At 38.6% G+C, this 288,358-nt stretch overlaps 4 protein-coding genes and 1 long non-coding RNA gene across 19 annotated transcripts; all 5 read right to left on the minus strand.

The window, feature by feature from the left end:
* Positions 1–462: 462 nt before the first annotated feature.
* On the minus strand, positions 463–147,201 carry LOC127433458 (rab GTPase-activating protein 1-like). Of its 3 annotated transcripts, none has more exons than XM_051685389.1 (27): positions 147,107–147,201; positions 124,390–124,595; positions 122,238–122,267; positions 116,997–117,225; positions 115,638–115,845; positions 112,044–112,218; positions 107,760–107,917; positions 105,179–105,289; positions 104,518–104,584; positions 102,397–102,499; positions 99,281–99,450; positions 98,778–98,946; positions 98,024–98,117; positions 82,054–82,204; positions 31,655–31,768; positions 30,404–30,478; positions 28,694–28,819; positions 26,317–26,460; positions 26,101–26,142; positions 25,606–25,734; positions 18,807–18,899; positions 16,392–16,502; positions 15,660–15,764; positions 12,900–12,983; positions 7,256–7,327; positions 5,911–6,108; positions 463–1,897 (listed from the first exon to the last, which is right to left on the minus strand). In XM_051685389.1, exons 2-27 carry the CDS (start codon positions 124,537–124,539, stop codon positions 1,775–1,777), a joined length of 3,231 nt encoding a protein of 1,076 aa, XP_051541349.1. In that variant the 5' UTR covers positions 124,540–124,595; positions 147,107–147,201; the 3' UTR covers positions 463–1,774. The 3 variants fall into 3 exon arrangements, with proteins under 3 accessions (XP_051541349.1, XP_051541351.1, XP_051541350.1); XM_051685391.1 differs by lacking the exon at positions 147,107–147,201 and adding an exon at positions 119,625–119,742 and having other exon boundaries at positions 124,390–124,489; XM_051685390.1 differs by lacking the exon at positions 122,238–122,267.
* On the minus strand, positions 53,144–60,059 carry LOC127433473 (probable G-protein coupled receptor 21). The gene has a single exon (XM_051685419.1). The coding sequence runs from the start codon at positions 59,210–59,212 to the stop codon at positions 58,184–58,186; it is 1,029 nt and encodes a 342-aa protein (XP_051541379.1). The 5' UTR covers positions 59,213–60,059; the 3' UTR covers positions 53,144–58,183.
* A 2,797-nt stretch (positions 147,202–149,998) lies between the features above and the next one.
* On the minus strand, positions 149,999–196,587 carry LOC127433459 (roquin-2-like). 8 transcript variants are annotated; one of them, XM_051685393.1, is made up of 21 exons: positions 196,333–196,587; positions 196,064–196,111; positions 191,313–191,440; positions 188,617–188,929; positions 187,206–187,323; positions 183,388–183,621; positions 182,807–182,982; positions 180,336–180,536; positions 179,976–180,108; positions 179,085–179,203; positions 178,520–178,632; positions 177,947–178,204; positions 174,246–174,400; positions 173,410–173,792; positions 173,129–173,263; positions 172,592–172,744; positions 171,461–171,674; positions 166,993–167,077; positions 162,846–163,023; positions 161,132–161,268; positions 149,999–155,773 (listed from the first exon to the last, which is right to left on the minus strand). In XM_051685393.1, exons 4-21 carry the CDS (start codon positions 188,854–188,856, stop codon positions 155,653–155,655), a joined length of 3,153 nt encoding a protein of 1,050 aa, XP_051541353.1. In that variant the 5' UTR covers positions 188,857–188,929; positions 191,313–191,440; positions 196,064–196,111; positions 196,333–196,587; the 3' UTR covers positions 149,999–155,652. The 8 variants fall into 8 exon arrangements, with proteins under 8 accessions (XP_051541353.1, XP_051541354.1, XP_051541356.1 ...); XM_051685394.1 differs by lacking the exon at positions 196,064–196,111; XM_051685396.1 differs by lacking the exon at positions 191,313–191,440.
* Positions 184,728–185,662, minus strand: LOC127433498 (uncharacterized). 6 transcript variants are annotated; one of them, XR_007895893.1, is made up of 4 exons: positions 185,332–185,392; positions 185,170–185,223; positions 184,904–185,011; positions 184,728–184,743 (listed from the first exon to the last, which is right to left on the minus strand). It is a non-coding gene; the product is annotated as an uncharacterized LOC127433498 (long non-coding RNA). The 6 variants fall into 6 exon arrangements; XR_007895890.1 differs by lacking the exon at positions 184,728–184,743 and adding an exon at positions 184,771–184,851; XR_007895894.1 differs by lacking the exon at positions 184,728–184,743 and adding an exon at positions 184,782–184,797.
* A 16,705-nt stretch (positions 196,588–213,292) lies between the features above and the next one.
* Positions 213,293–231,028, minus strand: LOC127433468 (keratin, type I cytoskeletal 18-A-like). Its single transcript, XM_051685408.1, has 9 exons — positions 230,954–231,028; positions 228,334–228,731; positions 226,542–226,624; positions 226,300–226,456; positions 221,931–222,095; positions 219,023–219,148; positions 216,027–216,244; positions 215,060–215,088; positions 213,293–213,787 (listed from the first exon to the last, which is right to left on the minus strand). Exons 2-9 carry the CDS (start codon positions 228,724–228,726, stop codon positions 213,672–213,674), a joined length of 1,287 nt encoding a protein of 428 aa, XP_051541368.1. The 5' UTR covers positions 228,727–228,731; positions 230,954–231,028; the 3' UTR covers positions 213,293–213,671.
* Between the last annotated feature and the right edge of the window lie 57,330 nt (positions 231,029–288,358).

Consider the following 288,358-nt stretch of genomic DNA (forward strand, 5'->3'; position numbering starts at 1 on the left):
TTCATTTAAAATAAATAAATAAAAAAATGTTTATCAATTTGCAAAGTTGGGGAACAAAAAGTAGACCGTTAGTTACTTTTGCATATTATTTTTGCTTTGAAAAGTGCCATTTTCTCACCATCATTTGACTGAGAGGGCTGTCTTTCTCTCTCTCAATTTATTCAATTTCTAAATAATGTATCGCCATGATTGTTATAGGATAAATAAAATATTACCAAAGCATCAATACAACAACAAAAGCAGTGACATGAAAAGAAAATATGATAAAAATTAAAATAAGGTGCCTCTCTCCTTCTATGCCTATGTTTTCTATTAGTGTAAATCCTACCACGGTAGTGGTGTAATTTTCAAATTTTAGGGATCTTTTTTTTTTTTTTTACCATTTTCACTTGTAGCTGTCTTACATGGGAATATTAGGCCACAACATTTTAGACACATGGTAAATAACACAATACCACAGGAAACGTGTTCATATCTTTATACTGAAATTCATGGAAGTATACACAATGCAACCTACACTATTACAATGTCCACACGAATGTAATGCTTAGTAAAGGTACATTTGGCATGTAATGAGACAGCAGTCTGAAATTTAAGACAAAGGCAAACAATTAGTAATAATCTTGTAGCACAATACAATTAGGCAACATTAGTACAGTTACCAAGTAGAGTTTGAAATATAAAATTAATCCCCCCAAAAAAATCATATGCTTATTTTTTTTATTTACAACCCAGTGCCTCTTAGAACAGCCCCTTTTGTCTTAATAGGGCACACAGGCCTTCTTTACCACCAACAATATCTGTAGCAAGCCAAATATCAATATAAATATGTCTGTAAGGTGCAAAGACCTTACTGCAAAGTATTCTTTACACACACACACACACACACACACACACACACAAAGTGACTGCTGAAGGTTGAGCTTTTCCTTTACCTTGATATGTGCTTGCCGATCAAAACGTGTGCTCGATTCATAAGTGCTTTAGAGCGCGCCTTTCTGGTTAGCCGCAACACACAGTCACTACAGAAGACTGCAGATTGTGAATTACATTGACCTTTCGGTCAAACAAGCAGTCCTTTATAGATCAGCCCGTTGTGTGGCTACAGATATACACAATCACTGTATCCCACTGCGCATGATTCATCAAATACACCATTAATTTTTGTTAATATCAGAAGGGCGCCAGCTAGTGGTTCAAGGAGGAATCAAATTAAAAGTTCACTGTACAATCTATGTACAGTGTGCTACCTATTTACTCCCTCCTTTTAGTCTTCCTCTGGAAACCACAATATTGGCCAACACACTCAAACACACACACACACACACACTGTACAATAAAAGCAGACCTTTTCAGTCATACACATGCACACAGATCAACGCATTTGCCATCACCTTGCAAAAAGCAAATCTGCATTACACAAATGAAAGTTACGGTTGAACGGAAACTAGTTTTCCGACAGCACTTGTACCGTATATTAACTGGGACTCTGTGTTTATGCAAGTAGTCTTGAGTAGGTCAATAGATGAAGTGTTAATATCTCGCAGAAGACACAGCCCAGTCCTCTGTTTAATATCAGTAGTAGAAAGACGTTAAAGTCTTTTTTCTTTCAGTAAGTACATGTGTTTCAGTTTGGATAGTTGGTACCCTAAAAGTAAAGTTCTTTTTACAAAAGGAAAAAGGAGAGAGAAAAAACTTCTGTTGTGCCAGCTGCAGGGTACAAGCACTGGACAGGGGAGAGATAGTTAGTGGCTGGAGTGTCTCTGTGGTCCAGTTAGACGCTCTCTTTGCCTTGAGCTCCAGTGACAGTCTTGATGGAGCTTAACGTCCGGTTGAACCACGTCTTTTTGGCTGCTTGGACTTCGTTCAGAGCCAGGCCCAGATGATGCTCCAGGTCCTAAAGAAATTAAAGCATTTAAAGTGTCAGAGATAAACTTATAGGTCAGTTAAATTACACAAGATCTTGGGAACACTGGCTAGTCTTTAGGCTAGCAGTACTGCTAGACTAGGCTAGGATAGAATGAATCGTGATCTTCATTTGAATGATCTAAATACCGTTACTTAAAATCCCGAGATTAATCTTTACTCGATGCGCAACCCTCTAAAATGCAAGTAAATCACTCGCATATGCAACCAAAGTTCATGCTATGCGACTGAAAATGTCTGTGATTAGTCACTGGCTGGTAAATTTTCAGATTTCACATGCGAGTGATTGAGTAGTACAGTGGCGAAGAAGTTCAGGGCCGCGATCCTTTCATTGCGTGTTGAGAGTAAAAGTTTGGTTGGACTCGTTCCGTGTGTGTGTCGAAATACGAAATCTACGCAATCCATTTGTCACTGAATAATGTCTCTTTTAATACACTTTCTGATCTTTACAGTCAGTTGTTGAACAAAAACAACAAAAAAGAAATATTCAATTCTAATCACAAATAGCACGGATGTGGTAAAGAAGTCCTTTGTCTAGACTCACGTTTACCAAAACACTTCTGTGATCTACTTGCTGAGCTACCACTGTTCTTATGGTGCTTTCACATTAGCACTATTGGTGCGCACACAGGTTCATTTGACGTCAACGTTCAGTTAGTTTGGATGATGCAAGCGTTGTTTTCCGAACTCAGGAGCGCACCCATGAACCGCAGCCAAGTCTGCTTGAAAAGGCCATCTGGGGTACTGTTCATGTGAACTGTGGTACAGTTTGCTGGTAATATGAATGTAATCGTCTTATCGTGGAAGTGAACCGAAGATCACATTCTTCACAAATTAGCACATTCAATGCATCTGTGCTAGACAAACGACAGTGTTGTTTTGTGCATGTGGTAAATCAAAAGAGACAAACTTCAATACTTCACTAACACAGTGAAGCTGATGTCTTCGAGTTGTTACCTAGTTACAGTGGTAAACAGCTGCCACTTGTACTCACGCTGATGACGCAATCAGACCGCTTTTCAGATCAAAATAATATGATGTGAACAGAAACCAGCAGGGGCAGGGGGGAGGAAATAAACCCGGGCTCAGACCAAGCTAACAAACCAAGTGTGAAAACTCCCTTGAAGCACTTGTTCTACAAATCACACATTAATTACGTGAAAAATTACTATTACAACTTGAAAAAAAAAACTGTACTACTTCAAAGTGTTCTCATCAAAAAATCCCCCACGTGCAGTAATGACAGCTTTGCAGATCCTTGGCATTCTAGCTGTCAGTTTGTCCAGATACTCAGGTGACATTTCACCCCACACTTCCTGTAGCACTTGCCATAGATGTGGCTGTCTTGTCGGGCACTTCTCACGCACCTTACAGTTTAGCTGATCCCACAAAAGCTCAATGGGATTAAGATCCATAACGCTCTTTTCCAATTATCTGTTGACCAATGTCTGTGTTTCTTTGCCCACTCTAACCTTTTCTTTTTGTTTTTCTGTTCAAAAGTGGCTTTTTCTTTGCAATTCTTCCCATAAGGCCTGCACCCCTGAGTCTTCTCTTTACTGTTGTACATGAAACTGGTGTTGAGCGGGTAGAATTCAATGAAGCTGTCAGCTGAGGACATGTGAGGCGTCTATTTCTCAAACTAGAGACTCTGATGTACATCCTCTTGTTTAGTGGTACATCTGGTCTTCCACATCTCTTTCTGTCCTTATTAGAGCCAGTTGTCCTTTGTCTTTGAAGACTGTAGTGTACATCTTTGTATGAAATCTTCAGTTTTTTGGCAATTTCAAGCATTGTATAGTCTTTATTCCTCAAAACAATGATTGATTGACGAGTTTCTAGAGAAAGCTGTTTCTTTTTTGCCATTTTTGACCTTAAGACATGCCAGTCTATTGCTAAAATGTATTCATTAGCCTAATTTGTGATGTACTGTAATATAACATGTAAAAAGTATATAATTCAAGCTGACAGACATCGACTACTCCAGGTGTGCACACCTTTTTTTTTTTTTATGCTTTTTTTTACTAGCTCATCACGATTTACCCATTTCAGTTTAGAACTCAAATATGGGAAAACAGGCCAAGGAAATAAAATATATTTCTTTTCAAAAACAATATCTGCCCACAAATCTCATTTATTGAGGATGAGTTATATTGGTTAATCGTTTATGGATATATAAAACCATTTTATTTGGTTATTGTTAGGGTTAGAGATGTGCGAGATATACAGCTGTGTGGCTTTAACGGCTCACGTTGAGCTTTGACTGATAATCATACAGACCTGCAGCTTTATTCAGTAAACAACGTTCTCTGGATTCCAACACCGAGATATTTAGTGGAAGTGGTGCACTGCGATCTACTTCAAAATGAATCATCATGAAATCTAATTGACATGAGGAGAAAGATCGCATTTACATTCAAATTGTAATTCATTTAGACAGAAAGGATCACAAATCACAATCTGCAGAAAATAACCTTCTAGATCATGTGGATTCTATCTGATTTACTGAACAGAATGTGTTTGCGCATCCGTCACTGCTTGTGTAACTTTAATCAAGTCCGACGGACCTTTTTCATGACATTATTTTATGCTGCTTCATAAAAGCCTATATTGTAAATGTTTGTGGACACCCCCTTCTAATTAACGAATTTGGTTACTCCATTAAATCCAGTAAAGAAAAATCTTAATGTTTCTTTATGTAATGGCTTGGGCTTTGTGTGCTTCCAAATCTGTGGCAACTGTTTGGGGATAGCCCTTTTCTGTTCCAGCAGGACAATGCCCCTCTGAACAAAGTGAAGTCCATAAAGAAATGCTTTACTGTGTCTGGCGTGGAAGAAATTGACTGGCCTGCACAAAGCCCAGACCTGAACCCCACTGGTCACTTTTGGGGTGAACTGGAAGAGCAACTGTAAGTCAGGCCCCATCGACCAACATCAGTTCCTGACCTCACTGATAGCCTTGTGTCTGAATGAGAGCAAATCCCTGCAGCCATGTTACTACATACAGTATAGTGGAAAGCCTTCCCAAAAGAGTGGAAGCTGTTATTACAACAAAGGGGGAAATTGATGCCTAAGGTTTTGAAATCAAATGTTCATCAAGCACATATGGTGTCCACAAACTTTTGGCCATATTGTGTAAGTTGAGTGCATTCCAATGTGTTTTTTGTTGGGTTCTGCAATAAAAATAACATATTTACTCAATTTAACATTACTGCTTCATTTTGCTTTATAAAGATTGGTCAAAAATCATGAGCTTAATCGCAATAATTGTATTTTACTGACATCCATAGTTTTTAACAGGAAGAAATACTGTTTACTATGTGTTCTTTCTTGCAACATACACACATTTAAGAAAAGGTTGTATTTGTGTTGAATCTTTCTATTGAGTTTCTCCTCACCACTGATGCCTTTAGTTTGCACACAGGGGGTTATTAGGCACTATTCTCTGTAAAACTGCTTTGGACCAACCCTAACATTTATTGTGCAAAATTGCTATATTTAGATGAAATCTGGTTTATACATCTAACATTACTCTAACAGGTTGATATGCTGTCAGCTTAATGCAGAATAAGCTAAGAATAAGCTGTATGATTTACTTTGTTTGATGTAACACAAAAGAAGATAGAAGCGGAATGTTTCTCTTTCATTGAACAGAAAAAATATACAATGAAAGTGAATGGTGACTGGGACTAACATTCTACCTAACATTTTTTTTTGTGTTCCACAGAAGACAAAAAGTGATATGGGTTTGGAATGACATTTTCACATTTTAATTTTTGGGTGAATTATTATTCCTTTCAATGACTGATCAGACCACAGCTTCCAAAATGAATTTAACAACATAAAAGTAAAGTGTAAAGCAAACATAGTTCTTCAATAAAGCCAGTAAACCTAATGAAAAACCACTATATCTGAGCCGAAACTATGATTTTGAGGAAGGTTTTCAAGTTTGAGGTCAATTTTATTTGCAATCAGAACTGAATTTCACCTGTATCTTGCACTCGGCCTCCACCAGCTGTAGTTTGGTCTGAGCGAGCTCCAGCTCCATCTCTCTCAGCTGATACTTCAGCGCCTCCTTCTCCTCATCTGTGTCCTCCTCACTGCCCTCCTTAGGAGCACTCAACACTTTCAGACGGCCCTCCTTATTGAAGAGATTGCTGCATTTATCACAGCCTTCCACCTTCAGCTGAACACACAAACATGCTATTTAACCCTTTAACCTTTACCAATTCTTGAGCACAAGCCTGAAAATTACACACTCAAATTAAAAATAGCTGCAGTTCATGAACTCTTTGGATTGCAGACAAGACCTTGGTCTCTTCTGAAAGCAGATTGAAGAGTCAGCAATATGTAAGAGATAACGAAGTCAGCCAGTCATTATCGCAAAATAAAACCCTGACAGAGTGATTGCAACTCCAATATGAACGGCAAAATAAACCTGCACAGGTCTGACTATACATCATACTGCTTATTGCATGGATGCTTAAAATGAGAGAGCACATCAATGCATGTACTGCATTTGTCAATGATCAATTATACATTTTAGCAATCATTAATCTAAAATATTTGACTGCAGAATGTCGTGACTAACCAATCAGAATCAAGTATTTTATAGAGAGTTGAGTGATACATTTGCATAAAATATTTGGTAGCACTTTATTTTACAGCACTGTTCCACATTACTATATACAGTAATTACTACAACTATAGTAATAACAAGGTACTAACACTAAACCTAACCTTAACCCATATTAAGTACATGTAGTTAACTAATATTAGTCAGTACTTTCTTGGGTAATTACACTGTAAGTACACGTATTGTAAAATAAATTGCAACCAAATATTTTTATGAAAATATACATGACACTGTCCTTGCAGTGTTTTCTGACTTTTGATTAAACTGACTTTTTTACGTGGCTCGTTGTCAAAATGTACTTTCTTAATAAATGGTCATGAGTGCATGTTATTCCAAAGACATTTTTTTTTTCGAAGTCTAAAATGAAAAATGAAAGCAGAACAACTTTCTCTGCCTCTGAAATTAATTTTCTTTTTTGCTGATGTAACCAAGGTCAGGTGGGCGGAGAAAAGTAATATTAACCAATAAAATCACAGCCTACATTTTACCATCCAATCAAATCCTGAAGGATAAAATAAAGCCCCGCCCTACATTATTACCTACCAAATATTGGTTTCACATAGAAATTCATCACATTACAAAATTTACTGTAAATGCGTTGCAAATGCCATTGTTTTAACCAGGCCCCCAAAATAAACAGCTTTTCAAATAACAGCTAATCAAACATGTTTGTGTGTGTGTGTGTGTCTTCACCTACCCGGATCTTCTCCAGCTCTCCTCTGTTAGCCGTCTGCTGTTTCTCCAGACGCTCGCTGAGCTGAGAGCAGATCTGACACACAGAAGTCAAAGGTCACTATACACAATACATGCTTTCAGTTCGAGAGGAAGAGCAAGCACAAGGTTAAACAGCTAAGAAATCAATCAGCATGAGACCACACCATCATTCTCTCCATATATTACCTTACAAGATATCACATTCTCCATCTCTCTCTGTAAACCCAGCATCCTCTTACAGTAAGTGCATTAATGGCACTGCAAAGCTCAGGCCTGTAGGTGATCAAGCTGACTTTTAAACCTCAAATCTATTTTTGATTGGATGCCTTTAATGGAACACTTGAACAATGACATGCATTCTTTCCCAACCCAACAACACTTGTTTGTAGGCTGTTGTCTGAGGTTAATATCTTAATTAGGCTACCACTTTGGTATACATTAATCAATAAGAAGAATGTAGCCTCATATGAATGAAGGAGGAAGGATTTGTGTTTAATGCTAGTGTCATGGCTAAGCAGTTATCACTCTTGCTCCTAACACGTTGAGTTGTGGTGCTAATGTGAGTAATGCAGGTTTCAGTCTCTCGGCTCAATCATTTCCTGTAGCTCTCCACTATAACTAAATCTAAATAAAGAGGGAAAACTCCCCAAATAAAGTCTAATGTATTGGTGGAAAAACAAGAAAGTTTAATCTAAAAGACCCTTCATTTTTAAATCGATGTTGTTTCCTACATCCACAAGAGTGTGCAACAAATCAATATAAACCAATCAGCTCTGTGTTGCAGTGATTGTTTATAGCAAAGAAAATAACTGGCTGTAAAAATGATAAAGTCAAAAGATTCAGCCAGTTCATTTTGTTAAATATTAAGTATAAAAGTAAAACAAGAAAAGAAACGCTTCAATTGATGATTCAATATTAAAGCTACACTATGTAACTTCTGGCCCTCTAGCAGTTAAAAAATAAAACTGCATGCGTCTTGCGGAAGAACATTGTTTTGGTTGTGCTTCGGCTCTGTGTGGATGAATGTGTTTCGAGGCACCGGTGTACACATGGATACAGGACATCTTATCAGAGCGAATGGACAAATAAATAACGAAAGAAAGGAAAAGATGGATATCTGAAAACATGTCATCTGAGCAGGTAAGTTCCATATCTTATGCTGTTGTTTTGACTTAATGGAAGCATTGATGTTTTGAAATAAATGACATTACAAAAGTTTGTTAACATCAGACATAATGATTGCTAGTCTGATAAGGTCAAACGCTGTAAAGTGTTTTATAACTGCAGGATATTCTGGCCAAATAGACCTAATTAATAGATTGTCATTGTTACCAACCAGTGGTCAACATCATTTCAACACTCACATGTCCTTGGCAAGCCTAGGACTAAAGGATTTATTTATATAAATGATTGCCGTTATAAAGAAAAATACACACGTTTGCTAGCAAGTGAACATTTCTGCACCAATTACAGTATAATTATTGTATTTCACTACACACAGATGTGTGTGTTGTTACACAACTATACATAAACCATATCAATAAAATATCTTATCTGTTGAGTAAGAAAAAAGCCATCTTTGGGTCGCTTTTAAATCCTTTCAGTTTTTGCCACCTCTGAAAAGCCAAGCCGATGTTGATTTGGGTTTTATTACGGACTCTGTCGCTTGTAGACTGTGCTCTGTTCGGTGTTTCTTTGATTTACAACCAGTGATTCCCCGGAGGTTTGCTGTTTTGAAAGATCCATGTTAAAATTTTCTTGTTCGTTGTGACAACAAACTTTCAGATTCACGCTACTCCCACACGCGCTACAGTAGCCAGAGCTTATGTTCTCTGTGTACGGATATGATATCAACATGTGAACACGCACGGGCGAATGACGTATGTATGCAATTTCCCATGAAATCCGTCCTGACAGCTCTAAAATATATATCATTATTATAGGTTTATCAAAGTGTATTTGGGTAAAGACATGGTTTGGAAGATGGATATTTATTGCACTCTCTCATTATTAACATTTTGTTTTTTTTAACAAAAAAAGTGACATAGTGTAGCTTTAACTTAATGTTGCACAGTAGCCTATACCGGTGCCATAGTACTACCATGAATTCAAACTTCATAATACCAGCGGTACCACAGTGTTTTTTATTAAATACAGTTGTATGTACGTATCTAATGCTTATGCAGCAAGACATTGATAAGAGAGCAAGACATAGTCATGACACAACCTCCAAATGCCTGAATGTCAATACAGCACAATACAACCACAATACAACCACAGAAACGTTAACAGACGTACATATGAATTCATATTTTGAATATATTATACAGTACATATTACTTCAGCGCTGTACTTAAAAGTAATTGCTTTAATTGAAAGTCAGTAACTGTAATCTGATTATGAGAATTTAAAATGTAATGTATTACATTACTTTTTTGACTAAGAAGTAATTAAATATTGTGAAGAAATGCAAAACTATTGTGATGTATTGTAAGGGAACACAAAACTTCAGTTTCAGTCCTGTCCAGGGCTTCATAAAAGCTAGAGCTTCAGATTTTCTGAAGAAAATGTGAGTGGTGCTTGCCCATGAAAAACTTGCTGCCACGATTCCAGGGTGTTACGGGTGGTTGCCGAGGCATTCATACAAAGTTGCTAAGATGTTCAGAATGATTTTAGCGTGTTGCTGTGTGTAGGGTTGTTATGGGTGGTTGACAGGTGTCAAAAGAGCCCACCCCCATGTCTCAATGATATTCTGGTCCCTAGATATTCCCGTCTGATTATCCTCCAGGTGAAAATGGTAAATCCAATTTCTTAGAAAAGTAACAGCACACCTTTGAGGTATCATTCATGTCTGAGTACAAACGGTGCAGGATGTGTTATGCACCAAAAAATCAATACTTGGGGTTAGGAGTTTGTTCAAATCCCAACCCTAAGTATAAGCAATAGTAGTAGTGATGCTTAATAAATGATTACATTAACAACTAACATTTTTTCAATTAAATAGAGACTTGAACTTAAAAGAAATGACCCAATTTGTGTTATACAACTATAAAATTGTGAGTAATGTACAAGATTTAAATGACTTTGGTTGTGTTCAGGCTGTCCTCCTCGCAATAATGAGCCATCCAAGTGATACCTGCAGACCTTAAACATTCATTGTGTGCTGTCTGGCTCATACAAGCAATAAGAGCGTGAGTGTGTGTGTCTGAGAGAGAGAAAGAGAGAGCTGGTTGAGCTCAGAGGACACCATTATCATGCTCCGTCATGAATCATGCTATCAGCGGCCCCATTAAAATGAGCTCTTCAGGGACAACAGCTCAACTATTTTTACAGAGCAGCTCTCATACTGCACTGAAAGGGCCACTTTCAGGCCAGTCTCTCCTCTACACTCACATCAGCCCTTATCTGCACATCTTACTGGAACATGAGTTCTTATAGGACCATTCGGTGTCTTTACTGTGCTCTATTAGTGGTTATTTTGAGTTGTTTCAGAAAAATACTCTCAAACAAATACATAGAACAAGAAAAAAAGGTTTGGAGTCATAGCATAGTGGTTGGTGCACATTCACCAGTACATAAGTCGTGGTACTTACGATCCCTAATCTTTAAGCCTTACAACTCTCGAGTATGAGAGCGTTAAGACCGATGTTTCAATAGTGTGGTAAGTCGATAGATAGTGTTGTTAAAATAGTGTTAATTCTGAAGTGCACTTAATTTCTGTCAATTAGTTCTGTCCATTTCAACTATTTGTTTTAATCATTACTTAAAAGGGCCCCGTGTGGCATTTTCCATGTATTAAAATGTTTAACTAAAAAATGTGTGGGTAAAAATGGCTGTTTATTATTATGTATTGTTATATTAGTGCATATACATGAAATGCATTAAATATCTATTGTGTTCATTGACTGTTTTTAACTAGATTTTATTTGTTGCATTAAACATTTTGAATATACATATATATACTTGAGAATATACTTAAGAACACTTAAGAATTAACACTATTTTAACAACACTATCTATCGACTTACCACGTTCTCATCGGTCTTAACGCTCTCATACTCGAGAGTTGAAAGGCTTAAAGATTAGGGATTGTAAGTACCACGACTTAAAGTACTAGTGAATGTGCACCAACCACTATTTATATATATATATACACACACACACACACAATCTCTGAGCACTTTATTAGGAACACTATAGTCCTAATAAAGTGCCTGACGTGGTCTTCTTCTGCTGTTGAAGCCCATCCGCCTCCAGGTTCAATGTGTTGGGCATTCCGAGATGCTGTTCAGCTCACTACAATTGTACAGAGCGTTTATCTGAGGTACTGTAGCCTTTCTGTCAGCTCAAACCAGTCTGACCATTCTCTGTTGACCTCTCTCATCAACAAGACGTTTCCATCCTCAGAACTGCCACTCACTGGATGTTTTTTTTGTTTCTGGCACCATTCGGAGTAAACTCTAGAGACTGTTGTGCTTGAAAATCGCAGGAGATCAGCAGTTACAGCCTGTCTGGCACCAACAATCATGCCACGGTCTAAATCACTGAGATCAAATTTTTTGAGTTATTGAGACTAGAATCTCTAAGCTCTTTGAGATAACTTTGTAACCCTTTCCAGCTTCTTCCAAAGCAACAATTCTTGATCGTAGGTCTTCTCTTTTTTTGCGAGGCATGGTCCAAGTCAGCAGATGCTTCTTGTGAATAGTAAACTCCAAATTTTTTAGTGCTTTTTATAAGTCAAATTAGTTCTAACCCACACCTCCAATCTTGTTTCATTAATTGGATGCCAGGTTTACCAACTCCTGACTCGAATTAGCTTTTGTTGACGTCATTGGCTTAGGAGTTCAAATATTTTTTCCAACCTACACTGTGAATGTTTGAATGATATTGTATTCAATATAAACAAGAATAATACAACAGTTAGTGTGTTATTAGTTAACACAGATTGTGTTTGTTCATTATTGAAACTTAGATGAAGATCAAACCAGATTTTAAGTCAATTATTTTTATATAAATACAGCTAATAACAAAGGGTCCACATTCCTTTTCTTGCCAATGTTGATACTGAATACTGTCAAAAGGGTTAAATAAAAAATGGTGACATATTTTTTAAGCTATATTACCTAGCCCTAATCTCTACTCTCCTGTCAATAAAAATGGCAAAAAGGCAAAAAAATAAAAAATAAAAAATAAATAATATTTGTATTTATAAATAAGATAGATAAAATAATAAAATATTACCTACTAATGGTCTAGTATGTATTTTTAAAATATTACAAAACAAATGCTAGTCCTCAAATTAGGCAATGGCTAAAAAAACAAACAGAGGAAAACAGTAAAACATCAGTTTTATCGTTAAGTAAAATTGATGTGCCTTCAGAGTAAGTTAACTGATTTATGTAGAAAATTGAATTAGACTATGGGGAGTTTTAAAATATGATATGGCTGCAGCTAGGCAATTTAAACTGATTTAGAGTGTGACAGAGCCAAAATGTCCTGTTGGAGTGATATTGGACTTCATTTATGGCAACAGATGGCCATTAAAATCAGAAAGATTTTAAATAAGAGATCCAGACCGTACACACTGGAGACATGAAGCATGTGAGTGTACAGGTGTGTGTGTTCACCTGTTTGTATTCCCCAATGATGGAGCCGTTCTTCTTTATCTCAGACTCAGATTTGTCCAGTTCTCTCCGACACATCTCCTTCAGCTGAAAACAGATTAAGATGTGAGTTAAAGACTCTTTCCCTCAACAGGAAATCATTCACATCACAATGATCCTATATTTAACCCAAGTGTCCCCTCCGGGAGTCATCGCTCCACTCTATCTAAGGACAACTGTGTCCACAGGCCATATTGTCCCTATAATATAAGACCTTTCTTAGGAGGACCATGGCAATCAACTGAAACACACATCCATCATACTGCAAGTCTGTCCTGACAAGGGACCCATTCCCTGATATATATCACTTGATCCAAAGTACAGACATAAATACACAATACTGTATACGGATGTAAAGTCATTATGGGGTTATTGGGGAATATCCACTACCAGTCAAATGTTTGGACACACATGACTTAATTTATGTTTTTTATGATTAATTTATGTTTTTGATCTAAAGGCTTATGGTTAAATTTCAGTTTTGTAGACAAAAAAAAAAAAAAAAAAAGAAAAGAAATCAAGTGCCAAGCATACATCGAAACTCATTTTAATGCATCTCAGGATGAAGTTGGTTGAGAGAATGGCCAGAGTGTACAGAGCTGTGATCTAAACAAAGTGTGGGTACTTTGAAGAAGCCAGACAGTTTTAAATTGCTTAATACCCTAACCCTTTTTGGTCATTGCATAATTCTTATACTTCCATTTGTGTTATTGTGTTAAGTTTCTTTTACAGTCTTTATCTGTATTTCATTGTTTACACTTCTATTGGCCTTGTAAAGCTCAATAGTTTTACAGAAAAAAATATTGTGGTCCAATATTTGTTAGTTAAGGCCATTGTTAGACATTTTTGCATTTACCTTCAACTTTGTAATAGTCAGCTGTAGCTGCTGTCAATTTAATATAAATTATTATACACATTAACCTCTTCAACTCTGCAGACACGCAGAGTGAGATTAATTCAATGTTATATCTAAGATGTCCAGAACAAAATATACGGTCCAGCAGGAAAAGCGTGCTAAACAAATCATTGGAAATATACACGGCCTGGCAAAACAAAAGTTGCCGTTTGGATTTTAATAAGCAGATACTCAAGAGCCTTTGATTGGATCATTATTGCAGTGATTAATATGTTTCAGCTGGCAACAGTTCTTTTAACCCTAACTGATGCAGTGTGTAGCTTCTCATTTCTTAAACAACCATGTCGGAAGACGTATCCCGTGGTCATGGAAAAGTTGTTACTGTGTTTCAGAAGGGGCAAATTACTGGCCCGCGTCAAGCAAAGAAAATAACTGATTGCTGAAATCACTGGAATTGGGTTAAGAACTGTCCAACACATTATTAAAACCTGGAAGGATAGTGCTGAACCGTCAGCTTTGCGAAGAAATGTGGTCATAAAAAAATCTTGAATGATCGTGAACGGAGATCAATAAAACGCTTGAAGTCACATCGTAAAAAATCGACAGTAGAACTCACGGCTATGTTTAATAGTGAAAGTAAGAGCATTTCCACATGCACAATGAGACGAGAATGTTTGATTGGGACTAAACAGCTGTGTGGCCACAAGAAAGCCACTTGTTAGTGAGGCTAATCGGAAAAAACGAATTCAATTTGCTAGGGAGCATAATGCTTGGACTGTGGAGCAATGGAAAAAGGTCATGTGGTCTGATGAGTCCAGATTTACCCTATTCAAAAGCGATGGGCACGTAAGGGTAAGAAGGAAAGCGCATGAAGCGATGCACCCGTCATGCATAGTGCCCACTGTACAAGCCTCTGGAGGCAGTGTTATGATCTGGGGTTGCTTCAGTTGGTCAGGTCTTGGCTCAGCAACGTTATACAGCAGTTGACTACCTGAATGTACTGAATGACCAGGTTATCCCATCAATGGATTTTTTCTTCTCTGACGGCACGGGCATATTCCAGGATGACAATGTCAAGATTCATCGGGCTCAAATTGTGAAAGAGTGGTTCAGGGAGCATGAGGAATCATTTTCACATATGAATTGGCCAGCAAAGAGTCCTGACCTTAACCCCACTGAATGTTTTTGGATGTGCTGGAGCAGAATTTAGGAGTGGTTCAACTCTCCCGTCAATACAAGATCTTAGCCAAAAATTAACGCAAATCTGGACTGAAATAAATGTTGTGACGTTGCATAAGGTTGTCGAAACAATGCAACGACGAATGCACGTTGTAATCAAAGCTAAAGGCAGTCTGACAAAATATTAGAGTATGCAACTTTTTCTTTTTTTTTTTTGGCTAGGCAGTGTATGTTGTCGTTATTTTATGTTATGGATATATATTGATGATAAAATGTTATACATCTTACATCTGATCTCAGCTTTTTAATGACACCTAGCTTGAGCTTCTAGTCCACTCAGATGCCTAGATATTCAATGAAACAATGGGGGTGGTGTGTGAACTGAAAATTAGACTGAATGTCTATGGACGAGCACAAATGTGAGGGCTAAAATGCGCTATAGCACCACCTATATTTAGATCGGAATTTTGGGATGGAAAGTGATAAAGGAAAACATTTTTCTAGTAATTGCTGCCATCAAGAGTAGGGGTTTTCAAAGTCTTAAACAGTAAGCCCCCCTGACAAAATTTACAAGGCTGCACCCCCCCCCCCCCCTCAATTTTTCTAAAATGTGGAAAATAGTAATAATTAAGAATTAAACTTTTAACTTATAGTATTTGTGAGGTTTGTGTGATGGTAGAGGGCCTGACCTGTGCAGACTCTTCCTCCAGTCGTCTCTTCTCATCTTCAGAGTCCACCAGTTTCTGTTTGGTGATGAGAAGCTCTTTATTGAGCGCATCGGCTTTCTCTTCCGCCTAAAGGCAAAGGAAATACACACATACAGAGATTTAATATTAATATCAGAAACTACAGGTTGGTATGAATAAAAGAAGGTGCTAAAGCAGGGCCTACAAGAAGGGAAAACTTTCAAGGAATTTTAAAAAAGCACTTTCCACGAATAAGGTAAAAAACAGGATCTGAAAAAATTATTTTCTTTTTCAATAAATAGTCAGTGAAAAGAGGTGCTTAACCTTCAGAAAATGTTGCTTGTCAACCTCAGGGGATCAAATTAAATACATGATTTCATTTATTTATTTTATTTTTCATTTTCTGTGAGATTTGCAATGTGTCATTTGTGTGATTTTGCAATTGACTAGTAATAAACATGAAAATGTAATGGCTTGGCATTTGTAAAAATTGAGGAAATGGATTAAGATAATCTACTTGCCTTCCTACTATGCTGTAAAAAGAAATTGTTACTTCTTACTGTAGGGGTCACAATTTTAAAGAATGTAAAAAAAAAAAAAGAAACAATATTCAAATAGTTCTCACAAAAAAAAACAAAACATGGGATTTGTGCCTCTCTTACCTTAAAAAAAGTTATTGGAGACCAAATTGTACCGTATCCATGGAAAGCGGCAATAACTGCGCAATAAACTTACGTTGTCCAGGTCTTTCCGCAGCGCGATCTTACTGCTGACCAGCTCATGTGCCAGGTCATCGTTTTCCTGTTCCAGACGCATGTTAGCTTCCTGTAACCGCCGGTTCTCTCTCTACAGAGGAGACACAGATTGTATGTGAGTGTGTGTGACTCAGTCAATGTCTTGTGACAGTTGTTATAATGGTTAACTGTGATGGGAATAAAAGGAAACTTGGAGAAGAGACCTGATTAAAAATTGACAAGTAACAGGAAAACAAGTCAGAAAGCAATTAACACACTGACTGGACTTTCAATTCTCAGGCTAATGTACAAAGAGAGAGTGTAGAGGAGCTATTAAACAGATAGTGTGTGTTATAAATGTGCATATTTCCAACCAGGTCTGGGGTAACCTCCTCGTGGTCGTGATTAGTGGTTAGAAAAGGGGTTAAATATAAAAAATAAATAAATAAATTAAATAAATAAATGTGCATGTTAATGACAATTTAATTGACACTAATTTAATTGACACTAATTTTCATTATGCAGTTTGTAAGCTTATTCAAATGTGTGTGTGTTGCATATATTCAGTACAGGATTGAATTTAAATGTAAATTAGGTGAGATAATTATATTAACAATGAATGTCGCCCTCAGTATAGATCAACAGTGACAGTGTAAGCCTAAGCTAACCTGCAAAAACCTCTGTGGAGATTGCCATGATTCCTGTTTCCTTAAAAACAACAAATTGTCTGATTGGTCGATCTCTCTTTAGGATTGTGGGTAGTGTAGTACTTTATAGAGAGTTTAAGTTTAAAAATGAAGTTCACACTGACGTGTGGTTTCTGCAGAAGCATATGGAAGGTCTATGTGTTATTGCTAAAAGTGTACATATTATTGAAAAGTTTATACGTTATTTTTAAACACATTTGTTTAGAAGAGTTCTAATTCATATTATTATACAAAGCACTATAAGTATGTTCTTTGCTGGTGATGGGAAAGTATATACTTTAAAAATGCAGTAAGACGCAAGTATTGGGAGATACTACGATGTCATAAAAATAAACTTACTTGGAAAATTTAAACCAAACTACAATATATTTTTACTCTAAGGCCACGTCCACACTAATATGTTTTTGTTTGAAAATGCATTAATGTAGCTACGTTTTGGCCTTCTGTCCAAAACGGAGCTTTTCGAAAAATGCTCTTCTAAGTAAATGAATCTGAAAACGCGGTCTTCGCGTTGTAGAGTGGACAGGGAAAATTTAGATATTTGAAAACGATGATGTATTTGATGTCATGTTACACAGTCATGTGATCCATTCAACCCAATAAAAAAAAAGATGGCGGCCCATGTTGTAGTGGTGTTGTTGTGTCTGATATTCACTTTTATTGCATTGCTAAAGGTAAATGTTACTTAGTACAACCTTTACACTGCATTCCTTCAAAGGTGATGGGAAGTTTACTCGGAATTGTTTCCGGTGGCGGAACACGAAGACAGTAGCGTTTCAGACTGTACATGGAAATGATGTAGGATAACGCTTCTTCCGTTTTTTTCTCGCATGCGCAGTAAGGGGATTTAAGAGTTTTCAGATGTTTCATTGTGAATGAGCAACTTTTGGAAAACGCTTGAAAACAGCAGTGTGCACGGAGAGCATTTAGAAAGCGAAAACTGCGTTTTCAAATTTATGGATTCATTCACTTAGCCTAAATCTAAGTAAATAAAATAAAAATGGCCTTGAATTGATTTCAGTTTTTATTTTTGCTAAATAGCATATTTTAAAATGTAAAAAACCTTTAACATGATAATGCCACTAGATGCTAACACTAGATCCTGAGAAATTTAATGCCATTATTAATGTTCAGTTAACTCATTAACTTTGGCAGCCCTTAAATATCAACAAATTATACTGAAATAAAAACTAAAACTTAACTGAAATTAGAAAACACTGAAATAACTAACAGCCATAGAATGAAAACTAACGACAATGTCACTAAAGTGAAAGGACAAATTGTATTAAATTATAATAAATTATATTAATTATTCAAAACACCCAAAGCAGGACTCACAGTTGCTAAATGATAATTATAATTGTTGAATGGCAGGCTGCTACTATCAAGGATTTCCATCAGACCATCTTTTCATCATCTCTCTGAGCTCAGCGGTGACCTTTTTTCACATTACTGCTCATTAACCGCACAAAGCGCATATCCTAGTAGGAGGATGTTCAGAATGGAAATAAATTTGTGCTCAGTGCAGAAGAGAAAACTAGGGGAGAACGAGATCTTAGCCTAGATTAAATGCACACGCACAAATACACACACACGCAAATGGATCATGTAAATATTCATATGCACACAGTCATGAATGCAGATGTGTAAATCCCTGCAGAGATAAACACACGCTTATACACACAGATGCAGAAGAGGGATAAGTGTACCTCATATCTCTCGATTGGCGCCTCCTGCTGTTCTTGTTGCTCTCGAATGGTGTGATATTCCTTCTCATACTTCTTTAGCTTCTTCTGACTAATCTGTGATGTACAAAAATGACTATTTGTATGATATATAAATGAATTGAAACCCACAAGGAAACAAACATATAATTAAATAATACAGAAATAATTAAATAAAACAACTTTATTAACCTTTATTAACCAACATTTTGCTGCTGACAGAATTAACATGATAACGCATGCGATTAATAAAAAAAAGTTTCACGTGTTAATCACGATTAACACATTTATCATTAATACAGCATAAAGACTTATTGGCAGGGCGGAACCTTTGTAATGTGTCTGCCCGGAGTCATTACACTGACGCACACTTCACAACACACACACAACAGCGCTTCCCTGTAAGTGAAGAAAAAAAATAATAAAATAAAAATAAATGGAGAAAGGACCTCTTAACACTATTTGATGTACAAAACCAGATGGGACAGAAATCAATTATTTTTCAGCCAATGTTAATGTACATTTTAATACCACAGAAGTGCAAGTCTTAACTATCACCAAAACACGGAATAAGACGTTTTTGTCTGCAAGCGCTGACGCAAATCACGAATGCAGCTTCACGACTGCTGTAACAAAGCGGATAGCCAGAGTCTACCGGAAGATTAATATTGTGGAGGATGAGAGTTTAAGAGATTTAATGTGTATTGCTATGAAAATGCAACCTAAGGGGAGACTAGTTCTTTCAATTAGTCAAACTCCCACTTAGACTTTGGGAAAATTTTAATGTTACTTGAACTGAGGGGCCTGGGTAGCTCAGCGAGTATTGATGCTGACTACCACCCATGGAGTCGCGAGTTCAAATCCACTGACCCGGTTGCTAGGGAGGGCAGAGTCACATGGGGTAAGTTGCTTGTGGTCACTATGTGTGGTTCTCGCTCTCGGTGGGGCACGTGGTGAGTTGTGCGTGGATGCCGCAGAGAATAGAGTGAAGCCTCCACACGCACTATGTCTCTGCGGTAACGCGCTCAACATGCCACTCGATAAGATGCGCGGATTGACATCTCAGATGCGGAGGCAACTAAGATTCGTCACTACGCCACCACGAGGCCCTAGAGCGCATTGGGAATTTGGCACTCCAAATTGGGGAAATTTTTTTTTTTTTTTTTTTTTTTTACTTTAACTGGTCCATTTGTATCTTTATACTGTGTCAAATTTCAACACTTTCAAAATCTGTGATTAATCATGAGTAATAAATTGTGTGATTAGTCCCTTCACTTGCATTGCATTTTCAAAAAACCATCCCCTATGTGTTATGTAAAAAAGTGAAATGTTGTTGGTTGTTTTACTTGTTGATCAAAAAGGCCACTTCTTGGCCAGAATAAGCTGCGAAGTGGACTAGACTGTATGCTAATAGTCAAAAGTCTGGCTATGTGAAACAAACCTGAATCACTCTGGAGATTTTAACGACTTCAAACTGTAAACAAACTAGACAGCCTAAATAAAGCTGAGATTCAAAGTAGATCTGAAAGCGTTTCCTTAATATAATACTGTGACCAACCACTAATTCATTTCTGTTCCTGCAGTTCCTGCACTGAGGACCCAAATATACACGCTGTGTCACATTTATCAACCTGTAGCTCAATACTACCCCGCTCTCATCGAATGACCTAATTTCTGCTAGACTGAGTGTGTTTTGTGTATATAGCAACAGCTATTCCTCACAGGAACACTCTGGTCCCTCACACTAGCAGGAGCTGCAGGTACATACTAGGTTTGTAAATGAGCTCTATTTAGTACAACGGCATTTCAGATAGGTTTGGCCACACAGAACCGGGTCTGTTATACATTAATCCATAATGCCTCCACAGATGGAACCATGTCGAGCTGAAATGAGATCCATATAAAAGCCCTCAATGTCAAGATGAGTTCATCAGTCAGCATATTTTCAATGACACCCAGGGGAACAATTAAGGGCAGCGAAATGAAAGTATGTGTGTTGTACAGTGTTGTGGAAGCTACTTTGAAACTGAAGTTTCCCCAGCTACAAACCAATCATAATTTAAAGCTAACCTACTGTCAAGTAACCTGGAAATAATTCAATAAACATTTCTTATTCATTCATATTTTTTTTTAATCAATGCAGTATTTTTCTGGCACAAATTTTTAATTGATCTGTTCTAGAATTGTATCGTTGAACTTGAACAGCTAAACGTACTCTACAATAAAAATAAAGAACACTGGGGGCCTGGGTAGCTCAGTGGTAAAATATGCTGGCTACCACCCCTGGAGTTCGCTAGCTCGCTAGTTCGAATCCCAGGGCGTGCTGAGTGACTCCAGCCAGGTCTCCTAAGCAACCAAAAATTGGCCAGGTTGCTAGGGAGGGTAGAGTCACATGGGGTAAACTCCATAATGTGGTTCGTTCTCGGTGGGGTGCGTGGTGAGTTGAGCGTGGTTGCCGCGGTGGATGGCGTGAAGCCTCCTCACGCGCAATGTTTCCGTGGCAACGCGCTCAACAAGCCACGCGATAAGATGGGCGGGTTGATGGTCTCAGACACGGAGGCAACTGGGATTTGTCCTCCGCCACCCGGACTGAGGCGAATCACTACGCAACCACGAGGACTTAAAAGCACATTGGGAATTGGGCATTCCAAATTGGGAGAAAAAGGGGAAAAGTCCAAAAAAATCAAAAAAATAAAGAACACTTTCATTACTTTTAGAGCCGGCCGATATGTAATATGCATGTTATACTTGCAATGAAGGCTACACTATTTTTTCAGTCACAGTACTGAAAAATAGGAGCGTCACTACTTTTAGTTAGTTACTCCAACACTGGTGTTGTAGCATGTAAAAGCTAAATTTTTTTATTTTTTATTTTTTTTCACCCAATTTGGAATGGCCAATTCCCAGTGCGCTTTTTTTTTAAGTCCTCGTGGTCGCGTAGTGATTCGCCTCAATCCGGGTGGTGGAGGATGAATCCCAGCTGCCTCCGCGTCTGAGACCATCAACCCGCCCATCTTATCACGTGGCTTGTTGAGCGTGTTGCCACGGAGACATAGCACGTGTGGAGGCTTCACGCCATCCACCGCGGCAACCAGGCTCAACTCACCACGCACCCCACCGAGAACGAACCATATTATAGCGACCACGAGGAGGTTACCCCATGTGACTCTACCCTCCCTAGCAACTGGGCCAATTTGGTTGCTTAGGAGACCTGGCTGGAGTCACTCAGCACACCCTGGGATTTGAACTAGCGAACTCCAGGGGTGGTAGCTAGCGTATTTTACCACTGAGCTACCCAGGCCCCCCGTAAAAGCTCTATTGATCACTTCTGTTTTAAACCAAAGAGTGTGGTGTCACTTAAACTGAGGTTTCATACTGAATTAACACACAAACTCACTTAAACTCAGTAGAGAAAGTGAGCTTTCAGTGTTATGATGGAAGTGCGTGAGTGAGGGATGTAGAGAAATAAAGGTTAGTGTGTATTTGGAGGTAAAGCGAGCATCGGCAATAGAGAGACTCAATCTGTCATGTTACAGTGAAGAGGCCAGCATTTCCAGAGAGTAAAAATGTGTAATGACTGGTACAGATACACAGTCAATGACAAACTCTCTCCTATCTTCATATCAGCTGCCCACCTTCTTCTGGGTTTCCTGTGCTGAGACAGAACAAGGCAGCTGCTCAAGATGAAATTATACTTCCTCCATAATTGAGCTAACTGTGCTCTATTACAACCTGATGTGATCATTGGGTCATGCTAACAAGTTCAGATCCCTGGGGTCACAAAGTGATCTCACTGCATCATTTAAAAACCTGTACATGTATGCTAATTGACCCCAAAATGGACATTCTTGGGAAAAAAGATGCAATGAAAGTGAATGGTGAGCAGTGGCAGGTGAATGCATGGACATAGAAGACACATCTACGAATGTGGGTTTGTTTTGTTAATCAAAAAGATCCACTCCTTATACACCCAGGTACAAAGTACCATAGATAGAACACAGGATCTGCTTCAAATTGCATCCACTTTGGTTTTTTGGTGCACTGTGGGTCTCCAGCAGTGTCCTCTGCTGGCAAACCTGCATATTACATCAACACTCCATCATCATGTACTCTTAGCAGTCACTTGACATATCATAAAGAACTCTGGATGCTGATAAATAGAGAGCTATGACAGAATATTAATCAAATTAAAACGAAAACTTACCACATGTACACTAAATACTTGTGCTAAAATGAGTTTGAACTAGATTTGCATTTCAGATGAAAGAGCAGTGCTTGCAAGGCAGCAAAATAATAGTGTTATGTTTTAGATATATAATGTGACACAGTCTGTGCAGTGGACAGGAGGCTATAAATGATTAAATAGATGCAAGAAAGAAAAGACAGGTACAATTCAGTCATCAATGTTTGTTACATTTTAAATGCTGATCATTATATGATTTTAAGTCAACTGAATATTTTCCAATTTTAATCAATAACCCTTTACAATTCCATTCGTTAACATTAGTTCATGCATTAGGTATCATGACTAACAATTTACAATATATTTTTTTACAGTATTTATTATTCTATGTTAATGTTAGTTAATAAAAATACAACTGTTCATTGTTAGTTCATGTTACAGTAGTTCATAGTGCATTAACTAATGTTAACAAATACAACTTTTGAATTCAAAAATGTATTACTATATGTTGAAATGAAAGGGATAGTTCCACCCAAAATGAAAATTCTCTCATCATTTTCTCACCCTCATGCCATCCCAGAGTGTATGACTTTCCTCTTTTCCATAACACCAAAAAATATTTTTATAAGAATATTTCAGCTCTGTATGTCCGTACAATGCACGTGAATGGTGACCAAAACTTTGAAGCTCCGAAAAGCACATAAAGGCAGAAATTGAATCCATATGACTCCAGTGGCTTAATCCATGTCTTCTGAAGGAATCCAATCGATTTTAGGTGAGAACAAGCATGCGCCAAGGACTAGAAAATGTAATCGAGCTTAAAATCATGATCACCAAGGAGACTGCTGATGTCACGATTTATATTTTGGTCTGTTTTCACCCAAACCGATTGGATTGCTTCAGAAGACATGGATTAAACCACTGGAGTCATATGGATTGCTTTTATGCTGCCTTTATGTGCTTTGGAGCTTCAAAGTTTTGGTCACCATTCACTTGCATTGTATGGCCCTACAGAGCTGAAATATGTTTCTGGGATGGCATGAGGGTGAGTAAATGATGAGAGAATTTGTATTTTTGGGTGAACTACCCCTTTAACGTTACCCAGATTAATAAATGCTGTAAAAGTATTGTTGATTATTAGTTTGTGTTATCTAATATTGTTAACTAATGTTAACAAATGGAACCTTATTGTAGTGTTACCGTTCATCGTAACTTTAATTGTAAATCCTACGTTTGAATGGAGTCTGTACGTTAAGTGGTTTGAGCTGAATTAATTGCAAAAATAAAATAAAAAATGTGGAGATGAAAAAAAAAAAAAAAAGAAAATTAAGAGGAATTTCAAAACAGTGCTGCCTAACTATAAACAATAAATTAAAACATTTTGTGGTTCCACAACATTATGTTTCTCAATAAATGATATGACCATAACAAACTACTTCATTCAGAGAAGCGGGGACAGAAACATCTTATAAATAGTTCACCCAATAATAAAAATTCTGCCATTATTTACTCACCCAAAAGTCGCTTTAAACCCATGCGACTTTCTTTAACGGAAAACAAAAGGAAAAAAAAGGAAAAACTTTCACACAGCTTATGCCATACAATGAAAGTTAATGGTGACTCCAGGTTGTCATGCTTTTCATACAGCAACACTGCACAACCGTTCTGAGACTGTCCTGTTGTTTCAGCTTTTTGGACTCATGTGCACTCTGACATACTCAAACTTGTTTATGCTCCTAATCCAGGGCTGTGTCTCCTTAATAACTCTGCTCTTCAGTTGAAGTTATCTAAAAGTAAAATGCTGTTTGCTGGTTTTACATCCACAAAGAAAACAATCGTACAAAATTGGTTCACCCCAGATACGTGTAGGAAATCATTTTGGATTCATAATTTCCTTAAAATAGTCAAATTTGAATGCACTACAGCACGACTGAACCATGCCCGACCAGAAATTGTTGAAGCATGGAAATCCCTCTCTTCCAACCTACTGGATGTTATAAAGGAACTGAATCTAAAGAACAGGAATTCACAATCATGAACAAGGAACGTATCCCCACTTGCCTTGGACTCAAGTTCTGTATATGATTTATTTATTTATTCGGCTTTTCATTTCAATATCATATTTCACTTTAACTCTGATGTCTCTGTTACCCCCCGTTTGTTTGTCTGTACTGTCGTTTGTGTAAAAAGCAATAAATATGTTTGATCACAAAAAAGCAAAGAAATCAATACTACTCATGCAGTATATTCCAAAGTCTTCTGAAGCCATGCAATCACTTTGTGCAATGAAGTTTTAACTCCCAATAGCAGCGCCTAAATCAAACAGACTGCCTATGGCGCAGTCTAATTCGATGAGTTAATCATTTATTTGAATTAAACGTTGAATTTAAATTTCATACTATATATGGCAAAAAGCTGTGTGAAGATTTTTCACATTTTTCCTTTTTGTGTTCAATGGAAGAAAGAAAATCATATGGGTTTGGAACGACATGACAGTAAATAATGACAGAATTTTCATTTTTGGGTGAACTATTCCATTAATTGCTCTTAAGGACCAATTAACCAGCCTGATTATGGGCACTGAGAGCGTTGATTGGTTACCTTCATACTACATGCTAGCTCCATGAGCTTCTTGGCGTTCTCCTCTGAGCGATAGCGTTTGGGCACAGGCACTCGAAAGAACTTCAGCGCACCCTCAAAATCTGTCTGTAATAGGTCATCTTTAGATGTCTGTGGAGATACAGAGAGCTTTTAGAAAGTTCCTAGAGCCAGACAGCACTGCTCCTTCAAGTACAAGAGACATGATCTTCGGTTAATGTTACTAATTTTCTGTTGAAGTGTTTGGGTGGTACGCTGGAAAGATACACTGCATCTCATTCTAGGGTTAAATGATAGCAGTGCTCCACTAAGTAACATATCTGATCACAGTGTAGTGTACATGCCAATTATCAGGTGTGCCAATTAAGTCAAACCATGTCGATGAGGCAGGGGTGGTTTGCAGGTTAATTTTGGGGAACATTTGGGGGCCTGCACGTTCATTATGTTTCCTTGATGAAACCTCTGAGACAAAGATGAAAAGTGGCAGCCACTGATTACCTTCAGTAGAGCAAGAGCCACATTGAAAATGACACTGATGCCCTGAAAGGAGAAAAGAATTGTCAGATTGAGAGTAATCTAAATTAACAGTTAAACTGTGTGAAGACAGAGCTGGAAAAGTGACTTCTGAGGTAAGCAGGTAAATATGTTAAACATGATAATTAATTATTATAATAAAAATGATCATTAAATATGTAAATATGTTAAATCTGTTACCTCACACAGCAGTAGGTCTATGATGTGAAAGACCATGTAGAGGGGGAATTTGGCTGTGAAGAGAGTGAGAAACCACTGGGAGGCGTACATGTGCGCTTCCAAACCCAGATTCAGGAAATGTGCGTACAGGTCTGGAATATATTCCTACAACACAGAATAGCATTATTAAAAATGTACTCTTTTTAATTACTTCAATATAAATAATGTACTATATTATTATGTTTATAATATCCTCCCGAGACCTGAGCGTGACTGCTGTGTGCATTTTCCATTTCTTTTTGATTTGTTAACAACTAGTAGCACCTAATAAACATGCAAAAACGACAAATATTTTCCTTGAGCAAACAGTTTTCCTAAAAATTGATGTTCACATATGTGGACAGCAGGACTAAGTTGTAAAATTTTAAATACTACCAAGCTATAGGAAGTCAGATCTTTTTAAATCAAATGGTTTATGATGTTTCCAGGAGTTTTGGTTATTCATGTTTTTGAGACACTACAGATATTACATCAGAAAATAGCATAAATAATTCTGATTCAACCAATCACTGAAACCATGTTAAAATTAAATTCTACATTATCAATACTGAATCTATGTACTAATGTCTGCCAAACATGTCGAGTGGTTCAAACATCATCTGCAGCCTGAAACTGAACTTTTGGTCGGATTTTAGGAGTGGACACTTAGCTGCATAGAGAGATATAGGACGCTCCCTTGCTCCCTATTTAGAGAATTACTTAACCTCCAGTGTGCTGTCTGTCTGCACTGGTCTCAAAACAGTTTGAAATGCACTAACTCAACATACAACAATCAGCCACAACATTAAAACCACCTGCCTAATATTGTGTAGGTCCCCCTCGTGCCACCAAAACAGCGCCAACCTGCATCTCAGATTAGCATTCTGAGATTATATTCTTCTCAGCACAATTGTACAGAGCGGTTATCTGAGTTACCGTAGACTTTGTCAGTTCGAACCAGTCTGGCCATTCTCTGTTGACCTCTCTCATCAACAAGTGTTTCTGTTCACAGAACTGCCCCTCACTGGATGATTTTTGTTTTTGGCACCATTCGGAGTAAATTCTAGAGACTGTTGTGCGTGAAAATCCCAGGAGATCAGCAGTTACAGAAATACTCAAACCAGCCCGTCTGGCACCAACAATCGTGCCGTGGTCCATCACTGAGATAAAAAAAAATTTCTCCCCATTATGATGGTTGATGTGAACATTAACTGGAGCTCCTGATCCGTACCTGCATGATTTTATGCACTGCACTGCTGCCACATAATTGGCTGATTAAATAATTGCATGGCATGATTGTTGGTGCCAGATGGTGGCCAGTTGGTGGACGGAAATGCCTTGTTGATGAGAGAGGTCAATGGAGAATGGCCAGACTGGTTCAAACTGACAAAGTCTACGGTAACTCAGATAACCACTCTGTACAATTGTGCTGAGAAGAATAGCATCTCAGAATGCTATTCTGAGATACGGGTTGGCTGTGTTTTGGTGGCGGATTATTAGGCAAGTGGTTTTAATGTGGCCGATCGGTGAAAAGTCTCTGAAAGCAACATGTTTTTTCTCAATGTGAAAATGCACAGTAAATATAAGATTAGTAAATATCTAATGAAAAACTAGCCCTAATGTCCACTATAATGGTCATTGTGTTTAACAGTGCGCCATTTCGCATTCAATTGCTAAAATGTAAAAATTGAATAAAACTAGAGACTCTAATCTTGTGATTCAAACAGGTTTCAGTGTAAAAACTTAATTAGGTTTCTTACCAGATGTAGTTTTGTTGGCGTTTCTCCCAATGACAAACTCCGCTGTGTGACGGCACCATGTTGTTTTGTCACATGACTCCATATGTCAAAAGTTTAACCCTTTACTGACAGCACCAGTCTCCTGAACTGAGGTCAGTCAGTTTAAATCCATTTAAATTATATAGCAAAGCCAAAATACAACGTCCACGCAGAAGGACATGGGGTCGCAGGAGGATATATGATAATTCATATTTATAATTGTATTTATATTATATTTTTATTGTATATTTCAATTTTTTTATAGATTTTAAATTTATATATTTATATCGTTTTATTTAATCAATCATTACATGTTTTCAATTAAATTTTTTATTTAGTTTTATTACATTTAATAATAATTTTATTTCTTTATACATTTTATTATAAATGTATAAAATACACACACATAATATATATATATATATATATATATATATATATATATATATATATATATATATATTATAATTATATAAAAATTATACACAATATTTTACCTTTGGATAATATTCATTTGTAATCAAATTTTCATTTCTAATAATTTAATTTTGTGAAATTGTTGATTAATAAACCACACTGACCTGCATGAGTCTCTCCAGCTGAAAGAACTTGCAGTGCAGATCTTCAAAGTTTTGCTTGAAGAGCTCCCTGAGACCGTATTCAAACATGATCTTCACCAGCACGCTGAACGCCTGCTCCTCTGGCATCTACACATGAAATAACAACACACACTTCACAAACAGATGTCTGTATTTATACTATCTAAAATACTTCTAATGTGTCTTGACTGCGTCATATTTGAATTAGGGCTGTCGATTTAATGCATTAATTCTGTGCGATTAATTATATAAAAAATAACGCTTTAAAAAATGTACGCAATTAATCATGTCCTCGGACCGTAATAAGGAATATTCTTACAATCGGAGCAATTCAGGCTTGAAGTACCACTCGTTTTCTCCAGGGGGCAGTAAGCGAAACTTCAGCTGTATGGGCAATGCACAGCTTATACAGGAAACAAACCACACTCACCAACAGCAGACAGCACAAGATAAGAACACATTCTTGCGTTTAAACACAGCTTCATGGAGCGCAAATCTCAACGCAGGGATCATAAGATGTGTTTTTCTATGTTTCAAACTATGTTTAATTTGACACCGCGACCTAAAAACTCTATATTTATGGCATGACACAACCAATGTGAGATGCTCCAAAAGCGTCCATCTGACGCGGGTGTAGTTTGAAACATAGAAAAACACATCTTATGATCCCTGCGTTGAGATTTGCGCTCCATGAAGCTGTGTTTAAACGCAAGAATGTGTTCTTATCTTGTGCTGTCTGCTGTTGGTGAGTGTGGTTTGTTTCCTGTATAAGCTGCGCATTGCCCATACAGCTGAAGTTTCGCTTACTGCCCCCTGGAGAAAACAAGTGGTACTTCAAGCCTGAATTGCTCCGATTGTAAGAATATTCCTTATTACGGTCCGAGGACATGATTACTTGCGTACATTTTTTAAAGCGTTATTTTTTATATAATTAATCGCACAGAATTAATGCGTTGACGCATCCTTAGAAAAGCCTTTATAATAAATCTCAGACTTATGATGAATTCAATTGCAAAATGGATTGCTGTGAACTGCAGGCTAATGATGTGGAAATAAACAATAAATTGGATTCTAAGCCAATTTTTGTATTATCTATCAATGCTTTACCCATCTGCCAAAATAATGTAATGCATTTTAATTATCTGAATTTGTTTAAAAATACATATATAATTTAAATATAACTATTTATAATTATTTAATCATTATATATCGAATTATTTTTATTTGAGGGGCTTTCTTAAGTATTTAGCAAATATGAGCAAATATTTACATATGTAATTAATTCCATTAATTAATCTGCATACCATGTAATTAATTTGATTAAAAAATGTATTTCTGTCTGTCTCACAAAGCTATCGGATGTCTTCAAAAGACTTGGAATGAAGCACACAAGTCGTATGGTCTACATTTGTGAAATATATCTTATTTTCTGTTCCACGTAAGAAAGAAAGTAATATGGGTTTGGAAAGTCATGAGGGTGAGTAAATAATGACCATATTCTAGTATCCCACATCAATATAAGACTGAGAAGGCATTGATGTTACACACATACAGGAATGGACCATACAGTACAGCTGATAGCAGGAAATCTCCACTAGATGGCATTGCATTTCTTCTTAAAGCATGAAGTGAAAGACACATGCATTGCAGTAAAAACTTCTACTAAGAGTGTGTGACATATATGGCACTCACGTGTAGCAGCAGCACAGCAGCGAGGAAGGACTGCCCCTGACAGTAACCAATCACTTCATCGTATACAGAGTATGCCTGGAGTGGGGAAGACACACAATGTTATAGCAGAATTATAGATAATGGTGTTCTAAAATTTCTTGATGTGTCATTTTATTATGTTAAAATACTTTTTCATATCTCAGCTTAATATGTACAGACAGCTATAAGTAAGCCGTTCATAGAGCGATTTTCCCAAAAAATGTAAACACTGTTGTGCCATGACAGTCCCTGGTAAACTTCTGCTTTTGTGCTGCACGGAAAGAAGGAAGGTTTGGAACGACATGAAGATGACTATATGATGACAGACTTTTCATTTTTGGGTAATCTATTCCTTTCAGGCTGACCTACATACCACCCAAAACTGTGTTAAAAATGTCGGCTAAGATTGTGACAAACTCAAATTGCAGTCCTAATAAACTTTGTGAATTGGATTGAGTTGTGGTGGTTAGAGGCCAGCATTGAGAGGTCTGAATCACACCGTGTGGTCAATATGTGAAATCTATAGAGCCGTATGAATAATGGCAGTAACACTCAGAGGCGCCCAAAGATGGAAACCCAGCTATCAATCTTCTCATACCCTCATCATTTCTGACTTTCTCATTAAGCCCACTGACCTCATTATTTTAGGGAGAAAGTTTGTGAGACGTGAAAAGTGTGGAAGTTGTTAAACAGGTTATTTGGGTTCGCAAACATCCACTTTGAGTGTACCGTTATATTGTAAACTTTTTAAGACCTCTTTATATGCTTTTAGAAAGCTGACTGATTGTGGCTATTCAAAACAGTAATACAAATTTCAGTGATGTCATAAAAGGGTGCAACCCATTAAGATCACTCTTTCAGCAAATCTTCCCTAAAATGACAAGTGTGTTTGTTTTATAGCTGAGATCTACTCTGCTGCATTAACAAGCCCATATCAACCATATGACCCAAAATCATCACTCAACCACTACCCTAAACAAGATGACACTTGTTTTACAATAGTGTTTCTTTATACATTCAACAGTTCCTACAAGATCATAAAAATCTATCAAATAAAAGTAAGCTTATAAAGGAGCTGGCACAGACCAGGAGTGCACATTTAACTTCTCTGAGAGATGTTAAGAATTTAATTTCCAGAGCTGAAGATGACAAAGGAACAAGAGTAGAACAGAAGTGCAGTATCTAAGCTGTGCAGACAAAATGAAAGAAAACCCTGGAAAATCGTCTGCTCACCTTACAGATCTTATAGAGAGAGTCCTGCCCGTCACCTCCTGTGTCTTTAAAGTAGTCGTGTGCCGGAAAGGTACGGTTAATGTCACGAGTGATGGCACTGTCTTGTGGAGATTCCTGATAAAAAGACAAAGAGAGAGGAAAAGAGAGAATTATAGTCACTATGAGACAAAGCTAATTGTCTACAATGCAGATATATAAAATTGTATCACAATAAAATACAATTTGAAGATAGCAAATTAAATGTACACAAAATTGGTAAAATATTTGAGGATTTGCATTATCCATGAATAAGGCTGTCGGTAGATTTTGAAACAAGCACAAGGAGCTGACTGTTCGTCGGCCTAACAGGTACAGTTATCGGCCAATTAAGACAGTCTCAAAATCAGTATGCCCAATAAATCGGTCTCACAATACAGAGTTATCCAACAAATACTTCAATTGGCTAAGTGGGCTCGATTAGCAAACCGAAGCCGATAATCTTAAAGAATCAACAAAAATACAATAAATAGCTTAAAAAACATCAGTACTGTATGTTCAGTATCAGTCAGTTGCTGACCATTTAAATAAAGAATAAATTCAAATAAAATAAATAGCTACATAAACATCAGTACAGTTTAGTATCAGTCAAATGCTGACTATATTAATACTGCCGGTCGATTACTGGCAGGTTGTAAAACAAGAAGCATTTACACCTGCCGAGACAAGAGATAAACAGCGGCAGCAGTGTTACACCGTATTCTGCTATACAAGTTCAGGGGAAACTTTTAACGGTGGAAAACCAGACTTTTAAATATTACATATTATAAATGCAACGACTGGAATTGTTCGGTTGAAGGGGATACCAAACTGTGAATCCTGAACAAAACAGTTTGGTGAATACATGTTTACACATTAGCTTCCACTCAGCTGATAAGCAATGAAAGTAACAACGTGGTTAGCTAGTTAGCTATAAGCTCGTTGTCACGGAAAGTAAAAGATGGACCAGCATTGCGTCTCACCAACTAGGTAACAACGTAGCGTGAAATCAACACTCAACAGACACAATCCACCACCGCACCGTTGTCTGCTGAGCTGCAAAAAGATGCTCTGATGTTTACCTTTCAATATGCTACATTACTTACTGCACTGACAAACTATAGCTGGCTAACAGCAAACAGACATGAGCGACATGTTTGTCAGGGACAGGGTTAACGTTTCCAGCATGTATTTCACAAACTAGTTAGCAGCTTACCGAGAAGAGACCACTCAACTCCGCACCGTTTAACTCTGCACCGCTTAACTCAGCCCCACTTAACTCCGCCCTGTCTGCAGAGCCACCGTCAGTTCAGAGTCAGCTCTGTAAACAGTGGAGTTGGAGCGCGCTCTGCTGGACAATCTACATAATGACACCAATTCTAAAGCATTGTTTTCTGCATTATATGTTCAGAAATTTTTTTTTCATATCTGCACATATTGGTAAACATATATGCCGATACTGATATATCGGTGAAAGGCTAATATCGGCCAACCGATATATTTTCTCACATGACACAGTCATCCAACAAATACTTTGATCAGTCATTTAGGCATGGCTATCATTAATGGCAATTATCTCAATATTGTCATGGCCGATATATCGGTCGCACAAGACCAAGATCCAACAAATACTTTGATCAGCCAAACAGGTACAGTTATTGGTTAAAGAGCACCTATTATGGTTTTTCAAATATTACCTTTCATGTAGTGTGTTATACAGCTGTTTGTGAATGTAAAAAAGTCTGCAAAGTTGCAAAAATCAAAGTGCATGACAAATGGAGTTATTGACTCCCAAAAGAAAGAACCGATTCTGAACACCTGAAACGAGTCATTAGTAATTCCAGACGTATTTCCTGTACTAACCTACGTAATTTGTAACAAAAAACCCGTCTCTGGTCTTCACTGGCTGCTCACGAACAGCTTTGACCCACCCTCAAACACTACACTAAGCGGTAGACCAATCACAACAGAATGGGACATCTGACCAATCAGAGCAGTTAGTAGGCTCTCTGAAAGGAGGAGTTTAGAATGAATCCTTTAGAACGGATCATTGAACGAGTCGTTTTTGACACTGGGAAAAAAAGGTAATGCTGCATTTTAAATTATTATGTAATTAAAGTGTTTTTTGACCTTGGATGCATGTAAATCTATTGTATGTGACCTTTAAAACACAATTAGGCACGTTTAAAAACCATAATAGGTGCTCTTTAATGCCGATAATCCCAATGTTTATGTTTGTCAATCCATTACATTTCTTGTAAACTCCAGTTAATACGTTTTTATTTTGTTTTTTTTTATCCATTTCACAAATTCTGTCTCTATTTATTGTGTACTTGCTAAAAAAAATCTTTCAAGTTAATTAATTTAAGCATTATGCTTCGCTCTAGTCAGTTGCAGATGCTGGTCGAGGCAGCATAATCGTAAACGACACCGCAGCATATGGAAGACCATTTCTGCCTAAATTAGAAATTAATAAATAAAGAAATGAAAAGAAAAGTGTACATAAAAATAAATAAATACATGTTAAAATCTGACATAAATGAGTATTTATACTTTTATTTCCTTTTGTATTATTGGATTTATTTCCATAGTAATGTATTTCCACATGTATTTATTTCCTAATAATTTTTTTCTACATTTATTTTTACATGTATATATTTCCATATTTATTTATTTACACATTTTTATATTTTCACATTTATTTATTTATACATTTCTGTGTCTGAATTGTAATGAGGGGCAGGCTTTCCACATCAGGCACAGCAATCGAGCTCAGAGTGCTCCAGAGTAAAGTTTGGAGGCCACAGACTTTACGGTTCACCCACCTCCGAATTCCCAATTTAACCCCTGGTCATGGCCGAACTGTCGGTCACACAAGACAGTTATCCAAATAATACTTTGATTAGCCAAACAGGTACGGTTAGTGGCTGAAGTCGGTAATCTCTGAATCTGCTTTCCTGATACTGTGGTCACACAAGACACAGTTATCAAACAAAAACTTTGATCTGCAAAGCAGGTATAGTTTTCGTCCAATGCCGATAATCTCAATATTGTTGCCACCGATATATCGGTCATACAAGACACAGCAATCAAATAAATAATTAAACATATACTTTACATATTTAAATATCTTATATACACGACTATACATCTCTCAAACACAAAGTTGCAAATTGCACACTGGCTGTACAAAGACTGAGTTGTACACTGACTTTGCTGTTGCTAGCATGAGAAATAAAGCATTTTTGCTGCTTTCCACTAGTGGATGATGAAAAGGGCATACCAAAGGGCAGACACATTGCCTCAGGTCCACTGGAACACATTGTTCCTACCTCCAAAGATCTGTGTGGACAAACCGGAGTGGACATGTATGCATGCATGTGCACAAGCATGTATCCTACGGTGTCACAGACACACACAGTATGCTGAATATCCCAGAGGCTCAGCATATGTGTATGTTTGAGCTTCTGTGGTTGTAAGATGCTAAGTGAGAGTGTGTGTGTGGCCATGTGTATGTTAGCTAACCGCCAAAGGCTCTCTAGGGAAGAACTTTCCCAGTTTGCATTGCTCTGCTGAATAAATAGCGTTGTTCCAAACAGAATCATGAGAACTTTTGTTTTGTGGTGAGGATTGTTTGAATAGAGTGGTCACTAATAAAAAGGCTGATTGGGAGGTCAGTTAGTCCCACTTGTCCTCTCTAAAGTCAACAGTGCTTGATCTACCAACACCTCACTAAATTCAACTCTCATCCACGCACACAACACAGATGTCTTCAAAGCATCGCCCTCAGAAGCTCAGCTATTACATTATGTTCCCTAAAAGCCTTGTGCCGAAATATAGATTTCTTTGAGCTTCAATGATACTGATTATGGTATCGTACTCCCTCTTTTATAGAGGGAGAAAATACCTCTTAAACCAGCATGGAAATTCAGGGCTGGTTTATGCTGGTGAATTCTGTTTTGGTGTTGGTTAGGCTGGCTGACCTGCATAGCCATGCTGTTGACCAGCAAAACTTGGTTGTAGAAGCTGCTCAACCAACATGTTTTTTTTTTTTCTGGTGAAGATGACCAAGGAAGTCTTTCTTGTTAAGCTAATTAAGAGCACCTCACACTAGAGCTTTTGCTGCAGAAATGAGACTGTTTGACATCAGATTTTGGTTTATTTGATTGGTGCAAAATGTTCGGTCCGTTTTCGAACTCGGGTGTGCCCCATCAAACCACTTAAAATAGATTTCATGTGCACACCAGTATGGCTAAAATTATTTGTAAAAGCAATCCAGACTTTGTGTAAGTGAACCGCTATTGATGACGTACAATTTGCCAATTATAGTCTAAAGCTTTTCTCATTGCTGCTTGTCTCCCCACAGAAATTGCCTTTGGCGAGTAGCTCACATTTTTTCCCATCTCCTGTGCATCCGCAGCAGACATATGCAAGTGCCAATATGTGCATGTTAAGATTTGGTAGTTAAACCATAGGGACAAAACCATCAATCAATAAAAGAGTGAAGCTTGAATCTTCTCCTCCTAAGTTGTTACCAAGCCACAGTGGTAAACAGCCGCAGCTAGTTCTCATTTTGATCTCACATGTCCTCACAGTGGCAATCACATGGCAAATGTACACAGGTTCGTAAATTGAAGGATGGAGAGGAACACATTAAACGTTTTGTGACAGTGACGCTCTGTCAAGCAAACTAAAGTTGAGAACATTTCAAGTTTTGCCACAATGCACTCTGAAATAGGCATCTATTGATCAAAGAGAATCTCAGAGAAACGGGTCCAGTTGTGCTTTCGTGAAATCTAATTCTGGTTCACACTGAACATTCAAAGCAAGTGTGAAAACAGCCTAGCTTGGTGGAAACACCAGCATCCAAAATATAAAATATGCTAGTGACTAGTTATGCTGTACTTTTTAAAGGGCTACAAACCACCTAAATTCTTGAAAGAAACACACTTCAGTTGAAAATAAAAACTGTGTCCAGGGATAATAAGTTTAAATCTACCCGACAGGCTGGTAGATAACCCTAAAGAGTAGAAATTAGTCTTGTAAAGTATGAAGAGAATGCAAAGCAGAAGAGGAACGAAGGACTGTTGTGTGTCACTGGCCAATTAGGGGCTCTTGGAAAAGGGCAAATGAAGCAATCAATCCAAGGGCTACATCCCATGACTGAAAGAACATGAAAAAAGAAATGACAGAACAGTGGAGATTGGCCATGGAGATAGATGATATTGAAAGCAAAAGATGAAGAGAGAGACAGGGATGAAATAGAGTACAAAACATCCTTTCACCACAGTTCAATCACATGACACAAGCTCTGGATGAGATGTCACATGACCTGTCTGCAAACACCACCAAGCCACAAGTAGGCTACTCTACTGGCACTCAATGCAATGGCCATCTTTCCAATTTACCCCATTTACTTAGGACTGTGCAGCCTTTCCCATGGATTTCAATGGTCATTGGTGCATGCTAAGAAGGATGACCAAGTTTTTTTATGTCTCTGTTTACCCCCGACTTCTATTGGTCATAGAAACTAGAGGTATAACGATATATCGATTTTACAGATTAAACGGTGCAGATAGTTGCTTTTTGAACTATCGTAATCTGCAAAAATCAATGCCAATAGATTTTTTTTATTTTATTCCTCCGTGTTACTCTGTGGCCTGCTCTGGTGGATTCTACAATTCTTATAACAGCAGCATAGGTAAAAAACAAACAACAAAAAAAAAAACAATCTCTGACACCTTGTGGGGATTTGCTGTATCCAAATCTTTAATTATTAACTAAATTCATCCACATATTTATCATCACTTTAATGTATATTTTGTAGGGCTTGGAAATTTAATGTGTTAATTTCTGCAATTAAAAGTTGACTGTTTAACACTTTAAAAAAAAAATTACGCATTTAATGCTGTATCTGCTTTTTGCACTTCCTGTTTTCTCCACTTCCTGTGGCTAAAATTGGCATATACTGTATACATTTCCAGGAGGTACATAGGAGGTCCTAGCACAAAAACTGATCATGTGGAGCAGTGTGCGCTTATTCATTACGTGTGACGCATGTCCCGGGTATAATAAACACGGGAGCGGATTTACTGTACTGAGAATGAAGACTTCACCCGCAAGCATTAAGCCAGGTGTGGGAGTTGCGGCAAGCTGCCGTATCTCTTCACATCGTCCAAAAACGCTCACTCACTGTCATCTGAACCAGTCAGTGTCAAAGAGAAACCACGTGAGAGAGAGCCAGCATGTTCAGAAAATTAAACTTCAGCATTCAATTTGTTTTATATCTGTATGTATAGGGTCTTATAATACATTAGCAATGTACTCTTAAGTTTATCTTGCCAATAAAGCTTAACCTCTTCATCTCTTGTGAAAAAAGCATACGCTTAAAATGTTAAAGTCTCCGAATACATAAGTCAGGCATATGTGGTATCCTTTGAAAGCTTAGAATCTTTAGAAACTTTTCATAAATAGCCATTACTTCTGCATTTATGTTACATAAATAAAATCCAGATTTCCAGATAAAATCCAGAACAAAATAAGGCCTGAAAACAACCGAGTCGCAAATCAGCGGCACCTAGAGGTCATGTGGTAGAAATATGAATATGAATATAAAAATCTTTTAAATAGCACTTAAATAGACAGATCATATATCAAAAGAAAGCTCTCATTTTCAGGAATGCGATTGTGCCATGTGTTTATTCTGTTGCCCTTACACCAAAGTTCAAAAGATTTTCAAAAAAATCACAAAGTGAAATTTGATTTCTGTAAGACATAAACAAAAAACAAAAAAACATCTCTTTTATGCACCAACCACTGCTGCTGCAAGCCCCAAATAGCTAAAAACTTTATATCAGCCCTTACATTTCTACAAAATGAACAATTCTGTACCTGTCTGTGAGCTTGCTTGTGTGAATAATCCGTTATATCTTAGATGTTTAGAACAAAATATGCAGTCCAGCAGCAAAAACATGCTAAACAAATCATCGGATATATATATATATATATATATATATATATATATATATATATATATATATATATACATATATACACACACACACACACACACACACACACAGTTGTGCTCAAATGTTTGCATACCCTGGCAGAAATTGTGAAATTTTGCCACTGATTTTGAAAATATGACTGATCATGCAAAAAAACTGTCTTTTATTTAACGATAGTGATCATATGAAGCCATTTATTATCACATAGTTGTTTGGCTCCTTTTCAAATCATAATGATAACAGAAATCACCCAAATGGCCCTGATCAAAAGTTTACATACCCTTGAATGTTTGGCCTTGTTACAGACACACAAGGTGACACACACAGGATTAAATGGCAATTAAAGTTTAATTTCCCACACCTGTAGCTTTTTAAATTGCAATTAGTGTCTGTGTATAAATAGTCAATGAGTTTGTTAGCTTCCACGTGGATGCACTGAGTAGGCTAGATACTGAGCCATGGGGAGCAGAAAAGAACTGTCAAAAGACCTGCGTAACAAGGTAACGGAAATTTATAAAAATGGAAAAGGATATCCAAAGCCTTGAAAATGCCAGTCAGTACTGTTCAATCACTTATTAAGAAGTGGAAAATTCAGGGGATCTCTTGATACCAAGCCAAGGTAGACCAAGAAAGATTTCAGCCACAACTGCCAGAAGAATTGTTTGGGATACAAAGAAAAACCCACAGGTAACCTCAGGAGAAATACAGGCTGCTCTGGTAAAAGACGGTGTGGTTGTTTCAAGGAGTACAATACTTGGACTACGATACTTGAACAAAAATGAGCTGCATGGTCGAGTTGCCAGAAAGAAGCCTTTACTGTGCCAATGCCATTAAAAGCCTGACAACACCTTGACACGCCTCACAGCTTCTGGCACACTGATGGTCACAACCATAAGCACTATGTTTGGAGAGGGGTCAACAAGGCCTATAGTGAAAAGAATACCATCCCCACTGTGAAGCATGGTGGTGTCTCACTGATGTTTTGGGGGGGTGTGAGCTCTAAAGGCACAGGGAATCCTGTGAAAATTGATGGCAAGATGAATGCAGCATGTTATCAGAAAATACTGGTAGACAGTTTGCATTCTTCTGCACGAAAGCTGCGCATGGGACGCTCTTGGACTTTCCAGCACGACAATGACCCTAAGTACAAGGCCAAGTTGACCCTCCAGTGGTTACAGCAGAAAAAGGTGAAGGTTCTGGAGTGGCCATTACAGTCTCCTGACCTTAATATCATTGAGCCACTCTGGGGAGATCTCAAACGTGCAGTTCATGCAAGACGACCAAAGACTTTGCATGACCTGGAGGCATTTTGCCAAGAAATGACATGAGCAGTCATATTTTCAAAATCAGTGCCAAAATTTCACAATTTCTGCCAGGGTATGCAAACTTTTGAGCACAACTGTGTGTGTGTGTGTGTGTACATATATATATATATATATGTTTTTCTCCCCGTTTGGAATGCCCAATTCCCAATGCGCTCTAAGTCCTCGTGGTGGCGTAGTGACTCGCCTCAATCAAGGTGGCGGAGGACGAATCTTAGTTGCCTCCGCGTCTGAGACAGTTAATCTGCGCATCTTATCACGTGGCTTGTTGAGCGCGTTGCCGCAGAGACATAGCGTGTGTGGAGGCTTCACACTAGTCTCCGTGGCATCCACGCACAAATCACCACGCACCACACCAAGAGCGAGAACCACATTATAGCGACCACGAGGAGGTTACCCCATGTGACTCTACCCTCTCTAGCAACCGGGCCAATTTGGTTGCTTAGGAGACCTGGCTGGAGTCACTCAGCACACCCTGGATTTGAACTCGTGACTCCAGGGGTGGTAGTCAGCGTCTTTACATGTTGAGCTACCCAGGCCCCCTCCGATCAGCCAAAACATTAAAACCACCTGCCTAATATTGTGTAGGTCCCTCTTGTGCCGCCAAAACAGCGCCAACCCGCGTCTCAGAATAGCATTCTGAGTTGCTATACTTCTCACCACAATTGTACAGAGCGATTATGAGTTACCATAGATTGCCCCTTACTGGATGTTTTTTTTTTTTTTTTTTGCAATTCTCCCCATAAGGCCTGCACCCCTGAGTCTTCTCTTTACTGTTGTACATGAAACTGGTGTTGAGCGGGTAGAATTCAATGAAGCTGTCAGCTGAAGACATGTGAGGCGTCTATTTCTCATAACTAGAGACTCTAATGTACTTATCCTCTTGTTTAGTTGTACATCTGGCCTTCCACATCTCTTTCTGTTCTTGTTAGAGCCAGTTGTCCCTTGTCTTTGAAAACTGTAGTGTACACCTTTGTATGAAATTTTCAGTTTTTTGGCAATTTCAAGCATTGTATAGCCTTCATTCATTTTGCCATTTTTGACCTAATATTAGCCTTAAGACATGCCAGTCTATTGCATATTGTGGCAACTCAAAAACAAATACAAAGACAATGTTAAGCTTCATTTAATGAACCAAATAGCTTTCAACTGTGTTTGCATTAATGGCAAGTGATTTTCTAGTACCAAATTAGCAATTTAGCATGATTACTCAAGGATAAGGTGTTGGAGTGAAGGCTGCTGGAAATGGGGCCTGTCTAGATTTGATCAAAAATGACTTTTTTCAAATAGTGATGGTGCTGTTTTTTTACATCAGTAATGTCCTGACTATGCTTTGTGATCAGTTGAATGCCACTTTGGTGAATTAAAGTACCAATTTCCTTCCGAAACAGCAAAATCTGTACAGTGTATGTATATGTATGTGTGTATGTATATATATATATATATATATATATATATATATATATACACACACACACACACACAGGAAAATGAAAAATGAGACCAATTTTTGGCAATTAGTTCACTGTATGTGTAAATGGTGAGCTTTTAAATTTGAGTTTATTTAATAAACCTTATTCCTCATTCCTTCATTTGTTGAACATATAGGCTATAAAAGCTTAATTTGGTAAATACTTGAATATAGAGCATTGTAAAAGAGCCAAGTCCCCTTCATTTCAAAATACAAGTCCCTGGTGCATTTCATGCTTGTTTACAGTTAAAAGTCCTGCATTATGCACCAAATCTATTTATTTTGTTTTCTTCTGGTTATTACTGGTATTTTTGTAAAACAAAAAAAAAAAAAAAAAAAACACTGCATCTGGGATTTTACTCATTTTGGACTCTTGTAGAATCCATGTCTCTGCCCGTCATAGTAAGGAAAGACTACGATTTTTATTTATTTATTTATTTACATTAAACATACAAATCACATTCTGAAATGTCACCCATATTGTGAGCCCAACTGAAGACAGTCTGGATATATGTGTAAACAGACAAAGATACACTACATTTACTGTATATGCAGTACTGCAGTGTTCCATATAAACACAAAAATAGCTACAGTAGAGTCACTGTACAGCTCTGCGCCATAACACACAAAGCCCAATCTAGACTATACAACATCTATTTATAGGTGCACTCTGTTTCGAACACACACGCACACCCAGTGGGGGCACAGCAGCTTAAAGGCGAACTGCTGTCAACATCCTTTTGCCATTTTAAATGAGAATAAAGCTAGACATTACATAATGCCTGTGGCTATAATTTATAACAGTCAAATAGTCCAAATGTTACTAACAGAGTACAGTAAGGAAAGTTGTTTCACTGCTTTTTCTGTTATTTTCTATTGTGTTTTTGATTTTTGTGAGTGTTCACATTTTTTAGTCTATAAAGTGACCATGAATTTCAATGATGCTATATAAATAAAACATAAAGATACTCCTACCTCACCTCCTGAACGTGCCCCATAGAGTCACCCCACTATGTCAGGTTCCTTAAACCCTAATGTGTCTATGTGGAAAGCACATTTTGACAATTGACTGCCTTGGGTAACAGTAAAGACACTTTAAGTGAGAAGGAAGGTCACATGATTAGCGTTCAGAACTATCTATAACCTCATTCACGCTGGGCTCTGATCCCGGAATATTGCCGGGATCAATGCCGGAGAGCCTTCTGTGTGAACGCAAGCCGGTACTGGAATGCCCGAAAATTTTATCCAGGGATCAGACACTAGTAACGTTGCCAGGGTCAATCCCGGGACGTGTCTGTGTGAACAAAAGCAGAGTCGATTTCGTGAAGGGTGTGTCGTAGTGAAGATGTATTTATCATGCAAGGGAGAACGTTTGTGTGCAGAATAGAGATTCAACAGTTTCACAGTGTACCGCGGTTTAAAAAACATACGGCTGTCATAAACCGTTGCCATTTATTTTTCACTCACGGCATTATGTGACTCAGGATTTTTTTTTTTTTTTTTACAAGTAAAGAAATTAACGTTTCCATTGTAAATATCAGTTACATAAAAAATAAATAAATTAAAAAATGAAACTACTGGCTACATTCACAGCTTCACCAACCTGACCTGATAAAATAATTTTTTTCATTCAGAGCGCAGCACACCCAATGTCGGAACTTTATTTCCCCCTCATTTATGGTACGGTTGAAGTCTACGATGTAGGAATAATTTGGGCATTTAAAAATAATAATAATATTTACCCAGTTTGTAAATTGTGATGAAAAAATAGTGCCATCTCATGCAGGGAACTCTCCAAACCTGAAGTAGGGGAGAGCTGTGGCTTTGTTGTGTATTCATTGTCAAGAGTCAAAATTACTGCTATATTATACATGACAAAGTTAATAAATGACTTTTATGGACATCATATTTTAGTTTATCTTCTATTTATTTCTAATTAGGTCTGATACAGTTGTTAGAGGGGGATTTTACGCTGTATGGACCTGTTAAAAGTGCCCCGTAGGTAGGCAAGTTGTAACATTTCACTTTCCTTTTTTCCAGGTAGACGGGGAAAAAAGTACATGCTGTATTCATAAAATAAGACCACATATTTGCACCAGACATGTGTAAAACTTATGTGAAAAAAGAAAAATACTTTGAATCCCAAGTGTATTTACACAAACGTAAGAAAACCAAAAAGTGTTAGTTTATGCCCCGCACTCCCCTACAACCTCCGTGAACATCATTCCACAGAATTTACGAAGATGAATGTAGGCTAAGTGCAAATATGCTAGGTAGGCTAAAGACCCCCTCACATAAGAAACACAACCAGATACAGTAAACGTCTTCCAGTTTTGAAATGACTCAATAGCTTTTTAGGTGACCAACGCACAACAGCGCTTGCAACCTTTAGACAGGCCAACTGTTTGTTCATATATTTATTTTCTTAACCCTATAAAGGGCAAGAAAATAACAATACAGAAAATGTATTTATTGCTATTTTCCAAGACATTAGGTTCCCCATGATACATTTCTGTTTTTCTCCAAAAATAGGTTTTATTTTCAATTTTACAGCTTGTACAAATCATGGTCGAAAAAATTACATTTGCCTGGATACTTCTCAATGCTTAATCGCAGCGCAACAGTTAGCATACAAAGTGTGTATTAGCCTACTAATACGTTTTATTTTTAAATTTTTAACTTAAGGCATGCAGAAAAAAATGGCAGTGCTAGTCCAAAAAAAAAAAAAAAAAAAGAACCCCCCCACCACAAATAAACAAACAAATAAATGGCAAATGAATAATCATTATTGACAGTAATAAATGCTTATGTCTGAAGAAAAAAAAAGTATAGTTTTACCTAGGCAAGGAAGGTAGGCCCGTTGAGAATCAAAATAAATTACAAAAGCGATTAATGAATCGAATGCACAACTTCACTGTTGCAGGGCAGTATCATTGAAAAATATTCATTTTATATATATATATATATATATATATATATATATATATATATATATATATATATATATATATATAATTTTTATATTATGTAAAATTAATAATATTGCAATGAACCATAATTTTTTATATATATATTTTTTAGTTTTTTGGTTTTGTTTTTTGACAGTTATAACTTTCATTTTCAGTCTTTATTGTCCTTGGGAGGCAGTTCAGTTGGTAGACAACAGCCAATACCAAAAACAATTAACATCAAACAAAACAAAAATGATCTTATGAGCTATTTATAAAAGTAGGCCTACCTGCCAGAATAAAATCAATAAAATTGGCAAATCTCATACAGGGACCTGAGAGATACTCGCCATCCATGCAGATGATTAAATTAACCGTCAGTTTAGTTGTACCATAGGCCTACACAATTTATTTGTTTACAAGAGGATGAAAGAGAGGGCTTCTTGAAAGAAAAGACACAGTCATCAGTAAACTCAAGATGTTTTACATTAGACGTCACATCATGATGTCATTTTGGTCTTAACGATTGTCCCAGGATGTGTGTGAATGCAGGCACAGATTATGAAAAAGCTCTTGAAGTGTGAATGTACAAATTTTGCAGTCCCAGAACAGTTGCCGGAATGACTTTTCCCAGGATTAAAAACGGGATCTCTGTGTGAAAGGGGCTTATCATAATTAAAGCGATCACTATCCACGGTCATTAATTTCAGGATGTGAAAGGAGACTTGTTCCTGCCTGTCTAATACACACACACACACACACACAGCATCTGTGGCTGCAGAACTCTGTAGAAAAAAGGGCAGAGTTTTGGAACCATGAAACACGAAACATCGCATCGCGATATATGTCGCGATTCAATATATCACAATTGAAATAGCGGCAAATGCGTGAGAGAGACCAAACATGTTCTTAAGATAGATAAAGAGGGTAAATCTGTGGGTTGAGTTCAATCTCAAAGATCCAAGATCTCAACATCTTTCAGTCAGTGTGGGATTACTTGAAGAGACTGAAGCAATTGGGACAGCTTTAATACATACAGTATAACTGTGGCAAGTTCTCCAAGATGCTTGGAACAACCTTGAAAAACTGTGCACAAGTGTACCTAGTGATACAAGTTAACTGGACCAGGATCACAGTTTCAGTGTCTGACTATGCCATACACAAGATGAATCTTTCATCCTTCTAGAGCTGGGGAGTCTCCACTAGTTGTCTCTCTTTGGGTGTGCATGTCTGGACGGTGGGGTTCAACCTGAATTCAGGACACCATGTTTTTATCATCTGCTTTCAAGCACAAGTCTATAGTCTCCTCCTAATAGGACTAATTGATATCAGTCATCACACACAAGTATTTCTTTCATTGCACCCTACACACTGACTTTTTATTTTGCCTTGTTCCAATTTCTCTATTTCTATTTTTCCAGACCCTCATTACCCATCACCTCTCTTGACAAAATAGTCACCATATGTGTTGCACGTTTGTACCTAAGCCCTCTTGTCATCATTCTCTGCTCTTTTCCTTCAATTCACACCATCTCTTATTTAATACAAGTCAACTGCCACCTGCTAACATTGGTACCAAGACTAAAGCCTATGCATTAACCTACAGGGAAGATGTGTTTTCCTGAAAAAACACCAAATAGACAAGCGTGTGCAGTGCAAGGTGCTCACAAGTACTCCCACACTCTTGGACAAACAGCGAAATCCAGCAATAGTAAGCATACCCCCTTTTCAAAGATTAATTACTCTCTCTTTCTATAATTGATGCTCTGTTTATGTGGAAGAGAGGAGCTACTAAATAATGCATCCGCAGCCAGCAGCTCAGCTGACGAGCTCAGCAGCTACGCAAACTCAGCACGAACAGCGAAGCAGACTGACCCACTGCTAGCACCAGCTTGGTCACAGGCCAGCAAGCTCAGAAGAGAATGGAAAAGGGAAAACTTTTATCTACGATAAAAGTAGGACAGTGCTACGGTGAATCCACTGGACTTGAAGAAGCTAAAAATAGTCCAGTTTAAAATCAGACTGTAATCGGACCATTCTGAATAGACTTTGCCTGGCCTGAAACAAGTCTCGGAGAAAGATCAGATTGGTCTGTGGCTCAGACTACAAGGTGAATGAAGTTTAATGTTTAAAGTAGACTAGAGAGATCAACTGTTGGGAAAGAGGCCAGCAGTAACCTGGTCAAACCTATATGGAAAGCAGATCTGGAAAAAGACCAAAAAGAACCGAAGGATTATGGGCCAGAAAGTGCCAAGTAAATTGTTGATTGATCAGTGTTTCCTAATCCTTGTCTTTAAATCCCTGTGTCTGAATATGCCTAGTTCCTTACTGTATAGTAAGTCAAATGAGTAGTATAACCGAATCGTCAATATTCATAAAACTGTAGGCAGAAAGAAGTACCGGGATGACCTAATGCATCTAATGAGATTCGAGAGTGTGCATCCACTGGTAACTTAAGTAACCCATAATTCCTCGGGAGCTGAGAAGACATCTAATAAAAAAAATTAAAAAAGGAAAGAAAAAAACCATGAAGAACCGCAAGTCGGGCGAAGGAAGCTCTTTTTTTCTTCCACAAGGATTCCCAAGACCCTTTTTCTCAGCGTTTGTCTAGCAACCCCACAAGAAGGAATTCTGAACATGTCTTCAGGGTTTGCTGAGAGTTCAATGTGCCCGGTGTCTTGTATATGGAACCATATTTGTGTTCTGCCAGCAACAACCCTGATGACGTAAGACCACTTAGAAAGAAATTTGTGTGGACCTCTTGCGTGAGCACAAAACATACCTTGGGTTTCGAATGTAATGGTGAGATTGTGTGTGTGGTGGGAGTAGGGTGCTTCCACAGGAATTGCACTGTAATTTTTCCTGGCCATTGTTTACGGTTGTTTATTCTGATCGGCAACAATGGCGAAAATGGCATTTTGTTTTTCTTGGGGGAGGCTGATTATAAAATGCGTAGTTAGCTTGATGAGATCTCAGAGGGGGGGAGACTGAGGGTGGGCAAGTTGGTGGATTGACTCTTGTCCACTCTCTCAATAAGAGGGAGGCAGGGAGGGTCCACTTTCTTTTCCCTTAAACACATCACCCTCTGGGCACATGCTGGGGAGTCAGGGCTCTCTAGGGTCTGTTAGAACACATTACTGACCAAAGGATGGTTTAATGAAACTTAATTGTACATTATATTATGTGAACTATCATTGCGAAACTCTGTATGTCTGGTGTTCTAATCAGGCATAATACAGCCAATAAATGCTTTCTCTTCCACTTAAATCTGGGACTAAATATGAGTCCTTAACAGCCACAGTGAAATCTCGCTGGTCCAAAATTAATTCCAAACAACTCTATTTAAACATTAGATATGTTTTAATTGGCTATAATTTTAGTGCGTCACACACAGCATATTCACTTTCAGTATGGGCACATAAATGACTTGTCGCTGGAAACTAGTCATGGCGTGCAAGGTTAGGACATTGTGTAATGGAAATATAAAATATTCCTGAGTAAGAGGTTCTCAATTATTTATTTATTTGTTTTTTTATACTAAGTCTGTCAATTGCTAAAAAAATTTGCAGATTAATTAATAGAATTAATTACAATTAATCACATTTATCAATATTTTCGAGAAAGGCACCCAAATAAAGATCATTTAGTATAGAATCATTAAAATAATTATACACTCACTGAGAACTTTATTATGAACACTATGGTCCTAATAAAGTGCCTGATGAGGTCTTCTACTGTTGTAGCCCATCTGTCTCAAGGTTCGACATGTTGTACATTCTGAGATGCTGTTCAGCTCACTACAATTGCACAGAGTGGTTATCTGAGTTACCATAGCATTTTTGTCAGCTCGAAACAGTCTGGCCATTCTCTGTTAACCTCTCTCATCAACAAGGCATTTCCATCTGCAGAACTGCTGCTCACTGGATGTTTTTTGTTTTTGGCACCATTCGGAGTACACTCTAGAGACTGTTGTGTGTGAAAATCCCAGAAGATCAGCAGTTACAGAAATATTCAAACCAGCCCATCTGGCACCAACAATCATGCCACGGTCGAAATCACTGAGATCACATTTTCCCCCCATTCTGATGGATGATGTGAACATTAACTGAAGCTCCTTACCCATATCGGCATAATTTATTTTTTTGTGTTTTTAGAATGCAAGTTAAATGCAGTTTTAAGTGTTGAAAAACACGTAAAGAGATCCTTATATTCTTGTATTCTGCTCGGTCCAACTGTCATTAAGCGCAAAAGCGCTTGTGGAAGGCTGCGCTGCCTGTTGCTCTCATTGGTTTGACTAGGCGTGTTGCCTGTACAGCTGGAGTGCTGACTGCCCTCTACTGTCATATCTAGATGGTACATTAAGGTTGAATTTCTTCGAAGGTAATATAGGAATATTCCATTACATAATTTACATACAGATCAGGGGCATGATCAATTGCGTTAATTTTTAGCATGTTATTTTTCTTATAATTAATCTCTCTAAATTAATGAGTTAAATCGACAGCCTATTTTAAACCGATTGATATTTCATTTTTCAAGATTCTAACGGTTATCTTTTATCTTGGAGGTCAGAATCTGTCACATTCCAAAAAACTTTGTCTGACTATGTTATTCGAATAGATCAGTGATTCTCAACCAGGGATACGATATTGATTCTTAAAATCCCAAGATTGATCTTTTAACATGCTAAGCTCCTTTCAATGGATGTTGAGTGTAAAGGTTTGGTTTGACACGTTCTGTGTGTCCAAAGATGAGATCCACGCAATCCATTTGTCATTGAATATTGTCTCTTGTAATACACTTTCTATTCTTTAGTTGTTGATCAAAAACAGCAAAAGAGAAATAGATGTATTTCTAATAAAGAAGCCGCGCAACACCAGTCTTCTTCATGCACAAAACACTGAACTGCCGGTTTTCTTAAGGAGACAGCACTGTATTAGCAATTGTTTTACATACCAATGTAAAGACTTCTAAATAGTTCAAATTATACATCTAAGCAATAAACCATGTAGGCCTAATATATTTATTGTGTATATATATATTGCGTGTGTGTATATATGTGTGTGTGTGTGTGTGTGTGTGTGTGTGTGTATATATATATATATATATATATATATATATATATATATATATATATATATATATATAGTTGTGCTCAAAAGTTTGTATACCCTTGGAGAATTGGTAATATATGTACCATTTTTAAAGAAAACATGAGTGAGCAGGCAAAACACATTTCTTTTATTTCTAATGGGATTCATATTCAACTGTAGGTTATAACAGAATGGCACAATCATAAAACAAAACATGGCAACAATGAAAAAAATGAAATGACCCCTGTTCAAAAGTCTGCATACCCTTAGTCCTTAATATTGTGTATTGCCCCCTTTAGCATCAATGACAGCGTGCAGTCTTTTGTAATAGTTGTCTATGAGGCCCCAAATTCTTGCAGGTGGTTTAGCTGCCCATTTGTCTTGGCAAAATGCCTCTAGGTCATGCAAAGTCTTTGGTCGTTTTGCATGAACTGCACGTCTGAGATCTCCCCAGAGTGGCTCGATGATATTAAGGTCAGGAGACTGTGATGGCCACTCCAGAACCTTCACCTTTTTCTGCTGTAACCACTGGAGGGTCAACTTGGCCTTGTACTTAGGGTCATTGTCGTGCTGGAAAGTCCAAGAGCATCCCATGCGCTGCTTTCGTCAGAAGAATGCAAATTGTCTGCCAGTATTTTCTGATAACATGCTGCATTCATCTTGCCATCAATTTTCACAAGATTCCCTGTGCCTTTAGAGCTCACACCCCCCCAAAACATCAGTGAGCCACCACCATGCTTCACAGTGGGGATGGTATTCTTTTCACTATAGGCTTTGTTGACCCCTCTCCAACCATAGCGCTTATGGTTGTGACCATAAAGCTCTATTTTGATCACGTCACTCCAAATAACAGCGTGCCGGAAGCTTTGAGGCGTGTCAAGGTGTTGTCGGGCATATTGCAACCGGGCTTTTTGTGGCACTGGCAACTTGACCATGCAGCTCATTTTTGTTCAAGTATCGTCGTATTTTGCTCCTTGAAACAACCACACCGTCTTTTTCCAGAGCAGCCTGTATTCCTCCTGAGGTTACCTGTGGGTTTTTCTTTGTATCCCGAACAATTCATCTGGCAGTTGTGGCTGAAATCTTTCTTGGTCTACCTGACCTTGGCTTGATATCAAGACATCCCCGAATTTTCCACTTCTTAATAAGTGATTGAATGGAATGCTTTGGATATCTTTTTATATCCTTTTCCATCTTTATAAAGTTCCATTACCTTGTTACGCAGGTCTTTTGACAGTTCTTTTCTGCTCCCCATGGCTCAGTATCTAGCCTGCTCAGTGCATCCACGTGAGAGCTAACAAACTCATTGACTATTTATACAGACACTAATTGCAATTTAAAAAGCCACAGGTGTGGGAAATTAACCTTTAATTGCCATTTAAACCTGTGTGTGTCACCTTGTGTGTCTGTAACAAGGCCAATCATTCAGGGGTATGCAAACTTTTGATCAGGGCCATTTGGGTGATTTCTGTTATCACTATGATTTGAAATGGAGCCAAACAACTATGTGATGATAAATGGCTTCATATGATCACTATCCTTAAATAAAAGACAGTTTTTTTGCATGATCAGTCATATTTTCAAAATCAATGCCAAAATTTCACATTTTCTGCCAGGGTATGCAAACCTTTGAGCACAACTGTATATATATATATATATACACAGTGGCATGCAAAAGTTTGGGCACCCCTGATCAAAATTTCTGTTGCTGTGAATAGCTAAGCAAAAGATGGCCTGATTTCCAAAAGGCTTAAAGATGACACATTTATTTAATATTTTAAGCAATTTTGCTTTTTTATATTCATCTTTTACAGTTTCAAAATAACAAAAAAGGAAAATGGCCCGAAGCAAAAGTTTGGGCACCCTGCATGGTCAGTACTTTTGAACACCCCCTGGCAAGTATCACAGCTTGTAAACGCTTTTTGTAGCCAGCTAAGTGTCTTTCAATTTTGTTTGGGGGATTTTCGCCCATTCTTCCTTGCAAAAGGCTTCTAGTTCTGTGAGATTCTTGGGCCGTCTTGCATGCAGTGCTCTTCTGAGGTCTATCCACAGATTTTTGATGATGTTTAGGTCAGGGGACTGTGAGGGCCATGGCAAAACCTTCAGCTTGCGCCTCTTGAGGTAGTCCATTGTGGATTTTGAGGAGTGTTTAGGATCATTATCCTGTTGTAGAAGCAATCCTCTTTTCATTTTCAGCTTTTTTACAGATGGTGTGATGTTTGCTTCCAGAATTTGCTGGTATTTAATTTAATCCATTCTTTCCTCTACCAGTGAAATGTTCCCCTGTGCCACTGGCATCAACACAAGTACAAAGCATGATCGATCCTCCCCCGTGCTTAACAGTTCGAGAGGTGTTCTTTTCATGAAATTCTGCACCCTTTTTTCTCCAAACATACCTTTGCTCAATGCAGCCCAAAAGTTATATTTTAACTTCATCAGTCTGCAGGACTTGTTTCCAAAATGCATGAGGCTTGTTTAGATGTTCATTTGCAAACTTTTGACGCTGAAATTTGTGGTGAGGATGCAGGAAAGGTTTTCTTCTCATGACTCTTCCATGAAGGTCATATATGTGCAGGTGTCGCTGCACAGTAGAACAGTGCACCACTACTCCAGAGTCTGTTAAATCTTCCTAAAGGTCTTTTGCAGTCAAACAGGGGTTTTGATTTGCCTTTCTAGCAATCCTACGAGGAGTTCTCTTTGAAAGTTTTCTTGGTCTTCCAGACCTCAACTTGAACTCCACCGTTCCTGTTAACTGCCATTTCTTAATTACATTATGAATTGAGGAAACGGCTACCTGAAAATGCTTTGCTATCTTATTATAGCCTTCTCCTGCTTTGTGGGCATCAATTATTTTAATTTTCATAGTGCTAGGCAGCTGCATAGAGGAGCCCATGGCTGCTGATTGTTGGGACAAGATTTGAAGAGTCAGAGTATGTATAAATCTTTGAAATTTGCATCACCTGGCCTTTCCAAATGATGACTGTGAACAAGCCATAGCCCTAACAAGCTAATTAAGGTCTGAGACCTTGGTAAAATTTATCTGAGAGCTCACATCTCTTTGGGTGCCCAAACCTTTGCATGGTGCTCCTTTCCCTTTTTTCACTCTAAAATTGTACAAAATAAAAATAATACACTAATATTGCTTAAAATGTTGAAAATAATTTTTCATCTTTAACTTTCTCTTTTGGAGATCAGTACATCTTCTACTCACTTAACTATTCAGAGCAACAGAAATTTTGACCAGGGGTGCCCAAACTTTTGCATGCCACTGTATATATTACATTTTGGATCTAATTGCACAGTTTTGTGTATAATCACTAAAATCATGGTACATAGTACATTACAAAAATATTAAAATAAAATCATTAATATATTCTTTATACTTTGTCTCAAAGAACTTGCAAGAAATTGGTTAGTTATCATTTAATTATTTTAACATGTACACTTTTTTTGTGAATACAGTTAATTAGACACATTTCTACAGGTATAAATCTTTGATAAAAGTATATTTTTACATGCCACAAAATTATTGGACATGCTGTAATTAAAAGTTGGGCAAAATCTTCTGGCATTTTCCAGTAGACTTTTGAAATTATAGGTTTTATTTTCTGTGTTAGGATGTGCAGTCGAGTCATGCTGGTACCTATTGAACATTTATGTATGTCTATTTTAGCCACAGAAAGTGAAGAAAATCATTAGTGAAATTTTGGGAAGTGAAAAAAAAACAAAAAAAACAGATATTGCATTAATTGCGTAATTTAAAAAAAAAAAAAACGATTAGCTGATCAGCAAATGTAAGATTTATCCAAACCGCATTGCAATGCAAGTAATTACCTAAAGCCTGTCTGCAAAGAGATGACTATTAATGTACTGTCAGACACTCACTCAAGCACATACATACATACATCTACATAAAAATAAGAAAAACATGCATACATTCAACATACAAACACACACATGCACTCAAATATTTTCTTTATTCATTCAATAACAGATGTTCAAACAACACTGGATAAGATCACATTTATTTTCTCAGTGCAGATATACCAGAATATAAATATATTATCCACAAATATTTTCTAAAACATGACATCATTACAAAACTTGCGGTACAGTACACCAGTACCTCAACTACAGCCCTACAACACAATTTTGTTGATTTGCTGAAAAAAATATGGAAAAACAGTTCAGTTTCCATTCAGCCCAGCAACTTCAGTCCAAAACAGTGTTAATCACCAAGACTCTGCAGTGTTTTCACATCCTTTTGTGAAAAAATGTTCACTTAAGATAAGACAAAGAAATTAAATAAAATTTGGGACACTTAAAGAGGGCAAGATCATGAGCAATTAATTAAAGAACCTGGCTCAACAATTTAACAGACTGTTAAAAACATAAAACAAATAAATTCAATAAAGGTGCCTAGTACAATTAAGGTGAGGTTGCAGAGAGGTGTGTGTGTGTGTGCGTGTGTGTGTGGGCAGGTTTAAGTGGTTTACGAGGACTTTTTTTTAGGTTACAAACTGGTAATTACAAGGGTATTATGCTATAAATGTGGTTTATGAGGACATTTCTAGTGTCCCCATAATTCAAATCGCTTATAAAATATACTAAACGATGTTTTTTTGAAAATGTAAAAATGCAGAATTTTTTTTGTTAGGGTTAGTTTTAGGGGTAGGGTTAGGGGATAGAATCTATAGTTCGTACAGTATAAAAATCATTAAGTCTATGGAGAGTCCTCATAAGGATAGCCGCACCAACGTGCGTGTGTGTGTGTGTGTGTGTGTGTGTGTGTACAGAGGGGTGTGTGTTCCTTAGGGAGAGAACACACACTGTTCCAGCTCGGCCCTCCATTTTCTGTGATGGCAGGGGCCCGGTTGGGTCCTGCATCCTAATATGGCACAGCAGAGAGCAAGTCATCATGGGAGATTAGTTCCCTTGAGAGCACTAGCCCTTGACTTTGATTTCAAGAACAGAGCCATTTTCCCACAGGAAAAAAAAAAAAAGCTTTGGCATCATACAGAGACAAAAACATGCAAAAAAAGCTCTCTGGCATCGAAATGTCCCAAAAGTTCAATTACATTGAAAACTTTCCCATACTAGACAGACGTACCATTGTATATGATGCAAAACATGCAATGCTGACACCTGTTTGGGCAGCAGTGCGGTCTTAAAATCCATGGGGGTATTTACACTTGGTCACTTCATGCATTTTTACTGATCAAGTTTTGAATGGGAATGCATCTCAAACCACCTCCGGATTTATATCCGTCTTGAATCCGTCTAGAGGGCATTTACACTTGGTCTTTTCACGATCAGATCCAGCAATCCAATCAGTAAAAACAAATGAAGTGACCAAGTGTAAATATTACCCTCAGACGAAAAAACAAAACAACAATTGCATTTGTCAAAGACAAAAATCAATATAAAAATCCCACTAACTACATCTTTCACATACAAAGAGGCATGTAGACATATCCTCAAAAGACAATATCTACAGCATTTTAAAACAGGTAAGCATGCTTTAAGATATAGAATTTCACAACCCAAAAAACTATTGAACTTTATTTTAGTTTTTTATTATATATATATATATATATATATATATATATATACATACACACACACACACACACACGTAAACAAGGTTCCCACTCTTTTTGACCAATGAATATCCAATAAAATTCTGACCAGTTCACTAATGAGTCATGTAGACCAATTTGTGAACCTGTTTGACTGATTCGTTGAAAAGAACCGATCTGAAAGAACATTTTGCTCAAAAATCTGACATAACTATCACTATTTAATCAAGCCAATGAAATATCTTATAACAGGACGTCACTAGAAAAATGTATATTCCCTTTTGGAATTTTCATTACTTTTATTAATAACCATTACTTTTGCAGGATTGGAAAACACAATTTTAAAATTCTCTAATATTTCCAGTTTTTTAGACTTTAGAATAAGAGTAACAAATGGTATGGATAATCTGGTCTCTAGCAAATGTAAGAGACAGTTACTAAAACATGGACATCAACATTTGGGGTGTTTAATTTACTCTCAATTTCTTTCTAGGTGAATAAAAGAAATGTTTCCCAGATTAGGGGGATTTGAGTGAGTTCTGAATGCAGATGCACCAGGAGCATTACAGAGTCCAAAAAGAAATTAAGTCAAATACTAAAAGAAATTCTCAGAATAAACATGTGCCTTTGTTTGGTTTAAAGCACATAAACACCCACGCCGTTCCGCACACTCGTGGTCATGTGCGATCAATAAAGTGGTGGTTGAGTAAACGGCTCAACAGTGATACACAAATTCTTTCAGCTCATTAAAAAACAGCACATGGCCAGAGGCCACCAGATCAAGATCTGCATTTAAACACAAATGTAGGACACTTGGATAAAATAAAAGCCCTTTTTCCTATTGTGTGCGTTATGTTTTCTCTAGAAAATGGAAGTATTGCACAGTGCCCTGCCATGACATGGCAGTTCAGAAAGTATCAACTCTATTTAACTCTTACCTAACATATTATCTATCAAAGGCTTGACCTTAAATTTATGTCACAATTTGTCACATAACAGTATTACAATTACGAAAGCAAGTCCATACGTAATTCAGGCATAAACTGAAGTGACGTGGCATCAAAAATAAATTAATTTCGGTTCAGTTTCAAACTACTACTTTGGTTATAAAATTAGAGCCTCTGTCATAATGTCATACCAAAATTGGACTTTGAGATATGCCACAATACATGACCCTCTCCAATGAAAAACATACCATTAAAGAGAAGGTAAAAGTCATCCTCAAAATATTATAACATTATATATAAAGAGAAAAGGGGCATTTTATCTAATAAAAGACTTCTTACATCTTGCAAATGATCAAACACTACATTCAACAACATGTGTTTTCAGTCTTAATACTTAAACAATTTTGTGACTCCTCTATTATAAAAAAGAAAAAGAAAAAGAATGATTATCAGAAAGCTCCCATAAATATATTTTTTACTTTGGTCAATAATGAAGACAAAGCTATCTGCATAGGAAACAATATTTAACAGTACCATCCAAATGAGGGAATTCATGATCACAGTCGTAGCATGAAAAAGAACAAAGGGCATGATTTTCAATGCCCTGTTTTCTTGGCAACTCCACATATGAATTATGTACAGAATCTGTATATGAGGTTTCTTAAGTGTGTCACAAAGATACATAATACAGCGCAATAAAAAGTAGTTCACTGTCTGTTTTTTTTTTTTTTTTGCTACATTTTCTTTAAAGATTGTTTATGCACATGCAAGATTCTTCAGAAACATCTGCCAGAGACTTTGACCACTGCATACTGCCATCATCGTTTCAGTAGCTTTCAAAATGACCCGCATTTTAATCATTAATTGTCCTAAACCACCTGGAGTTGGACAGTCTTTGTGGTTCTTTTCCACATCAGCACCTTTACCACTACAGTGCCGTTTATCTTAACAGCTGTTATGGTCACGTGCAATGTGCTAACTACAGATGTAATATTTTAAGTGTGATGTTCTTTGAGCAATGCGTTAGAAAAGATGATCCCTTCCCATCTTTAACCATTCATCCCCATTACTATAACTCACTGCAACATGTGAAAGCAAACCAAGCATGGCAATGAGTTCCACAGGGTACTTCACGGTAGAGGGCAAGTCAAAGAGTCATTCTAGCAGGCATTACAAGGTTCAATAGGCATTACTAACAAATTGAAATCAATGTCAAACCAGACCCTCCAAGTAATTAAATAAATCCTTCAGAAGGATTTGTTGGATGGTCAGCCTATGGCATTAATGCTGGGGGTGAGAGAAGAAAGTTCGATATCCAGTTCGATCAAGGGTTAGAAAGGAGTCAGGCAGAATAGGCCATCTGATTAATGTTGCTTTTTAGGGATGATGTCCTTATATTGGAGGCATGCTAATGTAATCCCTCCATGGCATTTAATAATCATAAAATGGGAAGACCATGTAATTGCTGCATTGTTGAAGGGCTTGGGTAGAATTCTGCTCTTTGGGAAAAGCTCTTGTGAAAAAATTCCAATCTGACTACTAAAGGTCAAGACTCATAGCTGGTCCAGAGACAAAAAGCACTGTGAATCTACCAAAAAATTATTCTACTAAGGAGTAGGTTCATGACCAGTTCATCCTCTGAAATTATGTGGAAGAAATTGTGTATTGCTAGTATAAAAATCAAATCCCTCAGCACTGTTTTTGTCACTAATGAAAAGTAAGCTTTTTTGCACACCGGCAAAGAAATCTAAAAACTTTATAATCAAAATTCTATCTATCTAACAGAATTAGATTTTTCTCCTTTCCCCATCACTTACTCACTGTTATCACTGTAATGTGTACTCACTGTATCAAAATCTGCTGAAAATGGTACATCAGTAAACCTATGAGAGTAGCCCACTGTCACATAACGTTCCTCTTCATTTCTAATGATCAGGGTCAGGGGTCAACTTCTCCTTCAAAGATAACTCCACAATTACACATAGTGAAACAGACCATTGTCTGACCAACAGATCGAATGCCCTGACAGGGACCAAACTGGGACAGCACACAGATGCACAGATACAAATCTTCAGCATCCACTTTTAACTTGACAGGACACTTGCTATCATCGCCAAATTGACTCTCCTTTCCAACAGAAGGCACTACACATGACAAGCTGGACGAGAAGGAGCTGTTAGATCTCCAAGGGGCTTCTTGGTGTCGGTACTTTGCAGACATAGAAGGCAGAGGCGCTTAAGGCCTTTGCGAAAGGCGCTGTTGGAAAGGCTGTAGATGAGGCAGTTGCAAAAACTATTGCTAATGGCCAGCCATGTGGTCAGAAATGAGGCGATGGCATGGCGGTATATCCCTGCGCTCTCCAGCAGAAAGTAGATGATGTAGGGTAGCCAAAGCAGGTAGAAAACACTGGTGATACGGAAGAGCACAGTAGCGTAACGTTTGTCTGTGCAGGCTTGTTCACCTGGCTCAGACTCTTGTGGGCCAAAGCGAGCTCTTCGTTCACTGATCTGACGGGTGTGCTGCCGACATATGCGAAAGATATGGGCATAGGTGAAGCAAACAGTGAAAGCAGCCGGTGCATAGAGGGCAGCAACAATAAAGGCAGTGAAGAGGGGCTGGGTGTCCCAGGAGGAGCACCATTTGAACACATCACCATGGTATCCTGGCTTACCCCAACCAAAAAAAGATGGCAAAAAGATGAGTGCCGAATATAGCCAAATAAGGGCGATGCAGGTGCGAAGACGGCAGGGTGTGACCAGAGCTGCGTAGGAAAGAGGCCGGGTGATGGCAATGTAACGGTCGACACTAACACATGCCAGAGAGGCCATGGAGACACTCTTCAACACGCACACCATGTAGCTAAAAACCATGCAGGTGAGTTCCTCATTCAAGTCCTCCAGGTGGTAGAGCAGGGACAGTGAAGGGATAAGACAGCTGACCCCCACCAGGAAGTCTGCGTATGCCATTGTCTGTATGAAGGAACTGGTTGTATGATGGCTGAGTAGTGGTGCACAGTGGAACACAAATATAACGACCAGATTTCCAGAGATGATGAGCACTGTCAAGAAGAAAATAACAGCTACTTCCAGCAGGCAGGTGTCATAGATCTGAGAGTAGCCAATGTCCAGCAGGCAAAAGGGTTCTGTGCTTTGGTTCAGCTCAGTTGCATTCATTTTGTTCAGGATGCGCTTGGGCGCACAATTAGGGTGCTAGTTCCTTGGGGCCCTAGCTCAGCAAAGGATGCACGCAGTAAGTCTGTATGTATCAGACACACAGTGTATGTGTCCGTGCAAGGTGCCTGCCATATTAGCAGCAACATGAAATGCAAATGCTCCTTTTCCACAGAAATCCTTTCACTAACACACACATATGCAGTGACAGTATCCTGCAGAGAGCCACTTACTGAGTAAAACACACTGGATCATACACTCTGTGACTGCTGTGGGGGCAGGTGGCGAGTCCAGCTTAAAGTCCAGATCAAACCCCAGCAGTACAGGATATCCACACACCCCCTCCTTTATCGGTCCCCTAGCTTACCGGGGAGAACCACAGTTGTGTCTGAACGGGGCAGGCAGCTGCTGACACAGGATGTGCACACTGAAAAAGGAGAGGAAGTTGAGTCCTTGCCACTCTGATCACATAATTCCTAGTAGCTCTTAAACAGTTTTTAGTCAGGAGCCAGGAACATGGACAATGACAGCACTGGAGAATCCTCCAAAGTCAAAATCAGTCTATTCCTGGAAATCTCAAAGAGGATAAAATCCACAGTCTTATATCTTCACATCAACTTCAGCTGGCGTTCAGGCGGAGAATGGGGAATCTCCTCAGCACGTGCCAAGTTTCCAGCTCCCTCACATCAATGCAGAGGAATTGTGTGTGATCAAGAATGAAGAAAAAGCCAGGGGTGACTGGCATTTCAAATGGAGAAGGGGGTTCTTGAGAGAGGAGCCAACGTCTGGAATGTAAATGAAGAAAAGAGGTGTGATGCAGAAAGCGCTTTCTTTTTCTCTCTCCTCTGTGGCAATGATGCATCCGAGCTCTTTCCTTCCCTCCCTCCCTCTCTTTCTGCAGCAGGAGCAGTAAAACTCCTCCCACCCACCACTCTAGCTAGTGAGCAGATGTAAGAGCATGAGCAGAGAGAGGCATCCCCTTCCATACACTCTCAACAGAATAGTACTAGCTGCTTTGCCTTCAGCTTTTTATGGACTCAGCCACCTAAATAAACACTCTCTTTCTAATTTCAAAACTCCTATTGCTCTTTCTATAGCACTTGCCCTATCCTTATCCCTAGATTTCCATTCCAATGTAACATCCCTCCTAAGCACTCGCTCTATGGCTTACATGCGGACACGTGCATAAAACAGCAGGAGGTCGGAATGTTATGCTAGCCATTTCCAAAGACCTGGGAATAAACCGACAATGTACATTTCTTATAAGATCAACTGAAACTTTTCATGACATCATACTTTAAACAGAAGCCACAAAACTACAGTCATAAAGGAGGAAGGGATGTAATGCAATGTTAAAATGCACTCCAGTTATTTTTAACATCACAAGTCCTTTGATACACATCAAGATGATTTAGTAGGGTCTTCTAGTACCTTAAGGCAATTCCATTCTAAAAGCTTTTCATTGTGTTTGTGTATTTGTTGCATGCATCCTCAAGATGATGTCTGAATTAGGTCCAAAGATTGTGACTTCAGAGATCGGCATGTACCCAGAATTAGCACATGTGGGCGGAAGAAATATCAAGGTCACTGTGATATGATTTGTGCCAGTTTGGTTTTAGTAGACATTCTACGATACTGATTCACTAAACTCATAAAGGCCGTTCACACAGGACGCGGTCTAGCATTCTTTTTGCACTATTTATTGTTGATGTATGTAAACATCAACGAACGTCTTTGGCCATTACAATGTCGTGTCTTTCTACATCTGCTGTGTAAAGTTAAAAAAACTTTTTCAACTTTTGACAGGCAGCACAGAGGATCAATGTCAGTTTTCAAACGATAGACAAATCATACAAATCTGGGGGTGTGGTAGGCATATTAACATATGAATAAGCATATTAAGTGTTTATATTAGCTGCAGCGCTTATGTGTTAATAAGCCTATATGTCTATCTGTTTTAGTGAAAGAAAGTGTCCTCTGTGAACGCCCCCTTAGTGTTTCTAAAAATACAAACTTGTTTCCATTTATATCCTTTGTCTATTTATCAATATCTGTTCTAAGCCAACATGGTTTTACTAAAACCATAAGACATCTTCAGTCTCCTTTCATTCTGTCTCTGTAAGAATCCACAAATACACAGACGCACACACAGTCCCCACTTTCATGCATCTCCTCAGCCTAGCACACAAGGAGCTAAAAATAGGCCCAACTAAAAGGTGGGGAGCGGACGACATTGGGCTCATCCATTAGGAGGAAAATGAGGAGGAGAGGATGAAATAAAGAGGGATGGAAGGGCTGAGTAAATGTAAGAGACAGACAGAGAGTCTGCGAGGGACAGAGGTACAGTTTGTTTAACACGTCATACTGTTGATTATCTGTATGTTAATCGATCAACCAGCAAACATTGAAAATACATCTTTCGCAACTTCAGAAAATGTGATGTGATTTAGGACCTTTTAAGTGAACATGAGATCAAAATTGACAGTATTTACTTTCTTAATGCACATTGCTAATTGTGAACGATTCAGTGGTGCATGTTATTCCAAAGAAAAGTTTGTCTTTGCTCACAAAGTCTTCTTATTTTTTATCCCCACCACTCAAACCACCTTTTATATACAAACCAATTTTAACAATCCAATTAATTCCAGAAGGATAATATCAAGTCCAGCCCATTTATTTATTAAATATCTAAATTCACTTGGAAATACAGTACATCACATTATGAAGGTAAAATGGGTTTCATTTTGACTTTAAGACAGTATGGCATGAACAGACTGCACTTCTATACCCTCACTTGTTTTGGTTCACGTCAAATTAAATATGGCATCTACTCCGACAGGGTGTCCCAGTAAGTGATGGGAATGTGTTAGTCGAGTTCAGCCTGACTCAGCTGCTCGGTAAAAACACAGTGCAAACTAATGGCATGTACTCATCCCGTCACAGAGTGAGACAGCAGCTTTTACATCAGCACACAGCCAAAATCCCTCCACAGCCCTAGACATCACTGCTGAGACACACACCTGCATGAATCCTTCCATATAGACCACCCACAGTCCTTCTCCATGAAACCTGCACTATCCCCTGGGTCTAGACCATTCAGCATGACATTAACACCGCAGAGCAGAGATGTTTTTTTATACAGATGCATACACTATATTAATAGTAGGGCTGGGCGATTAATCAAACTTTATTTCCAATTATGATTTTGGCTTCCAACGATTATGAAAACAAGGTAATCGAGATAAAACCATTACTGTTATTATTATTGTGCCGCATTCCATTTCGCAATGAAACACCCTGCCGTTATATCTTTAAAGCATCCTTTAATAAAGTTCAAATAGTAAGAAAGCGGTTTATGAAAATAAACTCCGTAACTGGCATTTCTCTGTGCGGTCAGCGCCGCATCTATGAGTTGTGTGAAGTGACCGGGGAAGAGACTGAATCTTCTCTCAGCTGATGCACACTCTTGCACGGGGACGCTCGTCACTCGCGCGTTTGCTGCAGCTAGATTATAACGTGATGGCTTGCGACGTAGTGAATCATAACATATGTGTCACGTTCACAGTGTGTATCTTATCATGAAGAAAATCGGCACTATGCAGCTCTATTAAGAAGAGAAAGTTTGTTTTTTGTAAGTTAAAGATGGATCGAAGTGAGCATAAAAGTGAGAGAAAGTACCATGAAACGGAAAAGTGGAACAATATACGTTTTTGATTAGTCTTTTTTGGCTTGTTTTCCAAAATAATATCTAAAACTCCTTTAAAACAACATACATTTACTTTAGGAGCTATACTGCAGACGAAAAAATTGTTATCAGAGAGTGCTGAATACAATATTTAATCAAGGTTCGACATTAAACTTGTCCGGGACAAGTGGATTTTTGAAGGGGCAAGTGAAAGAGAATTTTACTCACCCGACCAGACAAGCAGACTGATTAAAACGTCAATAACGGAAAAATAACCGGCTATATTTGTGATAGCCTAGGCCTGTGTCACTTATTAGAAAGTTCATATTCTTATTCTGCTGTTGAAAGTAATCCAGAGCACGTAATTTTATCATTCACAAGCCATATAGTAACAGCTTCGCCCTGTTTGATTGACAGGTGGCGTATGAGTGTGTGCTGAACATGCGCGTGTGTTCCGAAAATGCTTGAGCTAATGCGTGCCTGAATGGTCAAATACATTTCAAAATTAAGCCAAAATGCCTGTCTTCATGAGGTATTCATTTAAACACAGAGAGTGATGTCTAAAGTGAACGTAAACAGTGGAGAAAAAAGTGGATTTGTATTAAAATGCTGGACTTATAAGTATAAATGTAAGATAATAGGCCTGCTGCCATCTATTGTGTCATTATAATAATCAAACAACCATAACATGAAAACAAGAAAACACTCTTAACTGCTCTTGAATGGGTAATTTTAGTAGCTTTGAAAAGTATTGATGTATTATCATCATACAGTGAAGACCAGTAGTAGTTTTATGTTGCATTTCATTCTGAATGTTTACTTGAACACTTGATAGACTGCTGCTGTTAAAAACATTAAAAGCTGTTAAAAAAGCACTGTATTTTCTTAATTTGTTCTATTATTTTTAATCTATTTCTATTCATTGCTGTTTTTTTTTTATTATTGTTATTTTGTTACTGACTGTTTACTAGTCTTGAATAATTACTTAAGAACTTGAAACCACTATCGACTACTGACATTTTTGTATTGTGATAATGTATAGCCTTTATTGTACATGGTAGATCTTGCTGCAATAACATGATGAAAAAGTAAATCAAATTCCATAGAACTATGAGCACTCCTTCAGTAAATGATGGCGATGGAGGCTTTTCTTTATTTGACTACCATAAGTAACATAAAACAATTATCATATGACAATAGCCTCCTCCCCTCCCCAGTGCAGTTATATTTCAAATGCAAGGAAATCCACTATTAAAAAGTTCAATAAATGCATGATGTTTCCAAAGTCATTGAGTAATGTACGGTAAGGAGGCATGATTGTGTTAATTTGCTTAACATTTGTGTTAATTTGTTAAAGCAAATGCAATTAGTGTGCTGACAGCATGCTCTGCTTTAGCCATTAGGCAGTTTGCATGGTCTAACCCTTCTGAAATGTTGTTTTTATTTCACCCCCTTTCAAGCACAGCCGCTATATGTCTTTGGTCATTATGTCGAGTTGCATGCTGTCTTGTGAACATCCTGCCAAAAGTGTTGCATTTTTGAAGGTGAACTCAGTAATTTTTTGAATATTTCATCTTGGACTTACACTGACAACTAGTGCTGTGGATGCAGCATCATTCAAACATTATAGCTTTCAGTTTCAGATGCCACTGTTGAAATTAACTATTCATAGACAGCCATGATTAGTTTAATCCATGAGTGAAAGTGTCCAATAACAGGGCAGTTGCTAATGTGATTCTAACATGGCAGCCCCCATGGGGGGGACCATCTGTCTGAATGTAGATTAAAACAGCTTTTATAAGGTTACTGATATGACAGGAGTCTTCATCTTATGTGAATGGTCATAATTTATAAATATATATATATACACACTATATTGCCAAAAGTATTCGCTCACCCATCCAAATAATTGAATTCAGGTGTTCTAGTCACTTCCATGGCCACAGGTGTATAAAATGAAGCACCTAGGCATGCAGACTGCTTCTACAAACATTTGTGAAAGAATGGGCCGCTCTCAGGAGCTCAGTGAATTCCAGCATGGTACTGTGATATGATAACACCTGTGCAACAAGTCCAGTCGTGAAATTTCCTCGCTACTAAATATTCCACAGTCAACTGTCAGTGGTATTATAACAAAGTGGAAGCGATTGGGAATGACAGCAACTCAGCCACAAAGTGGTAGGCCACGTAAAATGACAGAGCGGGGTCAGCGGATGCTGAGGCGCATAGTGCGCAGAGGCCGCCAACTTTCTGCAGAGTCAATCGCTACAGACCTCCAAAGTTCATGTGGCCTTCAGATTAGCTCAAGAACAGTGCATAGAGAGCTTCATGGAATGGGTTTCCATGGCCGAGCAGCTGCATCCAAGCCATACATCACCAAGTGCAATGCAAAGCGTCGGATGCAGTGGTGTAAAGCACGCCGCCAGTGGACTCTAGAGCAGTGGAGACGCATTCTCTGGAGTGAAGAATCACGCTTCTCCATCTGGCAATCTGATGGACGAGTATGGGTTTGGCGGTTGCCAGGAGAACGGTACTTGTCTGACTGCATTGTGCCAACTGTGAAGTTTGGTGGAGGGGGGATTATGGTGTGAGGTTGTTTTTCAGGAGCTGGGCTTGGCCCCTTAGTTCCAGTGAAAGGAACTCTGAATGCTTCAGCATACCAAGAGATTTTGGACAATTCCATGCTCCCAACTTTGTGGGAACAGTTTGGGGATGGCCCCTTCCTGTTCCAACATGACTGCGCACCAGTGCACAAAGCAAGGTCCATAAAGACATGGATGAGCGAGTTTGGTGTGGAAGAACTTGACTGGCCTGCACAGAGTCCTGACCTCAACCCGATAGAGCACCTTTGGGATGAATTAGAGCGAAGACTGCGAGCCAGGCCTTCTCGTCCAACATCAGTGTCTGCCTCACAAATGCACTTCTGGAAGAATGGTCAAGAATTCCCATAAACACACTCCTAAACCTTGTGGAAAGCCTTCCCAGAAGAGTTGAAGCTGTTATAGCTGCAAAGGGTGGGCCAACATCATATTAAACCCTATGGATTAAGAATGGGATGTCACTTAAATTCATATGCATCTAAAGGCAGATGAGCGAATACTTTTGGCAATATAGTGTATATATATATATATATAATTTATTTATTTTTTAAATTACAGTTCATTTCTTTAGAAGTAAAACTTTTTAAATGAGGAAAAAATTACTGAGTGCACCTTTAAGACAACGTGTAGACCATTGTGTCCTCTAAGAAACTTGTCCATATGAGGTCAGGTGAATCCAAAACCAGCCTAATTATACAGGGAATCCTTAAGACCAATTAGTCCATTAGCTGTTCAAACAACCCAAGGACTATTTGAATTTGAAATTATGTAGTTTTGCACATCCCTAATAAGTAGGCTCAAGTTAATCTCTTCCCTGTGTTGTAAAGTCATGCCTGGCACTAAGACAGATATTTATTGTGGCTTGTTTAGAATGCTAGGGCGTGAAGTGTGAATAGGTGTGGGCCGCTGCAGACTAACAGACCAGGCTCTGTGTTAGCCGTTTGTTTTTATTCACCACATGGGGTGGTGTGTGAGGAGCGTCTAGAGAATCTGTGCGTGTGTGTCTGACCTCTGCGTCTGTGTTTATGGACACAGGCACATCTGGTAATAGTATGAGCTGGAGAAATGCAGTCCGGACAAACTCGGACGAGCACAGAGCAAACGAATGCTGATACTTGTTAACATTGTTATTCCATTAACAGTATAAGAACGAGAGGCAGACAGGAGACCAAGTGCAGAAGTACTGTAGGCTCCATTCCTGTTTGCTATGCATTAATGACTTGATTGAATTTGCAACGTTGCCATGTAAAACATCATGTAGCAGTAGTTGATAATGGCATAAAATATTTGGTTTCAATACAGTCTTGGAGCCTGTGTGCATTTTATATAAATGTTAGAGTTCACTGCTTCATTCAGAATTTTACAACCAACCAGCTGTGGTTTCAATACTCCTCACATTGTGACAGTATTGGTACTATACCTGTCCTGTCTGCCGTCATGTCCATGGTAACAAGTGTAAATAAATGAAGAGTAATTTGGGTTAGAATGAGCAGCACTCCTTGAGTAATACCTGGAAAAGGTGAAGCGCTCAGTAAAACTAAATCAAAACTGTCATCACTCAGGCCCTGGTGTTAAGACGTCTCCTGTATTTATGTCCCAGCCCTGGTGAAAATCAACACTTGTCTTAATCCAGCCATTTGGCCCAAATACATCAGGGGGAAGCCTGCCTCTCAAAACACTGGAAAGTCTATATTTCTCAGTAAAATGTTTATTGGAATCGGAGACAGGCCGTTTCATCAATGTCACTCTGTTGCTTAAGTTGCCGTAAGCGTTAAACTATAGTGCAGCCTGCCAGTTCCACGATAACAACTTAAAATAGAAATGTGGGCCATTCAATGCTTCCATTGAATTAAACACAATAGCAAAACTCAGCGAGCTATTCTTTGTGCAACACCTTTAAGTAATGAATCACCATGGTTCCCAGTCATCAACCATAAATGTACAGTGCATACACAGCAAAGAATAAAGAACATAGGAGGGTAAAAAAGTTGTAAAAAGGTTCAGAACCTTTCTGGTTCAACATCTGCCGTTATTTAAAAAATATTAGCATAAACACGGCATCAGCACCATTTCTTTTGAATTGGTTCTAAGGTTAAGAAAACTATCATTAATTGTCTAATTAGGGCAATGCGATGGTGAGTGTGACTTGCGTTTTAGCATTTCCTTAAACCATGAGATATCAGGCTCTATTTTCATGAGACCGTGCGCACTGTCTTATCCAATTTTCGTGAGAGTGCTAATTCAAAGCACAATTTTCATGCCAGCGTAAAGTGCAAGTGGGTGGGAGTGTCTGCATTATCTGTAGGTGTATGCGCACAAACTGTGGGTGTATTGTGGAGCAAAGCGCAATTTGCTATTTTCCAGAGAAATAGGTCACTGCACTAAGACATTTCAAAAGCACGTCTGTTTTCAGTGCAAAGTCTAAACTCAGTTCCTGCATTTGCAGTTTGGAGATTCCACTAGCAGGTGGAAATAAAGTCCATGTCCAAACTCTGAAAATACAGAGGAACATCAAATTATGTTCATGACAATCAATATTGTAGCCGTTTTATGAAACAAATATTTATGAGATTTGTGTTAAACTATCTTTAAGTTAGGGCTGGGCGGTATATCGACTTTTTAAGGTATATCGATATATTTTCAAATGAGATATAGATTCGCACAGCCACTCTGTCTCTCTCTCTCTCTCTCGCTGGGATCCCTGGCTCTTCCCTTATCTCCCTCCCGCTGATAAGGCAACTCAGCACCGGGAATATATCCTCATGGCCCAGCCATACCCTCCTTCTCGTCACAGCGTCACTGTCATAGAAATATGCCTGACATTCAACATGTCAACATTAATGCACAAATTAATGCAATTCATATTTCTATTATTCTAATTCATTGCATACATTCCATTTACACTACCAACATCTTTTGAATGTGCTATCTTTGTTTATATTGCTGGTGCTTAACAGGGAATAGACTATATAATAGGACACAGACAGTGCAGGATAAGAACCTCTGAATTAAATAGCACTTCACCCAGCCCATAAGCGCCTTTTCGCCAAACCCACTTGCGCCTAGACTTAGCGAATGCTTGCACGAAAATAAAAATAAAAAATTCCTGGCCATGCCCATTGACTTTGCATGTATGACTTATGGTACAGCGCTGCGCTTAGCGCTAGCGCTTTTAAAATAGGGCCCACCATCTTAGATCGTTTCTATTATAGTGTAGTGCCCAGGATAGAGGTCTGCATGGGCCTTAAAATGAAACACGAACCCGACCCATACCTGAGACCGTGTGGCCCAACCTTACCCAGCCTGACAATACCGTCAGATTTTAATCTCGAACCCGACTCGAACCCAAAATCACTTACTGTATGCATAATACCTTCTCCTAGCAAGTACTGTTGCAATAGGCTGTATTTTATGTAAGCATATAGGCAACATTCATAACAGTATTGAATCAGTAAACACACAGTTTTAACGAAACATGGCAGCCCCTTAGTACACTAGAGCAGAGGGGAAAAAACATTGCCTTACCATTTATCAGCGCTGAAACTTGGTGCAGAACAATCTGGATTAATGTTAAACAATGTAACAGTCACCTCTTTGCAGCCTGAACTTGTTCAAAACATTGAATCTTAGTAACACCTGCGCTAAAAACAATCTAGAAGCAGCGCAACAAATAAAACAGAGTGCAGGTGCCTCGACATGCGTTTTTGAAACTTGAAGTTCTTTTTTAACTTGACACGGTGTCTAAAAATGTGCTGGTCCTGAGCAAGACGCTGAAGAAACTGCGAGACATGATGCAACAGTCAAAGACAATAGTCCAGCATGTGTTTACATAGAAATACAATGGTAAAAGAGCAGATGCACACAAAAACACGTTCGGTGTGAACGGCCCCTAACTAACCGTTCGCGCGTGTCTGAGAGTGAGAGCGCATGCGCGAAACGAGTTTGGTGGGCCTGTTTATTTTTTCTTTAATTACAAACTCAAACCTGACCCGAAGTCCTACTTGAATAACTGACCCGAGAACCCGTCAGGTATTGGGTTCGGGTCAGGTGCAGACCTCTAGCCCAGAAGGGAAGGCAGTGAAAAGTGCAGGCTTGTGATAACTAGCTGAGTGTAAACAAGAGCATTCATCAAGGGCACACTATAAAGGCTGTATTTGAGTCAGCTTAGCGAGAGTTACAGCCGAGTCTGGCTTTTATAATCTCCTCTCATAACAGAATGTGTAAGGAAAGGTAAAAATACTGAGAATATTACTGTACATGTATAAATTTAATTTTTCCACAAGTGTGGAAAAAAAAAGGTTAAGCTTCACATACTAGAAGACCATGTTACAGTTACCTGAACAAATTTTGACTTTATGTCTTTCGTCAAGTCTACTAAATAGGCCTCAGGAAAAGGGAACAAGTTTATAATGGGTTGAATGCATGTGATTGGCAAAGGACAGAAAAGCAGGAAAATGTACTAAGCAAAGACTGTGGCACAGCAAACTGTGGTCAGTTTCAAGCTGTATTGCCGTTATGTAGTAGCTATCCTGTTGGATGTCTCTGTTAGTGGGGTTCGATTTGTGACCACTGTTCTTCTTTTCCGATACAGCGTATCTATGTTTGGCATATGCCTTCAGAAATTGTTCAATTCCCTTTCAGACAATAAGGAGTTTTACCATTGTTGTTCCTGATACACCATCCATTCGACTCGTCTCGGACTTAAGACTATGGTCTTCAAGGACCACCCACTGTCTTTTTTTTTTTTTTTTTGTGATTAACATTTTTTATTGATTCTTCAAATACAAAGAAAAACAAAACATAAATACAATGAATCAACATTTAACTCCCACTACTACCCCTCCCCAATCAAGAACCCCACCTGACCCCAAACAAACATCCCAAAGGTCTTACATAAGTACACACACACAGAGAATACACATATATATACATACACATATAATAAACACACAACTCTAAAACTATGCCTCTCCACAGTCCCACTCCGAGAGCCCCCCCCAAAACATAAAATATCTACCCCATTTCGCATTAAAAGAATCCCATATCCCCAGCCTTCTACATGTTACCTCTTCGAAGGCTGCCACCCTTCCCATCTACTCGCACCACTCCCAAATTGAGGGTGCTCCCACTGACTTCCAACCCCTTAAAACAATCTGCCTGCCTATCATCGCACTGGTGAGGATCCAATCTTTTATGTATTTGTCACCTACGTTGATGACCACTCCATCACCCAAAACACAGAGTCTGGGGCAAAACAAAATCCGAATGCCCAACACGTCACACACAAAACTCTGTACTTTCAACCAAAATTCCTGAATCTCAGCGCACCACAAAAAAAACATGGGCCATGTCTCCATCCTCCGATTGGCAACGCCAGCAGGTGGGTGTGTCTTTAAGACCAAGCCTATACAGTCTAGAGGGGGTCCAATATAATCAACGTAGAATCATGAATTGTATAAGTTGCACCCTTGCATCTCTAGATACAGACTTGATGTTTTTTTAGAATCCCAGCCCACACTCCCTCCAATACCAAATTAAAATCCCATAATCTCTTGATAGAGGTTAAAGCTCCATCCCCCAGACTCTGAACTAGCAGGGAGTAATACACTGATGCCTCATGACCTTTTCCAAAAGCAGTAATCACCACTCCCAGAGTGTCTGCCGCTTTAGGGGGGTGTACGCGCAACTGTAAATACCTAAAAAAACGGAGATCTGGGAATCCCAAAATGTTGAGCCAAATTCCCAAAGGATCTCAACACTCCACTCTCATATAGGTCACAGAGTGTAGTAACCCCTCTCACAATCCACTCTGACCAGCAGAAGGGGGACTTATCAATACATAATTTTGGGTTCAGCCATATGCCCAAGGCAGCATTCAAATAAATGTCTGAATTAAACACTGGACACTTTTGTCCATACCGAGAACAAATACGAGATAACGGGGTGTAACTTAGCTTCTCTGGTTAGTCTGATAGAAAGGCTTTGCAATGGCGAAATAGGGGCAAGGACTTCCCGTTCAATAGAAAACCAGGGAGGGGCTCTTTCAGGTGGAAGCGACCAATGAGCCAAATGCCTGAGACCGAATGCATAATAATAAAACAAAATCTTGGGTAGGCCTAGCCCACCTTTGTCAATCGGCCTATGTAATTTGTTGAAATGTCGTCTGGGACATTTACCATTCCAAATGAAGGACTTTGCTATGCTATCAAATTGCTTAAAATAAGAGAGGGGGACATCTATAGGGAGTGACTGTAGCAGGTAGTTGAATTTTGGAATACAGTTCATTTTAATAACATTAACCTTCCCAATCATCGATAAATGTAATGAAGCCCACCTGTCCACATTGCTCAAAAACCTTTTTATTAAAGGGTCAAAATTAACTCTAACTAAATCAGACAAATTTGCTGGGAATAAAATACCCAAATACTTAATGCCCTGTTTAGGCCACTGGAAGGTGCCTGGCTGGAAGGCCATTACTGGACAGTACGCTGTCAAAGCTTCGGATTTAGACCAACTGACTTTGTATCTTGAGAACTTGGAAAAGGAATTAATAATTCTGTGGAGGCAAGGCATAGATCTAGAAGGGTCAGAGACAAATAATAAAATATCATCTGCGTAAAGCAGAAGCTTATGTGCCACACCTCCCACCATCACATTGGGAAATGAGGCATAATGTATGATCAGACCCCTACAAGCCACACCCACAGAAGATCCTGAGGACCAGTTGGTCTCCATATAAACATTGATTTCAGTTTTTAACATTTATTAGAAATCAGGACTTACACACTTTTGCTTCAATATGATCAAGGACTGAGTCCATCAAAAGATTAAAGTCTAAAGTGTAAATATTAGCCAAAACCAACCTTTGCCCCTGAATTTCTGCTAAAACAATAATGATTCTCCCAAATGTATTTTTAATCTGTTTGAGAGATTTGAATTATAGATGTTTACTTATCAATGTAATGACTCCCCTGCTCTTACTTGAGCCAGCACTAAAGAAAACATACCCACCCCATATCTTCCCAAATTTCTCAGCTTCCTATGAGGAAAGATGTGTTTCTTGAAGCAACACTATATCACATTTCTTATGCTCAAGAAAGAAATAACCTCCCTTCTTTTTTTTGGGGTGCCCCAACCCATTCACATTCCACGTGGAGAGATACAATCCACTCATATTAACTTTTGACATATTGATATAAAACAAGATTATTCAGACCACATTCCAACATTAGTGCAACAATCAAACCCCGAACTCCCCCCGAACCAAACAAACAGAAAAAGAAAAATGTGCTCATTAACCCCGCGCACTGGCGTCAATCCCTCTAAACTCAAAAGGTCCATGTACACCTATGAGAGCCCCCACGACAACTTTGCCATCGGATTGCTCAAGTCCGGTGCTTCTGCACAAATTTTGTGAGGCAAAATTACATAACAGAAAATACTTTGTAAAACAAACCCCAGCCAATAGGCAGAATAAACACAAAGAACGTGTAGATTCATTCACAGAACTGTCTCGAAGGTGTGTTCCTCCACAAAACAGATACCAGCCGATATAAAGCTGTTCAGTTTCCTCGGACAGACAAACAAGTGTTCAGTGAGCCGGCAGTTTATGAATGCAGCAGATGACGTAATCATTCCAATGTCCCGCAAAAATTCTCCACAAAACAAACTCCAGCCAACAGGAGGCATTAGCACAAAGAACGAACAAATTCATCCATAACTGTCCCAAAGCAGTATTATTCAACAAACTCAACAAAATAGACAAACTCCAGCTGCTAGGCGGAACCAGCACAAAAAGAAACAAAACAGGCATCCCGGTTCCTCGGATGGACAAGAGTCAAATAGGAGGCCGCATAAAAAAAAATACACTGACTTAGTCAACTTTATAAAAGACATCCTTTGTGTGGGCATGTAGATATTTTGTGGCCATTCTTAATATTCATTCTCAATCTGGCCGGGAACTTCAGTGTAAAAGCGATCTTCCGTCCATGCAAAAGTTTCTTGAAGGAGTGTTATTCCACAAAACAAACTCCAGCTTCTAGGCAGAACCAATACAAACAGAAACAAAAATGGCGCCCAGCTTCCTCAGACAGCCAGAGTAAGAACAGCGAGTTAATCCACTCTGGAGCTACATAAGAAACACCAAATGGCTTACGCACCCATTGTTTCTATGAAGACAGTGCTTGCTTGGGACATGTAAATACTTTGCGGCCTCCCTTCATATCTATTCTCAGTTTGGCCGGAAACATCAGTGCAAAAGCGATCTTCCGTTGATGTAAGAGTTTCTTACATTCTTTGAATCGATCACGTTTCTCTCTTGTCGAACACTCTTTGTTTGTGTGTTTAGTTGTCAGGTAATTGTCACTGGATTTCGAATGAAGTGAAAAGTCACATTATGCGTGATCACTATCGATCATCGTTTTCATGATTGATCATTGCTGCCATGTCCGAGTACCCGAGTACTCGAGCCCATCCCTACTCCAGATAATCGATCCGTTTCTCAACATCTGCCACTCTTGTAAACAACTCAGAGAATTTTGTTTCCATCGCCGTAATCGATCGACGAATTACAGCGAGTTCTTCCAAATCAGCAACAACCTTCGTCAACATCACAGACATGTTGGACAATTGACGATGAATTTCTCCTGCCGCACCATTCAAATCGAGTCCCTGGTCCGCAGGCCCGTCAGAGGTTTCAGCTTGAGCACGTAAGTGTCTTTAAATGTCTTCTGAGCCTGAGGATTTTGACTTCTTTGCCATGTTTACCTCAAAGAACAAATGTGTAGCTGGGTGTATCGAATCTCACTGGATTATAACATGAAAATAATTAAAAAACTAGCAAAGTGCGCAGAGCTCGCCGTTTACACGTCTGCTCCTCGCATGGCATCACGTGACCCCCCGACCACCCACTGTCTTGACCATCTGATAAATACTGCACACAGAAAGGGCCATGAAGTCACAGTGCACAGGTTATTATTAAGGTTCCATGTTGCAGCAAAGATCTTGTTTGAGGAAGAACCAGTACTAGATGGATTTGCCAAAGTTTGTGAGTTTTTCCTTGCTGGTCTATTATTGTGGTATCATTGATTTCAGGTTTACCCACCACAAACAGCAGATGCAAAACAAATCTTACTGTGGTTGGTAACTTTACATGCCATTCAGACTAGAATAAACTGCAAAATGGACTTTATACAGTAGGTCAAGTCGGGCTACACAAGATACCATTTGACTGCCTAAAAGGTCTCTGTGGTACTCAAAATGCTTTCAAAACATTTCAAAATGCTAATTGTGTGAACTGTCAGATGTTTTTACTGCTGACACATGCTGCTTGAGATTTCTCAAAGGTTGAGATTCACCTTTAAAACTGAATATGTAGCTGTAATTTAGTTAAGTCAAAGTTAAACTCCTTTGATGTAATGCTTTATACGAATGTCTGTCTTCGTTAGCCGAGTCTAGATAAACAAATTAGCTAACTAAAACTGACTGTCTTTAGACTATTTCTAGGAATCTTCATGAGGTATTTTAGTATTCTGCATTTAATTGGTACCACAAGCTTGCAATCTACAATCCAGAGAAAACATCAGACAGTCTTTTTTTTTCTCAACACATTTTTCACGTGTAATTCACACAAAGAAATCTTTTAGGATTCACAGTATTAAATAAGCTCCACATGTTTCACAGAACTGGCAAAATCTGCACTTGATTTTGACGACATTAATTCTATGTGAACACAATTGATAACTATGAATCACTACATAAAAAAGGGCAAGCGTTTTTGCTTTTGGATGAACTGTGCTTTTAAATACAGCAGTAATGAAAATGTCACTAGACATAGAGACAAAAACAAAAGGTTTCAGGTTTTGGTAGAGTTTCCATAAGTCTTTAGAAGGCCTGCAGTGATACAAAATTGGTTTAGCTTATCTCAATACGTTATGAGAGACAGATCTATATGTGCTGGAGCCCCTCAGCATAGACATTGTCTTCACCATCTCTCTCTCTCACACACACATCAAGTTTATTTGGTGCGTTTGTACGAGAGAGGAACATCTTGTAGCCACCTGGGACCTCAGTGCTGCGGGATATTTTCTTTACATAATGACAGCTGACACGGCCGTGCCCAGTGAAATCACTGTGAGCATGTAGCCAAACAAACAAATAAACTGCGAGGCAGCCTTTGCTTGCTCCTGACTATGAAAATCCAAGAAAGCTACGTGAAGCTGAACTACGGCCCCATTTATTATCTGCATTAACATGCATTTTCATTGATCGGGGATCGCTATCAGATAGCACTTGACCACATTAAATGACAGGTGTAAATGCACCCAAGATGCACTGTGATCGGATCACTGAAACCACATTCGGAGATGGATTCTGACCACATTCAAAGAAGGTGAAAAAGCAAATGCATTTGTTTTTTTCGGATAAAAATATGTAAGTAATTAATTACGTGATGAGGTTAGTACTGTCATCCATTGTTAAGGCGCTGTGTTGCGGTTTCTTGCCTTTTCTGTTTATTCTGCCATTGCAGTGTGAAAAACACAACAGACACGGCTATCTTGCAGACTTGTTACCCAAACAATGAACAATATCCCATTAATAATTCCATTGGAATATTTTGTCTCTCTCCTCAAATCCCACTCACTCACGTCTCTCTCCTGTTTTCTTATCACAACGTGCCTCGTGCAGAATTCTTTGGCGGCTGCCAAAAAAAAGTAAAAAATAAATAAAATAAAAGGAAAAACCCTGATTGTCAAAGTGATGGAAAGCATTAGAATTATCCAACAATGTTTTTAAAATTTGCTAAAAGATGGCAAATTTGCAGTTACCAAAGGCTCTGATGTAATATGCAAGTTCTTTTTCCATTTTGTTCTGGAGATGCATTTGACTGCAAGGCGTAAATACAATCCAGCAAAAGAATATCCAGATACTATACTGATATGAGACGCATGTTAATGCAACATGTAAATGGGGCCTATGTTTAGCATGAAAAAGGCACCCCAGTGAGATGTGTTGCGTTAGATGTAGATCTGCAGGTGAGGACTAATGGTGCGTTTACACTACAGCAGTTAAATCACTGGAGATTGCCAAGCCGCTGTTCTGTTGGTCATTACATAGTAGGTGTTCCTACAAGGGTTTGGACAAATTCAGAATTTGATAATTGGATGCCTTTCTCTATGGAAGTATATTTTAGTCAATTTTCATATCAAATCACAAATTGTATTTGCAATTGCGTTTTCTATTTGTGGACGCATAAATTGTGATATAATCCAAATTCAATTGCAAATCGCGTATTACTGTTTGCATTTTCATTAACATGAACATACAATATCTGCTAAATTTCAAATGGAAAAGCAAAGTCCATTTGCCATTGCATTAGAATTATGACCCTGTCATATCGAAATAGAAAAAGCAATTACCCGTTTGCTATTTCACTTCCTCTGCATCCTGTATGAAGCCTGCCAAAATTCAAATGGAATTCCCTTTGCACTTGCATTTCCGATGCCTTACACACACACACCTGTCAATCAGTGTTGTGGGTGGGAGTTTATAATGTGGGGCATGTTTTTAGTTGGAATTCTGCACGCATTTAAGAGCACCTTGGTGTCGACTATGAGGTGTGGTATTTGACAAAAGTGAAGTGAACCGTGTAGGAGAATTTGGACATGCGCGAGAAAGACCCAGTGAGTCCGTTAAAAAAAATCTGCGCAAGAGATATTGGACCGATGCCAAACGTGCGAGTACCAGATGGGCTGGTTTGAGTATTTCTGTAACTGCTTATCTCTTGGGATTTTCACAACAGTCTCTAGAATTTACTCCGAATGGTGCCAAAAACAAAAAACATCCAGCGAGCAGCAGTTCCGTGAATCGAAATGCCTTGTTGATGAGAGAGGTTAATTGTGGTGTAACAATTGTGGTGAGAAGAATAGCATCTCAGAATACTATTCTGAGATGCAGGTTGGCGCTGATTTTGCGGCACGAGTGGGACCTACACGATATTAGGCAGGTGGTTTTAATGTTGTGGCTGATCGGTTTATATATATATATATATATATATATATATATATATATATATATATATATATATATATATATATATATATATATATATATATTAGTGCCCGATATATGTGGCAGATATATCGGTGTCAATGTATATGTTTTCAGATATGCACAGAAAATTTTTTTTCAGAACATACAATGCAGAAAACAATGCTTGTACTATATCAGCCACCATATCGGTAATCTGTGAATTTCCCCCTCCAAAATCGGTATCGTATCGGTCTCAAAAATCCCATATCCGTCGGGCTTTAATAAATATATATATATATATATATATATATATATATATATATATATATTTTATTTTTTATGCCAAGAACATTCTACACAGTGTTTTACAGAAATTAAAGAGGAAAAGAACAATGAAACAAAACAAAAAGTCAAAGAAACAATTATAAGAGCATGTTCATCAAGAATTGAACCATCTAAATTGAACTGCAGCATATGACATGTTGTATGCATAATGTTGGATAATGTTTTGCCAATGTAAACTTATGTCTATTGTGTAAATAAAGCTTCTTCAGTCTGATTTGGATCTGCAATTATGTAAACTTTTTAAAATGAATTTCTACTTTGATACAAGTCCAAATCTTGTTAATAGAGATAAGTGGATTCCAATTTCCATTTAAAAAGTGCTTTAGATTAGGGAAATAAATCGTGCATAATTATAGTTATAAATTCATTACTATGTGGAAAATAAATGGTGAAATATCTAGGGTAATTATTTTGATAATCAATGATATGTAGATTTTATCATAGTCAACTATTAATCAATGACTACTCAACTTATCAGATGTTTCACATCTTGCCATATGTTCTACTACTTCATATAATGTAACAAATTTAATAAAATTATATAGTAGTAGAGCATTCTGAAAAATATATTTAAAAAAAATAAATGTTGCACTATTAAGTGCAGATAAAACTGTTCTAAAAGCAGTAAAATCGTTAAAATAAAAAAAGTACAATTATATTAAAAGAACAAAATACATGTTGACTGGTAAGAGACAGAAGACAGCAAGGCACTCTAAAATGCAGTCAATTGTTACTGTTGTCACTTCCGACTAAAAACATGCCCACAGTATAAACTCCCACCCCCAACACTGATTGACAGGTGTCTGTGTAAGGCATAAGAAATGCAAGTGCAAAGGGAATTGTGATTCCATTTGAATTTTGGCAGGCTTCATACGGGACGCAGAGGAAGTGAAATAGCAAATGGGTAATTGCTTTAAGAAATCTTAAGACATGGGAAATGCAATGGCAAATGGACTTTGCTTTTGCATTGGAAATTTGGCCGAGAATGTACATTTGTGTAAAAGAAAATGCAAATGGTAACACGCGATTTGCAATTGTATTTGGATTATGTCACACTTTATGCGTCCACAAATAAAAAACACAATTGCAAATACAATTTGCAATTTGTTTTGAAAATTTCCCGGAAAATACTTCCATACCTTTCAATTCATGAGTTGGAATTTGAATTCAACTGGCCACATCCCACATCATGTTTAATTGGAATTTAAATTGACAGGAAGACAGGGAGAGTTTACTGAATTTTAACTCAAAGAAATTGTTGTGACCAAGAAAATGATCAAGAACAGATAACTTCTTAGGTGTTCTGTTAAGGTTCGGAATTTGTAAGCATGCCGCATGTTGAAGACTTTGGAGTAAATTAAAGCATTCCAGGAAATGGTGTTCTTGTCATGTTCATTGTCATATTTATGATATTTATACATACTTTTTTATAATACATTTTAATTTTTCTGTAGGAATAACCTGTGAAAATATTATTAGGGCTGGTTGAAAAATAATAGAGAGATTTTCCGATTAATCAAGATCTTCATTTAAACGAACCTGATATTGATTCTTAAAATCCCAAGATCAATCTCTTACTTAAGTTTACTTGAGCTTTGGTTGTGTTGATAACTACATCTGTAAAATAAATCACAATTGAACGGCATGGTTTGGCCCTGTTGTTCATTTTGAAAATTTATATTTCCATAATGTAGCATTAGCTGACAGACAATTTCTTACATGTATATAAGAAAAAATGACTTTGTAACTCAAATATACCTAAATGAATCAAAATCGAATCAAATTGTAATCAAAATCCGAGTTGAAGCAAATCGAGAGCTTGTGATTCAAAATCAAACCAAACTGGGAAATCTGTATCAATGCCCAGTCCTAGCTATTACACAACATTAGATCATATTAATAAACAATTAATTAAAATGCCTCCTTTAGACAAATCAATTAATAAACTATATATAATACATATCAAATTGTAATATACTTAATACAAATGATTATTACCATGATATATGACCTAATGTTTCTGAAAGTACCCCTTATGATGTATGTAACATAATACCATGTTCACTGGTAATTCATAGAGAAAAATGAATATGTATTATTAAAAACAAACTCGTTGCAGTTAGATTCTTTTAATTTCCTTCCATTTTAATTCCAACTACAATTCTAATTACAATTCTGCATCCAGATTGCTTCCTTAATTCAAACTTAATTCAAAAACTGAAATGGAATTTCATACTCATATCAAATCATCAACTCCCATTGAAAATAAATGGCCTCAGTCACTTTTTTGCTGCAAATAGCTGCCAGTGTGAATGTCCATTGACTCTAGTGGACGCACCTCATCAGCCTTTATAACTCACATGAAATAAATAAGTCAATGGTACAATACTAAAACATAATGAACAAACCCAAAAAATGGTTAGCTCTCCTTCCCACAGTAAGAAGTAAAAGGTCAACAAGGGACTGCCAGCTTTCAAATTAGAGCCAAATTACATTGGGTGTAATGAGGAACAAATGGGACTGGCCACAGCGGTTCACAGAGTACTGAGAATAGTGCTTTTGTGTGTTGTTTGAGAAAAGGCCTCTGTGCAATAAACTTGTGCACAGTAAAATCTCCCGCTTTCAAGAAAATGTCTTTACCACTTTGAGGCACCTCAGGGACATTGTGAAATGACTGACAGATACAGTACACTGGCATTCATCCCTCGGGTTAAAACAAGAGGTCGGAACCAAAACTCTACTCTGCATGCGGAATGGTGAAAAGGGATGTTGTAGCAAATACATTATGTTGCTGATTGTTTATTTATGCTGTGCAAAGTAAAGGAGGTATAGAATCACAGCAGGTCTCTTTGCTCTCCAAGGTGGCTGGAACTGATGCTCAAGCCTAAAAAGTTGCTTGGAAGCACCTGCCTTCTAAAACAAAACATTTAGGGAGTCAAATGGCTTTTTTTGTCACCAAATTACAGAATCGAAATAGTTTATAATGAATGGACCAATTTAGATGGTTGTTCAGATGCACCGTCATTCATGTTCAAATTATATTTTAGAAACGTACAATTCATCGCACTTGCGATCATTTCAGTTGCACACTACCGACCTACAAAGGCTAAAAACCGTAACTCAAAATTTGTAGTTACTGTGTTTTGCCTTTGCTAGGCAGTCTAGTATTGAGCGCAACAGGGCCAGCCAACTTTTTTTCAGCCACCTTGGTTACGAACGTATTTTTTTCCATAGGGATTTCATAAAGTACTTTAAACGTTTTCTAAGCCTTGAACCAAACCAACCAGCTCTGAGGTGAATCATATCATTACACACTTCGATTTGAAGCAGAAAATATTTGGAAAACAGACAAAAAGACAAAAGGTTTGCCGTAATTCTCTGATTGGTGGCTCTCTCTTCAGGATTCTGGGTAGTGTAGTTCTTCACCAGGAATTCATTTTTAAAAATGAAGTTGAAACAACATGGACTGATGGCTTCAACAGAGTCATATAACATTAATTAAACACCGCTGAGCTCATGGAAGATCTGTCTTAAAAGTTTGTAAGTTATTCCTAAAAATCAATTTGTCTATGGAGAAAATGAATGGGATTTTCACAACCAGACTGTTGCGCTCTAAGGATTGAGGAGTTGGAGCATCCAGTCCGCACTGTGCTGTTCTCTTATAAAAGGTACTGAGAGTTCAGACTGCTGTATTAACAACTTTGACAGAACACGAAAACAAATGAAAAAGAGCAGACGGCTTCCTGTGGTCAGGAGCTGCATAGGAAATTCTAGTCCTGTCTTCTCATACACATTAATTCTATAAAAAGTTTTGGCCATTACTTGTTTTTGGCTAATAAGATCGCGGCATCACCGGGGTTTATCTGGCCAGACAAAGTAATGCAGAGTATCTCATGATCTTGTGTCACATTTTTTCTCTTGATCTTTTTTGTCAATTACCAAGAAACACTACTGTCATGTCCAAGCCAAATTAAAACTTAAAATCTAAAGAGGTGCTACCATAGTATGAGTCAAGGCCATAATCATTCTATTCACTGACAACATTTGATCGAACCAGGAAAAGCTTAAACTGATAACGGAAAAGATGCATTAAGTCAGTCTTGTTTGAAATGTACTACTCTGCCTTATGATATCAAAATTTGTTTTTGGTGCACTTAAATGGTGTATAGGAGCTGTATGTCTACCTTTATAATGAGTGTTCGGTACTCCTCCACCTGGTGGTCATTGTTGTGACATCCGGCCAGTAGCTGCCACACCTCCCCTCTCAAGGCCTCTGGGACACCACTGCGGACCAGCGCCGGCAGCTGTTTGGGCCGAACAGCCAAGTTCAGATGCCTGAAGAAACATTACATGAACCACAGGGACACGTTTACCGCCTGAATTACAGTGCAATTACATTTAAGACAGCCATCCATATTGTTTCTACACAATATGGGGAACAAAAATGAACAAAACAGACATGCAATTTGTCTGTTCACACTGAACCTGATAAGGCATTAGACTTTTCAGAGTGGGCGGGACTATTCTCCATGACTGCGCAGAAACAAACACCAAGTGATTGACGGAATGTCCTATAGTTTGTTGCTTGTCGCAGTCTCAACTGGTTAGGGCAAAAACTTTGATTACCATGGAAGAGATAACTTTTATTACTTGTAGCTTTATCGCTTTGCATCTGGTTGGGACAAAGTGTTAAAATAAACATGTTTATAATACACACACCTTTATAGTCACACACATGACAGTAACCTAACTAAATACTGGAGTTTAGGGAGTACTCTATACCTATTTCAATGTAACTACATCATGCAATTACAGTGGCAAGAACTGGAATTAGCTGGTTTTCTGCATTAATTGGTTATAAAATGTGATCTTCATCAAAGTCACAAATATAGACACACAAACAATTATAATCTTTCATGTCTTTATGGAACATATCCCATTAAACATTCACAGAGTTGTGGAAAAAGTAAGTGAACCCTTGGATTTAATAACTAGTCGATCCTCTTTTGGCAGCAATAACCTCAACCAAGCTTTTCCGGTAGCTGCGGATTAGACCTGCACAACATTCAGAAGGATTTTTGGACCATTCCTCCTCATAGAACTGCTTCAGCTCAGCCATATTCTGAGGATGTCTGGTGTGAATGGCTCTCGAGGTCATTCCACAGCATCTCTATTGGGCTAAGGTCCGGGCTCTGACTGGGCCACTTCAAAAGGTGGATTTCATTTTTTTGAAGCCATTCCATAGTGGATTTACTTCAATGTTTACGGTCATTGTCCTGCTGCATCACCCAACTTCTACCGAGCTTCAGCTAGTGCATAGCCACCCTGACATTATCCTGTAGGATATCTTGATAAACTTGGGAATTAATTTTTCCCTCGATGATGGCAAGCGGTCCAGGCCCCGAAGCAGCAAGCAGCCACAAATCATGATGCTCCCTCCACCGTACTTCACCATTGTGATGTTTTCATGTTGGTATCCGGTGCCCTTTTTACACCATACGTAGTGCTGCGTGTTCTTCCCATACAAATCAACCTTAGATTCATCAGTCCACCAAACATTTTCCCAGTAGCATTGTGGAGTGTCAAGGCAGTCTTTGGCAAACCTGAGGCACGCAGCAATGTTTTTGTTGGAAAGCAGCAACGACAAAGTGGTTATCTGAGTTACCGTAACCTTTCTGTCAGCTCGAACCAGTCTGGTCATTATCCGTTGACCTCTCTCATCAACAAGGCTTTCTGTCCACAGGCATAGTCTATGTCACCAGATACTTCTTATTAATAGCAAACTCAAAATGTTTGATTGTTTTTTATAAGTCAAAGTAGCTCTCACCCACATCTCCCATCTCCTATCGTAATTAGCCTAGGGATTCACAAACTTTTCCAACCTATACTGTGAACGTTTGAATGATGTCTTCAATATGTACAAGAACAATACAATAATTTGTGTGATATTAGTTAAAACAGATTGTGTTTGTTCATTATTGTTACTTACAGTTGAAGTCAGTTCTTTCAAATAGACAATGACCCCAAGCATACCTCTAAAGTTGTGGCAAAATGGCTTAAGGACAACAAAGTCAAGGTATTAGAGTGGCCATCACAAAGCTCTGACCTCAATCTGATAGAAAATTTGTGGGCAGAACTGAAAAAGCATGTGCGAGCAAGGAGGCCTACAAACCTGACTCAGTTACACCAGTTCTGTCTGGAGGAATGGGACAAAATTCCAGCGACTTATTGTAAGAAGCTTGTGGAAGCCTACCCAAAACATTTGAACTAAGCTAAATAATTTAAAGGCAATGCTACCAAACACTAACAAAGTGAATGTAAACTTCTGACCCCCTGGGAATGTGATGAAAGAAATAAAAGCTGAAACAAATAATTCTCTCTGCTATTTTATATTCTCTCCAATTAGTCTGACATTTCACATTCTTATATAAAGTAGTGATCGTAACTGACCCAAGACAGGGAATGTTTTCTACGATTAAATGTCAGGACTTGTGAAAAACTGAGTTTAAATGTATTTGGCTAAGGTGTATGTAAACTTCTGACTTCAACTGTATGCAACAAGTATTTGAAGGAAGAGCTTCAGATTTGGCGGGTTACATATATGTCGCATGTCACTTCTGTCTTTCAGAGCGTACAACACCGAGGCCAATTATGGTCCGAGTAACATGTTTAAATGCTGGACAAATGTAAGTTAAAATCACATTCAGTCAGCAAGTCAGATTTCACAAAAATCAGACTGGTAAAAATTCAGTCGATTATTGGGGGCCTGGGTAGCTCAGTGGTACAGACGCTGGCTACCACCCCTGGAGTTCACTAGTTCGCTAATTCGAATCCCAGGGCATGCTGAGTGACTCCAGCCAGGTCTCCTAAGCAACCAAATTGGCCCGTTTGCTAGGGAGGGTAGAGTCACATGGGGTAACCTCCTCATGATCACTATAATGTGGTTAGTTCTCAGTCGGGTGCAAGGTGAGTTGAGCATGGTTGCTGCGGTGGATGGCGTGAAGCCTCCACAGGTGCTATGTCTCCGTGGCAACGTGCTCAATAAGCCATGTGATAAGATTTGCTGGTTGATGATCTCAGACGCAGAGGCAACTTGGATTCGTCCTCCGCCACCTGGACTGAGGCGAATCACTATGCGACCACAAGGACTTAAAAGCACATTGGGAATTGGGCATTCCAAATTGGGAGAAAAAGTGATAAGATGCGCGGGTTGACGATCTCAGACGCAGGGGCAACTGGGATTCGTCCTCCGCCACCCGGACTGAGGCGAATCACTACGCAACCACAAGGACTTAAAAGCACATTGGGAATTGGGCATTCCAAATTGGGAGAAAAAGTGGAAAAATCAAATTATTGTTTTAGTCAGAGTGAAATCAAACTTTAAAAGTGCATGTAAACATACCGAGTGTTGCACTGCCATACAGAAATTCTGGGAGGCTATGTCATCTATTTATGTAAAGAGCTGTGAGGAACATTTGACTAATGGAGATTCTAAATTCTAAAACACAATCTAAACCTGCTACAGGCATAATCTATGAATGAGCAATGTGTTTACGAGCACTCATTGTATTTGTTTATGGAATACTGTGTCATGCCACAGGTGCCAAGAAAAGTGCATACTTCCAGTGTGCTGCAATATGAACTAACCCTTTCCTGCAGGGATTTTTTAGCATGGATATTACCCTGCCAATCACTCAAAACTGGCAAACTCAAATGGGATTACTGCTGCTAATGGTTTCCTTCAATTAGAAACACTGAACAACAGTGCAACAAATCTCTGTTTATGACATTAAATTATACTGTCATTTGCATGAGTCACTAATGAGTGAATAAGTCCTTTTATAAATCTGTAATGTCAATCTGTGAGCTAGGAAACATGGAAACAAATGTGTTTAAGGCAATAGTTCGACCAAAAAAAGAAAATTCTGTCATCATTTATTCACCCGTGTTGCAATAAAGCTGTACGACTTTATGTATTCAATAGAATAGAAAAGATGAAATTCTAAATAATGTTAATGTTTATCTTTTCTATAAATAAAATTGCACCATAAAAGTAGCCTATACATCCCATGTGCTATATTCCAAGTCTTCTGAAGACATAATATAGCTTTGTGTGAGGAATGGACCCAGCTAATGGCATTTGGCATCACTGACGTCAAACCTGACTTGACCATTTTTCGTGCCAGGTCTACAGTTGAAGTCAGAAATTTACATACACCTTTACTACTACATTTAAACTCAGTTTTTTCACAATTCCTGACATTTAATCGTAGAAAACATACCCTTTCTTAGGTCAGTTAGGATCACTACTTTATTTTAAGAATGTGAAATTTCAGAATAATAGCAGAGAGAATGACTTATTTCAGCTTTTATTTCTTTCATTTCATTCCCAGTGGGTAGGAAGTTTACATACACTTTGTTAGTATTTGGTAGCATTGCCTTTAAATGTTTAACTTGGGTTAAACTTTTTGGGTAGCCTTCCACAAGCTTCTCACAACAAGTTGCTGGAATTTTGTCCCATTTCTCCAGACAGAAATGATGTAACTGAGTCAGGTTTGTAGGCCTCCCTGCTCGATCAGATTGAGTTCAGGGCTTGGTGATGGCCACTCCAATACCTTGACTTTGTTGTCCATAAGCCATTTTGCCACAACTTTGGAGGTATACTTGGGGTCATTGTCCATTTGGAAGACCCATTTGTGACCGAGCTTTAACTTCATGGCTGATGTCTTGAGACTTTGCTTCAATATATCCACATCATTTTCCTTCCTCATGATGCCATCTATTCTGTGAACTGCACCAGTCCCTCCTGCAGCAAAGCAACCCACAACATTATGCTGCCACCCCCATGCTTCATGGTTGTGATGGTGTTCTTTGGCTTGCAAGCCTCACCCTTTTTCCTCCAAACATAACTATGGTCATTATGGCCAAAAAGTTAAATATTTGTTTCATTAGACCAGAGGAAGATCCTTTTCCCCATGTGCACTTGCAAACTGTAGTCTGGCTTTTATTATGGAGGTTTTGGAGCACTGGCTTCTTCCTTGCTGAGCAGCCTTTCAGGTTATGTCGATATAGGACTCGTTTTACTGTGGATATAGATACTTGTTTACTTGTTTCCTCCAACATCTTCACAAGGTCCTTTGCTGATGTTCTGGGATTGATTTGTACTTTTTGCACCAAACTACGTTCATCTCTAGAAGACAGAATGCATCTCCTTTCTGAGCAGCATGATGGCTGCATGGTCCCATGGTGTTTATACTTGCGTACTATTGTTTTTACAGTTGAACGTGGTACCTTCAGGCGTTCGGAAATTGCTCCCAAGGATGAACCAGACTTGTGGAGGTCCACAGTTTTTATTCTGAGGTCTTGGCTGATTTCTTTTGATTTTTATATGATGTTAAGCAAAGAGGCACTGAGTTTGAAGGTAGGCCTTAAAATACATCCACAGGTACACCTCCAATTCAGTATAGCTCCTATCAGAAGCTAACTGGCTAATTGTCTAAAGGCTTGACATCATTTTCTGGAATTTTCCTAGCTGCTTAAAGGCACAGTTAACTTAGTGTATATAAACTTCTGACCCACTGGAATTGTGATATAGTCAATTAAAAGTAAAACAATCTGTCTGTAAACAATTGTTGGAAAAATTACTCGTGTCATGCACAAAGTAGATGTCCTAAACGACTTGCCAAAACTATAGTTTGCTAATATTAAATCTGTGAAGTGGTTAAAAAATTTGTTTTAATGACTTCAACCTAAGTGTATGTAAACTCCTGACTTCAAATGTACGTATGCGTGAATTAGATTTGAGAACTACAGTAAAATGCAGTTTTTTCACACAAAGCTTTCACATGGCTTCAGAAGACTTAAAGCACAAGTAATTTAGCACACAAGTCATTTGAACTAATTTTAAGGAACTTTTACGGTGCTTTTTTGTCATTTATTTATCTCATCAGCAGGGCGGAGCTAGAGGGGAGCTAGAGGGGGGCCAGGGGTGCCCGTACCCCCCCCCCCCAGACAGAAGCCTCGCCACCCCACTCATAACCGCACCTCTACGTCCCGGGTGTCACTGTATCCATTCCACTCCACGTTTGTATCCACACGCCTCAGACAATGACGCACCCCCATCACCAAACCCCAACCCCAACCCCCACCCCCAGGTTGGACGATATAACACTCGCAAGACAGATGTTTTGGTGCGCGCTCTGTGAACAACAGAGACGATGTTCATTTATGAGGCAAGACCACAAACTATCAAAATATTTACAAAAACCAGATAATTAAAAATGGTTTGTCTTTATATTTTAGGTGTGCAATGAAGTTGTTTAATTCAAAAGCAATTGCAAAAGAAATATTGAAAATCTCAATTTCCAAAACAAACAGATCAGCCAAGGGCTTTAAGAAGGGGAAAGTGAGGGTCTACCAGATACAGATGTGAGCACAATACACACACACACACACACACACACACAGACACAGCTGTGTTCTTTAGCGGTGCGGAAAGAATCGCAAGCAATAATTAAATTCCTGAGGTTTTTAATTGAGTTCATCTTAAGTTTTTGATTAACAATAATGAGAGTAATGGAAAGGAGGGGAAAAATCTTATGACCTTTAACTGTATTCACTTTCCACTGCTCCACATTAAAATATCTCTCTCATTTCCCTCCAATGATTGAGTTCTTAAATTAGAAAGTGTGTGTGAGTTGATAATTTTTTGTCTAAATTGGAAAAGGAAATGTGTGGGATAGGAAGCTCTTGATTCGACATTTTATGAAGCTTCCCTGTGTCGATGACATATTGGAGCTATTTAACAATGTCAATGAGCGAACAGGCATACAAGATAACCTTTTATCTAAATGTGCATACGCTAATGTGCAATAATTAATCTGTTCAGGAATACAAGTTTTGTATTCAATCCAAATCTCACGAGCCTCGTGAGACTCTTTAAAGGTGAAGTGTGTTATTCTTTAGATGTTTAAATACTCCCAGTTTAATAGGCAAGGATAACTATAGTAACTATAGTATATAATTCCTTGGTTGATTTCCCTGAAAAGTGTAAACACTGTCTTAAAACACTTAAAAACATTCCTCTGTCTGTTTGAGCATCCTAACCACCCAGGAATATCAACATTTGCTCAACCATTGGCATATCTCTGGGGGCGGGACTACCTGTTTGCTTAACCAATGGAAGACGGGCGGAGTGTTTGGAAAAGCTGTTTGAAAAGTAATTTGTGTACTGTCACAGTATGTACTGTAACTGATGAATGACGCACTTCTTGGGTGGTAAAATAGTACGTATTCTGGGTATACATTAGAGCTGTGTTCAAAATATCGATTCGGCGATATATCGTCATGTGCTCCTTGCCGATGCATGTATCGATTCAGCTGTGCCCATATCGATACTGCAACAAACTGCAAGTTTGAGTGCAGCCTACCACACGACGAAATGGTTTACAATCACCTGAGCAGTAGTAAACCACCGCATTTAAATTAGATGAGACTCTTGCTACCATAGTCAATATTAGAACCTGAAATATATGTGCATTTTGGCTTTTTACTTGTACCCGGCAGTTGGGAGGAAGACAACACTTGCGCAATATCCAAATACGTCAAAACGAAAGTACTGCGTAGTGCGTAACACAACGAACCTCTATCTACCAGTACATAAAGCCGACCATATGCGCTTCTTTTACTTTCAAACAGGGTATGAAATTAACCAGAAGACGGGTACTTTTTATAAGGTAATTAAGCCGATCTGTGCATTTCAGACCTGTTTGCACCTGTATTTAGTGCTGTCCACTGATTGGATCTCCCGTGATGGATGTTAATACCAGGTCTGAAAAAGGTAGTGACATTTGACAAGAGATGCCGTTGTTTAGACACAAAGACCCGTGCTTGAAGGAAAACAGTTGTTTTTATTTTTATGAAAGTAAAGTGCCCGGTGGGCGCATCCGATTCGCTTTTTGTACAGGCACGCTCCCACTCGAGCACAGCGTGAGCGCTCATCACAACACACAAAACAATTGTTTTCTTTCTTCCTTATGTCAGTGGCCTGCAAACAGTTGATTTTAGGTCATCTTAAAAGGTTCAGAATTGTGAATAGCCTATACTGTATACTGTACAGTAAATGAATGGGTGTAGAAAAAGATATGCAGTGGAGACATCATGGATATCAAATGTGAGGGTGAGTGAGACAAACTATATGAAGAAATTAAAATTGCAGGCTAATGTCTTTTTACTTGATCTAGCACAGCAAATTTTGCACTGTCATCTGTGACTCATTCTGTGTATTTATGAATGTGGTCTACAAAAAGGGTAATAAAATTAGTTCTATTAAAGTTACTAATTACAATTTACTGTAATGATTATTATACAACTCTTCATTTAAATACAAGAGCAGTGTGTAGTTGTGTTTGACTTGTGTTAAGTTGACACGTGACCCGAATATATGACGTAAAAACAACAACCAGAATCTGGACTGAAATAGCAGGTCATGCAGTTATTTCTCGCTTACCGTTTTATGAATACTGAGGATTCGGACATACTCCTACATTGGCATATTGTTTTGGCATACTTTATAGTAGGGAAGTATGGACACAGCGATTATTTTTGCAAATTCACTAGTGCCGTGAAGAAAAAAAAAAAAAATCACTTTACATTTAAAGGAATAGTTCACCCAAAATTATGGCTAAAATTCTCACTTTTTAATCCTAATTTTGTGCCTTCATTGCAGCATTGTTTTGGTTTATTTTGTTGTGTGGATTGGTGTGGAAGTATATGAGCATAAATCTGCTTTGTGGCGTCGATTATAGAGTAATCTCACATTTTAACCCACATTTTAAGCTCCAAGGGTGTTTTTTTTTTCTGATTAAATTTTTTTATTGATTCATACAGATAACGAAGAAAAGCAAAACATATATACACAGAATCAACATTTAACCCCCACTATTACCCCTCCCCAATACCCAAACACACCCTGACCCTCAACAAACATCCCTGTGGTCAAATGTAAGTATACACACACACAAAAAATATATATAATAATCACACACATTTAAAACTATGCTTCTCTCTCCACTGCCCCTCCCCGAGAGCCCTCCAAAAGCACCAAATATCTGCCCCATTTCCCATCAAACGAATCCCAGATCTCCAGCCTTCTACATGACACTTCCTCGAAAGCCACCACCCTCCCCATCTCTGTGCACCACTCTTGAAATGATGGCGCTCCAGCTTAAAACAATTCCATCCCCTTAAAACAATTTGTCTGCCGATCATAACACTGGTTAGGACCCAATTTTTTATGTGTTTATCCCTTATATTTATGACCACCCCATCACCTAAAATACAGAGTCTGGGGCAAAATGAAATTTTAGTGCCCAATACGTCACACAAAAAAATCTCTGAACCTTCGACCAAAATTCTTGGATCTCAACCACCAAAAAACATGGGTTGTGTCTCCATCTTCTGTTTGGCATCGCCAGCAGGTGGGTATGTCTTTAAGACCAAGCCTATACAATCTAGAGGGGGTCCAATAGAATCTATGTAAAATCCTGAATTGCATAAGGCGCACCCTTGCATCTCTAGATACAGACTTGACATTTTTTAGAATCCTATCCCACACTCCCTCCTGAAATACCAAGTTTAAATCTTTCTCCCATAATCTCTTGATAGAAGTTAAGCTCTGTCCCCCAGACTCTGAATTAGCAGGGAGCAATACATTGATGCCTCATGACCTTTTCCAAAAGCAGTAATTAGGGGGGGGTGTATGCTACTCCCAAAAATAGTACAGAGCAGGTGGCGCAGCTGTAAATACCTAAAGAACTGAGATCTGGGAATCCCAAAATGTTGAACCAAATTTTCAAAGGATCTCAACACTCCACTCTCATATAGGTCACCGAGTGTATTAACCTCCCACACAATCCACTCTGACCAGCAGAAAGGGTACTCATTAATACATAATTTTGGGTTCAGCCATATGCTCGAGGCAACACTTAAATAAATGTCCGAATTAAACACTCTGGACATTTAATAAATGTAATGAAGCCCACCTGCCCACATCGCTCAAAAACCTTTTTATTAAAGGGTCAAAATTAACTCTAACTAAATCAGACAAATTTGCTGGGAATAAAATAGCCAAATACTTAACGCCCTGTTTGGGCCACTGGAAGGTGCCCAGCTGAAAAACTGTTACCGGGCAGTACGCTGTCAGAGACAAAGCTTCGGATTTAGACCAATTAACTCTGTATCCTGAGGAATTAATAATTCTGTGGAGGCAAGGCATAGATCTAGTAGGGTCGGAGACAAATAACAAAATATCATCTGCGTAAAGCAAAAGCTTATGCGCCACACCTCCTGCCACCACCCCTGGAAAATCATCCTCCTTTCTTATCGTGGCTGCTAATGGTTCCAGGGCAAGACAGAACAATAACGGGAAAAGGGGGCAACCCTGCCGGGTGCCCCTATTCAAAGTAAAATAATCTGAAATTAATCCATTTGTTTGTACCGCTGCTACCAGGTATCTATAAAGTAACTTTATCCAACCAATAAAAGTATTCCCAAACCCGTACGTTTCCAAAATCTTAAAAAGATAATCCCATTCTACCATATCAAATGCCTTTTCAGCATCAAGTGAGATGGCAGCGACCGGAAATCTGATCATTCGCCACTGACCTCATGATACTGATGAAATGCCTAATGTTATCAGAAGAGCTATGGCCCCGAATAAACCCCACCTGATCTATATGTAAAAGAGATGGCATAACTTTACTTAATCGGTTAGCCAAAATTTTTGACAATATCTTGCTGGATCAGTGAAATTGGACGGTAACTCTTACATTCGCTTGGATCTTTGTCCTTTTTAAGATATAGACTGATCCGGGCTTGCAGAAGTTTTCCATTCTTTAATGATTCCGTATAAACTTCTAGCAAAAGTGGAGCCAATTCTGTAGCATAAGATCTACAAAACTCAGCGGCAAAACCTTCTGGCCCCGGAGCCTTGTCTGTAGGCAAGGCCTTAATTACCTCGCCAAGCTCCTCCAAGACTATCTCAGAATCAAGAGAATTTTTCTGCTCAGCCGTCAGTTTAGGAAGTTCTAATGGTTCCACAAAGTTTCTAATATCCTCATCAGTAGACAAAGACCTGGAACTATAGAGATCAAGATAGAATTCTTTAAAAGCATTATTAATATCAGTGGCTGAGGTAAATATTTCACCACCAGCAGATTTCACTGACGGAATGGTAGAAAAAGACTCTCTCTATTTTATATATCTAGCCAGAAGTTTTCCTCCCTTGTCCCCCAACTCAAAGTAGGACTGTCTTGACCTGAATAGCCAAAACTCCACCTTCCGTGACAAAATAGTATTATATCTGTATTTCAATCGGGTCAATTCTCTGAGGCCGTCAGATGACATTCTGCACTTTATTATTCCCTTCCAACTCCACAAGTTCTCGTGCTTTGGATTTTTTGGTGAATGAGGCGTACTGTATGATCCGGCCCCTAAGAACCGCCTTAAGTGCCTCCCAAGTCACGCCCACAGAGGATACTGAGGACCAGTTGGTCTCCATATAAACATTGATTTCAGCCTTTTACATTTGTTGGTATTCAGGATTTTGCAAAAGGGATACATTAAAGCGCCAACTATATGATTTCCTTTTCTCCATATGTGGCAACACCTCTAAACTCACCAGGGCATGATCTGAGACTAAAATGTTTCCAATTGAGTAATCAACAACAGATGAAATGAGGGACTTAAATATATAAAAAAAAAAAAAAATCTATTCTAGAATAAATCTTAGACTTTTGAAAAAAATGTATAGTCCCTACCCGATGGGTTCAAAAGTCTCCAAATATCTGTAAGACCAAGATTTTCACACATCTTGTGAAGCGTCAATGTTGCTCTAGGGGGCTTGCACACTTTTGCTTCACTATGATCAAAGACTGAGTCCATCAAAAGATTCAAATCTCCTCCCAGTATTATATCATGACGGCATGCCAGCGGCTTGCAACATCCCTTCAAGATCTATAAAAAAGTCCCGATCATCAACGTCAGGTGTGTAAATATTAGCCAAAATAAGAATTTGCCCGTGAATTTCTGCTAAAACAATAATGGCTCTTCCTTTTTCTTTTCTCCCCTTTTTCTCCCCAATTTGGAATGCCCAATTTCCAATGCGCTCTAAGTACTTGTGGTGACATAGTGACTCGCCTCAATCCGGGTGGTGGAGGACGAATCTCAGTTGCCTCTGCGTCTGAGACCGTCAATCCATGCATCTTATCACATGGCTTGTTGAGCGCATTACTGCGGAGACATAGCGCATGTGGAGGCTTCACACTGTTCTCCGTCGCATCCACGCACAAATCACCACGTGCCCCACTGAGAGTGAGAACCACATTATAGTGACCACGAGCAGGTTAACCCAAAGTGAATCTACCCACCCTAGCAACCGGGCCAATTTGGTTGCTTGGGAGACCTGGCTGGAGTCACTCAGCACGCCCTGGATTCTAACTTGCGACTCCAGGGGTGGTAGTCAGCGAATTTGCATGCTGAACTACCCAGGCCCCCAATAATGACTCTTCCTAATTTATCTTTAATCTGTTTGAGACATTTGAATTGTAGATGCTTATCAGTGTAATGACTCCCCTGCTCTTACTTGAGCCAGCACTAAAAAAACATGTCCACCCCATATCTTCCCAAATTTTTCAGCTTCGTGCGGGGAAAGATGGGTTTCTTGAAGAAACACTATATCATATTTCTTATGCTAAAGAAGAGAAATAACCTTCCTTCTTTTTATGGGGTGCCCCAACCCATTCTCATTCCATGTGGAGACAATCCACTCATATTAACATTTGACATTTTGACATATGAGAAAAAATTGATTGTGTGACAAAAACAAAATTATCAAGACCACACATTCCAACATTAGTGCAACAATCAAACCCCAAACTTCCCCCAGAACCAAACAAACAGAAAAAAGAAAAACATGCGCATTAACCCTATGCACAACAGCGCCAACTGGCGTCCATCCCTCCAAACTCAAACAGTCACACCTACGAGAGCCCCCGCGACAACTTTGCCATCTTGCTCAAGTCCGGTGTTTCTATGCAAATTTGTGAGACAGAGTTACACAACAAAAGATAATCTATAAAACAAACTCCAGCCAATAGGTGGAATAAACACAAAGAACATGTAGATTCATCCACATAACTGTCCCGAAGGTGTGTTATTCCACAAAACTAACTCCAGCCGCTAGGCGGAACCAGCACACACACACACACACAAAAAAAAAGGTGCTCAGTTCCTCGGACAGTCAAACGAATGTTCAATGAGCCGGTCGATTCGGCTGCTACATGAGTGCAACAAATGTCCTAATCACTCCAGTGTCTTGCAAGAAATACTCCATAACACAAACTCCAGCCAATAGGAGGCATTAGCACAAAGAACATGCAAATTCATCCACAAAACAGTCCCGAAGGAGTGTTACTCCACAAAACAAACTCCAGCCGCTAGGCAGAACCAGCACAAAAAGAAACAAAAAAGGTGCTCAGGTCCCTCAAACAGTCAAGTGAATGTTCAGTGAGTCGGTCCATTCAGCTACAATGTGAGTACCACAAAATAACTTTCTCACTCCATTGACTTTATGAAGGACATCGCTTGCTGGGGACATGTGAATGTTTTACGGCCATCCCTAGCATCTATTCTCAATTTGGCCGGGAACATCAGTGCAAAAGTGACCTTGCAAAAGCAAGTTTCTTGCATTTCTTGAATCGATCACATTTCTCTCATCGAATTTGCAAAGTCTGGGAACAAGAAATTGCTGTGGTTCTTCCAAAAAAGCCTTCCATGCCTCCTCTCCTCACGTAACACAAGATCTTTATCGGATGATCTCAGAAATTTGGCCAGAATTGATCGGGGCCTGTCACCCTCAGCGGATCGCCGAGCTGGAACCCTTTGAGCTCGCTCGATTTCCAGCTTGAGGCCTGTTATGTCAAGCAGATTCGGAAAGAGCCCGTGCAGGAATTTCACCATATCCTGACCCTCTTCGGCTTCAGGAATTCCGACGATTCGGACGTTATTCCGCCAGCTACAGTTCTCCATGTCCTCCAATTTCTCTTAGACATGCTCCAAATTCACCTTGGTCACTAGCAGATTAGCAGATAATTCCATTTCCGATGACTCCAGATAATCGATCTGTTTCTCAACATCCCCCACTCTTGTAACCACTTCAAAGAACTTTGTCTCCATGGCAGTAATCGATTGACGTATTACAGCAAGATCTTCCAAGTCAGCAACCACCTTCATCAGCATTGCCGACATGTTCAACATTTCTCGCCAAATTTCCCTCATTTCTCTGACCAAATCGACTGCCGGGCTCAGGGCCTTTCAGGGGTATCAGCTTGAGCACGTAAGTGTCTTTTAATGTCTCCAGAACCCGAGGATTTTTAATTCTTTGACATATTGTCCTCCTAGAACAGTTATGGAACAGAGTGTATCGAATCTCACCAGTTTATTACATTAATAATGTGAAAACTAGCAAAGTGCGCGGAGCTCACCGTTCACACGTCCGAACCTTGCATGGCGTCACGTGACTCCTCCAAGGGTGTTTTTAAAGATTTCCTGTTTCATTGGCATACCCAAAATTAAAGGCTTATAACTCGACATTAAAAAAACAAGGAGGTTCAAGTGTTTGATATCATTGTAAAGAAAACTTGTGAAATTTTATGATATAGATCATGATACATTTTGAGACTCTCAGCCTAAGAAACTGCTGAAAATCACACAAAAAAACATGAGCCAAAAATGTACTTTTTTTTTTTTTCTTATTTTACATTATATATATCTGGGTGTAAAAAAAGTGGCTCTGAAAAACAGCTTTTTTCCCCAATCATGTCAACTGTAACTGAGAAAAATTTTGTGTTGATACGACAAAGCAATCAAAAGTTATGGCATTACAAAAATAATTTATCATAGTGTCCAAAAACATCTCCAAACAAATAAAACATAATAATTGTACATAAAAACGAATTACACATGCAATGACTAAAGGTTTTTATGATGAGATTTCACAGAATGAGTTTCATTCTGTGCCATTTGAGTCAGTGTCTTTTACTTGGCCCCATCTCCTGGTGCCATATGTAACATCGCTATATTTTTGTCTGTGAATAAAACAAATGGGCTGGTTGTATTCTACTCTTTGAGAGCTTTCCAACAATATATGTATGACACGTGGCTATTTGATGAGTTTGATGTTTTTACTGATTGCAATAATATGTACAGTGCAATTTTTTAATAAATTATCAAAACGGAACACTTCTGATTTGTCTGCAGATGTCAAAGCACCTGTTCAGTTTTGATCATAATGGCTGCATGCATTGGAAAGTAGAACTTCTATACTATCAATCGATACCTATTTTGTGTTGGTCAAGATTGTAGTTATTCATATTTTGACAATTATATTTTTTTCTCGCGGGCCTGCTCATCCAAGCTTAAAGGGTTAAATAAAAATTCACATTTTTAACCTAATTAATTAAATGAGAGCTGCGACTAATGAAAAAATTAATTGCATCAATATTTGCTGAGAAAGGTCCCCAAATGAAGATAATTCAATATGTAATAATCAGAGTATAAATATAATGGTAATCCTCAGTTGGTAGGAAACATCCTAATTATGCGCTGTCAGGGAGCATGATAAATTACGTTAATTCTTTTAAAGTTTTATTTTTAATATAATTCATCACACTGAATTAACATGCTAAATCAACAGTCTCATGAAAAAATTTAATCGACAACATGAAATCAAGCAGCCAACATTCAGGGTTCGTTCAGAGGGCCAAAAAAGTAAAATAATAAAAATACAAATCAAAAAATCTTCAACTTGGCTATTGAACTAGCTAAGGTTGAGTATCACTGCTTTAGAATGTAACTATGTGAAGTAACTTTCTACTTATGACAGTTATAATAGCTCAAACTCATTTTAATACATGCTATTAAAGTGAGGCTCTCGGTTTTTTCCTGGATGGCCCATTTGGTTCACATGCTGCTCAAAGAAAGGGGTTGACATATGGTCACTATAAGCCTGGTTCCTGCTGCTCATGCACTAGAGAACTAAAGGCCATACCGCATGTAACTTTATATTAGCACTATATATTGTTGTAAAGCACTCACCATTTGGATAACAAATCGCCCCAAGTTTCCAGAATTTTTTCACCGCATTCCTTAGACACGTCTCCAGAGCCGCTAAGTAAGGGCTCATCATTATCTAGAGAAACAGAGAGAGGAATTAAGAGAGAAAAGGATGTTCTAAGTAGAGGTCAACCTATAGTGGACTTTGCCGATACCGATAACTAAGGTGGTAAAGAAGGCCGATAACAGATTACTTGGCCAACCGTTTTGAAAATAGGTTTATAGAATGTTAAAAACATTTTTAGTCTTTCCTAACTAAGACGAGCACAGACATAGAGGCTACACGAGTCAAAATGAACAAAATTCCAAATGCAGTCTATTGAGTTTTAGATTTAGTGCATAACGCTGGACTTTTACTAGAAAATAAAAATATGGATATTGTCAATAATTAAAGATTTAGATACAACAAACTCCCACAAGGTGTCAGTGATTGTTGTTTTCACCTCTACCGATATATCGGCCTACCTCTAGTTCTTAGTAGTAAAGGTTCAGTAAAAACTCGGCAAAAACACAAAATTACCACACGTGAGCCTCGGGTGACAAAGTAACAATAATAAATGACTAGATTGTTACAATTACTTAGGAAAATGTGAGTGGAACTTGTCTGAGCAAAACTTGCAAAAAGCAATCATTAGCGAACACTAATAACAAGATTTGTGAGAATCTTAATGAACAACTCCGGCTACCACACAGTGACTGTGAATGACCGTTCATGTGTGTGGTGTGGACCGCTGACCTTCCTCCTCATCATCCTCTGGTGGCGAGGGCACAATAGAGCTGTGAGATCCAAAGGGCAGAATGCCGGGGCTAGCCGTGGTCTTCATCCTTTCTCTCTCCGTCTCACTCTCTAAACTCACCACTTCATAAAGCGTGTCTGAATTACTCTTCCGCTCCTTGTTCTCCATCTGACACCAGAGAAATGACAAATTCACATACCTCTCTCAAAGAATATATATATAGTTGCAAAAACCCAGTTCTTCCTTGAATCAGTGACTGGAGTGATGCAAACACCTCAACCAATTATGCACAATTTCATACCTTGGTTGTGTCTTAAATCCTAGTGAGCTTCCTACCTACAGTAGATGGCTGCGTATGCCAGCCATGAAAGCTCTTTCTAGGTATTATAGGCCTGCTGAGCTGTGATAATCGCCATTAACAGGATCTTTCCTTTTAATTTACTGAGAGATTCTCTTGTACTTGTACAGAAGAAGATATCAATTCATTCTAGTCTGCACTCACGGGTCTGAGTTTGAGATAGAAGGTCTCAGTGTAACTGCGTTTACTGAAGGGCCAAAAGAGCCTGTCGTTGGGGGAGCACACTCGAACCCGCGTCTCCAGCAGGAACCTCACAGGCTCCTCCACCTCAGTGATCACCAGATCCACTGCCGTTGTCATGTACATGAACTTATCTGTGTCAGACAAAATACAGACAAAAAGCAGCAGATATTATATGGGAGATTCTTCAAATAGGGCAGTGTTTCTCAACCTTTTTGACACCAAGGGCCCCCATTGTACAAGACAATGTTCAAAGATATTTCCTTTGGTACTTGTTTTCTCGATGCATCGATTACTAATCCTACCGACTCATATGCATTGATCTTGAAATATGATTTTTTTAATGGAGGATCGTTAGTGTTAGTGTTAATAATAAACAGCTAAAAACCGAATGAATCCTAATTAAGCAAAACAGTATACAATAATTTAGATAATATAATTATTAACTTAGTTACATGTAGATCTAATTAATAAATTAATCAAATCTTAAAAATCATTGATTTTTTTAATGAAATATGAAATACTAGTTATGCTCAGCTCTAAAATATTTTATTGGCACATTGCACTCTTTGTTGTATTCCAAGTAGTCTGTACGTACAAGTAAACTCAGCCAAAAAAGAGACGTCCTCTCCCTTTCAACTGCTTTTATTTTCAGCAAACTTAACGTGTAAATATTTGTATGAACATAAAAAGATTCAACAACTAAGGCATAAATTGAACAAGTTTCAGAGACATGTGACCAACGGAAATGGAATAATGTGTCCCTGAACAAAGGTCAGTATCTGGTGTGGCCACCAGCTGCATTAAGTACTGCAGTGCATCTCCTCCTCATGGACTGCACCAGATTTGCCAGTTCTTGCTGTGAGATGTTACCCCACTCTTCCACCAAGGCACCTGCAAGTTCCCGGACATTTCTGGGGGGAATGGCCCTAGCCCTCACCCTCCGATCCAACAGGTCCCAGACGTGCTCAATGGGATTGAGATCCGGACTCTTCGTTGGCCATGGCAGAACACTGACATTCCTGTCTTGCAGGAAATCATGCACAGAATGAGCAGTATGGCTGGTGGCATTGTCATGCTGGACGGTCATGTCAGGATGAGCCTGCAGGAAGGGTACCACATGAGGGAGGAGGATGTCTTCCCTGTAACGCACAGCATTGAGATTGCCTGTAATGACAACAAGCTCAGTCTGATGATGCTGTGACACACCGCCCCAGACCATGACCCTCCACCTCCAAATCGATCCCGTTCCAGAGTACAGGCCTCGGTGTAACGCACATTTGTTCGACGATAAACGCGTGTCCGACCATCACCCCTGGTGAGACAAAACTGCGACTCGTCAGTGAAGAGCACTTTTTGCCAGTCCTGTCTGGTCCAGCGAAGGTGGTTTTGTGCCCATAGGCGACATTGTTGCCGGTGATGTCTGGTAAGGACCTGCCTTACAACAGGCCCACAAGCCCTCAGTCCAGCCTCTCTCAGCCTATTGCGGACACTGATGGAGGGATTGTGCATTCCTGGTGTAACTCGGGCAGTTGTTGTTGCCATCCTCTACCTGTCCCGCAGGTGTGATATTCGGATGTACCGATCCTGTGCAGGTGTTGTTACACGTGGTCTGCCACTGTGAGGATGAGCAGCTGTCCTTCCTGTCTCCCTCTAGCACTGTCTTAGGTGTCTCACAGTACGGACATTGCAATTTATTGCCCTGGCCACATCTGCAGTCCTCATGCCTCCATGCAGCATGCCTAAGGCACGTTCACACAGATGAGCAGGGACCCTGGGCATCTTTCTTTTGGTGTTTTTCAGAGTCAGTAGAAAGGTCTCTTTAGTGTCCTAAGTTTTTATAACTGTGACCTTAATTGCCTACTGTCTGTAAGCTGTTAGTGTCTTAATAACCGTTCCACAGGTGCATGTTCATTAATTGTTTATGGTTCATTGAACAAGCATGGAAAACATTGTTTAAACCCTTTACAATAAAGATCTGTGAAGTTATTTGGATTTTTACAAAATTATCTTTAAAATACAGTGTCCTGAAAAAGGGACGTTTCTTTAATGTGTTTTCTTTCAAGTTACTTTTGGTGCAATCTTAAACAATCATAACAATCATAAACAATCTTAAGTAGTTTGTCTTTGTTTTTCTTGCTTAAGACATATTAGGTGAATATTATAAATGCACTGAAACAAATACAAAATCAAATGGTTAATCAAATTGAATCGTTCTGAATTTGCAAAAAAACGCCTTTGAATCGAATAAAAATCCTTGAATCGTGAATCTAATCGATTCGCTGTCAACCCAAAGATTCATACCCCCAGTAATGATGACAAAGCTGTTTTTCAAAAAACAAAAAAAATATTACAGTACTTGAAACTTGGAGTGTCAATTGATTAAAATAAATAATTGTGCTACATTTTGATTCAAGAAATGGGTTTCAAGAAATGTATGTTCTTCAATAAAAACAAAGTTGAAAGGATTTCCTGAACTACACTAAAGAATGTGTTTTTATCTGGCATACATTTTCATTTTTAGTGGGGTTTTTTTTTTTAGCATTTTTATTAAGTTAGATTATAAATATTACATCAAATTATTTTGAGGAACTTTGCGGCCCCCTTGGAAGTTTGCTGAGGCTCAACACTAGATTTTATCTTTTTTTATGATTATAGAATTTCTCTATTTTGTCCCCCACCCAATATTTTAACTCCCCCGTCTATAATAAATGTACTTAAAAAAAAATGCTACAATTAGAAAAAAAAGAATAAGAATCTAAAAATCACATTTTCAATTTATTTGGTATTTGTGTACAATTTGTCTTTTTTTATAGAAAGAAAAAAAAAAAATCACTGTGCCCAATACTGTTCTCAACACCATCACACATTTTAGAATTTATTTATTTTTTATTTGAAAAAGAGAAGTGAGAAGTGCACCTAACTGAAAAAAGCCCTAATGCAGATCATCAAAGCATGGTCATATATGTAAGTTTATGTCTGACGGCCATTATTACGGTACCTATGAATGTCCTGTATTCCAACGAAGTGTGTCTAATCTAGTTACCTACTACAAACCGAGCATGCATATGTGTCTGTACCTTTGGGTGTCTCCTCGTTCACAGCCTGAAACTGAGGAGTGTTGGGATTCCAGCTCCCTGTGATGATGTAAGACTTCCCATCTGAACTCTTGCCCATTGATTCCTAACAGACAAGCAAAGAAGGGCAGAGGTCAGTTGAGGAGAGCCGAGGGAATTAACAGAAAGAGTAAAAGTCAGACATAATCTTCTTGGCTTCATAGAAATTTAATTTGTGGCTATAAACCCAATGTGATTCACTCATGGTGAATTAAACAACTGGGAGTCATCCCGGGCAAAATCCAGACAGCTGATTGGTTGGCATTGTCTGCAGAACTAACAGGATGGATGAAAACATTACCACATGGGACTGTGTGGCCAATGAAAAAGATGTTCTAGAACTCTGTTAATTGCAATTGCAATTCTGTTTAGAAGCCACAGGACATGTGTCACCTCCAACATTCTGTCCTGAAGAGTTTGATGTCCCAATCGGATCAATGTTTGGGCATCTTGTTAAAGGGGTAATGACATGCCTTTTTTATTATTATTTTAATGTTCCTCGAACTTCACTTATCATATTAGTAAACAGTAATATATCTGTAAAACATGATCATTTTCTACCCTCATTCTGACCCTCTGTCAGAAACGCTTGGTTTTGTTGCTGCTACTCCTTGAAGACATGAAAGTAAACCTGCTGTCTTTTTGCCATCTCACTGCTCATTAAAGTAGGAATTGATGTGTTGTTGTGGAGGCGGTCAGATGCAAATGTCTACCACAGTGTGACATCACAATGTGGAGGAAGTAGAGAACGAGTTGTTTTGGCAGCTTGGTTTCAACAAATACTCTTTTTGCAGCAAGGAGGAAGTTTTGAGTTCTGAAACTTATAGTATGTTTTTATAACACAGTGACCACTTAAATGTCAAAAGATCAAGGGAAATGTGAATCCTCACATCATGACCTCTTTAAAGCTTGTCTCTTCCACATTTATCCTTGCCTGACCCTGATGATAGATTATGTATGATGTCTTGCTTACTCTGATTTGGCCGTAAAGTTTTTGTTATTGTTTTTACCAGAATGGAGGACCTTAAATGTTACTTAAGCTTTTCATTATGAAACTGTGTACTGTATGGAATGATATTTGCGCCACTAGGACTTGAATTTGTATTTTAGGACTTCGAAATTAATTATGTTAACTTGAAATTGAACCATTTTGAACTTGAAATACATCAGACGTGAAAATGTGAAACGAATTCAGATCCTAAAATTCCACTTTCAGATTTTAAATACACCGATTCTGGTTACAAAATTTCAGATAGTACAATTCAGGTTTTATATTTAGGTTCAGGAAAATTCAGAAAAAAGACATCTGGTGTATTTGGAAGGAGCAATTAAGACTGTATATAACCAAACTTCCGTCTTGACCATTAGGGATGGGAATCATAAGAAATTTTACGATTCCCGTTTCGATTCCTCTTAACGATCCCAGTTCCTTAACGCTTCCAGTAAAGATTCTTTTAGTACATTTGAGGAAGAATTATTTAGAAATTAGAGATGCAATTCTTATTAGGCCTGGGTAAAAATATCAATTTTCAGATCCACCGCTACTGGGTGGGTCTAAGTTTGAACGATATCGATTCTTAAATCCCAACATCGATCTTTCACTCTATGTGACAACCCTCTATAATGCAAGTAAACCACTCGCATGTGCAACCAAATCTCACGCTATGCAACTAAAAATGTCTATTTCAAATGTCTCTTCAATTCATCCTTCCATTCATTTTTTTCATTATTTATAATTGCTCGTCCAATTGTTTAGAAAAGTATAGCACACCTCTCCTTAAAAAGCACTGTTCATTTAGAGTTCAGAATTTCAACACATCTGTAAACCTAACTCGTCCTGCACCTTTTGTGCTACGGACGTCAATGACACCTCAAATCATGTTGCTTGTTGAGAAGATGTGTGTTATTACTTTTCAAAGCGATCAGACTTACAAATTTCATTTAGTGGACGAAGCAGCCAAAGTAGCCAAGGTAAGACAGGGGCACTAGTAACAGATCATGGACTGACTGGTCATGGTCTCCATCCAGATGAGTGTAGTTATTCCCAAACTAGAAGTTAATGGAGTAACGTCTTACACCACCTACCAGGTCGAGCAGGTGCATATCACTGTTCTTTACATTCTTCCCTGGGCTCAAGAGCAGACCAAAACACCTGCAACACACAAACACACATTCTTAAAGGGATAGTTCACCCAATAATAAAAAATATGATGTAATTTACTAACTTTATGGTTTGGAACAAAATAAAGGTTAGTAAATGACATATTTTTCTTCATGGAAGAAATGTTTGTCTCAGTCACCATTCACTTTTATTGTATGGAAAAATCAATGAAAGTGAATGGTGACCGAGGCTAACATTCTGTCTAACGTATTTTTAGACAAAGTCATGTTCGCGGGTTAGGAACAAAATTATTTTTGGGTGAAATATTCTTTTAACTTAAACTGAAACCCAGAGGAACTACACATATGAACTGCAAAACTGCATATTCACATGCCCATTTGTGGTTGCAAAGCCTGAGAATACACAAAACCCTTCGGTACAACACAACATCAGTCACAATAAATGAAAAACTATCCTCCATTTTCTCATGGCCTGAGAAGAACACTTGAGCTTTGAGGAGACATAATTTAGCACTTGTTTATCATTAATAAATGAATTATTTGTTGTTATTGGAAACAGGGGGCTGTTCTGGATAAGGCTGTCCTCTCGGTGGAGAAACCCTGCGTCACTGCAGAGAGAACATACCTCTCGACGGCCAGCTCTTTGTTGGACGTCTGTTGGATATAGATCACTATCTTCTTGTCCATGCCTGGCCGCAGTTTAAAGCTCTGCCTGTCCTTATCCTTTGACACAGCACTGTTGGATACAGAGAGAGAGTTTTGGTTGGGTGAATTTCACAAAACTTGTCCAAGTCATATTTCACCCCTAAATGAAAAGAAAAAAATGAGGAATTATATTTTCTGTTAAAAACAAATTTAAGCCTATTTTTAGGACCATTCTTTTTTTTGCATTGTGACATTATTTTTATTGTGACTTAAGCACATTTTCCCCCCAAATTCTAATTATCATATTTTGCCTGAATGTTTTACTTTTTGAGTTGGTTTATAATTCCTAATCAATGTTGGGTGTAATCTGATTACAACATTATATATTACTGTAATCTAATTACTTTTTTTACACAAAAAGTAGTGTAACATTTTACAATTATTGTAATCAGATTACAGTTACTGACATTCCATTCATTTAATTACTTTTAAATAATATTATTTATGAAGAATACATTTAAAACATGAATATATGATCCAACAATGAACAGGGAGAAAATATAGACATTATTTTTAAAATTCGATTAGCAGAAAAACAAAAACTATTAAGTTAAAAGTATTTAAGAAAGTAACTTAAAAAATAATAAGTAACGTAATTACTTTTTCGATGAAGTAATCAGTAAAATCAGTAATCTGGTAACAATTTGAGAAGAAAACCGTAATTTTTTTATGTAACTAACCCAACAATTCACCTGGTTAGCACTAACCTAGAGCTGACCATGCACCCTTTTCCCTAGAAAACAAATAAAGTAAAAAAAAAAAACAAACAAAAAAAACATACGGTTAAAAAAAAAAAAAAGATTCCATTTTAGGAATTACAAAATTCGGGTCTAAAGCTAATTTAGATTTACATTGTGTATGATGGTCTACCACACAAAGTGGTCTACCAAGTATATCAAAAATTAAACTCTCTTTTTAATTTCATTTTTAAAATTTAATTCAATTAATTTCACCCCATCCTATCTGTTACCATGAACAGAAATAATGCTTCAAGTTTGGTGTCAATACGTGTATCATACTGAGCATTTTTTGTTGTTGTTTGGACAGCTACAGCCAAGAGCTTCAAAGGAATATTTTATGTAAAAAATAAAAATTCAGTCATTATTTAATTATTTCCTCTTGTTGTTACAAACACACCTGTACTTTCTCGCAGTTGATAGGGACTCACTTTAAAGCATAAATAAGCACCCAAAAGAGTTATAAAATGTGACTACTCAAACCTTATTGGTTCATGCACATCTTGTGACCAAACATCATTATGATATCATCAAACATTAAGAACCTGTTTGATTTTATTGGCATTTTGCCATATTAAATTTGGGCTCTGTATACATGAGTTGATGCAATGATTTATTTTGAGAGTGAATAAAACTCAAATTTGTAATATAAAATGGCCGTATGCCTTCAGCTGACTCAGAATATGACAAACATGTCACATGGACTCATTTTCTAACACTTTTGGGTGTTTTTTAAACACTCTAAACGCAAAGTATGCGCATGCGCCTGGAATTATTTGCACTAATTAGTGGGTCCACAAGGTGGCAACACTCACAGTTGAGCCACTGTTTTCATGAAGAAGCGCTAGAAGAAGATGTAATTGCCACTAAACAACTGGAGACGAATGTGGAAACAACAACAGTGGATGTGCCCTTCAAGAACGCATGTGTGAGTAGGTCAGGAGATAGCTGCATTTGTATAACATGAGTCTGAACGACTATAACCTTTCTGGGTCTAAACTCCTGAAGATAAACAGTCCAACCTCTCTTAGCAGCCGTAGCGCACATGTGCCAACCGTCTGTGTTTGCACGCACAGTCAAATGAAGTATACTTTGAAAGGCTAAGCGTTCGCATCAAACCGAAGTATACTTAGGGCTTTAGACTGACTGCTGTTGTATTGAAATCAGTGATTGCTGCATTCTTTAAAATATCTCCTTTTGTGTTTCAGAGAAAAAAAACAAGTCATAAAGTTTAAGAACGCCATGAGGTACAGTAAATCATGACAGAATTTTCTATTACTATTCCTTTAACCAATACCACCACCCCCCAAGATGTGCATAAAATTTCCCCCTCTAAGGTATGTGATGATCGTGAGTTGGAAAGGTCAGTACTTATCAGTCAACTATTCCTGAATACATATTACACTGCACAGTGCTTTTACTGTCTACAGTCAATCAACAAAGGAAATGTTCCTTTTCAAGTGAGTTTTCCCCACTGCAGTACAGTGAAAATCTGTGTGTAGGGCGGAGGAATGAGGCGAAGATTCAAAGGATGATAAATTAGAGGAAGTATGCGTCAACACTGCTGATGAAGAGAAAGAGACGGAGGTGGGGGATTTTTTTCTATTTTTATCATTTCCTTAATCAAAACGGGGCAGATGACTTCCCAAGGCTGAATATCATAAAATAACACCTAATTGAATTATGCTGTTGAAGACAACTCAGCCTTTGGAAGACTAAAATAAACTTGAATGGAGTGAGAGAAGAAAAGTCACAGAGGGTCACCTAAATGTGCCCTTCCCATCATCCTCTTTGATCTCCAGACTGACGGTGAAGGTGAAAACATCACTGTCTGGTGTGAGGGGCAGAGTCTTGGCAGCAAGTGGCGCTTTAATGGCTGATCGTCGGAAGGCTGTGGCAAAGCTGTAGAGTATTCGGCTGACCTACAAAGGGAGAAACACAAACACACACACACACACACACACTAAGTGATTGGAGTCAAAACAGTGTCCAGTGACAGAGGCTGTATTACACTGACTCACAGTTGGTCTGGTCTCAGGTTATCTACACCTTCATCAGCACATATAATGATAGAGATACAACTGCATAAAGCCTGATGTGTCATTGCTGGTCACAGAGTAGGGGTCTGAATTCCACTAAAGCCAACCAAACACTACATCTGAACAGAAACAGCTCTCCTAAGTTTCCTAAATAAGTGTTTCTCAACCATTTTGACACCAAGGGCCCCCATTGTACAAGTAAATGTTCACAATTATTTCCTCTAGTACCTCTGCTGTAATGATTAGGGGTGTAATGATTCACTTGTTTTCTCGATGCATCGATTACTAATCCGCACTGATCCTGAAATATAATTTTTGAATCGAGGATCGTTAGTGTTGGTCAATAATCGTATACAATATTTTAGAAAATATAATTATTAAAGGTGCTGTAAGCGATTTTTTCATGGAAAGGTATGCAAAAAATGTTCCTACTCCCTCAGAGATATTACTAAAATAAATGATGTAAGATATCTCACCTGTCTCTGTGACAGCTGTAGACTCTGTAAACAGCAAACAAAAATGTGTCTGTGAACCACGGACAATAACACTTTCGACCTGTCAATCATTTTGCACGTTCTCATAGTGTAGTTGCAGCGAATTATTGAGACTTACTGCCATTTTTAAGCCATGTTGTTCATAACAGTTGTCAGTTGAGGGCGCTATTTTGCTGCTGCTGTTGTTTTTAGCAACCGTTTCTGAATGATGTCAGTCTCAATAAAGCTCATTTGGTATCTTTGGAGTGCGGGGTTTTGGAAAGAGGGGGTGTGGCTAATCCAACGGCTCAGTCTCGTGGAAGTAGAATGGCTAAAATCACTTACAGCACCTTTAACTTAGTTACATGTAGGAGACATGCCCGACGATAGTGATTTATAAGCCTGGAAAAGTCATGTAAATTAATAAAATATTAAAAATCACTGACATTTTATAGTGAAACATGGAATATGGAATACTTTTCTAGATATGCTCAGCTCTAAAATATTGCACTCTTTGCTGTATTCCAAGTAGCCTATATGTACAAGTATTTAATGTGTTTTCTTTCAAGTTACTTTTGGTGCAATAAACAATCTTAGGTAGTTTGTCTTTCTTTTTCTCGCTTAAGACACATTAGGTGAAGTATTAAAAGAATACTATAAATGCACTGAAACAAATACAAAATCAAATCATTAATCGATTATAATTTAACTGTATATCGAATCGAATTGAATCATTCTAAATTTGCAGAAAAAAACACTTTTGAATCAAATAAAAAACCTAGGAATCAGGAAACAAATCAATTAGCTTTCAACCCAAAGATTCACACCCCCAGTAATGATGGCATACTGTTCATTTTCAAAAAAAAAATATTAGTTACTAAAACGTGGAGTGTCAGTTGATTAAAATAAATAATTGTGCTAAATTTTGTGATTCCAGAAGTTTCAAGAAATGTATGTTCTTGAATAAAAACAAAGTTGAAAGGATTTGCTGAACTACACTAGTGGGCCCCAGCCCCCTGGTTGAGAACCACTGTAACACCAATGCAAACTCCACACTTCTCACCAGGCTTTCATATATTGGCATATCCGGCACTGCTCTTTCCTGGTTTGAATCATAACTGTGTGACAGACTGTATTTAATATCCAAAGGTCAACATAAATCCCTCTGTGCCCCTCTTTCACAAGGTGTCCCACAAGGTTCTGTCCTTGGTCCTCTTCTCTTCTTCCATCTATCTACTGTCAGACATGACTGTGACAAGTGACGAGCAACAGGACATTTTGGCCCCATTTACAACTGGTATTAATATGTTCCAGCTAAAGACAAGTGTAAACAGAGTCCAAAATGTTTTGAGATTTGTCCAACCCCATTCAGATGTGGTTGAAAGTGGTCAAAAATGTGCATGACAATATTGTGCTCATTGTGTAAACGCTTAATCATTTGAATCCGTTCAAACTTCAAAAAGCAGCGAAGTGTCGCCTGTTCAACTGTCAATCAACCAATATGTTAAAACAAGAGTTTAACCTTTGACAGTCCGATCTAAAAAATGTAAAAAAACTAATACCTGGCCGTAGGGCGATGAGCTTCAAACTTGTAGTGTGGGCTTGACTTAATGTTTTACTTAACACACAAAGATTCACTTTTGAGATTCAAGTCAACAATAAAACATCAGTTAACAATGGTCAACATGAGACATTAACCAATAGTCTACAGAGCCTAGGTGACATCAGCCGAAAAGCAATGTCATTTCAGAAGCAGTGATCACATTTTGAAGAAAATTTTAAAAGACAACTTTTTTTCATTTGAATGATGTGCACTGATGAACAGTTCAAACTAAAACCAGGAACGTATATTATAAAAGTAAATAGGGTCCATTTTTATTTCATATCTTAAAAATTAATTCCCCCTTCAACCTGAAATTAACTATAACACAAATACACGTATCACAAATTAAAATTGCTTAAGAACTAATTTAGGACACATAAAATCATTACAGAGGATATTATAAAACGCTCACAGATTTGCATTTGAGCACATGGCTGTGGTGTGTGTATAAGGAGGACTGGGTTGTTGTTTGGGCATGTCAAGCCAAACTGAAGTTTACAGCTGAGGCCTCGTAACACAGAAATAGAAGCAAAAAGATTGATCTTCCAATGTGCAAGCATGCTTAATATCATATTTAAACTAAAAACAACAAGTGCTCCCTCTCCTGGGTAAACCCTAAAAGTGCAGTAATACTATTAGCAATAGCATGCTCTTTCTCCATGATAATACAGAGAATTGATGACAGAAAAACAATCCAAGATCATACCCCTACCATTTCATTACACTAATTCCTTAATCAATAGTTCTGTTCCAAAATCTAATGAGCTGCCTACCTAGACAGCAACCATTTTTTTGTAATCTGATTACATAATCCAGATTGCATGTAATCTGTTTCTACCCAGCACTGATTATAAAATACCTTGTTTTGTCCACAATCTAAGGCAGCGTCACACGTGCATGGGTAAAGCAATCCCAAATGCATTACGTTACATCCTTTGATGTATTGTGCGGCAGGTGGCGCTGTTAATATGTGTGCTGATCACCTAGTCCTGGGGATTGATGGATGTGGAGAGGTCTGCCAATTTAAGGGGACATTGTTGATCAGACATGGCTTGCTCCCAAGGCCGTGGTGGCCTTTTGTACTCTTTAGTGTTTCTCCTCATTGTTAACATGTGGTAGTGAATGCCAATGTCTAATTTATTGAAGTGAGTGATTGTTTTCTCCAAAGTCAATATGTGATTGATCTTAAAGAGGAAGCCATAGGAAATGGGGGCCTGTTTCTTTTATTGTGTGTTGAGTTTTTCCTTGTTTCTGGAATAGTTAGGGAGGTAGGGAAGAATTATGTATTTTATTTTTATTTATTTATTTTTTATTAGGGAAGTCCATTTTCAACTGGGGAGTTAGAATCAGTTTTGTTTGTTATTTTGGCAACACTCATTTCTGAAGCCTTTGCTTTACTCTTACAAAGAGAAGAGAAATGTTTCATCCATTAAATATGGGAGTTTTGTTTAATCTTACTTGTGGCATCTCGTTTATGTTGCGTCCTTACCCCTAGACGGGATGTAACAATTATGACGAGCTCAGTGGGTCGAGAGAAATATTTAATAATAATATTATATATATATATATATATATATATATATATATATATACTACGTTATATATATTATTAAAGTATGTTATAAAGAATATTATGTAGTAAAATATATATATATATATATATATATATATATATATATATATATATACACACATACTGTGTGTTTTTATATATATATATATATATATATATATATATATATATATATATATATATATATATTACTACAAAATATTCTTTATAACACACTTTTGAAAGATACCGTTGAAAATAGTTCAACATAACTATAAATGGACTATTTTACCTAATATTTTTCTCTGTCATGCATTTTTACCATGTGTATTTCAGATTATAACACCAAAATGTCTAAAAGAGTGAACGTGTTTGTCTCACCGCCTCGTGGATCTCACAGCGGAAGACGTGGATACGGAAGATCTCAGCATTGTAGTGGCTCTCAGTGAAGGCGAAGCAGTCGCTCTCTGGCGACCCGTCATGGCCGCGAACACAGAAGAGGATCTTATATATGGGGTAGTTGGCAATCTCAGTGCTGCTCTGAGGATCCAGTAACCTGATGGGACATTCACAATATAGATCAGCACTGACAGGCACTGCATGGTACATTTAAAAATAGTTTGTGAAACATTCATGCAGCATGCATCAACAACTGTTTTAAAATCATGGAAATAAAGTCTCTAATTTTAGCATTTTTGTCAAATGTTCTGTAAAAATGTAGCGCTTAAAAGAGTCTAGGCATACAATGCATCATCAAGTACATCAAAGATTGTTATCAATAAAACTTTTCGGAACAGCATACTACCATACTACTCTTACTATTGCTGCAGTATAATCTAAATACAGATTACAGAACTGAATACAGTTCATATACAGTGGCAAGAAAAAGTATGGAATTAGCTGGTTTTCTGCATTAATTGGTCATAAAACGTGGTCTCACAAGTATAGGCAAACACAATGTGCTTAAGCTAACAACACACAAACAATTAAAATCTATCATGTCTTTATTGAACACATACCATTAAACATTCACAGTGCTGTGGAAAAAGTATGTGAACCCTTGGATTTTATAACTGGTCGATCCTCTTTTAGCAGCAATAACCTCAACCAAGCATTTCCAGTAGCTGCGGATTAGACCTGCACAAAGTTCAGAAAGAATTTTGGACCATTCTCCCTTACAGAACTGCTTCAACTCAGCCACATTCTTAGGTCCAGGCGCCAAAGCAGACCAAAATCACGATGCACCCTCCACTGTACTTCACCGTTGGGATGATGATTTCATATTGGAGTGGTGGCGGCGTAGTGGGTTAAAGCACATATCTGGTACCAGGTTGCTGGTTCAATCCCCACAGCCATCACCATTGTGTCCTTGAGCAAGGCACTTAACTCCAGGTTGCTCCAGGGGGGCTGTCCCTGTAATAAGTGCACTGTAAGTCGCTTTGGATAAAAGCGTCTGCCATACGCATAAATGTAAATGTAAATGTAAATATTGGTATGCGGTGCCCTTTTTACACCATACATAGTGCTGCACGTTCTTCCCAAAATATTCAACCTTAGTTTCATCAGTCCACAAAATATTTTCCCGGTAGCGTTGTGGAGAGTCAATGTGCTCTTTGGCAAACTTCAAGCGTACAGCAATGTTTTTGTTGGAAAGCAACGTCTTCCTTCGTGGTGTCCTGCCATGGACACCATGCATGTTTAATGTTTTCCATATAGTAGTCTCATGAACAGAGATGTTAACCAGCTCCAATGATTCCTTCAAGTCTTTAGCTGTCACTCTATGGTTCACTTGTACCTCATTCAGCATTCTGCGATGTGCCCTTTGAGTCATCTTGGCTGGACAGCCACTTCTAGGGAGAGTAGCTACAGAATTGAATCGTCTCCATTTATGTCCAATTTGTCTAACTATGGACAGATGAATACATAAGCTCTTCGAGATAACTTTGTAACCCTTTCCAGCTTTATGCAAAGCAACAGTTCTTGATCAATAGGTCTTCTGAGATCTCCTTTTTTCAAGGCATGGTCCACGTCAGCAGATGCTTCTTGTGTCATGGCTCCGGCGTTTTCCGGTTCATTCTGTTGTTTGTTTTTCTCTCTCCCTCGTGTTTCACAGGTGGAGTCGGTGAGCGTAATTAGCATTTCCATGGGAACGCTGATCGCTATCAGGGATGCGCCGATTACGGTTATGGGTTTCTCACACACTCCACTTGTCTTCCTCTGATTGCACGCCCTACTTTATCCCTTGTGTGTTCCCTGTATGTTTGCTGGTTTATTGTTTGCTGTACCTTAATGTTGTTCTCCTGTTTAGTGTGAAGTTCTGTTCTGTTGGTTGCTTTGTCTCCGAGTGGCGTTTGCCCATCAGATCGCCGTTGCCTGGTGATCGTGCTCGAGGAGGATTCCTTGGTTTCTGCCCTCGTGTCGGGAGACTAGTTCGGGGCTCTGCTTCGCACAACACCACGCTTCAACGGATTGTTCCGGACCTCCACAGCACACACACTGGTGAACACACTATACTCACCCCAGTGGCTTCCTTATTGACCTCGACCGAGCTGGCGCTGTAGCACTTTTGTGTAGATTGTTTCATTAAAGACTTGTGAGCTTTACCTCTGCGTTTGGGTCCTGCCTTTCCCAAGTGAGACATCTTGTGAATAGCAAACTCAGTGAGTTTGTGTGTTCCCTATATGTTTGCTGGTTTATTGTTTGCTGTACCTTAATGTTGTTCTCCAGTTTAGTGTGAAGTTCCGTTCTGTTGGTTGCTTTGTCTCCGAGTGGTGTTTGCACATCAGATCGCCGTTGCCTGGTGATTGCGCTTGAGGAGGATTCCTTGGTTTCTGCCCACATGTCGGGAGACTAGTTCTGGGCTCTGCTTCGCACAACACCATGCTTCAATGGATTGATCTGGACCTCCATAGCACACACACTGGCGAACACACTATCCTCACCCCAGTGGCTTCATTATTGAGCTCGACCGAGCTGGCGCTGTAGCACTTTTGTGTAGACTGTTTCATTAAAGACTTGTGAGCTTTACCTCTGCATTTGGGTCCTGCCTTTCCCCAAGTGTGACATCTTGTGAATATCAAATTCAAAGTTCTTGAGTGCTTTTTATAAGCCAAAGTAGCTCTAATCCACACTTCCAATCTAATTTCATTAATTGGATACCAGGTTTGCCAACTCCTGACTCTAATTAGCTTTTGTTGACGCCATTAGCCAAGGTGTTTACATACTTTTTCCAACACATACTGTGAATATTTGAATGATGTATTCATTATGTACAAGAACAATACAATAATTTGTGCATTCATTAATGTAACTTAGATGAAGATCAAACCAGATTTTAAGACAAATGTATACATAAATACAGGTAATTCCAAGGGTTCACATACTTTTTCTTGCCACTGTAGAATACCCTGATGACCTACTACATTTACCAACATTCATTTACAGTATTCAACAGAGTTTACTGTGTGGGATATTGTATCCAAATAAGCAATGCACATGACTTCCTTTTCCATGAAAAGTTTTATCAGCCTTGATTTTTAACATCTCTTTCATGACTCAGTATTTGATCAGACTGCCTATTATTATAACATTTTTACACAAAATTGGATTAAAAATGTAAATATTCATTTTAACTTCCAAGATGATAAACGGAAGCCACATTTGACAAAAGTAGTGAGGTAATGTGATAACAATGCAGAATACTACTGTTTGAAATGTTTACTGTGAAAAAATGCACTTACTATTAAAGAAGTATTTGTAGTATTCTGAACATAGTCTTTCTGGCTGTATACTGCATTTTGGCAAAAGCAGTAGGTCATTTGGGCACAGACAACCTGCATACTTAGAACATGTATACATAGTGCATACTGCATTACTACTAGTAGTAGTACAATGACAGTATGCCGTTGTAAACATACTCATCACTGTCTTTCTTCCACTCCATCCCTCCCACTCTATCCCTGCTTCCCAGCATACCTGACGGTGCCCTCAGAGACTCCAGGCACAGAGAGGGTGATGTCCAGGGGCATCTGGCACTGGCTACGCAGTATGCTGACCATACGCAGTGCCTCCACCTCACTGCGAGGGGCGTTCACTGACGCACAGCCCAAATAAGTCAGTTTACTGAACACCACACTGTCCTCGTCTGGGACTGGAGTACTGGGACTCATCTCAGAGGGCTCATCTAGAGGCAATTATGGGTAATTAACAGAAAACAAGTTAAACTTTCATACATGTACTGTAATGTGTATTTGCCAATTTGCCATGGTTTAGTTTTTAAGTTCATAGTTGTGCCGGTTTTAATTTAAATATTTGGGTAGTTAATAACAGTAAATAGCAGCAACTTTTTAATACAACATCTCACATTAAAATTTGAGGATTTATGTATATGTATTGTAACTAGTCAACATTTCTTTTAAGTCTCCCCATTTTTAATCACCTTTTAACTTTGTGACAGTTCATTAATTAAAGGTAATAAAAGCTCCCTGCATAGTTATTATTAAAGAATTAGAAACATTTTGTTTAAAATAGTCTGAGTAATTTTAGAGTAAAGCATGTCACACTGCTGTCACTGCTTGATATTTAATATAAACTATCCATTTACAGAATATCTGAAAAATAAATAAATAAATAAATAAAGGTAAATCAATTTACATTTTTCATAACAATACAGGCTCTATTACTTTACAAGATTTGTGCCTTGAAAACAAATGACCAGCAGGTGGAGCTGAGTGCATATGGATTCTACTCTATAACATTACTCACACTCAACCTGAACTTTTAACACACAAAGCTCACTGTTGACAAGATTTTATAAAAGAAAAAATTGCATCTATATGAACTCCTTCACACTCAGAAAAATACATACTGCAATAAACTGCATTATACTCATTTAAGACATCAGAATAGTTTAAGAATATTTAGTAAAAAAAAATATTTTTTAAAGCTGCAGTGTGTATTTTTTGCAGCACTAGTTTTAAAATAATATCCCAGTCTGTCAGTGGTCAAACAAACAAAGTCTTGCCCCCACCTCACACCACCGGTTAAACAAATGTTGCTATGTCGATGATATTTGGTCTAAATATCAGCAAATGTCGCTATTTAGACCAAAAAGTACAGTAAAAGTATTCCATATGTCTTGGTGACACAAGTGGCACAAACATTACAACCTGCAGCTCTAAGTATTCAAAAAGAGAGTTAGTGGGGAGTTGACATTTAGCAGCACAATAGGCAGTCCATTCACACAAATCTGCAAAAAAAAAAAAAAGAAAACACTTTGTAGATGCCTCTGTTCACAGCACTTTGGTAGGGTGGAGTAACTTTTTTATTTTTTACCCCTGTAAGATCTCTCATTGAGTTCGCTCTCCTGAGGCCCCTGAACAGGCAGCATCATCTTGAGTTTAGGGGGTGTTGTGCAGGACAGTGGCGTGGCAACAATGGTAGGGTAGCCATGATCTCCCTCTCCCGATTGGTCCAAGTTGCCCGTCAGCTCAGTCATAGAAGGGTCCATCAGCACATCTTCCAGCTCCTGCTGTAACTGCTGCTCACTGCCGTTCCCCACAATCTGAACACACACCCATGCGTATGGTCATTCTACAATGCATTTGAGTCATGTACTTTTAGAGCCTCAAAAACAAACAAAATAGACGATGCATCAATACCATACAAATTTAAAGAAAGTTCTTGGTTCAATAAAGGTTAAGCTTAGTGGATAGTATCTCTGCATGCTGTTGATTACTGCAGAAAATAATTACAGTAGAATACACACAGTGGCGAGAAAAAGTATGTGAACCCTTTGGAATTATGGAATTGCATTTATTTATAAATTTGTCTTAAAACCTGGTTTGATCTTATTCCAAGTTACAATAATGAACAAACTCAATCTGTTTGAACTACTAACACACAAATTATTGCATTGTTCTTAGACATATTGAATATATCATTTAAACATTCACAGTGTAGGTTGGAAAAGTATTTGAACCCCTAGGCTGATGATGTCATGAAAAGCTAATTATAGTCAGGAGTTGGCAAACCTGGCAACCAATTAATGAAATGAGATTGGAGGTGTGGGTTAGAGCTACTTTGACTTATAAAAAACACTCAAGCATTTTGAGTTTGCTATTCACAAGAAGCATCTGCTGATGTGGACCATGCCTCGCAAAAAAATAGATTTCAGAAGACCTACGATCAAGAATTATTGCTTTGCATAAAGCTGTAAAGGGTTACAAAGTTAACTCGAAGAGCTTAGATATCCATCTGTTCACAGTTAGACAAAATGTCTATAAATAGAGACAATTTAGTACTGTGTCTACTCTCCCTAGAAGTGGCCGTCCAGCCAAGATGACTCAAAGGGCACATCACAGAATGTTCAATCAGATAAAAAAAAAAACCCTAGAGTGACAGCGAAAGACTTGAAGGAATCATTGGAACTGGTTAACATCTCTGTTCATGAGACTACTATATGGAAAACATTAAACAAGCATGGTGTCCATGGCAGGACACCACGAAGGAAGCTGCTGCTTTCCAACAAAAACATTGCTGTGTGCCTGATGTTTACCAAAGACCACCTTGACACTCCACAATGCTACTGAGAAAATGTTTTGTGGACTGGTGAAACTAAGGTTGAACTGTTTGGGAAGAACAAGCAGCACTACGTATGGCATAAAAAGGGCACCGTATACAAACATGAAAAAATCATCCCAACTTTGAAGTACCGTGTAGGGAGCATCATTATTTGGGGCTACTTTGGAACCTGGACCGCTTGCCATCATCGAGGGAAAAATGTATTCCCAAGTTTATCAAGATATCCTACAGGATAATGTCAGGGTGGCTGTGCACCAGCTGAAGCTCAGCAGAAGTTGGGTGATGCAGCAGGACAATGACACTAAACATCGAAGTAAATCCACTACAAAATTGCTTAAAAAAAAGAAAATCCAACTTTTAGAGTGGCACAGTCAGAACCCAGATCTTAACCCAATAGAGATGCTGTGGAATGACCTCAAGAGAGCTGTTTGCACCAGACATCCTCAGAATATGGCTGAGCTGAAGTAGTTCAGTAAGGAAGAATGGTCCAAAATTCCTTCTGAACATTTTTCGGGTCTAATCCGCAGCTACCGGAAATGCTTGGTTGAGGTAATTGCTGCCAAAGGAGGACCGACCAGTTATTAAATCCAAGGGTTCACTTACTTTTTCCAAAGCACTGTGAATGCTTAATGGGATGTATTCAATAAAGACATAGAAGATTATAATTGTTTTTGTGTTGCTAGCTTAAGCACTTTGTGTTTCTCTGTACTTTAGAAAACCAGCTAATTCCAAAGGGTTCACATACTTTTTCTTGCCACTGTGTGTGTGTGTGTATACATATATATATAGCCATAAACGCCATATTTTTAGGACTCTGTGTCTAGTTACATATTTTGTGAAACTTTGAATAATGCTTCTCGAGACCCGCATTTGGAGTTGTGCTCCATCCAGCAGTCTTTGAACAGCTGTCGGTTTTTTGCCTGTACAGCTGGAGCTGTGCTGACTTCCCCGTGCTGACTTTCTCAAAAACATGAAGGTTGTACTTCAAGCTTTAATTGTCCTGTTGGTAGCAAAATTCCTCTGCAAATAATTTCCATACTGTCAGGGGACATGATTAATTGAGGGATTTTTTTTAAATATGATTATCCACATTGAATTAACATGTTAAATAGACAGCCTTCCCACTACTAAAAGGATGACAAGACTTAGACAATTAATCTTAGACAATTAAATTTAACTTCACAGCTCAGATAAAACACAGTTTTGTATTGTTGTAATTCCGAAGAATTATGCTGTCGACAGAGCTTAATTTGTATTGAACCTGGAACATTCCTTTAATTCACAACACAAATGAGTAATGTTTTCATTTCAAACTGGATTTGAAATCAATATAATTAGTGTGAAATTTCTTTGGTTTCAATTCGGTTCTTCCAATTTTACTTCAGCAGATGCTCCTGAAGTTTTGGACTTAAACTTCAGATTCCTGTTATTCTGGTTATTGAAGAGGAGAAGAGGAAGAGGGTGTGATTTGTGTTCAGTCCAATCAAGATGTTCGAGACTGAAAAGAAAAGATCTCTTAAGAATTGCACAGGCCAAAGGCAGGAGGTTTAGCAAGAGCAGAGGATTTAGCAGACAACTAGCCTAATTCAAAACAATGGCTTTGACTTCCAGGTAAGGAAGGACTTTTTTTTTCTTTCTTTTTTTTTTTGGTCAAATGCATTCATTTCTTAAGCTTATAAAAGTGAGCAAAAAACCTTTATCATAAAGGCAAGAGGTATCTAGCATGGACTGTACATTGTGGGGACTTTAGAGACACTGGACTAAAATTCAACTAAGGCCCTATCCCAAATGGCACCCTCAGCCCTAGCAGTCCAAGTCAAATCCAAGTCAACACCTTACTGCACGGACAGTTGGGTAAGAGTCTGCGGTAGGAATGTAAAAAGTACGGGTGCTTCGGTACCAAGTAGTTACTTAAATAAAAATAAAAAACACATATTTGAGTGCATACTCTGAGAAAAGAGGTAAAGCCTAAAGTATACTAAGGTTTTCCGCATGCCGCTACGTCTTGCGCACAGTGCACATGATGTCAAATTTGTCAACAACACAGTCTGCGGTCCATATTTTTTGTGTCCGCCTCTGAGCGTGCGTCTGGCATTGACTGTACTACAGAGTATCACAAAGCAGTCATAGTGCAAGTAGTCAAGAGTGTATAGTTTGAAAAGCCAGAGCGTTGAAAAACAAAGTATGCCCAAGCTTTAAATGTGAAGCAGATGCACGCATAAACAGTCAAATGCACGTCATGGTCCTGCAAGATATTAATGTAAACAAGGATTTGAAACCGAGAACCACATCCATTTTTAAAACAACCAGAGCAGTCAAAATAATCGTGATTTGCGATTACGACTGCTGTAGCGAAGTTGATAGCCACAGTCTGCCAGCTGATTAATATTGTGGAGGATAAGAGTTTAAGAGACTTGATGCCCATAGCAATAAATATGCAACCTATGTAGGGACTAGTCCATTTAATTAGTCATCCTCCCACTTTGTTTGGGAAACAGTTAATGTTACTTGAATTTGTGCTATTTTAGTGCATTTCTATCTTTATACTGTGGAAGGCTTTGTTTGGAAAATGTTAATAAAACATTGTATTGTTACATTTTGTTTTGTTTTCTTTCCTAAAATGCAAATAAATGCATTTTGACAGGAAAAATATAGTCAAATTTCACTACTTTCAAAATCTGTGATTAATCGTGATTAACGGTGAAAAATGATGCAATTAATCGTGATTCAAAATTTTAATCGACTGACAGAACTAAAAACAACACAAGATCAGAATGTTTTTTATGACTTTTGTTTCAGTAGCGCAAAACATACAGAGCCAATTCATGAACGAATGACTCTTATGAGTCGGTTCTTTTGAATCAACGCAAAAATATACAACGCTACCTCCTAAAATAATTACTCTTATCAGGCGGTTTTTAGTGAATCAAAAACTTACTGACCCTCAAGTAATTTATTTCGTCATGTCCAACTCTTAAATGACCACACATTTTTATTGTGTTATATAGTGCAGTACTTAAGTACTTATGTACTTAAGGCTTGTGAGACTTAAATCAGAGTAATTAAAGATACAGATTATACGTTTTGTTGTAATTAGTGGTATTTTACTTAAAACAAATTACGAATTTATAAAATAGGCCTATTCTTATTACAAGGTCTATGTAAACACACCTTTTGCAAGAATCTGTTTAAATATGAAATCATCTAATCATTTGGTAACAGGCTGATCAGGGCAGTATATCCAAAAAGAATGGTTTTTCTAAGAATTCTTAAGGAACTGGAATTGTTAAGAGGAATTGAACTTGGAACTGGAATCTTTAAGGCAAAGTTACATGTCCCATTGTACGGCAAATTTTGCATGAAGTACAAGTTTTGTGAACTTTGACAGGCAAAATCGCTGCTTCGACCAATACGAAGTTTCTTTGTTTGGCAGTGAGCTCTGTGTAGGCAGGGCTTTGTACACAGCTTCACTGAATATTCACATTGGACAAGGATATCATATTAGCAGCGAGTTTAAAAAAAAATTATTACAATTATTAGATTTGAGAAACTGAGAAACACTTGAAGGCAATATGGCATTGTTTTATTTAAATTATTTACTGTGGTATAGAAGTTGGTATCACAAATATTTAAAATTCATTGGTAGTGGTACCGACTGCTGAAATAGTTATCGTGACAAATCTAGTCTGCGATGGAGTCCAGGTCGACATCAAGTGCACCATTTGGGACAGGGCCTAAGACTAAACTAGGCCTGCAATAACAGAATAGTAAAAGTATCACGCACAAAACAGCAGCCAACACATATTCTAAGGGCACTGCATAAACAACCACATTGCCTTAGTCCCACCTATGCCCCACATTCAGCCACTGCACAAGTCAGAGGAGCTGCCAATCAAACCGATCAGCCAATCAGACACAGAGCACAGAGACACAGTACCACCACAGGAGGAAGAGCGAGAGGAAAAAGAGAAGAAAAGATAAAGAAAGACTGACCTTAAAGCTGACCCCTTCCTCAGAAATCACCTGTGTAACAAACAGAGTGTTTAAGAGATGCCCTTAAAAGTCAGAGGATGGAGAGGAATGGGTTAACTCAGAGAGAATGTTCCAGATGTCACGACTGTATAGTCATGTGGTTTCACTGATGAAAGTAGGAACTGTGCAACAAACAATGTACTGTTGCCTTTTAAGGCCAAATATCTTATCCGTGCAAAAGCAAGTGTTTTGCCTAACTAGTGCAGTTATCTTGATCTTGGTTTGAGTAATTAAAGGGATAGTTAAGCCAAAATAAAAAAATTCTGACATAATTTACTCACCATGATGTTGTTTCAAACCAGTATAAATTGTTTTCTTCCATGGAACACAAATGAAGATGTTTAGTAAAATGTCCTGAGTGCTCTTTTCCATACAATGAAAGTGAATAGGGACTGTGAGCTCCTAAACTGTAAACAAAAAAGCATTATAAAAGTAATACATACATCTTCTGCGCTATATTTCAAGTCTTTTAAAGCCATATGATAGCTTCATGTGAGGAAAAGACCTAAATTTATAGTGGAGGAGAAACATTTTAGAGAATAATGACTTAAATCTGGTCTGTTTCTTACACAAAGCTTTCGTATGGCTTCTGAAGACTTGGAATATTTTGTCATTTTATGGTGTTTATTGTCAAATTTGGAGCTCAACAGCCCCAGTCCATATTCACTTCCATCATATGGAAAGAATTCTTGGAAGGCAAAGTCATATGGGTTTGGTATGATATGAGGGCAAGCAAATAACGACAGAATTTTCATTTTTGGGTGAACTATTACATTAATACCTTTCACAGAGTGCAACCAATCAAGACGAGAATTATGAGAAAAAGAGAGTAACACAGAATTTGAAAAAGACGTCCGTTCCTTGGCCATGATTGAAAGCAAAGATGACGATAACTCCATAAACCAACAGACCACAGTCAAGCAGAAAGCAAACGAGTGATGGTGAAATGAACATTCAAGCACGGTGACCGAAAGGACCTAAAAAGAGGAAGGACTGGAGTGACGTAGTCGAAATCCCGAGGAATTCTGTGTGAGTGTCATCATACTATGGAAGAAAAGTGCATTTCTACGCATATCTGAAAGTGCAGGTGTGTGTAGTGGCACGTGGATAAAAAAATGTATTTGTGTTGATACCGTTAAATTGGTTCGATTTATAAAAGTGATAGACAACGGACAAACATCCTGAAAGAATTCGAATGGTGTGGAATTGTGCGGGAATGGACAAGTCATGACACGGGCTGAGCAGAAAACAAAAAGTGAAATGAGGTTGACCAGACAGCAAAGTTAATTTTTAGTTCGTTTTTTCACACTAACAAATTTGAACAAACTGACTAGGTGGAGCAAACAATTCTTGCTAAATAATTACTAATTAATCAAAGGAATACAGTACATTGCCCAGAATTGAAAAGTCTGTCATCATTTACTCACCCTCATGTTGTACCAAACCCATATGACTTTACGTCTTGGAAAAATTCACTAAAGGAGAATCTTTTAAGAATATCCTTGCCGCTCTTTTCTATATAATGAAAGTGAATGGGAACTGAGACTGTCAAGAACCAAAATGACAAAAAATAGTCTACAGAACTTGTATACTTTATTCCAAGTCTACAAACAATATATACAATAGATCGCAATTTAAGTCGTTATTCACTAATAATCTTCCCCTCCACCAAAGCTGTAAAATAAACTACAAAAATGGCCAGTTGACGTGACTAATGCCACTGGTTCTCACATGTCTCATGACCAAACGTCATAGATGTAACATGTCTAAAGGCACCCTATTTAATTTTAAGAGCTCCTGCAGAAGGAAAGATTTTCAGCGAATAACAGCTTATATTTTGGTCTGTAGTCAACTAGGAATATGGCGCACAAGATATATGTACAATATTTATTATACTTTTATAGTGTTTTTGTCATTTTGGTGCTTGACAGCCACAATCCCCATTCAATTTCATTATATGGATACGAGCCACAATATTCTTCAGAATTGTTTATGTCACAGAAGAAAAAAGTTATACAGGTTTGTAAGCAAATGAAATTGAGTAAATGATGACAGAAGTTTCATTTTTGGGTGAACATTTAGACGATCACCCTGTCTGTCTGTCTACTCTTACCTTTAGTCCTGTCTTTTCATCATCGCTACCATTATTAGTGGAGTGGGTCTCATCCCCCAGACAGGAAACCAGGACAAAGTCCTCACTGTTGAGGGTGGACACTGAATCAGAAGACACGCTAATCTTTCCCACCGAGGCCTTGTCATCCATGACTGCTAAACCAAGCCAGACGCGCTCATGAATGGCAGTTTAATGAGCAAAATTACCTGAAAAAGAAAAGATAAAAAACAAAGATGATGAAAAAACAATGAAATGGAAAAACAAAAAAACAACAACAAAAAAAAAAAACATGAGAGGAACTTGTACGCCAAAGAGACCTTGGTCAAAAGCAAATATGGTTTTTGGTTCTTTACCCTGTGCAAGTTTCTAGCATCTCTTTAGTACAAATGGCCACATTTACAAGCAACACTATTTACACTGTATATATAGGTTTCTACAGAGCAAAAAAAGAAACTATATATGTATGTATATAAAAGTTCAGATTTAGATAATATATAATGGCTAAAAAGAAAGATGTGCGCAAGGAGAATATTGCAAAATGAATAGGAGAAGAAATGGCAGATAAAGTTACTAAAATAGAAATGCTGATCTTGTAGGCTTAGTAATATAGATTGTAAAAACAGTTGAAAATCTAAAAATAGTCAATCTCACGAGAATATGTCTGGGTCACAATTCACCCCAGAACCAAATGTAAAAAATTGCATTAAAAAAAATATAACTATTTTAGTACCTTTAACACTGTAATTTACACTGTTTTAACCATGTAATATTACTGTAACACAATTATTTTCTTTTTTAAATTGGCACAAATTTATGGCAGTACAACAAATTCTATAAAGATGTAAAAAAAAACAAAAAAAACACCACGCATTAAACAATATATAATTTTTTTCACATTACAGTTATGAGAATTATATTTTATCACATTTCAGAAACGAAAACTGTGCATTGTCACAAAATACACTGAAAACATTTGTAACTTTAATGGAGAAACATCTTGTGAAAATGTGGGTTTAACTGTGGTTACCTACCTACACTGCCGGCCAAAAGTTTGGAATAATGTACAGATTTTGCTGTTTCAGAAGGAAACTGGTACTTTAATTCACCAAAGTGGCATTCAACTGATCACAAAGTATAGTCAGGACATTACTGATGTAAAAAACAGCACCATCACTATTTGAAAAAAGTCATTTTTGATCAAATCTAGACAGGCCCCATTTCCAGCAGCCATCACTCCAACACCTTAGCTCCAACACCTTAGCCGAAAGCTATTTGGTTCATTAAATTAAGCTTAACATTGTCTTTGTGTTTGTTTTAGAGTTACCACAGTATGCAATAGACTGGCATGTCTTAAGGTCAATATTAGGTCAAAAATGGCAAAAAGAAACAGCTTTCTCTAGAAACTCTTAAGTCAATCATTGTTTTGAGGAATGAAGACTATACAATGCTTGAAATTGTCAAAAAAAATTAAGATTTCATACAAAGGTGTACACTAAAGTCTTCAAAGACAAAGGACAACTGGCTCTAACAAGGACAGAAAGAGATGTGGAAGGCCAGATGTGCAACTAAACAAGATGATAAGTACATCAGAGTCTCTAGTTTGAGAAATAGACGCCTCACATGTCCTCAGCTGACAGCTTCATTGAATTCTACCCGCTCAACACCAGTTTCATGTACAACAGTAAAGAGAAGACTCAGGGGTGCAGGCCTTATGGGAAGAATTGCAAAGAAAAAGCCACTTTTGAAACAGAAAAACAAAAAGAAAAGGTTAGAGAGGGCAAAGAAACACAGACATTGGACAACAGATAATTGGAAAAGAGTGTTATGGATCTTAACCCCATTGAGCTTTTGTGGGATCAGCTAGACTGTAAGGTGCTTGAGAAGTGCCCGACAAAACCTATGGCAAGTGCTACAGGAAGTGTGGGGTGAAATGTCACCTGAGTAACTGGACAAACTGACAGCTAGAATGCCAAGGATCTGCAAAGCTGTCATTACTGCACATGGAGGATTTTTTGATGAGAACACTTTGAAGTAGTTTAAGAATTAAAAAATTCAAATTGTAATAGTAATTTTTCATGTTATTAATGTCCTATACATGTATTGAATAGTTGTAGTTGAATGCCACTTTGGTGAATAAAAGTACCAATTTCTTTCCATAAGAGCAAAATGCATACATTATTCCAAACTTTTGGCCACCAGTGTACATACGGTGAAAAATTATATATTATACTTAACATAATTTATATTTAAGTCCCTGCATGACCCATCACATTTTATTACATTTTATTGAAATATTTATTTTTCTTCTTATTTCTAATATCAGCTGCATACATTAAAGTGTTTTATATATAATTTTTTTATGTTATAACATTTTACAATAGGTTTTATTCATTAACATTAGTACATTTATTAGGTATCATGAACTAACAGTAAACAGTATTGTTTTACAGCATTTATAACTATTATTGTTAATTTATAAAAAATGCAATTGTTCATTGTTAGTTCATAATGCATTAACTAATGTTACCATATACAATTTTTCATTTTAAAAATGTATTAGTATGTTGATATTTACATTACTATGATTAATAAATACTGCAAAAAAATTGTCCAATGGTAGTTCATATTAATTAGGTTTCGTGAGATTCACACAGGTGTGCTAATATATAAAAGCCTGGGGCTTATTTCTAGTATTTATGCTCCTAATGTATTCATGCAAAGATAATCTAAGAAGGAAATGGCCGTTGCTTTATTCTGGAACAGCCAATTGTACATGAAATGTAAAAAGTCATGATATCTCCATGGCAACATTCAAATGACAAACAAAATAATTGGTGGTGTGGATTGTAAACTGTGCTGCCCGCACCATGCGAAGTGCTGTGTTTACATTACACTGCACATGACTGAGTATAGTAAACAAATGCAATATCATCAAGCTAACTAAACTACTATTTTGATTTTAAAATAATAATAATAATAATAATAATTTACGTTATTTAATAGGGATGGGTATTGACACAGATTTCCAGATTCGATTTGATTCCAATTCACAAGCTCTTGATTCGATTAGACTCTGATTTCGACGTAATTTTATTCAATATCGATTTATATGGCTATATTTTAGTTATAATGTCCATTTTGCTTACATATGAAAGAAATTCTCTCCCAGCTAATGCTATTAATTATAAGGGACTTTCTAACAAGGTACATTACGAAAATGTTATTATATACATTTGTTTTTCATCATTTTGATCACATTTAAGCTTTTTTTTTTATATTTACAAATCCATGTATTCCACCAATAAATACTATATTGCATAAATTCTATTTTGTTACATGTTAATTGTTAAATGCATAATTTATACAATTTACAAGTATTTACAATAATTTGTAGAACACATGCTACATATCTGTACTGTCTCTTTAAGAAAACTGGCAGTTCTATAAAGAGATAAAGTGTCAGTAAATGAGCAAATTTTAACGAGAGTGGACTCCAGTGATTTACTAGTATTGTAGAGTGTTGCGCATAGAGTAAAAGATTAATCGTGGGATTTAAGAATCGATATCGAGATCATTTAAATTAAGACTGCGATGCATTGGAACATTTATATTTTTACCCAGTCCTATTATTTAATTTCACAAATGACTTTTGTTCGAAAGAAAGAAAGAAAGAAAGAAAGAAAGAAAGAAAGAAAGAAAGAGGGAAAGAAAAGAAAGAGTAGTTGTTTATATTAGAAACCGGTGTGTGTATATGACGAAGAGCTGAGAGGTTTTGGAAGAGGGTCAATAGTGAACTATATTTAGTAATCAGAGACAAATAATGGGAACATACAGGTCCAGACATGGACACACTAACAAAAGGAGCCGCGCCATTTCACTACACAGCCTCTAGGAAGTATCAAAAGAATGCCCTGAATACTTTAAACAAACAGCCTGTGCGTGATTTACTGAGGTGAACATACAACGTGCTCCAATGCGATAACATCCCAAAAGTCCTGCACTTGATCCAATGAATTCAAGACACAAAAGTGGGTTAAAGACAAATGTTTTATGGTCTCCATATAACATTCATTCTCAATGGATAATGGAGCTGTTTCAAAGAGTTTACTTCAATTCAGGACAAACTTTGTATCCACCGCTCTGTTTATTTCTGTTTAATGGAAAGTATAAGCACTACTTAATAAATAAAAGACAGATTTGTGTTAAAAAGAACAAGACATATCTTTTCACATTTTCTGTCTTGAGATATGTTGTAAATTAAAGCCAATTGGTACATGGTACCTGCCGATATTACTATAGTACTATTAATTATGTACTCGGTATTAGATGTGGGAAAATGGTAATGGCGTGATATACTTTAAGAGTCAGAAAACATCCAAAAGTATACCAGGTTTTTAGCATCAGTATTGGCAAGCAAATATTGACATTTTCTAATTCTCTGAATAAGCTAAACAAACTGAAACGACGCGTGTGCTCAACTCTGACTCTCTAATTTGCTCATATCTTGAGGTCAAAGAGAGATTGCAAAAAGCAGTTTAACAGCTACCAGTGCCTTAATATGAATTTGCGTGTTCAGGGTCCGAAATGTACTTTTTAGCCCACTAGCCTAGGTGGCTGGTAGATGAAAAAAATTACCAGCCAGTCAGATTTCTTACCGGCCAATTGTTTTCATTATTTTTTAAATTGCATTTTACAAGTGGATTTTACAGACATGAGGGACAAATAAACAACACTGTAAGCATGTTTAAAATCAAACCGTTTTTTAAAAGAATTTTATTTTTGAAATATTTAATTGCCAGATAGTCCATATAGAATAATTTTCAGATTATTTCCTTATTACAAAAAAACTACATTTGTATTTTAAACTACATGTTGTCATATGAACAACCAGTAAGCAACTCTTATGAGTCTCCTGAGACTTAAGTACACATAACACAGTAACAGTTCTTGGTTTATTTGGAGTGAGTTAATTCAGTCAGCTCCAACCAATTCTTTGATTCACTAAAAAGAGCCAGCTCATAGAGTCGGTCATTTGTGAATTGAGCAACACCGGTAACGATGTAGTTGTTGATTCACTAAAAAGAACCGGCACAACAGAATACTTTCTTTGGGAATCAGACTACACTGTCACATATGTCAGGTCTTGCACTGTAGATTCAAAAGAACCGGCTCAAAAGACTAATTTGGTTGGGAATCGGTCTACTCTGGTAGAGTAAATATGTCTCGCGCTGAAGATACACAGACACGGCGAGGGTTGCTGTGGCGCTTAATGATAGTACAGAAAACAATGCGAGTATTTTATTATGGGTTTCTGTCCGCATCGGCGGAAGAATGCACGTTCAAGAACCGCTAACGAATCAGAACGTCATGAAAATCATTTGTTTCCTGTATTACAATGCAATCATTACCAGAGAATTTGTACGTGCTGTGTTGGGTTATTAAAACTTGCTCGAACATCCACTGGAAATCTGAAAATGGTCTTCCCTTCACCCCCGTCGCATAAACACTCCTAGACATTGCCATTATCTTGCTTCTAGATTTACAGCTCACTGAGGCTATCGATGAGCAGCACTACTAGCTAATGAGTGCCGTTCTACACTGTAAAAAAAAGAATATAATTTGGGGGCCTGGGTAACTCAGTAGAGCTGCAACTAACAATTATTTTGATAATTGATTAATCTTATGATTATTAGAACTATTATTCGACCATTCGGCGATTACTGCAACAATTAATCATTAGCTCTTAACTGATTATTCAGCTTGTGCCCCAACTTAAAATGTTGTATTAAATATGCTTACTAACAAAAAAAGAGGACAAAATCATCAAAAAGGTCTATTCTCGAGAAGCAAGTCTAAATATCATATATGATGCTTCTCAGGTGAATGTATCTTTTTTTTTTTTAAGGCTTTTTAGATATTTTAAAATATTTGTATTTTTAATATTATATTCAACATTCTCAGATAACAATTTTTTCTTCTCCAGTATAGCTGCTAAAGAAAATGTACACTATTTTAAAGGAGTTTTAGATATTTATATTGGGAAAAAAATACAAAACAAACCAAAAACGTATTTTGTTGCAGTGTATAATGGGGCGAAGACTACCCTCTCTCACCTTTCTGTTCACTTCAATCCATCTTTAACTCTCAAAAAAACAAACTCTCTCTTATTTTTTTATTTTTTTGGGGGATTTTTCCCCATTTTCTCCCAATTTGGAATGCCCAATTCCCAATGCGCTCCAAGTCCTCGTGGTCGCATAGTGATTCGCCTCAGTCCGGGTGGCGGAGGACGAATCCCAGTTGCCTCCGCGTCTGAGACAGTCAACCTGCGCATCTTATCACGTGGCTTGTTGAGCGCGTTGCCATGGAGACATAGCGCGTGTGGAGGATTCACGCCATCCACCGCGGCAACCACGCTCAATTCACCACGCGCCCCACCGAGAACAAACCACATTATAGCGACCAAGAGGAGGTTACCCCATGTGACTCTACCCTCCCTAGCAACCGGGCCAATTTGGTTGCTTACGAGACCTGGCTGGAGTCACTCAGCACACCCTGGGATAGCAAACTAGCGAACTCCAGGGGTGGTAGCCAGTGTATTTTACCACTGAGCTACCCAGGCTCAACTCTCTCTTATTAAAAAAGCTATGTATTGCCAATTTTCTTCACGATAAGAAATGCACAGTGATACAGAAATTATGATTCAATAAGTCACGAGTCATCACGTTATAATCTAGCTGCAGCAAGTGTGCGCTCGAGGGATGAGCGTCCCCACGACAGAGTATGCCTCTGCCGGGTACAGTTTCAATCTCTCCCCCTTAAATCGGGACATTCGTGCAACTCATAGAAGAGCCGCTGACCACACAGAGAAATGCCAGTTTCAGAGTTTTTAGTTATTTACATGATCTGCTTCCGTATTATTTGAACTTTAATATCAAGAAGAAAAATATTAAGCAGTTTTGTAAAGATGACTAAATAATAAATTGACTAAACTGTTTAGTTTTAGTAATCTGGGTTTAACAGGTTTTGCTCAAATAACTTTAATTTTGTGACACACAAGGTTAACCAGGATGCATTGCAATGTTCAAGTTCTGATTACAGACCTTTATGAACACAGCAAAGGCTGGACATCCAATAGTTTGAACGGGAGGCATAGAGTTTTCAATACAAAGCTCAGCAATGGTGACACTCAACAAACACCATTAAATAATTATCTTTCAAACAAGCCCACACACAAGGTAATCGGATTCATAGATCGTCAGATTTTCCAAACAAAGCACAATGTTGCATATGGCCACCAGGAGATGGCGCCAAGTACATGACACAGACTCAATGGACCCTTTTCACGCTTCCGCGTTCATGAAGCAGAAGTCGTCATAGTTGGGTAAATGCAACTATGGCCACTGCCGAGGTGTGTGTTTTCAAAGTCCTTAAAAGTTTTGCCGGCATTTATGTTTGAGACACTGACCGCTTTGTCTGAATGAATTCATCAAGGGTTAAATCAAAACTTTTTGAGGGTTATCTGCACAAATACAAAGGTAAGTTAATAATATGAATAACTGTTGAGAGGTTGTGTATTAAATCAGTAGGCACATCATTTTTTATTAAAGGAACGATCTACAAATATGTCGCCATAAATTGCAAAAAAAGAGGGTACAGTTAACAAATCTGAGAGTAGTACTTGGTAAAACTAATACTTGATGGGGGGAGACCCATGTCCTGCTCCAACCCTGTCAAACACACAATCTCGTGCCGGATGTGATGTGTAATCATTCCACTGAAACCATGACAGTACAGCTCAGATTTCTAAAGCATTTCACAATTCGACATGTGAGCGACTGCTGTAAGTCCTCATATTGAAAATCCTGTCCACAGTCTAAAGTGCTTCCTCGTTTAATAACAAAGTCCAAATCTCCTTTGCATTTAATTGCCTGAACCCACCAAGCTTGTTAAATGTACTGAAATTCATGGAAAGACACATCCAGACATTTTTTTTTTTAGAATTTGTGCAAACAGAAATACACTGTAGTCGCACTGGTTATTATTGTTATTCCCGATCTCCGCCATAGTTTACCCAACTATGACAAATTCCGCTTCGCGAAAGTGTGAAAAGGGTCCATGATGCTGACTAACTGAGTCAAAAAGGCACTCATTCTGTGAAATCTAATTTCTAAAATCATGTCTGCATGCTATGCAAACCTTTAGTCATTGTTGCATGTGTAATTAGTTCTTATGTACAATTATTATGTTTTATTTGTTTCGAGACATTATTGGACACTATGATAAATTATATTTGTAATGCTATAACTTTTGATTACTTTGTCGTATCAACAAAAAAAAAAATTCTCAGAAACAGTTGACGTGATTGGGGAAAAAACAGTTTTTCGGAGCCACCATATTTATACACAGATGTATAATGTCAATTCAGAGTTTGTTTTTTGTAAGTTAAAGATGGATCGAAGTGAACATAAAAGTGAGAGAAAGTAGTCTATACACTGGAACAAAATACGTTTTTTTAAGAGTCTTTTTTGGCTTGTTTTCTAAAATAATATCTAAAACTCCTTTAAAACAACGTACATTTACTTTAGGAGCTATACTGCAGAAGAAAAAACTGTTATCGGAGAATGTTGATTCTTGGTGAGGTATTCATGTAAACACAGAGAGTGATGTCTAAAGTGAACGTTACCAGCGGAGAAAAAAGTGGATTTGTATTAAAATGCTGGACTTGTAAGTATAAATGTAAGATAATAGGCCTGCTGCCGTCTAGTGTGTCATTATAATAATCAAACAACCACAAGAAAACGAGAAAACACTCTTAACTGCTCTTGAATGGGTAATTTTAGTAGCTTTGAAAAGTATTGATGTATTATCATCATACAGTGAAGACCAGTAGTAGTTTTATGTTGCATTTCATTCTGAATGTTTACTTGAATACTTGATAGACTGCTGCTGTTAAAAACATTAAAAGCTGTTAAAAAAAATCACTGAACTTTCTTAATTTGTATTTATTGTTTATTATTTTTAATCTATTTCTATTCATTGCTGTTATTTTATTACTGAATTTTTACTAGTCTTGAATAATTACTTAAGAAGCTGAAACCATTCTTCCATAATTAACATATTACTTAGTGTTATTATTTGTTGTGGTTTTGAAGCTGGTATTGAGAATTGTCAAATTTCACTACAGACTACTGACATTTTGGTATTGTGATAATGTATAGCCTTTATTGTACATGGTAGATCTTGCTGCAATAACATGATGAAAAAGTAAATCAAATTCCATAGAACTATGAGCACTCCTGCAGTAAATGATGGCGATGGAGGCTTTCCTATATTTGACTACCATAAGTAACATAAAATAATTATCATATGACAATAGCCTCCTCCCCTCCCCAGTGCAGTTTACATTTCAAGTTCAAGGAAATCCACTGTTAAAAAGAATTTTTTTATTTTAATAAATGCATGATGTTTCCAAAGTCAATGAGCAATCGTGTTAAATAATCGTGATCTCAATATTGACCAAAATAATCGTGATTATGATTTTTGCCATAATCGAGCAGCTTTACCATCTGTCTAATAGTGGTGGTCAATATTAGTTCATTTCATTGTATTTATACAGTATATATAATTTTCCATTTTAATTTCCAGTATAACTGTAATTTATGTATATATAAATCACGTCCCGTTCACTGCCGATTGGGAGGAGCCTTTATATACTTACGAGAACTTTTTACTCTCCCGTTCTTCCTTTTATTTGCATAAAAGCAAAAAAGTGACAGTTAACAACAAAACAATAATTTGACATAGTGAATAATGATTAAATTGTTATTGCATCATTTCTGCTGTTTAATTATGAATATTGTGGTGTGATGTTATAGTTTATATGAATACAAACACTTTAATCAATCCTCAACTGTTTATTTTTCTTCAGAAGAATCATGTGTAAACTCATGCTTTAACTACAGGGAAATTATAATAATTTACCCCCCAAAAAAAAAAATCCGTAGCCTATTGTTTGAGCTTTGTAGTGTTCTCAGTGATGTTTCATTGTCCTGCGGATGTAAGTCAAAGTAAAGTTTATTTAAAAAGCACTTTAAAAACTTCAGTGTAGACCAAAACGCTGTACATTAAGTGTACATCAAAAACAATAAAAAAAAAAATATTTAAACATTTCCAAACATAAATCCAAATGTAATATCAATGAAACACTTTGCACACAGAAGCCTTACACAACAGGACAGCAGTGCTTGGCTGTTCTGAAAGCTTAATATGTATTAAAACTTATTGGAACTCATTACTGAGATCATTTGTATACTTTTAGTAAATAATATCATATTTGTCGTGATGGTACGTGGGGGCGGGGGTCCGTGAAGAATTCTGGGTTATGAAAGGTGTCCTTGGTTCAAAAACGTTTGATAAACCCTGATCTACAATATGTTTTTTATCATTTTAGCAATGGTGCTTTAATTAGCATGCTGAGAGCATGCTGTGCTTTAGCTGTTAGATGGTTGGCATGATAAAACTCTCTCGGAAAAGTTGCCTATAAATTCATTTCAATCACTGCCACTATATCAATAAGCATTAATTTTGTTGTGCTTCCGTAACATATTATGCAAATGTTTCCTGTGAAACATGTCCAGGCAGGGTCAGTTTAACCCAAAACCAGCCAAATTATACAGGGGTTGCTTTAAGGCTTTGTAAAATTCCGATGTTGACTAACTGACCTGGATTCAGAAAGCCACATTCATTCAGCCCTACACAACGGGTAGAGTGCTGGAACTGTCCCTGGAGCAGTTTATCTTTCTTTTCTCCTTCAACACAAACAGTAGCAGGTTGTGTGTTAAATGGCAGGTCAGAGAGTTCAGTCTGCAGGGATACTGTAGAGAGGAAGTTGAATGGCAGGTTGTTCCTTTGTGAATGAGCTTTGGTTTTTCCTGACTGGTCATATTGTGTTCTGTCCTAATAGAGAACAGGCTCAGTGGTACACTCCCTGTTTTTAACCGGCTCATGAGATGCTGGCTTTAATATACTGCTTTAAATGGAGTTTTTAAGTTTATGGAGTTTTTGCCAGTTCACAGCTGATGGAGTTACCCGCGCGATGCCGAAAATAAAAAACAAGCAATCAACTGAATGTACCGTTGCTCGTCACACCTGATTACAATAAAAACTCTGATGAACATAGGAAAGATACCTTTTATCACATGTCGTTTTCCATCAGGTTATGACACTGTGTGACAATGGCTGCCTGTAGCCTCCTCTGTGATTCTGTTTGATTTCCAAGTACTCCATTCAAAAAAATAAGGCTGGGCATAGAAATGCATCAATTCTTCAACTACAAACTATTCAGACATCTTTAGTAAGTTCTGTTCTCTGTTTCGTGTGCAGCTGTGTTGTGTTCTTTTGTCACTTTCGCTGTGGCAGACCTGTTTTTAGATAAACAAAATGAGTTTTCGCTTTTGAATGGCCCAATGTCGCAAGGGAGCAGCGTGACTTGCTCTCGTGCCCTATCATGAACGTGCACAGGAGATCAACATTCAGTGAACATTTTCTCAAAATAATACATGAAATTTCTGTTTGTCTCTCACCAAACCTTATCATATGCTTTCATAACAATCATGAGTCTCATGGAACAATTTATTAGACTTCTGAATTATATTTTTGCATTCTTTTGAAGCTTGAAGAGGTGGTCACCATAAACTGCCACTGTATGACCTCACTGAGAACAAAACATTTTCACAATTTCTCCCTTTGTGTTAAGAAAAAGAAATAAAGTCATACAGGGTTATAACAACACAGGGGTGAGTAAATTTTCATTTTTGGGTGAACTAATCCTTTAAGCCGCTTCAGTGCAAATACATAAATATTGAGATATCTGTACATACAGTTGATGTCAGAAGTTTACATACACCTTATCCAAATACATTTAAACTCAGTTTTTCACAATTCCTGACATTTAATTGTAGAAAACATTTCCTGTCTTAGGTCAGTTAGGACCACTACTTTATTTTAAGAATGTGAAATGTCAGAATAATAGTAGAGAGAATGATTTATTTCAGCTTTAATTACTTTCATCACATTCTCAGTGGGTCAGAAGTTTACATACACTTTGTTAATATTTCGGACAATAGGATTGACGTCAGGGCTTTGTGAAGGCCACTCCAATACCTTGACTTTGTTGTCCTTAAGCCACTTTGCTACAGCTTTGGAGGTATGCTTGGGGTCATTGTCCATTTGGAAGACCCATTTGCGACCGAGCTTTAACTTCCTGTCTAATGTCTTGAGATGTTGCTTCAATATATCCACATAATTTTCCTTCCTCATGATGCCATCTATTTTGTGAAGTGCACCAGTCCCTCCTGCAGCAAAGCACACCCACAACATGATGCTGCCACCCCCATACTTCACAGTTGGGATGGTGTTCTTCGACTAGCAAGCCTCACCCTTTTTCCTCCAAACAAAACAATGGTAATTATGGTCAAACAGTTACATTTTTGTTTCATTAGACCAGAGGACATTTCTCCAAAAAGTAAGATCTTTGTCCCCATGTGCACTTGCAAACTGTAGTCTGGCTTTTTTTATGGCAGTTTTGGAGCAGTAGCTTCTTCCTTGCTGAGCAGCCTTTCAAGTTATGTCGATATAGGACTAGTTTTACTGTGGATATAGATACTTGTCTACCTGTTTCCTCCAGCATCTTCACAAGGTCCTTTGCTGTTATTCTGGGATTGATTTGCACTTTTCACACCAAACCATGTTCATCTCTAGGAGACACAATGCGTCTCTTTCCTGAGCGGTATGATGGCTGCATGGTCCCATGGTGTTTATACTTGCGTACTTGTTTGTACAGATGAACATGGTACCTTCAGGCATTTGAAAATTGCTCCCAAGGATGAACCAGACTGACTCTGAGGTCTTGGCTGATTTTATTTTTTATTTTTCCATGATGTCAAGCGGCATTGAGTTTGAAGGTAGGCCTTAAAATACATCTCCAGGTATACCTCCTAACAGAATTGGCTAATTGTCTAAAGGCTTGACATCATTTTCTGGAATTTTCCAAGCTGCCTAAAGGCACAGTTAACTTAATGTATGTAAACTTCTGACCCACTGGAATTGTGATATAGTCAATTAAAAGTGAAACAATCTCTCTGTAAACAATTGTTGGAAAAATTACTAGTGTCATGCACAAAACAGATGTCGTAAACGACTTGCCAAAACTATAGTTTGCTAATATTAAATCTATGGAGTGGTTAAATAAATGATTTTTAATGACTTCAACCTAAGTGTATATAAACTTATAACTTCAACTGTAGAACACGATTAAAAGGCTGAAAAATATCGAGATCAACCAACTCCTTTCCCCAATCCTTCCACAGGCTAATAGTCAGACAACAGACTTCATAGCCTTGTTCTCTGATATCCGAAAGGATTCATGTGGAATAGACACACAGGATGCACTCATACACAGATGCTCTGTTCTCTTGCTGTTATAATGGCTGCCTTGTTGGCTTTTCCTCCCTCACTCTCTCTTTGCCTCAGGACACTACAGCCAAATGGGGAGTGAAACACAAGATGATGTTTCAGACTCTCTTGGGGAAAAGCGAAGAGGAAAAGGATGATAGGAAGAGAGAAAGAGAGAGGCGCTGCACAATTCATCTCACTCATGGAAGTGTTCACCTGGGTTTCACCATAGCAACTGCACATCTACCTGTTCAAAAGAGCCTGACAGTTTGATTGTAGCCCGACAACTTGTACTGCTGAATTACCAAGCAAATGGGACAAATGGGACCAATCCAGAGTGACCAATCGGGAGAAAGTCGTGTAAACAAATCCCTAAAGCATTTACAGACATAAAAATGATTTTCAAGTTGTAGCCATGGCCTAGCAGTGCTCCAACACATTGAATTTTGGAACTCAAGTGGGCACTGAGAGTTCGTTTCCAGCTCCCAACATTTCCCAATCTCATTCCCCAAACTTCTCCTCACCATTTCCTATCCTCACTTTCGACTGTGCATTTAATAAAGTCTCAACCATGTTAGCAATGTCCACAATACATTACACTTGTTGTAAGCGAGTCAGTCATGAGCACTGTGTTTATGCATACACTATTTAATACAAATCCACTTCCTTTATGAAGCAGGAAAAGACAAGAGAGATGAGTAGACAGCAAGAATAGCACAGGATAAATGAGTTGGGTGAGAAAGACGGAGAGGAACAATCCAGATATTTGCTAAGTCTGTGCTATTCAGGTATGGTTGAACGCTTTAACAATATCGTAATCCTTTACAGTCACGCCAATAAAACTTTGTTGACACTGACTCTGGAAGTGAAAGAGGTAGAGGCAGAGAGAGAGAGGGAGGGTAATAACAAAATGAAATAGAACATTTACTGATCCATATTTAGTGAGTGTCTCTTTCAAGTTGAATGCTCTGCATTACTTTGCGCACCAATAACCATCACAGCCGCACCTGATGCTAAATGACCACTAATTTGAGGAAATTTGCTTACATAACATTGTATTAAACACACAGTCACAGGAATAAAGTGTCAATGGTGCTTGAGATGCACCAATGTATCTGCCAAACATCGATATCTGCCAAAAAAAAGCAATATTTGAACTATCAGACAACGGTAGATTAACAGAAAATGTCTCTTGGGTGGAATTACTTTGAATTGGGTGACAATGACAGCAGAGTTGCAATTTGCAAGCTTTTCACTTCCAGAATTTCACAAGGTGGAACTACCGCTAATACTTTTAAAGGGGTCATGAAATGCTCTTTTTTATAGTTTCATTATCCTCCCTGAGGTCCAATGATAATGTTAGTAAAGTTTATTTGCATTCAAACAGTCATAATTTTGTAATATATGATCATTTTCCACCCTGTCTCTGGCCCTCTTAAATGCTTGGTTTTGGCTTAAGCACCTCCTTAAAACGTAAACGTAAATGCCCACTGTTATGATTGGCTAACATCGTGCAGCCCCTTGAATAGAGCCATTTTTGAAACTCAATCAGAAGAGAATGAACCAGCTCAACAACATTATAAAATTAAATGTCAGGGTTTACACATAACGCACATCCAACATATTGCATCTGAACATATTAAACTGTTCATCTTAAGCACAACTGTTCACACTGTCTACACCGGACGTGAGAGTTGCGTCAAAAACAATAGAACCCATTATAATCAATAATGCTGTCTACCATGGGAGTGTCGGTTGCGGCATGTTGCATTGCGCTGACAGTAAACAGATGTTCTGTTCCATTTTGCATGCACGCGGTGGCGCTACTATTGCCAACAATACAAATAAACGGTTTAGAAAGTTTGTGTCGACGCGCATGGTGTAGACAGCCTCAAGCAATTGCATCGCGATGCGTCAACGGACACGCCTGGTGTAAACAGGATGTCAGCACCATAAACTATCACACAGTCATGACATATGAAATATTCATGAATTAAACGGTTTATTCGCATTTGTTTTATCGTGTCCAACATTTTTTTTAACTGCCCCATCCTTCAATAGCAGTTCCTTTGCAAAGCTTGAACCATATTATGACTGGTATGATATGAGCTGAACATACAATCCACTCTAAAATACACTGAAGACACATCCACATCCAGTTTCCAGTATCATTCCATCATGTTTTCATACACCAACAACTAAAAATAGTGCAGATGGGCGAAAGGACACGAGGCAGCAGCTGAATGACAGATCGCTTCTCTTCTTCAGAGTTGTTACTTGACACCACGTCTTTTAAAAGCGGCACGAGATATGTATCAAGCGGTCAAAGACGTCTGTCTGTGCATGCTTTTGTAGAAAAACATTTAAATCCATACTGGCACATGAAGATGTCCTCTTTGAAGTCCACTTTGGATGAATCTCCCATGACAGGCCACATCTCTCTGCTCTTCACCTGTGTGACCTACTGAGCACCAGTGGGTGGGGCCAAGGGTGCAATGATGCAAAAATATGCAGATGCGTTGCATATGCAGATGTATTTGGTCCTTGTGATGTCACAAGCTTCACGATTTCCAAACGAGCCATTTTTGCAGCTTTGTTTAAATAAATGCTCTTTTTCTATTAAGGAGGAAGTTGTCAGTTCTGAAACTTACAGTATGTTTGTACAGTATAATGACTTCTTATATGTCAAAAATCAAGGAAAATTTGATTCCTCATGTCATGGCCCCTTTAACAACTCATTATAGCTGGTTAAAAATATACATTTTCTGATCGAGTTTCGCCTCTTTAGCATGTTAGCGCATTAGCGTCATGAATTCAGAATGTATACAAGACAAACTGCGCATTTATATTACTTTAAATCATCATCGAGTGGTTAAAACTGCTTCTTTTACCGATCTAGTGTGAATTCTACTCAAAGAGTGAGGCATTACATCATTGATAACACATTTTAATGTCACATTAGTTAAAGTTTTATTGAGCATCCTCATATTTAAATGCTCTTCTAAATGCCTCCTACAGCGGTGTGGCAGATGTTTGAATGTTCGCAAACAGTATAGCGTCAAAGAGTCCACCCCTAAGTCTCTATGATATTTTGATCCCTAGATAAGGCTTGGATACCTCTTTAGATGCAAGTCTATGGTAAGAGTGCTCATTACGTCGATCACAAGACAAGCACGGGTCGATCTCGTTAACAAGTCAAAATGAAAAGGGATATAAACTACACAAATAACAATAATCTTAAAGATCATGTTTTATTTCCTTATTTCGTCTCCCCTGTGCACAGATTTCCAAAACGCAATATGACAAGGAAAGACTCACTGATATTCATGAGGAAAACGATACCTGATTGTATGGTGTTAGGTTTATGGGTAGGGTTAGGTTATATTTTCTTTGACCAGCAAGGTATAGCTTTCCACATGAATATAAAGGACCCATCCACTGCCATCATACTTTTCAGAAATTCACCCCCGTGCAAAGTAAACATACAAGCATGATAGACCTATTAATATTAGACTTTAATTTTAAACAAACAACAACAAGAAATCGAGACTATTTATTGCTCTTGGCCTGATTAATTACTTCAGAACTTCAGTTAAATGGCAAAAATAATAAGTCTGATTGCTTAGATAAGTAACTGCACACCTCTCCTCAAGAAGCCAAAAACAGTGCAGGAAGACCCACTGTATTTTTGTACTTCCTGTTAAGCGTTTGTTCAATTCCCTAACTGTATGAGCATTAGCAAGCACCACTAACAAAACAATATGGTTTGGAATGGGAAGGTCAAATGTCCAGAGAAAAGCATGTGGACTCTGGCGAGCTCTCTGCTGCTGATATACCATCAGGGTGTGGTTGCACATGGGCCAGCTGTCTTGCATACCCAGGAGATGAGAAGCATCTGTCATTGTGCCGTTAGACACATGGTTGCCACTGGGCTTCTTTTTCTTCTTCAAGGACAGACCTATGCACATTAGCACTCACGCTATCTTGTTATTGGAATACAGATCCTCTTCTGTATCTTTCAATCTAGCTGTTGTCTAATATGTGCTAATGGTTCATAGAGATGTTATTTTTCTCAGATGAAGACATCCAGTACACCACTGAACAACTCTGCACGTCTGCCTTGGCAACATAAAAACCACCGAGGGGCAAGTTTATTATTGTGGAACACAAGCGCAAAGGGAATTTTAACATTCACCTGTAATGCTGACTGTCTATATTTCGATCAATGAAAGGACTTTATATGGTTGTCCATTAGTAATATTCATAAAACAAAAGTGAGGAATAATCTAGTTTTGACTAGTGGAAGGCGACACTGATATAAATAACTAGAAGTCAGGGTGGACAATGGTCAATATTAAGCCAGCTGTGAGACATTGCCTAATACAAATTTTACTTAACCAATTGAGATACTTCAATTCAAAACTGACAACACGGTTGGTAGATTAAAGGGACAGTTCACCCAAAAATGAAAATTCTCTCATCATTTACTCACCCTCATGCCATCCCAGATGTGTATGACTTTTTGTTCTTCTGCGGAACACAAATTAAGATTTTTAGAAGAATATCACAGCTGTGTAAGTCCATACAATGTAAGTGTAAGTGAAAGGACACTCCAAAAAGCACATAAAGGCAGCATAAAAGTAATCCATATGACTACAGTTGTAAAAATCTACATCTTCAGAAGTGATATGATAGGTGTGGGTGAGAAACAGATCAACATTTAAGTCAAAAAAAAATTCTAGAAATTCTTCTCCCTGCCCAGTAGAGGGTGATATGCATGAAGAATGTGAATCACCAAAAACACAAGAAGAATGAGAAAGTGAAAGTTAAAGTGGAGACTGACTGGGTAGGGACGAGAATTTATAGGAAAAATTGACTTAAATATTGTTCTGTTTCTCACCCACACCTATCAAATCGCTTCTGAAGACATTGATTTAACCACTGGAGTCTTATGGATTACTTTTATGCTGACCTATGCGATTTTGGAGCTTCAAAATGTTGGCACCCATTCAATTGCATTGTATGGACCTACAGAGCTGAGATATTCTTCTAAAAATCTTCGTTTGTGTTCTGCTGAAGAAAGAAAGTCATATACATCCGGGATGGCATAAGGGTGACTAAATAATGAGAGAATTTTCATTTTTGGGTGGACTATTCCTTTAAGGGATCAGATATCGTTACAGATATCGATAACGATAATCTCAAAATGCCCACATTTTTGCAGAATCAGCTATACAATCACTAGAATTGACCCTTACAAATATTTATTATGGTCCAACGAGACCTATCCAAATCCAATACTGGGTGCTAGTCATAGGGTGCATCTCAACCAGCTCCCTAGTTCAGTCAGTAGTCAGGGCACCGATCAGGGAGTTGGCCATTTCTAGGGGTGTCCCAATAGCAAAATCGTTCTAGTGCACTGAAATGTTCACTCCTTTAAAATTCCCAGAATGCACCTTAAAAACCAGGAAGCATCGTTGCTCACTATGTCCCCCTATTGGAAATGTCGTCATGTCTTCTGAAGTCTCTCAAGTCATTAGAAGATGAGCTAAAGTGTACATTTATGATGTAAAGCACAGAAATATATTATTTTATATAACGCAAATCTAATAATCAGAATAATAATGATAATTCAGCATTATATTATAACAATCAACCTGACGTGCCCCACAGTAATAATTTAGTATTATGCAATGTACACCTGAGGTTTCAAAAATAAGTCAGTGAAGTAGCTATTTACAGTAAAAACATTTGAAGGTAAATAATGCTTTTTATTAAGCTACTATGTATCATTGTGTATGAAATATAAAGTGCATATCAATGAAAATGATGGAATTTCATTCTCCCTTGTGTTTATTTAATGAAAAACTAATTATTAGATTTAAAAGATTTAATCTACTTGGCTACAATGGCTGTTTGGATGAAATGATGTTTTATTTTTATTTTTTTTGCCATTTTAGAGCAAATGCATAATTATCGAGATATATATCGAACATCGTCAATAGGCTGAAAAATATGGAGATATAATATTTTAAGACATATCGCCCAGCCCTACTGGGTTCTTCACACTCGTAGCACATGCAGGGCTCGTGATGTGCTGCCGTTTTCAGTGCTCCCAGAGCGGCTCGTAATATGTGAGCGCTCCAAACAAACTACATTGCATATTATACGCAGATGCTCAAAAGCTCTGTTTTCTTATAACATACACTGAGAATGGAAGCAGAGGAGCATTTCACCAGATTTTGAATGAGAAGCAGATTACATTTACATTACATTTATTTATTTACATTTATTCAGTTAACAAACACTTTTATCCAAAGCAACTTACAAATGAGGAATACAACCGAAGTGATTCATCCTAAGTTGGTAATAATAAGATAAGTGCTATAACACAAAGTTGCAAATTGCTCAAAAAAGCATATTAAAGGAATATTCCTGGTCCAATACAAGTTAAGGTCAATCGACAGCATTTGTGGAATAATGCTGATTACCATAAAAATAATTTTGACTCGTCCCTCCTTTTCTTTAAAAAAAGCAAAAATCGAGGTTACAGTGAGGCACTTACAATGGAAGTGAATGACGCCCATTTTTGGAGGGTTTAAAAGCAGAAATGTGAAGTTTATAATTTTATAAAAGCACTTGCATAAATTTTTCTGTTAAAACTCAAGTATTATTTGAGCTGTAAATTTGTTTAAATCATCATTTTTTACAGTTGTTTTAGGGTTTGTTGACATTACAAACGTAAAATGAGCTATAACTTCACACAGAAAAGGCTAGTAAGCGATTTTATCACACTAACATCGTTAACACACATTTTGTTTATGTCTTGTGGCTATACTTTTGAAATAGTGAGTATTTTAACAATTACATATTGGCCCCATTCACTTCCGCCGTTAGTGCCTCACTGTAACCCAGATTTTTGCTGCTACTTTTTTTTTTTTAAGAAAAAAGAGAGACAAGTCAAAATTCGTTTTTGTGGTAATCAATATTATCCCACAAATGCTGTCGATGAGCTTAACTTGTAATGAACCCGGAATATTCCTTTAAAACAACCGTGAACTTCACACAGACAGTCAAAGGTCTTCCTGGACAATTCCTTTAAAATAAAAGCCAATGGGTTTTAAAGTTGAGAAATTACGACTGAAATATGTTACTGTGTTATAAACATCTAATATGTATTAATAATAACAATAATAATTAATAATATGAAATATGTAAGATGGGGGGCCTGGGTAGCATACTGCTGGGTAAAATACGCTGGCTACCACCCCTGGAGTTCGCTAGCTCACTAGTTCAAATCCCAGGGCGTGCTGAGTGACTCCAGCCAGGTCTCCCAAGCAACCAAATTGGCCCGGTTGTTAGGGAGGGTAGAGTCACATGGGGTAAACTCTCCGTGGTCGCTATAATGTGGTTCGTTCTCGGTGGGGCGCGTGGCGAGTTGAGCGTGGTTGCCGTGGTGCGTGGCATGAAGTCTCCACATGCGCTATGTCTCCGTGGCAATGCGCTCAACAAGCCACATGATAAGATGCGCTGGTTGACGGTCTCAGACGCGGAGGCAACTGGGATTCGTCCTCCGCCACCCGGAATCACTAAGCGACCACAAGGTCTTAAAAAAAAGCACATTGGGAATTGGGCATTCCAAATTGGGAGAAAAAGGGAAAAAAATAAATAAAAATAATAATATGTAAGATGATTGAATAATTTTGCTGCTGCATTATTCAGTAGACTAGTAAACAAAAAATGTCTTAATAGGCTATACATTACAATTATCAAATTATTTTTGTTTTCTCTATTTTATAATGAAATAATGTCTAGGTTGAGGTTTGTGTTTCTTTACATATGGAAGAGTATATACCCAATCAGCTCCGTACAGTGATCTATAGATATTCTAAACTGATTAAGATAAAAAAAACACTGGTATCGGATCGGGATCGGTATTGACTAATACTACGAGTTCTGAAACCATGGGTATGATTTTGTAAGGGAAGGCACACTTTAGGCATGCTTTAATACAAATAAGCAGTGTGATTTCATATGTCCATATGTCATGTGATGTCATTGCCTACTGCAGCTCTACCTGAGGCACATGAGGAAAACATGACATCAAATAAAGGAAGCAAAAAGTAGTATAATTGGGCGAAAAAAGATGCTGTGTCCGAAATCGATCACTCGTTCACTCATTCACTATTCCCTACAGTAAATACCACATTGTGCACTATATGGGGAAGAAGTCGAGCAACAATGAGTAAATGAACAGGGACACTGATGTGGAAATGTGTCTGTCACTAATCCGTGTTTCTGTGATTATAATGAGGATTATGAAATTATAAGGTGTGGCTGAGACACCACACAATTTCTCCCAACACAATATGATTTAACAGAATGCCCTGTACATGTTTAACCCCAAATCAATTCAAAACAAAATATGGACGTTTCACTTTTACTATTCCCACTGTTTTTTAAGGGTCGGTAATTAGAATTGGCCTGTAAAATGAGCACAGCTGTCATGAAAATTATGTCACAATGTAAAAAATCTTAATGGCTCTAAAAATAGGCTTAATTTTCTATATCAAAATGACATTTCTAATCAGTTTCTTCTGATTTTGGTCATATAAAATAGGACCAGGACATTATCTTGACAGGTTTCGTGATAATCACCCAACAAGAAACTCTTAAGATGCAATCTGAAATCATGTTAATAACATTAAACTGTATTTATGACAGCTGAAGTTCACTGCAGACTGTAAGTTATGGGCAGACCTGCCTTTGGGTGGAGGAATAATGTTGTGTACCTACAATCACACTGTCACAATTATTATCAAACTCACCTCAAAACAATCACACTCTCGAATGCATCATCTGTACACGGTAGTTCATAAATGAAACTATGTTTCCAGGTTAGCATCTATTTCTAATTGATGCATTTATACTGACAACAAATCCTATTAATTCCACCTTTAATGTTGCTTATCTAATAATGCACAAACACTGCCCTGATTCGTCTATTGCTCTTTGTGCAAAACAGCATCTGTCACAAATATGAGCATGTGTGGTGTGCAGAGAGCAGTTCTTTGCAGGTTTTGTGTCATGCACTGAACGGCCTTTAACGGGCTAACACAATATAGCATGCTAGCCTCGCATCCAAATGTAAATGTGTTACTATGTTTAATTTTCCTCCTTTAAAACGACTAGAAATGTGAATCACAAAACAGACGTGTAGATTACATAAAAACACAGAGGTATGCATCGCTGCCACGCATCCTACCTGTTTCCACAAAAGCTTTTTATTCCAGAGAAGCTTGACATAACAGCGCTGAACATTAGCAAGCAACAGTGCAGCTGTAAACACAAACCAAACCCCGCTCACACTGCGCATGCGCTGACGCAGCTACGTTCAGCATGGAACACTAGCGTACTGCTTACTGCGTACTGCTTAGTATATACTGTATACTGTTTACTAAGGAATAGTTCACCCAAAAGTGCAAATCCTCTCATGATTTACTTATCTTTAAGCCATCCCAGATGTGTATGAATTTCCTTCTTCAGCAGAACCAAAGTGAGGATTTTTATAAGCACATTTCAGCTCTGTTTGTCCATACGATGCAAGATAATGGGTGCCATTAGACTGCTGGCTGTTTGACAGTCCAAATGTCATATTTAGGCACCATAAAACTAATCCAGATGACTCCATTCGATCAATTAATGTCTTCTGAAGCAAACCAATAGGTTGGTGTAAGAAACAAATCAATAATTAAAATGTTTTTAACTTGAAATCATTGCTTCCACCCACCGCTGGATTCGCTGTTTGAAATTTCCTAACTCTTGCGTGATGTTCGTTCCTCTGTTGTATACAAAGTGTGCGCTTCCGACTTCTTGCATTAACGCATCATTGCACTTACATCACTGATGCGTCGACTGCTGGAAGGAAGCCATTTTTTAAAGTTAATAAAGTTTTAATTTTCTATTTATTTTTTACACAAACCTAGCGATTTACTTCAGAAGACATTAATTGATCGACTGGAGTCGTGTGGATTACTTTTATGGTGCCTAAATATGACTTTTGGACCGTCAAACAGCCAGCAGTCTAATGGCATCCATTTACAGGCATTGTATGGACAAACTGATCTGAAACATGCTTATAACAGTCTTCACTTCGTTTCTGCTGAAGAAGGAAAGTCATACACATCTGGGATGGTTTAAATGTAAGTAAATCATGAGAGGATTTCCATTTTTGGGTGAACTAACCCTTTAATGAATGTGAAACCCTTTTGAGAAACAGTTCACATTATGCAACATTGAACGTTTCAAACAATAGTTTACAACAGAGCTTGTTTACAGCCGCACCAATATGCTGATGACTCCCAAAAATCATGAAAACGTGTTTACATGAGATTTGAAATAATCGAGTTATTCTCTGCATTTGACCTTAAATAGATAAGCCTGTAGGAATGCCTATGAAGGTTTTTTACATGCAACACAAAATCGGGGTAAACTAATGGGAAAAAATCGACCTGTGTCAATCTGTTTATTCTGCACTCAAAGTAATGTTTTTCCTCATTTAAAAAAAGTTTTACTTCTAAAGAAATGAATAGTAATTTTTAAACATATGTATAAAATCATGACCACTCACATGAGATGAAGTCATATCAGCAACCTTATAAAAGCTCTTTTATTCTACATGGGGCAGGGGTGCCTCATGGGGGCAGCCATGATAGAATCACATGACCAACTCGCTTAATCTCAGTAACTGCCCTTTTATTGGACACTTTCATTCATGGATTAAATTAATCCTGGTTTACTGTGCATCGTGAATTTCTACAGTGGCATTGTTAGGTGAAAACTACTGTTTGAATAATGCAGCATCCAGGCCACTAGATGTCCGTGTAAACCCTACTATGACATACTTCAGAAAAAAAGAAACTTTAATTGAGACTAACATGTTTGTATGATAACATGAAACCAAACTTTTATTGTGGCATCAAAATGATCAAAGGCAAGGCATCAACATAATCAGAATGATTGATTTCTGAAATTGTGCACTTTTAAATTGTTCTCTGTGTAAAGATTGTAAATGGACTGGATTTAATTGTTATAGTTTAAGTAACATGTTATATAATACATGATATACAGTATAATATATACAATATAAAATATATGTAATTGTTTCTCACCCTTTGAATGATTATGAATGATATACACTTTCCTTCCTACTTATGAGAAGTTCTGCAATTCATTAGGTTTCAAAACACAGGAAACTATAAAGCGAGCTTTGATTTTGCTTTCAAAATCAATCTGATTTAACTGAACCTTAAAGGGATATTTCACCCAAAAATAAAAATTCTATCATCATTTACTCACCCTCATGCGATCCCAGATGTGTATGAATTTCTTTCTTCTGAAGTGATCTAATCGGTTTTGTGTGAGAACAGACCAAAATATAGCTCCTTTTCACTATAAATCTTGCCATTGCAGTCTCTAGGCATGATCATGATTTCAAGCTCGATTAAACATCCTAGTGCTTGATGCATGTGCAGAGCGCTAGATGGCGCTAGGAAGTGTAATCGAGCTTGAAATCCAAGGAGACTGCTGATGTCAAGATTTATAGTGAAAAAGGAGTTATATTTTGAAGTGTTTTCACCCAAAACCGATCGCTTCAGAAACCATGGATTAAATCACTGGAGTCTTATTACTTTTATGCTGCCTTTATGTGCTTTTAGGGGCTTCAAAGTTTTGTTCACCATTAACTTGCATTGTATGGACCTACAGAGCTAAGATATTCTTTTAAAAATCTTTGTGTTCAGCAGAAGAAAGAAAGTCATACACATCTGGGATGGAATGAGGGTGGGTAAATGATGAGAGAATTTTCATTTTTGGATGAACTATTCCTTTAACTGAAACATACAAATAAAGCATTTTTAAAATGACAACTTTGTGCACTATGACATGTTATTATATTTACATATTAGCATATTGTGTACTTTGAATTTTACTCTTTGAATAAACTAATCGATATATTTAAGATTTTTTCAGTTTGTCCAGGTGGGCTATTTCTCAGATGGCCCACCACTTCATGCTGTACCACAGTTTACCAGCAGATGTCATGCTTACTAAAACAACTGCATCTTTGGAGCAAGAAAGAGGCTAAGCACTCATGAGATGATGTAACTGTGTTTATTATCTTGGCATGCAGTTACATGTCATTACCTTTAATTTCATTTCACCAGCTTGCCCTACATATCAGGCAAAGCTTAGCCAAGATACAAGAGCATTAACAAACAAAAACAGTTAGAATTGATTGTGCATTGGCTACATTTCTATATAATATGTCTTGCATTGCCACAAGCAAAATGGAAATCTCAGCCCAGTGGTATTTATTTTTAAATAAACAATTGGAATATAAATATCTATTATTATTTCATCAAAAGATATTCCTAACTTTTAGATTCTCTGTCAGTGACCATAAATAGCCTAATATATTTCAATATAGCTGACTATACAGTATATCCTAAAAATGTGCAGTATGTCCATCTAATGATGGCTCTGGCTTTATAAAATGACGGATGTCCATCTTGTATTCATTTACAATTGAATCGAACAATAGATTTGCAAAGAAAATGTCTAATACAGACATAAAAATATTCAACACATCAGTTCGTTTTTTTCCAGTTGCACACAGGACAAAACAAGCATCTTATCACAACCAACCAAAATAAATCCTGCACCAGATAAGCACATTTTTAAAATTCAAATGCAAACAAAATTAACATTTCCAAGGGGGGAAATAACTATGGAAATAAAATAATTACATTCATTATCCTGAAATTAATCCACGAAAACAGACAATAAGTGCTATAGGCAGGAAGTGAGCATGATACAAGATACAACCACAAAGTGGACAAGTGCAGTACACTCACAGCACTGGGGTGTTGTGTGACACAACTACACAATCATACTTCCTTTGCCAAAGAAACCCTTTACCAAAGGAAGCATGCATTATACAGAGCCAGGCTGATAAAACGAATAAAAACATGCACTAATAAGGCTTCTTTAAGTTGCATTGAGTGATAAAAAAGGAAAAATAAACATTTTAAATGCAATTTGACAGCTTGACAGCAAGAAAACTGAAATGGAAACAAGTGTAAAACTACCAACCCAGATACATTTTTTAAATCACTCACATCTGATGAGATAAAGAAAAAAGAAAAAGAAAGACAAATACTTCTCTATAAACAAAAAAGTAAGACAAAATACTTTGTTTCTGTACATACACTAAATCAGCAAGATGTTACCCCTGCACTCACTGTTAGCTTAAGTTCATATCTCTTTCCTGGAGGGCTGCAGAGGTGCAACTCTTAACCTTTGAATGAGGTAAAATTAAATTGAACGAGACTTCAATCCACATTTCTCATGTCTTAAAGACACAGGGCATATAAACGTGAAGAAAAACAAAACAGAAAACACTAATACCACAAAAGTAAAACCAGGATTAACAGTCTTAAGTGATAATGTATTCATATACATATTTTGTACAAGCTGAACAAAGACATACATGTGCACATTCATACAGAAATAAAGACAAATAAAGACTTTGATGCTGGTTTGACAAAGTTGTGTCTGAAAGTTGAATTTTAAAGTTTTTATAGGTCCAACAGGAAACAAAAAGTCAGATAGGTAGACAGACAGATTCGTCAAAATAAGTATGGTATTTTCAGTCAGATACAGATCTAAATTTGAAGGTCAGATGCAAGAAAACTGAAAGTCTGATCAGTTCGAAAAGACAAAGCACACTAAGTCAGAACAGTCTGAAGGACTGTACCAAGTTTGGTGGATGTAGCTTGAAAGCTCTAGGAGTTACAGTCGCAAACTTTAGTCTTTGTTTATGAATTTTGGAAAAACCCTAAACAGTCTGTACAAAGACACAGTGTTGGCTTTGTCAAATGACTGGTTTGATCAAATAAAAGATAGAAGCAGAAAAACATTATAATCCCCTGACAAATTAATTAGAGATAAACAAATAAATCACATTTTAAATAGGACAGTTTTTCCTTTACAATGTTACACAGAGTTATAATCACCCTTAAAATTCCCCACTTGTGTGAGAAAAGTTGTGTCAGCACACAAAAATACTTTTACTGTAAACAAACAACCAATATCTTTTTTTAAATTTGTTTGTTAACCAAACAGGAAGTTCTGAATATTGAAAAACACTTGATGGTTGGTAGATAGGGTTGATTGCTCTTTCAAAATGTTGACCAAAAAATTAAAAACATGTACAAAATATTTTGAGAACAACTTCATGGAAGTAAGCAATGTTTTGTCATAAAATAGGGGAATTTTGAAAGATGAAATTGTTGGTCTAATTGCCGGTTTTCCTCCGTCAAACTGAAACTCCAAAGGACAAAACAGAGGCAATGAAAACGGACATCACCTTTTGACTGTTGTAAACAAAAAACTGAGAACTCAGAAATGGGGAACTGTCACGCAAAGCAAAATTATAATTGTTATTTATATCGTTATTCAAACCTGCTGTGACTTGTCTTGGTGCGCCATATATGAATGTATGTAAACACAAGTGAAATTTTAAAGCTACAGTGGAGAATATTTGCAGGGAAAACCAACTTAAATTTTGGCCTGTTCCTCACGCCAAGTTATTATATAGCTTCAGAAGACATAGAATTTAGGTCATATGAACTACTTATCTCCAATGTTACTTTTTATTTTTGTCATTTTTTGAGCTTAACAGATCCCCATTAAGTCATACGGGTTTGGAACAACATGAGGGTAAGTAAATATTAACAGAATTTAATTTTGGGGTGATACTATTCCACTATCTATTACTTTAAGAATTTGTACAAAATACTGATTGCCTGTGAAATGTCTCTTTGAGATAGCAGACAATACCACAACCCATACATTTAAACAATGATAAATTAATGGTTGTTTTAAACCAGAGATGCCCAAACTGGGGCCCGCAGGCCAAAGTTGGCCCATGATGACCTTTGATTTGGCCCGCCTTGCCCTATATGACAAGAGTGGTAAACAAATAATACAAAAATGCTATTGACGCAGCTTTTCATTGCATTAATTTAGCAGAATTCAGGGTAATGCTTTTTTGTATAATGAAATAAAGGAAGGGAACTTGGGAAACTTTCATATTTTAATATTAAACAGTTTGCAGAGCCTAAAATTTGGTGCGGAACTGTGGGCAATTTTAATGATTCCCGCAAGTTCCATGTTCATAATGTGGAAAATTCCTGCATACTTTTGTTCACTTTACAGTGCAGCTGTAAATTAGTAAACCAACAGATACAGACTCAAAATCAAATCAATAAACTTGTTTTTGTATCAAACTATAATTCCAGATTAATATATAATAATATATAAAAATATAATATAATAATATATATTATTATAATATAATAATAATATAATTCCTATAATTCCTCTCCCTCTCTCTCTCATGCAGCTGTAAGCAGCGTGTTTGAGCACTTTAGTAAATTTAGTGTGAGCGTTCGATTTTTTTTTTGCATAGTTATTGAACTGAACTTCAGATGTATAAACCTTCCTAAACCTGTTAATTCCACATGCGAATGACGTTATATAACGTCTCCATAAGCGAGCGATGCAATAAAATTATATTGTTTCTGTTCATAATCACCAAAGCTGTTAACATTGCAAGCACGCGATGGTGAACGCCTTTCATATCTTGTTGCAAAAATGCTTTGTGTAATGTACAAGCCTATGGTGAAGAAAAACACTTAAACACTTGTTACATCTCTCATTTCCATCTCTAGTTCCAACCAGGGTCGGAAATTAACGGGATCTCTGGGCAAAAAAAAAAATTCCCCTATAATCTGATATAGTTCTAAATTAATATATCCATCGCATTCTTCATGTGAATTTTCGCTGAACATTATTTGTTTCGTGCCGTCTGTTGTGCAGTTGCCGATTCAGTGGCGGGTGCTCGTGCCATAAACGCGCACAGACAGGCACTCGCTTCTCACGCTCTGCATCAGTTTGGTGCCGTGCACTAAAAATACCAAATGCTACAATGTAGTTAATAATAATATTAACAAAATAATATCTGGATGTGTTAAATAGCTTTCATGTTAAATAAAACATTAATGATACAATTATAATTTTACCGAACATTAACCACTTTTGGTGTATGAATAATATCTCTGATGTTCATTGTTAAATGTTTATTTTTTGCATTGTTTTATTAAATTGGCTTTTTTTTTTTATAAGCTCCTCATTCCAAACCTGTAGAAATGCTGTCATCTACTCTGTGTCGGTGCATTAATTTGGCAGGCTATGTTAATTTAAAAACCAAAATATTTTCAAATATGTGAATGAGAAGAAATTGTTTCAGTAACAATGCACATTATGCAATGTAGAGATCATGCAATTTTGTAATTATTGAAACATGAGATTTTAAAATGTAATTGTTAAAAGTATTTGACATAAAAGGATGACGGAGACATAAAGCTAGAAAAACATTATAATGCAGTTATAGTTTGTTATAATGCAATGTTTACTTTTGGCCCACGGCCCTCAATCAAGTTTGATTTTTGGCCCATCGTAGGAAAAGTTTGGGCACCTGTGTTTTAAACAATGATTCTCACCAAACAATTCGTGCACATTTCAGTGGCTAACACTGCAATAATAATGATAATGTGAGTACTTTAAATTCCAAGCACCTTGGTTATCCTTGATAAATATTTGACTCTATATTGTAAACATTGTATATATATATATATATATATATATATATATATATATATATATATATATATATATAATTACTAATCGGAAGAGACTGTAATATAGTCATATACAGTAGATTATAATGTATTCAGTGTGCTAAATGCTAGCGAGAACCGTCACATTTTGTACAAAGTTACAGAACATGGGTAATAGAGCACAACAGCTGCGAAGTAAAAACAGCATTCATTTTCTCCATAGAGAAAATAAAGGTTGTTAACTTGTGGCAAATGCTTCTGTTGAAACCATCAGTCTGCATTTTTAAACTTCATTAAATAAAAACGTGTTTAATAGTGAAATTCCTGGTTAAGAACTACACTACCCACAATCCTAAAGAGAGATCCACCAATCAGAGAATTGCAGAAAAAAATAGCAGCAAAAGAGCTCTGAAGCGACCGCCCACTCCCATGATACACTGTGAATGACGCAATTGAGTTTCCCTACATTCCCAAACTACTTATATATTTGTATGTATCTGAATATTTTGTAATAAACTTAAAATATATTGTTTCTATTCTTATAATCAGCGACTTTATATCAATAGTTTTATATATTTGTAATCGTTTGTAATTGTCATTCGCAATGCTTCATGGGTTTGTAGTTAATTTCCTCATTCAAGACATTAATTACACAGTCTTGTATTTTCGTCTTTTGATCTGGTTGGTTTGGTTCATGATAACCCTTTAATGAGGAAATTTCTATGGAGAAAATGAATGGGAAAAATAATGGTAACTGCCTTGGAGAGAGTTCTGATTTGCTGACATTAAGAGGTACCTGAGGTGGAGTTGAGACTCTTTGAGATTCATTCATCCACAAGTGGTGATTAAAACAACAAAACAACTTTGAATAGATGACAAGTGATTACAATTACAGGGCATAGCTAGCTCTTATGAAGAGAACACATGAATAAAGAAGGCTTTCGGCTGCGTCTTGCTGCCTCAATTGACCCCTATAAGGGCAACTCTACCTTCTACCTAAGGAGTATGGTGGATTCTTGGCATGACCCCATGGAATTATAACAAGAGGGGCTGTTGTGTCCAGCCCACCTCAATTCCCCTTTAGCAGCATCTTAGGTCCTGGGCTGGGTCGTGGGGGTTCTCCAGGCCTGGGCGAGCATGTCCTAATTGGAATCTTCCCAATACTGAGGCCTCCAGGAGAGAGGGTCTTTCTGTAATGTCAAGTCACACAGTAAGAAAATAAAGAAAGAGCTATAACAACTGAAACTCTAAAGGCCCTATAATGGTATAATACTGTTCAACGGTAGAAATGTTTCAGCTGGTACAGATTCTTCTACTACACTTATCATGCGGTAGATATATTTGCATGGCTATTAGTGGGCAGAACTGCAGAATGTTATTCACATGTGAGTGGAATGAAGAAACAATATAGAGTGGTACATGTCCCAAACAAGTCAAAATGATGAAAACAGCTTAGCTGTTTATGGTTGACAAGCAACGTCGTAACTTGCCTCATTAATATTTAACTGATGTATATATATATCTCTATGGGATTCAGGTCTGGTGAGTTTGCTGGCCTGTCAAGCACACCAACACCATGGTCATTTAACCAACTTTTGGTGCTTTTGGCAGTGTGGGCAGGTGCCAAATCCTGCTGGAAAATGAAATCAGCATCTTTCAGCAGAAGGAAGCATGAAGTGCTCCAAAATTTCTTGGTAAACGAGTGCAGTGACTTTAGTTTTCAAAAAACACAATGGACCAACACCAGCAGATGACATTGCACCCCAAATCATCACAGACTGTGGAAACTTAACACTGGACTTCAAGCAACTTGGGCTATGAGCTTCTCCACCCTTCCTCCAGACTCTAGGACCTTGGTTTCCAAATGAAATACAAAACTTGCTCTCATCTGAAAAGAGGACTTTGGACCACTGGGCAACAGTCCAGTTCTTCTTCTCCTTAGCCCAGGTAAGAAGCCTCTGACGTTGTCTGTGGTTCAGGAGTAGCTTAACAAGAGGAATACAACAACTGTAGCCAAATTCCTTGACACGTCTGTGTGTGGTGGCTCTTGATGCCTTGACCCCAGCCTCAGTCCATTCCTTGTGAAGTTCACCCAAATTCTTGAATCGATTTTGCTTGACAATTCTCATAAGGCTGCGGTTCTCTCGGTTGGTTGTGCATCTTTTTCTTCCACACTTTTTCCTTCCACTCAACTTTCTGTTAACATGCTTGGATACAGCACTCTGTGAACAGCCAGCTTCTTTGGCAATGAATGTTTGTGGCTTACCCTCCTTGTGAAGGGTGTCAATGATTGTCTTCTGGACAACTGTCAGATCAGCAGTCTTCCCCATGATTGTGTAGCCTAGTGAACCAAACTGAGAGACCATTTTGAAGGCTCAGGAAACCTTTGCAGGTGTTTTGAGTTGATTAGCTGATTGGCATGTCACCATATTCTAATTTTTTGAGATAGTGAATTGGTGGGTTTTTGTTAAATGTGAGCCAAAATCATCACAATTAAAAGAACCAAAGACTTAAACTACTTCAGTCTGTGTGCACTGAATTTATTTAATACACGAGTTTCACAATTTGAGTTATATTACTGAAATAAATGAACTTTTCCACGACATTCTAATTTATTGAGATGCACCTGTATATATATATATATATATATATATATATATATATATATACAGTATCTGTATATACACTATATTGCCAAAAGTATTCGCTCACCCATCCAAATAATTGAATTCAGGTGTTCCAATCACTTACATGGCCACAGGTGTATAAAATGAAGCACCTAGGCATGCAGACTGCTTCTACAAACATTTGTGAAAGAATGGGCCGCTCTCAGGAGCTCAGTGAATTCCAGCCTGGTACTGTGATAGGATGCCACCTGTGCAACAAGTCCAGTCGTGAAATTTCCTCGCTACTAAATATTCCACAGTCAACTGTCAGTGGTATTATAACAAAGTGGAAGCGATTGGGAATGACAGCAACTCAGCCACGAAGTGGTAGGCCACGTAAAATGACAGAGCGGGGTCAGCGGATGCTGAGGCGCATAGTGCGCAGAGGTCGCCAACTTTCTGCAGAGTCAATCGCTACAGACCTCCAAAGTTCATGTGGCCTTCAGATTAGCTCAAGAACAGTGCGTAGAGAGCTTCATGGAATGGGTTTCCATGGCCGAGCAGCTGCATCCAAGCCATACATCACCAAGTGCAATGCAAAGCGTCGGATGCAGTGGTGTAAAGCACGCCGCCACTGGACTCTAGAGCAGTGGAGACGCGTTCTCTGGAGTGACGAATCATGCTTCTCCATCTGGCAATCTGATGGATGAGTCTGGGTTTGGCGGTTGCCAGGAGAACGGTACTTGTCTGACTGCATTGTGCCAACTGTGAAGTTTGGTGGAGGGGGGATTATGGTGTGGGGTTGTTTTTCAGGAGCTGGGCTTGGCCCCTTAGTTCCAGTGAAAGGAACTCTGAATGCTTCAGCATACCAAGAGATTTTGGACAATTCCATGCTCCCAACTTTGTGGGAACAGTTTGGGGATGGCCCCTTCCTGTTCCAACATGACTGCACACCAGTGCACAAAGCAGGGTCCATAAAGACATGGATGAGCGAGTTTGGTGTGGAAGAACTTGACTGGCCTGCACAGAGTCCTGACCTCAACCCGATAGAGCACCTTTGGGATAAATTAGAGCGAAGACTGCGAGCCAGGCCTTCTCGTCCAACATCATTGTCTGACCTCACAAATGCGCTTCTGGAAGAATGGTCAAAAATTCCCATAAACACACTCCTAAACCTTGTGGAAAGCCTTCCCAGAAGAGTTGAAGCTGTTATAGCTGCAAAGGGTGGGCCAACGTCATATTAAACCCTATAGATTAAGAATGGGATGTCACTTAAGTTCATATGCGTCTAAAGGCAGGTGAGCGAATACTTTTGGCAATATAGTGTATGTATATATCAAGAGGTGGTCTCTGCAAGTGACCGGAGTGCCACAATTGGCTTTTAAGTTCACCTCCGGCCCGAGATCCTCCCTCTTCAGTGCCACAATCACCAAAGCCACGGGGACCACCTCCCTCCACAATTTTAAGAGGTTGTGGTGGTAAATCTGACGTGCTCCACCCCATCCATGCATTTAACCTCATAATCAACCTCCCTGATTCGCCGTGTGACCTCAAAGGGCCCTTGCCACTTTGCAAGCAATTTAGAGCTTGATGTGGGTAGTAATACAAGGACTTTATCTACCTGTGTAAATTCCCGTAGCCGAGCTCCCCTGTTATACAGCTGGGTCTGACATTCTTGAGCCTGTAGCAAATTCTCCTGTGAAAGTTGTCCAGATATGTTGAGTTTTGCTCTCAGGTCAAGAACGTATTGAATTTCGTTTTTGTTGTTTGAAGGTCCCTCCTCCCAATTTTCCCTCACGACATCTAAGACACCACGAGGCTTACGGCCATACAATAATTCAAATGGGGAGAACCCCGCGGAGGCTTGCAGGACCTCTCGCACTGCGAATAACAGGGATTCAAGCCACTTATCCCAATTCCGAGCATCTTCGTGCACGAACTTATGAATCATGTTTTTCAGGGTTTTATTAAACCGTTCAACCAAGCTGTCCGTTTGCGGGTGGTACACGCTTGTCCGAATCTATTTAGTGCCCATTAATTTATACAGCTCGCGAAGTGTACGTGACATAAAAATAGTGCCTTGATCAGTGAGGATTTCTTTCGGAATCCCCACTCAGGAGATAATTTTGAAGAGTGCCTCTGCAACACTAAGTGCTGAGATGTTGCGCAAAGGCACTGCTTCCGGATATCGCGTTGCATAGTCCACCAAAACCAACACAAAGCAATGCCCGCTTGCCGTCCACTCTAATGGCCCGATGAGGTCCATACCAATTCTATCGAAGGGGACCTTGATCAAAGGAAGCATGCACAAAGGCGCTCTTGGGGTGGCCGGCGGATACACCAGCTGACATTCACGACATGCTGCACACCATCTGCGATCATCTCCGCGAATTCCCGGCCAATAGAAACAGGCCTTTAGATGCTTCAGTGTCTTTTCCTGCCCTAAGTGACCCGCCATAGGATTATAATGAGCCGTCTGAGTAACATTTCCCAACGGTTCTTCGGTATTAATAACTGGGTTGTATCTTCCTTTGTCTGAATGTCCTGTGTCACTCGATACAACCGGACTGGCTGAAGATGGTGACCATCAATCACTCTCATTTGGAAGGCGTGCCTAAGAGTCTCGTATCGTGTCTGCTCCAAAGGGAAATTCCCTGTGGGAAATCCTCTAAGGGCTGGGGAAGCAGAGACTTCCCCCTCCCTTACATCATCCTGACCTGCAACTGACGTAGACGGCCCTGTCTCCGCCTCCCCAGCCAGCGCATCACAAATCCCACACTGAAACACTATGTTACAGGACCCATCCACACAAATTTCCCTTAATAACATGGAAAACACTGGCCAATTCATGCCCAAAATTAGCAGATGGGTGAGGCGCGAACTAACCGCAGCCTTGACACTATGCATTTGTCCCCGAAATTAAATTGTCACAGTCACTACAGGATAATTGTGGATATCCCCATGCACACACCTTACCTTTACCTTGTGACTAGCACCCAAAGCCTCATCTTGAACCAGGCATTGATGGATGGAGGTTTGGCTGTAACCCGATTCCACCAAGGCCTGGTATGTACCCCCCTTAATACTCACAAGTATGTGGTACGTCCCAGCTTGATCGGGGGTGGCCTGTGGCACGTTGGGGACCCGAACCAATGTCCTCACCTCTATCACCGGGCATTGGTCCCGGAAATGCCCAGGTTCCCCGCAGCTCCAACAGACTACCCAGGCTCCACCCTCCTGGTGCAGCAAGCTCTGGAACATCTGCCGGTCCTCCGCTTGGGTCTGGAGGAGCGCAATGAATCGCTGCTCCTGTTGGGTGCGCAGCTTGAGGAGGGCCTGATGTTGTGTCTGGTGGATGCTTGCGAGAGTCTTGACCAAGTCCTCCAGAGGTGAGGGATCCATGGCAGTGTTCTTCCTCCCTTAATCCCAGGTTTCGGCACCAGTGTAACAATGTATCACAGTTAGGGAAAAGAAGGAAGCGAATCCAACTCAAACGGTCTGTTTATTTTTACAGTCAAATTCACGCTTTTCAGCGGACACACTTCAAAACACGCTTTTCAGCGGACACAAAGTAACACAGTCTCTTTCAGCTTGTGTCTCGTAACTCTCTCTTCCTCACTGGTGTCTGGCTCGCTCTTAAAGCCTGTCTACACTCTCACTGCAATGACAAACAGCTGTTAGAGATAATTATTGCCAGGTGATGATCCTTACCGTTCTCATCTCCTAATCTCGCTCTCCATTCACAAACTGGCACTCAACCACGCCCCTACCACCACACTGTATTAGCCTCCAAATAAAAAATTATGGATCAATATTTAAAACTCATAGAGACACTTTGTTTAGTTTTAATTTTTGTGAATGTTTTTCATGTCAAAAGTTCAAGCTTGCGTGAATAGGCCATACATCTTTACACAGCTATGCTTCTGAATGCCTTTGACTCACCTGAATGCCATCTTCTTTATAAGGTGGGTGTCCATTCTGTGAGGCAGATGATTGTCCAACTGGGAACTGGCCATTGGCTCACTGAAGACCATAGTGAGGTGACTGCTCTGTGAGTGGCTTTGTGTTTCAAAAGAGTCCTTCAGACAACACAAGAAAAGACACATTATACAACACAAAACTAAATGAAATCTAGGCTATAAAGGCTAAAGCTTCATTTACACTGCAAGGCTTAATGCACACGATCATTAATGCACATTTTTTGTCTCACTTATTTACATTCACTTCAGCCAAAATCACACCACATGAAATGGAGAATTCAATTTTCCTTGATATTTAGACATATAAGAGGTAACTGCACTATAAAAACATACTGGAAATTTCAGAACTTAAAACTTCTTTCCAGTTTAAAAAGAGCATTTATATTTGCCACCCTGCTGAAACATTTCATTTTCAAATCTGTCTGTTCGTGTCATCACGAAACATTGCTCATTTATATTTACGCATCCCACAACATGCGTCATCGTACCCTTGGTACGCTACCCACTTGGGCTACCCACGCCCACTGGCGTGCAGTTCAAGTCAAGAGAGCAGCCCTTGTGTGTCTAACTATTCCTAACATAACACCAAGGGGACAAATCTGGACCATTCTGAATTATTTTGTATATTTTATGTATGAACTACACAGACTCTTTGAACACTGCCATGTATCTCGCCGCTTTTAAAAGATGCGGTGTCAAGTTACAACTCTGAAAGGGAGAAGCAATTCTCTTTCATTCAGCTGCTCTGCCTGTTTTGTTTTGAGATCAAACAAATCATGGACACGCTCTTTTGTCCATCTGTGCTATTTTTAATTGTTGGTGTATGTAAACATAGACTAGATGGACGTCTTTGACCGTTTTGGTGTGTTTCCAGCGATGTGCGCCTCAGTGCGCCTTCAGTATGTGTGTGCGTCATTTCACAGTGCGTTTTTTTTTCCCCAGCTCATGTCAGCGTGGATTGCTTGTTAACCGGTCAAAATAAGATTCAAGCTTTGCAAAAGAACTGTTATTGAAGAATGGGGCTGTTAAAACATTTGGACATGATCAAAAATTAAGTAAACCGTTTCATTCATGATCATTTCAAATGTCATGTTTGTTTGATTGTTTATGGTGCTGAGTGTTAACAGTTGTGCTTGAGATGAACAGTTTAATATATACGGATGCAATGTGTTGAATGTACGTTATGTATAAACCCTGCAATTTTGTTTTATAATATTGAGGGACTTGTTCATTCTATTCCGACTGAGCTTTGAGGGGCTGCATGATGTTAGCCAATCATAACAGAGGACGTTTACATTGAAGTTTTAAGGAGGCTCTTAGGCCAAAACAAGCGTTTTAGACAGAGGGACAAAAACAGGGTGGAAAATTATCATATTTTAGTAAATTGTGACTTTTATAACATTAGCATTGGACCTCAGAGAAAATAATAAAATTATAAAAACATAACACTTCATGACCCTTTTACTATTTCACCAAGATCCATAAGGCTGTGTCAGTCAACACTTTAAGTTTTTAAGTTAACTGTTGATTAGTAGTCGTCACAAGAATTTAACATGTATGGCACCATAAACGCAGAGTGTTCCTGTATATGTGGCTTTTTAGAATAACATTTCAGATTTAGAATAAATCGAAATTGGTTGACAGTGTTAATGCAACCTAAATCTAAAAGATACTACCTCAGGCTTGCAGTCCTTTGTCTCTGTGTCCTCCATGTCCAAAGCAGACAGCTCCAGCTCAATGTCTCTGTCAGGCTCACTCTCTGTCCCTTCTTTCCCCAGCAGTTCTGTGCTCTGCTTTGACCCACTGCTGAAGGAATCATGCTGCACATGAAGCCCTGGCACTGCCAGATGATCACTGAAACACAAACACACTTATCTCTGAAACACACCCAAACCTGAGAACACAAAGTATTTTAGATCTATGGTTTGGTGTTCTCAGACTAGAAACTTAATATTGAAATCATTTGAGAAAAACTTTTCTCCCACTCAGAATCTGCCCTATAAGTAATCATCATTGACACCAAACATCACTGATATGTTATTAAAGAGGACACATTGTGAAAAACAGAAATTTTTATTGCTCTTTTAAAATGACAGCTTTTTTGAAGGTGTTAATGTATTCTTGATTTTATAGTGGTTCATATACTGTGATGGGGTGAATTGTATGTTTACATCTTATATGATTGTATTAATATGTACTCAGTCCTATCTGGTGAACTTTGTACGTGATTCTAGGTGGTGATATGGACCTATGAAAGGCACTTGTTGTTTAAAATATTGGATCACTTCACACATGCACTAAGATGTCCTGTCTAATTAACAAGCTTGTTAAGTAATTAAGGAGAGAATCATGTTTGTTTAGTGTTCCAATTACCTGTAATTAGAAGTTGATGCCCACACCAGGGAAACCAACAGACTTAATTTTAAAAAATAAAAAACTCTGTGCAGTTGTATAACAAAATTACATACTGAAGAAGGCAGTGAGGCTGAAACGTCTGTGTTCTCCTGTACTGTGAGATATGAATAAAATATAAGAAATTGAGAAAAAGGAGTGCAGATCATCTTGCTTTTGAGATTGTCAAATATTTTTGTGGATCTACGCACCCTGAACTGGTAGAGCGCAGTGATTCCATTTCTTTGATCGTAAATGACGGCTTTTTGAAATTTAAAGCCGTTATGAAATGCCACTTTTCCTATTGTATGTGCTCTATGAGTCTGATAGGTTGATATATAAGCTGTTAACCAAAAGTGATCAAAAGTGATTTTCTTTATTTATAATAATATTTATCGTTGTGAATAATGGAGGGTTTAATAGCATATAAGTTTTGCGATGATATCGAATTGGTGTAGAGAATCATTACATTCCACAGGTAATGGTATTGAAAACTAATATTTTTGCTTCGTGGCAACTGCCCAAATTTATTTATAAATGCCTATTGATCTAATCTGATGAACAATAATGTGAACTATGTCAGTACATGGATGTTAGGCAATCATAAAAGAGGTAATTCACATACAGATGTCTTTCAGGTACAATAGTAAAGACAGAAAGTTCAAGGGTCAAAGAGAGGGTGGAAATTTTCATTAAAAAAAAGAAATTACGATTTGTTATTGGTGCAAGAAACATTGTGTGACATTTTAAGTCAACTTCAGGGAAAACATTTTAAGTTCTACAAAAGTGTAGAATATGGCACTTTAAAGATGACATAACCAATAATCTGTGTTGGGTACGTTACTCTAAAAAAGTAATTAATTAATAACTACTCATTACATCTTCTACAGTTGTGCTCAAAAATTTGCATACCCTTGGAGAACTGGTAATATATGTACCATTTTTAAAGAAAACATGAGTGAGCAGGCAAAACACATTTCTTTTATTTCTTATGGGATTCATATTCAACTGTAGGTTATAACAGAATGGCACAATCATAAAACAAAACATGGCAACAAAAAAAATGAAATGACCTCTGTTCAAAAGTCTGCATACCCTTAGTTCTTAATACTGTGTATTGCCACCTTTAGCATCAATGACAGCGTGCAGTCTTTTGTAATAGTTGTCTATGAGGCCCCAAATTCTTGCAGGTGGTACAGCTGTCCATTCGTCTTGGCAAAATGCCTCCAGGTCATGCAAACTCTTTGGTCGTCTTGCATGAACCGCATGTTTGAGATCTCCCCAGAGTGGCTCAATGATATTAAGGTCAGGAGACTGTGATGGCCACTCCAGGACCTTCACCTTTTTCTGCTGTAATCACTGGAGGATCAACTTGGCCTTGTGCATAGGGTCATTGTCATGCTGGAAAGTCCAAGAGCGTCCCATGCGCAGCTTTCATGCAGAAGAATGCAAATTGTCTGCCAGTATTTTCTGATAACATGCTACATTCATCTTGCCATCAATTTTCACAAGATTCCCTGTGCCTTTAGAGCTCACACACCTCCAAAACATCAGTGAGCCACCACCATGCTTCACAGTGGGAATGGTATTCTTTTCACTATACGTCTTGTTGACCCCTCTCCAAACATAGCACTTATGGTTGTGACCATAAAGCTCTATTTTGGTCTCGTCACTCCAAATTACAGTGTGCCAGAAGCTGTGAGGCATGTCAAGGTGTTGTCGGGCATATTGTAACCGGGCTTTTTTGTGGCGTTGGCACAGTAAAGGCTTCTTTCTTGCAATTCGACCATGCAGCTCATTTTTGTTCAAGTATTGTCATATTGTGCTCCTTGAAACAACCACACCGTCTTTTTCCAGAGCAGCCTGTATTTCTCCTGAAGTTACCTGTGGGGTTTTCTTTGTATCCTGAACAATTCTTCTGGCAGTTGTGGCTGAAATCTTTCTTGGTTTACCTGACCTTGGCTTGGTATCAAGAGATCCCCGAAATTTCCACTTCTCAATAAGTGATTAAACAGTACTGACTGGCACTTTCAAGGCTTTGGATATCTTTTTATATCCTTTTCCATCTTTATAAAGTTCCATTACCTTGTTACTCAGGTCTTTTGACAGTTCTTTTCTGCTCCCCATGGCTCAGTATCTAGCCTGCTCAGTGCATCCACATAAGAGCTAACAAACTCATTGACTATTTATACACAGACACTAATTGCAATTTTAAAAGCCACAGGTGTGGGAAATTAAACTTTAATTGCCATTTAAACCTGTGTGTGTCACCTTGTGTGTCTGTAACAAGGCCAAACATTCAAGGGTATGCAAACTTTTGATCAGGCCATTTGGGTGATTTCAGTTATCATTATGCTTTAAAAAGAAGCCAAACAACTATGTGACAATAAATGGCTTCATATGATCACTATCACTATTTTTGCATGATCAGTCATATTTTCAAAATCAATGCCAAAATTTCACAATTTCTGCCAGGGTATGCAAACTTCTGTGCACAACTGTACAGTGTAATTACATTACTGTACTAATTACTCTGTCTGAAAAGTAACTGCATTACTTGTTACTAATTACTTTCTAAAACCCTTATCAACCTCGACCAGATGAAAAATACAAGAATATTCTTTCAAATAAATGATATAAAATCAAATAAATTATTCATGAACTGGCCAAAGAATTTAAGGGGGCAGCGTTAAATTAGAAAACATTTATTTTAACATTAGACGTTAAATTTCGATTTGAAATTCACTATAGTTTTATATAGAATTGTTCTATAGTCTATACAGTATTTAACGCAATTACATCAGAAGTAACTGTAATTAAATTACTGAAAAATTAAGAGTAGTCCCTTTACTTTTTTAATGAAAAAGTAATTTAATTACAGTAATTAATTACTTAGTAATGCATTACACCCAACACTGCCAATAATGTTCTTCTCGACTGAGGAATGATTATGTTTGACATTAAGATGTCTTTTTTTCCCTGTATTTTAATGAAATGCATGAATAGTAGCAGGAGATAAGAACTTGTGGGTGTTAAGGAGACTCTTAACTCTTAACTTAGACTCTCAGAGTCTTCTCTGCTGTGTGTTTAAGAGCTCTACAAACACAAACAAAAGGAGCTTTTGGCTCCTGGTCTATTTATAGAAGACAGCAGCAAGATGACTACAGCAGGATATGGTAGGGGTAAGGAGTGGGGACTACTTGTGGAGACTACTTGTACAATGTTTCCATCAATTCAGTAAAATTAAATGTTTCAAGTCTCTCCTGCAATGTAAGTCTAGTGGATTTTTTTTGCCTGTTTTATCATCCACCAAGCAACGATGAGCGTAAGACCAGTTATGCTCGGAATACAATACTTTGGGTTAGGGACCAGTTCAAACTGCATTATGAAATATAACTCTTCTAGATAAGATGTTTCCGCTTGAAGTGTTACCTCTCTAGAAAGCTGGAGTGACTAGAGGAATCAGAACCTCGCGGGCCCCATCTGAGATCACTGTGAACAATATGTGAGCCATAGTCTGTAAAGAGAAGAGAACATGAATCACTCACAAAGCAAAGAAATCAAACACTGCTTCAAAAGGCAGAAAATGGAATCCATTTACTCAGGTAGTATCTTGAAAAGCAAGCATTGTTAGGATATTGAACTTACTGTTTTTCTCCACCAGATGGAGAATTCACCTCTAAAGAATTTCTATGTTTTGACTGTGTAATTGAGTTCACCTGTGGCTTGTTACCTTAAGTATTTAATATCTTGGTTTTGTGTTTCTAGTTGCTCAGTCTTTAAGTCTTGCTCAGTGTGTTCTTGTAGTCTTCTCTGCGGTTTTGAAAACTGCTAAGTTTTCCTAGTTTTTTGCTTAGTATTTTACTTGGACTCTTTGTTTGAGTATTACCTGTTGTTTCTGAGTTTTTGCCCTCCTTTTGCCTGCTTTTCTGCACTGCATCTTTTTGTAAATATTTTAAACCTTGTATTTTTGCTGTTCTTTGAATTATTTTTTTTCCCTCTGCCTTAACAACAATTAAAAGACTAACTTTTGTCATATCCTGCCTCTTGAGTATCTCTGCAATTGGGTTCAGTCAGCATCTGTGAAGTAGGGGTTTAAGAGTGGGTCGCCAAACAGAGTGACCTGAGTTCCGATCCCGGTTAAGACACCCACAATCTAACAGTAAGACTGAGCCAGAAGGATGGATCCATGAGATCCAAGCCCTCCATCACAGTTTCACCATCTACTAGCTGCTATGGGCAGACATGAATTGGCCCAGGCAAGTCAGGAAGCAGCTATGATCAACTGCTTGCCCAGATTCTACGACAAGTTCAAGAACTCTCTGCTCATTTCAGTCAGGTTTCTGCTACCCCTTCAAATCCTCCAGCTCCTCTAGTGCATCCTGTTGTCCAAGGTCCCTCAGTTCCACCTGAACCATCACGCTTGCCTGCTACCCAGCGTTATGATTTTCTGACTCAATGTTCCCTCACATTCAAGCTCCAGGCTTTAGCCTTTCCTACAAATCGATCAAAGATTGCCTATATTATCACCCTACTTCCTGGGAAAGCTCTCTCTTGGGCAACTACAACCTAGAAGCTAGAACATGTTTTCTTTTTCCAGAATTCACTGGGGAGATGCAAAGGGAGTTTGATCATCCAGTAAGTGGCCATGAAGCTGCCAAGCGACTTTATATTTTGCTTATTTTTTCTTTGTTTCTGTTTTTTTATTGATGAAAGGGTACTTGAGCCTTACTGATGGTGCTGGGGGGTACTTCTGTCAAAAAAGGTTGGGAAACACGTCTGTATGAGAGACAAAGAGAACGGCATAGTGCTGTTATTTCCTCAGAGGCCTGAGTCTGGATTTCCCCCATGCCCAAGGACTCTCTCATCACAAGTTCTGGCAAACCCATGCAGCTAGGAGGTACACATCTGTCCCAGGCCTAATGGAACTGTTGGATGAGATAGAGGTTTTCTCTCTACTGTGGTAAACCAGGAGACTTCAGATCCACATGTCCAGAGCTGTCTGAAAAAGCCCAATCTGGCCCAGGGGAAGGAGGCCTGTGATGGGACCCACCTTGGCTCCTAAACCATCATCCAGTGACGTGTTCCTCACTGTCACTCTCTCCTCTGAAGATCAACAGAAATCTTTATGGTCCCTAGTCGACTCAGGTGCAGCAGGTAATACGTCTCGTGTCTTCTAAACCTCCTGAGCTTTCCCTAGTCCCTCCTGAGTATTATGATTTGAAGGAAGTCTTCAGTAAGAGAAGGACAACTAACCTTCCACCTCATCGTCCCTACAGTTTGACTGCTCCATTGACCTGCTCCCTGGTATCTGCCCTCCCACGGGAAGGATTTTCACTATATCTGGCCCAGAAACAACTGCTATGGAGGAGTACATTAGGGAATGCTACTGGCATTACCAGACCTTCCACCTCTCCAGCCAGTGCAGGATTCTTTTTTGTGAGTAAAAAAGATGGAGGTCTCCACTTCTGTATTGACTACCGTGGTCTCAACAAGGTAACTATTAAGAACCGGTATCCACTACCACTTATGTCCACTGCTTTTCAACTTCTTCAGGGAGCTATCATTTTTACCAAGTTGTAACTCCATAATTCCTACCACCTTTTTTGTATCCGAGACAGAGATAAATGGAAGACTGTCTTTAACACCCTTACTGGCCACTATGAATATCTGGTATTGCCCTTTGGTCTGAAAAATACTCCTGCTGTTTTCCAAGCTCTCATTAACAATGCCCTGCATGATATGTTAAAACACTCAGTCTTTGTTTATCTTGATGACATCTTGGTGTTCTCCAAGTCCTGACATGAGCATGTCCCTCACGTCCGGCAGGTACTCTAATGCAGTGGTTCAAAACCCTGTTCCTGGAGCCCCCCAACACTGCACATTTTGTATATCTCCCTTTTCTGACACAACCAGGTCTTGGAGTCTCCACTAATGAGCTCATGAGTTGAATCAGGTGTGTTTGATTAGGGAAATATCCAAAATATGCAGTGTTGGGGGGCTCCAGGAACAGGGTTGAGAACCACTGCTTTAATGTGTCTTAAAGAACCATCTCTATGTAAAACCAGAGAAATGTGACTTCCATACATCCAAGGTGTCATTCCTTGGCTTTATTATTTCAAGGGCAATATCTAAATAGATCTAAAAAAAGACCAAAGTAGTAAGAGAGATGCCGCAGCCTTCCTCTGTTAAATAGGTTCAGCGATTCTTGGGCTTCACCAACTTTTGCGGACGGTTTTATTTGCAATTTCAGTTCTGTGGCAGCACCTCTCACAACCCTGACAAAGTCCAACATCAGGATTTCCTGGACCACAGAGGCTGAGGACGCTTTCTTGGAACTTAAAAGACGCTTCTCTTTTGCTGGTCAATTCATTGCATTACCTAAACTGTCCTATGCTCATGAAACTGTTGAACTAATGTGCCATTATGTGCTCTGAGCTTTTGGCCTTCCACAGGACTTGTGTCAGACCATGGACCTCAGTTTACCTCTTAGTTCTGGCGGGATTTCTCTCAATTGACTGGGGCATCAGTCAGTTTTTCCTTTGGCTCTGCATTTTTTCCCTCTGTTTTGCCTCCACTAACCCCTCCTCATCAAGCAAAAACCTTATGTGTGCAAAGTATGCTCACAACACTCTAAGCAGTTCATCCACAGGCATAGTGGATGAATTGTATATTGATACAGTGTATACCTTGAATGCATTGTAAGTCACTTTGGATAAAAGCATCTGCTAAATGCATAAATGTAAAAAGTATATGAATAAATGTCCCCATTTGAGTGCTAGTTTGGGTACCAGTCCCCATTAATCCAGGATCAGGAGTCTGAGGTTGAGGTTCCTTCAACACAGAGATTTGCCAAACGCTGCAGACACACTTGGAGGAAAGTGCGGCTGGATCTTCAACAAGTTTTCCAGGGGCAGAAACGTCAGGCCTACCGTCGACACAGATTTGCTCCACTTCTCTGCCTGGGACAGAAGGTCTGGCTGCCTACCTGTAATCTACCCCTGTGTATGTTGTTTCAAAAATTGGCTCCCCAGTACATTGGTCCATTTAAAGTTTTGAGAAAGGTAAATCCTGTGGACTGTTTTCTAATTTTATAAGGATTAATCCTAACTTTCATATTTCCCACCTTAGACCAGTGATCACTAGCCCCTTGTCTCTGCATCGATGGTGAGCCTTCCTTTTCTGTAAGCTGCCTGCTGGACTCCCATGGCCACATTCAATATTTGGAGGATTGGGAGGGTTATGGGCCTGAGGAGCAAACCTGAGTTCCAGCTCATGACATTTTAAATCCTCAGCTCATTCAAGATTTCCATCATCGAAATCATGATTGTCCCAAAAGGAACATCCGGAGCTGTTCCTAGGAGAGCGGGTCCTGTTAGGATATTGAACTTACTGTTTTTCTCCACCAAATTGAGACAATTCCACTCTAAAGAGCTTCTATGTTTTGACTGTGTAATTGAGTTCACCTGTGGCTTGTTACCTCAAGTATTTAAACCCTTGGTTTTGTGTTTCTAGATGCTCAGTCTTTGTGTGTTCTCATAATCTGCTCTGTGGTTTTGAGAACTGCAAATTTTTCCTGGTTTTTTGCTTAGTAATTTTACTTGGACTATTTATATGATTATTACCTGTTGTTCCAGAGTTTTTGCCCTCCTCTTGCCTGCTTTACAGCACTGCCTATTTTTTGTGAGTATTTTTATCCTTGGATTTTTGCTGTTCTTTGGATAATTTTTTTTTTTTCCTCTGCCATTACGACTCCTTTTTGTCATATCCTGCCTCCTGAGTAGCTCTGCAATTGGTTCCAGTGGAGTAGGGGTTAAAGAGTGGGTCACCAAACACAGTGACTCGAGTTGAAATCCTGGTTGAGACACCCACACCATAACAAGCAGATGCATATTCTAACCTCTGAAGTTGATTGATGTGGTACTGACACTCCCCTGCGATGCAGTGGCCTGGACCGGGTCAGTGGTGTGGTAGCTGGTGCGAGAGGCCCGAGAGATCGCTCCCCATTTGGAGATGATGGGGCCCTCTCCAAAAGGAATGATGGGATCTTCATCTTTCGGTCGCCTGTAGGGCTCGAACATATGAAGCCACTGTTTGCCAGCACTCTCCCCATCCTGAGGATAGTTAATCAGATATAAATTAGGAACAGTATCTACATCACATTTAGCACTGTTTTGGCTAATGCATCTGAGATCTGGCTGTAACATTTCAGTCACACTGAAATGACCTTTTTGACCAATCTGCCAGGTTTAAAAATTTAATGAGAGTAAGAGTAGCAACATAATGAAGGGTGTTTATAATTTGGAAAATGCACAATTGTAAATGCTTTGTGGTGTAAATGAATCTGAATTACAGTCCCACTCACAATAAAATGTAAATGTGATCTGAAGTGACTCAACTTGTACTACACATTTATTTAGAAATATATATAAATGTGTTACCGAGTAAGCATATATAAGAGTGAATCAGTTTGTGATTTGAAGCACTTCATTTTGATTCAGTGTGAGGGAATCAATAGGAAGCTGTTATAGACTTAGCAAATTGATCAGTAAATCACTGGGAATCAGTGAATGTGCTGTGAAGTGGCTCCACTTGTACCTGCTACAAATTCATTTTTAATTCACTTTAAGGAATTAATGGTTTGTGGGAATCAAAGTTAATTTGTTATAGAGTAAGTACATTTAAAAGTAAATCTATTAACATGATCTGAAGTGTCTCCACTTGTACATCACATTCATATTGATTCAGTTTTTGGGAATAAATAGGAATGTGTTAAAGAGTAAGTAAATTTAAAAGTGAATCAGTCTGAAAGTAATATGAAGTGAGTGTACTCACACCTGCTACACATTCATATTGATTCAGTTTAAGGAAATCAACAGGACTTCATCAGAGAGAAAAACACTTTTTAGAGTGAATCAGTGTGAAGCAGATATAAAATAACTCCACTTATACTGTTAAAATTTCATTTTGATTTGATTAGAGGGAATCAATAGGAATGTGTTACAGAGTGATCTGAAGTGACTCCACTTACTGACTGCTTGGAACAAGAGTGGGTTGACAAATGGTAGGGCTCTGACTCAAAAGGGCTGATAATGCCGCACGACCAGGGCGAGTAGTGGGCAAGATTCTCTTCCCCACCATGACACTTACAAGTCATACACCCACCACCTACACCCTTAGGATGCTAAAGGAGGAGAAAGAGAGAGATGACAACATTCTGTCTCACACCCACCAGAGTGCAACAGGCTGCCAGTTTCAGAAAATGGGGGAGGAAAGAAACAAGGCAAAGTGACTCAGTCTGTATGTTGCCAAATCTTTCTCGGAGAGTTCATGCATTTCAAAGCGTTTTTTTTTTTTTTTCAGGCTTCTTTCTTTGCATTTATCACAGTTGCTGAGCAACATTTCTACTTAAAATAGCTTAACATGCCTCAGATTGCAGTTTTAGTGCCAATGTTATTAATCGAAGAAACAACAAATCTGATTTAACGCCACTGCAGCACTATGTAGGCATGTGACATAGTTTTCCCTTGACACACACCTCTAAAAACAGCATATGATTGGTCATTACCTCTGGACTCAAATCCATAGTGAAGACAGGAGACGATTGGGAGGGTCTGTTCACGTTGCCATGGTGATGTGCCCACTGTTCCTGTTTGTGGTGATAGAGATCCTCATAGCCAAGATGAACACGGGTGTAGGAGTCCTACAAAAAAGACAGAAATTACACACTTCAGCTTTAAATTTAAAATGACACTTTCAGCCTGGTTCCTGAGGGCAAATACGGTTAGGTAAAAATAAGTGCCCAAGTGGTCCAATTAAAATACTTTAATAAACACCAATAAAACTTGCCCTGTGCATTGCTGCTCTCTGCTCAGCCGCGCTACAGTAAGGGCTGTCAAGCGAGTTGTATCGCTCTCTAATTGGTGGCTGATACACAGATGAATGGAAAACCTCTGGAGGGAGAGAGTTACTCCGCCCACCCTCCCTGGGGTACAGCGGCGGCCTCCACATGCGTCTGCTGTCGTAGACGGGGGTGTACACGGAGTGTGCATGACTATGAGATATGGTGGTGAACGTTGAGGGTGGTCCATAATGGGCGGGGTCTAATCTGTCTGGAGGCGGGACAGATGGGTGCTTATCTGGATACATGGGGCCCAGTGAAGGGGGTAACATGGACTCGGGCACATTGCTGGAAGGAAGGAAGCGAGCGTTGCATGATTTGTAAGGAGGAGCTGTGGAAGAAAAAAACGAGTTAGAAAGTGTAACGGATGCGTCTATCTATACCAGGCCCACAATAGCATTTGTCCTTCGTCCCTGAAAATGAGTTTCAAAGGAATGTCTTTTTGGAAATTAAATTGAAAAGAATAATTCCCTTTAAAAAGATACACTTGACAATTTATTTTGTTTAACCTCTGTATGTAAAAGGGAGTAAAACGGGATTGCAGTTGCAAGTAAGATGTTTACATGTCGTAGGCCTGTATCTTGATTTTATGCATTTTTAGCAATTATATTATGTTTTTATTCTGCAATAACTTATCTTAACAATTATAACTTATCAAATAATTTTGAGTCATGTTGCGGCCCCTTGGAAGTTTGTTGAGGCCCCCTAGTGGGCTATGACCCCCTGGTTAAAACCTTTGATCTATACCAAAAAAGAGTAAAGAGAGACTAAATGTGTCACTCACTGGAAGGTTGGTGGTAGGGTGGCAGGTCATAATGGGATCTCTGGTCATGAGAGTAGTAAATCTCATTATGAGCTCTCATGTGGACAGACCCATGTTTGGGAGGACCACAGCATTCCTCTCTAGATGCTATCGAAGCCAAGTGACTGATTGGATTTCTGGAAGAAGAACCAGAGTATCAAATGTGGGCAACTTAAAACCTATTTGTTAAGTCTACAATTTTGCTGGCTACCACCCCTGGAGTTCGCTAGCTCGCTAGTTCGAATCCCAGGGCGTGCTGAGTGACTCCAGCTAGGTCTCCTAAGCAACCAAATTGGCCCGGTTGCTAGGGAGGGTAGAGTCACATGGGTAACCTCCTCGTGGTCGCTATAATGTGGTTCATTCTCAGTGGGGCGCATGGTGAGTTGAGCATGGTTGCCGCGGTGGATGGCGTGAAGCCTCCACATGCGCTATGTCTCCGTGGCAACGCGCTCAACAAGCCACGTGATAAGATGCGCGGATTGACTGTCTCAGACGCGGAGGCAACTGAGATTCATCCTCTGTCACCTGGATTGAGGCGAGTCATTATGCCACCACGAGGACTTAGAGCGTAGAGAAACCCCCCCCCCCCCCCCAAAAAAAAGACTGTTCATCGGTATACAGAGGTTAGCCAATCATAACAGATGTCATTTACATTTCAAATTCTTAAGCCCCTTTCACACCGCCAGCGTCATCGTGAGACAAAGCGACAAGATCCCATTCGTTTTCAATGAAAGCAGAGCGACTTCTGGTGACACGAGCTGCAGTGACCATTGGCGACAGAGGTCGCCGTGGTGAGCGACAAGACAAGTTCAGAAAATTTCAACTTTATGCAAATTACAAGCAACATTTGGGACCGACTACCAATAATACAGTGAGGACAGTGTGCAAGATACTGGAATCGAGAGCAGGCAAGACGGAGAAGTTAAAAGTTTCTGTTAGTGATTTCACTTTTCTGTATCATTTGTTTGAAACCACATACATGGACATGGGCTAATAAAAATGATGCGCGAAAACCATGTCGGCATTTTAAGTAAGTTTGATTCATACATTGATAAATCATTCATCTTCTTCATGATATGATGCATTGAGCACTGCTGAAGTTATATAAAAACACACTCCCCTGCAAAATGTTCATTTTTAGAACCAATAAAACTGATTCCTTGTTAAATTAGAATGATATATTAGTTTTACCGCAATACAATCTGTAATCAGAATTTCCAAAGCTACTATGGCCAGACGTGCAGTCCACCAATAACATTAAAGTGACAGCAGTAGGAACGGCCACCACTGACACAAATCGCAGAGTCTAGCGACAACGCCGTTTGCGGTGTGAACGGGGCTTTACAGTGGCAACGGTACAGTAGCAAAACCATACAGCCTATTTAATTCTAAGGGTTAGAGGGTGTAAAATGTTCATGTAAAACTAAATTATGTCTGTTTTTGGTGTAAGAAATCTTGATTAACATTAAAAGTTCAAGTGTGTAAGGCTTGAACTGAGCTCAAACCTTCCATTTTCAAATTATTCTGATAAACAAACTATTTAAAGCACATTTTTTCCTGATTAAAAATGTTTTACTCCAACATAAATTAATAGTAATTTTGATACATATGTACAAAATCATGACCAATAACATGAGATGAGGAATCCAGTCATATCAGTAACCTTATAAAAGCTGTTTTATTCTACATGGACAGGGTCTGCACATGGGGGGTTGCCATGTTAGAATCACATGACCAGCCAAATACTACTCGTTTAATCTCAGTAACTGTCCTGTTATTTGACACGTTCACTCATTGATTCAATTAATCATTGCTGACTGTGAATAGTAAATGTCTACAATGGTGTCTGTGTCTTCAGTTCCATCACATTTCCCTAAGGTTAGAGATAGCGCAAAGCCTACCCCAGCACCATCCTAGATTATTTTATAACATTGCTATATGGTTGCTAGGGTGTGCTTGTACATGCAAACATCACCATCATGTTGCTAGGGGTTCTTGGTGGTTGCTAGGGCATTGCTATGCAGTTGCTATGGTGTTCTGAGTTTTTTTTATGTTGCTATGTGGTTGCTAGGGTGTGCTTGCCTACATAATGGCTGCATCCGAACACTCAGTATTAAAACAGCATTATCGAATTGGTTACATGTCACGAGTAAATGGCCAATCAACACTGTACTCTGTATTTATGGGGGAGAGGTGGGAAAGATGAAAAGCAGCAAGAGAAAGATGCATCACTAAGAGGACATGCTGTTTTCAAAGGTAAGAATGCAGATACTGAATTTGCAATATGATGACTATGATGACAATACCCAGTTTCGTTGTTTTTTGGGCTAATGGTCCTAAAAATGCCTGAACTTGTTATGTTTGGGAATAACAAACTAGCAGGAAAAAAAAGACATTGATAGGCGACTTTTCAAGAATCCCTGTTTAATAAAGGGCAAAAGTGATAAGGGGTTTACAGGTTAAATATTAATTGCTACCATACTATGAATGTTAGTTATCTCTAGTTGCATTAGCACCAACATTACACAAAAATATCACTGCATAAACACACTCAATGAAAGTTAATGCTATCTTTTACTGCAACGAAGTGCATAATGTAGGGCATCGGGCAGCAGAGATAAAGACTGATTTAACAGAGTACTCTCCCATATGAGTTGGTATTTTTACGTGCTATAGCTGATGATGGCATTAATAGTGGTAGTTAGCTAACCAAGGTTAGGAGTATTAGCAAACGTAACATCAACTTTGCTAGCGTTAAATCTTTCACCTGGGTTGTGAATAAAATCCCACTGCCCTTTTTGCACTTGACTAAATGGGCTAGCCTGCAAGCTGCATGAAGTGTGTCAACTCTAATAATGTTGAGTCTCTCTAAAAATTTTCATTTCTGCTGCAAATGTAAATCAGCCCTACACTAATAATCAGTATCAGCCCTGAAAAAAACAACAATATATACTAGTATACAGCTTCCGAAGGAAGCATTATCCAGTTTTCGGACACAGCCAATATTACCATCATGATACCTGGTTAACATGGTTAAAGGTGGTTGCCAGGGCGTTGCTATGTAATTGCTAAGGTGAACAAAATGTTTTTTATTGTTGCTGTATTTTTGCTAAGGGAGTTCTTAACCATGCAGATATCACCGTCATGATGCCAGGGGTTATGGGTCATTGCAAAGGCATTGCTATGCAGTTGCTAAGGTGTTCTGAGTGGATTTTAATATTGTTACGTGGTTGGTATGGTGTTCTGGGTGGTTGCTGGGGCATTGCTTGGTGTTGCTAAGGGGTTCTGCGTGGTTTTAGGCACGTTGCTATGTGGTGGCTAGGGTGTTTATGCTCATGCAAAGATCACTGTCATGATGCCAGGGGTTATGGGTGGTTGCCAGGGCGTTGCTATGCAGTGAATAATTTTTAGAATGTTGCTATGTGGTTTGCTACAATGTTCTTGGTGGTTGCTAGGGCATTGATTGGTAGTTGCTAGATGTTACTAAGGTGTTTTGAGTGGTTTTTAACATTGATATGTGGTTGCTAGATTGTTCTTGCCCATGCAAATATCACTGTCATGATGCCAGGGATTATAGATGGTTGCCAGGACATTGCTAAACAGTTGCTAAGGTGTTCTGAATGGTTTTCATTGTTTTAATTGATGCTTGCCTTGGCAAACACCACTAATAAACCACATCTTACTTTTCCAGGCTGGTAGCAGGCAGTCCATTGGCACAGTTGGGGAGTAATTTTTCATCCTGGTGGTCTCCACCTCTAGGGATCAGCTGAGTTGGAGATGAGTCCTCTGAGGTTGGGGTTTCCTTCTCGTAGTTCTTTAGCACTTCAATACCCACCTCTGACCCAGAGACGACTCCTTTGGTGCCTGCTTTGGGCATAACTGCTGGAACTGACAGGAAGGGCCTCACCACCCCGCTAGTTTTCCTATTCCTCATTCTGTACCTGAAAAGAAAAGGAAATGATGTGATGAGAGAAAGGAAGAGGCACACCAGCATTTTGCGTGTTGTTGTGATTGTGTGGGTGAACACGAATAAGAATGAGAAACAGGGAGACGTGGGAAGCAGGGAGGTACAGTACTTGGGTGCGTGTGTTCTTCTGTACGTACACTACAACACGAGACAGCCTGAATGAGTGAGTGTGTGTCTGTGTGTGTTTGTGGCTGTGTGTGTGCGTGTAAGAAAGCAAGGCAAAATCATGAAACAGTTGTGCAGTATTTCAATGCAAAAATATTCAATTCTTAGTGGATTGTGTTCTCACTTTTCCAGCTCGTCCTGTGTGTGGGCAAAAGTGCAACTGGCTCCTCTGGGGCAGCCACCCTGCTGCCGTAAGTCCCTGCACATACTGGTCTTGTACTTGCTGTTGGATTGAGCCTGTACAAAGAGAACAAAATGCACATCAGAAAGCTGTTCCAGGATCAGCTACAATTACAGTGACATTGGAATGACTGTATTGACAATATCTAATTCTGGACCAGTGATAAGATGTTTTTACACAGCCGGGTTAAGCCTGCTTTGTCTGCAATGCCACATAAAAGCCAGACTAAATTATGCCTGCTCTGACAAACCTCAGCCCCCAGTTCTGATGCTGCTTTGGTTCTGTGTAAATGAAATGCAGCATCAGAGCAGCCTTAAATTTTGTTGTTGTCATAATAGAGAATATATTTAATTATTTACAGTTTCATTTTTAAAAGTATAATTTCATATTTTCATTAATTTAGTTCAGTCTGTGTAAATACATATTTTTTGGTATATAAGCCACATCAGATGCAGTTTCTGTGCCACCTTTGCAGTGTAAAGATGGCTTTAGAGAGATCAGTCTTTACCTGAGGGCTTTCATGGCTCTTTTTGCTGAAGTTTTGGATGAATTCCACTAGCCCGTGGACAACAACCTTCACAGCCAATAACACGCTCTCCAGTTCTGCCCAGGATGGAGCAGCCGCATCTAAACACACACACACACACACACACACACACAAGGTTATGTACCAGTAGTGCTTGCAAAGTAATACTTCTGGTCATACTAATGGTTAGGTATTTAAACAAACCCCTAACCCTTAAGTATCAAACTTGGGTGTGCAACCCATCCCATTTATACATGAATGATACTTCATCATGTGGCTTGTTGTGAAGAGATGTGCAACCAAGTAGCTCTCTTCCAACATCTAAATCACCCTAACCACCCATTAACTCCCTTACAATCACCCAAAACACCCTAGTAACCACATAGTAACTCCGTAGCCACCACCCAAAACACCCTAGGAACTACCTAGTAACTCCCCAACAACCAGGCAGAACACCATAGCAACCACCAACTAACTCTCTAATAATCATCCAGAACAATCTTGCAGCCAACTAGTAGCAACCACCCAAAACACCCAAGCAACCACCCAGTAACTCCCTAGCAACCACTTAAAACACTCTAACAACCACCTAGTAACTCCTCAACAACCACCCAGAACACCCAAACAACCACACAGTGGTAGCAACCCCCAGAACACAATAGCAAACACCTAATAGCTCACTAACCACCCAAAATACCCTAGAAACCATCTAGTAAGCCCCTAGCAACCACCCAGAATACCCTAGCAATGATCTACCATTGCCCTAACAACCACTCAGAAAACCCAAGCAGCTGCATAGCAACACCCAGGAAACCATCTACAGCATCCTAGCATTATGGCAGCTAGCTGTCAAGTGTGGTCGAAGGTCCTCACCAGGATTGTGATCGATGTTGGCCAGTCGTTCTAGAGGAGCTCTGAGGCTATTGAGGTTGGCTGGGTCTCCTGTTCTCTGCAGGATAATGGTGAGCTCCTGCACGCTTTTAGCAAAGGACTCGTGTGACTGGAGCTGTGGCATCGAAAAGAAAAAGTACAAATGCATTCAGATGTGCAGCACAGAAGAGTGACAACAGCAACGCATTCATTAAATCTAGAAACACTCTTACAGCAGGACAGTATTAGAATATTATATTCTACTGACCTAATAAATGTATCTAATTATTTACATTGTGATATGATTTGATTTGATATTTCACAGTATGTGATGTAAGAAAGCAAACATGAAACACGTGATACCTTGTCTATGATTGACTGCATGTGAGATTTGTGCATAAGGTCTCCATACAGCAGAGAGGACCACTGCTCGGGCGAGATACGTAGTCCTGCTTCCATGGCGATGTGAACGATCTGAGCATCATGCTCGCGCCGTAGAGCGTCGTAAGTGCGAAACTCTTCCTTCAGCTGCATGAGAGAGGAGTCTTCATCTCGTTTGGTCACCTGTGAGGAGATACAGCATGAATACTAATGTTGTATATGTTACGAATATAGTTTAATCTTTTGACATAATGCAATGTGCACACATCTGCATTTAGACTGAGTTAAGTTTCTGTATACTTAGTTACTCAAATTCTGAATATAAAGTCAATATATATGAATAGAAACTCTGCACACTGAAATTGATGTGAGACTAGTGCACACAAGCACACATAATTAATGAACACATCATTTATTAAATTAAATGATTTTATTACATTGATTTTCCATAACCACAGTAAATCAAGCTTTAATGAAAGATGCCAGATCATTTACAAATAGATATAAACATGTCTGGATGAATATCAAGACACTGGGCCTCATTCATGAAACTTTCATTAATATATGAATAAATTCAGAGTAATTTGCAAGTAAAATGGCCCTTCCTGAAAACTTTCGCCAGACTCACAAACGCTTCGTACTCACCAGTTTTGTAAAACGTGTATGTCTGTGAATTCAAAACATTTGAAAATGTTTCATGAATGAGGCCAATTATTCGAAATTCCCACTGGCGACTCTTGACCACACTATATCCACAATATCAAGTTACTCGTAAAAGGTTTAACACACCATGACACCTCATTTCCTTCGCTGTGCAAAATAGATGACATTGATGGAGTACTGAGTATAATGGCTGTTTTTCAGGGTGTAAGAACTCGTTTCTTAGGAGGCCGTGGCTTGTCTCGTTAAAGCACATGGTTGAAAGACAGGAGATCTTGGATCGGTGTGGTGATAGCATAGTGCTTTAAGTCAACATGTAACGGCATTTGCAACCCAATTTACTACCGTAAAGTCCCATTATGTGCTAAATATAGCTGATATTACAATTTAGATAAACTTGCAGAAACTAAATCTGCTAAATCAGAGGTTTTCAACTGGTAGGTTGAGACACAAAAATAGGGTTGGAAGCAGCATGGAAAAACAAAGCTGAATACAAATAATAAAATGCACCTAACCATACAAGTGTGCATAACTAGCATAGAAAATAAATAGACTTTTAAATTACTTTTTAATCAACTTTTAAAAGAGAGGACAAAAAAGGCCTTTTGTTCTTGATGTCAAAGGATGTGCCCGTCCAATTTGGCACAAATTCATCTGTCACTTGGCAATATGGCTAAAACAGCAGTAATACAATATTTGGCCAATTGTTTGTTCCATGTGTTCATACTTCTGCTGTTGTTTATGCATTTACACAATTGTTAGGGATGCACAATATATCCATGGCAGAAATATTATTGGCCGATAACTGGAAAATTCAGATATTATTTCACGCCGAAGGTGGAATTACTTTCGATATTTTCACCAATAGTTTGTTACGGTTTATTTGTTTATGGCAGATAATCTCTGACTGCTTCAGAGATTGTTTAAAGACAAGTTAGCATGTCATTTCATTCTGTTAGGATTATTCCAACATATATGCCCATTATGTTGTTTTGGGGCTCTATTTATTTGGGATCATCTGCAGTAAGTAACAATATGCCATTTCTGATATTCTGTATATGTTTCATGAAGTAATAGGTGAAAACGCAACAAACGCATATACATATGTATGTTACTTATGGGGAATCATTGTCTTGTTTTCACTTATTACTCCATTAAACATAAACAGAATATGGCATATTGTTGATTACAGCAAATGATCCTGATTAAAACAACCCCAAACACAATGTAAAACGGTGAACAATAACTCTCACAGAGCGACATGAGAAAACAGTAGTTTGTGAGTTGTGCTTGTTGTAGTTTACTAATTGAGACTTTTCCAACGTTATGACACATGACTATCCAATCTGTATGATGTTTTACCATTTTCCATTACAGACTGTAAAATCCAGATTCCAAACTTTAAAATAACGTTTATTGTGTTTCAATTGAGTAGTTTTTTATTTAATTAGCTTGCAGGTGCCTTTTTAAGGGTTAAAAAGCTAAAATGAAAATTATTGGTTACCGGTATCGGCCACAATGAGCTGTGAATTATCATATAGGCCCAGAAATGTCTCATTTTAAGGATATTTTTGTTACAATTTTGGTACTGTGTTGGGTTGCCAATTAATGTCCAATGTAAAATCTGGGTCCTAAAGCAAAACCAGTTGAGAACGACTGTGCTAAATGACAAACAACCACAGGATATGCCAAATTGTGAACTAGTCTGTGGCGTCATGTGTTGCATTATTAATATATGCTAAGTGAACTGTAGTTTTAGCACAGTCGTGTGAGGAGCTGATTCTAATTCTGACCTTAAAGCAGGAGGCGCGATACAGCAGCTGAACTACATGACCAATGCTGGTCTTAGACGCCTGAGGGAACCGCGCCTCCAGTTTCTGCACCACAAACAGCACCAGAACCTTCCGTGACAGAGCCGAGCCGTCTTCAAGGGCCAGCAGCACCAGTTTCAGAGCGTCTTCCTGCATGGCTGCAACATATATAAACAAAAACACACACTGTAGTTAGAGCTGAAAGTAATATACAGTTGATGATGTTAGAGGAATTAATGTATGTCCTGGTGTTCTCAGACTGGAAAACTCAATATGAGATCAGATGAGAAAATCAGTGTTTTCCCAATCAGAATCTGCCCTATGAGTAATCATCATTGACAGCAGAGCACAAACATTCCCTGTATATACATCTGATAAATTTTGCAGATTATTTACATTTTACACCATATTTACAGCCACAAATATCTCAACTCATCAACAGGTTTGTAAAAATGTGTTAACAGGAAAACACTTACATACAGTATAATATTGCTTGAATGATAAAATTAGGCATTTCATAGAGAAGACACAACAAAACATGGACAATTAAACCATGGACTCACCAGGTCCGAGAAACTGACAGCCGCGTGCCCGCACAGCAGCCCACAGGTTGGCCGAGAGCTGCTGTGGGTTCTGGTGCTGTAGGATGAGTTCAGAGATGGTGCGTTCACCCAGAGATCTGCACGTCCGGACCGCCCGCATACGCCCCTCCTCCTCAACCAGCTGACAGTTCACAAGGGTAACCAGCTTCCTCTGCATGGGTCTGCTTAGTGTGCTCTGACTGAAGGTAACTATACCTGTGTGAGAGAGGCAAATACATACTGTATATACATTTCTATGAAGGAACAGTAGTCCATTAACTATATTTTGCATGTATTCTGTTTGGCAACAACATAAAATTATTGTAAGGAATTAAAATCTTTATGTACCTGAAGTGTAGAGGCAAAAATTTATTTTCCTTTTTGATACTACTAAAATTGTACCCTAACAAAAAAGTACTATAATGGCAGTACCATTGTACAGTGATAGTATCAAATTGAAATACTACTGAACTTTAATTTATGCCATGGTACTGATGGTTGCAATTTGTGGTTGATCGATATATTAATAAGGCTGATAAATTGGCCGATATTTGGTATTTTAATTGCATTAGCTGATAGCTTTTCTTGTTTAGTGACAAATACTATACCAGACTTTTGTCAGCATTTTATTTATATTTTTATTTTTGAGTGAATATTGTATTAAAAAAATGTTTAATTTAATCTATTTAAATGTCGGCTTATTTGTCATTAAATAAAAAATAAATTGTGTAATGTCATTTTTTTGACGTGGTTTTACCATGGTACCATGTACAAAAATAACATGGTAATACAGTGGTACCTTTTTGATGATGTAGAATCAAAATATAATTAAATTACTTGAAAATGAATTGAAACAAAGCCACAGAGCTAGCATAACCATGCCAGAAACAAACTTTATTACAAATGTCTGATCATTACAAGCGCATATAAATCTCGGTTAGTTTTTGCCTCAGTTATTGACAAATATTTTGCAATTTGCAAGCGCATATAACTCTCCGTTAGTTTTTTCCTCATTTTATCGACTATTATTTGTTAGCACATATACAGTAACTCTAGGTTAGCTTTGACCTCAGTTTATCGACTATTATTTGTAAGTGCATATAACTCTCAGTTCGTTGTTACCTCAGTTTATCGACTATTATTTGTAAATGCATATAACTCTCAGTTCGTTTTTACCTCAGTTTATCGACTATTATTTGTAAGCGCATATAACTCTCAGTTAGTTTTTACCTCAGTTTATCGACTATTATTTGTAAGTGCATATAACTCTCAGTTCATTTTTACCTCAGTTTATCAACTATTATTTGTAAGCGCATATAACTCTCAGTTAGTTGTTACCTCAGTTTATCGACTATTATTTGTAAGCGCATATAACTCTCAGTTAGTTGTTACCTCAGTTTATCGACTATTATTTGTAAGCGCATATAACTCTCAGTTAGTTTTTACCTCAGTTTATCGACTATTATTTGTAAGCGCATATAACTCAGTTAGTTTTTACCTCAGTTTATCGACTATTATTTGTAAGCGCATATAACTCTCAGTTAGTTTTTACCTCAGTTTATCGACTATTATTTGTAAGCGCATATAACTCTCAGTTAGTTTTTACCTCAGTTTATCGACTATTATTTGTAAGCGCATATAACTCAGTTAGTTGTTACCTCAGTTTATCGACTATTATTTGTAAGCGCATATAACTCAGTTAGTTGTTACCTCAGTTTATCGACTATTATTTGTAAGCGCATATAACTCTCAGTTCGTTTTTACCTCAGTTTATCGACTATTATTTGTAAGCGCATATAACTCTCAGTTAGTTGTTACCTCAGTTTATCGACTATTATTTGTAAGCGCATATAACTCACAGTTAGTTTTTACTTCAGTTTATCGACTATTATTTGTAAGCGCATATAACTCTCAGTTTGTTTTTACCTCAGTTTATCGACTATTATTTGTAAGCGCATATAACTCTCAGTTCGTTTTTACCTCAGTTTATCGACTATTATTTGTAAGCGCATATAACTCTCAGTTAGTTCTTACCTCAGTTTATCGACTATTATTTGTAAGCGCATATAACTCTCAGTTCGTTGTTACCTCAGTTTATCGACTATTATTTGTAAGCGCATATAACTCTCAGTTAGTTGTTACCTCAGTTTATCGACTATTATTTGTAAGCGCATATAACTCTCAGTTAGTTGTTACCTCAGTTTATCGACTATTATTTGTAAGCGCATATAACTCACAGTTAGTTTTTACCTCAGTTTATCGACTATTATTTGTAAATGCATATAACTCTCAGTTAGTTTTTACTTCAGTTTATCGACTATTATTTGTAAGCGCATATAACTCTCGGATTGTTTTTACCTCAGTTTATCGACTATTATTTGTAAGCGCATATGACTCTCAGTTCGTTTTTACCTCAGTTTATCGACTGTTATTTGTAAGCGCATATAACTCTCAGTTAGTTCTTACCTCAGTTTATCGACTATTATTTGTAAGCGCATATAACTCTCAGTTAGTTGTTACCTCAGTTTATCGACTATTATTTGTAAGCGCATATAACTCTCAGTTAGTTGTTACCTCAGTTTATCGACTATTATTTGTAAGCGCATATAACTCTCAGTTAGTTTTTACCTCAGTTTATCAACTATTATTTGTAAGTGCATATAACTCTCAGTTAGTTTTTACCTCAGTTTATCAACTATTATTTGTAAGCGCATATAACTCTCGGTTAGTTGTTACCTCAGTTTATCGACTATTATTTATATGTGCATATAACTCTCAGTTAGCGTTTACCTGTTTATCGACTCTTATTATTGTTTTACACATTTATTCCTACCAACAGAAGCTAATAAACATCCTGAGGGTGAAAGTCCCATGAGTCTTATGACTGTGCCACTCTGTAATAGTGAAGGCTTGGCAAAAGAGCTCTTTTATGAACTCAGAGCTGCTTTATGAGTAGTTTTAAGAACTTTAGACTTTAGCCTCTCGCTAGTATGCTGTGAGGAGAAACTTTTATTGTTACTCCAATTAAACAGCCAATTGAGTCCTGAAACAGACTTTTCCACTCACAGCAGCTGTGAACAAGACTGGCCTGAAGGTTTACAGCTCATTAAGAACAAGCATTTTATTGGCCCACAAAGAGCCATTCTTGTTTTCAGTGGTCACTAAGGCGAGAAATGAGATTCAGTGAATATTAAGTAATACTGGCACCTGATGTGTGTAAAAATTTAATATTTAAAAATGCATTGGGTGTGTTTTCAATGTGCTGTTGCTCTTAGCTTTAGATTTTTTACTGGTTTTATTCAGCACTGTAACACTGCTAAATGTCTCTGCATATTTCAAATATTTTCTGTTTTTCAGCCCTGCTGAAAGAAACACCTTAAACAAGTCAAAGCTGATTTCCCTTCTGAAGAACACCATCTTAAACCAGCCTGGTCTTAGGTGGTTAAGACTGGTCTAGTTGGTCTCCAAGCTAGTTTAAGCTAGACCAGCTTAAGCTAGCTAAAACCATTTAAACTGTTCTCTTTTTTTTTTTTACATAGAGTGCATTTCATTTCATTTATTGCGTATAAAAAACAGTACCTGCATGCTACTCAGAAATTTAGTTGTAGTGTTTTTTTCTTTCTCCTACTTATGTAAAAATCTCCAACCACAGAGAAATCAAATGTACCCACACTGAACAACAGGAAATGTGCTGTTCTAACCTTAGGTCATTCAGCCACAAACCTGAACAATTATGCAGCTCTCACATGCAGTGTTTTTGTGATGATCTACCTGTATATTACACACACAAACACACTTACCTTTTCCTCCGTTGATGGGTTTAAGATAGAGTGCCAGCTCCTCCACACACATTCGGCACACCTCATAATGTCTGGTGTCTTCAACACTGCCCACATTTACAATCTCACCCTCTGGAACCTTCAGATAAAATACATTTTCAGCTACTGTATAAGGCCATGACAACTGCACCAAAGACAAGCGATAATGGAAAAAAAAAAAACTATATGTTTTAGGGTCAGGAGTTATTGTAAACTAGAATATTACATTGCAACCATGAAAACAACACAAACCAAAACAATAAACAAACATGTTCATTGGGATTCACTTTAAGACACTTTAAATTTACTTAATCTATTAAATTAAATGTATATTAAGTAGCCTTTTCTCAGACACCATACGTTTACATAGACACTGAAACGTACAATATCGACGTATTGACCAGTGTTGGGTGTAACACATTACGTTTTACATTAATGTAATCTGATTACTGACTATCAAGTCATTGTAAAGGAGAAACATGTGGTGCTGAGTGTATGACTTACTTGTGACAATGAAAAGGAGGAAATATAGAAATTAATTGGAATTCGGAGTGGAAAAACCAAAAACATTTCTGTGAAAAGTGTTTTAGAAAGTAACTTAAAAGTAATTAGTAATGTGAAATCAGTAACCTGATTACAAATTTAGAGAATTATTTAATAATATAATTTGTATAAATTGTAGTGGATTACTTTTTCCAGTAACAAAGAAAGGAAATTATAATACTTTTATTAGTCCGATTTCCCAGTATGGGATTGTTTCCGAGTACTGAACTCGTTCAACTGCAGCGATATTCTCATAAAGGTTTCGAAATTTCAGTTCCAACCAGCTGTCAGAGGATTCATATAGATTTATTAATCTCTAAAGCTGTTTAATTGTAAAAGCACTTAGATGTACGTTGATATTGTACGTTTAGGTGACTATCCAAACGTATGCGTAACATTACATACAAAAATCTACAAATACTTATGAGATCACCCTGGTATTTGTCACCTATGCTTAACTTTTTCCACAACTAAAATTGTCCAATAATAGAGAGGTTATGGAAGTACAGCGAGTTGTACAGTATTTGTCGATCGTGTGGTTTCAACAAGTGTGGTCCCATGAGGTGGGACCACACTTATGTAGAATAAAACATCTTTTTCCAGGCCACTGATGTGACTGTTTGATGTCGAGAATGTATAATATTTTAAACATTTGTCAAAATTATTACTAATTTCTTTAGATGTAAAACTTTTAAGACAGTGCCAATAAAATATAAAATTTTCATGCTTGAACTGGAACACCTCTTAATTTTGGAGTTTTGAACTTCAACACACTCACATCCAAGAAAATGACTGGATGTCATTAGCTAGTTAAAAACTCAACGGCAATCATATCAATCTCTCAACATGCCTCACTCACCGGCGCCCCCACCAGCTGCAGGAGGGCACAGTTGACAGGCAGCACGTCAATGTCAGTGCTAATGGCCGTCTGGTCAAAGGGACAGGCCTTGCGATGCAGTTTGTGCAGGCAGGTCTTGCAGACGGTGTGTGAGCAACCCAGGCTAATGGGCTTGTGGCTGCTGGCATCAAACTCATTGTAGCAGATGGGGCAAGATAAAAACTCAGTCCATTGTGCTGCCTGCACCGGCATCCTGTGACCTCCAGGTGGAACTATCACACTCAGGGAGATTGCATGCTGCCACGCACCAACGCCTCAAACACACCTGGAGGAAAGAAGACATTAAGTTGAGAAATGGATAGACCAATACTTCTACTACGTCTTCACCTACATCACAACAGGAAGTGGTGGCAAAAAGACTTGTGTCGCACCGGCGCGAACAGTAAAACATACATGTTGTTAGCTGACTAACAGTATTCAAAAAGTTATCTGTTACCATTAAATTGTCTGGAAGCTAAAATGAAATGTGCTGTGCTGTTGGGTGTAAAAAGTCGCAATGACAAAAACTGAGGGCTTTACTTTTACCGGATTCTGTCAACAGAGCTGACTGGACTGAGGAGATCATTTCCAACTCCACGTTTGCAGCGAACATTTTATTACATGTATGCTATTAACTCGTATCATTTTAATAATAGTAGGCCTATAGCTAAGAATATTTCTGTATTTATGATGGCTATGTGTTATACTTTCGTTTAATCGATGATTATAACTAGCTGTGTCACTATCAATAGTGTACCCAAACCTAGCTAGCTTTGAACTTGAAGGCTAATTTTATTCTATATTATCTTTTAGCCATATTTAGTGGAGCTAGCCAGCGCTAGCTGTCTAATCTGTAAAATCTAACACAACAGTTTGCCGGCTTTCTGCCACCACTTACTGTGCATGCACTGCAATGTTTGTAAACAATGGGATTTGGTCTATAAGAACTTTAAGTTACTTTGATGCCATAGGAGACACTTTTAATTTAAACTGAAGATAATATCTATGTGCTGCCGCTAAAGAACCTTGAAGAGCTTTACTTTGTTAATAAATGATAGATAGAAGCAATATCTGAAACAGATCTAATCTCCAAAGAACAATATAAAGGATGTCTCAACACCACATGCACTGCCTACCTAAACAGCAATTTGGGGCATCATAAGCACGTTCAAATCGATCAATTTGGGCATGATACACAGGTTCGAACATTCAAATCAAACATTTATCATCATCTTAGATGTGTACAAACATTGGAATGTTTTGGGCATTATAAGTGTTTAAGCATTTTAATTGAATATGTTTGGCATTATAAACAAGTTCGAACATTTGATTCGACTATATTATCACCTACGATGCCCACAGAATGCTTTCTAGGTAGAAGAGGTGTACTGTTACTTTTCTAAGCCATCGATCTCGCCTGGTGGCAATAAAATGGGCAAAAAGATCTCATAAACTTACATTGAAGGAGGGACCCAAGCCATATCTAGTGCTCAGAATATCTATAAAGTCCAGGGCCAGTAAGCAACCACTCAGAACAACTAGGTAACTGTATAAAAACCCAGTAAAAACCACTCGGAACACCTACGTAACCCTGGCAACCACCAAACATCACCCTAGCACTGTAAAGGCAAGTCCACTTACATTTACTGCAGAAAATGTCAAAATCTAGAAAACATTTTATAGTAGCTAGGGTACTGTAGATAGATACCAGTCACACAGATTAAATTCATCTTTGTTGTACCTGTACATCTACAAACACACTGAACAAATGTTAACCTAAAAATGTGCTTCATGTGGTAACATCTAAATATACTGGTTTTATTTACATCAAAAATATTATCACTGAATCAATCTGAATACATCAGGTTACACCAGCAAAACTAATTTTAAGGGTTATACTAGGAAGAAATAGCTCGTTAAAGGAGCTATTCCTCCTGAATGGGTACCAACATTTTGAAGCTCCAAAAGGACATAAAGGCAGCATAAAAGTAATCCATATGACTCCAGTGGTTAAATCTTCAGAAGTGATATGATAAGTGTGGGTAAAAAACAGATCAATATTTAAGTCATTTTTTTACTATCAGTCTCCACTTTTGTTTTTGGCGATTCATATTCTTCGTGCATATCGCCACCTACTGGGCAAAGATAATTTATAGTAAAAAAAGACTTCAATATTGATCTGTTTCTCACCCACACCTATCATATGGCTTCTGAAGATATGATATGGATTAAACCAAATGGATTACTTTTATGCTGCCTTTATGTGCTTTTTGGAACTTCAAATCTTTGGTATCCATTTATTTGCATTGTATGGACCTACAGAGCTGAAATATTCTTCTAAAAATCTTTGTGTTCAGCAAAAGAAAGTCATACACATCTGGGATGGCATGATGGTAAGTGATGAGAGATTTTTCATTTTCGGGTGAACTAGCCCTTCAATTCAATTAACAGGTTTTTACAGTGCAAGAAGTATATCAGTCACATAAGAACAGCTGAGTTACTGTTTGAGTTCTTGTCAAAAGATACAATAGAAACTCCATCACATTAAACAGTTCCATTCTACTATAGTGGCCAATCTGTTGCTTCTTTGAGAGTTTATTTTTCTCTTGCTCATTTGTTCTTTCTCCCTCTCTTCCTCTCACTCTGATACCATTTTGTATTGTCATCACCTCTCAGCTCCAGTCATTCATGTTCTTCACATCTCCATTCACTCAATCCCTCCCTATCTTTTTCTCTAGATCTCTCTCTGTCTGTCTGTGAAGCTCTCTCAGCCTGTCTGCTCCTCTTCAGGGACTTCCTGCAGGGACAGAAGGTGGAGTAGATAAGAGTGATTCACAAACAGCCATCAACAGCATTAGATTTAAACCTCACATTAAAGACATTTCACAAAACCCCAGGCAAAAAGACAGAGATGGAACATATAAAACAGACAGATGAAAAATGGATGCCAACGGTTCATGGATTTTTTTGTCCATGGCTTTTGTCAGAATGTGTCAAATTATAGCAATAAACAGAATAATGAATTCCCCTAAGCCTAAACTGGTTTGCTGGTTTTAGCTGGGTTAAACTGGACTAACTGATCACCAAGCTGGTTTAAGATGGTCTTCAGCTGGTTTAGGTGGTTGGCCAGTCAGTCTCCCAGCCTGACCAGCTGACAAGTGCTCAAACTCCCCTAAAACCAGCAAAAATATCAACCTGGCCAGATTGGGAAACCAGCTAAGACCAGCAACCCAACTTTTTTACGTTGGCTAGTTTAAGATGATGTTCAGCTGGTTTAGGCTGGTTTAACTGGTCTGCTAGCCTGGCTAAGCTGGTATAACTGATCTCCAAGTCTGGCCTGGTTTAAGATTGTCTTCAACTAGTTTAGCTGTTTGGCCAGTTGGTCTCCCAGCCTGACTAGCTGACAAGTACCCAAAACCTCTCTAAAACTAGCAAACAGACATACTGACCAGCTGACCAGTAAACCAGTTTAGGGTGGTTTAAGCTGGGAGGTTTTTTTCAGGAGGGTAGACATTGCATATAGCTTCAGCTGTCATGTAACTGCTGTTAAGACTGTAGCACCTGTTGCCCAACCCCCTAATGTACTGTATGTCCCTCCAGGAAAAGCCTTGGTGACACTTCATGCCATGTCAAAACTATCATGTAATGTGAAGCTATGCAAGAGCCTCCACTGCTGTTGAGAATCAATCATTGTCTGACAGAGAGAGACCCAAAGCCTGTGGCCATGTGGGCATGCTGCTCAACACACACTGCATGTTTCATCACACTCTTACAAGTACAAGAAAAACATTTCCACCAGCCACATTCCTTCAATAGGCACACAAAAGAGTGTCTCCTTAATACAGCCGAACTGTTAGGCAAAATTAAACAATTGGATATGTTAAATGTAACAAGTTTCAGTTTTTTGGCAAAGTATGACTGCACTTGTGAGGAATATGGTTAGGTGCATTATAACATAAACATAATGCAATATAAAATGCAATACAATATCTGAGGTCCCATAACTTTCGACAAATGACTTTCCAGTTGTTGGTGATTACTGGAAAATTATTGTTTAAAATAATTTTAAAGAGCTTTTTAGCACGGATTTCCATATGTATGTCAGCTACTAGTCCTTATAATGAATAGATGTCTTCAATTAAGCTAAAAGCAGGCAAGTATAACACACCAGCACACATAAAGGGCACACACAAATAAGCATCTATTTAATTAAATATATAGCCTATATAGTACACTATATATAATATATAAAATCATATAATCATTTAATAATATTTTATGTATTATATTGAATTAATTGTATTTATATAGTTTTACATTTTAGATTTAAATGACAACTAGAAACATTTATATTGAATTGATATAGAGTATACTGCCACTATAAAATGCTGCAATACAGTACAGTGCAAAACAGTGCATGTTTTACAGTACACTAAACAATTCAGCATGTTAAAATGTAACATTAGGAAATAAGTACTACTATGTATAAACACCAGAGGTATACTTAAAGTCATAACATGTACCATGAATCATTTTATTTAATTACGCACCATAAAAGTGACGCGCATGAAACATCCACAGTGCCGCTGCTGGATTCTGCTCACGCGAGTCATATTTTTATACGTGTGACAAAACGTATTCGTGGGGAAAGTTTGTTCATGTCTGAAGATAGTTGCGGTTGGGGGTGGGCTGGGGGCATGATCCAGTGATTCACGGTCACGTCGGGGAGCATCTGTGCAAGGAAATCCTGTTATTTACTTGCACGCCCACGAGAATCACATGAGAGACGCATGAATAATAATATAATCTCCTGCATTGTTTTTGGTCACACAATGTAGTAATGTCATACCATTATAACATACTTGTATTTACAAATTGCACAATATAATTACATATTAAGTAAGCAATTATGTTTATTTACATTAATCAGTAGTAGCCTACTTATATATGTACTTAGACTGTAACAAGAACATTAAATGTGACATACTGTAATTCATTTTGAAGTAATGTACCCTTAAAACAATGAGGAGTGTGAACATGTGTCATAGAGTGTCAGTGCCATGACAAAAGTTCAAACGTAAAGCAAAACAGCAGACTGCTGAGCTCAATAAATGTTAAATGTCATCTAAATATTCCATTAGTATTTAACTCTTTGAGATTTAACCCACATCTCAACAAACAAAATCAACGGACAGCTCAAGCTGGGACAACATGACACAAAATGATTGCTTCAGTCAAGAAAGTTTGCACCTGGCATGGCAAACAGGTGCCACTCCATACAGTCCCTTTATGGATGGTCCCTTGAGTTTCATGGAAAGCACTTGCTCCAATATATTAACAGGCTCAGAATCTGAACCCAAGAAATGGTGGGGGGAAATGGGTGCAAGTGTGCATGTGCATGAACGTTTGGAATAGGGGGTTTCTACATTTGCCTGTGAATGGATCTTTAAGCACATTTCTGCAGGACTGCAACCCCAATGTTGGAACATCCTGTCCTTGTCATTCACAACATCTCCTGTCTTCTCTCTATCTCCACACACACACACACACACACACACACACACACACACACACACACACAGCTTTGCCCCCACCAACAGACACTAATAGATCATTTGGAAGTCTGCAACCTCTTTAAAATTAAGTTACACTTGCAAAAATTGCAGTAACACCTAACATTAATGTTATCTTAGTTAAAGGTTTATAAACGGGGTTATTAATGACTAATAATTTATTTACAAATGCATTATAAATCATTAATATGCAGTTATAACAAAATTAATAAAAAGGGTGATTTTCGTGCAATACTTGCAAACTAGTGAGCTATTTTAACTTTAATATGTTATACATGCTTAATTAATACACTCATTCATCCTTAAATTAATAAAGAAGAACATTAAATGCCCTAATTTATAATTTATGTCACATTGTAGCAAAACAGACTATTATAGTGAAATTTAAAAGAGTGATTATGTCATTTTGCTACAGTGTGATCTGTGTTTATTGATTACTGTACTGACTTGACTCACTTGTGTTGTCACATTCCTTGTCAAGTTGATGTCAAAAGATTGGTTTGCCTAGTCCTAGTTACCTAAAGTCCTTTTCAGATATTCATGCTTATTCACAGCATATATCATAATAAAGCCTGATGGCCATAAAACCATATACTGAAAGTTTATGTGTTTATAAAGATATGTTATTAAGCATTTATAACACGTCAGGAAAATGGCTCACTATTTGGCAGGTTCTGTTGCATGAACGTCTCCCTTGTAACTGTATGCATGTTGTTATAATTACATATCAATGATTTGTAATGCATTTGTAAATTAATTATTAGTGAATAATTAATGAACCCCTTTATAATCCCTTTACAAAGGGTACAATAATGTAAAATGTTATCAAAATGTAATCAATAATAATCATAATAAACAATGTGAGAGTTACCTATTGTAACTCCATGTGCAAGTGCTTTCAAAAGAGTGCGACTGTATAGCCTTTGTGCTACACTTGTGCAATGCATTACAGATCAGATGAAACTAAGCAATGAGTAATAAGAACGCTACATGGTGTCTGTATGCTGTAAAGTGAAAATGTTACTACAAGGAGTTATTTCTACCTGAACTGACCCTTAAAACTACTACCAAATATACTCAAGTTTATTTAGTCATATTAAACCATTTATTTGATTTGAAAAGAACCACATAGACCACAGGTTACAGTACTTCTAATCATTTTAGGTGTATCAATGCATGTGAAACTTTAGATTTGGAATGCTGGTAGGGTCAAAATATTGATTTATGAATTACACCAAACCCTATGACCAATTTGTTTATTTTTTATATTCAAATGATAAATTCTTTCAGATAAATTACCATTGCATACTGTCTTGGTGGCCAACGTGCTTCCTAATAGGTATATATGACTATAAAATGAAACTGAAACTATGAAATTGTATGTATGAAACTAGTGTGTTGACTATAACTTGGTCTTCACATCCTAACACGTTGTCAGTCGTTATTAATGTCCACTAGAAATGATAAATACGCTTTGAGTGAGTCATATGAATGAAATGTGGAAGAATGTATTGTTCTTCTTACTGCACGGAAGTGTTTGAGCGCGAATTGCACTTGATGGTGTTGTGCAACTTTACCAATGGCTGTGCACCTATCTACTTATTCTAGTGCAGATGAACTTTATCTTATTACATAAAGTGGCTGGATCGATGGCAAGTTCGAAAAGTCATACAAATTACATATAGTCAAGAAATATGATAGATATTGAAATAAAGGCTGGAATAGCCTAATATCTAAAATAACATGCAATGAATACAATATTTACACAATGTTTTATTAGGTTCCACGTGCATAAGCCTTCGCTAAAATAGTAACTACAGCTGTGCTAGCCTGTGCAACAAACTTACACCGCGCGACATGCTGTTGTTCACCCATCACTGTCCATTGGCTGATTTCTACAGACAACAAAAGGATTTCTGACTTTTTATTTTCAGGGGGAAAAGTTGAACACATATATTTTTTATATATAAAAATAATAATAATAAATAAATAATAATAATAAAAAAAGATTAGGCACAATAATTACTAGCGCATATTTAAAGTAGCGCGCGCTACGCCAACAGCGATCCTCAATAATACTCAGCAATGCTGTCAAAGTCGCGCTACTCGCACTTACCTTAGGCGATACATAGTATCATCATAACCGTCCATAGTTTATGTGCACTTCGCCATCAACACGAAACTCTTCATCTCATTGCTTCTATTTGCAGGACAGACCAACTTATTTTTCCCAATTTTTGCCGCCTTATAATTCCGTCCAGACATCACATATAATCACGTATGTAATTTCCCGACATTTGGGAGCGCATTCCCTGATAGCGCGACATGTTCAGTGGGAGCAGGTACACTCCCATCATGTTCCGTCAGCGACTTTACGAATCCTACTATTGAGAAGTCTTTATCATTAATATTCATGAGCAAAGCCTGAGCCATTGGAGGCTAAAAACAGGACGTCTGCGTTCGCTAAATATATTCATTGGCCAAGCCCTCTCCATTTGAAGGTAACCACGCAACGTTCTCTTTACCTTATTAATATTCAAGTCCAAGCCTTCGCCGTAGTACGATTCGCGACTACGATTGAAACCCGATATCACTCCGCCGTTGAATCGCCTAGTCTGAAATGAACAGTGGCTGTGTTTGTTTGCACTTAAAATGACTCGGATGGATACTAAAACACTGACATTTTCCAACAAAATAAGGCGTAGGTTGTTGTTGTAGATTATTGTGCATGGTACTATTTTCATGTAGGGGGCAAGGATAAAGATGTAAAGGGGCAAAGCCGGAACAAGCCGCTTTTCGAGGCGTAGGCTGCATGTTTTTTAAAGAGACAGAGATGCTTTAGGCAATGTGTCTTTGATCATGCACTTCGTCAAGTCTTCTGGTGCAATAGAAAGAGGAATTCTGGATCGATTATCTGCCTAATATGGTCCATATAGGTTAATTAACCATTATCATAGGCTACAAAGAGCATCTTTATGGGAATCTACTGTATAGTTTTCCTCCACTTTTGAAAGAACAATTAGACCAAATTACTCTTTGCAATCCAAACTTTTAAAGGAAAAATCCACCCCAAAATAAAAATTCTCTCATCATTTACTCACCCTCATGCCATCCCAGATGTGTATGATTTTCTGTCTTCTGCAGAACACAAACGATTTTTAGAAGAATGTTTCAGCTCTATATGTCAATACAATGCAAGTGAATGGTGGCCAGAAATTTGAAGATCCAAAAAGCACATAAAAGCAGCATAAAAGTAATCCACACGACTCCAGTGGTTAAATCTACTGTATATCTTCATAAGTGATATGTTAGGTGTGGGTGAGAAACAGATTGATATTTAAGTCCTTCTTTACTATAAATTCTCCTCCCTGCCCAGTAGGTGGCGATGTGCACGAAGAATGTGAATCAGCAAAAAGAAAAGAAGAAGAATGTGAAAGTGAAAGTGGAGATTCATAGTAAAAAAAAGACTTAAATATTGATCCGTGTAACACACTACCACGCACCACTTGCGTACGTCACCATGAATGCCCGGCCAAAAGAAACGGGCCATTATTTGGTTCAAAGTCTTTTCGTGACCTAAGTGACCAGCCATTGGGTTATAGTGAGCCGCCTGGAAGAGTGTTTCCCGATGGCTCTTTGGTACTAATAGCTGCGTTGTATTCTCTTTGGTCTGAGTGTCCTGCATCACTCGATGCAACCACTCTTTAATTATAGAAAAGTACGTGTATGAGAGTGCAACATTAGGCTGGAGCTGCTGACCATCAGTTACCTTCACTTGGTCAAAGGCGTGCTTGAGGGACTCGTCACATGACTGCTCCAGAGGGAAATCCCCCTCAGGGAAGCTCCTGAGTACGGGAATTCCCTCGTCCGCATCATCATGACGCGGGACAGACGTCGATAGCCCCGGCACCACCTCCCCAGCCATAGTGTTGCATGTCACACACCGCGACACCCCTTTGCAGGACATCCACACACATTACCCTCAATACATTTTTAAAGCCAGGCCAATTGGTTCCCAGAATTAGTGGATGGATGAGGCGGGAATTAACCGCGGCCTCGATTCTGTGCTTTTTTCCCTGAATCGTATCTCAATGGTAACCAGTGTTTACTTGTGAATGTCACCATACACACACCTCACCCTCACCCGTTTATTCTTATCCAATGCCCCGCCTTGCACCAAGTGTTGGTGGATAGAGGTCTGGGAACAACCTGAATCCACCAAAGCTTGATGTGTATCCCCTTTTACCTTTACCGGTATCCAATACGCCCATCAGGGATCCGGATCAGTGTCCCCACCTCCATCACCGGACATTGATCCTGGTAGTGCCCAGCTTCCCCGCAGCCCCGGCAGACTGGCCCAGGCTTTCCTCTCACACTCATGGGGGTGGTCTCGCCAACCTGGGGAGAGACAGGAGGGACGGACAAGGGGAGGGATTTGGGTGGGGCTCCTCCTCTCTTCTGGGGAGCCAGAACAGGGCAGAGGTGGGAGGGATGAGGGGAGGGGGAAGAATGAGACACAAGGGGGTGGAGAGACAGAAGAGAGAGAAGAAAAAAACACTGCATCGCTGTCTCCTGGAAACGCCGCCATGTAGTCTTCTGCCAGCACGACGGCCTCCTCCAGCGATGCTGGGCAGTGGCACTGGACCCACTCGGACATTCCTCGAGGCAGCTGGGAGACGAACTGCTCCAGTACCACCAGATCGACGACATCCATGGTGCCGCGGGTTCCCTCTGCCAGCAACCATTTCCGGCCGGCATCCCGGAGCTGTTGGGCAAAAGCAAATGGGTGGTCATGCCTCCCGAAGCTCAGAGACCTGAAGAGCTGACGACTCTATTCGGGGCTACGACCAACCCGTTGCTGGATGGCTTTCCTCAGATGTTGATAGTTAAGGAGGTTGGCTCCGGGTGGGTCGCAACGCCAGCCCCCTTTCTGGCGATCAGGCTCCGGAATACCTGCCGGTCCTCCTCTTGTGCCTGGAGCAGGGCTTGGAAACGATGTTCTAGCTCCAGGCGTAACTCCAAGAGGGCTCGGTGTTGGTCTTGATGGATGCGGGCGAGGGACTTGATAACTTCATCCAGCGGTGTAGACTCCCTTATGGCATTATCCTCCAATTCCCGGGTTTCAGCACCACTGTAACACACTACTAAGTTCGTGGGCAATGGAGGAGTCAGGAGACAGCGAACAGTCAAAGGTGAGTATTTTATTACTCTCTCTCAGGGTCTTACTAAACTAAAACAAAAAGGTCACTTGGTGGCCAAACACACAAACAGGTCAACAGTATAACACATATGTTCAGGCACAGGCTCTGGTCTCTTTCTCCCACTCTGACGCTCTGGCGTGCCTTTTCAGGTCTCCCTCTGCCATCACTATAAATAGAGACAGGTGTTAGAGATAATTACGACCCAGGTGACGAGCCTTACCGCTCTCTCTCCCGCAGACCGACACATGACCACACCCCAATGCCACAATCTGTTTCTTACCCACACCTATCATATCACTTCTGAAGACATGAATTAAACCACTGGAGTCATGTGGATTACTTTTATGCTGCCTTTATGTGCTTTTTGGACCTTCAAAGTTCTGGCCACCATTCAGTTGCATTGTATGGACCTACAGAGCTGAAATATTCTTCTAAAAATCTTCGTTTGTGTTCAGTAGAAGAAAGAAAGTCATATACATCTGGGATGGCATGAGGGTGAGTAAATGATGAGAGAATTTTCATTTTTAGTTGAACTATCCCTAAGGGAGAGTTTCTTGTGATTTCTCTAAAACCACACTGATGTAATTCAGTGTACTTATGCACAAGCACACTTTCTGTTCCTCACAGCTGACTTAAGATCACTTTTGTGGAACACAGATAACAAGAGCAGGTGTGGTATGTAGCTGTGCGCTCATAGAGAAGGTAAGAGACCCCATTTGCACACGTTGCAGAAATAAAGACAGATTAAATGTTGCCCAGTGTTGAGCAATTATGCTATGCAAATGTATGCTACATTGTAATATAGGGTAAAAATAATTTTATAAAACACTGACAATAGACCAAAAGAAAAAAAACAACTACATGATCTTTAATAGGCATATGTAAAACTGCAAGGTTTCTTCCACCCCACAAGATGTTCCAGCATTCCGATTCTTGTTCAGGAAGAAATACCTTTTTGCTCTTTGCCTTTAAAGTCACACAGTTTGCATTTCAAACTGCCACCATGTACACACATTTACCCCCATTCATTCACTTTTTTATTTGTATTACAGATAAGCCTAAGTGAGAGAGACATCTTTGATAAGGATGTTGGCGACATCATCTGGACATAAAAAGACACTGCAGCCATTTTGGGCAATTCATCTCATTTACTCCTACGGGCTGTTGATGTTTAACAACTTCAGCACTCCACGGTTTGCTCCTTAAGATTTTAGTTACTGTCGTTTATTTTGTCATTCCGAAAATTACATATTTTTACACCAATCTTATACACTTCTACTGTAGCTTCTGTGCTACAATGGAAATTCGTTGCCGCGGTGCTGCTACTATTGTTTCTGCATGATAAAGTGTTAGTGTTTTACCTCATTCCTGAGCTGTTTTTGATTAAGCGTATGCTAAATTATTAATTGTAGCTTAATATAAATGCAAACCTAAGATGCATCTTTCAATGTCCCATGCTTCTCTAAATGTCTTCCTGATTTTAAATAATTAAAAAATAGTACTTTAAACATTTGCCAAATCCTTTTAACAAATCAATCGAAATTTAATTAATAACTGTAAATAATATGAATAATAATATTCAAATTATTTTTTAAAAAACTAAAATTATAATATTTAATTTCATATTTTGACCTTACAAACATCCCTAGTGTAAATGGCGTTATGTTTTTTGCTACAGAGACAAGGGGGCGCTCTTCGCCTGCATAACTGAGAGTGGCGCGCTCTCTATGGTGCGTGAGAAGCAGTGGATCGAGAAATCTTATTTAACCCTAAACATGCACTTGAAAGGATTATGACTGACCATGAATATTAATTCCTAGGCAAGGTGATACAGATTTAACACTATATTCTGACTTACCATGACCTTACCTGCTTAAAATACAGCTGAAAGTAATGTGAATACTTCTTTAGTTTACCACATAGAAGAGTCTTCAAAACAAAAGTTCTATGTTTAACCAATTATCTAATTTTGCTGAATGACTTAAACATTATTTTCCTATTTTTTGAGTAATGGCTTCTTTTGAGTTACCCCCACAGACCAGTATTGTCCTGAGCTCTTAGTATAGGCTAGTTCACAGGTGCAACTTACAGTATAGGATTACTAAGCTACTTAAAGGTGCACTGCCATTTTTTCCTCATCAAAAAAGTTTTGCTCCTGAAGAAATTAATAATAATTTTGAAACATATGTGTAAAATCATAAGATGAAGGCTCCAGTCATATCAGTAGCCTTATAAAAGCTGTTTTATTTTACATGGAGAAGGTCCCCTCATGGGGGCGGCCATGTTAGAATCACATGACCAGCCGAATACTACTCATTTAATCTCATTAACCATCCTGTTATTTGACATTTTCACTCATGTATTAAGTTAATTATGGCTGACTGTAAAATGTGAATTTCTACAATGGCATCGGTAACTGAAAATTATTGATTTTAAATGACGCTGCATCCACGCCACTAGAAGTCAGTGTCCAAGACAAAGTCTAAGATGACCTAAACATACAAATGACTGAGTACACCTTTAACTCAGTAAGTCCATCAAAGTGTTTGTTGGCCTCTTTGTGACTTCTCAAAAATTCTCGTTCTTTTTTGTGGAGTTTTCTGGGACAATCTTTAGGCAGCGTCTGGGTCGTTGTTTGATGTAGTTTCCACTTACCAATGATTGAAAGAACAGTTCCACTGGGACATCCAGACTGTAACGGGTAAGGATGGGCAAGGAGGAGGCGGGAACCGGCTGAGCAGTCAACAAAATTTTTAATGACATAAATCAAATTAAAAAGTCTGACACACACACACAGCGGCCACTCTGGCTCATCTTTATCCCCCTCCCGGCTGATTAGAACAATTCAGGGCCGGGCATGCATCCTCACGGCCCGGCCACACCCTCCTCCTCTTCACACTTCTCCACTGCCCGACTCAGTCCGGGGAAACCTCCGGCATGACGTGTTTCCCTTCCGGCCGTCCTTCTGCCGGCAGTTCTTCCCCGCCTCTCTGGACCCCTGGGAGAGACGAGGAGAGGGAGAGAGGAGAAGGAAAGAGCGAGGGGGAGAGACAGAGAGAGAGAGAGAGAGAGTGGATCGAGAGAGAAAACCTGGCGGACGGAACGACTTCGACTTTTCCCCTTCCTGGCGGACAGTTGCGGTACCTCCGACTCCCGGCGGCCGGCAGCGACTCCTCCGTCCCCTGGCAGATGGCCGCAGCTCCTCCCCTGGTGGATGGCAGTGGCGAGGACTCCACAACAGCACATCTCTCCTCTTTCCCGGGATTCGGCACCAGTGTAACGGGTAAGTATGGGTAATGAGGAGGCAGGAACCGGCTGAGCAGTCAACGAAACTTTTAATGACATAAATCAACTTAAACACAAAGACACACAGCGAACGCGTGTGTCTCTCTCTCCCTCTCGAACTGGTGCCTCGTCTTTATCCCCCTCCCGGCTGATTAGAACAATTCAGGACCGGGCGTGCATCCTCACGGCCCGGCCACGCCCTCCTCCTCATCACACAGACACTTTAATATTATATAGCATTGTAATGCAATTTCTTACTTTACCTCTTAACTCTTTTGAAAGCTCTTTAATCTTTATTTTTTTACAGCTGGCCTTCAATTGACTTTGAATTTAATTGAATCTATCCATCCATCTATAGTCTCCTGATCTGTCTGTCTGTCTGTCTGTCTATCTATCAATTTGTTTGAGAACAAAACAATGCCACAGTGAGCATTCCCATCATGTCATGTAACATTAATTACTTTGGAGTTTCAGTGTTTAGATATAAAAGAATCACTGAGAACTACATTTCAATTTAGAATTGTAATTTCATAAGTAAGTAAAAGGATATATTGTTTTCCACCTGGATTGGTTTGCCTGTCCCTCTCTAGATTTTCCATACTGATGATTTCCTTGGCATCTGATTTCCATGACAATATGTCATTAGCTAAGCACAGGCATTCACAACTGGACAAGAGATAATTATAGAGCACTGAAAATCAGTTTGAGGATAGAATGTCACAGGAATGCTAATGACACACATCTACTCCCTTTGAAGAGAATCACTTTGTGGAAATTAATGTTACCTTCAACCTAATGGGACAGAGCACTAACATGTAGTCCTGTCTAGTTTGATGGATTGCCAGTAAATTATTTGAACAAATCTGGTCCTGTTTAACATATACTGTATTTGATGGATTGTTGAGAGATCTTCCCCTCTAAACTTTCTGTTATATAGAGCTTCCAGTAAGTCTAGGGACTATTAGTGGCTCTATGTCCTGTATGTTTATGGGAGTTACTCTATAGTATAGTCTTCTGATCTTTGATCTTTTGATCCCCAGAACAGGTTTCTCAGGTGGGAACATGACTGAGAATATCTTTTTTGGAACCAATTCGACTCTAATGGACACTGTAACCTTTTTTATTAATAAACATATGGGGAAAAAATAGGCTAATATCTCCAAAACCAAAATAATGTCATCCAAAACCTAGTGATTACCCTCATTTCTACTGCCTACATAGGCAGTTGCTTTATAATGGGTGTCAAACCTGTTTTTGCATCCATCTGCACTGTTTTTAAATTGTTTTCCTATGTAAACATGCTAAACAGAAGTAAATGACCATTGCCCCACATCTCGCTATTTGATTTTCAGCATCTCACACAGGAGCGTGATGTTTTTAGATGTTGTGTCAGGTTAAAAAGTACATAAACTTTTAAAAATGCACCTCAAGACATTCTGTTCTGTTCGTTGTACTGCAAGTGTGTCTTGCTTTTTTTAGCACAACAATGCATTTGGTCTGAACGGCAATCGAAATGGAACCTTATCCAACTTTTTTCTGAATGCGGAAGTGTTCCATGATTCATAATGGAATCCCGTTTTCGTTTTACAGTCTCCAGTGTTTTCACTCGATGTGTGTCTTCAACAGATTATGTTATGTTTAGACAATTAAATTGGCAAATAAAAAGCATGTGGCGCAATAATGCTGATACTTTACAGAGTCGCTATGACCATCTTTTGAGTGAGTGCCTCACCGTCAACGTTTTCAGATGTGGGTAGATGACATGAAACAATGATCCAAGGTCATTTCCTATTTTTTAATTGGAGTTTGACATTAGCATGTTGCTAAACTAATGTTTGAAATCGAGTGCTGTCAGAGTATGTCAGAGTTTGATGAAGGATGCGCATTTCGGCAGTAAACATAATAAGCATTTCAGTTGACTCGCCTGCCATCTTGGATCTTTTTTTTTTCACGGAGCTTGTCGTATTGCTGTCGGGGATTGGCTTCTCTGCGAAGGTTACATGCAATGCTTCAATGGATTTTGGTCAAAATAAGGGATCTTAAATGAAGGTATTTTCAAATTATGCTGCCTATACCATTTGAAACTGCCTTTTGTGTCAGAAGTGCATCTATGATCTTAATTGTAGGCATGTTGGCAGATAATGCTGTCTAGGTAGGCAGCTCACTTGGTTTTGGAACAGAACTAATAAGTGAACCCATATGATTTTTTCAATAACATAATGGTTTAGCGACACATCTGTCTAGACCTTGCCTATGTAAGTCTGTTTATTTTGTAGAGTAAGCCTGGGTAATCCTAGTGGTGGGGGGAACATCTCCAATGGTTTTTAAAGGCTTAAATGTCTTTTAGCGATAATAATTTGTGGCTTTTGTGTATTGTAGTCCAGATTCTACAGGTTGTTTGGGCAGAACAGTGTGGATGGGTGTGGGGTGTAGTTATAAAGTGCAGAACTTTCTCTTATCAAAACCTTAATACTCTGACAAGAACTGTTACTGCCTCGTTTTGGGATTGCAGGAGAGGTAATGATTACTAGTAACTGCTGCATCTCACCAGTACATGGACATGCTTGTGTTCACCATGAATGATTTTATTTTTACGCGTATTAATTATGTTTGCTCCACTGGGTTGCGTGCGTCATTTGGTTGTGATCTTTCATATGAACCTTTTTAATCAGATGTGCTCACATGCTTGCCAAATGTCTCCTCCACTCTTGCGCATCATATTAAAAAAGTGTCACATCTCATAATGTCAAAAGTTCATGCAAGTGCATTATATTCCACTCCACGAGTTTTCAAGTGCAGACTATATTCACTGAATTAATATATATTATAGGAATGTTCCTGATTCAATACAAGTCCATTGACAGACTTTGTGGCATGCTGTTGATTCCCTTACAAAAATTGAGAGTTCATGGCAAATTTGCTGGAAACTTGCCGCAAATTAGTCACTCATTATTTTCACATGCAAATGAGCTTGTGATTTGCCGCAAATATTTGCCAGAAGTTTGCAGCTCTTCACTGGTAGTGGTGAACCTGCAGCAAACCTGTAGCAACAATTGACAATTTGCCGCAAGTTTTCCGCAAAGCTCAAATTTTCAAATTTGCATGTGAAAATAATCAATGGTGAATTTTAGGCCAGTTTGCGGCAAATTTGCCATGAACTCTCGATTTTCGTAACAGTTAGCACAGAAAATAATGTAAACTCTCCCCTCAGTTTGTAAACACAAACGAAAATCAGATTAATGGTAATAGACTAAGGAAGTCAACGGGGTAGGGCTTTCTGGATTTAAAAGTATAAATGTGAATGTATGTTTGTTGTATATTTTTAGGGCTGTCAATCAATAAAACATTTTAATTGAATTAATTACTTGACATGCTGATTAATGAATTGAATTTAATCGCAAATAATTGCACATCAACATTTGCTGAGAAAGGCCCCCAAATAAAGATAATTCAATAATAATAAATCGAATAAATTACATAATATTCAGATTAATTAATCGCATACATACAGTAAATATTGTCTGATAAAGGCCCTCAAATAACAATAACTTTATATATAATGATCAAATAATTATATTTAAATAATTATAAATATAATAAAAAATATAAATATAATAATTCAGATCATTACAATGCATTACATTATTGTGGCAGACAATTAAAGCATTGATAAGACAATACAAAAGTGCCATTTTAAAGGCAATTCATTGGCCTACAGTCCAAAGAAATCCATTTAGTAAATTAAGATGTCAATCTATCAGAGAGATATTTATTTATTATAAGGGCTTTTCTAAGGTTACGTCAATGTACACATGAGTCAGACGGATGCTTTTGGGCATCTTTCTTGTTGGTATTCATCGTCATAAACTGCCCATTTTTAGGATGCTGTGTTAAGTTAAAAGTTGTTGAAACTTTGAAAATCACATCTCGAGATCCCTGTGTTCAGTAGTGCTTTGTCCAGCTGTCAAGAATGCACCCTGTGTGTCATTCTGTTGCTGCATTGCTTGTGAGGTTTGTTAATACATACTGACTGCCCCCTGCTGAAGCGGCTCACAAAAACATGAAGTTACTGCACTGTTATGTACTTCAAGCTTGAATTGCTCAGATGGTAGGAAAATACAGTTCTTAATTTTATTACCGAATTTACGCACTGTTCAGGAGGCATGATTAATTGCTTAATTTTTTTTTAAACTGTATTTTTTTATATAATTAATCGCACTACTTTAAGGCATTAAACCGAGAGTTATTTGAGCTGTAAAGTTGTCTACTAAATAATAATTTTATACTAAACTATATTTTTATATAGCGCCTTTAAAGGTAGCTTCTTAATTAATGATGTTTTAACGGTGAGACTACTGTTTTAAGCGGATGAATATCTGGTTGTGAGTGTTACCGACATGCGAAAGTTACAGGGTTAACTTGCTTTTGGTTATGACAGAAGTTTAAAGACTGGATATACCTTTACGCAAACAGGTTTAATGTATGTACTTTACTAGACACTAACTAGACACTCTGAAACAAGTACAGCATTGGTGTGTGTAGAAACTTTTTGTGTGTTGCAGGGAAACACATAAGTCAGTGTTTTCGCTGTACAAATACCCATTGTTGAGAAACAGACAATGATGAAATGATGCAGTGAGGTATAAACAGTCCTTATAAACAGTGGCTGTCTTTGTGTAGTTAGGGTGTTTTTATGTAATGATCAGTTTTTATATGATGTTTATGTATTAGATTTCTCTGCTTTACTTTTCATCACTTACACATTTTCCTGAGAGTGTTCGTGAAAACATTTGGAATAGACACAAGGTGACGTTAACTCACTAACATGTCCAGCATTATGAATCCCTAAAGACATGACTGAATGAAATCCAGAAATAGATGAAGTCCCTTTCCCTCATCGAGACTGAGACACCAGCTTTGAGCCAGCTCTCATCATAATATGATCAGTAATTACAGTCATTCAGCACAAGTGTACTTGTCCAGTACAGACACCAACATATGACTTCAGAATGCAGGTGTTATCTTTGACATGCAAACACATCATTCTAACCAAGACAGTTTCAACAGACAGCAAAAAAATCAGAATCTGCAACGTATCCATGAAAAGCAGAGCATTAACTGTGTACTGTCAGACAGAGTAAATATATTGGAGACGGTGGGTTTAAAAAATGTGCATGTGGGCTTTTAGGGCATCATCCATGTCATGTGTATGTTTTTAGCTCAGGGTGTGGCAGGGAAAGTCCTGTGCTCGCCTTATTCCTACAAATCCCCTCTGACAGAATCATGTATTCATGAAAGAATGAATGTTTCTTCAAAAAAAAAAGAAAGCAGTCTTTCGAAATTTGCACTAATTATTTTTGACCCTGATTAGTATCCATAGAGACTCCTTTCAGCATGTGGAATAACAAAATGACTTTGAGTTAGTGATGAAAGTGATGAATGCCTGTTTTCCCAACCATCATTGTGAGACTTTATTTTTCCCACCCATTGCTGAGACTGTACCGTTGGCTAATATTCCCTGTCTTTTTTCTAAAGCGATAAAGTAGTAGTAAAACATAAAATATGGAAATAAATGCCAGGTAAGAGTTTTTAGAGTTTCTATGGCCTAAAACATCAATGAACAGATTAAATTAGATTTTTACATTTTCTAAAGTAAACCGTACAAATGCTAGGGTATTGTTTGTGGTTGCCAGGGCGTTACTATGTAGTTGCTAAGGTAAACTAGGTGGTTTCTAAGTGGATGCATTCAAGTATATGGGATTTGTATGCCATTTTATTGTATTTCTGATCGCTTTGAACAGCAATAGCACACCTCTCCTTAACAAACCGCACAGTTTGAGGTATCAATAATGTCTGTAGCACAAACGCCTTGGGCTGGCAGGTACGGCGATATATATATACTGTGGCGACGGTATAAAGTGTCAACCGGTAGATATTTTTCTATTCCATGGAAGACTCTGAAACAAGTCAAATGCAGGAGAAGGAATTTATTTTTCCATTCAAAAAGTGCTGTTTTCTCATGGTCTTGGATGAGAGCTCAGGGTAGGAAACCATTGAGAAGCCACTACTCTACGCAAACATTGTGCGGAAGAGAGAGGAAGACATGGTCATGAGACCATTTCAAAAGCATAAGCAATGACACTAGCTAAGCAGAGTAGTTAACATTGACAAATCAACACTGCTTTGCAGCCAAAATTCGGGAAGAGAGGGGGGAACATCCAAGTTATAAAACCTGGTAAAGGTGTTAGGGGAAGCCCAGCCTGTAGTAAGATAGATGTCCTCCAAGGACACGACTTAGTCCACGCCCAGGAGGAAGCCATGCTCCTGGTGGAATGAGCCTTAACACCCATGGGACACTGTATGCCTCTCTATGGCCCTGAAGGGGGTGACCATTTCTTTGAACACATAACCCTCTCTAGGCTTGAGAACGGATTTTGATGAGCCCGGTCCAGCCTCTAAACAAGAGTCATTGACTGACAAGGCCAAGGTCCCAACACGTTTGACTGTAGCCAAAGCGAGTAGCAGCACATTCTTCAAGGAGAGAATGTGTAATGAGAGGGCCTCAACCATCTAACTGACCAGAGGATGTTTGCCTACAGAAAAACCATCCAAAGGGATCATGGCCGGCCTCAGGTCCTACTTCATATTTGGTGTCTTTAACTACTATGTACTATGAATTTCGGTAAGCACAGACTGATTTCACCAGAATAACTTTTCGACCTACAGTCGCCTAATTCACAATGCTGCCTAACATCTAAAATCATTTTTAGCTGGACTATCCCTTTAACACTTAGTGCTCAAAGTGAGCCAGTACGCACCAGTACACCGTACTGGCAATAATGCGAAGATGAATTTAGGACAGGTTTCTCAGGGATTATTGTGACATCCTCTTGTTCTCCATTTCAGATTGCCAAATGCCAAACCACTCTTCAATCCACAGTAACCTATTAGGTAGTGCATTTACTGGCCAATAGATCAAATCAACTGAAATGGTCCATTTAGGTGAGGTTCAGCACAATCAGGATGGCGCCACCAATCAGAAAGTTTTGCTCTAGTCTTGGCACAAACCTAATTAACCATAATTCTCAAATAGTACCATGTGAAAGAGCAGAAACCCTTTATTTTCCTTTTAGCTGCCTTTATTTCACCGTATGAAGTACCGTACAGTAACTGAAATATTTAATGAAAACATCTACATTTTAAGAAGAGGCAATTCCCATGAATGGGCCACATGCAGACTTTGAAAAGTGCTGTAGCTACGTTGTCCTGGTGTTAACCTAAAACTTAATTTACATGTTTGTAAGGTTTTGCATTCAAATCACATTATAAAGGTGGAAAAATGACTTTGGTTTGCAAAGTGAAAGTTACCAGGAATTATCAGGAATGGACACATCAATGTTTTTTGGTGTCTTCAGTACTTGTCACAATACTTTTTATTTCGGTCTGATAATATATTTCACCACTTTATATTTACCTACACTACCGGTCAAAACTTTTGAAACACTTGACTGAAATGTTTCCCATGATCTTAAAAATCTTTTGATCTGAAGAAGTATGCTTAAATGTTGGAAATTAGTTTTGTAGACAAAAATATAATTGTGCCACCATATTAATTTATTTAATTATAAAACTAAAATGTAATAAAAAAAAATAAAAAAATTTGTTGAAATTGATTACTTGGACCAAATAATAAAGAAAAGCAGCCAATAAGTGCCCAACATAGATGGGAACTCCTTCAATACTGTTTAAAAAGCATCCCAGGGTGATACCTCAAGAAGTTGGTTGAGAAAATGTCAAGAGTACATGTCTGCAAATTCTAGGCAAAGGGTGACTACTTTGAAGATGCTAAAATATAACACAGTTTTGATTTATTTTGGATTTTGTTTAGTCACAACATAATTCCCATAGTTCCATTTATGTTATTCCATAGTTTTGATGACTTTACTATTATTCTAAAATGTGAAGAAAAAAAATTATAATAAAGAATGAGTAAGTGTTTTAAAACTTTTGACTGGTAGTGTATATTCTTTTACTTGTCTGCCGGGCTACTCCCTTGCCATGCAAATTTCATACAGTTATTTTTTTAATTTTTTTTTCAGTTGTTGTCCAGACAGTCAGACTTAAAAAACGAATGATCAAAGAGGATTTGAGAACAGATGACATTTTGCTGCAAAAAAATCCCAGGAAATTGACATAATGTTTCCTAATGTTCCCTGAAATGGACCCCATTCTGCCGAGTTCCCTCCCATCAGACATTTTTGTATCAAATCAAATTTGTTCACCTTTCCCTCTGGTGCGACCTCTTAGACATGGATTCTGGTCCCATGTAAAGCAAGAAGTACTTGCGTTCACTTAAATAATGGTGAGCACAATTGGGAGGTATTGCACTCAAATTTAATTTTTACATTTAATGTTTAGGGTTAGAGTTTGGGTTAGTTTGTATGGTTTATAAAATATGTATTCCTGTTGACAGTATGACATCATTTAGAATTGAAAATACAATTCACTTTTTGGCACCATTCTGTGGACATTTCACTTGTTTAATAACACTTCCAGCTTCGGCCACTGGGCACAGTGGTGCAAATTTTGGTAAGCACACCGATTTCAGCTGCAGAACTTACAGCCTACTGTTGCCGAATTCTCAGCTGTTGTGGTAGGCCATATTTGTTTCTAAAATGATATGCATAAACTTGTCATTGCACCTTGGTTTTTCCAAAATTGAGTATGTCATCTTTGACTTTATATGTCCTGTTCCATGTCCAAGAAGAATTGAAGGCCTTGATTTATTTTGACAGATCTGATAGATGTCTATAAGCCTTTTTTTTTTTTTTAAGCTGAAGTGTTTAAGTTTTAAAAAAATACTTTCTCTTATCCCATCCTAATATGTAGAGACAACTATAACTACAGTTATAGTTATAACTACAGGTTGCAACTACAGTAACACCTTCCAAAACTGTCAGAAATCTAGGCGTAACCATCAATAACAAACTAAATTTCACAGACCACATCTCAAAGACCGCAAGATCATGTAGGTTTACACTCTACAATATCAAGATAAGACCCTTCCTCTCTGAACATGTCACACAACTTCTTGTCCAGTCACTTGTCATAACTAGACTGGACTACTGTAATGCTCTCATTGCAGGCCTCCCTGCATGTGCAATTAGACCCTTGCAGATGATCTAGAATGCAGCAGCATGTCTGGTCTTTAATGAACCAAAGAGAACGCATGTTACACCCCTCCTTGTCTCTCTTCACTGGCTGCCGGTTGATGCACGTATCAAGTTCAAGGCTCTGATGTTGGCATACAAAACATTCACTGGGTCTGCTCTAGCATACCTAAAATCATTTCTGCAGAGCTACGTGCCCACTAGAAGCCTGCGGTCGGTTAAGGAATGTCGCCTTGTCGTACCAACACAAAGAGGCACCAAAACACTTTCGGCTTCATCATACCACGTTGGTGGAACGACCTTCCCAACTCCATCCTTGAAGCTGACTCACTTTCTGTCTTCAAAAAACGGCTAAAAACACATCTTTTCCATGAGCACTTAACCAGTCCCTAAAAAAATAAAAAAATAAAATAAAATTCCTTGTTGCACTTTAATCTGTTTTGAATGCTATTCTGATGCTAGTGAAACTTTGTAATACAGCACTTTTCGTACCACTGTCTTCGATGATTTGCTTATGTGTTCCTCTTTTGTAAGTCGCTTTGGATAAAAGTGTCTGCCAAATGAATAAATGTAAATGTAAACTATAAGTAAGCCATTCATAGATTAATTTTCCCGAAAACTGTAAACACGGTGTCTCTTTGTATAAAAATTGCTCTGTTTGCTCTGAGTGGCCCATCCAGCCCAATGTAGCAACATTGGCCCAACCAATGGCGTGAGTTGGGGGCGGGACTATGTGTTTGTTTGATCTACGGAAGACCGGACTGATCTCACAGTGAAATCGGAAACAGTAGGTTGACTTTTCTGTAGCTAAAATTGTTCTGTGCTTACCGGAATTCGAAACACTGCCCCCAGTGGCCAAAGTGGTAAGTGTTAGGCGCATTGGAACATGTGAGCTCCATTTCCTGGGTGTAATGTCCACAGAGGAACGCCAAAAGCGAGTTGTTTTCAGCTACAGGCTGTCATCCAGAAGAGAGGAATGTATATTTTATAAACTGAACCTCCCAACCTAAACCCCAGATTTAAACCTACTGTAACTATCAGTGGAGTAAAAATAAATCTCCAAATCTTGCTCATTATTGATTATGCGAACGTGATTATGTCTTGATTTCAACACAGGATCCGAATCCTGGTCTCCTATGCTGCGGATGTAACACACTTCCGGTCGCACCACAAGGGAAGGTAAAATACTTGAGCTGATGCAAAAACGTCTGATGGGAGATGCCGATTGTCAGTGAGTCAGCATAATTTGCCTGATCCTATGGTACTGGAACTTTTGGAAACAACATGTCGACTTCCCGTGTGATGATGTTGGGCAGACAGGAGGAGTGTTCAAAAAAGCTTTTAAAAAAAACTGTATGTATGTGAATGTATGTTTTACTGTATGTATGTGAAAGTGCTAAATGGTCACAACAGATGCTTTGCATGTACATTTTTATTAAAGATAAAGAGATACAGAAATGACAAATCGAATTTCTCCAAAACATAAATTCATAGATTAATTAAATTTTCCTCACCCTACACTCAACAACCTAACAGAAATAAATATTACCTGCAAGAAGAACTCGCTAAAAAGCAATAACAGATTTCTTCTACAGATTCTGCTCTAAATCTGATGGCTTTCCCTAGTAAGTTTAGCTCTCTTGTTGCTTGAGAAAGGAAAGATGATCTCTTTGAAAGACTGGGAATGAAACAAAAATCTGTGTTATTCAGGGGCCCTCTGAGGCCTTGGGTAATGTGGCTTCTAAATGGACAATAGAGGCTTTTATACGGAGAATCACACAGACAGTCTTGTTCTTGTTTTACTTCTTTGTCTCCTCAATCTGTTCGACTTCGCTGGATTCATCCACCACTTTACCATTGATCATGGTTTGCGTTACCACCTTCACTATTTTACGGGTACGAACGTCAGGCTCCTCTGCAAATAGATACAGTGAGAGATACATAGAGAGAGAGATGTTTGTGACATGTCAGATTCCTTTCAATCAAATAGACTGCGCTCACACACACTGTACTGCAAGGTCCGCGTTGCTGTGGATGGCTCTGTTATGAGACATTACTGTGTTTATCAGTGTTTAATGTGTCTCTAGTTTCAGCTGGTCACAGCTGGTGTGGAGCCCAGGTGAGAGGGCAAACTGACTGGCAGAACAGTAGAACAATCCAGAAACAAGAATCACTCTGTTTGTCGGTGTTTGCTGAATAGAATGTTGGATCCTGCTTTGCCGTTTTATGGAACTATTTTTATTATCAGAGCAAATCAAATAACTGTCCATATTTTGTCTAAAAATGTCAGTTACTTGAAATTAATTCTTGTTTATATAACTGTTGTATTAAAGCAAAATTACATTTGCAATTGTTCTGCGGTACTGAATATCAGAACGATTGTGTTTCGGACATAGACAGCATGGATGCAAGTGAGATATTTCTTTTATAGTAAGCAACAAGCTATGCTGCATTCACATTGTGTCGGAATTACCATAATTTTGAGATGACAACACTTTGTCCGCTTTGTTGTTGATGATAGTCAAACACTTAATCACTACATTATTTCACTTTTAGACAATTCCAATGGTGTATATCTAGACAAGTGTTGCTGGGGAGGAGGAGGGTTTTAGCGGGAAAAAACTCTTGTAGCGCGCTGCATTAATTCACCTCTAGATTCATTTTCAAAATCTTTTATAATTAGAGCTTGCTGGCATTTTGGTTGTTTTATATGACATCACAATGGCCAGAAGAAGCAGCTGGTGCTACAGTATCTTAAAAAAGAAGCTGTAAATGTCAACAACGTGAAAGTTTTTTACTAATCGAAAACTTATTATCACAGTAATTCCGACATGACGTGAACGCAGCATTAATACAAAGTAACTGATGGATGCGACTAATTATTTGTTTATCGATTAGAATAGGTCTTCTCATGGTAGAATGCACTTTTGAATAAGGTATTTACAGGTGAACTATGTAGTATTGACTTGCATGTGGATAGTATGGAGGACAATTATCACAATCGAGTACCAGAGACAGAGTTGTACTTTTTACTTATTGATTTAGGCAATATTTGTTTGGTTTATGCAAATTTCCTCTAATGTTTGCTGAATCTAACATGCAAGATCACTTTATGCAAATTTGTTATAGTGTTTGCTGAATGTAGCTTGTGACATTACAATAGTACATTCTTTGAGTGAATACCTACTCTTGGGTGGTGGAGGACTCTCTTTAACCCTGTGGAACAAAGAAAGAAACATGACATAAGTATAAAAACAATAATTCAGCCACACAAATCCAGTATACATTAACCAATATTAGTATCACATTAAAGGTAGAGTAAAACTGGAGTAAAGTCCAGGAATAGATTTTAACAGTTCACCCCCCCCCCCCCCCCAAAAAAAAAGAAAAAAAGAAAATTTAGTTATTATGTATTCACCCTCATGTTGTTCTGTACCCATATGACTTACTTTCTTATGTGAAACACAAAAGGAGATAGTATTGAAAGATCTTCACACAGATCTTTTCCATATAACAACAGTTCATAGTGACCATGGCTGTCATGTTCCAAAAAGGAAAATAACACCATAGAAGTACCACAAAAATAGTCCATATGACTACTTGAGCGCTATATTCCAAGTCTTCTGAAGCCATATGATAGCTTTGTGTGATGAATTAAATGAAAAATAAAGTAATTATTCAAATGTTTCCCTCTACAAACAGCTCTCATTTCTCATATTTTAGTATTTGGCATGTTCAGACTGGTGTCAGTTTGCTGTCACTTATGTTTAATAGTTATGCATTTACATTAATAATTAAAACATGTAAAAAACAAAAAACAAATTGTTTGCTAGATTTACGTGCTAAATCAAGGTGGAAATATGTCATCCACAGTCTGTAAAAAGGGTCTGTAATGACTTAACGTTTCCCACACAAAGCTATTGTACAGCTTCAGAAGACTTGGAATATAGTGCACAAGACGTATAGACTACTTTAATTGTGCTTTGTGGTTTTTATTGTCCCTATGAACTGTCATTGTATGGAAAAGAGCTGTGTGAAGATTCTTCAAAAATTCTCCTTTTGTGTCCCATGGAAAAATAGCAGTAAATGGGTTTGGAACGAATTATTCTTTAATTTAATTATAATCTATGGCCCCCAGCATCCCTCGCACTTACGTCTCCTCCCCCTCCAGCAGTCTTCTGTAGGTGGCGATCTCCATCTCCAGGTTCTGCTTGATACGCAGGAGCTGCTCGTAATCCGTCTTGTTACGCTGCATGTCCAGGCGCAGCTGCGACAAGTTGTCCTCCAGCTGGGCCAGGGTCGCCTGCAGTCGCTCCATCTCCTGGGTGTACTTCTGCCCCGTCTCACCCAGGTTACCCTCCAGAGCCGCCACCTGCGAGGAGAGGAGGGGTTACAAATAAGAATATGCTACTCAAAACCATGGCTTTGTGGTTAGTACACATGCTCGTATACACTGAACTGCTGTGCTTATGTGGGCAGCGCAAGTTCGAAAATGGTATGCAACATTTCCCAGTCCCATTTACCCCTGTTCACCCTATCATTTCCTTGTCATATCACTTACTGTCCCTTAAAATAAAGATGCCATAAAGGACAAACTTTAAAGAAATAGTTCACCCTAAAATAAAATAAAACATTTAATAAATTACTCATTCTAATGTTGCTCCAAACCCATATGACTTTCTTTATTCTGTGGAACACTTAAGGTGAATTTTTAAAAAGTCTTCATAGGGTTTATTTGCCATATAATAAAAAAAGAATAGTTTGTCAAGCTTGAAATAAGACAAAAAACACGTAATTGATAAGACTTGTGCAGTGTATTTCATGTCTTCTGAAACATTACGATCACTATGTGTGATGAAAAGAACAAAATGCTATAAACCCAAATATGTCAATAATGTCAAACCTCATTTGTTCTTGCGATATGATGTAATGATGTTTGTTCACGAGACATGATGAGAACCACTAAGGGTTTCATTTCTGTAGATTGTGCAAAGTGAACGTATGCCTTCAGAAAACTTGGAATACAGTGCAAGAGTCGTATCGATTACGTTTACTGTGGTTTTATGGTGTATTTTTGTCCTTTTTTTAGCTTAACAGACTGGAGTCAATATTAATTTGCAATACTGTAAATTAACCATGTGAAGAAAGAAAGTAATTCAGGTTTGGAGCAACACTGGGGTGAATAAATTATGACAGAATTGTCTTTTTTGGGTGAACTATTCCTTTAAAATTTTTAAATGTGGAGTAGTTTCAGTGTGGTGATACAATCAAGAGGAATTTTTGCATGATGTAAAGAGTTACATCACTAAATATATGTAAATATGGGAATTTGGGTATGTGCATGTTTGTGTGTGTGTGGTGAACAATTACCATGGAATCATAGCTATTCTGTCTGTCAATAAGTTGATCCTATTTACTTTACACATAATTGTGTTTAAACTGCCAACCACCGGTTGCTGATAAGGTAAGCTGTGGATATAGACAAAAAAGTCTCCTCTTGCAACTGGTCACATGCCGATGATGTGAAAGAGTTTTAAACTAACACTTAGAGACTCTGTTCATGCAAAATGTTTAATCCACTGATGTATTGCCTTAACAGTTAAAGAAATATTCTGGGTTCAGTACAAGTTCAGCTCAATCGACAGCATTTGTGCATAATGTTGATTACCACAAAAATTTATTTAGACTCATCTGTCCATTTCTTTAAAAAAAAAAAATAATAATTACAGTGAGGCACTTACAATGGAAGTGAACGTGGCCAATTTTTGGAGGCTGTAAAGGCAAAAATTTGAAGCTTATAACTTTATAAAAGTACTTGCATTGATTCTTCTGTTAAAACTCATGTATTATTTGAGCTGTAAAGTTGTTTAAATCATAATTTTTAGACTTTGTTGACATTACACCGTCATGGCAAATAACTGGCTATAACTTTACACAGAAAAGGTTGTTAAGCAACTCTATCACACTAAAATCATGTTAACACACATATTTTTTACATCTTGTGGCTAAACTTTTGAGTATTTTAACGTCTACAGAATGGCCCCATTCACTTCCATTGTAAGTGTCTCACTGTGAACCAGATTGTTGCTTTTTTTTTACGAAAAGGAGGGGCAAATCCAAATAAATTTTTGTGGCAATCAATATTATGAGCTTAACTTGTACTGAACCCGGAATATTCCTTGAAATAGTCAAATACAGAGAAAATAAACCCTTGAAATTTAAGCTGTGAACATGGTTAATGGAATAGTTCAGCCAAAAATGACAATCCTGTCATCATTTACCCTCATGTTGTTTCAAATCTTCTGTAAAAACACAAAATGTTCAAGTTGCTGTTCTTCATACAATGAAAGTATATGGAGACCAGCGGCTGTCAAGCTACAAAAAGGACATTAAAGGACCATAAAATCACCATAAAGGTAGTCCGTCTGACTTGTGTGCTATATTCTGATAGAGTCTGATAATGGACTACTTATATGGTGCATTTAATCTTTTATTTTATGGAAAAGAGCAGCATTTAAATACTCCAAAAGATCTTTGTGGTATCCTGATGCATATGAACTTGCAGCGTGTGTATGCAGTATGTGTATATGGTAATTTCTGCATACTGAATGTAAGTGTGGGAACATACCCAAAATAAATGTACCAGCAGTGACCTATTATGAAACAGACCCATGTGTGAACTTACACCTAACCTTATTTACACAAGCGTGACCTGTTTATATGTAGTAACTCCAATTGAGGAGCTGGAAGTGATCTTGGATTGGCATGAGACTCAAAAGTCATAGCAACAAGAAAACCTGTTTCTCAACTAAACTTTTGATGGAAAAGTTTCTCTTTGGAGATCATTTCAAGTGTGCCACTCTTAATATAGTGGCTACCGACTGCCTTTTGAAGTCATTATCCAGACAACGAGCTGTTATCCAAAAACAAACAATGTCTATGTGTCTTGCCACTCACATTTGACTTAGAAGTAAGTAAAGGCATGAGATGGATCATTTATGGCCTGGGTCATTCAAATAGCCTAGATGTAAAGGGCAAGGTTTTACTTTCCAGAGCTAAGCTGTAACTGTATCTCAATTGGCCAACACTCTAGAAGTTCACTCAGAGAGCAGCAATGGTCTTTAAAATGTTCCCCTCGCCTGGTCCTGACCTGTTTGTGCAGGCTCTCCAGTTCCACTTCGAGGGTCTGCAGGAAGCGTTGTCTCTCGATGAGTTCACTTTGAGTCCCTCTCAGAGCCTCGTTACTCTCTCGCACCTGCGTCTGCACGGTCTCCAACTATACACAAAGTACACAAAGTATACTTCAGTGGATAAGTTACTGAAGTGTGAAAGACCATCATGCAACATAAGAAAGAATAATGCATCCTGTAAAAGGTCTTTTGTTGATTTAAATCTTACATTCAATAATGTCTTGCAACACAAACCCTTTAAAAAAGTACTGAAGTCATAAAATAAAATGGCTTTGTTATTTACCATGGGACTGAACTGTTACCAAATTGCAATCCCATGGTATTTACATGCACTCCAAGGTCAATCGTGGTACATTAAGGTACATGGTATTTCTGAAGTGCCTTGGGGTATCACGTAAAAACCATGGTTTGACTTACGAAAAACATACAAAAAATGGCATTACCATGATACCATGTCTAAAAAAACATGGCAGTACCACAGTATTTTTTAAGGAAGTGCCTTGAATTGCAATGTAAATACAATGATTTTATGGAAAATACTCTACACAAATACAGGAGCACAAATATTTAGTTGCAACCCAAAATGTGTCAGAACATAATTTAGGCCACATCGAAAAATCTATGTTTTTTTAAATGTCAAAGTATTTGTGGACAATTCAATTATACACAATGTTATGTAATACAGTATGTTAAATTCTCTACACTGCTGCAAGGGGCATGCGCTACTACAAAACATTTCACAAACTGCAAGTAGCTATAGCTGCAGGCTGGAGATCACCAAATAGGGGGTGTAATCTCCAAAAGAGGGCGAGGTTACTCAAAAATGGTGTTGTGCCAATTCCAAAAAGGGGGCGTAAATTCACACATTCTCCGTAAGCGGGGTGTGAGCGAGGCATGAGTGGCGCATTTTCGCATATTAAAAGATGACACTGTTAGCAAGCATGAGTCGCGAGGTGACGCGTCCCAGAAGCGTCCCAGACACGGCAGTGAGTGGATAGTTTCAGGGTTGAGCCTATTTTTGCCACGCGGCTCACGCTGAGCTCAGCAGCTCTGGGCGCAGTACAACACTAAAATAATCAGGAGATTATAGAAAAGACACAAAAGCTTATTTTTTTTTATTTTATTTTTTTGTGTCTATAATCATGTGGGACCACTGGGGTGTTCTTGTGGGTGGGGTTGGGGATTGGGGGGGGGGTAATTGAGGGGGTTAAGTATTGATACTGTTTGTATATGTATTGCTTTTATTTGTTTAATATATGAATCAATAAAAAAATGTTAATCATAAAGAAAAGACACAAAAGCAAATCAAAATTATTCAAACCAAACCTATAGTACTCTACAATTTATATGTCTGCATGCAAGTAAACTCAACAAAATAACGTAATAAAGGAAAGAATTAACAAACTGCCGGACCTTTTGCCATTCTGTGTACATAGGTGTACAGTATAGACACAACATTAACCAACTACAACCAAGTGTGCTGATAATGATGAAGTGCACGTGACTGCCCCCTGTTGTCCTTGAAGCAGCAATAACCTCAGCTTATTATGACTTTATTAAAGAAAAAACTTTTGTAGAACCCCATAGATAACTTTATTTTCTGCTCAGAGGCACTGCTGTTTCTTGAGGATGAGACGCGGCAAATGTGAACGTCCAACGCGACCGCCCGCTCACGCAGCGCTCACGTGACGCTCACGTGACGCTCACGGAGGATGTGTGAACCCACCGTTAGGGTTTGGGAAAGGTTTAGGTTAGGGGATCCCTTTATCTTTGCTGGCAGTTTGAAGCTCCCGCTCCTTTTTGGAGCTCTGTCTGCAGCTATCCACGCTTTTCCTGAGCAACCACTGGGCAGCGCCATGATGATTCTAATTGCCTGTTTTCTCTTCCTGGTCTCGAGATGCAATGTAAAACTAACAGAAACGAGCAATACAGACAGAGAACAACAACCATTTAGGTGTTATTTGGAGTAAAAATGTATTTCATGCTCAACTTGTGCAGTTGTTGGCTGTCATAACAACTTAAAGTAGTTAATGATATCAACGTAAATAACCTTGAACAGTCGCTTAATGACATCTACATACTAAAGTGAGACACTGTAAAAAACATCTCGACTCTGTGAAATATCGGCTCTATAGAGCTACATGTTTTTTGGTAATTTCTACAAATGTAATACTTAACCCGCTAAAAAAAAAAAAAAAAAAAAAATGAAAATAGGAGAATCTTTGAACACTTCCACGTTCAGGAAAAAGGTGGATATCCGTCTCGCAAATTGTCTACTTATACGGTAAAGTTGTCTGCCTCTACAGAGCAACAGTTCTTACTGGGCAAATTAGTTAGAGTTGTCAGCATGTTTATAGCTTGCTACATGAACATAGCATTACCATGGTAACATGCCCATGAAACATGGTAATATCAAAGTATTTTTTAAATTCCTTGGAATGCAATGAAAATACTATGGCTTCACTTACAAAAAAAAAAAAAAAATACAAAACATGGCATTACCAAGATATCATGTCCAAAACACATAGAAATACCACAGTATTTTGAAGTGCAATATAAATGCCATGATTTCACTTATAAAAAATACAAAACATGATATTATCATGGTACCATATCCAAAAAATCATGGTACATTGGAGTGAAATGTAAATACCATGGTTTTATATAAAATTTTTTTAAAAAAACATGGCATTACCGTGGTACTAGATTCAAATAAAATGGTAATACCATGTTTTTAAGAGCCTTGGAGTATCACGTAAATGCCGTGGTTTCACTTACCAAGACAGCATATCCACAAAACATGCAACTCTAAATGGGACATGCCAGAAATGGTATTAGTTCTGACCCTGTTACCTTGAGTACACCGACCTTTTTACGGTACCAGTTTTCAGCCTCTTCCTTGTTCTTCTGGACGATGCCTTCATACTGAGTCCTGAGCTCAGACAAAATAGTTCCCAGCTCAGGACCGTGGGCCGCATCAACCTCCACACTGACTTCATCTAGAGCAATTCGGCCTCTTAGGCTGTCTATTTCCTGTAGAGACAGCAAGACAAGAAATGTGAGGATGAAAAGGAGACACAAATGTTGTACGACTAAACAAATTGATTGTTGATTGGAATGGATCTAATTAAAACAGTTAGTCTTTGTGTAATGAGATATTTTAACATGTTTGAGTAGGTAAAGTGTGTGTGTGTTCTGTATTTGAACATGGGGTGTGGTTTGTATGAGGATTTGAAACTGTACAGTTAATGGTGGGAATTTGATACCCCATGGAGGCACGAAGTAGTTGGAAGTTACTTCATTATTAAGTTCTAGTGAATGAATTTTTAATAGTGTTGATCTAATGTTGCATAAAAAAAAAAAACATTATTATATATATTTTTTATGTTGCACTCAAGGGGACCGCACAGTGTTTCGCTCACACAAACCGACAAACGCTCTTAATATATTTGGCATATTTTTACAACCACACCACCGCACCCTTCTCTCCAAATATACCTAGAGTGTAAGTGTGAGAAAGTTTTTACAGAAGGAAAACAGTACTTCGTAAATATTAACTAAGCCATTTTTTTCTTAACTTACTATGAAACCTTTAGCAGCAATTACCTCTGAGTCAGATTAGGGGCCTTTAACAGTAAAAGCATTTTGCATTCATCCGTGATGTTTTTCTATGTAAACGTGCACTAGATGGACGTTTTGGACCATGTGTCGCTTTGTTTTAAGCGTCTCATGCATCAACGCCATGTCAATTTAAAAAGAACTTAAACTGTTACAAGTGTAAATCTCGAAACTGTCTTTTGTTTTTTAGTGCAAGTACATATTCTGTCAAAACGGCACCTTAATACCTTTGTTGTTTGTCAAAGCACCAGTTACTACCCGGAACATACTCTACACAAGTATGTGAGTGCAAATATGTCATTGCATAATGTAATTTATGCCACATTCACACTAATCCATTTCTGTTAGAATTTTTGTGCTAATGGGGGGCGTTTATAAAATGCTTGGTTTTCAGTGTCAAAAAATGTCTTTCCAGTGTGAATGAGAGGTGTTAACATAGAAAAATCAATGTGTTCTTCTGCCCAATTTGGAATGCCCAATTCTCCAATGTGCTCATGGTGGCATATTTTCAACGAAAATATATTTGTGGATGTGGCTTTAGAATTCAATGCAAATTTGTAAACACTGTATGTAATTTAAATTCTCTGCACTGCTGCAAGGGGCGCTGTAATGGAAATTGTCACAAATTATCTACTTCTACGGTAAAATTGTCTGCTTCTACAGAGCAACATTTTGAAGAAATTCTTGATAAGCAAGTTAGTTAGAGTAAGCTACATTGTGTACATGTTTATTGACCTGTTTCGGTGACGTCACTTTTTCCCCATAGCAGCCATATTTGTGACCATCAGAGGGAGGAAACATTGGTGGTGAATGGAAAAACACCCATAAAATGATATAAATTAAAACCTCAAAAAGTGCTGTTGATCCATGCCAAGTCCTACGAAAGGTGTATACAGGTCTTAGGTCAGCACAAATATTGCAAATTTTACTTTTGCTGACATTTAAATATATATTTATCCGCGATTCATCTCTGTATGCCGGCGAGTCTGATATGTGACCTGTGAGTACACATGTCTACCGGTACATCACTGTAAAAATTTCTCATTCAGAAGTTACACACGTCTGGTGGTGTGAATAAAGTCTGCGCTTTACAATCTTATGATGTGTTGTTTATTGACTAACATTAATACATATTAAATATATACCATATACTTTCATTATAGTGCTTTTTTATTTTCTACAATGTGTTACATGACATACATACCTTTATACAGTCTGGGTGTTATGAATAACATCATCCTGTGTGCATTTCCAGTTTAATTGTATCTGAATCGATGGTGTTATAAATATAAATGACACGTGTACAGATAACTGACATGTCTGAATAAATGAGCAAAGACCCATAAGTGTTTTTTATCCCTGCTCTCCCCCTTCATCGTTGCTTGCCTTTGGCGAAATGAAGCCGTGTTACTTAAAAGATAAACTTTATTGAAAGAAAAATTACATTTAGTCTCTGGTAATGAAACAGCAGTATCACCTTTTCAAGATTTATAAATAGAAACAAAAATTTCTTTGACTTTTGCCACACCCCACAGCATAGCATATTGAAGGTATATGGAATTTTAGTCACAAACATGGTGGCGCGATCATACAGTGACGTCACATGAAACAGGTAAATAGCTTGCTACCTGAATAATAACACATCTGCCTTAATGGCACAGACAACTACATTGCTTTTAAATACTGTAAGGGTTGTTTTCACCACAGTAGCTAATGCCAGAATGCATATTCATTAAGTGCAATGTTAACACATGCATGCAATGAGATAGTCAAGCATTCGTGTAGCATTTGCATTCTTGAGTAAGTTTCTGCCCTACAAAAACAACAATTAACAAACGTTTGACTCTGTGCCAGAAGGGTAGATGGGAGCAACATCTTAGATTGCATTAGACAAAAAAAAGTCGTATGGATTGGGTTACAAGTGTCTCTAAGCATAGCCCATGTCTATCAAAGACAATAGAGGTCACGGTTTGAGACTCTTCAAGGGTTTTACAAGCCAGTCACGGAGCTATACCATCCATTCCCCCTTTGCATGTGTACGGAAATACGAACAGACACTGTTTGTCACGGTCCTGTCACTCTGTCAGTCTGGGTTTTTGTCTGACAGGACCATGGCATAATCGTCCCAGGTTTTGTGTTTCGTTGTCTGTCTTTGTGTGAGCGCATGGTTTCGGTTATATTCCCTGCCGTGCACTTTTGGTCTATCTTGTTTCATGTCTGGAGTATGGTGTCTGGGTCCTGTCTTCCTGTCAGGATCGGCTTCAGTCTGTGTCAGGATCTGGACACTCATGCTCCATGTCTGTCTGTTATTGACGTGGGTGCATCGCGCTTATGTCATCTTGACAGAATGCACTCGCATCAATAGTTTATGTCTACCTCTCGCGAACACGGTTGCACCTCGCATCGCGTTGCTCTGCGCGCCCGGGTCGCGAGCTGTCTTCACGTTGTGCTGAAATTGGGTCACTTCGGTCTGAGATTTCGGGCTTGTGTGTGGCCGAACTCTCGCACAGGTGTCCTGTCTTGTTTTGTCGCCTGTTATGTGCATTGCGTGGCGTTTCCCTCACGATGTATGCCCAAGTTTCGTTTAGTGTGAGAATCTGTGGCATCACATTGTTTGCCGTTGCTATGCATTCTCTCGTCTTGTTTGTTGGTTGACGTGGGTGTATATTGCCTTAATGTCTTGGCGATGTGTGCTCATGCCATTCGGGTGTTTTGTTGTCTTGTAAAAGCACGTGGCTTTGTTTTGTTTCTGTATCGCCGCATGTCTCTCTGTCTTATGTCATACCCCACCTCCTTGTTTGCCCATTATTAGTTTATTAGTCTTGTTAACCTGTTGATTTCTCTCCCTATTTTAGTCTTCTCGTGTGTGCTGTCCAGTGCCAGTTTTTCATGTTTTCCAGTCAGTCCTGTGTGTTTGTTTGTTTATTCCAGTCAGTCTGTCGGTCAGTCTAGTTTCCTGTCATGTTCATCCTTACCCTGTCCGGTCGGTCCTGTTCCCTGCTGCCTTCTGCCCCAGCCCTGGATTACCTTTTTCCCCTACGGGGTAGTTTATGTTTGTTTTTTCCCCCTTTTGGGAGTTTTGGTTTGTTTTTGCCCTTTTTGTGTTGTTAATAAATCCTTTGTTTTTTAAACTCTTGGTTCCTGAGCATCATTCTCAATCCGTGACACTGTTTCATTAACTCCTACTGTGGTTTATGTGTACTCTTACAGTGCGTCCTACAGGCACAACGTGATAAAACCTCAAGCAAAAGACCATTGTCGATTGCTAGATTTATATTTTTTCAGCATTGTACTGGGTAGTTCCACCCACAGTAATTTGTTCAGTCACTGGTCAAAATTTCACTTCTCATAACTGCTCATTAAACAACAAATATCATCTGATTGGCTGTGATTGTGTCTAGATGTGCCACAGTTTCACTTTCAATATGAACAGCAAATTGCTTGTCACTTGAAACTTGTTGCATCGCACCTGGTTAGAACTATTTGTTAATGTACACGTTTACAGTATTTTTTTAACCGATTTGTGGACTAAAGTAATGTAGGAATAAGGAAGTAATTAACAGTAATTATTAATTTAAAGTTCAGCATTAGTCATGCCATTTGTGTGCAGAGCTCTGACCTCCTCATGATTCTTCTTCAGGAAGTAGAGTTCCTCTTTCAAGCTGTCTAGGTCTCCACGGAGTGTGGCGATGATCTGGTCATGGTCTGACTTCGCTTTCTTCAGGGCCACACAATCCCTCTCCACAGACTGACACATGGCACTCTCCGTCTCCCATCTAAGACACAAGCACACATACAGTTCATGCCTCATAAAACTCTTCAAAAGATATTTCAAAGATGTTGAGGAAGTCATACACTTACTTGATTCTGAAATCATCCGCAGCCAGCTTGGCATTATCTATCTCCAACATGATGTGAGCGTTCTCCAGAGTTTTCTTTCTCACCTAAGATATATCACAAGAAGGTGAACATAATTATATCTTTCTTCATTATTTCTACAATACACTGAAACCACCAATCTAGAAGTCATAGTGAGAGTGTAGTTAATTATTGAAGACACAATGGCGCTTGGTTATTTAGAAGATCCAATATTATTTACTTAAAGTACCTTACAGCATACTTACAACATAGACAATTCCCATAAGGCAAACCGGTTGCTTTGCTCAAGGGCCATAATGGTCAACATCATCACGATGCACGAGAAATCTACACGTTGCTTCCAAATGTTCATGTATCCTGAAATCGACCACATTCTGCCAAATTACTGCATCAATTCAAAGGGGTTCACCTTTTCCTTTGGCTCTACTGATGCGACCTCCAAGACATGGCTTCTGGTCTCATGGAGACCAGGCAGTAATCGAGTGAACATAAATAGTGGTGCATTTGATTCAGAGGTTGCATTACTCCACTGGGATTCAGGGTTGGGGTTTGGGTTAGGGGGGAAAGTTGTAAAACTATGCATTCCTCTTTACTGTACATTTACAGCTAAAACCAACTTGCTTTACAACTTTTAGCTCCACTCTCTTGCAATCAACAACACTTCCAGCTTTGAACACAGACCGATTTCAGCAGCAGAACTTTCAACCTACTGTCGTCAAATTCAATGTGCGATCAGTCTGTAGTGGTGACCACGAAATTTAACAACTTACCAGTTCTTCTACCATCTTTTGTGGGGTTTGAAACTGGTACCACTGGTTACCACCCCAGAGTTTGGGCCATTATACAACCCCTTTTATATTCTATTATTGGTAACCCTGCTGAAAATATCAGCTTAGACCAGCATGAATTTCTATGCTGGTTAGTGTTGGTTTGGCTCTGGTCTAGCTGGTGGACCACCATGACCACACTGTTCACCTGCCAAAATGGTGATCAACAAGTATAGTCTTTCTAGTGTAGCTGTTTTACCAAAGATGTTTGCTAGTTAATTTAGTTAAGAAGTCTAAAGGAGACACCAGCATTCTTGCATCTTGTCCACAAGACACTCCAGTCTAATTAGACATTACTTTCCTTCTTTATTTAAGGGTAACTTTTTTGTCCAAGGGGAGGTAATCATTTAACAAGCATGTTGGGCATGGCTAATGATCAGAGACAGTGCTGAGCAGACCTTTAAAGCATTTGTGTACTAACATACTATGAGAAACGCTAACAAACATTTGTTCAGGAAACTCAAAAGACCATAAAGGCATTGAGTTTGTGTTACATTAATGTATTGATGTTGTTGAAAATCTACTTGTCTTTATTTGACAGCATAATTATGTGGCTTGTTAAAGACAAGTGTGTAATTTTTGTGCTACTAGGGTTACCAAATTAAATTGCAAAAAAATACAGTTACATACAGGTTTCCCAAACACCCCCCATTTGGCATTGGTCATCAAACACATATTCCTGCCCAAAACTCACACCATTGGTTGAGTCAATATTACTATGTCAAAATGGTTGGGATGCTCAAAAAAACAATGTTTTGATAGTACCATAGAACCTAGAGTTTTTACACTGTTTAAGGGAATCACAAATGGCTTACTTGTAGTTTACCGGTTCTACCGGCAGAATACCAGAAGTATTTTAAATTGAAAAAATGGCACACACTTTTAAAAGCTCTTGAAAGCAGCTAGTACCCAAATGTCTGAAATTTTTGGAATATCTGAGCACATACTTCCTGTTCTAGAGCGTGGGCTTGGGCCATCATGGAATCGATGTCGTGACCTTTGGGCACACGTTCCAGCATCAGCTGCTTGATTCTCAGCTCCAGGTCAGCGTTGGACTTCTCCAGAGAGCGAACCTTGTCCAAGTAGTTGGCCAGGCGGCTGTTGAGGCTCTGCATGGCCTCTTTCTCATTGTTGCTGTTGCCGTGCAGGCCGTTTAGGGACATGTTGGACAGGCCGTTCAGATCCGACATGCTCATGGAGGAAGAGCGAGACAGGGGCTTGGCTGCAGCGAACGAGACGGCAGCTTTGGATCGGGCACGTCCGCTGTCCCTCAGAGACAAGCTGGAGAAAGAGGGCTGTCGACCCAGAGAGAAACTCCGTACGGACATGCTAGATGCCATGACCTCTGTGGTGGGAATGACATGACATTCCAAAAATTGGTGAATCACATCATTATAGCTTAATGAATAGCCCTATTTTTAAAATATATCCAGTACTTGAAGTGATAGTTCACCCAAAAATTAAAATTCTATCATTACTGTATTTACTAATCCTCATTTTGTTCTAAACCTGTATGTCTTTCCTTCCTCCGTAGAACATAAATGTAGATGTTTGTCGGTATTTTAGTCTCAGCCATCATTCACTTCTGTTGCATTTTTTTCCCATACAATGAAAGTAAATGGTGACTGACATATCCTTTTGTGTTCCATGGAAGAAAGAAAGTAATATGAAATTGAAACAACATGACAGTGAACACGATGCTTGAGTAAACAACAAGCATGATATCAAAAGAAACATTCATTATTTTTATTCCCCCTTGCTTCACTTTATTTCCAAATATTCCAGAGCTGTTGCTGTGTTTGTTTCCTTAACTTTCCATTGCGACCTGCAGCAAAATTGTGCCTCAATAGTGGGGTTTCCCTCTTATGTCAAACTCTGGGATTTCCCCAATGCATATACTATAAGCGAACGTGAGGGACCGTCGATATTTTACATTGGTGTGAATAAATGATGTATAGTGTATGTGCTTTTCCCACTGTATTCCCAGAAATGTTTAATTCTTTCAATTGTGTTGACTTGTTGTTGGGCTCCATCCTATGACGTTTGTTATCCGGTCTGTTCACGCACATGCGCACTCTTCAAAAACCTGTAACAATGCTGCTTATGTGTGTACATGGCTACATAAGCCGTGTTTTCCGAGAGAAACCAAGGTGTTTTAAACAGATTTCTCTCAATCCATTAAATGGCGTAAGGAAATCTCTGTTCTTGTTTACATTATGTTTTAGAACGCCGCTTACTGCAAAACCCCCGGAATACACCATTTTCAAGTGCATGAAAACATTGTCAGTGAGAAAATGATGACAGAATTTTTATTTCTGGGTGAACTATCCCTTTAAAGCCCAAAATTACAAAATAGATTCTGTTACAGTCTTAAAAATAATACATCCACTATACCCAAAATGTGCATGCATAAAGTGGAGGTAAAAATGTAATGTGCTATTAACATTTTTATAAAAACCACCTTAAAAGTTCCATTATTTCCACACTTTGAGATACCTGAAATATCTTTATAAACTGTTTTGTGATGTATTGTAAATATTAAGTAACAAGAAGCAAAGAAAATCTTATTTTTATTGCACATCTCCACCCAAATTCAAGACTTACAGTTTAAAACAGTCTGAAAACAAACAGGAGATTTTTTTCAGTCCAAGAATTTTCCATTGCCCTTCTATGCTGGATTTGACAGCTAGAAGTAAATGTCCAAACTCAGTAAAAAATGACTTCTCAACTCTGGGCCGCTTAAGAGAGTCAGTTCACACCTTCCTAATCCATTTATCTCCTGTCATAAAGTGATAACCCTCTGACAGTCTGCTACTGTTGAAGAACTCTGGGATGAAGAAGTCTTTTATGTTGATCTAGGACCAGAACCCAAGCTATATGTATTTATATATACAGTATAAGGATATAAGAGGAATATATTTATATACTATTTAAATATATAAAGTAACACAACCGATCACCAAAAATGTGTAGAGAAGAAAATTCGACCAATACTCATATCAGTCTTATCTATTGCCAAAAGCAAATAACATACTATTTCAAGTTAATTTTAGCTTAAACACTTATCTACTTTACTTTTATTGATTGTTTAGTTTCTGTCACTTAAATAAGCTATTAAAATCATCAAAAAAAGCACAAAACTACATTGTAGTTTTGTGTTGGTGCATCAAACAATTAACTCAGTCACCTTCCTCTAATGTGGGATCCATTGTCTTGGAAACAGTGCTGCTTGTGCCTTGAGTCTAATACAGTTTGAGTTACACCACACAAGATAATACAATTAGATTGTAGATGCATCAGATCTTTAAAATAAATGATTGCTCATTACCCAAAAGTCCTCAATAAATCCAAAATAAAGGATTTTCCCCAAACCACCGAAGACTTCGGAATTACATGTTTACTTTCTTATTATTCTTGCAGGGTAAATTTACACTTAATTGATTCAATCAATTAAATATAAATGTAGTTATGCTATAATTCAATGTGAATTATATCATATAGAATTCTAAGAAGTTGATCTGTACAGGATGTGGTCATTGCATTAAATAATTGAAAGAGTGTTCATACCTGTTGCCCTGGCAGGGGATGACTGCTTCTGAGCTGTGTGATGTAGAGAGTGCTAAACCATGCCCGGTACCTAATGGTGCCTTCATATAGAGCTCAGGGCAGGGGGCGGGGCTTACAGTACCTGAACACCTGTGGGAGGAATCTCCCCCTTACTCTCTCTCAAACTAGAGTTATTCACATCGAAGAGATGATGTAACTCAAGACACCAGCAATCACGGCATGAAATATTCAACAGGTTTCTGCTGTAATGTGAACAAAGAGAATGAAGAAACAAAGCCGGCTCTATGTGCCTGCACGACAAGGTCTATGACTGAACCTAAGGAGGCAGAACAGTATTTACAATACATTCCTTATCTTCAGCGATTCTCCCTGGACTAGATCTGAAGGATAGCCGATCTATTCAAGATTTTAGTTATCAGCGATTACAAACTGTGCTCTACTAAAGCAAGACCTTTAAACTGATGCATAATGGTAATCTGGCTTGATTTATTAATGCAAGCATCACTATTACTGTTGCGCATACTTAGGGTTAGTTTTTTGAACCTTCAGTATTAAACTTTAGCATGTGTGACTCATCCTGCACTGTTTGTGCTACAATCAGAAATGTACAATCAGAAATGGCTTTTTGAGAAGAGGTGTGCTATTACTTTTCTGGGCGACAATAAAAAATGGCTGAAAATATCACACAGACTTACATAGGAGGATGGACCTGAGCCATACCCTGCTGAAAAGAAACTCAGAGAGGTCTTGGCCAGCTACTAAGCTGGTTTCCACTGGTCAGGCTGGTGTGATTTACTGGTTTTAGAGGGGTTTGGGGCACTTGTCAACTAGTCTGGTTGGGAGTTCAGCTGGCTGATCAGCTAAACCACTTGAACACCTGTTTGGCCATGTTGGGAGACCAACTGTGAAATGTATTACTTTGTATTAGTTTACAACCAACACCAAACAATTGCAATATTAAGGAGATCTAATTTGTGAGTTCTCCTTCCTATGGGGTTTTAATTATTTAGGAGAGAGATGGCTTCTCGGAAAAAATCATGCATCATGATTGCATCCTCCTTCCTCTGGTATATTACATGGAATCCTGAAATCTATAAATAAAACACCAACACAATTTTATGCACCATGGCCAAACCTCGACTCCTGCATGTTATGAGCATGTGTGAGTGCTCACTATATGATTGTTTCTCTCATTTGTCGCTCTCTTACTTCACACTGGGTGGGCAAAGACACGAGTCTGCAGCATGGATTCATAAAAAGGGAGAGAAAAGAAAGGCTAATTAGCAGCAATTCATATCTGAGGTTTAAGAGCAGTTCTGAAGAACCATTTGACATGTAGACTGCATGTAGATTTGACATGTAGACTGCAGATACTTCCTGCTCAAGTAATAGATGATTACTTAATCAAGTAATCAACACGTTTGTCTAAGACTCATCTCACTGTCTTTGTTGTATAACATGAGGTCTCTCGCTCTTGGTGTATCTCTCCCTAGAGGTATTTGTCATATTGAGTTCCTCCTTACAACTTTCCCAGTGTGAGGTAAAAGATTTTCAGAGCTAGAATGTAAAGAAATTTGTTTGATGTATTGTTTTTAGAACTTATAGGGATAGTTAACAAATTATGTAATTATTTACTAATCCTCACATTTGTTAGAAACCCTTATGAATTTCTTTCTTCCATGGAACATAGTAGATATAAGGCTGAATTTTAGGAACTTTTCAAAAAATAAGAATGCAGTGAAAGTGAATGGTGACTGAGGCTGCCGGTCCCTAAAATTTTGCTTTTTGTGGTGCTGTTTCACGTTTTGTGTGTGTGTGAATGGCCCCTAACTTATACAGTAATTTACTCACAGCTAAGAGACAAATTGGTAGATAATGTGTTATACTTTTGGAAAGTTGACAAGTTTGCAGCAATGGTACATTCTATCTAAACAATTTTCAACTTTATACTAATTTGTCAATAAATATTATGACCTCATTGCCTATTAATGATGAGACTGCATGGACTATTTGTACATTAAAAAATATATTTATCACACTGCAGGACCATTTAAAATGATGAATAAATCAAGCTTAAAAAACTGTAAAAAGGGGGCCTGGGTAGTTCAGCAAGTAAAGGCGCTGACAACCACACCTTGAGTCGTAAGTTCGAATCCAGGGTGTGCTGAGTGACTCCAGTCAGGTCTCCTAAGCAACCAATTGGCCTGGTTGCTAATGAGGGTAGAGTCACATGGGGTAACCTTCTTGTGGTCACCATAATGTGTGGTTCTCGCTCTCAGTGGGGCGCGTGGTGAGTTGTGCATGGATGCCGTGGAGAATAGCATGAAGCCTCCACACGCACTAGGTCTCCGCGGTAACACGCTCAACAAGCCAGATGATGAGATGTGCGGATTGACTGTCTCAGACACAGAGGCAACTGAGATTTGTCCTCCGCCACCCGGATTGAGGCAAGTCACTATGGACTTAGAGCACATTGGGAATTGGGCATTCCAAATTGTGGAGAAAAGGGGAGAGAAAAAATATAAGAAATAACATTCCCTACATTTACATACATTTTATGCTAAAATCTTGATTTAAAAAAAAAAGGATGTTGGACATAAATAAATGTTATATGTCCACTACCCAAATACCTCGACAAGAGATGAAACAGCTTTTGAATGACAGGTGAAAGATAAACATGCGTCAGGCAAGATAAAACAAACCCAAACTAAGCACAGACATGCCATAAAGAGTCCCTATCGGAGACTGAACACACACATGCACATACATACACACACATATGCAAACAAAACAGCTCTGTATGTCTGTACCATCTTTTTAGTCATGTATCTGTTATATTTGCCTCACATTTTGGGCACACATTTCACATTTCTACGAAAATGGACAAGTTTTATCCTGAGGTATTGCTGTCTCAGTGTTGAGTTCCAACAGGCAGAGCGAGTGTGGTGCTGGTAAAGTTATAATCTGTCTGTCTTCACCACACATTTACATGTTTATCATTGAGGCACAAGGGAAAAATGTAAATCGTGTGGTTTGTTGAGTGCTGAGCTGTTAAAGTAAATGCTTTATGACACAATATGTTTTTAGTCTCTACTGAAGACACAGAGGGTGAATTTAGCACATAACCTGTATACACACCCACTGGAGAATTGAATTTAAGTTGGCATTTAGAAGAGAGGACAAAAGAGCTGTTTTGCTTATATGCCTATATATGAGATCCTGAATATCTGTCAAGAAGTGACAGTAGTACACTAGTCACTTTTTTTTGTCACAGACATCAGGTTATGGTATAAAAAGGAAACAGATGATAATGTGATTGTGGTAGCCCAAAATTTGCAAGGGTTATGGGGTTCTTGAAGTCTTCTAACAACTAATGTGATGTTACGTTAAAATATTCCTTATAAAATGGATGTCCTGGATGTTGATCAGTCAATTAAGCCTATGATGAGAAACACCTGTTCACTTAGCTGTGTAAATGTTCTATATTTTCTAGCAGAATGATGGTACATAATTGCTGCGTCCAAATATCCATACTTCCCTACTATATTCACCTTATGCGCCAGAGAAACTAGAGAGCAGCCATCTTGAAAATTTTGTCTAGGAACTTCCGGCCTAGCGTTTGCTACATAGTAATGTCTTTCTAGCAAGTCAGTCCACTGTCCATCTTTGGAAAGCTCTCGGGAGGCTATTTCCAGCCATGAAAGTGCAGCTCCCATCTTCTTGAATAGGGGAACGGTTAAAGCAAAAACGTTTGGTAAAGATTACGACAAAGAACATATTTAAAATGAGCAGTAAAGTTTGACAACACTGGTATCATAAATTGTGCTTCTTTACCTTTTATAGCTATTATGCATGCACAATCTCGAGTTGATTGACAGGCAATGTCTGTATCTAAAAAGTGATTAGTTCTTTTACTGTAAGGCAGGACTTCCTTTCTACATCCGTTCTCCCATTCATTTGAATAGAAGTGGCCTATCTCTGCTAAATAGCCTCTCTATATAGATATCTATGGTGTTCATCCCTTACGAAAATCGAGAATTCATGGCAAAATTGCCGCAAACTTGCCACAAATTCGCCACTGAAGATTTTCACATGCAAATGAGCTTTGCTGCAAACTTGCGGCAAATTGTCCATTGTCACCAAAGAGACTATTTGCAGAGACGGGCCACTTCTATTTAAATGAATGGGAGAAATTGGAATGCCCAACCAAGAAGCTCTAGTGCCCAATGGTCAATGGATGTAGAAAAGATGTCCCACCTTACAGTTAAAAGAGCCAATCACCTTTTAGATACAGACATCACCTGTCAATCAACTCTAGAACGTGCATGCGCATTAACTATGCAAGCCGGGAAAATTGCATGTTTTAGCATAATATTAGGTAAAGAAGCACATTTTATGATTCCAATTTTATCAAATTTTAATACTATATGTTCTTTGATCATAATATTGACCATTCGTTTTTGAGATTTTGGTCGTTCCCCATTCAAGTAGATAAGAGCTGGCATGACTGGAAATAGTCTCCCAAGAGCATTCCAAAGATGGCCAACAGTCAGGGGCAGACTGGGAAGAGAAATCGGCCCGGGATTTTAAATAGAAACTGTCCTATTCTGCATATCGCTGCCCCCTTCAGCATATTGCGGCGCCATTTTGTGGCCCGTTCTGCATAACACGGCGGCCCATTTCACCTTATTGCAGCCCATTCGGCCCGTTTCGTGGCCAGCCCTTCGGGAAATGTCCTGGTTCTCCCGATGGCCAGTCCGCCCCTGCCGACAGTGGACTGACTTGCTTGAAAGACTTTAAGCAAACTTCTGGTAAACATTTGTCGCAGATCAAAAGGTTATTTGCAAGTGAAAATAATGAGCGTCAAATTTGCGGCAAGTTTGTACGTTTGTAATTTTTTGTAAGGGGATGTCAAAGTGTAATTAGCTAGCGAAGTGGATTTACAGGTTATAGAGTTGCCAGAAGTTATCATGAGTATTTTAAAGTGTTCAGGAAGCAGACTGGAAGCAAATGTTTGCCAGAAGTTTGCAGTTCTTCTCTGGTAGTGGTGAACCTCTGGCAAACCTTTGGCAACAATGTATAATTTGCCGCAAGTTTGCTGCAAAGCTCATTTGCATATGAAAATCATCAGTGGCGAATTTGCGGCAAATTTGCCATGAACGCTCAATTTTTGTAAGGGTCGAGACAACACAAAGTCATTAATAATATCTCTGTAAGACACCTCTGACCATCTTCTCCTACGTCACAGACAGAGGTAGTGGCAAAAAGACTAGCTCGAATAGTAAACCAAACCTGTGCTGACCCGACAGTCCTCAAAAAGTTAGCTGTCTGGTTAAGCTAAAATGAAATGTCGTGCTATGCTGTTGATTTTAAAAATGGCAACGGCAAAAACCGAGGGCTTCACTTTTATCTGATTCCGTCAACAGAGCTGACTGGACTGAGGAGATCATTTCCAACTCAAAGTTTGCAGCAAACATTTTAATTACATGTTTGTTGTTAACTCATATCATTATAACAATAATATAGCTATGAATATTTCTGTATTTATGATGGCTTTGTGTCATACTTTCATTTAATCGATGATTAAAACTAGCTGTGTTACTAGCAATTGTGTAGCTAAACCTAGCTAGCTTTGAACCTGAAGGCTAATTTTATTCTATATTATCTTTTAGCCATATTTAGAGGAGCTAGCTAGCGCTAGCTGTCTAATCTGTTAAATCCAACACAAAAGTTTCCTGGCTTTCTGTCACCACTTACTGTGCATGCGCTGCAATGTTTATCATTAAAAAAAGCAAAAATCATGATTACAATCAAGCACATATAATAAAAGTGAATGGGGCCAGTCCATAAACATTAAAATACACATAGTTTCAAACGTATAGCCACAAGACATAAACAATATGTGTGTTAACATTATTTTAGTGTGATAAAACCGCTTATTAACCTTTTCCGTGTAAAGTTATGTCCAATTTTACAACTTTGTTGCCATGACGATATAATGCCATAAACCATAAAACCCAAAAACAATTGTAAAAATTATGATTTAAACAACTTTAAACAACTCAAATAATAAGAGTTTTAACATAAAAATTAATATAAATGCTTTTGTAAAATTAAAAGCTTCACATTTCTGCCTTTAAACCCTCCAAAAATTGGCCCCATTCACTTCCATTGTAAGAGCCTCAATGTAACCTCTGTAACCAATTCTTTTTTTCTTTTTTTATGAAAAGGAAAGACAAGATGAAATAATTTTTTGTGGTAATCAACATTATGCCTCAAATGCTGCTGATTGAGTTGAACTTGTATTGAACCCGGAATATTCCTTTAAAAGCACTTGAGAACTACTGTACTGTATTTTTGTGTGTGTTAATGCCTTGAAGAATCGAAGTAAATGAGTCACACAATGTTACTGTATATTGGCCCATTAAAGCTTTTATGAGTGTGTATGCATGTGGGGGGACAAAATGGAAGATGTTTCCACATCTGAAATCCTCAGAACAATATCTCCACCATGTGGATACCATAGAACAATACATTTCAATGTACTTTGTAAGCATTGCCTGGAATAATTAAAAGTATTGTATGTGCTCATTTTCCATTTAATTTTATTTAATTTTATTAGATGGGACATTCCCCACATACATGCTAGTTTATTACTGGTTTCAAACCAATAAATGAAAAAAAATAAAAAAATAAAAAACTTTAGTGACATATCTTATTGGCTGTGTCCTACACAATAAGCCCCCAATGAGTTAATGTTTATGAGTACACATAATTGGCATCCTAAATTTGCATAGCAAGCTCAAGACTCAAGTTCAAATTGTGTAAAATATGTCTTAAAGGAATATTTTTTTCAATACATGAAAGAATGTACACTTGTAATATTTGATAACAACAAACTGTAAAAACACTGTTTTATTCAACAAGCTTAAATTATTATTATTATTATTATTATTGTCTCATTTGATTTCCTTTTTGCTAGTAAATGATACTGCTGTTTAATAAGTAACACAAGAGAAATAATAGCAAGTATATTTTGATATTCTGAATTGAATTATTTTGTAAGTATAATTTTATTTTTTTTAGTAATAAATGTGTTGTTTAAAAAACTCCACTTCCCGACTAGGATTTCAGAAAATGAATTATGCTGGGGAGGGAAAAAAAGGGTAAAATGTGAGAAGAAGACAGCAGAGGGCACTAATGAGCTTTAACACTGGAGCTAAAGACAGTCCTGCATGTATTTGTCTTGGTGCTGACCAACAGCAGCTTCATGAATTCAGGTACTGAGGTTTTTGAACTCAGATCTATTAAATCTGTCTTAATGCGTATTCTCTCACTTTTGGGTGTGAAGACATTGCAGGCTCAATTCAAATACATATTCGTGCCATGATCTGCCTCTTTTCATATCTGCACTGACAACATGTTACAGAGGCAGGTGCACATAAAGTGGCCCCACAAAGTAATTGGACAGTTTAGTCATATTTAAAAATTCATGAATGTCTTTGTATTACATAACAAAATATCAAACCAAGTGGTGTCTACTTTAAAGAGGTACTTTTCAAACAAAAATTTTCACAAAAAGAAGTTTGTTAGTTTTTAAATGATAAAACAAGAGATATGCTGTTTAAAATAAAGACAAAAGGTAACGTTAGTGGAACATGTCTAAAGTTAATGTGCTGAAATACACCCGTCTAAATTTGACTTCATTCATTCACTAAAAATCACCTTGACAGGTTAAAAGTCATTACAAAAATGGCTCAGAAAGTTAGTTAGTTCAGAGAAGAGGTCTAGCAGCATTAGGAATATCTCTAATTTAAGGTAGGTGGTGTGTCAAATAATGCAAACTAAAAAGTGGAAATATTGTGTATAAGCTGCATCAATACTGAGGTCAGTGAAAATCAGCTAAATCAATAATAGGACTGATCAGTGAGTGCAAAATCAGGATACGATCCCTGACCCTACTTGACCTCTGGTGACCTCTGTCACACTTGATTAGCCTGGACACACCCCTGCAATCTCCCTCTCAGTTTCTGTCCAACTAGGTCTGCCCCCCTCAGACCAATAACAGTGATGTATTTAAAATTGCATTTATGTCACCTCAGTGCTTTATGTTACATAGACTATAACTGCCTTGTACATCTATTTGACATAAAGTGGGATCAAAAGTCTCTCTCTCTCTATCTCTATCTCTATCTCTCTCTCCTTCTCCCTCTCCCTTTCTCTTTCTCTCTCTCTCTCTCTCTCTCTCTCTCTCTCTCTCTCTCTCTATATAGATATTCCACTCAGATTGTTATGCTGATAATATAATAGTGGGGAACTCAGACTTTTGGATCTCATTGTACTTTAAAAGTCTCTCACACTGTAATGCACAATTTATTTATTTTTTTAAGTAGAATTTTTTTAGCATACAAATGAGTACAAATAAATTAATCTTGATGAGTATTTAGAACTTTCTCTCTTTCTTTTGAGTTCACGAAACATTTCTTTTGAGTTTACTCATTAAGCAATTGTTACCAATCAGCGTGCATTAAGCATAATAGCATTCACTGTACTAGTTAATTCTAGCTAGTACTAGCTAGGTTTCCTCCACCTGAAGTATTTAAGTTGAGATTACTTGTTAATTTTAAGTTCAACCAAAGAGTTACATTTAAAGTTAAGTGCCATCAAAATGTATGAGTTACCTTACTCACTATTTCAATTTAAGAGCAATTAACATGCATGTGTAGTACAACATTTAAATCTGAAAGTTAACTTAAACTTTGGAGTTTATTAACTTAAAAATATGATGTAACTGATTGCCTCAAATTCTTTGAGTTTTACTAACTTATTAGGGTTTATAGTGCACACCACATTTCATTGCCAAACTGTGCCAAAACGATGTTTTTTCTTATCTCTCCCCTTGTTTTATCTTAAGTCATTCTTTCCTGAATAACCGGCTGCAGCGGTCGGCCCGTCCCTGCGTTTATGAACACAGATGCTGCCAGGGTGTTTACTGTTTGTGTTCTAAAATGCACACAGTGACCACTTAGAAGAATTAGTCCGCTGATATCCAGAGCCCATCTAGAGGGAAGTGGAAGCAGTTTCACAGACTCTGAATGCAGTTCAGGTCCTTTGAATATCTGCCAGTGCGCTCGGCCAGCGAGGCTCAGCCAGAGACTGCAGTTCATAGCTCAATTGAATCAATGATAAAGATCACTAGTGGTGAAATTGCAAACAGATACGAACAGATGTGTATTACACTGGGGGTCAGCACCTGCGTTTGGCTTTCACTCATTACTCGCTTTTTTCTTTTCATGCAGTTTGTGTTTCCTCTCTCAGAGTACAGGTTGCTTTTGTGCTTCAAAAGGACCAACAGAGGCAGTCAAAATGTGAATGGACATGTCTGAGGGAGAGATCGCTATCAGTGACTCCGGAGAGGGGCTGTGTGTGAACACTTTAACTGCTGGCCAGCGTAGCTGCTTTTAAGACCACTGCTTTTAATATAATTTTCTAACCTTTGAGCGATGTGAACCCTGGGTATAAAAAAAAAAAAAAAAACAGGCAATGGTGAAAGGCTTGAAGAAAATTGTTAAAAGACCGAGAGAGATAATCAAGGATCTGAGCCTTCAGAAAATGGCTTCAAGCCTTTAACTCAAAAAGGGGCACATTTAAGTTGCATAAAATATGAGGTTATGGTTTATTATTGGATTTCTAGTGTGATACAGTGTAGAAAGTTATTTTTAGGCTTTGACATTCTTATTCTAAATTATTCAGTTTTGAGTATTTTATTATGATGTGTGCCATGGTTTTTTGTTGTTGTTCTGTATAAGAATTTAATGAAAAGGAGCACATGACAAGGCATTATCATTAGAACAGGTCTTTCCTTAGGTAATATTTGTGTAACATAATGTTGATTACCACAAAAAATTATTTTGACTCGTCCGTCCGTCCTTTTCTTTAAAAAAAAAAGCAAAAATCGAAGTTACAGTGAGGCACTTACAATGGAAGTGAATGGGGCCAATGAAGTTGTAAAACTGGCTATTTCTTTACACAGAAAAGGTTAGTAAGCGATTTTATGACACTATAATCATGTTAACACACATATTGTTTATGACTTGTGGCTATACTTTTGAAACAGTGAATATTTAAACATTTACGGATTGGCCCCATTCACTTCCATTGTAAGTGCCTCACTGGAACCCAGATTGTTGCTTTTTTTAAAGAAAAGGAGGGGCAAGTCAAAATGTATTTTTGTGGTAATCAATATTATGTCACACATGCTGTTGATTGAGCTTAACTTGTACTGAACCTGGAATATTCCTTTATTAAAAAATCAAACATGGAGTAAACAACTACATAATGTCTGTTGTGTTAGGAAAAACAAATTTAGTCTGGTTTTAATCTAATCTATTTTTAAAACACCACAGACTAAGATCACAGTGAACATTGTTTTCATGTATACTCCAGAACAAATATGAATCATAAAATATTCTCTGCCTTATAACAGCTTTGCTATCGTGGTATTTGACAGTCATGTACAGAAATTCTGTTTGAAGATTAATCTGGATAAAAGCACTAATGTGGCTAGAAATGAGAAACAAGAAAAATTCTAATTACATGCTTGTGATATAAATGTAATTATAACTAAACACATATTGTTTTAAAGGCCGTTCTAAACTTAAAGAAGCACACTTAATCTAGCTCGCCTTGATTGCACAATATTGGCTCTTGGCAGCATTTTTTATTTATTTATTTATTTTTTTACTTTTCAACAGTTACTTAATTTTTCCTCATCATATTCTTCCCCATTTTCATACTGAATGGACGTGGTTCAAAAATTCTCTACAGAAAGCGACCAGAGGTCTTTAGAGTAGTGTGGCATGATGCAATGAATTTCTTAATTTGATTTATTTTAAGTAAAGCAGAGGTTTTTATAATAGCAATTTTGTTCCTGCATTCAAATAGAAATGTAAGTGTCACATATTAGCATGGATTCATACAAATAAACTACCATTTAAATCCAACACAATGTCTGTTTCACAATTCCAGGTGACAACCATAAAGGCTTAAATGCTTGCTTTTCAGGGAATGATAATGGCTTTGTAAAATTCTTGGTAAATGCATTACCAGGCTGTATCATTATCAATTACAGTATATCAATTAACTTAACACATTAATTACACCAATTTACATGTTGATAATGCTTCCTTTTCGTCAGCAATTCAGAAAATAAATTACATAAAATATATTTTATTTTTGTAGGCCTAGGTCTTCTTTATGTGATTACATATTATAATAGGCTATTTGTTAACAAACCACATTTAGCTATCATTGTTAACTTATCTAGCAGTAAAGAAAATAATTAACTGTTGTAATAGTCTGCCAAAAGTATGTCATTGTTCTTGAATGCAATTGTAATGGGTTCACGGATCATTCGTTAGGCTATAAATGCAATATTTTCATATGTAAACGCATCTGCATATTGTAATGCTAATGAGAACCTAATAACTGTTATTGTGTTGTACAGATTTGGATTGAAATAATTTTGGGTGCGCTATGACTTCCGAAACAGATTCGCGGTGACCTACAATGTGCTTATTACTGTAAAGGCGTATGGAAAAGAGCTGGAACTTAAATATAACATGAAACAGGCTTTGTAGGATGCAAAAGTGTTATAGACAATTATGAACCCCAGGAGAAACACCTTCCGACTTCCGACTAAAGAATTTTCAAAGTCCTTTCTAGCTGTTAGTGGGAGAGCTGAAGTTGTTGATCAATATGCAAAATAGCGTGATGAATATGCATGAAGGGGGTCCGGTAATTGCATGTCAGCGTGGCGGCACCGCTAATTTACGGCTCGGGATCCTGCAATCAGCGCGCTATTCATTAACACCGCAGCCGTTTCATCCGCGCGCACTCGAGTCTGCCAATCACTCCGCAGACACGCGACATTACAAAAGCGGAATAAAAAAAGTTTCAATTACCAGCCAACAACACTAAACACTATATTTACGCCGCTGAATGGCTGTTAACGCATTTTGAAAGAGAAGGGAGATGAACTTAATGAAACAACATAATCTTATGCATTTATATAACCTTTTTTCCATCGGCGCGTGCTCGTTAGAAGACGCTTGTCTCGCGCGGAGAAAAACAATTACCTCGCCGGCATAATGGGAATATGAAAAATGTCAGATTGAAAGCTATAGCTCTGAATACAGTTGTCTGTGGTAATTCCTTTAGCTCGTGAGAGGGGTGGACTTGTCTGTTTTTGACTTGCTTCTTGCTTTCGGGGACCCCACTCATCTTCAACAGATAAGTTCAGCTGAATTGTAGCCTATCTAATATCAGTCATGGTATTAACACTTCAGAAAAACTACGATATAAAGCGGGTCGAGGCTAGTTGTCACAAGGGCTATATTTTAGAAACTACAAGGTTTTCATTTAAAATCTACTGTAGGTAGATTTTAACTATAATGTTGAACTAGGTTCTCAGGACAAAGGTATTTTTCTTAAAGGAATATTCTGCGATCAATACTACAAGTTAAGCTTAATCGACAGCATTTTTGGTATAATATTGATTACCGCAAAAACTTTTTTCTCATTTTCTTTAAAAAAGCACAAATCTGGGTTACAGTGAGGCACTTACAATGGAAGTGAATGGGGCCAATCCGTCAATGTTAAAATACTCACTGTTTCAAAAGTATAGACACAAGACATAAATAATATGTGATAACATGATTTTAGTGCCATAAAATCGCTTACTTACCTTTTCTGTGTAAAGTTATAGCTAATTTTACAACTTTGTTGCCATGAGGATGTAATGTCAACAAACCCTAATACCCTCAAATGACTGTAAAATGATGATTTTAAACAACTTTACAGCTCAAATAATACATGAGTTTTAACAGAAGAATTAATGTACGTGCTTTTATAAAGTTATAAACTTCACATTTCTGCCATTAAACCCTCCCAAAATTGTCCTCATTCACTTCCATTGTAAGTGCCTCACTGTAACTTCGATTGTTGCTTTTTTAAAGAAAAGGACGGACGAGTCAAAATTATTTTTGGTGGTTATTAACATTATGCTGCTGTCGATTGAGCTTAACTTGTATTCTACCCAGAATATTTCTTTAAATGTCAGGACAGGGCTGTCACATGTTCAACTTTATACAATTTATGAATTACAATTTCTGTTGGTTCCATTTTTGCTGTTGCAGCTGTTTTTTGCTGTGCATCTCTGTGCACAACACCGGCGCATCCTGTGGTAGGACCACAGATTTCAGAACACCGGTGAAGCGAGGTGGCCAGCGTACAAACTGAATCGTATTCAGCATCCAGTCTGACACGCCCGTGAGGGCTCGCCACGCATCCGCACAACAGGACAGCGGGCTTATTGATTCGCTTGCTATAGGTGATAAAACAGCACTCACCATAGGGAAACGGTTGAGCATAACGTATGATACGTGAAGAGAAAATGGCCCTTTTTCTGAGAATGTGTGAATGTCCCGTGTTTGTATAATGGCCGCTTTTTTTCTCTTTTGCGAGAACAATCTCTCTGAACAATCTTTGAACAATGTCCCGTTCCCGATGAACAGTAATGAGGAAGAGGGAAGAAACATTGTGTGCCTTGAATCGAGCCTTATCTGCTCTGGGCCTTAAAAAACAGCGAGCTCTGGGCTCCTCTTCACAGGGCAGGGAGTTTTTCGTCTGCGTGTTTTCAACGGCAGGTGCTAACACTTGGGCCGTGGCTTGCGTGGCTTCAGTGACGGCTCATTAGTAGCTTTCGGCTGTGCTGGGGCAGCAAGAAATGGATTCTTTGCCGGGCGCTGACCAGAATTAGATCAGGAGTGTTCCGGGAAAGGGGAAGAGCTACTTCTCTTTGGCAGAAAGTGTTTTAACGCTGGAGATTGCTTTGCGCCGTGATGAAGCATTCTGAAAAACGTTCTACGGTGTTGCCAAAGAGACCGTCAGGTGATACCATATTGTCGAGGAGGGCGGCTTTCTCTGCGTTAGCATCTCTGTGAGAGTTAGCCAAATATGCCGATCCAAACCTCCAGGTTGCTCATCGCTTTGCCGATGGCCTGAGCGGTAGCTTTTGTGGCTCGCAGCGCCAAATCTGTAGCAGTGTGGAGCTTATTGAACAGCTCTGGATCGGAGCCTTGCTAATTCATTTGTCGAAGGAGCTTAGCTTGAAAAACCTAGAGCACCGACCTGTTGTGGAGTGCTGAACCAGCTTGGCCCACTGCTGTATAAGCTCTTCCAGCCGATGTGGACATCAGTCGATATGGCTTGGAAGGGTGGGTGGGGCAGGATTTCCATCCCATGGCAGTATTATGGCAGAGGTGAGCTGCAACCGCCTGTTCTACACGGGGAAGCTTTGAATAGCATATTTCATCTGTGTGGTCCACTTTAGTGAGGACGGCAGCACCTCCGACCTGAATGCGTGAAGAGTAAGGCGCACACCAGGTCTTTGTGAGCTCCACATGGACCTCAGGGAAGAATGGTGTGCTCCTCCGGACTGCGGTCTGTTGACGATGGCCGGTTTGCAAAACCATTCATCAGGGCGATACTTTTCTGGCTCTTCTGGAGGGGACCACTCAAGACCAAGCTCTACAACCACCCTCACAAGGATGCAAAGAAGCTCCTTGTCCATCTCGTGCATGTTCTTCACCCTCACTGGGGAAAAAGGGGCAACATTCTCTGTGAACAACTTGCCCGAAGCTGCAAGTGACACAGCATCATCCCCATCGCCAGAACTGCCAAACGTAATGAGGCCGTGCATTTTAATTGAGGGCCGAAGATCATCACGCACATATTGCACAGATGAGGACATTAGATCGTAAGTTCGGTAGGCTCGCAGGGCTTGCGCTGGCACAAGATCCTCCTATAAGTCTTCCAGCTCTATCTCACTGCCCCGCTGTGCCTCCTCATGTGGTCCCTCGGGACTTAACACAGAAGAGGCGGGTAGGAGGGCATGAGAGGCTGGACCTTCTCTCAGAACGAGGTCGATCCTAGAGCGCAATGTCCAGAGATTCATGCCCTCCTAGTGAGGGCAGTCTGTCTCTACGAGAGCTGCTCGTGCGTGGGCGCGGCCCAGACAGCGAACACAGCTCTCGTGCTCATCAGGCTGCGGGATGTGCTGTTCACATAGAAACACTTGCGGAACGACATCTTTAGAAAGGCGCGTCACGCAAGCGGCTCTTTTTTTCATATATATATATATATATATATATATATATATATATAAGGATACAGTAACTCCAGCCAGAGCACTGTGGGAAGCAGTTAGATGTCTCCACTGAAGCGCTGCGTTGATAAACGAGTGTCTGGAGCGAAGAACCTGTTCTCCAAGAGCGTCTTCGACGCCGATGTGGAGAACTCTTCACCGGAACACACAGGGGAGCGGAAAGCCTCTCTGTGCAGGCGCTGAGCAGGCGATGAGTCATCCTGTCTGCTGTAAGTGTATATCGACAGCGAAGCAGAAAGGTTTCCAAGATGAAGACCAGCAGTCTTGAAGGAAAAAAATTCTGAAGAAATGGTGACTAAGCGCTCGCTTATTTAGGCCAACTGCGCGCCTGAAGGGGCGGGGCTCAGACACCATTGCTAATCAGAGGATTGGTGTGATTGTATAAGGGTTTCAACAAAGTCGTGTAAGAAGGACACTCACCATAGTGCTTACGGCAATGCCGAGTGAACTGAATCGATAGGGAACTTTAATTTTCTTGATCTTTTTTGCAATTAACCAACAGGTCCCAAATTGATTTTTAGTGAATGTTTGAGGTCAGTTCCCCTCAAGTTCACACAGGTGTCCAGAGTAACCACATGTGTCATCACATTAATTATGGACACATTCCACTAACATTTGATAACCAAGTGTCCAAATAATTTTATGTCTTAATTTTGAACAGTATATATTTGTTTTATTATTTAATACCTTACAAACTTCTTTTTGTGTAATGTATGGCTTTAAAAGTGTGCTTGTGTATCTTTCTGTAAACTAAATGACGCTGGGTTTAATGTTTTGTTTTCTAATGCAATGACATTCATATGTTTTTAAGTGTGGCTTTAGTGTCTAAAACACTGTGGGGCCACAATACTGTGTATACAGACAGGAGGGGCACTCTTGAGTCCAACCAGACAGAAGAATACTGGAGGGCAGAGATGAGGCGGTGCTTCTGTATATCAAGAGATGGGCATCAGGCCAGTATAGACAGGAATTTCAGTGTCTCCACATGGGGGCTTGTAAACCCATATTTCAGTATGTGATGATCTACAGACGTGTGCTGTCAGGCATGTGGCAGACCCCCTGTCAGATGTTGATCTCTATTTTTCTCTGAGTCCCTCCTGGTCTTTCTGACTAGGGAAGTTGGCCTTTATACCAGCTCTGCAGGAAAGGAGTTCCTGGCTATAGGGGAAAGACTCCTGGTTAAAAGTAAGTGTCTGTCCGAGGGACACCGCCGCTGTGTGAATCCCCTATTGTTCACTTTGCCACCCATCTCTGTTTCCTCAGCAATAAATCTGGCCCTGAAACGTCCTCGCACTGCCCCCCTATTGTCTCTTAGAGGAAACCTGCGAACAACTGAGGCTTGGCTATGTCTTCACTCCATCCAGAGGCCGCAGGGGCAGTAGGAGAAAGCGGACAGGAGGGAAGCTGTGCAGATGTTAATAGGAGCAATAGCAGCTCCTTATATTTGTGCACTGTGACAACAATATGAGGGAAATTTCAACCTAAAAATTGTAAATCTGTCAACATTTACTCACCCTCACGTTGTTCCAAATCCATAAAAAAAAAATTCTTCCATAGAACATAATGAGAAACTCCTCACATACCCACAAACATTTTCATATGCCTAGTAAAAAAAATAAATCAGTCAGTGACCCCAATAAATAGTGCATAGCAAATATCAGAAATATCCATAGACAGTTGCTAATGTTAATGAATTAAGAAAATACAACATGAATATTGTTTTACTCAGACTAAAAGCTGTTTATTTGAAAACAGCATAGAGTTACATTTGATTTAAACAGATGTGGTTTATTCGTCATGTTCGTCACATTTTTTCATGAAACATAAACAGAATATGAAAACTGTTACACATGATTACTTAAAGCACATGCTCTCGATTCAAACAAGCCCAAAAACACCATGATACAATGCGTAAATCCTGGGGTAATCTTCACGGCATGTGTCTTGTCATGCTTTCCCCACCCCCCCCCCCATCACAAAAGCGATTCTACTGGCTAAAATAACTTAAAATCCTATGCAAACTTTATATGATTCATGTTGTCTTAACTGTGTACATTTTACAAAGAATAACTTTTAAATTATTTGTGACATATATTATTAAACTGAAGATATAAATGGTTAAATTAAAAATGTATCTGTTTATCTGTTTTCTCCAGTTCGCTCCCAAGCTAACCAGTTAGCCTGTTAGCTCAGCATATGCTAGCTTCTTCTCCTCTTCATTTTCATCACATTTATCCTCACTGTCGCCACCTACCGATATGGCGGTAGGATTGTATTCAATAGAACTTTTAAGTTGCGGTATATTTAACAATTTTACAAACTTTATTTTTAATGTTTGTGGTTAGGGTTAGGTTTAGGAGTAGGGATAGGTGTTGGTGTAGGGTTACTGTGGGACTCAGTTATGTATGTGACATCTAACGGTTGAAAGACTAGCATTTCGCCTGTTATTTGAAGGGGCCTTGTAGTGGGCGTGTCTTGTAGTAGTCTTGCAGGACACAGACAGACCCTTCTCTGCTAAGCGGCTAAAGGGAATGTAAGTCGGGCAGCTGCTCCCAGGTCCTAACGCCTGCCAAATGCAACCTCTGTCAGTGTGAATTATACAGAGATGCAACTTTTCTGTTTTTTGTTTTTTTCTCTCTCAACAACGCGATTTTAACCAGGTGCAACTTTATTTTCGGGAAATACAGTGAATAAAAAAAGTCATAATTTACTAATTTTTGTGTCGTTACGAACCCACATAATTTTCTGTCTTATGTGGAACACAAAATATGAATTTTTGAAAAATATTCTGGTCACTTTTTCCATATAATGTTAGTGAAAAGGGACTGGGTCTATCAAGCTCCAACTGACCAAAAATGACAGAATTTTAACAAGACATTAGAGTGAAATATTCATTTTAGTCATTATTTAGTAATAATCTTCCTTTCAAATGTCATTAGCGCATGTACATGTACAAACTTGGTGCGTCAAGATGAAATGAAAACAACACACCAAGTTTGAATATGCAGAAGTCCAAATGAGGCGACATGAGTCGTAAATGGTGAAAGAATTGTAATTTTTTAGTAAACTATTCCTTTAAATCATTAGTAAAATCCACAAACAGCACTGAAATCCAATATGGTGACACATCAATAACAGCAAACCTCATTTGAACCAATGAAGAACCAATGAGGTTTAATGTTGTAAATGTAGCTGCCATATTGGATTTCAGCGCTGTTTATGTACTTTATTACTTTTTTTTATTTGAGCGAATAACAACTAAATCACTATTTACCATTAAAAAATTGAGTGTACAGTATGCATTCAGAAGACTCGGAATATGACGCAAAATTTGCATTGACTACTTTTATGACACATTTGGGTGCTTAGTGATAAACTGAGTCACTATGTACCTCCATTGAATTGAATTCTTTTCTTTTGTGTTCCATAGAAGAAATAAAGTCATACAGGCTTGGAACAAAATTTTGGCAGAACTATCCCTTTAGGGTTGACACCATTTGTTTTTTGATCAACTCCAACTAAGTGGTCATAAAAATAAAAACTGGAAGCCACATCTGATGTCGGAACATTAGCGAGACCGACTTGTGTCTTTTTGTTTCTCTTCCTTTCAACTCTCAGCTGTCTTTTTTTCTCTTAACCCCTCACTAAACACTTGATCCAATCACAGCTCTACTCTGGAAACCATCAGCCCCTCCATCTCGCCCTGATCAGTGTCACTCTGTTGTATTAGGGCCACCACAAACCATAAACAAACACACCGAATACCAGTAATGTCTACAGTAGTTGTAGGAGTCCACTCCTTTATGAAGTCTTACAAATTTAGGTTCATTTATTCTACAACAGATTAAAGTATAGAGGTTGGTCAACTGTGACATTTTTAAACTCACTATTTCCTTGATTAAAGCTCCTTTATTCGTACACAAGCTTGTTTAAAAAATCTGTTTATTTTAGTAAAATAAAGTGGCAATGTGCATAATGTTTACAGTTTAGCATATGTAAAACAGACTCCATGTTTAATGACAGGCTATTACTTTGCCATCAAGCTGCTGGTTGTAATGATCTAACTTCAGTAATTGCAAAAGTAAACTATGTATAAAGACTATGTGTAATTATATCCTTAAAGATTATGTGTGTGTTAATTTTTTTTAAATGTTATAATAAGTACTCATATCCCAATGTACAATTATACGTAAGCCATTTGTAGGTTGATTCCCCACAAAAATGTAAACCCAGTGGCTTTGTGGCGTTTTCAAAAGATTTCTCTGTTTGTTTAAGCATCCTGACTAGCCGACACAGCAACATTGACTCAACCAATTGACCTTATACTGCCGCCACGTGTTTTTGGAATTATCGTAAATACGAGTTGCCCACTCAGAAGTTGCACATGAACGACCTCTTAAGTCGTAATTACGACTGGGGAACTCAGAGATAATTTTGATAACCGAGTTTCCGAAATGGGAGGAGTCCTAAACTTTCAATATGGCTGAGGAGAATATGGTAGTAGTGAACGTAGTGAACGACAGGTTTTATTCATTTTTCTAAATACTGTTAATTGTTAGCGCTTACCGTTTTGGTCATATTCATTTATGTATATCAGCAACCATTTGATGCATGTTGTACATTTTTACACCGTAAAAATAGCTTGTATTTGACAAAAATACCATTATCGTCAGCAAGATGAATAATATTTTTTATGGTGTCAAAATAAAAGTTCCTCAAGAAATATATATATAAAAATATAATATATATTTTTTTTCGGCAACAAAGCACTTGAACGCAACATACTCGTAATTACAACTTCAGAAGTGGGAAGTAGGATAATTCCGATAGCACATGAAAGCAGCATTATTAACAGCCATCTTTGATTTTGATGGGAATGACAATGAGGCTGTGAGGGAAAGACGTACAGTATCTTCAATGGGTTTAGTGTCAAGTGTTTTTGGATCGTTCTGCTGACGAAACATTGAAAAATATCTTTCCAAGAAATTTCAGTAGACAAAATCTCCAGGCAACATCAGTTGTGGAAAATTACATGTGATCAGGAAGCTTTTTGATAGCTTTATACAGTGCATGCTACTGAAGAGACAGTAAGTCTATCCCTCACAGCCTCGTTTTCATTCCTGTCAAAAATCAAAGAGCCACTACTGTGAATATGGCGTGAGTTAAGGGTGGGAACATCTGCTTCTGACCAATGGAAGATGGGGAAATGTTCGAGGAACCTGTTCAAAAATAGTCATTCTTTTTCAAGCCAACATTGTGTTCAACACTTTATTATTAGGGTTTTTCAAAAATCCATAAAAAAGACCTAGATTATTAAATGTATCTCCTACAGCTTCCAAGCTACATTCTCCAAATTTGGTACAGACCTTAAGACTTCTGACTTGTGTGCTATGATGATTTTCGACTGATCGGACTTACAAGGTACGTCCCAAATTGCACACTTCAGCACTATTCTACACCATTTTGTAGCAGGGGCACAAAAATTGGGTATGCAACATTTGCAAAGCATAGGGGTGCCACACGAGGGGGAATGCGCCAAAATTATACTTTTAAAATCTCCATAATACCTTACAAATAACCAAAAGCACAGTTTTAAACATTAATGAAAGGATGTATTTTATTTAAATAAACTTTTATTTGATTTAATTTTAACTTAAAAATTTCTTAGCATTTTAAATGGGTTCAAATTAGCATTTCTATTTTTTCATTTGATTTTATCAAGAGGTACCTTCATAGCTGCTGCTTGCCCTCTGTCTACCGATGTTGCTCTGACTATCATATGACAAAAATGGTCAGAGCAGGAAAATGTTCTGGCCTGGGCGCAGAACAGAAAAAGAAAGATGGAAAATTAAAAACAGTACATTGAAATTAAGAAAACAATGCCCAAGTGGCTAAAGAGGGATTGGTAGGCTTAACTTATTACTTTATTACTGATAATCTTGAACAAAGGCTTGAAGTTAGCCAACATTTAACATTACCAAGAGGTAGAGGTCTGCATTCCCATGGAACTCCCACAGGACCCAATGAGATTTTTGCGGCATGGTATTAAATTTCCGAATTGAATGTGGTAGCGGACGGTATGTCCATGAGTTGTGTGTAGAAGTGGGCAGTCAGAGAAAAGCCTAAAAAATCAGAAGTGGATTTTTATCACTCAGCGGTCGAGGCCGAAATATACTCTACGCAAGTACGTGAATGCATGTGCAAACACTTAACCACCGCACAGCCAATGTGCAGTCCGGCTGAACATGCTTAACGTGCGTTCTTGCGTTATCGCGGCGAGAACAAACGTCAGTACTCAAGGGCGATAGAGTTACCTTCAAATGTTTTTGCCATTAAAATGGATGTTTTATTATTCTGGTAAGTGGCTATAAATATACTGACTTTAACTTAATTGTCCAGCAATATTCTCTTCAAACTGTTGCTCCGCCATGACACTAGTTGAGTTGAAAGAGAAAACACCGTAGAAGTGAACAGTTCACACTAATATTGCTCTAGTGCAACGTTGAGAATGCAACACGTAGTTGCGTTAAGTTATGAATTAAGGTCTGACACATTTTAGAACGCAACAAAGCATGAAATCTAGCTTGCGTTGCAAGTTGCGTCTGCGTTCACATACTTGAATAGAGTATGTTTCGGCCTTTACCTGGACACAATGCTGACAAAAAAAATTATAATTTAATCAATGGTGTATGTGGCAACTAGGGAAACTCCAGCAAAGACAGCACCTTGTAAATGTGAGTTGAATTCTACGCCATTACCTCACACTGTATTAATATGTACGCTATTTAAGTGTTAAGCATGGACTGAGTGTGGCTAACATGCTAAAGCTAGCAGCAATACATCACATGCATTTGAAACATCACTTCTGTCAGCTGAAAAACAGCGAATACCTCTGTGTATTCAAAAACGTTAGCATTTCATTTGAGATGATACTATATTTTGAAAATTCATACACTAGATAAAAGAGTACACAGTGTATAAAGTGCATTTGGGATACAGCTACAGTTTTCCTGTAGTCAATATTAAATCCCATAGATTTAATATTGACGGAATGTTCATATCAGTCAAGACTATTCAAACTCCAACTGTAACAAATACGAAAATAAACAAAAGCTAGCTAGCTGTCTGACTTACTGTAAGGTCTGTTAAATCTTCAAACCTCAAGCTTTTAAAACTTTCAGGAGAGGCTTTGTCAAGCCAACATCAAAAGTTTGACCAATTTTACCAAGCTAGTTATTTTTGCAATTCCATTTGGTGATGTTAGGGGTGTTTAAATTACACACTTCTCCTTTAAATGATCATTAATCCCTTGTTTTTGTCACAAAGTATGGAATATTTTTGGAAATTTGGGTGTAATGTTAAAAAGAATTAAGATTCTTTTTCCAACTTCCTAATTTTTATGTACAGGACAGGAAAACCAAGTATATGTGTAAACGGATGGGAGGTGAAAAAGAGAGCAGAGCATTTATGACATTACTCACAGCGTGTAACAAACCACAGGAAGGTGTGAACAGCACGCCAGCTGTGATTCGCTACCTGGCACTGAATGGGAGGCTGTCGTCCACGGTCACTGCAGCAACCCTTGATGCGCCTTGACACTTGCCCGTCAATTCCAGTGGCTTAGTGGGTGGTGCTGGAGAAAGATCGTCTTATTTGACAGCAGCTATTTCACAAATCCAAAACAACAGCTGTAAGGTAAAAAATGAGCAAGATGGGGGCTTGGTAGGGCTGGGAAAATTAAATCCTTATGTTGCCGAACAGGGATGGAAAATAGCACTCCAGATAAAAAATGGATTTAGGGAGAAAGGGAGAAAAAAAGCAAAGAGTAAGAATCTGATGTAGGCCCTTGGCAGGACTTTGCTCATGTTGGTGACAGACTTAGTTCAGCTTGTCTAGAAAAGAGGTGTAGCTCTGGGCCAATGACCACGCAGAAATGAGGGTGAAGTTTGCAAGGTTCACGCGGTCTCTGAAGACCAGAAGAGGGCCGCGTTGGGGTGGTGCACATTAGCATCTACATGGGAGACTGTCACAGGACAGGTGAAAATAATTACTACTACTAGCACAGAGAAGCTCATTACACATCTGGTTGAGTTTTGGGGGAAACTAGTGTAGGGGTGGTCCTCTCACAACATGGAGAATGCCCTGTTAACACGCATTGCTAAAAGTCTGTCCGCCCCCCCAGTACACGAAACCGTCTTCTACTGATTTTAACATTCCCCTTAATGTGGGTTTTTATTCCATGGAAGAACAAGAGACAATATACTTGTAAATACACATTTTGTCAAAAGTTGAGTTATGATGGCTAACTGAGACTATAATCTGTTTTAAAACAAATGTGTTAGGCTTCGTTATGCTCAGATTAAATGAAAACGGAGTCTGAAAGTTGCTTCAAAATTGACAAATCTGCTCTATAACCAAAAGACTGCGTGTCGACTTATTAGGGCAGTATCAGAGGAAAAGATAGGCCACTCGTTTAAAAATGAATGGGAGAAATTGTAAGGCTTAATATGGCAGCTGTAGGAATGTAAGTCCCGCCTTTCAGGTAAAAGAGCACATCGTCTTTTTGTTAGAGTTTATTTACTTTAGTGAAATAGACCATTATTGTCAGACTTTACTGCTGATTTGAAATATTATTATTGAAAAGTTATCTTTAAAAACACAATTTCATTTTTTCCTCTTTCAAGTACGAACTATTATTGTATGCCTATTACCAAAATCAAATATGGCTACACGTCAGTATGATCAAACCCAAACCGTTGGTTCAAGTGTCATGACATCAAAACTCACAAGACAAACTAGAACCAATGAGGTCTGATGTAATTGGTGTGTTGCTATACTTGATTGGGTTATGTATACATGAGTTGATCAATTAATTGATTTGATTTGAGAGTGAATGGCGTCTTAAATTTCGATTTGTTCACCATACAAAGTGATTGTATGACTTCAAAAGACTTGGAATATGATGTACGAGTCACATGGACTACTTTTACGAGTTCACTGGTTCGTATTTATACCTGGAGCGCATTATGGTAAATGGATTTGGTGTGCTGTCCATAACGGAGGGGCTCGAGCACAGGACTGGGCTTCAGCTCTGAGATCCTCGCCCACCACTATCTGACTTCAGCAAGAAATACAAAGACAATTTTGATAGGTGTAATGAAATATAAAGATGGAGATGGAGAGGTTGAAGGATGCTGGAAGAATCGTCACCGGTGCGAGGGCAGCAGCCGCATATATATCCTTGGGATATGATTTGCAAGCCTAGATGAACAAGCTCCTCCCAAACTAACATTGGAACTTAATTTTGGGTGCTTTTTAAAGGAAAATTCTGGATTTAACTCAAGTTTACCACAGTCGACAGCATTGTGGTAAAATGTTGATTGCTACAAAAAATGATTTCCACTTGTCCCTCTTTTTCAGTGTTTACAGTGAGCCACTTATAATGGAAGTTAATTTTTGGAGGGGTTAAAGGCAGAAATGTGAATCTTATAATTTTATAAAAGCTTTTACATTAATTCTTCTGTTAAAACTCCTGTATTATTTGAGCTGTAAAGTTGTTTAAATCGTTGTTTTTACGGTTGTTTTAGGGTTTTAGTGTTTATGACGTTACATCATCCTGGCAACAAAGTTGTAAAATTGGCTATTACAGAATATTGTTTTTACACAGAAAAGGTAAGCAATTTAATTACACTAAAATCATATTAACACGCATATACATCTAGTGACTATACTTATACTAAAATTGTATTCATTAACCACCCACAATCTAGTTTAAGAAAGCGCAATCAGTGCTGAAATTGCTCTGCGTCTTTAATTTAAGTCATTGTTATTCCTTTCTGGCAAACATGCCTCCATTCTACGTAAATTAGGCTCATTACAGATTGTGCTACATTCACAAAAATTGCCCGGCACAATTTAGAAATTAAAGCAGGTGGTAACCACAATTTTAATTAAATGAGATGTTTGTGTAAATATCTGTCGATCATATCAGCAGTAAATTAATCAAATAATGATCAAATGATGGAGAAGAGTGTTATAACCTGGCAACTGCATCTACACAGTGTGGTCATGCGCACTTTCGGCATGTTTAAGACATAATTCTGTTTTTTGGATCACAGCAGTGCAGTGATGCTGTACAGTCCCGGGCAGAGTGTGTCAGATCATGGTGGTCTGCTGTATCCTCCACTAAATAGCGCTCAGAATCGGCCACGAGATTAGAATTGCCCGTGCAAATTGCGTTAAGCAATGATTTTGTGGGCGCTGTTGCCTGATCTGCATAATTCCTTTAGTAAATCGAGAGCTAAACCAGCGCAGACAACACGTGTTTTAACGTTTAGGGATTGGCTCCATTCACCTGCATTGTAAGTGCCTTAATGTAAGAAATTTTCTTTTTTTTTCTAAATACATTTTTGTCGATTGAGCTTAACTTGTATTTAATTTTCCTTTGAGCTCTAAAGTGAGGCACTATCAACTGCAACTGTGTTGTATGGAAATCAGTGATCGCGACATTCTTTAAAACATTTCCTTTTGTGTTCCGCAGAAGAAAGAAAGTCATATTTGGTTTGGAACAAAACTAGGGTGAGAAAATAATGACAGAATTTTTCAGACAGAATTATTGGGTAAACTATCATTTTAAGTGACTTTGGAAGAACCTAGTTTGCATTCCCTCGCTTGATTCAAGACTTTCAGTTGAGCTGTACTTATCAATGGAATGACTGATTCATTAGTTCATTACCTTCATCTGTATACAGAAGGGACTGTGCCAGTAGGGAACCACAGATGTATATCCTTGAGATGGACTTGGCAGCCAAAACTGATACATTGGATTTTAGATGTTCCCTTAGTGACAGTGTTGACAGAACCCCGAAGGGTTTTCTGTGTGGAAGTGCATGAATGAACATTTCAGCTCAAGAATGGAAAGACAAAAGCACAGCAAGTGGACCTTGCCAAAAAGTACATGCGGAGGCATCAGCAGAGTGAGCCAGTGTTGTCAAGCACAGATCTCTAATTCATTAGCTTGTCGATGGAGCCATTTGACAAAATGATCCTCTATGAAGCAGCTCATTCAAACAAGATCAGTCTGTGATGTGGTTTCATGACATTGTAAATGTAATTAAAGGCCTATACTAGGACTTGTAAAATATAACTAGGTTTTTACATTTTCTGAAGATGTATGTAAATGGCGCTTACCCAGCCAAAACTGGTTTAGGGCATTGCTATGCATTTTATAATGTGGCAAGTAAAAGTATGTGAACCCTTTGGAAACACCAAACAAGTATAATCTTCGAGTCTTTATTGAATACATCCCATTAAACATTCACAGTGCTGTGGAAATAGTAAGTAAACCCTTGGATTTAATAACTGATCGATCCTCCTTTGGCAGCAATAACCTCAACCAAGCATTTCCGTTAGCTGCGGAATAGACCTGCACAACATTCAGAAAGAATTTTGGACCATTCTTCCTTACAGAACTGCTTTCAGCTCATTCTTATGATGTCTAAACGGCTGTGAACGGCCATCTTGAGGTCTGGGCTCTGACTGGGCACTCCAAAAGGTGGATTATTATTTTTTTTTAAGCCATTCTGTAGTGAATTTACATCGATGTTTAGGGTCATTGTCCTGCTGCATCACCAACTTCTACTGCGCTTCAGCTGGCGCACAGCCATCCTTACATTATCCTATAGGATATTTTGATAAACTTCATTTTTCCCTTGATGCTGGCAAGCTGTCCAGGCCACAAAGCAGCAAAGCAGCCCCAAATCATGATCCCTACACCATACTTCACAGCTGGGATGTTGTTTTTATGTTGGTATGCAGTGCCCTTTTTACGCCATCACGTAGTGCTATGTGTTCTTCCCAAACAATTCAACCTTAGTTTCATCAGTCCACAAAACATTTTCACAGAAGCGTTGTGGAGTGTCAAGGTGGTCTTTGGCAAACTTGAGGCACGCAGCAATGTTTTTGTTGGAAAGTAGCGGCTTCCTTCGTGGTGTCCTACCATGCTTGTTTAATGTTTTTCGTGTAGTAAACTCATGAACAGAGATGTTAACCAGTTCCAATGATTCCTTCAAGTCTTTTGCTGTCACTCTAGGGTTCTTTTTTACCTCATTGAACATTCTGCCGTGTGCCCTTTCAGTCATCTTGGCTGGATGGAAGCCACTGCTAGAGAGAGTAGCCACAGTACTAAATCATCTCCATTTATAGACAGTTTGTCTAACTGTGGACAGATGAATATCTAAGCTCTTTGAGATAACTTTGTAACCCTTTCCAGCTTTATGCAAATCAAAAATTCTTGATCGTAGGTCTTCTGAAATCTCTTTTTTTGAGAGGCATGGTCCACGTCAGCAGAAGCTTCTTATGAATAGCAAACTTAAAATGTTTGAGTGCTTTTTATAAGTCAAAGTAGCTCTAACCCACACCTCCAATCTCATTTCATTAATTGGATGCCAGGTTTGCCAACGCCTTACTCTAATTAGCTTTTGTTGATGGCATTAACCTAGGGGGTCACATACTTTTCCCCAAACTACACTGTGAATGTTTGAATGATGTATTCAATATGTTCAAGAACAATACAATAATTTGTGTTATTAGTTCAATCAGATTATGTTTGTTCATTATTGCAACTTAGATGATCAAACCAGATTTTAAGACAAATTTATACATAAATGCAGGTCATTTCAAAGGGTTTACATATTTTTCTTGCCACAGTGTATATATATATATATATATATATATATATATATATATACTGTATATACTTTATGAAAAAACCTATATAATAAAAAAATCCTGAATTCATTACACATAGTGTTTTCTCACAAGAGGATATAAGTTTAATCTTTTGTATGTGGTCTAAAAATGTCTCGGGACATTCTCAAGCAGTACAGAGCATCCACAGGCAATTCTTGAGATGTCTGGCTTTTTTCTTCTTGGCATGAATATTTCATAATTTTATGTCATGTTTTCACTCATGAACATTTGTGCCCATTTTTGGTAAAACAAGATTTCTGAGTTTACATTATGACTGTAAAGAGGTGCATTATGAGTGTTATTACATTTTGTGTTATCAATCTATTATCTTGATAATGACATCACTGTAAATTTCTTTAGAATCATCAGGTTTTACAGCCTCATGAGGTCTTTGAAGATGTGGCCATTTAGGGGTGATTGTGCAGGCTTGGTTGCCCCAGCAACCAACACAAAGCAACGCATGCATCATGGACATAAGTAGCAACAGATGCTGCACTGACCTCAGACGCTTCCTGGAAACACAAATTTGTCAAAATACAAAAAATAAAGCCGTTAGATTAATGCAGAAGGTCCTTCACTCAGTGTTGGAAAGGAGTCAAAATTGTGTTGTAGTACTCCATGGTTTTACTAGATGTATACAAAACATTCCTCACAAGATGAATAAATGAAGAGGGGCAAAAAATAAATCGGATTCAAATAACTGTTTGGACGGAGTACTGAATGAATATAGCGAGTGTGCACAAGAGCCAGGAACTGGGCTTGCCTCTTCAACCAAAGAAGCAACCCTTTCTGAAGCAAACCCTTTGAACTCTTAATAAGTATTTATTAAATTATGATTTCTTTGGCATGCAAAGTTAGCCAGAAAGTGTACTCTCATATGAAGCAGGATCATGTTAATTTGACACAGTGTCAAAGAACTCCAACATGTGCATGAGTGCAACAGCTGGACGTCCCTTGGAGAACATGGAACACCTAGTTGAAAATTTCCCCTTGATTTCTGTCTTGAAAACATCTTGCAGGCCTTCAATCTTAATTGTTGTCAAATTTCCTTGCCATGTCATTTTGATGGCAGATGCTGCGTAGTTGCTGAGCCCATGTGGATTGAGTCCAGGGCAGTTTGCGATAGTGATAACGCCACACTTTGATGAGAGCACTTCGGTCCAGTGGTGTAATGCTTCCATCTCGTTTCCCTGGCCATGGCGAGGGGAAGCAATCACAGTATCACAGGAAAACTCTGACTGCATGATATCGCCTCCAAAATAGAGGAAACACGCACCAACACACTCACATGTGATCAATTATTTAGCAAAAAGGTATGCAGGAAATTTTAGCCATTAGCTCCAAAGTGGGATCATATCCAGGGCAATGGCGGCTCCCAGAATAAAAACATTTGAGTTATAGGTCAGAAGGAACTGGCTTGCTATGGAGGTGGTTGTCATTTTAGAACTGTTACAGGTCTAGGTTTATGGCAGAGTTCGATGGTAAGCAGTCGTAATTGCCGCAGACTTCCAATATCCATGATTATCATTAACGATAACTTAAACCTTTAACCTCTTCGCATGTATGATCAAACCAATGAAATTACACTACGCTGTGCTCAGAGGCATGTGATCAAACTGGTGTGATCTGCATTTGCGCTGCTGTTTACTATGAGAGAACGACTTAAGCAGGTGTCATAATGAAACAGAAGCTGAAATTCTTTGTTTTTATGTTACAAACATTTAACTAATCACAAAATTTAACTAATCTTCAAACAAAGAAATATGTAGTCCCCTTGAGCCTTCTTCCACTTCTCCCATCACTCATTCTCACCACTTCTCAAGTGGAAGGGCTAGTTCCCTATCTGTCACTCACTCGACGTTGTGTCGATGTAGTTACACTAGGGGTCACTCTTGGGAGCCCGAGACATCTCTGGTCTTTAATAAAAGGCCAATGAAAATTGGCGAGTGGTATTTGCATGCCACTCCCCCGGACATACGGGTATAAAAGGAGCTGGTATGCAACCACTCATTCAGATTTTCTCTTCGGAGCTGAACGGTCATGCTCATTGAGCTGAATTCCCACTACTGTTCATTCACCTCTGCTGGATCTGACGGCGCATTTCAGAGGCTTCTCCCTCCTCTGCACTGGTGCACTGCAGAGAATGCCCCTGGGTGCTTCGGCAGAAATAAAAAAAGTATATTTCTCTAAAAGAGTATATATCTCTAAAAGAGCGGCACACACGGAACGTCTTTTTAAAGACGCGTCTTTTTAAAGATGCCTTTCCTTTGTGTGTTATTCCTGGTTGCGCGGTCTTCTGATAGTCACGATCACTGTCTTTCGTGTCTGGGCACTGCTCACGCGGAGACAGCGTTCGTGGATGGGTCATGTACTCATTGCGAAAACATGTTCATGGCAACGATGCAGTCGCGGCTTACCTTCGTAAGAAAGCAAGCCACCCCAGAGGCTCCCCGCCTCGGTCCTTCTACCCACTGGTATGAGTAGAGCCAGCGCGGCTAGCACTGGGGGAGATTTGGGGACCCCAATGGGACCGCCTCTGCCGGGTATCCCCCCACGGACCTCCCATTCCCCAGCACGCTCGTCTGCCTCGATCGGGCTTCCGGATGAGCCCACCGGCTCGTCTCACGGCGAGTTCGACCTCTTATTCGGAGCCCGCGAAAGTGATGAGCTCTCGAGCACAGCATCAGAGAGTGGGCTCATCCAGTCGGATGCGTCCAGTTGGATGCGGAAGCCTCAGCTGGGCTCCTCCCTTTGGGTGTGGTCGCCCAGTCACAGGCTGATGCAGAGATGACGACATGCTTTCCCGGGCAGCCACATGCGTCGGGCTAGAGTGGAACCCTCCGCTCTCCCCTGAACCCTTGCGGCTCGATGATTGGTTCCTGGGCTCGCGGTGCCACTCAAAGCCATGCCCTGCACCCGTTCCTTTCTTCCTGGAAGTGCATGAAGAGCTGACAAGGTCGAGGGGGACTTTTTACTGCCCGGTCCCGATCTTTCAGCTTCCCCGCCCTCACTACCCTCGATGGTGGGGCGGCCAAGGGCTATACGGCAATCCCCCCGGTAAATAAAGGTGCTCGCGGTGCACCTATGGCCGCAGAGCGCTGCCACCTGGTGCGGGCTCCCAAAGCTCCCGTCCAAGACCTGTAGGTTTACGCCGTCTCTAACGGCCAAGGCCTACAGTGCCGCTGGACAAGCCGCCTCCGCCCTGCACGTCATGGCTCTCCTGCAAGTCTGCCAAGGCACTAAAGGAACTGCACAATGGTAGTTCTGCCCCGGTATTGATGCAGAAGCTGCGCTCGGTGACTGACCTCGCTCTCCGGGCGATGAAGGTCACGGCGCGGTCTCTCGGGCGGGCGATGTCCACCTTGGTGGTCCAGGAGCGCCACCTTTGGCTCAACCTGGTCGAGATGGGAGAGGCCGACAAGGCACGGTTCCTTGCTGCCCCATTTCCCAAGTTGGCCAGTCCAGCGACACCGAGAACTTTTCCCAGCAGTTCTCAGCAGTGAAGCAGCAGATGGAGGTTATCCGGCACATCCTGCCCCGGCGCGGCTCAAGATCCCACACCCCATCTGCTCATCGCCAAGGGTGTCCCCCTGCGGTGACTGCACCTGCTCCGCTGCAGCCTGCCCCTGCGGCACGGCCCCGGCATGGAGCCCACCGCAGGAAGCAGACGCCACCTGTCTCGCGGCCGCCAAGAACCCACGAAAGGCTTCGAAGTGCCCCTGAGACGGGCGAACCAGGGATGACGGACTACAAAACATGCTGCTCTGGAGCTGGTAAGCAGACCACTCCATCCCCGGTCGAGGGCCGGGAGGAGAATCTTTTGTTACCTTTGCATTTAATTGCGCTGCATGCCAAAGTGGCTGCAGTACCCAAGAGTTCAGCAAGATCGGTTTCCTTGTTCCCTGGGTCACGTATCTGGTGTGCACGGCCGTCATCATGACCACTGTCCACCACTCTATTTGGCAGGTTTGGCACTCCAGCAGCGGTCCCCCTGCCCCGGAGTGCCCAGCTGTGGCACAAATCCGTCCCCAATGTGACAGTCTCCACGGGTCACGAGGACAGACCTCTTCCTCCCCCGTCCCAGGCTGTTCCAGGGGTGGTCACAAGGAGCCAGGTAAGTACTTCGATGTCCCTGAACTCAGCACGGCCACGACACGGTGTGGCACCTCAGGCTCCGCCCCGCTGTGAGGCCCCACCCACTGGTACGTCTGACGAGATTGTCCCTCCGGCCGAGATGAAGAAGGGGTTTTACAGCCCCTACTTCATTGTACCAAAAAAAGGCGGTGGGTTGTGGCCAATCTTGGACTTGCGTGTACTGAACCGGGCTTTATACAGACTCCCGTCCCAAATGCTGACGCAAAGACGCACACTAGCGAGTGTCCGGCATCAAGATTGGTTCTCGGCAGTAGACCTGAAGGATGTGTACTTCCACGTCTGGATTCTACCTCAACACACACCCTTCCTGTGGTTTGCATTTAAGGGTTGGACGTATCAGTACAAGGTCCTCCCTTCTGGTCTGTCCTTGTTCCCTCGTGTCTTCACGAAGGTCGCAGAGGCTGCTAAGGGAAGTGGGCATTCACATCCTAAACCATCCCGATGGTTGGCTAATCCTAGTTCGCTCTCAGGATGTGTGGTGTGCACACAGGGACTTGGTGGTCTCGCACCTCAGCCGACTAGGGCTTCGGGTCAACTGGGAAAAGAGCAAGCTCCTCCCGGTTCAGGGCATCTCTTTTCTCGGTTTGGAGTTGGACTCATTGACGGCGTGCCTCACGAACGAGTGTGCACAGTCGGTGCTGACCTGTTTGAAGGCGTTCAAACAAAAAAGAAAAAGAAAAACAGCGGTTCCACTGAAACTCTTTCAGAGGCTCCTGGGGCATATGGCATCCTCAGCGGTGGCCACCCCGCTCGGGTTGATGCATATGAGACCGCTTCAGCACTGGCTTCAGACTCGAGTCCCGAGATGGGCATGGCACTGCGGGACACATCGCATGGTCATCACGCCGGTCTGTCACCGCCTTTTCAGCCCTTGGACCGACCTCACGTTTCTACGGGCAGGCATTCCCTTACAGCAGGTCTCCAGGTGCGTCGTGGTCATGACAGATGCTTCCAAAACGGGCTGGGGTGCTGTTTGCAACGGGCACGCAGCCGCCAGCTTATGGACGGGCCTGTGGCTGCGTTGGCACATCAACTGCCTGCAGAGGTTCCGCCTGTTGATTCAGGGCAAGCATGTGTTAGTTCGGACAGACAACATGGCAACGGTAGCATATGTCAACTGCCAAGGCGGTCTGCGCTCTCGTTGTATGTCACAACTCGCCCGCCGTCTCCTCCTCTGGAGTCAGCAGCACCTCAAGTCGCTGCGAGCCATTCACATCCCGGGCGACCTAAACACTGCAGCGGACACGCTGTCACGGCAGGTTACCCTCAGGGGAGAGTGGAGACTCCACCCTTAGGTGGTCCAGCTGATCTGGAGTCGATTCGGACAGGCACAGGTAGACCTGTTTGCCTCCCAAGAATCCTCCCACTGCCCACTCTGGTACACCCTAACCGAGGCACCTCTCGGCATAGACGCGCTGGCACACAGCTGGCCCCCTGGCCTGCGCAAATATGCATTTCCCCCAGTGAGCCTTCTTGCACAGACTCTGTGCAAGGTTAGGGAGGATGAGGAGCAGGTCATCCTGGTAGCACCCTACTGGCCCACCCAGACATGGTTCTCAGAGCTCACGCTCCTTGCGACAGCCCCCCCCTCCCGGCGAATTCCCCTGAGGAAGGACCTTCTTTCTCAGGGACAGGGCACCATCTTGCACCCATGACCAGACCTCTGGAATCTCCATGTCTGGCCCCTGGACGGGACGTGGAAGACCTAAGCAGTCTACCACCCGCAGTGGTAGACACGATCACTCAGGCTAGGGCCCCCTCTATGAGGTGCCTGTATGCCTTTAAGTGGCGTCTGTTCGCTAAGTGGTATTCTTCCCGATGGGAAGACCCCCAGAGATGTGCAATCGGATCGTGCTTTCCTTCCTGCAGAAGAGGTTGGATGGGCGGCTGTCCCCATCCACCATGAAGGTGTAAGTTGCTGCTATAGCAGCACACCACGACACAGTGGACGGTAAGTCCTTAGGGAAGCACGACCTGATCATCAGGTTCCTGAGAGGCGCCAGGAGGCTGAACCCCTCCAGACCACACCTCGTTCCCTCATGGGACCTCTCTGTAGTACTTCAGGGTCTACAGAGAGCCCCCTTTGAGCCTTTGCAGTCAGCTGAGCTTAAGGCACTCTCCTTGAAGACTGCTCTCCTGACTGCACTCACTTCCATCAAGAGGGTAGGAGAACTGCAAGCGTTCTCTGTCAGCGAAACGTGCCTGGAGTTCGGTCCGGGCTACTCTCACGTGATCTTGAGACTCCGACTGGGCTATGTGCCCAAGGTTCCCATGACCCCTTTTAGGGACCAGGTGGTGAACCTGCGAGCACTGCCCCAGGAGGAGGCAGACCCAGCCCTGTCGTTGATGTGTCCAGTGTGCGCTTTACGCATCTATTTGGATCGCACACAGAGCTTTAGGATCTCTGAGCAGCTCTTTGTCTGCTTTGGTGCATAGCGGAAAGGAAGTGCTGTCTCCAAGCAGAGGATAGCCCACTGGCTCATTGATGCTATGGCATATCATGCCCAGGACGTGCCACCCCCGTTAGGGCTATGAGCCCATTCTACCAGGGGTGTAGCAGCCTCCTGGGCCCTGGCCAGGGGTGCCTCTCTAACAGACATTTGCAGAGCAGTGGGCTGGGCAACACCCAACACCTTGCGAGGTTCTACAACCTCCGGGTGGAACCGGTTTCATCCTGGGTAGTGGCACGCAATACAAGCGGATAAGCCCGGGATAGCTGGCTGGGTGTATCGCTTGCACATAGCACCTTTCACCTCCTCTGAGCTGAAGATGTGTGCCATTAATTCCCAGTAGTGTTCACAAACTATGTTCCCTGGTTGACTTCCTCCGAGCCCTGTGGCAGTCGTGTTTTCGGAGACTCGCTGCCGGCCCAGTACACGTGCTAACTAAGAGCCCTGTTCTGGGGTAGGTGCTCCGCATGTGGCGGTTCCCTGTAAGGTAACCCCATGCGATGTATATCTTCTGCTAATTTGTTTCCCTGTTGGCAAACTGCGTCTTCCTTGGGCAGAGCCCGTTGGGTAGGATCTACCATGAGACTTCTCCACATGATCTTCAAGACCATGTGATGTATTTTCCACTTAAATATCCCCCCATCTCTCTGGGCGAGGTGTGGTCTCTGCGGTGTCCTCCCCTTGGGGATAATCCCCCTTTTTTTTGGGAGTGAAAAAAAAGAAGGGGAAAAGAGGCCACAACTGGGCTAGCCTGTCTCTCTCTTTTGGGTAGTCGACTTGTCCCCAGAGGGCCGTTCGACACTCATAACTATGTTGGGGGATGTTACGTGTCAGCCTGGTGCGCTGGCTACGAGGCACACATTTGTCTGCCCATCACACACCGCCAGTTCACGTAACACAGTTCAGCTAGTTGCGGCGTTTTGTATAGGGACCCCTAGTGTCACTACATCGACACAACGTCGAGTGAGTGACAGATAGGGAACGTCATAGTTACTTGCGTAACCTCCATTCCCTGATGGAGGGAATGAGATGTTGTGTCCCTCCTGCCACAACGCTGAACTACCCGCTGAAATGGCCGGACCTTGTCTCGGCTCCTCAGCATAAAACCTGAATGAGTGGTTGCATACCAGCTCCTTTTATACCCTTATGTCCGGGGGAGTGGCATGCAAATACCACTCGCCAATTTTCATTGGCCTTTTATCAAAGACCAGAGGTGTCTCGGGCTCCCAAGAGTGACCCCTAGTGTCACTACATCGACACAAGGGAGTGGAGGTTACGCAAGTAACCATGACGTTTTTTTGAACCATATTTGCTGTGACTTATAATCTCATGCAGTATTGCGATGCAAACAACATTGGTGCCGCACATACAGGCAATCAGATTCATAATCGCATCATAATCAGTCTTTACAAACATCTTAATATTACATTGTATGTACAGTAATATTAAATTCCTTCCCCCAGTATGCTGTGAAGTGTAAGATTTAAAAAAAATAAATAAAATAAAATAACTCAAATTAAATAACTAACTCGCTCTGGTGGTCTAGTCAGTACAGTAAGAAATCACATGCAAAGAGGTTAAAGACAGATCTACCGTAAGCTCCAAGGTTGTTAATTGATGATAAATGCTTCTAATGAAGCCATCAGTCCGCTTTGGTTCGTTTTTTTAAATTGTGTTTAATTGTGGAATTCCTGATGAAGAACTACACAACCCATGATCCAGTAGTGAAAGACCCACCAATCAGAGAATTATGGCCAACAAAGCCTGCCAAACCAGCCAGGTAACGACTACCCACTCCCATGATGCACTGTGAATGATGCAATCAAGTCAGTCTCCCTACACTCTCAAACTTCTTATATATTTGTTTATATCTGAATATTTTGCAATATACTTCAAATACATTTTAGTTATGATAATTCTCTGAAAGAATCAGCATGTTAATGTGGGCATGACATACTGATGGGATAGTCTTGGCGGATTAGATCTGCTATGCTGCTGTAGCTGCTGCAGAGCAAGTACAGAGACATACTGAGTTAAGCATGTGGACATGCTGCTGCTGCTGCACGATAAGAAAAACACAAGACATGCTGCATCTGCATGTATGACATGCTGCTGCACAATTAGGCATAAATACAATCTCGCAACAAAGCATGGAAGCTGCACAAACATATAGCACAACCCCCCAAACAAGCAGATCTACTGCCAAGACTTGTGTACTGCTGCTGCTCCGAAGAGCCATGTGCACCAAATATATGCTAGCTAGGTGTGCCTTGGCCTGCTGGCCAAATGGCTTAAACGGTTTGTGACTCATAATGTGTATCTGGACCAGGAAAGCCCAGAGCTTATTTAGCTAGTGACTGGATTTAGCTACGTGTGGATTTATTTAAACTAATGACCTAAGATAGCGATGTGTGCCATTGTCTGATTTGGCTATGGCTTTCCTTGATAAAGACGCTCTTCTATGTATCATTGTTAAAAGCAGGCCTTACCGTGCAAGCTGTTAAAAGAAAAAGGTGCAGCAACCACCTGAGCAAATAGCTTTTTCAAATAAAACATTTGCAGTAAAACCAGCTTACTTGCCAACTGAGAAAATTTACATTTTAGGCAAAGAGAGCGTAGACAAATTGATTGGCTTCCCAATTACATGTCTAAGGACCTATTAGCTTACACCATGTGAGCAGATTGTCTTGACATATCACATGTTAGCAAGCTGATTGAACAGATAACAAGTTCAAAGAACCTATCAGCTTGCGCCATTCATGCCTGAATTTATAATCAACAACTTTAAATCAATAGTTTTTTATATTTCCATTGTTTTTAATTCAATTCAATTCTCAGTGTTTCATGGGATTGTGGTTCATTCCCTCATGAAAGATGTTAAGCTCCAAGTCTTGTACATTTGTCTTTTTAGTTTTATTTTCAAATACTTCAAATTTTGTAATGTTTTGATTCACCTCGGAGCCGGCTGGTTTGGTTCATGGCTTAGAATTTGTTTGCCACGATTCTCTGACAGGAGGATTTCCTCTCTCAGGATCATGGGTAGTGTAGTTCTTCACCAGAAATTCCACTATTAAACACGATTTTTAATTTGTTAAACACAGACTGATTGCTTCAACAAATACCACAGATTAACAACCTCAAAGCTTACAGTATAGGTCAGTCTTAAAAGGTTTATAAATTATCATTAGAAATCTATTCACCTATAGAAAACGGAACCAGACTATTGCAGACTATATTCTGTCCAAGAACCACTAGTTTAGACAGGAAGAGACTGTCTAAGTGAGTGCAAAGTGAACAGTCACAGTTCCTCTTATTTTCCCATGCTGTTTAGGGGTCTGTTTATCTGAAATAGAATGACACAGAATAAAACTTAGGCATGACAGTCTCTGCGAACACTTGTACAGACAACACAGAAGAAATTAGCAGAAATGTAGACTTTGTGATCAGAATAACTGTCTACCCAAAAGTAATAAGTACAGATTATTTCACAGAAGTACCTCAAATACAACTCTGAATATCTCTGAAAGGTTTGAAGCCTGGAAAACCTGGAAAAATTCAGCAAATCAAATGATAAATTCTTCCTCATAAGTGCTCATAATGTTAACCCAGTACCTTTTCAACACAATATTCTCCCTTGGTGGACTAAAAAAATATGCACTCCAACTGCCGGAAATTGTGTTTCAGCCAGATGATCTGAGCTTGGAGCTTGCGATTTTCAAAGGTGCTTCAATTTTGTGTGCAATATGGGCCTGGGCAGTCCATAGGTGTACCTTCTAAAGGCTAGTGTATACTTTGTTTTTCCGCGTGCCGTTACGTCTCACACATGGTTGAGCATTGTAAATTTTCAAAGTTTACTCTTTTGACCACGAGCCCATAAGGACGCATTCAACACATGCCCATTACAATTGAATTGTGGTACTCTTTACTATAGGAATGCCATGCATATGTGCAGATGTTGCGTAAAATGTTACCATCTCTGCGTGTCTAGAAAAACAGGCCTGCACGTGGACGCTATGCACGTATTATACTGATGACGAAATTTGTTGCACACGGAAAACTGAAGTATACCTTGGCATTAAGGATGAGACTTGTGCTACTCCTGGCTCACCAATTTATGTAGTACCCTCAAGGCTGTGGAAAAAGCAACACTGAAAAAAATTAGGAGGATGAAGAGTGTGGAACTGCCAGGCAGCTGTTTGATGTGTTCCCACTCTTTGATAGCCCGACTGTGGTCTCATCCTGTCAGTGTGTTTATTCTTGCAGCGCAGCCAGGCCTTAGAGCCCAGAGGGGCTCGTTTCTCAGGCGTAAGTCAACTCTCCACAGAGCTGATATCAAAATAGTTTACGAAGAAATCGTCTGATAGCTCCCAGTGAGCAAAGCCACCAAACGCTTCCAGATTCCTCAGCTCTGGCAATGTAAACAACAGCACACTGGGAACAAATTTACACAGTGTGAACTTTTTAAAGTCAAACTAGAATTTAGTAGAACAATGAGGGTATAAATTTGGTAAATCCATTTTCAGAAATCAGTAAAAACTGCTTGTCTATTTCGATGGTGAACTTGAATCTATGATTTTCCAAATGCATGTTAAATGATGGGTGGCTCCACTCCAAAGGATACATTACAAGGTTCTCAGGAACTCCTGGAACTCAGGAATTTGAACAATTAATACAGAATGCAGTCCATTTTGTAAATGCTAAAAATTGCTAATTGCAAAGAGCTTTATTTGAGGCCCATCCCTCATGCAGGTTTTCATAATGGGGTAGTGATAGCCTACTGTGGTCAAGAGTGACTCATGCAATGGAGAGCTATTATTATCACTCTGCACTTGAGAAAGCCACTTAACCTGTAGTTGCTTAGGAGGACATCAAGTTGGTTTCATAAGTTAATGTCTACTTAAATGGCCAGTAAATGTGTCTGTCATACTTGATAATTTCATATTAGTGTTAAGTTTAGCCTGACTTGCAGCAGAGTGGTCCTTTGAGGTTTACCCCATCAGGTCCAGGATGGGAGTGGGGGCATCCTCTAAACCAGGAGTTTTCAAACATTTTGATGAAAAATATATATAATATGAAATTATATGCAGATTTGTTTTTATTTATTATGGTTTAAAACTATGGTTGTCAGCAGAATACAATAATCATGAATATCATGATTTCAGAATAATGTAATGAAGAATGATCTAAACATTTGTACAGTATATATGCCCTTTCACAATGCAAAGGGAAACCGGCACGTGCTGGGAAACAGTCTTTTATTAGAGTTACACGACGCATCGCCTGTATCTATAATGCATTGTGAAAAAAAAAACATCCAAGATGCAAGACAAAGCGAGAGAAATGTCGACTATAAAAACATTTGATTCAGTAGCAAAAAATATTGATAAATAGTTCAATCTAATTAAAAACTGACTATTTTACCCAATTTTTGTGTGTGCTTTGTATTTTTATGCTTATTTTAATAATGTGTTGTTAGCTTAGCTAACATGCTAATTTCAAACTGCATTAAAGTCAGTTGTGCACTTGTGTGTCAAGTTGCTGCCTATGTAGAACTTTTACAATGTTACATTCCAGTTATATTACTTTACTTAGAAGGCAGCTGCCTATGTAGGCAATAGGCAGCACATCTCACTTGAACAGAGCTTTTTTTTGCAGGGCTAATAAATCATTTCTTGAATCTAAGACATCTTTGATCCACCATAGATAAAGCTTAGTTTCAACATTACTGGACGTAAATTACAACATAATAATAATTAAAAAAAATTTTTTTTGGCTTTTTTGCGAGCCACTTTGAATTAACTAATCTCATAGCGCACATGAACGCACAACCGATGTCAAGATTGTCACTGAAAAACATTTTACATTTCGAGTTGTTTCCCACCAAATCATATCATTTCCGTTCAGAAGACTTGGAATATGATGCAATCCCATGAACTACAGTAATTTTATGATACTTTGAAGCTTAAAAAAGGACCCAAACGTGAGTCACTATCAACTGCCATTATGTTGAATAGATAGACCTCGGTACATTAAAACATGCCTTTTTGTGTTTTTCACTAAGTGACATAAAAATTTATAAAAAAAAAAGAAAAAATCACAGATAATTATGATTATGCCGAAGAACCATAACATATCAAAAGCTGAAATTTCGCGAAAATAAATATAACCACATCATATAGCATAACTGATGTCTTATGCTAGTGTAATGGGAGCCAGCTGATAGACAGCTGTGCAATGAACCTCACTCTCCTGACCTCAAGAGGTGCACTAGCGACTGACGCTAGAGGTTGTAGCCTTTAGACTCCTTGTTAGCGCGCCCGCCTCCCATGCCGGAGACGCCAGTTCGAGTCCCGTACGGAGTGGGTAGAACAGGAGCGTCACAATGGTGCCGTGACCCGGATGGGAGTGCGGTTTGGGGGGGGTGAGTGTAATGGAAGCCAGCTGATAGATAGCTGTGCAATGTGTATAAACCTCACTCTCCTGACCTCAAGAGGTGCACTAGCGACTGACGCTAGAGGCTGTAACCTTTAACCTCCTTGTTAGCGCGCCCGTCTCCCATGCCGGAGATGCCAGTTCGAGTCCCGTACATAGTGGGTAGAACAGGAGTGTCACAATGGTTCCGTGACCTGGATGGGAGTGAGGTTTAGGGGGGTGAGTGTGATGGGAGCCAGCTGATAGATAGCTGTGCAATGTGTATAAACCTCACTCTCCTGACCTCAAGAGGTGCATTAGTTGACCTAACTTAGATTTTAGGCAATCGGTTTGCATGATTTTTCTAAGTAAACATACTCATTCGGCTCAAGTAAAGTAAACTTAATTATTTAAGTACAGTTAATTAGTTACAAGTAAACTTAACTCATCTGTGATTAAAGTATCATTGTTTTTATTTAATTATTTAAATTGAGTTATAGCACGTCTTTGATGATGGAAATTATGACTGAACTCTAGGTTATTCATTTAGCACATTCTCCTCAGTAATTCTTAATGCACATAAATCTGTGCTTTTGTAAAGTACAATTGAGTTGAGAAGATTGACCTAAACTTAATAGGCTCCATGTACACCAGAGGTAACACTAATCACCCTAATGGTGACTTCACACATATCACAACCATCAACCAGCTACAACAAAACACAACAATAGTCTAAATATGTAACTAAATATATTTTTTAATAACACTTATTGTATTTATACATAAGTTCCCTTGTCTTGACCAAACATACATAATTTATTCAAGCGCAAGGGCTTATGGGTATTCCATACAGCCGCAATTTTGTACTTGATAATTTTGAGTTAGTAGTATTCGAAGCCAAAGTTTAAAGAATGTATATATTTGAGTTATGATTCCAAAATGTGACATTTTAAGTACTGTTTAAATTGGAACACTTGATTGTTTTTATTAATGACAACTTTAGTGTTTAGAGAGTAACAGTAACTTAATTAAAACTAGTAAGAATAGTAAAAAAAAAATTATATTTATTTGAGTAAACTATTTTTTTATTTTTTTAGGTTCAGCTGGACGAGTACAGGGGTCACAGAGGTCAAGTATAAGCATAGGAACTTTCCACCATTTTCTCTCCCCTTATTTATTTTTGTCTGTGTTGTTTTCTCAGTATTGCAATGCATCACTTGACATTACCCAAGCAAGTTTGAGCTGCAGAGTATCAGCTGAAAGCAATTTTGTAGCGAGCGCAGCTGCCAGGCGGACAAGACTCTCCCTCTTTCGTTTACTTTGAAATGCTGCTTTTTTTTTTTTTTTTACATCCAAAATACACAAGGCAGCCAAATTGCTGACATGTGTGCGAGGAGCAGTGAAATCCTGCATTCTTTCATGCCCCTCAATGCAAAACTCCCCATTGTTTATTTAAAGAACACAGAACACTTTAGCACTATTAAGAAACATGTCATATAGTAAACTAAAGGTTTCCTCCCAGGAAAAATCCCCAGCCGTTTATTTTTCTTTGCAAAAAGTTATTTTACTTTCTCTTCGCAAACTCACCGCATACACAATTAAACCCATGGTGGTTGTAATTGGGTTGTGTACTGCTGGACACTAACAGGCAAGGCAAACGTGGAAGTGAGGTGCTTATTTGTGTTCTGGAGGTTGGACGGGTGGACTGGACTGCATCTCTCATTGAGTGCTCACAGAACATCAAATCACATCAAAGTTTACACATAACACCCAACTATACAGCTGCCTGGCATGAGCCGGCAACTTGCTTTCAAGGTGCGGCTCTATTTCCAACCTCAGCTACTGTCTGCTCCACTCAAATTCCTCAAATTGGTTCACCAATCTCACCTCGGAAGTGTTCGACAGCAGATTATATCAATCAAACTAATTATAATTGGACAGGTTGGGTTTTACTATATAATAAAGCAATATCACACAAGCTGGCATGGCTATGATTCAGCATAACCATGAGGCAGCTTTTCTGATATTCAGTTCAACAGTGATTGCGAGTGTGATTTTGCCTATATACAACAGTTTTATGAATAAGAACTTAATATCAAGTAACTTACATTGTAGACACAATTTGGCTAATTATTTTGTCTATTGTTGCTCCGCTAACGAAAATAGTTCCAAATGAAGCCATATTTAGCAGAGAACAGCCATTTCTATTAACATGACTGAGAGAAATTGGAACAGTCCAACTGTCAACGGATGTAGAAAAGGAAGTTGTGCCTTACAGGTAAAAGAGTCAATCACCTTTCAGATACAGACATCGCCTGTCAATCAACTCGAGAACACATTTGCAAATTAGCTACCCAAGCCGAGAAAATTGCACTTTTTAGCGTAATCTGAGGTAAAGACGCACAATTTATGATACCTGTGTTGTCAGATTTTACTCTTGATTGAAATATGTTCTTTGATCATAATCTTGACCAACTGTTTTAGAGATTTCGGTCTTTCCCATTCAAGTAGATAGGACCTATAAGTCTATGCTAATAGCTGCCCCGCCTGGCCAAGTGTATTCCAAAAATGGCCGCTGAGTGGACTGACTTGCTAAAAATACAACGTATTGACTGATAGCTGGTCTGGAATGCTATGAACACAGACAATTGCAGAGATTCAATGCACACCACTGCGCTGACAACTACCAAAAATCAGCTTATTCAAAAAATCAGACAACGAAAGAAAACTGATTACATGAGACTTGAAATTATCTGATTGAAACCAAGCTGCCAAAACTACTCGTTATATACTTCCTTTACATTGTGATGTCACACTGTGGTAGACATTTGCATCTGACCGCCTCCACAACAACACATCAACGCCTACTTTACCTTTAATCACTTCCGTAGCCCCGCCCACCAGTGGTGAGCAGTGTGATGGTTAAAGGAAAGCAGGTCAGTCAAGAGCCAATCATAACAGTGGGCGTTTACTGTCAAGTCTTAAAGGAGAAGCAGCACCAAAACCGAGCATATCTGACAGAGGGTCATAATGAGGGTGGAAAATGGTCATGCTTTACAAATATATTTTGTGCAAAAAACTGTGTGAAATTCAAGGAACTTGAGTAAATTAAAAATAGTAAAAAAAAAAAAATAAAAAAAAAAGGCATGTCATTACCCCTTTAAAAGGTCTTTGCCTTATTTTGTGAAACAAAATATGTAGTTAATTTCTGCTGTTTTTTTGTTTTGTTTTTGTTTTTACTATATTTTGATTCGGTTATATAAAATAGGGTGTTCTCATATTAGTGTTTATATTAAGTATACATGTTGAATTCAATGTTGTCACCTATTTGATTAACCCTTACGAAAGTTAACCATGGTTTTACTGTAATAATATTGTAGGAACCATGACTGTAGTAAACATGGATAATTTTGTGGGTACTATGGTTTTACTACAAATAACATAATTACTATAGTTACTTTATAAAAACCATATTTTTGTGAGAGAATGTCACTTTTATTAAATATATAACTTTTATATAATTCTGCGATCAGAACTCTGATCTAAAATTATTTTCTTATTTAAATAGCTTCGATGTAGTTCGCTACTTTTTGTTAGTATCTTGTAGCATAGCTAACTACTTTTTTTTTTTTTAAAGAGTATCTTGACTGTAGTTTAACTACTTGAGAAGCGTATAGCTTGGGAAGCTACAATGTGAAATCATGGTATTGTGCAAAAATCTACATGCGTCGATCAGTTTTTGCTTAAATCTTTATGACATTGCAGCGATAAAGGAAAGCTGTTTAAGGTGTTTACATGACCATACATTTACATTATTATTTAAAAAATTATTATATTAAATGATATGATTATAATCTGCTAATACTGGCCATGTTGAGATTATGAGCATTAGACACCTGAGTGATTATTTAGTTTTTATATATTTTTAATTAATTTTGAGTAAATACGGTGTAAAATAAAATTTTATTCAATTTCAGCATTTTGTGTGTGAAAAACCCATGTCAGTCGACCACAATCTGTAAGTCACGTTCTGTTAGTCGTTACGGCAACAATCACTGTATGGTCTGTTGTCATTTGGCATTAATCTAAATAGCTGGTGGAAGTTGAAGGGGCAGAAAGTCCACAGTAAACAAGAATGATGTCATGAGATCTGATGAATATGGTTGTAATCATGTCAAAAGCACTGACCTTTACATTGAGTGACAAAACAGAATTGGATTCGGGATCCCTCTACTAGCTAAACACTTCCAGCTTTCCCGTCACTGAATGAGGTGTGCAGTGTAAATATAATCTAAACCTTTAACACACCGGCACACACCGCGAGCGTGAACTTGATCCTCACATCCTTCTTTTGATTTCCAGGATGGCTGAGTGAATCCATCATAAACAGAGGATTTCAGATTGCATTACGGTGTGCAGAGGTCTCTCTAGACAATGTATTAGAGAATCCAGATCCTCTTGTAATCTTGGGTCAAGCGCCAAGACTATTGTGTTGTCCAACCAGTGACTAAGCTCTTGACTTCCCTGGATTTGCCGCTTGGACAGTTGTTTCCAGCAAGTGTGGCTTTCTGCTGTAAACAGGATTCTTCCTAACCCACACTATCCTGTGGTTACCTGAAAACAAAATGCTTTGACTTATGGCTTTGCTTGGATGTCCGGACAACTTGCGGAAATATGGAGGTTCTGTTAAATGAAGGAACCACAAAATATGGTTGCAGTGCCAAGACAGCTGAAAAACTCCATGGCAGAACTGTCTGCTGCCAAAAAATTTTAATGTCTTTGAATTATCTGAATAATTATATTACATTATATTATATTATATTATATTATATTATATTATATTTTTATTTGAGGCATCAGGAAATACTGATATATGTGATTTTTGCTCATTCTATTAATTTACCGGTACATCATGTTATAAATTGGATTTGTTTTTTTGGGTGTAATCCAATTAAAAAGTAATTATTTACTGTAATCTAATTACTTTTTAGTCAAAGAAAGTAGTGCAATGCATTATATTTTAATTTCTAATAATCAGATTACAGTTACTTTTAAGTACATTATAGGGTTATGCTTATTTTTAATATATTATTTATGTAGAATACATATGGCCCCATAAAGAGTCATTGTGAAGGAGAAATGTGAGGTGCTGGGTGTATGACTTGTGTGTAACAATGAACAAGGTAGAAATATAGACATTATTTTGAATTTGTTGAGCAGAAAATTGTTTTAGAAAGTAACTTAAAAGTAAAGTAGTTAGTAATGTGATTACTTTTCCAATGAAGAAATGAGTAAAGTAATCTGGTTACAATTTTAGAGAAATAATTAGTCATTTGCAATGGATTACTATTTTTAAGTAACTTTTCCAACAATGCGCATAGCACAAATTTCGTCATCAGCACAGTATACACGAACTGTCCGCGTGCAGCCTAGTTTTTCTAGACCGTGCGTCATCTGCATATGCGCCTGTCACTGAGTGTGCCAAAAGAATATCACAAAGCAGTCATAGTGCAAGTACACCAAATGTGTCCATATTAGCTCACAGTAAAAAGAGTACACTGTACTTTCAAAGGCTTGCACTCGACTGTACGTGAGACGGAACAGCATACGGAAAAACTAAGTATACCCTAGCCTTTATAGTTCTTGATGTTTCAATACACTGAAACAAATGTGTTTGTGGTGAAGTAAATATAGCAGAAAAGATGAGTACTTTCAACATTGAAAAAGTTAGTTTAAGCTTGAACTTGAAAATAGTCAATTCTACATTTGTACTCAATTCAAACATGTAAAAATGAATGCTCTAGCTTATAAGTAAATATTCTTTATGATAATGTCATCATATACTGTATCAATCCTACAGTAGAAAACCATGTCATTTATTTGGCTATTTTAAGTAAATTATATGAAATAAGTACATTTTACTTAACTTTTCGAAGCTGGTGTTTGCAGCATGCACCGGGCTGGAATAATTAATGAGCTTGCATGGTTTCACTGTTTGCAAGTTGATTTACACCATTTTCATTTTTTTATTTTTACATTTCGTAACCTTGTTTTGTGAAGTTCATTTTCAAAATTAAATTCAAAATTACCCGTCATCCTGTTTTGTGCACCAAGTGTCCAGGTTTGTGTGTGCAGGACTGTATCTTGTTTCTTTTGCCGTTAACCTTAAATGCATGGTAATTTTCCCAAACACTCTTACATATTTGGGTCTATAGAGACACTTATATCTATCAAAAATGGATGTACAAAATGCCCAGATAATGTACAATTTTAAAAATAGTTTCAAGACAATTAAAAAACAATAAAACAAAATATATTTTTATATATTTTTATTTTTCATAAATTAAAGAGATAATGCAACAAATCAAGAACAGGATTCAGAATTTTCACACTGAAATTTAATGAGATGCAACTGGCTGTCAAACACATTTTGAGCTACTCATAATACATAATCTACACAAGTGTACACAAGTGTAATGTATGTGTAACTTACAGAGTGTGTAGCTTATGTGTATCTTCTGTTGAGTCTAAATAGATGCACAACTTACATTATTTCAGTAGTACACCCAAATGACAATAGTCATGTCATACTTTTCATGTGTTGCACTTGCTATGTGTTTACTTCAGTGTTGTTTCTACGCCAGCTAATAATGTCAAATGTAAATCAAGTCAATCACTGAAACATCAGTTCCACCTTGAGTAAGAAATAACATGTATATTATGCATATAAAATACTGATATTTCACCTTTGTTGATAGTTCATTGTTGCACAGTAAGTCAATGTGATATATTTATTTGTATGAATATAGTATTCATGTATCTTGTAATACACCAAGAAATATATATCCTGTGATAGTAAACTTAAATAATTATAAAAAAATATATAATTTATATATATATATATATATATATATATATATATATATATATATATATATATATGTATATATGTATGTATGTATATATATGTATATATATATATATATGTATGTGTGTGTGTATATATATATATATATATATATATATATATATATATATATATATATATATATATATGACACTCTTACATACCTAGAGACCCTATACACTTTTGCCACTTAAACATAATTTTTTTTTATTTATTTTTTTTTATTTTGGCATTTTTTGTATGTCACACTATTTATAAGAGATAAATTGAGAAATACCAAAGAGGTGTGGGCACAACTCCAAAAAATGGATGATGTACAGGGGGTGGAATGAAGGCCCGGGTCTCTAAAGACCCGAGGAATGCGTTTAAGGGTTAAAATACGGTTATGTTGTCTAATAGACTACATAGCATGCATTAAGCTTCCCTGTGGAAGGCTTCCGTGTCATGTGGTACATGACTAAATACGTTATAAAAAGCATTGAAATGCTAGTACACTTCTGAAGCATGTCTTAATTCAGTGCTAAACTGCTTGAGTAAAATGTACAAATTAAGAGTGAGAAAAGTTTACTTGAAACAGAACACTGTAAAGTAAACTTTACTTGAGAATGTCTAATTAAAGCCACCAAGAATTGTGTGCAGCCTTTACTTGAAAATACTAGCAATTTCTGCATGGAAACCCCACTCCAAAAACATTTTCAGTGTAGAGGTTCTTCAGATCAGCGTATAGGTTTCTGGGTTCTTTAAAGCATCAGTAGCATCATAGATGAACAAGAGTATACAATTTCTAATGAGCAAGAGTATGCAGTGTTCTTTGAGGAACTTCAAAAGGTTCTCCTATGACATCAGGCTGTAAAAACCTGTATTAGTTCTATATTCCTGCTGTAAAGACTAGCTCTGGAACTTCCATGCTGGTCCAGGCTGGTTTATGTGGGTTTGTACAGGTTTGATGCTGGTCTAATTGGTTGATCAGCATGGTCTTTCAGGGAAACTTGGTTAACAAAGGAAGTCTTGATGATTAAGCTAATTCTGAAACCTGATGCACAGGAGACTAGCATCTAAAACACAACATATGCTAGCCATTTCAGCAGGGTTGGAACCTTCATTTTTAGAAGTGTGATTGCACAGCAAGAAGCTAAAACCATGACCATATAATTTATACTGATCAGGTCTTAAAATGCACAACATTAATATTTGAAGGTGGACAGATGCACTGGAACCATGGTTAATTATTGAAACATTAATAAAAGGTTTCAAAGGGGTTTGCAGATAAAGAAAGTCTTGGAATAGCTGATAGGAGGTGAAGGGTTTGGGACTCCCGGAGCGCAGCAGCAGCGTGTGGATTAGATCCAGGGTTGAAGTGGGAGGTGGTCAGCAGTGACTGATAGCCCACCACGGCCCAAGAAACTCGAGTTGCAGGGAAAGCTTAACACACCTTGACATACATAGGAAATTCAAGCCCAGCTCTGAGTAGAGTCAGATACGTACCACCAAAGGAGCTCGGCTGCTCAGCACAGCTTTTAACTCAATCTGTTTAGATGAGCGCACAGAGGAGGAATGTCTCCATCCTGCACCTCCTCCCCTTCGCCACTCTCTTCAAGATCCCTGAAACCACATACACAAATGCATTAAAATGACATGTAGGCAGATACGCATGGGAAATGAGCAACTGCCTTGTAGGAGCATTCGGAGGAGTGCCAACCAGAAAGCTGACATGGGATCTCACTGTGTATGTTTGCCTGGGAGCAACAAATATAGGCCTGTTGCCTTCAAGTCGGTGCCAAGATGTTTGGAGGAATCAAGGAAAAAGCCTTGCAAAAACTGCAATGGCTGGTGGTGTATGATTGCATGCATTGGCTGGTAAGTCGGTGTCTATGATGTAAGTCCATCTCAGGGCAAAAAGAGTTGATAAAGAAGAGTCAAGAGGAGGTAAACAGAGTAGGGCAGTTTTGCTGTCCTTCTGAAAAGACCTTATGTCAACAGCATATGTGGTGTTTTGGATGCTGGCATGCTGGTGTTTTCACCAGGCTACTTGCTGAAAAAAATTAATAAACCAACCAGTTTTTAGGGATGTCAAAAAATATCGTTATATCGATTACTGATCGGCACGTTGTTTAATCAATATATTTTTGAGGCATCCATATATTAACATTAGCCAACATTTAAATTAGAAGCCTAATTTGTGTGCTTTCCAATGGCTTAATAGCTTTGGGAAACCACAAGGGGGAGATATAACATTTACTGAAGCCTTTCGCTGCTCGCCGGTAGGAGAGGCATAGTTGCAGTCCAAACTAGGTTGTGGTGGATCACTATACACACAAAAGTTGCTAAGGTTTTTGTACTTCTTCAAAAATGAACAAAGTGATGTTGATGAGTTTGCAGGTAAGTGTATGAAACTGGTGTAACTGCGCAAACTGAACTTTGAGAAATGACAACGTTTATTATGAAATGTATCTTTGTGTAACATAGTATCTTTTAAGCTGTCAAACCACAAAAAGACATAGTTTATAACTGAAAATACATTGTATAGGCTATATGAAAGATACATATACACAATCTCATCCAGTGATGACTAGAGAAAATAATCTTTTGTCCTTTGATAATGAGTTGGGTCGAATTTAATGGAAAACTAAGCAAGTTGCGCTGAGTAGCACTGCAGAATGTGCAGCCTCCGGAGTCATAGCTCGTCGTCTGTCAGTGGTGGTGCACGTCCTGTAATAAAACATAACTTTTTCGAATTTTAGAAAGTGCCATATTATCCTCCAGATGCGTCCAGTGTGCTAACCCCTTTAATTTACCCTGTCGCTCACATCTTCCCAAAGTTGTGTTGAGATATACACTCACCAGCCACTTTATTAGGTACACCTGTACATCTACATATTCATGCGATTATCTAATCAGCCAATCATGTGGCAGCAGTGTAATGTATAAAATCATACAGATACGGGTCAGGAGCTTCAGTTAATGTTCACATCAACTATCAGAATGGGGAAAAAATGTGATCTCAGTGATTTCGACTGTGGCATAATTGTTGGTGCCAGACGGGCTGGTTTGAGTATTTCTATAACTGCTGATCTCCCGGAATTTTCACATGCAACAGTCTCTAGAGTGTACAGAGAATGGTGCGAGAAAAAAAAAACAACAATCAGTGAGCAGTAGTTCTGTGGACGAAAATGCCTAGTTGATGATAGAGGTGAACGGAGAATGGCCAGACTGGTTGAGCTGATTAGGTAAAGGTGTACCTAATAAAGTGGCCGGTGAGTGTATGTTTGATAAGACCATTTATTTTTTTCTTATTTATATCTAAAAATAAATAAATAAATAACGATACATATCGAAAATCATCGTGAAAATCTTCCGATTATTGACGCATGAAAAAGGCATCGATCCTAAGCCTTGTGGTTTTCTGGTTCTTAACTGGTTTAAGCTAGTTTAACCAGTCTTAAAGTGGTGTAGCTGTTCTCCTGGCCTGGCCAAGCTGGTGTTCAGCTGGTTGGCCAAATGGTTTTCCAGTCTGACCAGCTGACAAGTGCCCCAAAACCCTCTTAAATCTGAAAAATAGACCAGACTAACCAGCTTGGCCAGGCCAAGAGAGCAGCTAACCACTGTAGACTGGTTTAAGATGTTTGGGGGGGTGGGGGGGTTTCAGCAGGGTAGCTTAACCAGCAAGACTTATTAAACTTATTAAATTTCATTAAAAAGGTCATGCCTGATGAACAATATGACTATTAGCAACAATAAAGTGCAACAGTGACCACCTACATTTTTAGCCGTCTTGATTCCAGAAGTGTTTATTCATCAAGGAGGTTTAAGTAATGAACCAAACCAACCTGCTCTGAGGTGAATCACAACATTACAAAAAAGTATTTAAAAGTTGGTCCAAAAAAAAAAAACAGCAAATACAAGACTGTATTTAATGCATTTAATGAAGGAATGAACTACAGTACAATCCCATGAAGCACTGTGAATGGTATTTTTAAATAATGTTACGATGTTGATTTTAAGTATAGAAAGAATATAGCTTAAGTTTATTGCAAAATATTAATATATAAACAATTATATAAGTAGTTTGAGAGAGTGTTAGGAGACCGTCTCAGTTGCTTCATAGCAGTGACGGTCTACAAAGTTATTTTGCCACGATTTATTTACAGTGATTTTCTGACTGTTGGATTTTCACCCTCAGAATCCTGGATAGTTAGTTATTCTCCAGGAATTCCACTATTAAACATTAAACTTTTTTTTAATTATTACGTTGAAATAACACTGATGGTTCCAACATTAGCATATACCATCGATTAACAACCGCGGAATGGTTGATATGTCTTTAAAGGTTTTTAAGTTAATTAAAAATCGATTCACATATTGAAAAAATTAATGGGATTTTTACATTCCTGAAACAAGACTGTTGCACTCTAGACCAGCACTAAATCAGCATGTAAATTCATGCTGGCCGTCTTTTCAGTAGGGTGAACATCCTGGCTCGTCTTGCACCAGTACGTTGTGCTTATTCTCCATTCATTGAGCGAAATCAATGAATCAGGGTTGAAGTTTCAACAAACAATGCAGTATATAACACTGCCTCACCAACAAGGAACGAGGGTAAGGAAGGAGAGAAGAAAAAAAGAAAAGGATTTGGAGCTCGCACGAACACTATGGCCAGGGCTGTAAATAGTCCTGAAAGCTGTATCTCAAAAGGAGTAATGGAAGGCTGGGCATGAGCCAACACAAACACAGGGCTGGCACGAGAGGATCTATAGCGCTGAACCCGTTTTCCTCCTTTTCAAATCCAGAGCCCCGTGCCCTCCGTCATCACTTGCCCTACTCTATATTCGCCTGCAGCTGTCAACACCTGGGCCTGTCATTCACTATAACTCTTCTAATGAGCAATCAATCACTCCTCTATTTGTTTATCTATCTATATACACTATAAAGTCAAGTCTCGAGCCTCCAGCCAGGCTTGTTGCATTCAAAGCATGCGTACACTCTAGAGGATGCAGTGCAATTGGCATGTAAAATGGCTATGTTGCCATAGGCATAGAGTTGATTCAGCTCTGCAATTAATCTTTGGAAAAACAGCATGGCAACTCCTGCAAGAGCGGGATGCGTTTAGACATTGTGTGCCATCACATACTTTAGTATCAGTTTGCAAAACATTTGTGAAGCACCAACACTTCAAAAATTGCTAACAATTTTCACCCAGTGCAGTGTTGCATTATATAGGCAATTCACTTTGAAAGAAAATATACAATCATCCGTACACTAACACCTTTCAATTGCAACATGCGCTCACTCACGCCAACGTGACAGTTATTGCGAGAGACCGCATTTAACCAAACACACAGGCATAGCCTGTGTTTAGTTAGCAAAAAAAATCTATGTTTTCGAAATTACACAGGTGGTCAGGACTATTCTCTTGTGCTGTCTTGTCTCAGTTCTAACACTTCATTTTGCCCTCTGAGAAAGAGTCGCTAAATGGATAGCTCAGGCGAAAGCTGTCATGAGCCTTTTCAAAACAGAAAAGGCACTTCACACGCCATTTGGAATGCAAACATCAATCTGTGTAGTCGCCATCAGTTATCAGATGTCTGAGAGTGTCTCTTTAGTGAGGCATGATACTGGAAATACATGGTGAATCACCGCGGGAGGTCCAAGGATGGTGTGCAAACACAAATGTGTCAGCTGAGGTAAAAGCTGTGTGGGATTTACATTCTCAAAGTGCCAGTTAACAGCCATTACTCAATCGCTTTAAAATCATATCACTCTAACAATAATTAATTGCAGCATACATCCAACATAGCTGAAGTTCATTGATCTTGCATATTAACATAAGACATATGATCACTCATCACTTTTTGTTTCCTCGATATTTTATAGAGATACACAGATTCAGATGTGGAAAAGCTTGCAAACAAGTACCATGTATTTCTGATTTTTTTGGACATAGTACTCAAGTAATACCATGTTTTGAACACAAACACAATGGTAATGCCATGGTTTTCTTTTAAATCCCTTGGAGTACCATGTTAAAAATTATGGCTTGCTTACTCACTCACTGAGCACTTTATTAGGAGCACCTGTACACCAACTTATTCATGCGATTATCTAATCAGTCAATCGTGGCAGCAGTTAAGTGCATAAAATCATCCAGATACAGGTCAGGAGCTTCAGTTAATGTTCACAACCATCAGAATGGGGGAAAAATGTCATCTCAGTGATTTTGACTGTGGCATGATTGTTGGTGCCAGACGGGCTGGTTTGAGTCTGAGTTTGTAACTGCTGATCTCCTGGGATTTTCACGCACAACAGTCTCTAGAATTTACTCCAAATGGTGCAAAAAATAAAAAACATCCAGTGAGCGGCAGTTCTGCGGATGGAAATGCCTTGTTGATGATAGAGGTCAACGGAGAATGCCCAGGCTGACCGAAAGGCTACGGTAACTCAGATAACCCCTCTGTACAATTGTAGTGTGCAGAACAGCATATCAGAATGCACAACATGTCAAACCTTGAGGTGGATGGGCTACAACAGCAGAAGACCACTAATAAAGTTTTTAATGAAACATGTCTGACCATGGAAATAGCACTGATCTCAGCATGACCCAAGGAGTCTAAGGACATCAGGCTAATAATTATAAGCCAAATTGCTCAAAAGTTATACACATTTTTGCTTTACATAGGTGGTGCTCTCATTAAACTTCTCAGGTACCTTCAGGGCATGGTGTCAATGACACATACTAAGTTGTACATTTAATCACCAATGTGTTGGTAAAATACAGCATTTTACAACAGAATTTTGGCGGACCGTAGAACAGTGTTCAAAAGTTACTAGCATAAACAAAAGTGCAACGCTGAACTTTTGGTGGTGCGAGAGGGTTTGATGTAGAGAATATCTATCTATCTATCTATCTATCTATCTATCTATCTGTCTGTCTAGTAACACCACAGTACCTACTTTTTTCTAAAAATGTTTAGAATGTTAAGGTATTCAATGCATTTCTTGTATTCTGCCAACTGCCATTCGATTTGTTTGCATATGTGTGTATGTATGAGTAAAACCAGTCTCTCTTGTCAAACACGACATTAATCCAGTTTAAATGCAAATCCCATTATACTTATGGTATGGATCAAGTTGTGTGTTATCCTAAAATATGCTTGTATTGTTACACATCAAGACATCTGGAGCGCGACTCTACAGGACAGTGGCAGCCTGTGTATTTTTCTTAGACCTGCATGCGAGTTCAAAGCTACTCTAGTGAGAGGCCATTTTAAGTGGAAACATGAAAGCACCTCTCAACACGCCAGATCAGAGAACAGGAGAAAGCCCAGGGTAAACATATAGCATGCACTCTGCCATAACCCAGACACAACAAGGAGTCAAAACTATTTGCTGTTCTCCAAATATCTAGATGTATTCTCAAAAAGATGTAACCACAATCATTAGGCTTTTTCAACGTCACACGTACGGCAAGCAGTGTTGGGGATAACATGTTTTAAGTAATGCGTGTTATGTAATTGGATTTTATTTTATATAAGAAACGTGGTGCGTTATTTGTTAAATTTATACAATATATCCAAGTTACTTTTTTAAAACAATTGTATTTAATTTTTCTTAAATTAAAATTAGGCTGTGAGGGACAGAAGTCAAATCTGTCCAATTGGTTGTCCTCTTTAATGCCTTGGAGTGGATTGTTCAGCTGATGATGCATTATGCCAAAAAAATTCTGGTGCACAAAAAATTGGTTGTAAAAGAATTTTTGTCAAAAATGTAACACTTCCAATGTAAAAAAGTGCCTTACCTACCCAATGGTGAGAAAAAGTAACGTAACGTGTTGCTATCCACAAAAAGTCAAAATACAACGTAATTAGTTACTTTTAATTATGAATATGGTAACACGTTACTTTTAAAAGTTACATTTCCCAAGAGTGGAGGCAGGTTCTCTTTCTGTGGGGCCTTAAAACAGATCATTACTCACACTTCATAACATTGAGTCCCTTGGCGTACATACATGTGATCCGATGACTGGACGATAGGGGAATGCTCGGCAACAAGCAGTTTGTGCACATCATTGTTTCAAATATTTATTTGATCCTGTCAAAGTCATCAGTTGACAATAGGAAAATTGACAGTATAGGGATGAGAATGAGCTGGTTTGTTTGAGTGTTTTATCACTGTGGACTCCCGTGCGAGCTGTTGCTTTGTGAAAGTCCAGTATTGTGTTTCTTTCCACTGCCAAAGCGAGCTTCCTGTGCCGGGGTAGATTCGACCAGCAGTGACCCCCATTTCCATTGTTGGGGTCTGAACAAGCGCTGCCACGAGCACCCGGGCCCTGTCTCCAGACTCCAGCCTCCCTAAACACAGTACACAGACCTGTGAAGCTGTCCGGGTCACCTTCACCGCTGTCGACGTTTCCTGCAGGAGTCTGTAGATTGGACCGCACCTTTGGATATCTAGGGGAAACTTTGTATTTAGACATATTTGTCTCAATGACAACAATAGTGTTTGACTTGCTAGTCCTTAAAGGAATAGTTCACCCAAAAATGAAAATGATCTCATTATTTACTTAACCCGATGCCATCCCAGATGTGTATGACTGTCTTTCTTCAGCAGAACACAAATTATGATTTTTAGAAATGATAGAGCTCTGTCAGGTCCTTATAATGGATGTACACGGGTGCCAGCACTTTGACGGTCCAAAAGTCATATTTAGACAGTATAAAATAATCCACACAACTCCAGTAGATCAATGAATGTCTTCTGAGGCGAATCGATAGGTTTAAGTAAGAAACAAGTCGATAATTAAACCCTTTTTAACTTTAAATTGGCGTTTCCATCCAGGTCTCTGATGCTGTTTAAAATGGCCGAACTCTCGCATGACGTTCATTTTTCTGTTGTAAATAAGCGCAGCTTCCGAATTCTTGCGTGAACTCGCCGACGTGCTTACATCACGCTTCACGCCAGATGCTGGCAGGAAGCACTACCGTTACACAAACGTATCGATTTGCTTCAGAAGACATTCATTGATCGACTGGAGTCGCATGGATTACTTTTTTGCTGCCTAAATGTGACTTTTGGACCGTCAAAGTGCTGGCACCGTGTACTTCTATTATAAGGAACTGACAGAGATTTAGCAAGAGAAACAGATGTACAGAGTAAAAGTTACTTGTGGATTTAGATTAAATTTAGATTAGTTTAAACTTCTTCAAATGGTGTTACATCCTCCAGTTTTAATGCAGGGTCATTTCAGACCATTCTGGCACCCTAAGCAAGATCCCTATTGTGCGTGTTGGGGGGGGTTTGGGGTGTGTTACAGTGGCCTCTTCTTTGGCACCCCCCCGACCCCCACCCCAACCGCTGGTGGTGCCTATGTTCGCCTATGCCTAGAAACAGCCCTGTTAATGTACTTCATAATTCAATTACACATAACTTTCTAGACTAGGGTTAGGATTTATATGAGGCCATTATAGTAGGCTTTATATCTAGCTCCATACATTAACTCTCTAGAAATGGAT

This window comes from Myxocyprinus asiaticus, chromosome 43, assembly GCF_019703515.2.
Source record: "Myxocyprinus asiaticus isolate MX2 ecotype Aquarium Trade chromosome 43, UBuf_Myxa_2, whole genome shotgun sequence".
In the NCBI taxonomy this organism is placed as follows: Eukaryota; Metazoa; Chordata; class Actinopteri; order Cypriniformes; family Catostomidae; genus Myxocyprinus; species Myxocyprinus asiaticus.

Excerpts from the sequence above, each read along its gene's own strand:
- LOC127433473 (XM_051685419.1), bottom strand. The coding sequence starts at position 59,212 with ATGAATGCAACTGAGCTGAACCAAAGCACAGAACCCTTTTGCCTGCTG.
- LOC127433458 (XM_051685389.1), bottom strand. The coding sequence starts at position 124,539 with ATGGATGACAAGGCCTCGGTGGGAAAGATTAGCGTGTCTTCTGATTCA. Across the intron at positions 105,290-107,759 it reads GATGGGAAGGGCACATTTAG|TGCTGTGTCAAAGGATAAGG; the intron begins GTGACCCTCTGT and ends TGTATCCAACAG. Across the intron at positions 99,451-102,396 it reads GAACGAGGAGACACCCAAAG|ATAAGTTCATGTACATGACA; the intron begins GTACAGACACAT and ends TGTCTGACACAG.
- LOC127433459 (XM_051685395.1), bottom strand. The coding sequence starts at position 188,856 with ATGCCGGTGCAGGCAGCACAATGGACTGAGTTTTTATCTTGCCCCATC. Across the intron at positions 187,324-188,616 it reads TGGGGGCGCCGGTGAGTGAG|GTTCCAGAGGGTGAGATTGT; the intron begins GCATGTTGAGAG and ends TTTTATCTGAAG. Across the intron at positions 172,745-173,128 it reads CTATGGATTTGAGTCCAGAG|CATCCTAAGGGTGTAGGTGG; the intron begins GTAATGACCAAT and ends CTCCTCCTTTAG.
- LOC127433468 (XM_051685408.1), bottom strand. The coding sequence starts at position 228,726 with ATGGCATCTAGCATGTCCGTACGGAGTTTCTCTCTGGGTCGACAGCCC. Across the intron at positions 226,625-228,333 it reads CCCACGCTCTAGAACAGGAA|GTGAGAAAGAAAACTCTGGA; the intron begins GTATGTGCTCAG and ends GATATATCTTAG. Across the intron at positions 219,149-221,930 it reads AAAACTGGTACCGTAAAAAG|TTGGAGACCGTGCAGACGCA; the intron begins GTCGGTGTACTC and ends CTTTGTGTATAG.